The sequence below is a fragment of the Mercurialis annua genome, linkage group LG2 (genome assembly GCF_937616625.2).
Source record: "Mercurialis annua linkage group LG2, ddMerAnnu1.2, whole genome shotgun sequence".
In the NCBI taxonomy this organism is placed as follows: Eukaryota; Viridiplantae; Streptophyta; class Magnoliopsida; order Malpighiales; family Euphorbiaceae; genus Mercurialis; species Mercurialis annua.
The window spans coordinates 1,501,043-1,723,122 of NC_065571.1; the positions used below are offsets into that span (position 1 = coordinate 1,501,043).

The following is a 222,080-nucleotide window of genomic DNA, read 5'->3' on the forward strand; positions in this document are numbered from 1 at the left end:
CCTTAAAAAATAAAAAAAAAAATATTTTTTATTAAAACACTTAAAAACGAAACAAAATTAATTACCGGAGGTCTTCATTTTTTATCTGTCGTCGATTCCGACATAAATCGGCTCCGGTTATCGTCGGATTTTAGGTTGAGTTTGAGAGATTTTTGAGTTGAGAGGATTTTTGTTTTTTTGTTTTTGAATTGAAATTATGTTAGGGGCATTTCAGTCAAAAGTTGGACGATGGGTGGTAATTTGGGGCGGGGAATAATAAACCCCTTTAATTACAACCATAAATCGGGAATTCAATTTTTTCTACAAATACTTTTTTTCCCAATTATAAAAAAAAATAGATCAAAATTAAACACGTTGAGTAATGTATGTGACAATTGTATTTTACAATTATGTAAAGGCTTAGATTTATGCAGGTTTATTACGTTCTTTTTTTTCCTTGTATTGTAACTCGTAATAATTTACATGCTATTTTTTCTATCAATATTTTAAAAATTGAATAAAAAACTATGTATAGAAAACTGCCATTTTATAATTCAATTAAACTAGCAAATTTTATCGAATGAAAGAACTACTATCAAAATTTAAATTTTCAATATTTGATTGCTTTAAAGTCCGATAATATACATTAGAACTAATCAAACTCTAATTTAGTTAAACAATTATATTTTAGATTTGACAAATTATAAAGATTTTTGAATTAATCGATTACGTCAACTACTTCAGTTCAGTTTTTGAAACATGGTCATAGAACTTTAAGTAGAACAACTCGCTGAAAGCTTAAATGTCATGCAACTTAGTATCATTTAGCGAGCTAAATTTTTTATCAGTGCTAACGGTTTTTATTTTTTCGAGTTAGAAACACCAAAATTAGTAGAAAAATGAAAGAGAAATTACTAAAGATCCAATTTAAACAATAAATTTCATAATCCAAAACATTATAATCATACTCCATGATCCATGGCTAAACAAATTGGGCGTACATGAGGTAAAATGTAAGTAGAGTGAGATAACCCATCCAAACCAAACAAGGCATAACAAATTCTTTAGATTTTGGACTCACTTTACCAAATATTGAATAACATGCACAAATTATCCCAAAATTCACCACAGAAAATACAACTCCGAGCCAAGCTTCTCCAAACCTAAGCACAATCGGGTCCCACACTATACTCAACGAAACCTGAGAAATATACAAAGGCAAAGCATCCGATTCAAAACCGAACCCACCATGGACCCACACGAGCCATCCGGCTAAACTCATCAGCAGGGTCGAGCCCACCGAGGCTAAATGGATTACGGTCAGAGGAGGGAACCAAAACGGTTTGGGTAGCGATTCATACTTCTTGCTCGAACCGAATAAATATATTATAGCCATGGTTAGAGATAAGGGCACCATTGTAATTACCATCAGTGAGCATAAGGAATAGAGTGTGATTTTGCTCTGAATTTTAGGTTTTTGGGTAGCCATTGTTTTGGTGTTAAAAAAATTGTAACTCAAAAAGAGAAACTGTTTGGGATTTTATTTTGAAATGGGTGTTCAATGAGAGAGTTAATTGTGGTTAATTGCATGGATTTGGTGAGTGAAAACGTATTAATTCAGATTTTCCTTAAGGGTGTGTTTGGATAAAGGTGGATTTGGATTTGAGCCAAATCCTCTGTTTGAATAGTAAAATTTGTTGGATTTGAATTTGAATCAAATTCAAGTTAATTTCAACACATACAAAATTAAGGATTTGAAATAACTCCAACAACCTATGGATTTCAAATAATTTCATTATTTTTATTATATTAAAAATTAACCGATTGGATTAGTTCAGTCTAAAATCGACTATAACCCGATTCGAATAGAAACAAAAGTAAAAAATTTATTCGGCCATTATTTTTCCGAATTTGTTTTTTCAAAAAACATTTTTTGGAGGAAGAGTCTGTTTCTCCTTTTCCGAGATACCCGCTGTCGCTGTCCGACGGTACTTTTTTCGGACTTTTTTTTTCTGAAGGATCAGGCTCCTCCTCTTTCGAGGTACCACCCGCTGTCGCCGTCCAACAGAAAGTTTTCCGAATTATTTTAATCCGCATATTTTTTTCGAATTTTTATTTTCCAATTTTTTCCGGGTTTTTTTTCGATTTTTTCCAGAATTTTGTTCGACGGAATTTTTTTTCTAAAGGATTGGTTCCTCTTCCGAGGTAACAGCTGCCGGCATTCGACATAAATTTTTTTCTGACAATTTTTTTTCCGATTTTTTTAATCCGCATATTTTTTCCGAAATTTTTTTCCAGAGGAACAGACTCCTCTTTTGAGGTACCCGCTGCCGGCTGGAAAAAAAAATTTCGACAATTTTTTTGATGCATATTTGTTTGAAAAAAAAATTCAGAAACTTTTTATCCCGAAGGATTAGGCTCCTCTTTCGAGATACCCGCTGCAGCCGTCAGACACAAAAAAAATTTCGTCGGAGGACGACGACAAATAACCCTGTAAAGGAGCAAGCTTTTTTTCTGTGAAATATTTTTTGGAAATTTTTTTTTGTATTTAAAAAATTATTTAGGCTAATTTAAAAAAAAAAATTATAAAAATTTATAAAAGTTAAAAAAAAATATTAAAAAAATTTTAAAAATTTTTAAAAAGAATTTAAAAATTGGAAAATATTAGTTTTGAAAAATTACTTCTTTCAAAATTTCTGTTTGGTTTTATTAAAAAAATGAAAACAGAATTGCTCGGTTAAATGTGATTTTATAAAAAAAATTATTATAATAAACCAAACTAAGAAAATTAACTGGTTCAATATTTTTTGAAAAAATATTACTTTCAAAGTTGACTCTCTTTTATTTTGAAAAAAAAAATTGGTTTGGTTATATGCAAAAAAATATACATTTTTGAATTATTATTTAAACAAATATAGTTTTTTTTAAATAAAAAATGTAAAGTTAATTATTAGTTAAATATTATATATATTAAGAGTTCAAAGTTTTTTGCTCATCCAAACAATAGATTTGAAATTCATGAATTTGAAATGTAGTATTTGAAATGTAAAATTTATAATTCAAATTTCAAACCCAAATCTATATATCCAAACACACTCTAATAGTCAATGGACAAATTAGAATTTACTAATTTCTTTATCTATAAATGGAACAAGCAATCTTTTTGTATTTGTTTTTTGGCTTAATTACTTAAAAAACCTCCACCTTATAACATTTTTTCGTTTATACCATGACCTAAGAAAAAGTTCATTTGTACCCTTTTTTTGATTTTTTGTTTTCAACTCTACCCTAAAGCACTAAATTGAACCCTTTTTATCTAGAAAAAGCTTAAAATAATCCTTCATTTTTTAACTTATTTGTATTTTTTCAAATAGAAAAAAGATGATATAACCCTTCTATTTAATTATTTTTAATATTTTCATCTTATATTTAATTAAATTGTCAAAAATAAAATTTTGGGATACAATTGAAAACGAAAAATTTAAAAAAGGGTACAAATGAACTTTTTCCTAAGTCAGGATATAAACGAAAAATTGTTTTAAGGTGGGTTTTTTTTAAGTAATTAGGCCTTGTTTTTTTAAATTATATTTTTCTTTTGCATATAAATAATTCTATTTTGGTTTAGATTTCAAAAAGAACAAAATGTTTTTATGTGTCCTTTTTACAAGGCAAAAGAAGGGCTTATTTTCACCCACAATCTTTAACTTTATTATTCTCTTTTGTTTCTCCATTAAAATTTCATCCCGCGACAATATCATCAACATTTCAATAATTTAATGAAAGGAAAAAAATATTAAATAATTCAAACTTCATAAAAAATAATTTATTTTAAAAAAACTTAATACTAATTAGTAATTGTAATCTAACTATATTTATCTCATTTAAAATTTAATTATTTTTAGAGATAAAATAATATTTTTTTGTGATAAATTTATTTATTTGAATAATAATTATTATTAGAGTATGCAAAAGATTATTTTAATTATTTATCATAAATTGTTTTTATTTTTATAGATTATTCAAATAATAGGGTGTATTAAATACGTAGTTTAAAGAAATTGTAAAACATATATAGTAAAAAGAGACATTCCAAAATCGCAAATAAGTGAAATCGTGAGTTGAAACCGTACTCATGTACGTTCCATTAAATTTAAAATTACTGTTTTACCACCCATAAAAGATCTACCGATTCGAATATTAAATGTGTATTTTAAATTATTATTATTTATTAGAATATTTAAAAGATTATTTAACTAGTTATTGTAAATTGTTTTTTAAATTATTCAAATAACGGGAGAGTATTAAATACGTATTTTAAATAAATTGTGAAACATCAATAGTAGAAAGAGACATTCCCAATCCGCAAGTAAGTGAAACGCGAGCTGAAAACATACTCATGCATGCCGCCATTTAAAATTTAAAGTTAGAGTTTTGCTTCCCATGAAAGAGCTATCGTCTTGAGTGAGAATTAATCTAAATATGAAATGTTTAAAGGTGTCGTCTCAAGACGTATCCTGCTATGTATAACACCTCGTATATCATGTGCTAATTTTTTTTTAAAGAGACAGCATTTTTCAAAAATAATAAAATGGAAACTTTAAGGAGCCAATAGAAATTGTATAAAAGTTGATGTGATTAAATAAGATAATTTATCTTTGTGCGTGGTACTTGTGTCCATATGTTCAATGAGCCACTAGGGGTGGATAACAATTAATAGTTAATACAATTTGTAAATTTAGGTGTCTGAAAGTTTCTTTTTAAGTTTAGGTGGTTGAAATGTTTTATTTTAGAAGTTCAGGGGGGCAAAAGATAAATTATACTCTACAAATTTAAAAGAAAAAGTATCACAAATTGGGGATATTTCAATTTTCAACCAATTTATCTACAGAAATCAACCACAAATCTCTGGTTTGATCCAATCAAACTATTCAAAGCGAGCTACGTAACGGACAACAGCTTGAGAAATGGTAAATATGATTTACATTATTATCGAGCAATTTTTTGACGTTCATGAATTAGGGTTTGACTTACAGAAATGAAAATTACATTTAAATTTATTTTGTTAATCTGATTGCTTTAATCTGAAGGTACTCTATTACTATTTTGTAGCTTACTGATAATAGAATTGTATATTAGAAGCTAATTACATGCGGTTAATCTGTGAAATTTGGAGTTACATTGTAAATTAGGAGCTAATCTGAAGGTTTTGTATTAGTATTTTGATATTGGAGTATTAGGGTTGCAATATTGTCTGAGAGTTTTGATTGTGAAGGAAATGTGATTACGTTACATTCCGATAAACTCATACCAGTACCACAAACACCGGTGTTTTAGAAAATACGAGTATCGGTAATTATTTTTACTATGTATTAGAAGCTGTTTGTTTGTGTTGTTTTATTTCATTATTATGACGATCTCTTGCAATATGTTGGAACTTTCAATTTTTTTGTCAATTTATTATGTCGTGTTTATTATGGGTTAGTACTTTTTGTAACAGCCTATGGTGAAAAATCTAATTGATTACATTATCTGGCTTCTGGCAGGATGGGCATGATGCTGAAGATCCGAAGCAGAGTACTGCTGATATGACTGTTTTTGTGAGTTCTTGAACATTTGATGATATTTTGTTAATCCATGTAGTTAAGCTTGAATATTTAGACTATCTCCAATTAAGTGGTGTTCGATTCAACTTGATATAGTTAGATCAAAGTATGTTGTGCATATGCTTAAAATGGACTGACTGGCTATAATATGGGACATAATTGTTCATTTTTTGCGTTTGAGCTTTGTCTTATGTTTCCCTGTTTTGGATTCTATTGTTTTTCAAGAAAGCTCGTGCCAGCGCCACACCTGTTTGCTGCAAATGATCAATGCCTCGTTCGAATGATCAGATGCTAAATGTTGCTGATTTTTTGCTTTGTTTTCTGCAGGTGCAAAATTTACTCCAGCAGATGGTAAGTTACGTTTAAATACATCTATGAGAGTTAATGTCCAGCTTTCTATAGATTCACACGAGTTGGTTTTTGTTGCAATTTGCAGCAATCGAGGTTCCAGACAATGTCAGATTCCATCATTACAAAGAATATCCTTTTCTTGATATATTTTGTTAATTGCAAATTCCGATATTCGAGTAAATGGTATTTCTTCCATTACTGTCCGGAGCATGTTCTCGTTTTGTTTTCATGGTATTTTATAAAGAGTCCATTTGGATTTGGTCATTACAGCATGTAGTCTATTTGGGTCATGTGCATCCCCTGTTAAACATCAGTAAAATGATATAGTTGTCAAATTTTAAGGTTTTTATGCCAGGTATGACGTGAATACGCGAGGTTCGAAATGTGCGATTCAAATAGTTTGTTATGCCATACTAGATTTACAGTCTTGATTTATTGCCTAATTCGTAGTCTTACGGACATATCTGAATCTTGGTTTCTTTGACTCGATCACACTCGATGAAATGGGCAACAGGATAGATGAGTTGGAGCAGAGCATTAACGATCTAAGAACTGAAATAGGAGTAGAGAGCTCTCCATCTCCTTCAGCTCCTCTGAAGGCGAAAGACGACACCAAATCAGAGGAATGATTCACCAAATTTACATAACAAATTGTAGGTCTTCTACAATGAAATTTATTTGCGTGCTTTTCCTGATTTGAATGTAAAACCAGTACATAATATTTCAAAATTATGTGTTTTCAACAGACATGTATTTATGGTCTTTTTTTTTTATCAATGTATTTGTGGTCTCACATTTTGATATCTTCACTGCACAGTGCATGAATAATATGGTATGGTATACGAGGTTGTTAATTGTTGGCCACTTCCAATTTTATTTTTGGAAAAAATGATTTCTGACATCATAATGGTTCAGGTATCAGCATGCCGCCACTATCACCGCCTCAGAAATTTAAAAATATTAGAAAAAAGATAGATTCTAACAGGTCCTCATGGGTCCATCCAGACCAGGTGTGCAATTTAAATAGATTAAAAATATAGCCGTTAAACATGATGGAAGAGTTGTGAGGTGGATTATGAATATAGAGATGCTGGTTATTAGGGGATATGTAAACGTGAAATCAAATCGAATTTGGTTCCAATCGATATTATAAAAAACAATTATTATTCGGTTTGATATGATTTGAATATAAAATTATTTAGTAAAGTTTTAGTGTAAACTGAACTAAAAAAGACCAACCGTACGAATTAGTTTTATTCGATTGAATTTGAAAAAATAAAATAGTTGCTTTGAACCAAATGCTTGTGAAATTTGCTGTTAGCTGTTAGATCACATCCACTCAAAATTTGTATGTCTGTTGGGTTGCCATCATATGGTTGACGGACGAGGATGGGGACGGGGGATCCTCAAATAAACCAACAAAATTGGTTGAACTGGAGCCAGCCAAGCAAAACCTATCAATCACTAATTTAAATCTAATCTTTTCCTACAGCTCATAAAGTGCTTGTTTTTCCAAATATCTTTACATCTTTCCCATTTCTTTCCTTTTCCTTGCATTCACATTTAGAAACCGAGTAAGTCGTAAATCATCCGTAAATATAACTAATTATGTACTATACATTATAATTCGTTATGTACACGAATGACGTGGTGAATTGAGTCTGCGGATATCTTCCCCAAGTTAAGGTTTCATCTTATTATGGAAACAAATTATAGAGCAAAAATGCAAAACGGCTCAGAAAATTGGCAATACTCATCATCTATAGAATTATTGATATATGAGACCCATTTGATATTTTGCCAAATAAAATAAACCCCACAAAATCAATAAATATGCACCTCACAATTTTCACCACAAAATATATGAACTGTAAAGACATTTAACCATTTCATCAAAAAAATAGTAATAAAAAATTAACCAACATTACTAATAATTTGCTATGTAGCACCTCAAATTACATAATAATAATAATAATAATCCTATATTTTTTTGCCCCAATTTTTTTATTTGATTCAACACACTCATATAAAATATGTGTACACATACATAATTAACATAACAATCATATCATATAACAATAATAATAATAATAAACCATATAAACACCCCAAAAATAATAAAAGAAGGGTAAAAAAATTATACAACTCAAAATTTAAATTTAAATTTAAATCAATTTCTGCAGCGAGTAATCCGATTGCAACCTCGAGAGTAAGGATTAGCTTGAGCTCCCGGTCGGCAATTATAGTACGACGCGCCGCGTCTAGAGCACGGCACAGTGTTCCTCCTCAGCGCCCCGTAGCTGATATACCTGTTCGTTGCTAAAATGCGCCGGCTGATCTCACTGTCCATCGCGAACTCCGTCTCGAAATCTTCATCGCTTCCGCCGGACATTAAACACTCGGCGATTGATCCGCTGCAACCGCCCGATTTCATCGGAAGGAAATCGACGGGAGATTTTGTGGAGGATGAAATGGCCACGTGTATGGCTAAGATTGCGCAAATGAGAAGAACACTATGAGAATTTGAAGTTCTCATTCTTTGATATTTGTTTCTCTCTCTAGAGTTTGTTGTCTCTCTCTCTAAACTGAAGAAGGAAACTTAGGAGTAGTATTTGAGAATATAAAGTGACGGTTGATATGAAAATGCCAGTAGTTAGGTATGTAATTACGATGATTGCCACTAAAGCTATAGTCTAGAAAAACTTTATTCTTTTGAAATAAATAAAACATCTTTACTTGAAGTTGAAAGAGATAAATAATAAAACACAAATATAAATATAAATATTTAACTGCAAAAAATATTCCATTTTTTATTAATATTTTCCAATAAATATGGGTATTTATAATACGCGCTACTATAATGAATTAAAGCACATATAATAATTAATTATTTGTGTCTATAATTTAAAAAATAAAAAAAATATCGTCTATCAGTTTTCGATGGATGTTAATACTCTTTTCATTTTAATTGATATACAATTTAAGATAAAAAAAATATAAAGATTATTTTATATTCCTAAAATAAGTTAATTTACGAATAAATGTCACATTTATCTTTATTTAGTGTACTAATTCCTTTTTATCTTGTAATATTTTAATTTTTATTCTAGTGTATAATATTATAATTAATGATTATTTAATAATAAATAACTATTTATAATTTAAATAATAATAATAGTATTTCCAATCAATTAAATTATGACAGAGTCGAGTTAATTATGAATTTAAATTTAATTATGGAGTCGGAAAAGAAGAAAACTATTATGGAGTCGGAAAAGAAGAAAACTAAGTCATTAAAAAAATTTCCATTACTTAAAATGTAAGAAATTGTAAAAAAATATGGATATCCACAAATCATTCTCTTTGACTTTAGGTTTAAAATTGTCCATTCTTTTCGAAAATTAAAATCATTACCTTGATAATCTCTAATTTAATTTACATTTGTTATATACAAGGCTATACTTAGTGGCAGCCAAATGGAAGATTAATGGTGAGGGTTTGTTTTATATTATAAACCTTTTCTTTGTGTAGCATCAAAATCATGGAATGGGAGAATAAAGGTTGTGTGAATGCATCTAGTTTTATCTATGTGACACCTTAGATGTTCTTGCAATCATGTTCAATGAGAAACGTCAAGAATTGGTGACATTTTATAGTATTCATTTTAAGCGTATTTTGTGCCTTGATTGGATTGTTGACGATGATTAGGTAAATGAGGTCAAAGTTTGATCTATTAATATTTTTATTAACAATTAAAGAAAAAGGTCATCAACAAGGTATAACTAAACGATATACGCGTTAGACATCATTCTAGTAAGACCGTGCGGTGTACTTTTTTCTATGTAGCGCTCACAATTAAAGAAATACTGATAATAATTTTGTTGATTTTTTGGACATCGTAATTCTATTTAAGATTGTTGTTTAATGTTAAAGAAGAGTTCTAAAAGTATTTTTAGTTATTGAATGAATGTGTGTTTATATTTATTATTATACTATATAATGTTTTTTATTTTTCAAATTATTAAAAAACATAACAAAAATTATAATTAAAGTTTACATACTGAAATCTACTAAAATTATTGAAATGATATCAAAATACATTAAAGTCGGATTTAAATCTATTGTAAATATACTGAACAATATGAGAAGCACAAAACTGACCACTGACCACCCCTCCACCGACGATCGCTGGCGGAAACCGTCGGCCACATCAACTGGAGGTCCCTCATCGTCGACTAGAACTCCCTCATAATCGGCCACCATCCCTACCAACGGAAACCGCCAGTGATCTTCGGTTATCGGCAACCCGTCACTACTGGCTTAAAAACTAAACCCTATGCGCAAAATTATAAACACTTTTTTTTAAATGCCAACTTCTTCAAAAGATACTGAATGAAAAGATTTAAGAATGTTAACATTTTTTAAAAGATTAGTGTTTATGATTGTTTGCAATTTTTTTTATTTTCTCAATATTTAGATACCGAAAACTATTGAAATTAGCCCACATCATCAAAATTGGCCCATTTATACCACTTTAGAACCCTAGTTCTATCTTTTTGGACCCTGAAATTCCACTTACCCATACCACCAAAATTGGCCCAAAGAAAGCAAAATGTATTAGCACGCAACGACGCCGTTTTTCTTTCTGAAATGTCATTAATGGCGATCAAGAGTTTCACGGCAGAAGTCCTCCATTCCAGTCAATAGCCACCATTAAAGAAGAAGCAAAGCATTTCTCAGAGAAAAATAATAATAATAATGGATTCAGTTCTCACTAAAACAAAACTCCAGTACTATGATGACATGTGGAAACTTGAATCACAAGCCACCATTATTTCCTTCTCCAAGGTCTGCAATAGTGCAATCCAATTTCTTGTTCATCATTTCATTTTTTTAACCAACTTTTAATTTTCCTCTGTTTCAAATTCCACAGGAAGAAGATGGTAGGCTTGCTTTAATATTAGACTCCGCCATTTTTCACCCTCAAGGCGGAGGCCAACCGGCAGACACTGGTTTCATCACAACTCCCGCTAGTTCTAATGATTTCAAACTGAAATTCTTAGTGCAAGATGTTCGGTCCAAGGCTGGAATTGCAAGTTATCTTTTTTTTTTCTCTTGGTATTTTTTAATTTTCTTTCTCGGTTTAATGTTTTTTTTTCATCTAACTGTTGATTATGTTTTTGTTTTTTTTTTTAGGTTTATCATTATGGAGCTGTGGAGGAGGATTTCGGTGGCGATTTGATTGGACAAGAAGTGGTTTTGTATGTTGATGAGTCCAGGAGGAAGCTTAATTCCAGGTGTGTTTAATGTTGTTTGTTGTTTAAGAATAGGCTCGGAAAAACGGGACACTTGGACACTGAGAAATAATGCTATTTTAAGGTTTGCTATGTTAAAAGTGAAGTTTTGCGTCCGAAATGTTAAGTTTCTACGACATTTTCGAAACGGGAAATGTTGATTGAATGAAGTATTTGTGATGTTGTATTATTGAATAAAATGTAATTCGTGTTATTCCTAAATCCTATATGATTCTTTCAACTTTCGAGCTGTGTAATCTTTGATGCTAGTATGGTAAAATCTGATTGAATATATTTGACAACTCTAGCAAGGCGCTATCAAAGCTCTTGCAAAATCATATGATTGATTTCTAGCAAAAATTTCTATCGTTTTGTTTTAAGTTGAAAGAATGGAATTATAGAAGCTGCGCAACAATGCTAAAAATTGACTTAAATTGAAATTATTGCTTGTTTCAAACAAGGTTACATTCAGAGCTAGATCTGATTTTGAGTACTAATCGTCTAAATTGGCTTAGTGTTTTTAGTTATTTACTGACTTTTTCTCGGACAAAATCCAGGTTGCATTCTGCTGGGCATTTATTAGATGGTTGTTTGCACTTTGCAGACTGTGGGATTAGGACATCTTGAACCAGGAAAAGGCCATCATTTTCCTGATGGGTACATTTTAACTTAACCCTCCTTACTTATTGCATGCGTTTTGCTGTCTAATAATTCGTGTTCTTTCAGTTTATTTTTTCTAATTATGCAATAGAAATTCATAAACATTTTCAATAAGCATCGTGCTCTTACATAGGAATTTTTCAATTTTGTTGGTTTTGTAGATCATGAAAGTGTTTTGACATGATTTATTTTAGGTCCTTAAATGAGTATTTGAATTTCATTTACTCCGTATCTGTCGCTTTCTTTTCTTGCGGAGTAATGTAGATGTAAACGTCCTTCTACAAAACTCTTGATGAGGTTCATGGATTCATTTTTGCAGGCCGTTTGTTGAATATAAAGGCACAATTCCTCAAAATGAATTGCAAAGCAAGCAGAAAGAAATAGAGGCAGAAGCTAATGATTTGATTTCTAAAGGCGGCAAAGTATGTCTTCTTTTTTGTGAATTTTTACTGCCCTTGTTCTTTTCTTGCTAAAAGTCGTTTCTTTATATAATACAGGTTTCAGCTGCTATATTGTCATATGAAGAAGCTTCCAAAATATGCGGTGGTTCTCTTCCTGATTATATTCCTAAGGTTTGGATTTCAATGTTTATCGCGCAAAAGTTAGAACTTTCTGATTTTTTCTATGTCGAACTGCGCCTTTATATAACTATAAGAATCACCTATAGTGACTTCAAAGTTCAAACATTGGTTTTAACTGCCAACAGCTCAATCTTTTCTAAATGCGCATTTGGTTCTCGGTATGCAGACTGATTACTAACTGTATAACTGTATCTAACACCAAGGACCCGTTTGAATGAATTTACAAACTTTGTTTTGTAGATAGTCATACTTATGGTACAAATGAGTATTAATAACTACAATCAAGAACAAGTCAACAAACAAATACATCATTATGTCTTAATTCACATTTCGGTTCCTGCTTTAGGTTGGGCGTATACCTGTTCGCACTTGGCTAGGGCGGATTCCAAGGGGGGGCTTACTGTACTTGACTCTTTTAAATGCAAATCTAAGTTTGGGCAGGCTCGGTTCAGATCTAATATTTATTATTCAAACTCGGTCCATATATTAGATATATACGCGCTCAGGCTGATATTTATCGGATCTACATAAAAATTGAATCAAAAATAAAAATCCCAACCCGCACGTAAAGAAACAAATCTAGTAGGGGCTCGGGTGGGTACCCAGCCCAATGAGCAGCTCTAGGTTGGCATCATTTACATGATATTCACATTTCAGCTTCAGTGTGACTATGCTACGTATACGAGATACTTTAGCTTGTTCTTATAAACGTTTTGCAGGATAGCACCCCTCGTATTGTGAAGTTAGGGAGTCTTCCTGGTTGTCCTTGTGGCGGTACTCATGTTTCCGACATTTCAGATATTAAAAGCATGAAGGTAAATTTTGAAAACTACAGACTATATTACATAACGAGCTAATAATGCTATATATGCTTTAGGCTAATCGATTTTTTTTTTATACATTCAGGTTTCTCAAATTCGGACGAAGAAAGGAACGACAAAAGTATTTTATAGCGTTGGCTCATAAAATTGACATGTTTTTAGACAAAGCTGGCATTTTATTAAATATATATAGTTGGAGTGGTCTAAAGATATAGTAAGATGTTGTATCAGTGTCCATCTGGATTTGGCCTCTTGTTTCACTTCCAGAAGAAGGAATGTATTAAAGATGTTCTATAAATTTCTATAGCATAATTAGAAAAAATAAAACTGATAGAGCAGGAATTATCGGACAGCAAAAATTTGAAAGAAAGAAAGAAACATGTAGGATGTATGAATAACATGAATTGCATTTTTATTCAATAAACAAAGACACTTCATCCAAAAAAATTCCGTTGGCGTTTCGGACATGAAACTTCATTTTCAACCTATAAAATAGCATTATTTCTCGGTGTCTAAGTGTCCCGTTTTCTTATATAGTTGTCCGTGCTACACAGGCCCCGGCGTATAATAAACAAAATCTAAATAGAAAACAATCTAGACTAGAATAAAAATACTAGGAGTAATTCAAAGACAACTGACCGAAGACTAACTCAAAAACCTAATGGTTATATAATTTTGAATGATATTCAACACACAACAGTCACATCCTCAAACAACAAACAGATGGCTACAGTTTTAAACACTTTCATTGATCATATCCTGGTGATGAATCTTTGGAAGGGATGCAGGCCACCTCGGCGGCACAAACGGAAAGGCCATGATATACTGAAAATAAGAAAAAGTTGCGGGCAAATCTGGCCAATAATAAGAAGAACAAACCGACTTCACTCTTCCGGTCTTTACGTTGAGCGAGATAATGCCAGGATCACGAGGTTTATAATCATCCTTGGTATGGAAATACAAGACATTCGGGTCAGTGGGGTCTATAGCCATCAAGTAAGAGTTGTAATCTGATGGAGGAATGCAGTTGTCATCAACAGCCAGCTTCAGGTCTTTGAATTGAATCGTATGTTCCAAGCACCATTCTGCTTCAGCTTCAATCAGTCTCCAAATTCTCCAATAAACTGACATGTTACGCCCTACCTGAATATGCACATGATACAGGTCTTCACCTGAACAACTCACTGCAGAGGTACTCATGCCCGGATGATTAAGCATGTTTTTCTTTAGCACTTGTGTCAGAGTGCATTTCTCCAGATCATTTGGATCAAATGCCATAATTGTAGATGTGGTGTCGTCTCTGTCGTAGCTTTCGCAATACAAAACGTCTTTGTATTCAACAACATGAGTGGGATTAGAGAACAAAATTGAGCGCGAGATGGTTATTAATGGCGACACGTTCCATACGTTTGTCCGAGAATCGAATGTCTCGGCGTTGAAGGAGCTTCTTTTTATTTCGGTCTTCATGAAGGTAGCCAACACTTGTATAAGTGCAAGGAGTGACCAGCCTCACCACCTTGAAGTGATGATCATAAGAAACAAGTCCTGTTGATGCAAAATAAGTACACGTGGGCGGAGACGGAAGAGCGGGCCAATGCTTCATAACGGGGTTGCAGACATAGCATATACACTCACAGTCATAGCTCGTCGTGCACAATGCCAACCCATTGGTGGTGCTAGGGATGGCAATGGGGCGGGGTGGAGTGGGGTGGGGAAGCTATCCCCGTCCCCGCTTGTATGGGGAATCACCATCCCCGTCCCCATTTATTTGATGGGGATTAATTCATCCCCATCCCCATACCTGTGGATTCCCCATCCCTGTATAATTTCAATATAAATATTTAAATATTTTTATTATTTTCATGAAATATTTGAGAAAAAAATATAAGCTATTCAATATTAATGATATAAAAAATTATAAATTATATTATCCCCAAAATTAATTAATCATCTAAAGTATTCAGCAATTTTAAATATTAAAATAAAATAATCAAAATAAAATAAAATAAAAAGTCGATAAAAGTCATTACTCAATATCTTGATAATTGAATAAAATTATTAAAAATATGAACAATTTACTAAACATTATTACAAATTATATCAAAATTATATCAAAATAGATCGAGTTTCCATGGGGACGGGGATCTCCATGGGGTGGGGACTACGCCCCCCCATCCCTTCCCTATCCCTGTGGATGGGGAATAATCTTCCCCCATTCCCATACCCATGGGGACAATTGGTGGGGATTTCCCGCCCCATTAGGGGCGAGTCCCCATGGGGATCGGGGAATCCCTCCCCATTGCCATCCCTAGGTGGTGCATAGGAGCCGAATGACTGGTTCGAGTTGCGGAAGAAAGTCCAAGGACACAGTGGGAAAGTGTTGGAACCGTGACTTGTGGTGATCATCATAAGTAGAGGGTTTGAGAGAAAGAGTTTTAAAATATTTTGAAGCTTATACACAAAAGTATAAGGTGGGGTTTGGCGGGGGCGTGAGCTTAGTTCGAAGCAGAAATTGAGCAAAAAAAATGGTTGCGAGATGAGATACGACCAGAGCTTGAAAAAGCATTTGCATCTATGGATTAGATCTTGGGAAAGTTTGTAAAGGACTCTTACTAAATGTTGCTAGAAAAATCATACTACTACTAGTAGGTATGGGTTTCGGCCATATATTTACAATTTTACAATCCAATAAAAGTTTGAATACTCTTACTACTATGTTGCTAAGCTAATTACTATTTCTACGCATGCATGGAAATAGAAAAGCATGCAAGTCTGTTTGATTATCTCCAATCAATGTTCGTCGTACAGTACCAACAATTTCTTTATTACGTTTCCCACATTTTCTACCACGCACTCGGCCAATTTCCGTGTGGTCCAGTCGTCATCTTCGGCCACCAGAATGCCTTTTAGCTCTTCAGAATTTGAAGGCAATTGATTGTAGATATTACCGAAATGATAGAATAACAAATCAATTATGCCAGGCCAAACGGGTATTGGATCAGAGCGACTTTTAATAAATGGCAGCAATACCATAACGGTGCCTGTAAGGGATGCCCTGACGACTGCTCCATTCGCCCAACATTCAGACAGTCAGGCCGTCCTCATCGTGGATTGTATACTCTGAGCTGTTATCTTATAAAACCTTACCGTGACAGGTTACAGCTCGAAAAATCACCCTATGTTGGATGATATTTTGTCAGGTAACTTTTTCTCGAAACTTCCCACGGACTGTATTTTGGATGCGGATACTCTTGCCGTTGTCGTGAGCAATGTCCCTAAAGAACATCTCAGTCGTGGCTATGAAACTGATTGTGTGTTTTGTTCGTTTGAAGTGTTATTTCAAAATCTCAGTATCCCACATTGCCTTGTTAAACTTCAAATTTTGGATTTATAAGTGAATGAATATTATGAGCTTATAAGTGTGTTGAAGAAAAAGAAATGGGCCCGCGTCCCGCCCTCCTCTTTATAATTATTGGATTTGGGTGTGGGGTGAGCATGAATATCAAGTGGGCTTGGCAAGAGGCCACTTGTAGTGGGAGAGTGTTGGGACCATGATTTGTGGTGATCATCATAGGTAGAGTGTTTGAGAGAAAGAGTTTTAAAATATTTTGAAGATTATACAAAAAAGTATAAGGTGGGGTTCGGCGGGGACGTGAGCTTAGTTCGAAGCAAAAATTGAGGAAAAAAAAGGGTGCGAGATGAGAGACGACCAGAGCTTGAAAAAGCATTTGTATATATGGATTAGATCTTGGGAAAGTTTGTAAAGGACTCTTACTACAATGTTGCTAGAAAAATCATACTACTACTAGTAGGTATGGGATTCGGCCATATATTTACAATTTTACAATCCAATAAAAGTTTGAATACTCTTACTACTATGTTGCTAAGCTAATTACTATTTCTACGCATGCATGGAAATGGAAAAGCATGCAAGTCTGTTTGAATATCTCCCATCAATGTTCGTTGTACAATACCAACAATTCCTTTATTACGTTTCCCACATTTTCTACCACGCACTCGGCCAATTTCCGTGTGGTCCAGTCGTCATCTTCGACCACCAGAATGCCTTTTAGCTCTTCAGAATTTGAAGGCAATTGATTGTAGATATTACCGAAATGATAGAATAACAAATCAATTATGCCAGGCCAAACGGGTATTGGATCAGAGCGACTTTTAATAAATGGCAGCAATACCATAACGGTGCCTGTAAGGGATGCCCTGACGACTGCTCCATTCGCCCAACATTCAGACAGTCAGGCCGTCCTCATCGTGGATTGTATACTCTGAGCTGTTATCTTATAAAACCTTACCGTGACAGGTTACAGCTCGAAAAATCACCCTATGTTGGATGCTATTTTGTCAGGTAACTTTTTCTCAAAACTTCCCACGTATTGTATTTTGGATGCGGATACTCTTGCCGTTGTCGTGAGCAATGTCCCTAAAGAACATCCCAGTCGTGGCTAGGAAACTGATTGTGTGTTTTGTTCGTTTGAAGTGTTATTTCAAAATCTCAGTATCCCACATTGCCTTGTTAAACTTCAAATTTTGGATTTATAAGTGAATGAACATTATGAGCTTATAAGTGTGTTGAAAAAAAAAGGAATGGGCCCGCGTCCCGCCCCCCTCTTTACAATTATTGGATTTGGGCGTGGGGTGAGCATGAATATCAAGTGGGCTTGGCAAGAGGCCACTTGTAGTGGGAGAGTGTTGGGACCATGACTTGTGGTGATCATCATAGGTAGAGTGTTTGAGAGAAAGAGTTTTAAAATATTTTGAAGCTTATACACAAAAGTATAAGGTGGGGTTCTGCGGGGGCGTGAGCTTAGTTCAGAAGAAAAAGTAACAGTACTAAAACAGTGATGCTTCCCATTTATCTTGTAATTTGTTACTACATAAAATATCTTCCAAATAAAATTGTAAGAAAACTATTGTTGTCCGAATAAAAAAATAAAATATGAAAAATTGTATACTCTTGTCATTTATTTTCGGTTCGACAAGAAAATATGACTCGGTTCTGTTGGTGTTCATAGAGATATTCACCCATTGTAAACTAAAAAATATGAAAAGATTTGATTAAGTGGGCATTTGAGAAATAAATTCCGGCTTTTATAATTTTCTCTAAATCATGGACGGGTATTCAAATTACTTGATTAACCCCTAGTTATTAGTGTATTAACGAAATGTCATCCGATGGTGGTGATGATCCTTACAAACTAATAATAGTTTAGTGCTCAACTGAAGGGCATTTTAGTCTTATCACAGAACTAAACAGAAAAACACCTTCAACGACTTTTAGTTACAAAGGGTATTTTAGTCATACAGGAGCCATAATCTTTCCTGCCCATTCCAAGAACTCCATTAAACCACCTGCTTTACATAATTACACTCTACTAATCCAAACACAGAACACAAACAAAAATCCGATCACAGAAGCTCAAAAATGGGAAGCATCGCTGTTTTACTACTGTTTCTTTTTCTTCTGAACCAAGCTTATGGTTCATGGAACCCATCGCAGTCGCAGGAATATGACTTTTGTCCAATTGCTGAGAACACCACTCAATTTTGTTTCATTGCGGTAACTCTTCATAGTCGTTTCCTTGTTAATTGATTGGGTTTTATATGTTTTTGTTGTTGTTCTTGCTAATCTTGGAAGGGAATTTCTTTAATTGATCTGGGTTTTCTTAATATAGTAATTTTGTGAGTGTTGATTGTAAGTTCCTAGTGAAATCTGTTCTTGCTGATCTAGGGGTTTTCTTTAATTGATATGGTTTTTCTGGGTTTTCTTTAATGGTTATGGGTTTTCTTAATATAGTAATTTTGTGAGTGTTGATTATAAGTTCCTAGTGAAATTTATTCTCTGTTGTTGCTGTTAGTGAAACTAAAATCTTAATTTCTAATTTCCACGGTTTCTTGTTAATTTATTCTCCTCACATGACTTCTATAATTTCTTGACATGTCATGTATATCTGTGTTAATGTATGGAATGGCTTGGAACATTTTCTTTATGGTATTTAATTGATGATGACAATTGTATGATAAAAAGCGTTTATTGGTATAGTAATTTTGTTGTTTACATGAATGGTGATTGTGTTTAGGGTTTCGATGATGCTACTGTATTATACAAGAAAAGGGAGGAACACTCTACGCCAAATCATAACTTCAATGTTCAAGATATTTGCCCTGCAATAGTTTCTTGTGCTGATATTGCTGTCTTGGCAGACAAAGCAGCAGTCCTTCAGGTATAAATCTCGATATCAATCCACTTAAATCTCTCTCTTTCGCAATCAGCACCTAACTGTACTTGTAAATTTCAGGCGAGTGGTCCGTTCTATAGCACCCAATGTTTCTCTGATCAGGCACACAATAGGACTGAACAAACTGTTTGTCTCTTAGGTATGATTCGTCTCATCTTTTTCCTTTCGTACATCGCTGGATTTTGTTCAGTCCCACACTTTAGTGTTCTGTTTTAGCATATGTTGCATCTTGCATAGTCAATAGGACTAACAAACTGTTTGTCTCTTAGGTATGATTCGTCTCATCTTTTTCCTTTCGTACATCGCTGGATTTTGTTCAGTCCTACACTTTAGTGTTCTGTTTCAGCATATGTTGCATCTTGCGTAGTCAATAGGACTGAACAAACTGCTTGTCTCTTAGGTATGATTCGTCTCATCTTTTTCCTTTCGTACATCGCTGGATTTTGTTCAGTCCTACACTTTAGTGTTCTGTTTCAGCATATGTTGCATCTTGCGTAGTCAATAGGACTGAACAAACTATTTGTCTCTTACGTACGATTCGTCTCATCTTTTTCCTTTCGTACATCGCTGGATTTTGTTCAGTCCTACACTTTAGTGTGTTGTTTCAGCATATTTTGCATCTTGCATAGTCAATAGGACTGAACAAACTGTTTGTCTCTCAGGTACGATTCGTCTCATCTTTTTCCTTTCGTACATCGCTGGATTTTGTTCAATCCTACACTTTAGTGTGCTGTTTCAGCATATTTTGCATCTTACATAGTCAATAGGAAATGGTTCTGATTTTTGTTTTCTTTTGTTAAAAATGGCTCTTAGGTGTCCACTCCAGATTTCCCAAAGAACGACTCTATAATTTTGGCGGAACCAACAAGCGCCATCCCTCTGTAGATTCTTTGTTCCTCGACTTTGTGAGGTCAAAATGCAGCACAAGTGATGCAGTAGAGGCCCTTCCAGCATCACCTCCTTATGACAGCTCAAAGTCAGGAACTGTTTGTCTCTCAAGTACGATTCGTCTCATCTTTTTCCTTTCGTACATCGCTGGATTTTGTTCAGTCCTACACTTTTGAGTTCCGTTTCAGCATATTTTGCATCTTGCATAGTCAATAGGAAGTGGTTCTGATTTTTGTTTTCTTTTGTTGAAAGTGGCTCTTAGGTGTCCACTCCAGATTTCCCGAAGAACGACTCTATAATTTTGGCGGAACCAACAAGCGCGGTCCCTCTGTGGATTCTTTATTCCTCGAATTTGTGAGGTCAAAATGCAGCACAAGTGATGCAGCAGAGGCCCTTCCAGCATCACCTCCTTATGACAGCTCAGAGTCAGGAACACAGACCTCAGAACCCCTTAGCCCGGGAGCTTCAACCCCACATCCACCATCACTACTAAGAATCGGAGTAGGATTAATACTCGTAGCCGCAAGTGGGCTGTTTTTTAGGGAGATCGGTCATGGCAATGGCGAGAGCCTGCGCATCCGAAATGCGATCCGCGGGCAGTTTCGAGATAGAGTTATCCAACACAATATCATCCGAGGTAGGGTCATCTTCTGAGCCGTAACCCGTAGGGGCGAGGCTTTATATGAGAACGGTTCAGCTATCCAAGATGAGGGCCACCTCACTGCCTCTATGCTAGGCGAATGGAGCAAACGCCGTGGCGTAGGCGAGGCATACCTTACTGGCGCGGTTATGGCATTACTTCCATTTATTGGAAGTCGTTCTTACCCTATACCTTCATGGCCCGGCGGGATCGATCTATTGTTCTATTACAATGGAAACGTGTGTGATCAGTTGCCTTCCAAACTAGAAGAGCTAGAAGGTATTCTTGTGGTGGAAGATGATGCGTGGGCCACACGGAAATTGGCGGATGGCGTGGCGGAAGATGCGGGAGGCATAATAAAGCAACTGCTGGTAATGTACGATGAAGGTTGATGTGGAGCTCTCAAGAAGATTTCTGGGTTTCATTTTCATGCATAGCTTAGCAACAGTAGTAAGAGAATTGTAAAAATAGTCTTAGCAACTTTTAGCGGATCTGAATACCAAATATATCATAGTTTATGGACTGTTTGTAAGTTCAGAGAATTTGCATTGCATTCATCTATTTCGCTTTCATGATTCTTTAGGCCACAATTGGCACATGAAAAGGGTCTTGGTAGCAAAGAAGAGGGGCTTGAGAGTTAACACTTTCAACTTAGCTCTCTGTAGCTACAAAACAGACACACTAACTTTTTTTGAATTCTTTCCAAACCAGTCCTAATGATTTAGGTTACAATCTGTTCTGTATCAATGAGCTCGTTGTGACCGAGGTATTCAATTTGAATTCAAGGTATCAATGAGCTCGACTTGCTTCATGTTTTGAAAACCTAGGGTTTGTGTAGATGTTTTTTGAATTGAGTCCTAATTGTGCATTAGCTTAAGTTTCTTTCTTTGAAATGGAATTGGATTCCTGATTCTATAATTTCTTATGGTTTTGTGTTTTCATGACTCACCAGTTAGCATAGTTTTGCTTCAAGTGTCATGTGTTTGACTAGAGGATATAGCTTCTGTTAGGATTATTCCTAGAATTCTAATTAGTTTAGGACTTTAATTTATCCTAATATGTGTTGGATATTAGTTATGTTTATTATTGGTCTTTGTGTAGGAAAAGAAAGTCTAAATCCTATTATTGGTCTTTGTGTAGGAAAAGAAAGTGTAAAATTTAAGAGTGTGAGGCATATTAGTACGACCAAAGCATTATTTGGGTTTATCGTTGGGTTTGGGCATTAGAGAAATCTCTACCGTTTTTTTGTATTCTTCATCTATTGGTGAATAAAACTCGTTCCTTTGCCCGTGGAGTTGTCATTGACGAACCACGTAAATCTTGTGTTTGTTTTTAGTTCAATTCTATATTTTGCCATAAGCTTGATTTCCTAATTAATTTTTTGCTATTCCGCTGCGACTAATCTCACAACAAGTGGTATCAGAGCGACGGTTCTGATTTGGAATTTATTTTGGAAATTTTCTGATATGGCTATGACCAAATTTGAAATTGAGAAGTTTGATCGCACTAAGAGTTTTGTCATATGGCAAATCAAGATGCGTGATTGTTTGACACAAGTTGGATTGCGAAAAGCATTACTGGAGAAGGAGAAGCTGTTAGAGAAGATGACTGAAGACGAGATTGAAGATTTGGATGAGAGAGCTCTATCTACCACCCGACTATGTTTATCTGATGATATCTTGCGTGAAGTTCTACGCGAAAAATCCTCTTTGGATTTGTGGAAGAAACTTAAAGCGCAGTTCTTGAAGAAAAATCTCATCAGTAATCTTGTTGTCAAAAACCGTCTACATATGCTCCATATGGCTGAAGGTACGTCTTTAAAAACACACCTTGGGGAATTCAATTCCATTATAATGGATTTGGAGAGTCTGGATATTAAATATGATGAAGAAGATCTGTCTTTTATGTTGCTTCGTTCATTACCTTCTGATTATAAGCAATTTCGTGAAAATTTAATATTTAATCATGATACGCTTTCTGTTGAGGGAGTTAAATCTGTCCTATTTTCGAAGGAGTTAATGGATAAGGAGCTAATGGGGAATGCTAGTCAGATGTCTGATACTGCCTTTACAATCAGTACTACCATGAAGACAAATTATGATAACAAGTGTCCGAAACACAAAAAACTCCACTTGTAATTATTGCAAGAAGAAGGGGCATCTAAAGATTGATTGTTGGAAAAATCCAAAAAGCAAAAACTACCGAAAGCCTAATGTTCAAGCCAATATTGTTGAAGATGAATCAGATGAGGACCATGAAGATGTGTTAGCAGTTTGGAGTGGAGATTCAGGTTTTAGGGGGAGCCGGTTCTACAACCGGTTTAACCCAGAGAACCGGCTTGGTCCAAAAGTGCAGCAGAAATCTGTAAGTTTAAAATTTTATGCAGATTCGGATTGTTCATATCACATTTGTGCTAATTTCAATTGGTTTTCCGACTACAACATAGTTGATAGTGGAGTTGTAGTTATGGGCAATGGTCAAACTTGCAAATTTTGGGCATTGGTTTAGTCAAGATCAAGATGCATGATGGAAAAGTTAGAACATTCACCGACGTTCGACATGTTCCTGAAAAGCGTAAGAATCTCATCTCTCTATCTACTTTAGAAATTTGTGGATATGCGTTTTATGGAAGGAATGGGGTTTTGGATATTGTGAAAGATGCTGTGGTGTTATTGAAAGCTCATAGAGTTGGTCGTTTGTATGAGATTGATGGATCAGTTACGACTTCGTCTCTTTCGCCATATTCTACTGATGACATTGCCAAGATCAAGGCCAACAAATTCGCAGTTGCGTGCCAATTGGTTGATAAGTTATTTGATTTATCTATTGTGTCATTTTGCATTGACAAGTTCAAGACGTTCTTGTGCTTGTTTGGAATTTCTCAATTGTAGTAACCTGTTATGGTGAAGTGGAGAAGGTGGAGTTTGGTTGTCATTCTAATTTATTGAAGATGCAGGAGAATTCTAGTCAAGGGGGAGATTGTTAGGATTATTCCTAGAATTCTAATTTGTTTAGGACTGTAATTTATCCTAATATGTGTTGGATATTAGTTATGTCATTATTGGTCTTTGTGTAGGAAAAGAAAGTCTAAATCCTATTATGATTATGACTTCTTATTCCTTTAGACCTAATTTGAAATCTATAAATACACAAGATTCATGGCTTGTAAAATTTAAGAGTGTGAGGCAGATTAGTACGACCAAAGTATTATTTGGATTTATTGTTGGGTTTGGCATTAGAAAAATCTCTACCGTTCTTTTGTATTCTTCATCTATTAGTGAATAAAACTCGTTTCTTTGCCCGTGGAGTTGTCATTGACGAACCACGTAAATCTTGTGTTTGTTTTTAGTTCAATTATATATTTTACCATAAGTTTAATTTTCTAATTAATTGTCTGCTATTCCGCTGCGACTAATCTCACAGCAGCTTCAAAGCTATTTGGATTACATATATGTTTTTATTGTTGCTTGTAGAGTTGCGATTACACGCATTTTCTCTGCCAGGTTCTAACATCTGCTTCCAGATTTGTAAATCCATCGAAAACAGTAATTTTATGCTCAATTTGATTGGAATTTCAGCACATGGTGGATGAGGTAATCATGTCATTCGAGTTTAATACTTTGCTGTTCCTACATGCTTGTCTGCTATTAGCTCTAGATCCATAAGTACTTGAAATTTCATTTATGTTCACAACTATTTCTACTTCTCAGGTGGCAATTTCTTGATCCATATTTTAATCTTATAGTCAATTTGATGGTAAATTTAATTTCTTAATCAATTGGCCCTATTTTCACATCTAATTTTGCGCGTTTTACAGTTTTACTCACATCTAATAATAATTATTATGTTAAAATGGGACAAATCATGATTTAAAAAAACAAATTTATGACTAAAAAATAACTGTAAAATTAAAATACGTACTAATTGATCATCACATGCAAGTTGAAGACGTAAAATGTCATTAATTTTTTTATATTAACAAAATCATCCTCTTATATTTTAAAGAGAAAATGAATTTTAATATTTAAAAGATAATAATATTGTCAACTTGCTATGTCCTTGTCAATCTTCGCTATGAAAATAGTGTTACCCATATATTAATTCTTGATCCGCTATTTGTCACAAGTAAACAGAATTTAACTACTACTTTTTTCCCGGTGTCGAGAGAAAAAAAGAAAAGAAAACGGTAAAATCGGTAATTAGAGAAAATTAAAAGGACTAAATAAAAAAAACAATGACTCCTAATTATAGCACACCACTCCTCTTCTCCTCTCCGCCATCCAATTTTCGTACGCTATTCATCAGATTCTTTACTACTTCTACTTCAATTTCAATACCATTTCACTATCTTAAATTCAATTTTACATTCTTGTTTTGACAAATTTCTTCATCTGGGTGTCTTGGAAAATCATAAATTTGAGGTGGGTCTTGTTTTTTTTCGTCTGTTTGTTGTTCTTCACGTGTTAATTTTATGTAGATTTTAATGCGAATGTTATCAAGATCAATCGACTGTTTATTTGTTTATTTAGCTGTTTAATCGATTGCTTATGCTCTTATTGTAGGTGATTTTTTTTTTTACCGGATATTGTAGGTGATTTCGTTGATGTTATTCTTGGTATGCATTTTATGTTGGTTTTCATTGATTTCCATTCGAATTTATTGTTCTATTAGTTTTGAATTATGTTGCACGAAAACTTGTCAAGTCCTGAGGTTCCGAGTCAGGATTCGGAAACTCGGAAACTGGGAAACTCTATGTTTATAACCTATTTGCTGTATCAGCAATTCAGTTTTTGTGCTATATTAGATTTAGAATTTCCCTTGACGGACTTTTGATGACTGATTTTGGTGTTGCTGTCACATGTCTGTATATATTATTAACTTGAAAGCTAGGTAGCACGGACACGGAGAAACGGGACACTTGAACTCGGACACGGCGAAACTGTGTTATTTAAAGGTTTCCTATGTGAAAAATGAAAGTGTTGCGTCCGACACGTCAAATGTCTGAAACGTTTCCGGAACAGGATTATATTGATTGAATGAAGTGTCTATGCTGCCTAGCTTGAAAGTTTAAACTTAATCATAAATTATTGGAGATTTGTCTTTAATTAATGGAATTGATGTTGCGTTTGTTTCTGTTATGTTAGGTATAACAATGCGGGGAGCGAGTTCAAATAATCGCGAAGGAGAATTTAAAGTGAGTTTTGGTTATCATTGTAATGGTCAGGGTGATGGTTCTTACATACTTTCAGATGGGTATCAAACCTTGCAAAGCCCTAAAATCCCAAGGAATAGTAGCTTCTCTTGCTTGTCTGGTGCTGCCTTAAGTGCTAATGCCACATTGGCTAATACCAATATCTGCAACGGCGTGATAGGAACAGAAATACTACCCAGCTGGGACTCCCCTAACTCATTCCGAAAAGTTCCCTCCTCGCCATCTCTTAACAAGTTGGACATATTGCCGTCTTCTCTTCAAAGAAGCATGTCTTACTTAAGTTGCAGTCCGTCTACCCCAAGCCCACCGGAATATGATTCTTATCTCAAACCGATGAGTGCTCCTTCGAGAAACGAAGGCTTTCTTAACACTATGGAAGTTCAAGTTGCTGGTGGAGCTGCCGGTGAAGACAGGGTTCAAGCTGTTTGTTCTGAAGAAAATGGGTGGCTTTTTTGTTCAATCTACGATGGGTTTAATGGAAGAGATGCAGCTGATTTTTTGGCCGGGACATTGTATGAAAACATCATATATCATACCAGCTCTTTAGACTGGGAATCAAAGCAGGATGATATTGTAGCTTCCGGTGGTCTATGTTTGGATGGACCCGCTCAGTATGCTCTTGTGGCTGGCAACAATAGTTATAATCATAAGGATTCAAATCAGTATATGTCTGCCAAGAATGTCGTGTGCTCCAAAGTGAAAATTTCATCTGATTCATTTAGACTTGAAGTTTTGGATGGCCTCCAAAAAGCTCTTAGTGAGACTGAAAACGATTTCTTAAGCATGGTCGAGCAGGAAATGGAGGATCGCCCTGATCTAGTTTCCGTGGGGTCTTGCGTCTTGGTTGTTCTTCTTCACGGAACAGATTTGTATACTCTGAATTTAGGTGATAGTAGGGCTGTATTGGCAACACACAAAGCAGAAAACGGAGTTAATGGGTATGAGCAACTAAAGGCTGTCCAGCTTACTGATTGTCACACTGTTGACAATGAATTTGAAAGAACTACTCTCATTAATGAGCACCCTGATGACCCTGCAACAATTCATAGTGGAAGAGTCAAAGGGAAGTTGAAGGTTACTCGAGCTTTTGGAGTCGGTTACTTGAAAAAGGTTAGTATTATTTTATTGTATCTCATTACTTAATCAAGTTGGTAATGTACTATCTATGATTATTAGAGTCTGCAAAGATAATACTTTAGCTTTTAATAATTTAATGTTTCTCGATGCAGAGAAAACTAAATGATGCTTTGATGGGTATTTTACAAGTTCGTAACCTCATAAGTCCTCCATATATTTCAACCGAGCCATCAATGAATATGCACAAAATATCAGAATCCGATCAATTTGTCATAGTTGCTAGTGATGGATTATTTGATTTCTTTGACAATGACGAGGCAGTAAAGCTCGTCCATTCTTTCATGTCGAGCAACCCCACTGGCGATCCAGCAAAGTTTCTATTAGAGCAGCTTGTAGAAAGAGCTGCGGATTGTGCAGGTAAATATCTATGCAAGCATCACTCACTTGGCCCGTTTAAACAAGGTGGTAGTCATTTAAGTCTTAAACATTAATATTCTTGGTGCAGGTTTTAGTTTGGAAGAATTGATGAATATACCAGCTGGTAGGAGGAGGAAATATCATGATGATGTAACTGTAATTGTGGTTGTTCTTGGAACAAACCAGCGCACTTCAAAGGCATCCACATACATGTAAGTTTTTTACGTGAAGTTTTTTGTTTCCACCCTAAGTGGTATGTCTGAATATTCATAGGTTTCAAATTGTAAATATCGACGTCGGTTATTATTTTGTATGAAACTCAGCAATTTTGGTATGATATCCAAATTATCTCAAGTATTTTTTAAATTAGCGCATGGACCGGAATTTTAATTCCATTTTCATAAAAGCTATTTGGGGTGTTTCTTCCAAAATAATTATGCATTTTAGATGAAACTATTTTCTTTAGGTAATCATTTTTAATGGATGGTCCAGCTCTGTTATTGTTTTCCTTCTTTTATGCCAATATGATCCCACAAATATCTCCTCATATCATCTTCTTGGTAGCTCAGCCCTTTAAGCTTATGCAAGTGGAGCTAGAGCTACTATTAAAACAACATGGCAACATGCTAATGCTGTTTCTGTTGCAATATCTTTATTTGACTGGTTTCTGCAAGCTTTTAGGCCCACAAGGATCTTAAACTTATATATTGGCATATATATACTGCTACAGATATTAGGAATCTCAAATAATCAACATTGGTTTTTAAATTGTACTTTGTCTAATCGTAGAGAAATTATCAATGCAACCGATGTTCCACGTTATTTTAAACACATCTCTCATATTTACAAGCATGTGGGTTTTGTTTTAGACTCATTGATTTTTTAAATAGAGAAAATAAAATTTGTCAACGCAGGAGACGTGTATCGCAAATGACGTGGCACATATGTTGCATGAGATAATTACTCTTAATCATATATAGCTGTACAAGTTCTTAATGGGCACCATTGGTTTTTTTTCCCACTGGAAATGTACTTTCATAAGCTTTTTTTTTTCCTTAATGAAATGACGAAATAGCACCAAAATATATTCTATGATCTTTTAATAGGCTTCTTCACCAATCATGAGATATTCATTATTTCATTATGTACAGACAGTTTTCTCATTATTCACTGCTTTATTTTTTATGCTGTCTCTTCTTTTGCCTGGAAAGAAAAAACAGAACCATTTGAATTCTTTTTTGTTTCCTGAATATCACTTTCTTTCGACACGGTTTGGTTTGAGAAATTTGAGATGAAAATCAATTGTTTAGTAAGATAAAAATTATGAGAATTTGCAAATTTTGAGAATCTATGATTCTCTATAATTCTGCATTTAAAATCCTATTTCTTAGATATAAAAGTATAAATCCATCATTTTTAGTGAGCGTCGAGCTATGGATGTTAAAATATTTTATTATTTTAAAATTATCATTAAAAATTCAAGTAAAATCTTTAATCTATGAATTTTACATTCTATGATATAAAATTCATAAATTTTAAAATCTTCGATCTAAACGGTGCCTTGAAGATAACTATATAGAGCATTTCGGAACATTGTAAACAGTGGTCTCATGCTATGTTTGCCTAGAAATAGAAATTTGATTGCTAGGTTTTTCTTTTAATCTCAGCCCTGAAATGTCAATTAGAATCAAATTGCCTATTGTACTTTAGATGCTATTGCCATTGGCCAATTGATTGGTTATAGAAAGAAAATTGAAGATTATGACATGCTTTTTGCCCCACTTGAACAATAGGCAGCCATTGACACAAATAGAATTAGAAACTGCAGTAATACCCGAAATTCTTCTCTACCGCTAACTATAATGCACATAAATTTATCGAATCTTACATTTAAACATTTTTTTTCATTTTCAAAAACGCTTCAGAAACTCCAAAACTTTATATTTATACCTAATTGTTTAACATTTTCCGTTTCAGCGTTTCCGAGTACACATATAATACCTCCATCATATAGACTATAAGATCAATCACATTATGAAACAGCCATCAACATTTTCATCACTAAAGTAGTAAAGAGAATCAAGTGGAGTCACTTGATATCTACTTGGATTTGCATATGCTGCTGCTGCTGCTGCTGCTGGTGATGGCAGTACATAGTAGAAAGGTGCACCACTTTCCCTAGGGTTTGACATACTGTAACTTGATGCATACACTTGAGGAATATTGAACCCTTGTGAGAATGGAACAAAATGCTGCTGTGTAGGGCAAGGATTACTTGGTCCTACAGCTTGACCCATACCTACCCCTTGAGTCTGATATCCGGTACCTGCAGCTCCGCCAGACGATGCGCCTGAGCCGGAACCATTCCTCCCATTTTCACCATTTACCCCTTTGTTTTTCTTCTTTTTACCTCCACTCTCACTTGAACTACTCTTGTTTTTCACTGCTGGAGACTCCTGGACGCCGTTTGTGGTATTTTCCGGCGACTTCTCGACATTTTTTGCGCCTTCAGTCTGATCATTAGACTTTTTCCTACCTTTCTTATGATCATGATTAAGATCTTGGCTAGTATTTGGGTCGGTTTGCTTATGCATGGATTTTACTGTGGCTGATTCTTTTTCATGCCAAATCTCTGCATGCTTGCCTGTTTTAATGAGTTTCTTGATTAAAGTCTCTACTTCAACGTTGCCGGTAACTGTAACTTTTTGCTGCTGTGAATCAACGGTGGCTGTATAAACACCTACAAACTCATACATATTAGAAAGAAAAAAAAACTATTTATGTTAAATAACAAAACTAAAATTTCAAAAAAGCTAAAAAAGGAGGTAGATTAGATTGTCCATTTTCAAGTTAAAATGGTTTCTGTTATTTGCATGTCAAATCTTTTTTTACCAAGAAACTAAAGAACAAGAAATATACAAATCAAGAAACTGACAGAAAATCTCTCAAAAGTTGACAAGAAAATCAAGAAATAAAAAACAAAGTACCATCGATGGATTGTAAAACTTTCTTGACCTTTCTTTTACAACCTTGGCAGTGGATAGATACTTTCAAGTCCCATGTCTGCAAAAACAAAATCACAAAACTTTTAAAGTCAATCAAAAAGAGTAAAAATATTTAAATTTTTTTAAGCAGGGGTTAGGGCAGAGACAACAGACCTTGCATTTGAGAGGTTCCAATCCAAATGTTGGTGTAGCCATTACAAACTGCAATTGGAAGAGATGTGTTAAGAAGCTTTGGTTAGGGTTTAGACCTTACAACTTAGAAGCCAGAGGCAGTGACAGTGTGTGAGTGAGTCATAGATTTTGTAGCTTTAAGCTTTAAAAAGGGTTTAAACTTTCAATAAAGGAGTAAATGGTGTCATCTTTGCCTTCAAATCTTGTTTAACTCTGCACACGTGGGTCTTCATTACAGTTAGTCCTGCCCACGGCCTGGTTTGAGCCCGGACCGGTCAAACCCGTGAAGAATCGGTTCTGGGTCGGTTTTGAGTCGGTTTTAGTTTTTTATTTAACTATAAATTGCCGGTTTGAATTGGAACCGGCGGTTCGTAAACCGTGACCACTTCTAAAAAAATTGACTGCTTGAGTATTTATGTTTTATTGTTTTATTGTTTTATTTAACAGTAACTAGATTTAATTTAGTTTTATGCATTTGCTTTGAATTTAGAGTATCCTTATTAAATGAATATTATTATATTATCAATGAATCAAATGTCCAATAAAGTTTTTATTCGTACAAATTTAAACCAAGAAATCCATTTTAAGTGTCCATATTAGAGCAATTTAATGATTTTGCTTTTGCTAATCTTTGGTAAGGAATAATGAATGCTAAAAAGTAAAAACAAGGCAAGTAGGCAAGTAACCGTAGTTAGATAGTAAATGCAATAGACTGTAAAAGACTTAAATGCTAACCATTCTTCTTCCTGTTTATACAATGTTATTCAAATCCCATCGACTTAAGATGGAAAAAATATGGTTAGCATTTAAGAGATGTTATAGCAACAGGTTGAGTCTAATTTACACAACCCTTTTCTTTACCTTCGATTACAAGTTCAAAGGAAAAAATTGAAGAAACAATAAAATATAGAAAAAGGTTTTATAATCTTAAATTCTCATATATAAATCTAATACTCCTTCCATCCACAAAATATAAATTTATTTCTATTTTTAGAAATTAGTTAACTAGATAAATATCTAAAATATCCTTAATTGGATGGTTAAAAATCAACTAGTTGAGATTGATTGCGGCTTTAATAACAATAACGATTAATGATTTCCGATGCTTTCAATATTAAAAATAAGATTATACTCCCTCCTTCCTTCCCATAAAGGATGGAAATAAATTGTCCCTTTTATTGTAATATTATCATCATTTAAATGACATCTTATAATGTAGCTGGATTAATTCATGAATGATGTGGTGGATTGAATATGGTTAAAAAATTAACGTTCTTATAGTATTATCATATGCATTAAATGTAGTGGCTTTAATGTTTTACATCACTAATTCACAATGATTAATTTTAAAAATGTAAAGGGTATTTTAGAAACATTTTAATTAATAATTTAATTATAATTAGTTATTTTTTAATTCTTGTGAAAGTGTTACTTTGTTTATTTGTATGGGATGAAGGGAGTATGTATTTTATGAGTATTTTGAAATATTAATTATATTTAAAAGACGAATGCATTAATTGTTTAATAAAAATAGTATAATTTTTAACTAAATTGATTTAATCTTTTACATACCTATTTTTTGTGGACGGAGGAGGGAATGCTACTTTGTTTGCTCAACATTTTGCTTGCAGAGACTAGAAATAAAAAGGTTTAAAAGTTAAAACCATAAAAAATTCATAACTTTTGCTGAAGCTAGAAGTTGAAAGTTGAAAAATTGAAGAAAAAACTCATGGGTGGAAAATGGATTGCCATCATTATCATCATGAAGAGTAATTTTAAATGGCAACAACTCAGTTGGAAAGTACAGAAACTTACTTAAGATTGGAGTGGTTTTGTGTTGGAACTATGTGAACATTAATGCTTGATAGACAAGGCACATCATTATTCACAATTGCTTTTATGTTTGCAAGTTGAGAATTTATGGCCTTCTCTTCTCTCATGCCCATTCAATTGATTGCTAGTACTTTCTTGATTTTGTTCATTTATTTTTAAAAACAGCAACCAATCATAACTCCCCCAATACTTGCATCATTTTTTTTAAGACCAAAAGGTCATTCCGTTCCTTAAACTTGTAGGCCGGGTTTTTGATATGTTTCGACAATTTAGTTAAAAAAACTCTAAAAGATATGACCAGTCTACTCATATTTTCAAAGCGCATAAAAAGCCAATGTAAAAATGTTTTTATTTAATATCTTACGCAAATTGCAATATATTTTTATTTTTCATTTAATATTTTGTATCAATTCCAACATGTTTGTGTTTAATCTCCATGGTTGCTTTCTTTACACACTGAAAACACATGAATAGAGGTATAATTAACCTTATTTATGGATCCGTCTCACAAGTTCAAGGACTGAAATGACTCTTTATTGTTTAATTTTAACCTAACTTTCTGTAAAAATAATGAGGTAGATTGAAGCTGCTACTAACCTCTTTACCAGCCATGCATAAACTGTTGCAATTTCCCTAGACTTAGGTAACTCTGCTACCACCACCAGTTATCGGTCTGATAGCAGCATAGCAGGTGAGGAAGATGTCACGTTTTGAAACGACAGTTTTATGATCGGAACATCTTAACTAAGCATATCCAAATAATGTTGAAGATTCAAAATTTCATGATAATTATTCCAAATTAAATAATACACATACATTTAGCAGTATGGAATTCAGATGAGAGTTCCTATGTAGTCGTGCTAGATATCTAAACAGTTGCAGGTTTTACTCACGCCTGCAATGTGAAAGACCAAAAACTGCCTAGTTCTCGGCTACTTTTTCGTGTTCCTCCTCAGTCGAAACGTGTGCTTCATTTTTCACTTCAACCTTAGATTCTTGGACCTCTTTAGCAACTCCTGTGGTATCCTGAAGCTGCAAAAATTCACAGAAGATGTCAATTTAGGAGTTTGTGTTAATGTCCAAAAGCATAGAAGACAGCAAGCAAAAGAAAACTTAAGTTACCCCCATATTTTTTAGGCTAACAGTAACATCTTCTTGTTGCTGCTGGAGGTTCGTCCTGAGCTCTTGAAATTCCTTTGTTTCCCAAAAGATATAATTAGACCAAGAAAATAGACGGAAAGAAAATCTAAATGATTTGCAGAAATCAATACTCACTGATCGAAGTTGCTCCACCTCCGTATTCAATGATTTTTTCAATTGTGTTAGCTCCTACATATACAAGAGGAGTTAAAAAAGAATGTTTGATTCATTATGTCTCTAATGTGCTTGAAATTTTTTATGCAGCTTAAAGTCAATAGTTAGAGCACACAGGAAAGCATGTAGGAATGAAAACCGTCTTTAAAATCATCATAAAAGAAAAAAAATCATAAACTTTAGCGTGTTTGAGAGGTAAAGTCATCCGTGACAATAACAGAGGGAAGTGCAACTCAGAAAATATCAAATTATTTTGAATCTAAGCACAAAGAAAGTGATTTAGCAGGGTTAAAAAAAATTCTATTGCAATAATAGAATCAAAATATTCCTTCAAGTAAGAATGAGAGGCATTTCAACTAAATCACATCAAAGACAACACTGGAGTAATCACCCACCAAACTCACCCCAGCTTTACACAACTCTATATTTACCAATAAAGAGTTTCAGGTTCCAAGCCTTATGAACTTTTATCCTCCTTATTAATTTAACTAAAACCTCCTGATCTGGCTCAAATCGACCTACAAAAAGGTCCACGGAATCACCAGCTTTATATTAAACTGAAATGGAAAAGTTTCCATCTACTTTCTTCATATCTTTTGGCTGCATCAGCCATGATGTGCTTAATCACAGATAAATGATTACATTCATCTTGAGAATAACATTAATATACATAACACATTCGACAGTAAAGATCCCACACCATCGTTAATTGCCACTCAGTCTCACTATCTAAATGAGTAAAGAGCTCAAAGTTGCCTCACTGTAGTCCGCGAGCTACCATATATATAGTATACTGCTGGTCTTACCAGCTCATCAACAATTATCAATCAATTAACTCAAAATTTTTTAAGAAAGGTTATGCTACAAGTTGTCATTTCAACCTTCATTAAAATCGATTTGGCTTTGGTATTTCAGTCGGTCAGATTATCCGGCTCAACTGATCAACACTATAGTTAACAGAGATCATGAAATGATCATATCAGTAAGACAAGAATCCATGTAATGTAAAAGGCCATATCACATAATAGTCAGAACGCAAAATTAAAATGTACTAAAACAAACAAAAAATGCAAAAGAACATAAACAAATAAAACAAAATTACTAAACATAAAGTACTTATTTCCGTTACCTCGCGATATATGGTGACTTGAGTGTCTAGCTTTGTTCTCCAACCTTGTAAATCCTAATAAACCACAATAACACAAGTTAATAAATCACTGAATCAAACCCTAACCAAGTCAAAAATCCAGAAATCTAAAAAACACTAAAAAAAACTTAAAATAATACCTGTTTTAAACCTTGAATTCTATTGAAAAGTTCCGTTCTCGATTCATTTAATTCCTAAAAAACATTAAATAAACTATTTTACAAAACAAAATTAAAAAATTTAAAGAGCGAAAAAATGAGTAAAATACCGCGATCTTGGAGCCAATGGGAGTTACATTCTCCTTTCTCTGCAATTACACAACAATAAACATAAAAAAAAGTAATCAACTAAATTAACAAAACAAATTAATCCTGAGATTAACAGCTAAAAATAAACAGATCTGTAAAATCAAAATTAAATTAAAAAGTAAAGGAATGGAGAAATTACAGGGGCAAGAGGCGCCGGAGAAGGAAGAGGAGGAGTTAATGAGTCGGAATTTGCCATTTTTTCCGGTGAACTGAAAATAAAAATCCAAGTTAATAAAAAAAAAGGGTTTTGTTTGTTCGATGGAATTGATGAAGATGTTTTTTATTTATTTAACGTTGTCAGTTGTTGGTGGCAGTTCAGAAGTGGATGAAGATCTTCGTTTATCGATAACGTTAACTAAAACTCAAATTCAAAAGTTTGGGATTTGAATTGAGCGGGCAATACTGTAATACAGGAGTTTTAATTTAAGCTTCCACCTCCATAACTTTCTCACTTGATAAATTTCACTCACAATAATTGAACCTCCCACTTGTGCAAATGATAAAACAAAAAAATTGATCGACTTAAAAGTAGCAATTTAACCCCTCAACTTGTAAGTAATGAGCAATTAACACATAAATTAACTATGTAGGCAAATCAGGTATGAATTTAATGATTATGGGTAGTTAACTCCATTTTGGAAGTTTGTCCACTCAACTTATAAGCTAATTGTCCCCTAAATTGGCAATTTGCCCTTTCAATTTGTAAACTAATTTGCCAAATCGGATTAATTGTCCATAATCACCAAGTTCGTGATTGACTGCCCATAAAATTAATTTGCATGTTAATTGCCCGTCGCTTACAAGTTGAGAAGGCAAATTGCCACTTAAGTCAGTATGAAATTATAATTTTTTTTTACAAAAAAAAAATGTATTAGCGATATTTGAATTTTTTGAAAACTTTGGTGTTTGAACTTTTAATCTTTCAAATCAATATCTCAGTCTAGCCGGTTTCCGATCATTTGATGTGCTAAAAGTTAAAAAAAACTATTGTTTTTACATAAATTTATGTATCATATTAGTAAAAGTAATAATAATAATAATAATAATAATGTGTGTAATGGTACACTTATATATAATTAAAATGACAGTCAAAAAAATATATATAATTATAATGAAAAATCATATCAGTGGAATTAAAATTAATTTTTAATCTTGTTAGTAATTCGGTGATGGGAGGAAAATAAATAAAAATACTCATTTGATACTACTGATATAAAATAAATAAAAGTTCATACGCTAAAGTAAAAAATATGGAAAAGTCCATACACCACTTATATTATTTATTCTAAATAAGAGTTTGATTATTTTGCACCATAACTCAATATAATTCAATATTAGGGTGTAAAATAACACAGTTTTAAAAGTTGTGAATTTATCTACCAAAAACTACAAACTTAACAATTTTGATCTTTTATGCTAAGATAAAAGGTGAAATTATTTTTTATTAAAAAGATTAAAAAACTTTATCGCACATATTAAATTTAAGTTGCTCACGAGCAGCTCGGCGCTCGACTCGATAAGAGCTTGGTTCGTGTTTGTTCATATCTTAAACCAACCGAGTTCGAACTTGAGTTTATGTTCGTTTATTTAAATGAGCCAAATACGAACACAATGCCGTTTAGCTCGTTTTTGTTTGCGAACAGCTCATATATTAGCTAATTTATTTGTTCGTGAACAAGCTCGTATATAAATTCAATTAAAGTTCGTGAGCTGGCTCGTATATGAACTTAATAAAGAGTTCACGAACAGACTCGTATAGAAGTTTGATTAAGAGTTCATGAACTGACTCGTATATGAACTTGATAAAGAGTTCAAGAGTAGACTCGTATAGAAGTTTGATTAAGAGTTCGTGAAGTGACTCATATATGAATTTGATAAAGAATTCGTGAACTGAATTTTAATAAAGTTTGATTAAGAATTTGCGAGCTAATCCATAGTTAAGTTAAATTTAAAATGTTGTTTTAACTTCTTCTTTTGTGACGAGGACTCACTCTACTGAGCCGAAACTCAATATCATTGTTAAACCACGGGATGTGGACCGCCCGCAAGCCCACGTACTTGGTAATTCCGGACTATAATAGACAGCAATCCAACCTCAACCACTCCATATTAAGAAAGGGCGTAGCCGGAGTTCGAACCCGCGACCTTTGGCGTCCAGATGGCTGATACTTAGACCACTAGACCAAACCCTTACGGGCAAAATAAATGTTTTAACTTATTAACACTACGTAGTTAATATAAAACTCTTGCGCGTTTGCTTTGCGGTTTCTTTTTGTTTGGTTTGTTTAATTGTTAAACGAGTCAAGCTTGTGTAACGAACACAAGTTGAATGGGAATAAAAAATGAGCACCTTTTAAATGAATCGAACATAAACACCTCATTCAAAATTCAAATGAACATGAATCTGACGTAAACACTTTATAACTCAGCTCGACAACCTCATATGTATTAAATAGAAGTACTATTTATATAGATGAATTAGAATTAATCTCCGTTAATCTTCGCTGACAATTAACATAGAATAATTCTATCTCTTAAAAATATTAAAAAAATTATAGATGAATTAGAAAAGTAAAGCTAATGCTAAGAGTAAAACATTATGTTTAAAGACATGAAATCGCGGATTCAGGCCGTTCTCCTTTTTCTTTCCGTTCACATTCTTGGATTAATTAACTACACTAAACTATAATTATATGTTCCAAATTACTAAATACCCCCTTCATTATAAATTATTCAAATAAAACACTGGTCAAATTAGTCATTTGGTCCCTCATTTTTATTAAATAAACGCCGCCAAATCCAAAGCAAATACCCAGTCTAAGATTTACTCCGTCAAAACAAAGTCAAAGACAATTCTTAAACTATCCAATTTAATTTAATTAGTATAAATTATTTCACTTCTTAATTAATTTCTTTATATTCTTTCTTCCAATCAAAGATAGTAATAATCTAAACCCAAACACGCCTTAACAAAACACTAACGTACGAAATCCATCTCTCTCTGTCTGAACACTGCAAAATCCTTGTCTCTCTCAATTTGATCAACTCGGACCGAGTTGGCTCAGTTGAAAAAAATGAGTCAAGAATCGTTCATTTACAGCTTTGTAGCGAGAGGGACAATGATATTAGCAGAGTACACAGAGTTTACCGGTAACTTTCCGGCCATCGCAGCTCAGTGTCTTCAAAGATTGCCTTCTTCTAACGATAAATTTACTTATAATTGTGACCATCACACCTTTAATTTTCTTGTTGAAGATGGATACGGTAATTTATTTTTTTTATACATTTTTTGTTCTGTTATTTTTAAAATAAGTTTTTTAGAGAATTAAGTTAAACTAGAGAGGGGTGAGTTGAATTATATAACTGAAAGGTAATGGATCTAGTTAGATAAACTGTGTTTAATTTGCTTTATGCAAGTCTAGCTTTTTTTAATATTGTTTGCTTATGTGCCGATCGAGCATTAAAAACTGATAAAAAAAAGCATATTATGTGATGAAATTTATATGTTGCTGTGCTTATGGAACGTAATTGGAAGAAACTTGCATTGTCATGTATGTTTTTCGAGGCTATGTTGCACGGAAACTTGTCGAGTTTTACCTTGCAGGTGTCTCGGTTCTGTTTTTGGAAACACGTCTGAAACTCCGAAATGCTATGTTTATAACTTATTCTTATAAAAGTATGGTTTTTCCATTTTCGGTGTTTCTTGTTTCAGCATTTACCTATGTTTTGAGGAATTATGACTTAAAACTTACCTTAAAAAATGAAGCACAAAGAAATAGATGTTGACACAGGCTAGTTTAGTTGTGTAATTAAACTTAAATAGTTTTAATGCTGCTGTTAAGCTGTAGAACAGAATTAGAATGGAATCTGCCAATACGCACTGGAGCGAGTTTGGTATTACATTGAAATGTCCTGTGCTTTGGATTTAAGTTACTACTCCCTGGTTGACAAAAACAAAGAGTGTATTCTCGAGATTTAAAGGTTTGTTGAGTGCAGATCATAACGATTAGTCGATTATACAAATTGCTAGTAGAAGACTTTTTCAATTTTTCCGGGAATGGAAGAGGATAACTCTTTTGCATCAAACTCTTACCAAACATGTTTCTGGCTGAGAAGTTTGGGGAAAAGGTTCCCATCTGAATTAATTTCAAAATAACTGGCTGTAGTCCTTGTCCTTGACGGGATGTACGGTTCTAAATTCTAGATATAAGTCCTCTTGGAAATCCTAAAAAATAGAAACTTAGCTTGGTTAAGGACTTGAATTTGATCAAAAGGATTCCTTAGAAGCAACCTTGGTTAAGGACTTGAATTTGATGATATATTATAGGATTGCACTAGGCTACATCTTTTCCAACATCTAGTTTATTACCAGCAGAGAGTCTTAGAAGATTAAGGCAATGTTCTTTTGAAGGCTAAGTGTCAAATTCTTATATCTCTAGTTGTCGTTTAAGATTTTGAAGATTTGATGAGTTAATATGTTTGGTTTAGCTTCATGTTTTTACTTTTTCCATGCTGCTATATATTTTGAGTGTTTTTAGTTGTCATTACACAATCGTAGCTGAAATCATTATTGATATACTGAATAGTTGTAACTTATAAACTTGTAAATGCGCTATTTTCCTATATTTGTGATCTTTTCGGCATACAAATAGGTACATAACGAGACAAAATTCAATGCCTTCTGGATATTCACATTGTGCTTTCTGCTGTTTGCAGCTTATTGTGTTGTTGCAAAAGAATCTGTTAGCAAGCAGATCTCTATTGCATTTTTGGAACGCATGAAAGCGGACTTTAAGAATAGATATGGGGGCGGTAAAGCAGACACAGCAATTGCCAAAAGTCTCAACAAAGAATTCGGGTATGTTTATTTACAGAAATCTATCATGTACCTAATTGTAATTTGTATAACTTAAAGGTAGTATGATTTATTTTTTTCAGGCCGATTATGAAAGAGCACATGAAATATATTATTGATCATGCTGAAGAAATAGAAAAGCTTTTGAAAGTGAAGGCTCAAGTTTCAGAAGTTAAGAGTGTTATGTTAGGGAATATTGACAAGGTAGGCCCGTAAGTGCCAAGACATGATCTCGTTAACAACCTTAAGGATAATGTTTCACTTTTCATCACATGTTTTAGACAAGGGGGTTGAAAATTAAAAGCTAGATGTGGATTACTGTTATCAATATGTCAAATGAAGATCTTAAGCTACGTATTCTTTGTTGGCTATTCAGATAAATTGCTTAGGATGATAATTTTCATGTTGAAATTGGTGTCTTAGAAGGTGTGGGGCAGTAAGTTTTAATGTAGACCAAGAGTCAATTAAAAATTTTGTTTAGTGAATGGCGTGGTTACGGTAAATTGAAAATGTTGGAACGTTTTACAATGTCTATGAAGTTAGTGACTTAAACTGATTAATTTATTAATGCCTACCGAAGCAGCTAATCTAAGATCTCATCCTTATCTTTCAGGTTATTGATAGAGGTGAAGCCATAACGACTCTTGCCGACAAGACGGAGACTTTACATGATCAGGTAGGCTCAGTGATCATTCGCGTAGAGTATTTTTTTTTTGATAGTTTTAACTTCTGAATTACTTGGCTGGTTTGTGTGTTGCCAAACTCAGGCCCAAGCATACAAGAAACAGGGAACACAAATCCGGCGAAAAATGTGGTATCAAAACATGAAGATTAAACTGGTTGTTCTGGGGATCTTGTTGCTTCTGGTTCTTGTAATCTGGCTATCCATTTGCCAGGGATTTGATTGTACCAACTAGTATTCTGTTCAAGCACAAATACACTAAAAGGAAAATTACTCAATAGTTTGTTCTCTTCAGGGGATTTTCTCGTCTTTGGAATCGTACCGGAACCCTATACTTATTTTACTGGAACCCTATAGTCTTCAGAAGCCGGGAAGGGGAATTCGAGAGCTGTTGGTTGAAGGTGAGAGGTCTGCATCATGTGATTGTTGTACCAATCTGTATCCAATATTACACAACATTCTTTTAATCTTTTTCTTCTAAAAGTTTCTTATAGAATAAAGTTTTTGTATTGTTTATCTTCCGCCCCGTTTACTTCAGTAATAGAGATATATACGTACCATGAAAAGCAAATAATTGAAGTCTCGTAAATGAAAAGCTCATCCGCCATGATGAGCAATTTGATTAGAAGTTAATACAGAAAATGTACAGAAGCAATGGAGGCATACTAAAGGGCATAAGCATTTCCATTTGCATTAAAAAAATTGTTACATTTTTTTTACAACCTCAATCAAAACAGGGTAGGTTACATTACATGAGTCTTCTCATCTAAAAATCAGAGGAAAATAATCTCCAATCACTATCAAGAATCAAGAGATCTATAATCTAGCACTACACAAACAAATTAATCAAAATTGACATCTAAATTCATGTATAACTACTTAACAATTAACTTACACCAAGTGTTACAACAGCTATATCAAGTTATCAACTTCAACGCGGAATCTTGCTACTTCATATCCTGTACGTTTTCTGGTTGGAGAATCGGACTCTGGGTGTGAATAAAAGCGACTGCAATTGAAAAAGATTGCAACGCTGACAACTTTGACTGGAAATGAACAAAATACAATCCATCATACACATTGACCATCCTCAATGGGGGCGCGCTGTTTTCTGAACCCTGAAAATTCAAGTCGGATTGTTATGAACTCAATGCATAAACAGTCGTAACACAGAAATATGATCTCAATATTCAATGGTCATTGATGTTGGTATGTCATAAAAGTAAATATTCAAACCAGTAACTACACAATGCTAAAAACTTTATGAAAAACTTTCGACGATACGATCTTTTAGACGGAAAATATAACACTGAGTATGCACTTGAAATATAGAGTGATTTCCTGAAGCAAAATATGACGAGTTCTGAAACATATAGCATAGTTCAGAAGCTACAAAATTTGTGAGAACATATGGATTAAGGCCAAATTCTGCAAGTCATTTCTTTGAGCAATTATGTGTCCAACAGCATTGACCATTTTCAGACCTAATATGAGCATAGCATGAAATTGGCATACCTTTGCGATTAAATCAATTAACTTGCACTCTCCGTCTTCTTTGTTACTCAGTCTGCTCTTAAGCACGGTTAATGGGCACCCTAGGTCCCAGCCACCACAATCACAGGATCCGCCTGATCTCCATCTTTCGATGAGACTAGAAGGACCACCAGTTCTGGTCCTCGGACCGCCATGAAGACCGGCTGGAAGTAGTATATCCATGCTTGTAGAGCAGTCACCAGTATTTCGTTCGCAAGATTGCGAGGATTCTGTCAAATCAGTTGTCTGCTTTTCACTTGATTTCTTGAGAAAATTTAAACCCCAACCTCCGCCCTTCTCCGGACGATTCTCACGAATATGGTCCTTCACAACAATTGCAGCCATTTCGAGATTGGGAGGAAGCTGATTTTCTAGGAGATTTGCATCTTGAAGTGGCTCCCAAGAACAACTCTCTGGAATGACACTTGATTCAGTCATTCTGGAAATAGTTCTCTTCTTCATGGATTGACTAGTCCGGAATACTTCCGCTACCTTTTTCGACAGTCCCTTATTTTTCCTCATGTCATAGCTTGAATTTTGCATTTGTATAAAATTTTCATTACCAACAAACAAAACAAACTCTCTCTCCATGATTTTGGAATTATTCGCGCAGAGGGTAAAAGAAGTTGATACCTTCATCTTACCGACAAGGCGATATTCATTATCATGTACTTCATGTTCCTTTTGGCCAGTCCTTCGTATATGGAATAGATACGTATAATCAACAGTTTTATCATCATCCGCCTGTTCAACATTCCACAAGTTAGCCACATAAACCACCTTTTGATCATCTAGAGAGAAAACAAAATGTGGGCCGTCGTCCTCCCATGTGCATTGGAGCATTCCTTGAGTAACCGTAGCAGAGAGCGAGGAAGAAGACTGATCGGAACATGTAGAGTTTGTACTTGACACAGAAAACGGCCTATCGTGCATATTCTCGGATTTACAATTCTGTTTTCCTGAAATTGATTCTTCATTATATAGCTTGTTAGCCGAATAATTAGTTAATACACTTGGAGAGTTCACAAAATCATAACATCCATCGACATCGTTGAAGCTCGTTTTATCAAAATTGGCATCACCATCGCCATCACCATCATATGCACCATATTTGCGAAACAAAGGGCTGTTGAGTATATTTACCATACTATTGCTACCCATGATGGAGCCTACAATCCAGTGTCCTGCAGGCCTAATGATCACACTCCCATCTTCAGATGCCAATGGGCAATCAAAATGAAACCTAGCAAAATCACACGTACTTCCACCCGTTATTTTAGCCGGACTCGAGCCATTAGACAAAACTTGCATTTCTCCCCATCCCAAGTTCATGGAGACGTTACGAGTGGATTCTTTCGACGCACTAGTATGAATAAGCTCTAGGCAACGACGAAGATATTTCTCATCTACAGTTACCACATGCTTCGGAATCCATTTATCCAAAACACGGATGCTTCGAAGAACTGATTCCTTGATGTAAGTTTTACTTCGTTGCAATTGCTTAACTTTTAAAACAAGAGTGTTTTGTGAATTTACCTTCCTCAACAACTTTTTAGATTTTGATTCCGAACAATGTGATTCATCGTGACCTTGCAACCCCTCGTCATCGTTAAAGCCGTGAGATGGTGAGTTTTCGTGAGAATAGCCACCGTTCTGAGCATCAGCAAATGTATCTTCCATTTTGAACCTAATAAAGCATGACTAATGGCAGAAAACTTTTGTTTCCATCATCTGAAAATGCAAATGAACAATTAACATCAACAACTACAAATATGCATAGAGATAAAACTATAGAAAGTTGAGCACAAGCATCCATTTTAGACTTGAATACAGCAACAAATAGCACAAAGCACTATTAAAAAATTGATTTTACTCTAGTTTTTTTTGTCTGAAACAAGAAATTAAAGAGCAAAAAACAATGCTAAACATCCCAAATTTACCAAGTAGAAATCAAAATAATAGTTTCTTATTGATCATAATGACATAGAATAAACAAATTGCAATTAGGGATCAAATCACTCATAAAATGAAAAATAACACAGAAACTGCATTTTTTCACATTAGGATATAGAAAACTCAGACATTCAATATCATAATGCAAAAAATCATAAGAAAAAGCCATCAAATTACATAAATGCCTAAAAAAAAGGATGAAATTGCACAAACTCTTTAAAAATTCATAAAATAACTCAGCACAATAATTTCACTTTCAATCAATCAAGATGAAATTTTTCTCTCCTCTACAGCTTTATAGAAACAAACCAACAAACAACAATACATTAATCAATAAATTAACATTTACATATCTTTTAAAAGAACAAAACTTTAACAATAAAAAGTGTAAAAAAACAATCAAGAAACCAACTTTTTTTCATACCAGAAGAAATGGATCTAATCCAAGAACAGCAACTTCAGAGCTTTATCTTCAAGATGAACCAGAATCAAACAAGAGATAAAACAACAGACTAAAGAACAAAATAATATTATTGAAAAATAAAATCTTCTTTAAATCTAATAAACCAACAAAAATTTGCAACTGTTTTTTCAGACAATGCAACTGATTTTTTTTTTTTTCTTACAAGAGATGGAGAGAAGCTATAAAAAAATTCATAAAAACAGAAAAAATTTAAAAGTGAAGCAAAAGTTAGTGGGGAAGATTAATGGTGATACTATATTACATGAAAATACAGATGTAAGCCACGTTTGGTTGTTGTTGAATTTTTCTTGTAGTAACTACAAATAGCAATGCACAGTATGATTTATCAGAAATATTACACTCAAATGAGAAATACAATATTGAAAAAAAAGAAGGAGGATTATTGTTATTATACTCACACTTTTTGCGTTTTATTCGATTTAAGCACAATTTAAAAAATATCTCATTATATGTCTCAATTTTTTATTTTTCTTATTTTATAAGCCGGTTTGTGTTTTATATATTATCTTTCATAAAAAAAATGTAATTGACCTCGTGAATGATCAAAACATTACCGTATAAGACACTTAGTATATATATATACAACAAAATAAAAATTTGAAATATATGACGTCACGTTTTTATATTGCACTTATATAAAAAAAATGCAAAAGATCGGGATATATAGTAATAATAATAAAAAATTAATAAAATGTAGAATTTTAGAATTTTTCATGAAATTAGTAACAGGTAGGGGTATAAAAGGCCGAGCCGAGTCCGAGCTAGGTCAAAATCTAGCTCGAACTCGAACAGGCTTAATTCAAATTCAAGATGAAGCTCAAGCAGTATATGATGTATTCTAAATTTTTTACTAAAAAATAAAAAAAACAATGAGGATGGTATATGCTTAATTTTATAGAAATAAAAAATTAATATAATAAAAATATAAATTATTATTATATTTTATGCTGTATGGAGTTGGTTTAGGTCCATCTAGACTGCGAGTCACAAGAATCTTCTTAGTCCGTACATTCACTCGACCTCGAGTTTTTTCGAGTCAATTTCGAATAACTAACTAGCGGCCCGTCTCGTTTACACCTCTAGTCACAGGCTCCCAAAATCAGGGGTTTAAATACGCGTGGGTCCCACTTAAGCTTTCTTTTTCTTCTGTGTCAATTCATCATCTTCATCCTCTTTCTTGTGCTACAATTTGGTGATAGTGTCCAATTTAAATAATTAAAAAGGTTTGATTTTTAATACGAAAACTGAAAAATGGAAAAAATGAGCTGGTGCCCATGATTGTAACAACACACAACTCTTCTATTTCACTTGCCAAATAGGCGCGAGTGGACATTATTGGCAGGTTGAGATCATCAGAATGGGGGTCTTTTGGTCCTTTTTATTTCTGTTTATATGTTAATTATATTTACTCATAGGTCCCTGAATTTAGTGTATTCTCGATTGGTAGCTCCATGTTCTAAATCTTTTTTCTTATAATCTAATTTCGTAAAATACGATTAAAAATGGATAACAAAATTAGTACAAACCAATTATGTAACTAAAATTTGAGCATTTCTTTTCAAAATGAGCTCAAGAAATCTCAAATAACATAACAATTTTGTTGTCAAAATCTAAAAAGCGCCGTTTGAAAATTACCTTTTTGTCGGCCGCGGCCAATTAATTCAAAATGACCAAATTTGTATTGAAGTTAAGTAATTTGCTAAACGTTATAAAAAATGTTAGTTCATTAAAATTTATAGTTGTTATGGATACTCTCAATATTCAGGCATAAATTAGCCAATTCAAATTTGTTTGGTGTAAAACCCCCGCAAATTTAAAATTATTTTATATTTAAGATTTGAAATTAAAACTTCAGAATTTTTATCATTTCATCTCAACTTCTAATGCGAGTCCATTAGAGCTTTGCTTGTTTCTCTCTCATTTATAGGTTTTGTACCAATTTGTGCTATTAATTGTGGCTTGTCGATTGTTATTATAAAAGAAAGATTAAGTTTAGGTGATGTGAGTAAATAGAAGAAAGTTAAGGGACTAGAAACAAAAATGAAGTATTTTGTAGGGAACGTGAGAGAGAGGGAGAAAATGAAAGTGCGAAGGTAGGGCAAGCTGACATAGATACCTTAGTGTTTGACCGTTTGTGACGAACTTAGTTTATTAATTGGTCGAAGGATGTTCGGTCTTAATGATTTTCATATTCTTCTCACCTCTCTCCATTTATTATTGGGGCGGCGTATCTCATTTATTTCTATTTTATCATCTCAAATTGGAAGTATGTACAAACCAGTCCCCATTTCAAATTTATTTTATACTTACATGATGTATATCTATAATACTGTAGAAAATTGCTAGTGGATGAAAATAAAAATATTTATTTAACAGTAATACAGGGAGTATGTATATATTAAATGATCATGAAAAATACAATTCTTTTGCTATATTTTATATTATAAATCAATTAAATTATATTAAAATAATTAGTTATTTTATGTAAAAATAATTATTTAGGAATAATAATTTACTTAATAATTAATAAACTATCGATTATTAAAAATACTAAAATTAATTAAAAAATATTAGAATCTATTTTTTTACTGGTAGCTATTTAAAACTAAAAAAATTAAAAAATTGACCATCAAATAGATGAACAGCACTCACTAAATGTGATAATGTTAATGATTTGGAAGAAGGACTATCTCCGCTATATAATCCACTAATTTTGATAAATTTGCGTGTTGACAAAATAAAGGGATTAGTGGAATTTTTTTCTCTCTTTAGTGGGAGCGATTATTTGAAATTTCACTTGCACTGCTATTTGCTGTCATGTGTTACCATACAAAAATAAAACAAATTCTTAATTAAAAGATACCAATTTATGTGAAAATCTATTTACTGAAAAATAAATATTACGAAACAATTTTGGATATAAGGGGTATTTTGGGTAAAAACGATAAGCAGCTGTAATTTTCTTTTCTTTTTCTTTTAGAAGCTGCATGTGCAGTTCTGCAGGAAAAAAACATTGTGGTGGAGTATAAAAAAACTTGAAAGAATAAGATGGGCACATGTAAAGGTCCTTAACAATCGAATCAAATTAAAAAAATTAATTTAGTTCAATTTGAAATTAGAAAAAAAGATTATTTTATTTTTATTTATTTAATTAAAAAGATCAAATCAATAAATTAATTTAGTTATATTCAGTTTAAAAGATATTTGGCGATTATCATCGTTTTTCGACAACTGCAGTTTTCGTTACATCAAGAGGAAGGACAACCAGAGAGCACACAAGCTAACCCAAGAAGCGAAGACAAAGTTTCTCTTGTGATTAGAACGCAATAATAGTAGAACAATCTTCCTCCTTCATTTATCTTAATTCTATCTTTGGAAAAAAAATTAGAAGATATCATTTTTATAAATTTAATCTGATTTGTTTAAAAATAAAAATTTCTGTTAAATTCAGTTTGGTTAGAAGAACATACTCCTAGACCAAGGAGGCATGTTTTTCTGTACAGTCAAAAAGAATATATGAAGCTGCAGCCTGCAATTTAGTCTTACACTTTATATAGAGAGTTTGACTTTAACATTAAATTAAACTAAACCAGCTTTTTTAAGGCAAAAAAATTGCAATTTAAAACATTTAAACATACTAAAAATACCTTTAAAACCTTTTTGCACCATTAAAAGTAAAACATAAATAAACTGGAAATGATTTTAAGGACCAATCTCTAGGCATTTAAAATGGATTGGATATAAATATTAGTATCAGTTCCCCCCAATAAACCTAAAATGCAATTTGGTGATTAGGCAATTGATATGATTAATTATTTAATTTTGGAAAAATTAGGTCAATGTTTTTTTCTGCTTATACAATTTTTTTAAACTACTTTCAATCCAAAATTCCCGGCAATTGTGGACTTAATTGTATAGTTATTTTATATTATTGGATTGAAAATAGTTTTTTTTTATCTAAAGGACAATATTGAAAGAATATACAATTGTAGGAACCGTGTTTATATTTTAAAGGCTATACAATTTTTAGTGCTATGCTTAACCTAAAAAAATCTTTATTGTTCAAAGCTATACCTAACTTTCATTAGTGAAGGTGCATTTGTCAACTATTATTGTCAAATTTTTTATACCATTTTTCTACTCTTATTTGTCAATTTTAGAATTTAGCCAAAGAATTTTAATTAAATCATAATTTGGTCATTTTCTAAAAGTATATTTCTTAAATCACGGTGGTTGAAATTTGAATTAAAACTGTATAATCACATGTCAGTATAAAACATGATTTTACGTGTTCTTTTAATTTGCTATTGAATTATGCTGGTTTGATTTTGTTCAAAAGTGTCACACGTGACATTTCACAAATAAATTGAAAACTGTTGATACTATATATGGACAAGATTGTAAGGAAAATAAGTGATTGGTTAAACAAGGAAATTGTTAATATCCGTGAACCATAAACCGGCCAGATTAAATTCCGTCCAGAACTGGTCAAATTGTAAAGCAGTGTGAAACCGAAGGGTGTTCAGTTTTGAACCGGTTCAACATTTTTGAAATTGAAACTGCGGTTTTGGTTCTAAACCGATAGTTCTGATTTCGATCCGAATTTAAAAAATAAATACATTTTAAATTATCTACTATATATGTATATATCCTACCATATTTATGATATTAGTGTCTAATTATATCTAACCATATATATTATTAATTACTAGTTATTTTTTTAATAATAACCATTAATTTTTTCTTTTTTATAACAATACATAATTATTTACTATGTATATATAAATAATTATTAAATCTACGATGAATTAAATCATTTTGTTTTAGTTTTAAGTATAACTTATCTTAAGTTTAATTGTAATTTTAACTTAATTTTTGGTACTTAAATTAAATTTAAAAAATATATTTTTTGTTTTTAAAACCATTTGGAATTGGAACCATATACCTGAACTGGCCGGTTCTAAATCGATCTGGAACAGCCCAAAGAGAAATTTAAGGCATGTTTCAGTTCTCTTTGAACCGTGAAGCGGTAGTTCCATTTTATAAAGTGTAGCCACCTCTAATATTATGTAAATTCACAGTTTAATGGCACAATTTGTGGGTGTAAGTCACACCCACTACTTGTGGTGCACAAAAATTAAGCCAAACCGAATAATTAAACTGAATAATTAAATTGATCTAATAAGTTTAATTCGATTTTGTTTGATACTTTTAAAAAATAATTTTCAATTTGATTTGATTTTTGACATAAACAATTCATGTTATAATGCAAACCGAACCACAACAATTAAATCTAACTAAAATAACAACCAAATCGACTAGTTTAATTTAATTTATAAATTTTTATATTTTAGAAATATCAATTCAATTTAATGTTTTTTAAAATTAAATTGATTGGATTTAAATCAAATCAAATGTTGACACCATAGGCCACAACAGTGCTGGACATTATTATCAGCCTATCAGGTTCAGGAGTTTAGAAATAGCAGGCCTAAAATTTATTTTACATTTGATCCATTAGTGTTCTATCTGGGCCATTTTCATCATTTCACCAGACATCCATCACTTAATATTCGCAATTCTTTTGGGGCTATCTAAACAAATTAGCTAAAAATACATTTCATTTACATTTGTACTTCAATAATTTATTTTAGGGCTTTTTATATAAAATACTGATTTTGACAGCCCATTTACTTTTATACAGGACAAGTTAAATTTTTACTTTACCTACCTCATTTTCTTACTTTAATAACCTGTACTTCAAATTTCTCTCTTTTATACGATTTTTCTTATTTCTCTCAATCATTCTTCTTCTCCATGATTTCTTTTGAGCTTTGGAAGACAATTTTCACGATTTCTGCTCCTTCTCTTCCGCTGTTCCACCTCCTCCGTTTCGCCGTTCTGCCTTCGACGTTCTGCCTTCGCCGTTCCGCCTCCTTCGTTCCGCCGTTTTGCCTTCGCCGTTCTGCCTTCGTCGTACCGCCTCCGCCGTTTCTCCTCCATCGTTCCGACTTTGTCTCGCCGTGTTATCTTTCTTTTATCTTTTTAATTTTAGATCTGAAATTTTTTGTTCTTTTTTTTATTTTCAGATCTGTAATTTGTTTATCTTTTACTGTTGATTCACCATTATACATGTATAAAGAGTATTTTTAAAGAACTTAATACTTATTTCATGTTATATAGAATAATTTTGTGATTTTATATAATAAAATTCTGTTATTTCTGCATTTTTTTGTGTTTTGTTGTATTTCTGCGTTTTTTTTATTCTGCAGAATGATTTGTTGATGATGATTGATTGCTGAATTATTGTAATGTTACAGTGTTATTGATTTTATGTTGACATTATGTTGATATTATGTTGATATCTACTGATTTTTTTTATTTTAACATTGACAAATAAGATAATATTGTCTGTGAAATAAACTTTCGTTAGATGAAATGAAACTGTATCATAACCGTGTTTGTCGAAATTTAGTTAGGTATGAGAGGTGGAACGCAAAACAGTTATACAAGTGATTTTGAAGAAACTGTGCAGCTGCAAAGAGAATTGAGGAAAAATATATTTTAAAATAGATATCTTTAATTTGTGAACTGTTGTGTTGGCGTATATTTAATATATTTTTATTTTTATATGTAAGAATAATTTTATTTTTTCATTTGAATTATTGTTGTTGTTTTTTCATATTGTTTTGATTACTTACTATGTTAATATCTTTATCTAATTCATTTATTTTAAACATTTTATACCTTTGTTGTTCTTTAGTAGAATTAACACTACCATATTAACAAATTATCAACATAATGTCAACATGATATCAACAATTAATGCTAATTTAGTCAAGATGTTTGTAAAATGAGAACATCGATTGATTTAAGCAAAAAACAATCAACATATTATCAAAAACATGTCAACAAGTCATCAATACAGCAATTTAAGACTAACTTTACTTTTCTTTTAATGATTGAAAAATCAACATATTATCAACAGTATATCAACAACATGTCAACATAAAAATTGAAAATCAAAAAAAGTAGAAATACTTATCAACATAATGTCAACAATAAATCAACAATTAATGCTAATTTAGTCAAGATGTTTGTAAAATGAAAACATTGATTGATTTAAGTCAAAAACAATCAACATATTATCAAAAACATATCAATAGTACATTAATACATCAATTTAAAACTAACTTTATTTTTCTTTCAATGATTGAAAAATCAACATGTTATCAACAGTATATCAACAACATGTCAACATAAACTTGAAAATCAAAAAAAGTTGAAATACATATCAATATAATGTCAACAATAAATCAACAACGAATCAACATAAGGAATGAAATAAAACATAATTTTTTGAAAAATTGTGACAATCTATAAAATATCAACAAGAAATCAACAACATGTCAACATGATAATGCTAATATATCATTATCTAATATCATTTAAATTTTGTTTTTTTAGTTTATTTCACGCACGAAATTATCTAATTTGCTAATGTTTTTTTTTAGAATAAATTTTTTCAATGTTAAAATTAAGGAAATACTAACTGATTATCAACACAAAATCAACATAAAATCAACAACACTGTAATATTATAATATTTCGGCAATCAACCATCATCAATAAATCAAACTGCAGAATAAAACACAGAAACACAACCAAACACAAAAAATGCAGAAATAACAAAAATTTATTCCATATAACCATAGATTTATATTACATAACATGAAATTAGCATTATATTCTTAAAATATAATCTCTATACATGTTTAATGGTGAAATAACAGTAAAAAAATTGTAGATCTGAAAATAAAAAAGAAGAAGAAGAAGAACAATGAATAAATTATAGATCTGAAATCAAATAGATGACGACGATGAGCAGAGGAGATGATGGCGTTAACAAAGATGACAACGGAGGCGATGATGAGACGATGACGGAGGGGCGGAGGAACAGAGGACGGCTCAGCAGAAGACGGCGAACGGTAAAAAGAGAGAGGAAGATGAACTGAGAGGAAGAGAGAATTGAATGATGAGGAGAGAGAGAAAATAAATGAAATTATGATTTGTATGTTGTTAGGGTTTAATATATAGAATCCGTATAAAAGTAATAAAATAGGCCGCACATGGTAGTTTAGAAAAGGCAAACTTGGACCCGTATAAAAGATAAGAAATTGGCAAAGTAGGTTGTTTGTGTAAAAAGCCCTTTATTTTAACAAAATTATTTCATAAAATTTAAATTTATCTCATATTTTATTAGGAAAGATAATGATGATAACGACCAAAAACGAGAGCGAAATGAAACTATCAAAGAGAGAAAACGATCTCAGAAAGGGCGGAATGCTAATAATAAAACAACTTACAATTGCATTCCGTAAATTAACAAAAAAAATTATTTGAGCACTTTAGATATTTTGAGACACAAGTCACATAAATTAATATTAAACAAAAAACAACTACTATAAACATGTTTCAACTAATAATTAATCCTCTTGCCAAATAATCAGATACCACAAAATTGTACAGATTATATGTGTGGATCTTACTAAAATCACTGGCTAAGAGTATCTACAAAAATAACATTAATTGTTATTTCAATGTTCTAAATGTTGTACAATATTTAGAATGAACAGAGTGTATTTAAGCTCGAGGCGTGATGTCACTGCCCTAAAAGTATATCGAAGTATACTCCAGGATACAACAGCTCTTCTACGTAAAAAATAGTAGGCGCAGGAGAAGCAGTGGTTAATATATGATCCGAATTGATCAACCCTAATCCAGCAAGTTTAAATTTAAAATAACAGATAGAAAAATATTTTTTAGTTGCTAAAAATCCGAGAGTGGAGATAATGGAGGTTAAAGCTAATTAGAAGTTAATTAAACGTGTTTAATTGCTCAGTCCAATTTTGTTCCGATTTTTTAGGCATTAACCAAAACTGTTTTTTACTTAGTCAAAATATAGCCTTCTCATATAAGGCTTAAATCATAAAATTAAAAATAATTAATTTCGGGTAACAAAAAAAATTTAATCAAGCCTTGGACTAAGTCCACTTGATTTGCAACATCCACCCACACCCAAGTCCAACTCCGAAGAGGGGGGGGGGGGGGGGGGGGGGGGGGCGCGCGAGCCCATTCCCTTCCCTCCAACACACTTATAAGCCCATAAAGGGTTTTCACTTATAAACTCATGTATAGTCTTTTAAACTTCCAATGTGGGACTTTGCCTTTTGAAATAACTCTTTAAAAACAAAACTTACAACAATCCCCCACTTATTTCAAAACGCTTGCTGGACTAGATTCTTTATATAAATGCATCAGTTTCGGTGTCTTTTGGACTATGAACCAAAACCTGAAAAATAGAGTTATAACTCACGGTAAGCCTGGTGAAGTTTTAAACTTCTATGAACCAAGAATTCCATTTGCAAGTTATAGTTCTCAACAATCACATTATACTTTCACAAACTGCTACTCAACGCGGTTGTGCGCATTTAGGCCGTGCGCGTACCTGTTTATTCATGAGTGCTCTAACGACTTAGCCACGAGTCATATAGGAGCGGCCCCACTCCACACTCATATAGGTGATTTCATCAAGTTTATATAGCAACTATATATAAACTATCCGTAAGGACTATGAAATCATTAAGAATTACAAACTCAACCTCACAATAGTTGCTTCTAGTACAACACACACCATAGGAATGAACTAAATCAAAATTTAGTACTAGCAGGACTAACACATGACTTGTTATTACCCGTATGAACCAAATTCATGGGATCTCCAATCACAGAGGTCGGGTTACCATCACGGTTAATACTCAAATTGGCACAAGTCCCATTCCCCTCGATGTTTCAAGGATCATTTTCCTTCCCAAAGGTTTAGTCAGAGGATCGGCCAAATTCAGCTCTGACTTCACATAATCAATGGACATAGTTCCATCCTTTTGCAATTGCTTTACCACATCATGTCTTAGACGTAAATGTCTATTCTTTCCATTGTAAGCCTTATTCTTAGCAATGGCTATTGCCGCTTGGCAATCACAATGCATAGACACTGAAGGAGTTGGTTTTATTCCCAAAGGAATACTGACTAAGAAGTTTTTCAACCACTCAGCCTCATTGCCAGCTAATTCCAGAGCTATAAACTCGGACTCCATAGTAGATTTGGCAATTAACGTTTGCTTAGATGATCTCCAAGCAATCGCACCTCCTCCAAGTGTAAACACATAACCACTAGTGGATTTTGTCTCATCGGAATCAGAGATCCAGTTAGCATCACTGTATCCTTCTAGTACAGCGGGAAATCCACTGTATAGGATACCATAATTCATGGTTCCTCTCAAATATTTCATTAGTCTGACAATGCCATTCCAATGATCACGGTTGGGATTATGAGTATATCTACTCAATCTACACACAGCATAAGCTATGTCAGGTCGAGAGAAATTCATCAGATGCATCAGACTCCCAATAACCTGAGCATACTCAGTTTGAGCCACAGGATCTCCTCTATTCTTCATCAATTGAGTGTTAGCATCATAAGGAGTACTCACAGGTGTGACATCAAAATGTCCAAACTTCTTAAGAAGTTTCTCAACATAATGTCCTTGTGACAGCATAATACTATCACCATTCCTTATGATTTTAACACCCAAAATTACATTTGCTTCACCCATATCTTTCATATCAAATTGAGAAGCAAGAAACGACTTTGTCTCATGTATTATACCAAGGCATGTACCAAAGATAAGCATATCATCCACATATAAACAAATGATGACAGACTCACTTTCAGTCACTTTAGTATAAACACATTTATCGACATCAATAGAGGAAAACCCATCACTAATCACAACTTGGTCAAATTTCTCATGCCATTGTTTAGGAGCTTGTTTCAAACCATATAATGATTTCAAAAGTTTACAAACTTTGTTCTTTTGTTTTGAAACAACACAACCCTCAGGTTGAGTCATATAAATTTCTTCTTCTAACTCGCCATTTAAAAACGCAGTTTTAACATCCATTTGATGAATAAAAAGTTTATGAATTGAAGCTAAGGCAATTAAAACTCTAATTGAAGCAATTCTAGTTACAGGGGCAAAAGTGTCAAAATAATCAATGTTTGGTTTTTGAGAAAAGCCTTTCGCAACCAATCTAGCTTTATATTTTTCAATTGAACCATCAGGATTCATTTTTCTTTTAAAAATCCATTTACAGCCAATGGGTTTTGCGCCAGGAGGCAAATCAACTAAAACCCAAGTATTATTTTGATTAATTGAATCAATTTCAGTTTTAATAGCTTCTTTCCAGAAAACAGATTCAGAAGAGAAAACAGCTTCATTAAAAGTTTGAGGTTCATCATCAACCAAATAAGTATAAAAATCATTTCCAAAAGAATTTTCAATTCTTTGTCTTTTGCTCCGTCTCAACTCCTCAGTAGAGTTCACTGTTATATTTTCAGTTTCATTTTCATTAACAGTGGGCATATGAGAAATTGACTCAGTCTTTAGTGGATACACATTCTCAAAAAACTCAGCATTTTTAGTTTCAACTATAGTGTTGCAATCAAGTACATCACTTTTCAAAACAAGGAACCTATATGCAGCACTATGTTCAGCATACCCAATAAACATACAATCAGAGGTCTTAGAACCTATTTTTCTTTTCTTAGGGTCAGGCAACATTACTTTAGCTAAACACCCCCACACTTTTAAATATTTTAGGTTAGGTCTATAACCTTTCCACAGTTCATAAGGTGTTTTACCAGTTTTCTTATAGGGTATTCTATTTTGTAAATGACAGGCAGTTAATATTGCTTCACCCCACAAGTTGTCACTAGCAGAAGAACTAACTAATAGTGCATTCATCATTTCTTTTAGGGTTCTATTTTTTCTTTCTGCTACACCATTAGATTCAGGGGAATATGGAGGGGTTACTTCATGTATTATTCCTTCTTTTTCACAGTAGTCATTAAATGCTATGTATTCTCCTCCTCTATCTGATCTAATTCTTTTAATCTTTTTATTAAGTTGGTTTTCAACTTCAGCCTTATAAATTAAAAACATATCAAATGCTTCATCTTTATTTCTTAGCAAATAAACCCTAGCATACCTAGAACAGTCATCTATAAAGGTCACATAATATTTTTTACCACCTCTAGTCATGGTCTGTTTTAGGTCTCCTAAATCAGTGTGAATTAAACTAAGTAGTTCAGATTCTCTAACAACAGAATGACATGTTTTCTTTGTTGATTTAGCTTCAGCACATATTTGACATTTATCCAAATTCGTTTTATTAATGCCAGAAATTATTCCAATTGATTGCATTTTCTTTATATAGCTAGCATTCACATGTCCTAATCTAGCATGCCATAAATCAATAGAGTCAATAATATAAGCAGAAGGAGATGCAGTCTCTTTTATTATTTCAGCAACATTCAAAACAAATAAACCCTGATTACAATAACCCCTTCCCACAAAGACATTATTTTTTGTCATTACAATCTGGTCAGACTCAAATGACACTTTAACTCCACCCTTACCCATTAGTGCAACAGACAACAAATTAGCCCTAATATTTGGTACATGAAGTACTCCATTCAGAGCCAATGTCTTCCCTGATGTGAGCTTGAGAAGAACCTTTCCTTTTCCAAGAACAGGGGCTGTTCGGGAATCACCAAGGAACACATGTTCTTCTCCATCCCCTACTGATTTGTAGGAGGAAAAAGCATCTCTGCTTGCACAGATATGCCTGGTAGCACCAGAGTCTACCACCCAGTTTCTCGCATCAGCCACCAGATTCACTTCAGAAATGACTGCAGCAACTATGTCATCTCCTTCAACCAAATTCGCATTTGGCTTAGGAGGATTGCCATTTCTCATTCTTTTTCTGCATTGAGCTGCAAAGTGACCTGGCTTTCCACACACAAAACAGGTACTCTTTTTCTTAAAAGCAGTGGAGTTAGCAACCTTGGGCATGTAATCGGAATTCACAACTACAGGGGGTTTTTGATCATACCTCTTGAAGTTCCCCTTGCTTTGCACCATGTTTGCCCTTGCTGTTAGTGCCTTATTTCGGGCAGCTTTGATCTCCTTTCGGTTCGTCTCCTCAATGATGATGTGAGTGATCAGTTCCTGCAAAGTAAGCTGTTTATGCTTATGTTTCAGATTCTGCTTATAGTCATTCCACGATTGGGGCAGTTTCTCAATCAGAATTCCAGCAACGAATTCCTCAGGGAGTGCAATCGATTCTCCTTTAAGATCCTCCAGCAGTTTGTGGTATTCATTAATCTGCGAAATCATATCCTTATCCTCGGCCATGGTCCATTTGTAAAAATTGCCAATTACAAACTTCTGTTTGCCAGCATCCTCAGCCGTGTACTTGCTGATCATGGACTCCCATATCTGTTTTGCTTCCTTGTACGCACAATAAACGTCAAAAAGTTCATTAGATAATGTACTGATTATTGTGTGTCGACAAACCTTATTGGCATAAAGCCATGTTTCGGACTCCTTGACAGCAGTAGGGAGTGGTTTTGCCTCGGTTAATGCAGAGGCAACACCATGCATGTCGAGAACAGTGAATATCCGCTCCTGCCATCGCCGAAAGTTTTCACCGTCAAAGACTTGTATCTTTGAGATGTCTGGAAAGGGTTTGGCGTATGGAACGGCAGCCATTAAGGTCGGCGGAACGACACCAGTTGGAACGGCAACCGTAGGTGGAGCGTCGTTCTTGTCAGTAGATGTAACACCCGTATTCATCGTACCAGTAGACATAGCAATATACTTTTAGATTGTTGTACAATATTTAGAATGAACAGAGTGTATTTAAGCTCGAGGCGTGATGTCACTGCCCTAAAAGTATATCGAAGTATACTCCAGGATACAACAGCTCTTCTACGTAAAAAATAGTAGGCGCAGGAGAAGCAGTGGTTAATATATGATCCGAATTGATCAACCCTAATCCAGCAAGTTTAAATTTAAAATGCTAAAAATCCGAGAGTGGAGATAATGGAGGTTAAAGCTAATTAGAAGTTAATTAAACGTGTTTAATTGCTCAGTCCAATTTTGTTCCGATTTTTTAGGCATTAACCAAAACTGTTTTTTACTTAGTCAAAATATAGCCTTCTCATATAAGGCTTAAATCATAAAATTAAAAATAATTAATTTCGGGTAACAAAAAAAATTTAATCAAGCCTTGGACTAAGTCCACTTGATTTGCAACATCCACCCACACCCAAGTCCAACTCCGAAGAGGGGGGGGGGGGGGGGGGGGGGGGGGGGCGCGCGAGCCCATTCCCTTCCCTCCAACACACTTATAAGCCCATAAAGGGTTTTCACTTATAAACTCATGTATAGTCTTTTAAACTTCCAATGTGGGACTTTGCCTTTTGAAATAACTCTTTAAAAACAAAACTTACAACACTAAATTGTATATACCCTGACTGCATTATACAATAATATAATGATATTACATATAATTAAATGGCCCAAATTATTCTAGTTTCTTAATTAATTATCCAGGGTAGATAGAACATAAAAATCCTGGGTAAAATAGGGTCATTTTGCAAAATTGTAGAAATGTCTCTAATTAAATCCATGACTGGATTGAATAGTTGCATTTGAAGGAGTTTACACCACTTATATGAGCAAATATATCCGATGAATCAACCATTTCTTCTTCTTCTTTCACTATTATCTGCACACAATACAAATTAAAACAATTTAATTTATATTTATGTGATACATTTAATTATATTAACTAAAGTTTAAAGAATCTCACTCCGTCGTCGTCTTCTTCTTCATGGTTGCTGCACGCTGCCCTATTAGTCTCTCCGAAATCGTCATTCTTTGCGAATCGTCCTCTCACTCGAGGACGGCTATCCGCGAGTGTTTTCCGACATGCATACTACAAGATTTTCATCAACCGTTAGCACAAAATAACTCGAGAAATACTAACATAGACTTTGTCCACTACGTTATCATGACAGAGCTAATAAAATTAAAACGCATGAAAATTCTAAGCAATTATATTATTATCTGATCGAGAGATTATTTAATGCAACAGATGTGTCACGTAAATATGCAAGAAAGAGAGGAAGAACCTTGATTTTCTTGCTGAAATTCCTTTCATTTCTTTTCTTCATGTACCTATGAATCTTCTCCTTCCTTTGCTCAACAGAGAGTTTGCCAACTTTGAAAGCAGAATCTTCTAAGCTTGACATTTCTGATGTTAAAGTTGTAGAATTTCCAGTTCCACTCACAAATTGTTGAGTTTCATTGCTCAGTGACTTAACAAAAAATATAAAAAAAAAATACATTAAAACATGAGTACACCTGAAGAAAAAGATTTTAGTATTTTTACGATTATCCAACCTATACAACTTTTACATAACGATTACAAATATTTGATTTGTTATATTTTGATAATCCAACGGTCATTTTTTTTAAACGAAAGGTTATCTTATTAATTTAGATTAAATATTGTCTATATAGCTGATGAATTGCTAATGTGTCATTTGACCCAGAAATCACCACATATACAAAATTTGATCTGAATTGATCGAATAACTTGTGTTCTTTGAAAAACACAGACTGAATTACCAAAATGTAGATATGTTTGTGGGCCGACATCGACGGGCTCCGACCGGACCCAATCGCGCTTGACTTTTTTAACACAAGTGCAAGCCTAGTTCAGACCTCATATTTGTTACCGGACCACATAATATATTTATACGGACATAAGTCCAAATCCGTCCATAAAAATCCGACTTATTATGAATTCAGACCGGCCTTGTGGTAAAATTTAAGCCTTATCCAAGGCGGACGGACCTGATCGGATCGGATGGATACCCGAAACCGCAAAACCCAAGATTAGGTCTACCATAATGTAACAAATTAAATTTTGGTAACCACTGTGCAAAGATAATATAGTTGGATAACCGCAAAAATATTTAACCCGAAAAAAATAATAGTATTTGTTAAGAATTTGAGGATCATACCTGGAGGTCTCCGGTGTTAAAAACACGAGCCATCGAATCCGGACAGAAAATTCCAGCATTATCACCTTGATATTCCAACTCCGGCGGTTGCAAATCAGAGCCAAGAAGAACACCACTACCAAAAATTGCAGAGCTATCAGCAGATAATCCAGAGTTAGACATATAAGAACTAAGACCAGCAGGGCCAAGAAATGAACAAGACGGAGAAGACGGATTTAAAGCAACATAAGACGGAACTGAAGACAAGCAATCTTCTTCAAAAACCGACGGCAATGGAGGCCCGATCATGATCGGAGCACCAGAGTTATCAGAAGGGTACTGAGTCAACGTCAATCCATCTGCAGAAACTAAGTCCGTTAGCGAAACGGAGAGCTGATGATGAGGCTGAACGGAGGAGAAATCGAACTGATGATGATTGTCTTGTAGTTGATTCGTAGTGGTGATGAACTGAGGCATTGAGAAATCAATGGAAGCTGAAATTTCGTTGTCCAGTTCGTCGTGGGGGTCGAAAATCATCGATAAAGTACTCATGTTGTTGTTAGGATTTGCAGCCGCCGTGGTGGCGGAGCTGGTGGTGGTTGGAGTGGTGGTGCTTGTTGTAGTATTGCAGCTATTATTATCTCTGCTGTTCTTGATTTTGTTGTCTGTGTCAGGTGGCAGTAAGAGATTGGTTGCATACGGAGAATTTTCATCGTAGCAGTAGTTTGAGCTTGAAGTAACCTCGGAAGTTTGTAGGGTTTCCAAGAAATCAGGATCACAAAACTCCAAGATTTGAGCACTAAGTGGGCTTGAGACATCATCCTGTAATAAAACAGTGAAAAAAACTGTTGAGATCATGTAAAATCAACTGTTTTTTCAACTGATAATCAACTACCTAGTACCATATAATAAACATATGTGCAATGTTAATTAATTAATTACTATCTTATTTATATAGTAATTAGTCTAGACCTTTAAATTAGGCACACAGAGATCATGATTCTTCTTCATATTTTATCTGTTTGGATCTAATTCTTGATCTTTGATCGATACCATGTGTCTGTTCACTTAAGTTATTATTATTTTAAAAAGTTACCTAACTTAAAATGGTAATATTCTTTGTTTTTTCGGTGCAAGTATCATCCGATATCCGAAGTCACTGTTCTGATTAATTAGAACAGAAACGTATAGGACCTGTTAGGCCGACGAAACTCTATTTCGAAAGTTTTAGAAATTGCTTCATATCTAGAGCTCGAATCGAAAGTACTTCTGGTTTAGGGAAAATGAGTTTTACGCACTTGTAAAAGGGTAATATTCTTTAATGTTATGTCTAAATGAAATAATTTTTTTTACCACTAATAGCATGAATATGCTCTTTGTTAAAGTGGAGTAACTCAATTGAAAATTAACCTATGAGTCTATCATGCATAGTGTAGTTAACAAGCATCAATCTTGTTTCTATTTTTGATTAAAAACATATCAATTTTACAAACAAGGACAATATTATGGTGGATTTTATAAGTGTAAAGTAGAAAAAGATGTGTATCTGTGCTCCATGTGCCTTGTAGGAATGTAGTGTATCCAAGACTAGCAATAAAAAATTTAATAGCATTGAAATTAAAACTCAAAATATAGCAACAAAGGGGAAAAGAAAAAAAAGAAGCTAGATTACAAAAATCAAATTGCAAAAATTGAAAGGAAAAATTATAGGACACCCAATTTAGTTATCCATGTGAAAGTGCTAATTAAATGACAAAAAAGAATCAAAGATTAGAGAAATATTGAACACATATATTCCAAAATTATCAAAAAGAAAGTTGAAATTATTATAAGAAAAAAAAGCAAAGATAATTACATTGGCGATGGTGCCATTTAAGATAATGACATTATCTTTTTTGTGGCAAATATCTTAAATTGGACTCAAACTTGAATTTTTTTTGCATGAAATAAAGATTAGCAGATTGACTAACACTAAATTAATGAGCAATTCAAAGTTAAGTCAAGCATCTAATTCTTATATATAAATATAATAAGATGATTGTATATTCTAATGATAATTACAATTAATTAGCTACCTATATATTGAAAAACAAAAATTCTAAAAACGATATATACATTGCAATGATCAAAATAATCTAAACTTTCTGAAAAAGAAATTAACATGCAAATGAACAAATAAAAAAACAATCTTAAAGATGAATTTGAACTAATAAATATGCAAAAAAGTAAAATAAAGAACAATAAGAAAAGAATTATTACAATGGAGAGCTGATCGGACGATGGATGGACGACGTTCTGCAACATGGTTTTTTGCTCTGTTTTTAGAAAAAAATTAACGTTGTTGACGATGATGATTTTAATTTTTGCTCTTAATTTGTCCCCTTGAAAAGCTGAAACTGTTAGTTTATTTTTTGTTTCTTGCTGAACAAGTCTTAAAATAGAAACAGATAACATTTGACAACACCTCTTCTTAGAACATTCAAATGTGTTACAACTAAAATTAACCTAACCCTAAACTCCATTTTTTTCAGACGAGAAACTAAATAAACAGACAAAAAAGTTCTAGAGAGAGAGAGGGAAAAAAACTAGAGAGAGAAAGAGAGTAATTATTATGAAACAAAAATGTAATAGGCAGTTAAAATGAGTTAATATATATAGTAAATTAGTAAATTAGTTTTTGGGGTGTTCCGTACACAAGTACCAGCAAGGCGTACTCTTTGTCTGTTTCAACGCTACAAATGAGGGGGGCCTCTTGTTTTTGGAAGTACTTTGCTTACGTGGCAACGGTTTTGTTGGTGATGTGGCGAGAGGGGTGATGATGTGGCAATTGGGAAGAGTCTTGAGCGTAGGAGGTGGAGATGGGTGAGGCATTTTTATTGGAACTGGAATGGTGAAAAAGGCTAGAAATTGGGTTGACCGAGTTTTTCTTTTTTTAATTTTTCATTTTACAGTATTTGTAATGCTATTAATTAGAATCTTATTAAAAAGTTTTTCGTGTTTTTTTTTTCATAAGGGTATCAACAAAAATATAAACACAATCCTAACAAAAAAATTATTTCAAATTTTGTTTTAAATAATCAAATAAAGGTCAATTGTTTTTTTCCAGAAAAAATATGAATAAATATGTATTATTTTTCACTAAAATTAAAACATTTCAATTTATTGATATTATAATCTTACAATATACGAAATAAAATGAAAATTTCCTTTTTATTTTTTTGGATGATTCTTTTTGGTGTTTGTAATTTATAATTTTTTGGTCAATTATTTTTTATATATTATTATCTGTCATTGAAATTTTAAATTTGTGTTAAAATAAAACCTCGTAAAATTGGATATAAATGATTTGTAGTTTATCATAATCTACTTTGGAAAAAAAAAATTAAATTGACTCAATTCACCACGTCATCTGTTATTTTAACATATTATTAAATAATGGCATTAATACAATTAATTTGTTAATTTTTTTATATGACGTATTTTAAAATAATTGGCTCAGTTTACTAATGATGTTGAACTGCGTTTGTGTAAGATTTCTTTTGTAATTTGATATTTAAGTTTGATGTGTGTGTATTCCTAAGTTTTTTGGCTTGATTTTTTTGTATAGATTTGTTTTATGATGCACCATTTTTATATTAATTAATATTTCTAATTTTAAAGATATATGCATTTTTGTGAGAGTGTGTCATAAAAGATTCATACAAATATAATTTTTATTTTTATAAATTAGAGTTTATAGCAGTTAGGAACATATAACATTTTTTTTGAATTCATATTACATATAACAAATGCTGTTAAATAAATGAATGAAATCTTGCGCTTCACACAGTATAACAGAGATGCTGCATGTTACGTGAAGGTGTTTAATATGTGCGACAGTATTCAAAACTTTATCCATATCATGAGAATAGAATATTAGTTTTGGAAAAGAATTTTGACTCGCTACTATAATTTTTTTAATTCTAATTGAAACAATATCTATTATCTCTTAATCTTATATTTTAGCTAAATTCATAGTCTAAATATATTATTGTTGTGTTATTGCAGTACTTTTTTTTCTTTAAATATTTTTAGATTTGAAAGTTGACATATATACCGGGTTGGGCATAAGATTTTAGTATGTTATGCATATAACTTAAGATAAAGCAAAAATCTGCATGATTAATTTTTTTAATAATTAGTTTTAAATTATCTTGATTTATGTGTATAAAAATAATTTTTTCTTTTACTAAATAACATGGTTGTTAAATCCAACTTAACCATAAAAACATGAGTAAGACTATTTAGAGTTTGTAGTTCAACCGAAATTAACACGTAATTTAAAAATAAAATTTATATTATTTTTATAACACCTTCACTTTTATTATTCACATTAAATATATCACCTCCATCAATCACATACATTTGTACTATTCTAAAAATAAAGCAAACTTTATCGGTTTATTCAGGTCAAAAGGTACACGGCCAATTCAATAAATTTGAAAAAAAAATTAAAATATTTTTTGGGAGTTGCCAAATCCAACTTAATGGTTGGTTTTCAAAATTTTCGATTGAATCGATCGGACCAGATTGGGTTTGACAACCATGCTAAATACTCACCTAGAAAATGCTTCTCTTCTCAATGTGGTGCATGAATTCTAAATAGTGAACATATTTTTGGTGCAAAATCATAGATTTTATTACCAAAAATTGGAAAAGTGAGTAGCAATTACTAAAGTTTTGTTAGGTGGCTATAACTTTTAAATATAATGCCTTTTGCATCAATTTTCCCTATAAAACATAATTCGAAAGAGACCTCAACTTATTTACCAATACAAAAAAGCACTACAAGTTCATATTCCTATAGATGTAGCCCCATGTGCATACCCATTCTAGTTAGGCATGCACATCACTAGCATGACAAATCAAGTTACATATATTTTTGTGTTGCTAAAACTAGTTTAGCTTCATAGCTTTTGAAAGAAAAAAGAAATTTTTTAGCTTTTGATTCTTACTATATTCGTCTCAAATTTATACTTGTTCTCTTTTAAAAAAAATCACCTTTAATTTTAATATGTTTGCTCATTTTTTTCTTTTAGGCTTTAAAAAACTAAAAAATTTACGGATGTGTTAATTCTAATTATTAGTTTTGAAATCGCCTCATTTATCCAAATTTGATATTTGCTGTATCAATTATAATTGTTTTTTAAAATTTTACTACATATCACAATATGATTCATGATTTTTTAATTAAAATAGTAATATGTCATTTGAACCGAATCGAACCATCGCTAATTCTTCACTCAAATTAAAATCCCATCAAACCGAACCTTTCTTCATGCACTCAATATTAAAATATAAAATATGCTGAGTTATATGTCAGTATTTTGTCTATTAAATATGTTGAGCCATTTGTAACATAATTGATATGTGGAAAATTTATTTATTTTTTAAAAAAAGATGTGTACAATTGATATGATAAATATCATATTAGGTTAGATGGGACAATTTTAAAATTATGGATTAAAATTGATTTCACTCACAAAGATTTGACTTTTTAAGGCATTAACCTTTTCTTTTATGTTATTATATACTAATAAGTTGTATTAAAAGATTACAATATTAGCTAAGAGCTACTTTTAAGTAACCGTGAAATTTTTTTATTTAGTATAAAAATGACTAAAAGTACATTTTTAATATATTTCTAATAAATTAGACACTGAAAGAATTATAAGATTACAAATTGAGACACTATTAATATTATTTTCATTTAATAATTGAAGAAGAAAAAACGTTTGTGGGAGAGATAGACGCACGACTTAGAATAATTGATGTCTAAAATTTATACCATTTGAGTAAACTCATTGGTTAATGTGATTTTTTCTTAAAATAATTTAGACAAAAATAAATTCACCAAGCGCTCAAAGTTATATATTGTGGTGCATCATTTTTTATGAACTTGTGAGTAATAATATAGTGCAATTTGAATCTCATTTCTAAAATTAATTCCTAACGTTGAATTCTTTAAATTCAGTTTTACATGGCTTCTTTGGACACGTAAAACCTAAACTTTTTATTCCTATTATTTTCAAGATATAGAGTACAAGACCTCGAAATGTTTTTTTCAAAGTAAAAAAAGCATATATACAGAAAAGAAATCTGAAAACAATATAATTCCACTTATTTGTATTCTCCGAGTTAGCAAAAGCGACAGATCAACATATAAGAAGCAGACAAGCCGTCACTAAAGGTTGTATATACTAGGTTTATTTGCCAGTAAAGAGGGCACGCGGAACCTAAGCTATCTAGAATATAATCGAATCGAGTCAAATCAAGTCGAGAGCTATGCGATATTGACTTTAAAAATTTATAGTTAAATCAGCTTAATATTTATTGAATCAAGTTTGATACATTTGAGTCAAATGTTAAGTTGATTTCGACATAAAAACACTTGACTCGAGTGACTTATGAGTCTAACCAAACATTAGTGTATATATAAATATATATCTTTTTAAAAGAATTTATCTAAAATCAAGCGAAGTCAAACTCAATTTATAAGTACAATAAACCCTCTAATAATTAATACTCAATAAATTAATAATTCTAATAATTAATAAAATTTTAGAGAACTAATTTGAATATTACATCTTATAAAGTATTTAATAAGTTAATAATTATAATAATTGATAAAATTTTAATCCACCATATATATTAATTATCATAAGGTCGACTGTATTTTGCCAATTTCAAACACTTAATATAAAAATCGATCGAATTTAAGTAAAATTTTAATTTAGAGCATATGTAATTCGATTGTATTTTACTGTTTTTTGGTTTGACTATATTTAATTACATCCCAAAGCTATCCATAAAAACTGCTCCGTGTTCGTTTGCCAAAATTCATTGTCTAACATTCGTTGCTTGAATTTTTTTTAGGTAAACTTAAGGTTTTTTTTGGGAGTGACACATAACATGATTATTTACCACTATTAAATATAAATCACGTCATTTCAAAATAAAATTGATTGATTAATTATTAGTTAACGTGTTTTTTTATTAATTTACATTTGCAAATAATCACGTAGCAGTGTAAATAAATGATTCCTAATTTGACACGGTGAACTTGTTCACCTAAAAAATTTGATTTAGAACAAATCTTTTCTCCTCGTCTTGTAATGCAAAATTTGATCCCCCCACACTATTTTTCTGCAAAATAGCGGTTTGCCTTATTGTATAGAAATTATGCAAAGATCTAAAAATTAATTAAATTGATATTAAAGATTTTTGTTCTCTCTAATATTATGTTGGATGAAGATGGATAAAAATATTCTGAAAAATGTTTGGGGTTTAAGGAGAAAAGAAAATATACTCATCTCACAAACTACCAATCATCACTTTTTTTTTTGAGATTCCTAAACGGAAACATCTCTATACTACTGTGATTTTCTGATGATAATATTCTCTATTTCTTACTTTGAATATTTTTGAAGAATAAAGAAGTTTGTTACCATTTTAGTTCCTCATTTCTTGCATTAGGAATCACTACTTCTATTTTTGTAAAAATTACGTACCAATACATTTTTTTGATTTTTTTTTGTAAAAATATCCTTTTAAAACTTTTTTTTTAAATACACCACCTACTAATAATTTCCCAATAATCTATCAAAAGAGCGTATTTTTTGTATTTTTACAAAAAGAAAAATTACAACATATTTTTGCAATAGCTGAAAATAGGTATTTTATTAAGGATTAATTGCACCAAAAATCACCAAATTTTGCGTGTGTTTGGTATTTAACATAATTTTTTTTGGCATAAAAAATCATCAACTTTCATTTTTTGGCATATTCGTCCACATAATCGTTTCCTTTGAAAAATTAAGCGCAAAACGACGCCGTTTCACATCCCGTGGATAAATATGCCAATTTTTTATGCCAAGAAAAAAAATTATGTTAAATATCAAAAACACGCGAAAGTTGATGATTTTTGTATGCAATTAAAAGCCTTTACAAAAAAAACCCTTTATTTTTTTAAGATAGTATTTCAATTTTTTAAATATCGTATCTAACATGTGCTTTTAGCAATTTTCCGATTACTATACTAGTAAGAAGTCTAAAAATAAATGTTGACTTTATTGTTATAGTTTGTTTAACTTTGTTATTTAAATCCGCACAGAAAAATGAGAGATGTATCTTTTGCACATATATACTAGTTTTCTTTTTTGCTAACATGACATAAAATTTAAATAAACATTTAATCTATTTAAATATTTTTAGCTCGCTTATGACTAAAATATAGTAAAAAATATTTGTTTGATTATTTTGAAAAATCAAAAAACTAAAATTTAAAAGAATTTACAAATTTAAATGTTAAAATAACAGATTTATAAAATTTAAGAACTGTTAATGATTTTTCAAAATTGTATCTTCACAACCTACTTTATATATATATATAAGCATTCCATTAATTTTAAATGTCGAGATTTACCCATATGAAATTTATCCATCATAAATCAGATTTAAAAAAAGTTATTAATCTTTTTTCTATGGTAAACTTTTCTAATGAGAACCAATTGAAATGTTTGAAAATACATCATTTATTCTATACAAAAAGTTTCAAAATTACATCATCCTTCTAGTCCTAACTCTTTTTTAGAATCAACAAGAACTTTATTGATAATTCACAGCAGTAACATTTATGATCAAGAAAACCATATAATAATTTTTGATTAACTGAAGTAGAATGGGCATACTGTGCTGAAACATGTGATGCCTGATTTTCAGATCGTCTTATAAAAATAAAAATAACATTAATAAATTGTTTTGCTAAACACGAGTAATCTCTTACTATAATATCCGCATTGATGAGATCTGGATTCCTAATCTCCAACATCACTTTTATCGGATCTGATTCCATAAATCCTATTTATGGTGGTATAATTAAAAATAAATATATATTAATTTATCAATAATTGAATGAGTCAATAAATGAGTCAACCAATACAACCATCAATATCACGAACTATGCAGTTGTTCCGCATAATCGTATAACATCTCTCCTTTTAATCAACGAGCTGTAACTCAAATGTTATAAGCGCTGGACAGCAAACTGTCAAGGTCGTGGGTTCAATTCCTCCCACAAGCGCTCCCCCTCCTCTAATTATATAAAAAAAAAGACTCTAATTTTAAATGCGGACATCACATACCAGCTTAGTAATTTTCTTTGTTAAATTTTTAAAAATAATATTATGATAAATTTATCAAAACTAAGCGTTTTGAATCTTTGATTAAATTGATAAAGAAGATTAGTAGACTCTTTATCCTTCGCACCTTTAAAAAAATCAGTGACAAAATGTGTGTTTAATTAAGTAGTCGTAATCAATAATTAAAGAATGAAATTGGTTTGACCGATTTAATCGGTTGAACCAAAAATGATATAATATGCAGTCCAATTAACTGCGTAAGTCGAAATTGGGTCAAATGGAGTTGAACACAAAGAATTCGGAGAAATCAACGGTTGAATCAGTGATTGAGCTGGCGAGTAGATTATAAATCATACAAGTTATATCTTTTTTTTAACTTAACTTAATTAGTTCAACTGACGGTTAAGTTTAATGAACCGAAAATCAGTGGCCGCCCGTCCGTTCGATTTTTAAAACACGGGCGTAATGCTTTAGCTAAATTTGTCATCGCATATCATTCTTGAGCTTAATTAAGTGACTTAATTTCTCACGTTTGTTTTTGGTCCCATCATTAAAGTCGGCGGAAATTCGATTCGGCTAATTGATTCTCTGATATATGAAGCATGTGACCATACGTACCAGATTCACATCAAGACATATGTCAAAACAAAATTAAAATTTTACAAGTGAAGCAAATCTATTTTCACAAATAGTAACTATATTATATATACAACCTGATCTTGTTGCAGAATAGTATATTTTTAGTTTTAAGCTATTTTCAGTTGTAGACAACACTTTTTTTTAGTTTTAAGCTATTTTCAGTTGTAAACAGCACATTTTTGGTCATTTGCGTATTGACATATCAATGTTTTCAAGATGTTCATCCCGATTTAGTTAAAATCTTGATTATACTTACGGAGGGAGTGTCCATTCAATTTAAACCGATTATAAAATTTAATTTATTTTTAAAACTAAAATTTAGATTTTAATGATATCATTTTATTTTTTTAAATGAATCGAATCGAACCAATCGGTTTGATTGGGTTTTTAATCTAATTTGCATCTTAAACTTAATCAAAACTTTTTTTATTCTGTCAAATTAAAATGAACTTAATATAGCAATTTGATAATTTTTGCACACCTACTTCGTGGACGTGCCGCTCTTCCATTTTTGAAAAAATTACACCATATAACCCAAAAAATAAAATGTTTATATTAATCACTCAGGTTTTTTTTTCTTGCAACAATCACCCAATTTTAAAAATCTCTTTGCATGCGTACCTTTTTATTTTTCTTTTCCTATTTTATCCCTCATGTGTATGTTACTATTGTGTGTGTATTACACAATCAATTCCTTTTCTTCTCCTCTAAAAGCCTACTGTATATATAATCATGGTCGCCGGTGGTTGTTCTGCAATCTATGGTGGTTCTATCATTGATTTTGTAATAAGAACCGAATTTCTGTTCTTCTCAGTGTGATAATAAATGAAAATTGATTTTAATTTTATTATTGATTTGTTGATGTTAACTTCCGTCGTTACTTTTCTTCTCCGATTGTCAAGTACCGGCATATATGCACCATAGGGAATGCATTTCTTCTAATGAACGAGTCCGATTAAAGAAACGAGTTGACATTTCAATTTCTCATCAATTTGATTAAAATGGGTAACTGTACATTTATGATTTGGGAGGAGAAAATGTGAATTTGATATTAGATAGGTGATTTGGCTTCTTCTAATAAACCTTGCCATGTACATTAGAGATGGTTTTTTGGTTTTTGATAAATAAAGCTGAACTTTGTTGTTCAGATATCTGTTTTAAATTCTTCACTCATGGATTTTCTATTTTCTATGTTATGTTTATGTATATTTCCTTCAAATCAATTTCTTATTTGTTATTAATCCATATCTGAGTATACTGCCCATCAATTGGAGCTAATCATTAGCTTAGCATGGTAAGTGGTTACTAATTATCAATTTATAAGTCATATGCAGGTGGACTGAAATACTGGAATTGATATGCTTTTCATGGTGAAAGATGAAAGACATCCTTAAAAAGAGGAAATCTTTTTACTCTTAAAAATGTTATCAATTTGATGAAACAAACTGAGCATGTATTACCGGTTATCTTGAGACTTTTGAAAAACAAAACGAAATAGAAAGAAATTAAGAAATTGGAGGCATTTTACAGTTTCTTGATGAAGCAAAATCATAAAAATAATATAATGTTTCAAAATTTTCCATATAATGTTGTGTTCTAAACTCCACCAGAGAGATGAAGGCTAATTGGTGTTCATATAAACTAAATTTAAACTTAATATAATATAAATTAAAATAATTTTTTAATAAACTGATAAAGAAATGTTGAAATTAATTTATTAAACATTTACTTTATTGAAAATGAACTTGTCGAGTGACAATTAATTAATAATAACTAAAAATCAACCTGATGTGAACCTATATCAACTGAACTAACTTAATTCAATTTTAATAAAATGTGTCGTGTTGTTCTTTACAATTTTAAATGACATTCTATATTGAGAGAATTTTGAGATTTAGTGTAATGTACAGATTGAATATCTCTTTTAAATGAAATGTAATCGACAGTTTATAAAACCGAAAATCAACCTAATATAAACCTTATGTGAACCTAAATCAACCGAACTAACTTAATTCAATTTTTAATAAAATTTGTCTTGCTGCTTTTTACAATCTTAAATGGCATTTTATATAAAGAGAATTTTGAGATTTAGTGTAATCACAAATTGAATTCCCTTTTAAATGAAATATATTTGACAGTATATAAAACCGGAAATTAACCTGATGTGAACCGGATGTGAACTTATATCAAATGAACTATTTTGATTGAATTTTTAATAAAATTTGTTTGAATACTCTTTACAATTTAAATGACATATTATATAGAGAGAATTTTGGGATTTAGTGTAATATACAAATTGAATATCTCTTTTAACTGAAATATATTTGACAGTCGATAAAACCAAAAATCAACATGATGTGAACTGGATGTGAACCTATACTAACTGAACTAACTTAATTCAATTTTGAATAAAATTTGTCTTACTGCTCTTTACAATCTCTAGATCTCCTTCTTTGCAATCATTTTAATTCCAATTATTTGTTTCACAAATTGGATGATTTATCTTTATCAACATAAATAAAAATATATTATTTAATAATTGTAATTTTGAAATCAATTTGAAGTAAAATATATACTGACTAGAAGTGAAATAAACTCAATATGAACTTAATATGAACGTAATGTGAACTTAACGTAAATTAATCTAAAATAAATCTTTACTAAACTTATTATACATTTTAAATTAATTTAATCTAATCAAGTTACGTTATTAAAAATTTATACCATTGAATTTTTTTTATTAAGTGGCAAATAAACTAATAATTAACTGAAGGTAAACTATTTATTTTTTTGTTGAAAGTAAACTAAAAAACAAAAAATAAACTAACGCTAAATTTATTAAACTAATTGTTAACAAATTAATTATAGGCAAATGATGCATGATAATGTCCATATATGTTAAAGAAATTGAAATTCCTGGCATTTTATCGAGAACCACTTGCGTTTCAACATGTGGCTATACTATACCAAATTTGTTGTAGCAGAGAAAGGGCAAATACAGATTTCAACAAAAGAAGAAAGGGCAAATACAAAGAATATACTGTAAGTTACAGAAACAAAGTAAAAGAAGAGGTATAGATGATTTGATTATGAACTTTGACACTGAATACTAAATCTGAAATGAGATGCCTCTGTTACAGAAATTAAAGATGAGATGATGGAAAAGACTTTGCAGTGGCTTGTTCTGATATCGACGAACACAGCTAAACAAGAGAATTGCCGACATCATTTTCAGTTGTGATTATATTGCTGTGGGTTGGAGAGTGGCAAATTTTTGGGATAGTATTATTTTAAATATGAATTCGACTGGGGTAGAAAAAGATGACAAAATCAAAGAAAAAGATGAATGCAAATCCGAGAAAACCTCACCATCGCCGGAGTACCACCGGATCTCTGGTGGTCAGTGGCCTTTGTTAATAGCAACAACCAATCCAACAGTACTCAATTTGAAAAGAAGAGAATATAAGTATCTAGGTTATAATTGTCCTATTTGTTATACTTTTTAGTTTATTTGGGTTATGAGGGAACATTGAAAACTTTTTTGTTTTATTGAGAGATTATTGTCAAAATAAAAAAACTGAGGTAAAAACATTAGACTAGATCATTTTCAGGGGATTTGTGTAAATTACCCTTCATTTTTGCTGATATAAGGTGGAATTTCTACTAAATTTTACAAGTTTCTTGTTTCCATAATAATTCTGTCGACCTGACTTCAAAACCCAGGCCCAAGCCCACTTCTCGTCTGCTCAACTATTTATAGCCCATGGGTCTGAATCTGGGTGAGTCCATATAGTTCTTATCCCTAATTTCATAAACCCCAATTTTAATTAATTCCGTCATACACATTTCATATTCCCACACTTCACTCATTTAGTCGGTCTTTTACTGCCCGCGTCTTCATTTTTTTTTTTTCACCAAATCAAATCGCTTCTCAATTTTTTCTGCACAATTAAATTCACAATACTCTTCAAGCAGCTAAAACCCTAACTCATCGTCAACAATGCACTGCTCAAGTAACTATTCCTTGCTTTTTTTCACTGTTATTCGTGTTTATTATGGATCTTGTTTTTTATTTTTTTTACTGTTTTGTCTCTGTCCGTACAGTTTCCGGGGAGCTGCCGGAAGAGCCTGTCGTCTCGTTGAAGTCTGGACTTGTCTTCGAAAAGCGCCTAATTGAACGCCACATTTCCGTACGTTTTCTTTCTTTTTAGGGTTTTATGTTTTTCAATTTTAGGGTTTTAAATATGATGGGACAGTTTCTGTCTGCAACCTTTATTTTTCTTTTTTCTTTTTATCCTTATGTTACATTGTTATTCGATTGTTGTGTAAATAGGATTATGGGAAATGCCCAATTACTTCCGAGCCGCTGACAATGGATGATATTTTATCTGTCAAAACAGGAAAGGTATAAGTTCGACACAGTAGTTTTGTTTTCTTTTTTGACTCCCAACTTCCAAGTCTAATACTAACAGTTTATGTTTTGTTTTTTCTCTTTGTTTTAGATTGTGAAGCCGAGAACTGTACAGACTGCTAGTATCCCTGGAATGTTGGGGATGTTCCAAAATGTATGTACAAGTAATACTTTGATTGTGCAACTTTTGTGTCTTATGATTAGTTCATGTTTTAGTTATTGTGGGTTGTTTAATAAAGTTGTACCTTTTGTATGCTAAATATTTAATTGGATATAAAGATTTGGTACACTGTACACGTGCGTTGGTGTCATCCAACTACATTCAATTTTGCAAGGATGCTTTTATGCCTTGTTTCACATAGAAACATTTCCATAATTTTGATAAGCTATAAGTAACGTTTCCTTTTTCCCTCTAATTCTATAGACGTCAATGGTTTCTTTTGATTATGTTGGCATGGTGATCTATGATATAGGTATATCAATAAAGTCCATTCAGAAGACCAGCTGTCTATTTTGTTCTCCCTTTGAATGTGATAGGAAATATGTAATTGAATGGTGCAAAGCCGTTTGAATTAAAACTTCAGCTGAAATAGGACGCTGCGACTCTTGATGTAGAAGTTTAATGTGGTCTAAGCATGTAAATACGGAAGTTAATAGAACGTATCTGTAAAGTATTTTGACTTTGTTGAATTGTGCAGTATGTTGTAAAATTCAGATAACTAAGCCTCCGTCTGGATGGTCACATTTACTTTATGTCTATGCAAAATCATTTCAGGCATTCTTGTTATTGAGAAACATTCTATTTCTATAATTTGTCATTTGATTTGCCTGTAAAGTGGCCTGCTTTTCTTATTGTAGGAATGGGATGGTTTGATGTTATCCAATTTTGCATTGGAGCAACAGCTACATACAGCAAGGCAAGAGTTAAGTCATGCATTATACCAGGTATGTTAACTTTGTTTATGCTATTATTCTTTTCTGAATTGTGTCTGTTATGTGTTCTTTTCTAAATACTTTCGCAAAATCATGTATCATGCTTGTTTGTTGATCTGCACAGATACCCCTTTCTTCTTTCTTTTTTCTTTTTCTGAGTCAATTGGCATTGTCTTCATGAAGTTATAGATGTCATTTCCTTTTATTATTAATCATGGTTACTTCCTGTGTTACTTCACGTCTACTAGTTCTATTTACTTTTGCATTTACTGATCCCTTTCACATTGAGAGAGGGCCACTATGCTTTTGATTTCATGTCCCATTAGATATTGAGGCAATATTTCCAAATTATAACCCTATGATAAATCCTTTAGGTGAAGTGATAAGGTACTTCTTATTGATATTGGAAAAGAGTGGATTGGCATGCAGTACAAGCCTGACAATTTGTTTTTTAATTTGTATCATTCTGTATCATTGTGAATCCGCATAGAAAAACCATTAATGAGATTTTTGTTATCCTGAGGTTCCCTTTGTCTCTAAGCTCTTGATCCTTGACATGCAACTTACAATTTGGTGTAGAACTTGAGCTTAGGTTCTCGATTTTTGTCACTTGGTTATTTATGCACCAATATTTTTTTTTTAATTTTGAAGTACGCTTTATGTATGCCCATTCATTTAAAATAATTATTAATGGTTTGGAAAGAGAGCTTTCATGCTGTACGTTAAAGAGTGTTCTACAGGTGGTGTTCCTGGCCTGCTTTTCTTTTTAAAGTTTTTTCTTATTGTTATAACTGCACATATGACTATTCTTGGTTCTTTTGTGCTCTGCATGCTGGATAATCATACTAGCTACTCTTTTAGGAAGTTTTCTGTAGGCTAGAAGATTGGTCGGCGTTGCTAGGATTTGTAGGGTAATAAATGCATATGTAGCTGAATTTAGGAAGGATAAGAAAAGTCTTGAGCAACTTGAGCCATTGTTAGTACCAATTGCCCTAAAGCTCTTTATTTAGTGGCTTAAACCCTTCTGGCTTGTGTCTGTGCTTTTATTGCTAGAAATTCATTCTAGTTTGGATTATTAAAATTATCCCTTACTTATCTTTATGATGAAAATTTAAGAAATTTAATCTGATTCATGTTCGTTTTGCAGCATGATGCAGCTTGCCGTGTGATTGCAAGACTTAAAAAAGAAAGAGATGAGTCAAGATCATTGCTTGCCCAGGCGGATAGGCAGATACCTATGTTAGCAACAGCAACTGCTGCAGCAAATGTCTCTGTTCATAGCAATGGAAAAAGAGGTCTTTGTTGGTTGCTTCTTGGTTAGTAATGTGATTATAATGGTTACTTAAATCTCATTTAGGTTTGATTTAACTGTAGCTGCCGAGAATGATGATTTGGGTCCACCTGGGAAGAGATTGTGTCCTGGAATATCTAAAGACATCATTGATGAACTGACTAATTGTAATATGGCTCTTTCTACACAGCGTAAGAAGCGGCAGGTATTATTTTTATTCTTAGCACAGAACTATATAAGTTTGTAGATTATGAGTTTTGAGTAAATATCTTGGAATGGAAGATTTCCATGTCTCAGAATATTTTTACTTGATATATAAATGGGCCGAAGGGCTTAATTTAAGTTAATATGTTCCTTTACTAGTTAATTTTTAATCTTTCCTTTTTCATGTTGACTAGATTCCGCCAACATTAGCTCCCATTGATGCTGTGGAGAGATACACTCAGCTTTCCAGTCACCCCCTTCACAAAACCAACAAGCCAGGCATTGTTTCCATGGATATCAATTATTCAAAGGTTCAGAGATATCTAAATTTATATTCTTTAAATTCATGCCCACATGCATATGTTACAGATTGTTGTTGTGTACTGCTTTCAGTTAAATCATTTTTATTTTTTCGTCTTCAGGACATCATTGCTAGTGGAGGGCTTGATTCCACGGCTGTACTCTTCGATAGACCTTCAGGACAAATCCTATCTACACTCAGTGGACACTCCAAGAAGGTTTTTTAATTTTAATTTTTATGGCTGCAGCTCTTTCATGAGGGAAATGTTCGCTGAGATTACATTTGTTTTGTAGGTTACTAGTGTAAAATTTGTTTCTGAGGGGGATTTATTTTTAACTGGATCAGCAGATAAGGTAAGTCAAGTTCAGCTTTATTTATCTAAAATTAATGTTTGTGCACTTGTGCTAATTTTTTGCCGACACTTCTGGCTATCTATGAAGTTATTTTTGTCACTGTTTTTAAATAATACTCTTTAATATCCCATTTGTTTAAACATATACCAGTCTTCTGGCCTATTTTTCTAGTTTCTTGGTGTCGTTGATTGATTATTTAACTTTTGGCATTTCTCATTTGTGTTACCTTCTTTATTTCTTTCCAATGGCGCAGACTGTTCGCATATGGAAAGGATCCGAGGATGGAAAATATGACTGCAGGCATATCTTGAAAGATCACGAGGCTGAGGTAAATGTTTTAGTTGTTGTTCGACTTGCATTCTTTAAACTTGTTATTCAAGAGCGAGGGCTACAAGTGAATGCCTAGCTGTGTCCCTATCATATAATAGCTAATGTCAGATGGGTAGGTTAAGCGGTGAAACTGATTCCAGAAAATGTTTTGGTTTTGAGGAACTCAAACATATTATTAGAAGACATTCTAATTGTTGGCTGTTTGCTGGAATCTTATTGTTAAGTGATTAGGTTATCTAGGAAACTAGGTATTAGAAATGTACTCTTGCAAATTGGCCTCTTTGTTGTTGGGTTTCGTTAATGCACTTTGTGTGCTTTTTAGCGAGTCTCAAGCATCAGTGATACATATACCCTTGTTTTCTTTACCTGCTCTCTCTCTCTCACTCACACACACAGACTTTACTTCATTTCCACACACCTTAACGTGTGCTAAATGAAGGCTTCTAATTATATTGAAGCTCTGAGGAGTACTTTCAAATTGTAGAATGTTCCGAAATCTTAGCATTTTAAATCGAACTTGAAATAGAATTCGCTGTCACTATAATGTGGTTATTAGCTTTAACCAGAGTCTATTGAAAAGATAATTAGCTATTTTTACAGTTACCCGTTTATTCTTTGACCGCTCAGCTGTGATTTTGTCCTGATCTTTTTCAATTTTGTTGGAGTAAGCTGAGTTTTCCTTTTATTCTTATCAGGTGCAAGCTGTCACTGTCCATGCCACCAACAAATATTTTGTAACTGCTTCTCTTGATAATACATGGTGCTTTTATGATCTCTCCTCTGGCTTATGCTTGGCCCAGGTTCCTACTCTGCACATCTCATTTACTGGTCTTTGCTTCATATGTACATTCTGTTATTTTGGTCGTTTATGTTGTATTGTACATCTTGCATGTATGTACATATGAAACATGATTATAATTATCTTTCAACTACTTAACCAAATAGACGGGCTTATTTATAATTGTGGCTTATGTCCATATTTTAATGGAGTGCCTGTTAAAAGGTCCAATTATCAATTATCATTATTTTTTTATTGAGTTGGGAAAAAAGAATCCATATATCCCATCAAATTAACTTGAGATGAAGGCTTTGTCGAGCTGAATTGAGTATTTTAACATGTGCCAAAATTGCAACATTACGGTAAGAATAAAATCCTATGGCATTGCTGTGGATGGTTGATGTGATATGTTGGTTCTGCAGGTTTCTGATAGTTCGCAATCAGATGCCTCTAGAACTGGAGGTTATACTTCGGCAGCTTTTCATCCTGATGGCCTTATCCTTGGAACAGGCACCTCAGATGCTGTTGTTAAAATTTGGGATGTGAAAAGCCAGGTATTTTCGAGTCTCAGCTTCATAGTTCATTGCTTTGTTAGGGTGTATGGCACTTGTATAAGATCATGCAGACTTCTATATGCATCCTTAAAGTAAACATTTTATCAATTGACCTCTAGTTGTTTTTGTTTTGCTGTGTTTTCAGGGCAATGTTGCAAAGTTTGAGGGGCATGTTGGGGCAGTGACTGCTATATCTTTCTCAGAAAATGGTTACTTCTTAGCAGTATGTATTCTTAACTATAAATGTGTTGGATGGATGCTACTTCCTAATGGTATCGAACACTTATTTATGTTCTAACTGGACAGACTGCAGCAAATGATAGTGTTAAACTTTGGGATCTGCGCAAATTGAAGAACTTCCGAACACTCGAATTATATGATTCTGACACACCAACAAACTCTGGTATGAGCTTGTGATTACTATGATTAATGTGTTGTCTCAATCAGTTAATGTGGCCTTCCATCGATTATGTGCTACAACTGTAGTTGGATTTCTATGTCCAGTATGCTATGAAATTCATAATTAAAATTTGTCTTTTGAGCTGAAGAAAAATAATTAATGCTGTTATTTGGCAGTTTCAAATTGACTAGGTTTTGTTTTCTTTTCGGGTCAATCTTAGATTGAAAAAGTTCTGAAATTGGTGGATATTTTTCTTGGCAAAATTTAGTTGTTCGATTTCCCTGTATTTTCTTTGTTGTTTTTGAATATTAACCAATTCTCCTTCTTACAGTGGAATTCGACCAAAGTGGATCTTACCTTGGGGTTGCAGGCTCAGATATAAGGTGATACATTTATGAATTTTTGAACAATTTGCATTAATCATCTCAAGTAATATCTATACTATATATAAAAGCACGGATTGGGGGGGACAGGCAAATTTACTGAATAATCCTTTTCAGTTTACTACTAAATAAAGGTTTTATAGTCATTAAGTAATTAGTTATTTAATTAATCATTATGGTAATTAAAGTCCTAATTAGAATAGGTAGCTAAATTATCTCCAATTTAGTTTTTAGTATGTAAAAAATAACTAAATTATCTCCAAATTAATAGGAATACCTATCTTTTAGTTTGATTGAACTACAAAATTAAAATACTATATTTGGTCAATATAATATTATTTAAATTTCTATCTCATTATTTTTAAAGATATTATTAATAAAATTAAGTTAATTATTTAATTATGGTTATTTAATTATGGTTATAATAAAAATTCAGTATGGAAAAAAATTTAATAACCGAATATATTATATTCACTTTTACAAAAATTCTTAACTAATTTAATATTAATTATAAATAAAAATTGATATAATTATAATAAATTTACTAATATGTTCATTGACGAGTTACGTTACGAGCCACGTGCATAGCACGTAATGCAAAACTAGTTAATAAAAAAGATAATATCTGGTGTATCATAAATTTTATCCTAATCACCTTGTGACGTATCATAATATCTAGCTAATTGTCTGGCTCGTCCTTGCGCAGAGTATTCCAAGTGGCTAGTGTAAAAGCAGAATGGAATTGTGTCAAAACCTTTCCTGATTTGTCTGGCACAGGTTTTCTTCACTCCCTTTTTGTGTTAACAGTTGTATGATCACTCGCTGATATTCAAGCGATAAACAGATGTATGATCACTCACTTGTATATTTCCAGGAAAAGCAACATGTGTAAGATTTGGACCTGATGCCAAGTATATAGCTGTCGGATCTATGGATCGCAACCTCAGGATATTCGGTCTACCAAAGGATGAAGGTCAAGAAATGGAGTAGTGAAATGCCTGCAGTTTCGCCTCGTAAGAAATCGAGCCTTGTCGTGTTCCTTACAGTTGCTTTTACAGCATTGGTTTGCTAATGAAGTGAAATATGGTAGAGCTCGAATCCGTATCAAATAGTCGGTATTATTAGCTCTTGTATTCAAGTTTCTTATTAACAGAGCTATGAGCTTAGGTGAAGGGTGGAATGAGATTGAGGAAGTGAATTTGAATCATGAATCCCTCTTTTTGTATTAATTTTCAGCGAAGTTAGATGTTGCATTTCATTGACAGTATTAAATTTTGCTTAGTTAGCAAATGTCTCTGTTGTAAAAGTATTTTTGTCACTATTTTACTAGCATATTGACACCATTATTTTTCCGTTAGGTTTCATTAATGCCTATAAAATTCTACCAAGATATGAATGAATCATTTGAAGCAATTCCAGTAATACTAATAAACACTGGAACTGAATTCATGTTTATGCTTATAAATTATAATAAAGATTGAAAATCTCTCAAAATGTGAGATTCAGTTCAAAACTTTTGCCTCAAATCAATATACAAAAGCTATCTTCCAAAATCATACTAGAGTTGAACATTTATGTCCCTCTTTCTTTTTCCGTATTCGTATCAATTTTTAATTGCCCTGCCACCTTTTTTTACATCCGGGGTACTTTCCATACGATGCAGTCGGACGGACTGCTCAATAGTAGAATGAATAAAGAATAAATTGCAAATACTTGATAAGCACTCATCTCCTTGTCTCAGGTGAGGTATTTTGATGAATGTGTAAATCCCCATAGCTGCACAAGCAAGATTTTATTGTAAACATGATGTGTAGTAAAGGGAAAATTTAAGCATTCAGCTAAAAATAATGAAGAATTTGTTTAAAGAGTCATTATAGTAGGTTGTTTCGTACAACCATCACCCATCTATTTGCGAAAAGCATACAACATTTTCAAATTTAACTCTGCGAGACCCACCTGGAGATATATGCTGATACAAGCAATGCATAGGGTTTTTGATATTTGGGTGCCTCAAAGGCACCCAAATTTCCGGATAAGTGCCTCTTTCGGAAATAATTCCGAAAGAGTGCCTGGACCCACATGTTCCGCATTCTAGAAATGCGGAACATGTGGGGTTCCGCATTCCTAGAATGCGGAACACCACTAATTTAAAATTAGTGGTGTTCCGCATTCTAGGAATGCGGAACACCACATGTTCCGCATTTCTAGAATGCGGAACATGTGGGTCCAGGCACTCTTTTGGAATTAATTCCAAAAGAGGCACAACAATGGAAATTTGGGTGCCTATGAGGCACCCAAATATCAAAAACCCCAATGCATAAGGAGAGGAAACTTTGAAAATGCACTAAATAGCATACTAAATATTATTTACTTCTTTTCCATCTTTCAAGGACAAAAAAATGAAGTCATTTCCGAAGATTAAACTATTAAACGCCGATATGTATAAAACTACATCTATAGTAAGACAAACTTGCTGACGTCCATTAGTGCACTTCCTTAAGACCAGAATTTGAGTGGCAAATCAATTAGCACATTAGTCTGATGCATTATTAACCCAATGAGAAGAACAAGAGCGAAAAATAGAAGTGAATTGCTTAAGCAATGATGTGATGCAGGCACTGATTTCAGGTGGAATACAGTTAAGAATATTTATAATTACCTCAACATTTTTCAGTTCAAACTCCGGCTTATGGGCGAGGCATGCGTTCCCATATGTATCACAAGCTCCACTAGTTCCATGTAACCTATTTTAAGAGTGGAATGATTACAAGAAGAGTACAAGACCTAGAAGATCATTGGATATCAACTGAATAAATTAGAGAACTCACAAGTCTCCATCTACGGACAAGGCAAAATTGCCACCGCCTCCAAGTGCTAGTAAGTCATTTAAACACATGTAGTAGTAACGGTTGGCACCTGCTTACATCAGTCAGTCATAAGATCCATTTAGATACATGAAAAAACAATGGTCTTTAGGGTTTATTATATGAGTTAAGGCATCAGTAGCTGGTAAAATTGTTACATCGAAAGACCTAATGCAATCCAATCAAGATCAAATGCAATCGAAAGACCTATATATTCTTTTATTGTTAAAACAAATGAATGTGGGGGTGGGGAGCTTGGACTTCAAGACCTCTAAGTGGCCACGTACAAGAATCAAATTAACAAAAGGCTCATTATAATTTATTGTCCAGGTAGGTAATAGTAATTTTAATCCTTGACTTGACTTCTTTTAACCATTTATATCTCCCAATCACCATTAAAAACTCAAGAGTCATACTTCATTGCAATATTGAGACATTGAAAATAGTATAGTATTATCAAATTAGTTATGTGTAATCACGCAAATATGGTGCGAGATAGGGTGGTTTTATATTATTGAGACCACTCGGCTCTAAATCCTAGTGTCTCCAACAAGAAGCTCTTGCGAATTCTCTTTACAGGAGATTGGTGTGATCATATTATCAGTGGATGCACTGTAGATGCTAAGCAAATATAAATGGGCATGAAATCCGGGAAATGGAACAAGTAATTTTATGTCTTAATGAAGTTGTATGTAATTTTTGAACTCATTCATTACATTGTCCAAAGAGATAAAAATTGGATGCAAGCATTTACCAGTTGGTCTAAAAAGCCTTGGTTCACCATATATAGTTGTGAATACAAATGACTGGTGTGTCCCCTATCAAGAGAAGCACTTACAGTGAACTTTTTGAATTAAAATGAAAAGAGAATGCCAATAATTTAAATCATACACAATACAGTAAAGATAAATTTACCTGATATTTTCGCTTAGGCGTAGGTTTCAATGGACATTCGAGCAGACCACCAAATACGGCACCTTGTCTATCACCGGCAATCTAGAAATATCACAACACAATCTCATCAAAATAAGAAATAGTTACAATGATGAATTGATCATATGGAATTTATGAGGTTATGGAATTTATAATACCAGCAAGCAAGGGCCAGAAAGGTCAGCACTCTTGCGAATAAGCGTCCGAAGCGACATACCATGCTTCAACGTACTGCCCTTCAATTGAACAGGTGGACCATGAATCGAGATATCAACGTAAGTACCAAAGCTTATAAGCTACATGTTTACGAGCAAAACTTACCTGTATAGCAAAGCCCATTGACACCCCTTCACTAAATTAGGAAGGGAAGACTGCAGAAATTCATACAATCCTAACGAAATAAAAGACGACTCTTCCATGAGATCAGGTAATGAGCTCTGCGGAGTCTGCTGTTCACACGTTTCTTCATATACATCACTATCACTACTGCTCCTTCTAGATTCACCATCCTCATTGACGCCACTGGTATTATCGGTTCCTTTGCTGACAGAAACTGCACCGCTTCCTTTACCATCTTTGCAATAATTCTCAAAATAATCATCATCAGTTATCGTGTTGCATTCGTGATACTTAACCGAGTATTCCTCTTGGTGTTTAAAACCTTTACTACCCCATCTAACAGGAAGTGATTGAAGTGGCGTTAAATCATGTTCTTGCTTCTTTACTTTAGACCCACCAAAGTTCAATGAAGGAAGATTAAAAGGAAGATAAGAAGAATACGATTTGCCCTCGCCGGATACCGGCCTGGCCTACACAATCAAATATCTCATGTCACAATGAGTTCTAATAAAATCCAAATGCAAACTGCAACAATTAAACTAAGAAGAACTTCTAGTTTTTATTTAGTCTCTATTTCTCTCATGTTCTTAATCTTCATCACAAAACCTACTGCAAGATTTAAGCTTTCTAACAAATACCAAACACAAACACAATTGAACAACAATGAGCTATAGCTCGGTATAAGCGTTTGTCGGCAATCTGCTAGATCATGCGCTCAATTCCTCCCACATGCGGTACCTCTCCCCAATAATATTTAAAAAAAACACAATTGAACAAATATAAACACAAAAACTAATTTAAAAGATCAACAAACAAATTCAGCTACATTGTACAATATAAATCAGATCTACCATTCTATAATTAAAAAAAAATACAAAACCAATCAAAGAAAACAGCTAATAAAAAGATTAAAAATAAATTACCTGAGAATTATCAGGAGAAGAATTATGATGATGTGAATCAGCAAAAATACGAGACAGCTGATTCGAGACCTTCTCTTTAATTGACTGCATAATTCCAAAAATTTAAGAATGTATAAATTTGCACCCACATAAATTTTCAAAACATAATAGATTAAAGTTTTTTTCTTTTTCAGTTTTTGTAACGTTTGAATAGTGTTTGGCACGAAAGAAAAAGAGGGGAAAGTTCGTCGGTGGGAAAAGAAAAATAATTGTATTGGTTTTTCTGTTTTGTTAGGACAGATTTTTTGAGCGGTAGAAGGATTTAATGTAACTAACTATAACTATGTTTTGTAATAATAATCTATATAAAAATTAAATTAATAAAAACTTTGAGAAATCCCTACTTTTTTTTATCTCTGTGGTAAATTAGAAAGCAAATTTAAATACAAAATTTAGAGTTTTTCTAAGAATGACAATTCAGTTATAATGTTATATGTTATATTTCTGACAAGGACTCGCTTCCATGAGTCGAATTTCAAGAATGTGGACCGCCGACAAATCCACATACTTAATAATTTCGAGTTATAGTGGCACGTAACTCAGTTTCAACTACTTTGTTTGTTAGAGAAGATTTAGCCGCGATTATATTTTTTTGTGTTGAAAACAAACTAAAAAAACTATTCTAAAATAATTATGAGAGTTGTTAATACAAACATCGAATAATGTTTTTTAAACCGTCAAAAAGTTATCCAAATACATAAATGGTTCGCATTGAAATTACGATCTTGAAACGCTTGATTCTTAAAGTTTCAATTTTTTCAAGCCTCATCTTCAATATAGATCCATAAATTATTTTTCAATTCTTAGTTTTATAAGAACATGGATCTAAAGCTCGAAAGGACACTAAAGATTTTAGAAAGAGGTGCGAAGAAACTTAAAAATTTATTCAATTAAAATATAAATCCAGACAATTACTTTAAAAAAGACTTATTGAAACAAGAGCGGTGAAACCATGATTTTTAGAGATCACACCCAAAAACTAAAATAATGAGCTTTATATCTCTCTGAGTTTTAATTCAATTTAATTCCAGTACTGAATAAAATTAGTGATGTAATGAAATTCAACCGTCTTGGATTTAGAAAGAATTTGTGGTTAATGTGATTGAGCACCATAGCATATTGGCTAAACAGACAACAATCAATTATTTGTCTGAAACTCAATCTCTAACATATTGTCTAAAACACAAATAAATGAGAGCCACCGGAAATCTACAATCAATTTCAAAAGAAAGCAGTTTATAAGTATTTTATCCAGATTCAGCTTCAGATTTAGCTATGGCATTCCAATTTAAGCAGTGTTTTAAAATAAAACGCTGCTATAGCCACTAATTTACGGTTTAGCCAGTTAAATAAAAAAAATGTACATATATAAAATATATATGAATATTATCTAAAGAAGTCCATATGTTTAAAAAATACACGTATACAATTTTAACTAATAAATAGATTGAAAAACTAGTAAATAGGAGAAATTTTTATGTAGACTCGGTCTACCACGTCATCCGTAGACCAAACCTATCACATTATGACACGTTATTAAAATGATGGCAATCTTGTAATATTACTATTCAAAGGTGTAAATAAGTAAAAAACGAATTTACAAGATTGCCATCATTTTAATGACGTGTCATAATGTGATAGGTTAGTATACGGATGACGTGGTAGACCGAGTCTACATAAGAATTTCTCAGTAAATAGATCAAAATAAAGATAAAAATAAAGAATCGGGCTACTATTATGCTTTAATCAGTTCAATAATTATTTATTTTTACCGAATTTTATTCAAAATCGTATTTCTAATTTTCAAGGAAGAATCAAAATGGTAAGCTAAGCTTTCTGGTGCTTAAATTGATGATGCAGTTATTAATGTCTCTAATTTCTCGAAGAATATGATTTTTGTTTTCTTTTGTAAAGGGGTTTTAAGAAAGATCATGCATGCATTTGCCTGAATAATTATTTACTAACAAAAAAGCATTATTATTTATTTACTTATGGATGTACTAATGTCTGTGACAGCTATAAATAATTGAAAGACCTCTTCACATGGCTCTCCTCTATAGATTAAATTCTTAAACCAACAACATAGATTTATTTCGACCGTTGAATTTAAAATAAAATATTTAAATATTTAAATTTATGATTAAAAAAGAATTAAATTTGTTAATTTTCAGTCAATTGCATTATAATTTAACGTCATTCTATCGTCATTCTTGATGGCTAAATAGAGTAATCAATACAAAATTAATAAGTTGAAGATGTTCCCGGAGTTACAAAGGAAATATCGAGATCATATTGGTCATGGGTTGAGTTCGGAAATTGAACTCTACAAGATTGAACCTCACGTTATTCCTCAATAGCTTAGCAGTAGATTTTTTTTATTAAACTACAAATTTAAACTTTTTAGATTTTTTATTTTAAGTTAGAGGATCAAAATAAATCTTTATTAATTCATTTTTTATACCATTAGAGAGGAAATATTATTGGCACTTGCATAAAAAATTAATCTTACGATCGTATATATCTACAAAGCGCACGGAACAATTGAGCTATAGCGTATAGCACATCACTGCAACTATTTATGGAACTTTATGCAGACATTAAACACCATGAAAATTAAATAGAGACTCAGCTCAAAAGGATGAAAAAAAAAACTCATTAAATTCAAAATTAAAAACCCTAGCTCCTCAGCTGAACTATATAACTACTCTTTTAATATTTGTAGTCAAACTTCATACCCTTGTACACCACACATGCCCAAATTTATTTTACTACATTCATACCCTCCACACCTATACAATGTAGAGAGAATATTTCTTAACCCTTCCCAATTTTATTATTTTAAAGCCAATTTTTTTGTTCTCATTCTCTTCAAATATTAAAAAAATGGGTACCAAAATCCAAAGATAATTTATGATTCAAATTTCAATAAAAACTTAATATTTTAGTACTTCACTATTATCAATTTGCCAATTGTATTTTTTTGTAGTTTTCTTGTGGAGAAGTGCAACAAAAAGAAAAAAGATTCCCTCTTTCTCATCTCTCTCACTCTGCACATCTTCAGAGGAGCTCAAAATAAAGTAAATCCCAAACACCACAAAACCATTACCTCAAATTTAAAATTTTATTTTTTCAATTCAATGCAAAACAACCTCAAAGCTTGAAACTTTCTTCAGTTTCAACTAAAACCCAACTCTCAAATCCTTAAAAGAAACTCATTTTTTGTTCAATTCAATACAAAGCATTGAAACCAAGCTCAAAGATTAAAACTTTCTTCAGTTTCAACTAGAACCCACATCTCAAATCCTAAAAAAACTCATTGTTTCACTCATATTTTTTTTAAAAAATTCAATGCAAACCATTGAAACCAAGTTCAAAGATTGAAACTTTTTTTAGTTTCAACTAGAACCCACTTCTCAAATCCTAAAAAAAAGACTCATTTTTCACTCATTTTAATTCCCAATTCAATGCAAACCATTAAAACCAAGTTCAAAGCTTAAAACTTTCTTAACTTCCAACCAAAACCCATATCTCAAACCCTTCAAAAAACCTCCAAAAACCACCATGATTTAATCTATCAAAAACACTCTACAAACCCCATGGGTTTTCACTCAAAACCCTACCACCACCACCTCCTATACCTCTCATTTTTCCTCCTTCTCTTCACAAATCTTGCTCAATCCGGCACAGATTACACCACATTAGTCTACAAAGGCTGTTCCAAACAATCATTTCAAGATCCAACCGGTGTATACTCCCAAGCACTCTCAGCTCTCTTCGGTTCCTTAGTCTCCCAATCAACCAAAACCAAGTTCTTCAAAACCACAACCGGCACCGGCTCGACCACCATAACCGGTCTTTTCCAATGCAGAGGTGACCTGAGCATTGGTGACTGTTACAAATGTGTGAGTGGACTACCAGTTTTAACTGACAAACTTTGTGGCAAAACTATTGCAGCCAGGCTCCAGCTTTACGGGTGCTATATTTTGTATGAAGTGGCTGGTTTTGCTCAAATTTCTGGCATGGAAATGTTGTTCAAAACGTGCGGTGCTAATAGTATAGCTGGGAGTGGATTTGAAGAGAGGAGGGATACTGCGTTTAATGTGGTGCAAAATGGGGTGGTTAGTGGGCATGGTTTTTATACTACTAGCTACCAATCTATGTATGTTTTGGGCCAGTGTGAAGGTGATGTGGGGGATTCTGACTGTGGTGAGTGTGTTAAAACTGCTGTTCAGAGAGCTCAAGTTGAGTGTGGGAACTCTATTTCTGGACAGATTTATTTGCATAAGTGTTTTATTAGTTATAGTTATTATCCTAATGGAGTTCCGAGGAGGTCTTCATCTTCTTCGGGTTCGTCGTCGTCTTCTCATGGATCTTCTTCAGGTAATGTCTAAAAAGATTGTTTTTTTGTTTTTGGTTTTGGAAATCTAGATACTGTAAACTAGGTAGCATGGACACTAAAAAACGGGATACTTGCTTATTTTGACACGGCGAAACTGTGTTATTTGAAGGGCTTTTTTGTGTTAAAAATGAAGTTTCGTTTGAAACGCCAAGTGTCCAATACGTTTTTTGAACAGAAAAGGTTAATTAAATGAAGTGTTTGTGCTAGATGATAGAAAACCTCAATTTCTATGCATTTTGGTAATAAATTAGAGCTTCTGTTTTATGAGGCTTGTTGGGTGGTTGATTTTTTTATTGCTGCTTAGTAGTATTTATTAAACTCAAAGATTTGGTTTTAATCTAATAAATCTGTGGGTCTCTTTAGTTTTAAATAGAGATTAATTGGCTAGGAAATGTTTTGCATAATTAAAGATTGGTGCTATTTTGATTGTAAATTGTAATGGTTTAATTAGTAAATCATATAGGTAGATGGACCTACATAGAACTTAAGAGCTTATCATGAATGTCAGTTATAATGCTATTAGTATAGAGTTAGTATTATTTTGTTCATTTAAAAAAGAATATTTAATAAACGTTTCTTTTACTCCTTGAACTTAGCATCAAAGACCAAAGTAGAATAAATTCGTAATTTTGGATAAAAGTACCTACAATTTATCAATTTTTTGCCAATTTACACCCTAATCTAACGTCGATCTTAATAATCAAAATATTTTATTTAAAGTTGACAAATTCTAGTTTTTTTTGTCTAAATTCAAATCTTTTATGACAAGTTGGAAAAACAAAATGACCATTGATTAACTTTTTTAATTCTAAAAAATTAATTTCCGACTCCGCCGCTATTGGTTGATTGTAGGAACAGGGCAAACTACAGGAAAGACAGTGGCAATAATATTAGGAGGGGCAGCTGGAGTTGGATTCTTGGTAATTTGCTTGCTTTTTACAAGAGGCTTGATGAAGAAACATGATGGTATTCAATCTTATCATTCTTTTGTCATTTTTAAATTTTTTTTTGTTTCCTAATGCTGAAATGGCTGGCATGTGTCTTTTTGTGCAGATTTTTAAGAGGCAGATTTAAATCTTAAAAGAGGCAAACATCCTTTTAATTTATTGATTTTGAGGTGGATTCTTCTTACATTTTATCTTCTTTGCAATGAAAAAAAAATGAAGGACTGTGGTGGACACAATTTTTGGTGGAGAATTATAGGTAGATATGATGCTAAAATGTGGGGTCTTTTGTAAAATTTTGGTGGCATCCATTATTTTTAGAAAAATTATTATTACCTCTTAAAATTAGGTTAAAATTACTCATTTCCCCCAAATTGTAATGAAAATTTCAGTTAAATTTTTGATATTTGGAGAGAAAATAGTAATTTTGACATAATATTAGGGTGGATGAAAATAATTTTTCTAAATATTTTTGTTTCTTTTTACAAAGGTGAAAAAGAAAAATGGGTTGTATTGGCTACTTTAATATTTTTTTGTCAAGTGGCCATAGTCCATGTGGATGTTTGTCTCTTTTTTGAGTTATTTAGACAGTTTTTCAGACTGATGTTTTTTTTATTTCTTCAATACTTTATGCTTTTTAAAAAGTTTGAAAAGTAGTCACATTTATTTCTCTCTATAAACTCACTAACTTACAGTTGGGTTTGTAATTTTTTGCTTGGATTTACTCTTATTTTAAGCACCTTATTTACTAGGAAGGACTAAAATGTTCAACTCTAATGGACCCCAAGTCACCTTATTTACAAATTATCTACCGAGTTCAACTTGGGTGAGAAAATATTTGTTAAATTGAAATAATCGATTTATTTTAATTAATCTTATTAAGTATTTTTGTTTAACTCAATCATTTTGATTAATAAAATAATTTAATTTAATTGTAATTATGAATTCTAAAAATTTGAATAACTAAATGGCAAAAGGTACAAAAAAACTCTTGATTTTTTTTAAAAGTACAATTCAACCTTTTTATTGTTTGGACACTTTTAAAATTGAACAATTAGACTCTCATTGTTTTAAAATCAAACAAATAAACCTTTTTAACTTATTTTTTGGACACTTGCTCCCTTAAATTTTCGGTAAATATTTTAAACATTAAAATTATTTTTTAACTTTTTTCCTATATGATTATGAGAGACATATTAGCCATTAACGAGTGTTTTTAATGGTGTTGGACGAAAGAAATTATTTTATCTATTTGAAAACAAATAGGACTTAATTATACCCAGAAATGACTTCGAAAAAAAAAGTTATATCCAAAAATAAATAAAAGGGTTGATAAGTATTTTTGTGAAAACTACGAGATTTTTTTTGTACCTTTCGCCTAACTAAATTAATTGTATAGTGTTTTTTTAAAAAAAAAAATGTTTAAGTAATAATACTTGTGTCCCTATCTGAAAAAATATTAATAATAAATAAGAAATACAAGTGTTCAATCTTACGTGATGTTTATGCAATTTGTGGATAATTACTAACAATAAATAAGATATACAAGTGTTTGGTTAAATTGCAAACATTTTAAAACTTTGGTTAAAATTGCCAAAGATCAAATAGGCATTGCCACATAGGTATGGTTTTTTGATAGCATGAAGGTCATGAGAAATTGGGCAAACGCTATTAAATCTTGAACAAATTAGCTCTAATCGTAGCAAACATTTGAAATTGGGTCAACATTATAAAATTTGAAAGTATTGGTTAAAATGATAAGAAGTTAAATAAATGTGATTTTTTTGTTCCATTAAGCCTTAAGTAAACTATTACTATTAGCTTTCTTAAAACATAATAATGCTATGTTAATCTAAAAAACTGAATGATTATTGACTTTTTCATAGTCTATAAGTAACTAATTACTTGGACCCACTCAATCTTCTTCTATAAGACAATGAAATAGACAACTAGTTGGTGCTTATAATTTCTTGGCAGCATAATTGCTAAAGTGTCGCATTTTAGGCAAGATCATAGGCAAATTCCTTTGCATAGGGCTTTTAAAGATTGCTTTTTTTTGTGTGCGCCAAAGATAGAATACGACTTTTAAAATTTCAGTTTGTTAGTTGTTAGTTATAGAGGTAGGAATTGAACTCATGACCTTTTGATGTATCTAGAGACGCCTTAACCATTTAAACTAAGTTCACAATAGCTTTTAAGGATTGCTCATAGTCCCACTTCTCATCAATTAGCTATCATACTAAAAAATGTTAGTTTTCTGTTTGGTATCTATAGACTTTTTAGCCTCACAATTTTTAAGAATAAAAGACATAAAAACATGCATGCACATACTTCTCTCACATGGCTTGTCTTCAAACAATACTTGAGCTCCTTTTTCTTTATGTTTATTTTTCATACATTGGGCAGTCTTTTTTTATAGGATTGTTTAAAAGAAAAAAAAACAAATTCACAATTTACTCTTTTAACGATTTAAGCACATCTTATAATTTGATATAGAACTTCTAAAAAATTTATTATTAAATACCATTTTTTTATTAAAAACACAAACGACATAATTCGATAACAGAGAAATACTTTCAAACCAAAAATGCCAATAAATAAAAATTACACCTATTTATGCTATATTTTAAAATGGTAAAAGATATATAGATTTTTTTTTTGCAAATACTCCTTTATTTGTTAATTTTTTTTCTAGGTATAATTTAAGATAATTTAACAAAAAAACTATTATTTTTTATTTTGTTATCATATTAAAATATTTGTACTTTCCATATTTTATAAAAAACTCTAAAAAAATCCCTTAGAGATGATTCGTTCCGTTGTAACAATCTAGCACAATTGATGTCGCTAGAATCGAGACTCTTGTAATCGTTTCTTTTTCTTAATAAAAATTATATCTTTCCACAAAAAAAAAAACAAAAAATGTACTTTCGCTATTCAATTTCTTTTCTGCATATGTTCTTCTTGGAGTGTTGAGGATCACAGCCAAGCACATAAGAACCGCACAGTAAAACCAATAATTGATCAATCTTTCTTCTATTGTTTAAACACAATACTGTTGTCAGATCATTAAAATTAGCATTTTATAACTTATTTTTTTAACTTTGATTTTTTTCAGTAAAATTATGTCAATGATTTCCAAATCTTACTGTTTGATGAATCGGCCCGGCCAATCAGATCCAAGATTTTTGCATTGATGAATGGGGGCAACCAAGCTAGAAGACAGTTTCCCGTAATTAAGAGTAACGAGTTGGACTAGTTATTAGCTATCTAAATCTGACTCAAAAAAATTGATATCAACTTAAAAAATTCAAGCCGAACTTGAGTATAAATTAAAGAGGTTTGTGAGGCTCGCGAGCCTAAACAAAACTCTTATACACATAAATTAACTTTTTATTATATTAATTTTTTAAGCTTTTGCATTTAAAAATGTATCATTTTAATTGATTAAATTACACAATCTACAGTGGAAAAAACAATAGAAAAAACAACAAATATGTTAATTATTTAATAATTATTTTTATTTTATTGAACTTGAGTTGAGCTCGAGCTCAAACTTGAGAATTTAAGCTCATTCAAGCTCAGGCCAAATATAAAGCTTGACCTAATTCGGGATCGAGTTGGCCTGTTTACACCTCTTCCCATATTCACACATTATGTTTCCCTCCCATTTCTACAAACAGTTTGAATGCATAATGAACCAGCACCAATCCTCCACGCCCAAGCCATAAAATCACCACACAGGCCTTTCAGTAGTGATTATTTGATTACGGACACACTGCCCTTTTTGGATTGGATAGAAACGTGGTTATAGGTAATTGTTTGATTGATGAGTGGAAAAGCAGGAGAGCGAAAATTACTCAAAATTGACTCAATATAAGCTCGAGCTTCAAAATACTCGGCTCGATAAGCTCGCAAGCATAATCAAACTTTAGTCAATTTACTCCAGTCAAGTCGAGCTCAAGTCTCAAATATCCTGACGAGTTTGAGCTCCTAAAATAAAGCTCATTGAGCTCGAGTCGATTTTCGAGCTTTATATTGGGTTAATGACAATTGTGTGTATTTTCAAGTCAGTAGCACCCGGCAATGGTTCGACTTGATTCAACACGATTACACCTCCTCCGCAGGACGACTAGAGGAAACAAAATGGATTGCAATGACAATGCTATTCACTCCGAACAGTAGTCCGGCGAGCATTGTTGTCTCATGTGCGTATAATAGTGATGCAAACAAGGCTTTGCTGTATGCTGAAATTATTCTAAAATCATAATCACTCAAGCTATTAACAGGGGTTTAGGGTTTATTGTTTAGCTGAGATTATTCCTTTTAAGGTTTATTCAGCTCAAACTATAATATTTCCAAATGAAATGAGAACAGAATTCAATTGAATTACAATCCAAAACACTTCAAAACCCTAAAACTAGCCCAAATAATATAGAATTCCAACAAATCAGCCGAATTCTAATTATTTTTCGGATTTGTTTCATCTTACTAATTAATCAACAGCAAGAACAGTAATTAAAAATTTGAATAACCACATATACTCATATATCACCAAAATAACATCATTGTCAATTAACTACTAATCTTTAATTTCCATAGTTCAAACTAAAAATACTACCACTTAAACATTTTGTCCTGACCCGACTCGACAAGAGAAAATTAAAAAGATTAAGATCTCACTTACTTCTGAATAGTACCGGCGGGCGGGGCTCCGAGAAGGCTCTGCTGTTGCAAATCGATCTCATTAAGCTGCTGCTCCTTATCCATCTCGATGATGAGCGGAACAACCAGGATCAGGAATGTAGTTCCGACGATCCACGCCGCTTTTCCGGTGCTTTTGGCCAGCTTCTTCGCCACGTTGGCTGCGTCGCCCGCCGCTTGTTTGGCTGTCTTGACTATCGATGAATCCGACACGGTGCGCGTCCATCTAGCCACTGTTCCTTCGTCGCGGCCGCTGCCGATTCGTCTCCTGCCTCCTACTGACGCCATATTTTAGGGTTTTTGTTTGTTTTAATTTTTTTTAAGGGTTTATGGCTTTGTATAAGAGAAGTAATATTATTGAAAAGGGTTTTAATACACTGGGAAGAAATAAGACCCGACCCGACCCGCTTCGTCAACTAATAATGTATTTTTTTCATTTTATTTATTTCAAGTGTTTTAAGTGAGTATTTAATAATGATTTGCAGCAAAGAAAAATTTAATAATTTTTAATAATGTTGACAAATATTAAATTAAATATTTAATAATGCTTAGCAACACTCATTAGTTGCTTTTTGCACAAGAATAGTACAAGAAAAAATGAAAAAAACCATCTAATACAACTAATGTGTCACGTTATTATACAACATATTGTATAAATACAACGTGTTTCAACATTTTATGATTAATCAACCAGCGTAAAATCTCTCTTTATATACTCGAAGCACGGGAATGGAAGGTTCATTACATTTTCGACTTCAAGAGCTTTAGATACTACAGCATTTGCAATGGAATCGCAACTCGACTTTATGTCGGTCATGCCTAAACCCCTGGATACAACCATAGATTTATTACACACCCATGGAACTGCAACAGTGAATACAAAACCAGTTCCATTTCCGACCAAGATATCCTTATAGGCTTGGCAAACTTTATGAACATGCTTATTCATCGGGAGAAGCTGCTCGTAAAAACTTGAAATGGATGAATGTGGGTGGAAGGCTTCGTGATCTGCGTGGAGGTTCACGACAACAGTACCGTGCTCTGGATGCAGCCTCATATCAAGTGATCTTAAAAACGGGGCATCTGCATCCCATAATTTGCGTGGGAAGATATCATCACCGTCATAAGCATCGATAAAGACCAGATCATATGTGTTTTCAGTGTCCACGACAAACTTCTCGGCATCTGATTCATAGAGGTGAAGCCTCTCGTGGATGTCTCGCCACATTATTTCATCGATGGTGCTGGGTTTCAACAATGAGCGTTTATTTGATGAAGTCATAACTGAGAAAGCTGGAAAACCCATTGCTTGTACTGAAGTAGATATAACAAGGGGATCAATTTCTACTATGTCAACAACAGCACCTGAAGATAGCAGAGAATTTTGTTTAGCAATATGTTAATGAGGATCCATAGTTCCACACGACAAACGAAAATAGAGGATTCCGAGCACATTATGTGAGCATAAAAGCTGAAAAGTACGTGATTAACAGGTCTAGCACACATAACAATTCGACATCCCAATATGACAAGAAAACAGAATGCTTCGAGAATAAAAACAAGCAACATTGCATCATTCAGACACCCAGAGGAAAAATACGATAGTTTCTCACCTCGAATTTTGCTAGCCAAAAACAACGGTAAGCTTCCCCCGCCATGTCCGATACATAAAATACGCATTGTTTTCCTCCCACACACCGCACCAACAAGGTCGTAATTAGACGATGCTATAGTAGTGAACCCGGCAGAAATCATACTTTTTATATCTGCAAAACCATATCAAACAGATCAAATGCCTGCCAATTAAATAACAAAAAGCAAACACATATAATTGCAAATCAAATTAAGCGGCTGATATTGAACGACAATGAATAAAACATTACATGGAACGGCTAAACAATGAGGCTGCTGCATTAAAAAAACAGAATCGGGCTGTGATTGTTTATAAGCAGCCATCACTTTAACAGTACTCTGTCGCGTATCCTCGTTAAAACGAAGAGTCCGCCATTGATATCCAAGTATCTTGAACCTCGCATCGCGTTCTTGACCTGGATTCATCTCTGTATATCTTTTACAAAGCCATTTCTCAGTTTCCGGCCAATGGACCTGACTCTGCAAAAAAAAATCAACAGTACAGTCATTCAGTAAAAAGATCAATTCATTTTTGTTAAACTTCTTTGAAAATATAGAGAGAGGGATTAATTACAGGTTTGGAAGAAGGATACGAGAGGACAGAAACGACGCCGTTTCCTTTATCGGAAGTAGAACGGAAAACGGTGTGTGCATCGGAGATAGAGTCGGTGCCCCACCATTCAGACGAGTAGAGCCAGTCGCCTTCGTCCTCGACACGGCGTCGAGCTGCAGTGCAAAATCGGTGGATATTCCGGGTCGGGCTTAGCCTAGGTCTATACCACATGATCAAATTTATGCGCCTTAACCCTCTGTGCTGCTACTACAGAAGGAGCCAGGAGGTGATATTCAGGACTGTGGTTTCCGCACGACAAGGCGTATGGCTGCCATTCTCTTTTTAAAATATCTGCGCGCTGGAGAAGCAGTCGTTTTAGGCCGAAAGGACTAAGTTTTTTTTTTTTTCAAAGAGAAGTTTAATTTAATTATGTTAGTAGTATTTTGCAATTAGCAGTTTTTAACCACTAGCTCAATTGGAACTCGAAATTAAAATTTGAAAATGCACTTGAGAATCCTATATTTTTTAAAACAAAGATCGGGTCTTGTTACACGATATTTTACAAATTACACATAGTTATATTGTTACATGTTTTGTCAATATGATGGGTTATATTTTTCTTTTTATCAAAGGCTAAATTTCATTAATTGAAGAAATGATATATACAAATAGGAAATGACTGTTGATCACCAATGAATAAGTCATTCCAAAAGTAAATGGCGAGAACCACAAAACAGTCATCTATAAGGATTTTTTTAGCCATCAAATGGGCCACCCAAATAAAATTTAATTTCTAAAAATTTGAAAGTAGATCAAGAATATCAACAAAGACTACTCTAGCAACTTTGTCATCAGACGACGATGGTTTGAAATCAATAGCTCATCCATTGCTGTTCGTAGTCCTAGTGCCTCCACCACCATTAGTTCTATAGCCCCAAGAAGCCGTCGTGTCTATATCAAAATTGAAAAAGCCAAATAGTAGAAAAAAACAAAATAAAATAATTTGCCATTAAAATAGGTCTATAGTTACTTTGTTTTTTTTAATGAATAATACTTTATCCACTTATTACTATTAGATGAATGTTATGACATTCATCAAATAGTAAAGTAGATAAAGTAAGTTAAATACAAAGTAATTATAGAAACGGCCATAAAAGATTAAATGTTATATGTTGCCGCCATCTAAAACAAATACGAAACAATTACTAAACAGTCAAAAATCCCAATTTAAAATGCTAAAATTTAATGAAATTATTAGTTAGTTTTCAGACATAAGACCAAGAAAAATTTGAAAGAAAAATTTGAAATATATGTATATGATAAATACCAACATAATCATCCATTTTATAGTTAAATCATTATTTTATAAATTTAAAGCGGAATTTTACATTTATATTTTGAATATTTAGACAAACTAATCTCCATATGAAATATATTTATATTGCAAACAATATATCTAAAATTATCAAACAAAATCTAAAAAAAGTACAGATTTTTAGAGATTTTTAATATTATGATAAAATTCATGCCAATTAATAAACTATTGATGTAAAAAACAAAATACATTTTTATCAAAAATAATTTTAACTAGATAAAAGAAAACCATTAGAAAAACTAATAAAAATAATGAAATAAAATAAGGTGAAATAAAAAAAAAGAATGGACTAACCAGAATTAAGTGTGCATATGATTGCAGATACCTTTCATCGGAGTTGAATAGCTTTAGATGCCAGCCAAAATTTAAGATATTGCCAATACATAAGCTTTACACATTTAAAGCATCTACAATAGCTTTAGATGGGTTATATTTTACAATCGATGTTATAAATAGTTGTATTATAAATTCTGTCAATACGATTAATTATATTTATAAATTATTACAAATTGTATTATGATAGACTTCAATGTTTTTAATAGTTTCAATTCTTCAAATAATTTACACATTCTGCAAATATAAAATCTATTAATTAAGTAATTTTTTTTATTTTAAAAATCTTCAATTCAAATGGTGTCTAAATGATTTTTTGATGAATTAATTTTCGATCCTTTTTGATTTTGGACTTCGCCTATAGCCACTAGGCCGAGAGTGTATGAGCCATGTCTAAGAAGCAAGGAATTTTGATAAAATTTGCGTGTCCTGTTTTAGAAACGTTTCGAAAATCAAAATTTGTCGGAAACTCGTAAGAAAAAGTAAATGAAAAAATTAGTTACTTTCACTTGAACTTGATTACAACGCTAACGTTTTCAAAAGCAAATAATTAAACACTAAGAGCCTCTAAAAAAATGTTAACTAATTTAATGGCGACAGCTAAAAAGAATTAAAAATAAATAAAAGAAAGGAGTGAAGAAGATGTGCACGAGTTCCAAAATGGAGGCATATTTAAATTGAAGTCAAATTAGAAATCGTGTTTTAGTGGGTCCACTCCACTACTGTTCCTTGGAGTTGACTAGCAGTACAAACCTGAAACGTTTCCTTTTTCCAATTTTATTTCCCCATATTCTTCAAAACTTTCATTCTTTCTGCCAAACTTTCTTCATCAAATCACACAGCATCATATACCAGACTAATCTATATATAAACACAGTAAGTTTTTTCTTGTTTTTCATAATCTGGGATTTTATGAATCCTAAGTGATGTTTATGTTTTGATTTGTTTTGGGGACAGTGTATCCAAAGGTTAAGGTTAGAACAGACGAAAGTGGAGAAGATGATCACCATGAACATAATTGGAGTTCTTTGCTTTCTTTAAAGGATATTCAATTTCTCTTATTACAGGATCCTCGTTTTCCAGGTACTTCTTTGTTTCCTTTTTCTATGAATTCACTACAAGTTTTTATACCATCTTATATACGTTACTCGTGAGTTATTCGAGATCGAGTTAAAGCTCGAGCTATTTGAGTTTAATCTCGAGCCGCCTTTGACTATTAAATATAGAGACTTGAGACTAGAGAAGGCTCTTACACAAAAATACTCGATCTTTAGCGTATTTGAGTAATGGAAAGTCGTTAAAGTTCGAGCTTGAGAATTTAAGCCCATTTGAACTCGAGCTTAAACTTACATTCCACCCGAGTACGAGTTTGACATAACTCGTGCTGGGCTCGGCTCATTTAGATCCCTAGTTGAAGTTATTTCTTGTATAAGCTAAATGAGTTTCTTGTTGACATTTATTTCTACAGTGAAGGAGTATCGAGATGTTTCTCCATTACCCATTGCAAGAATTCCCAGCTCCTATGTACCTAATGTAGTCTTGCCAACAGAATTGCCTTCTCAAGGTTACACTTAAAACTCTCTTTAGACTTTGAACATCAGTACCTAATTACATATCTGATCTTTTTAAGTTCTTACTAATGAGCTTTTGTAATTCACAGAACCGGACAACAAAAGCAGCACTTCTACTGAGGAGGAGGATAAACCAAAGGTCAGAGCCAGTTCGGTGTCTCGTCCCCGTGCTGTCATATCTAGTCCTGGTGAGTATTCGTTGCTAATTTACGACTTTTTTCTTTCTTCTAAATGATGTACGATGCCAAAATACGTATAACATCAACGAATTTATTTAGATACTGCAAAAGAACTCTGACTAATGACATCTCCTAATTTTGGGTTTAGATAATGATGCACTGGTTGCAAACAAAAACAAAGTTAAAGCACTCAGGCCTTCTGCTTTGAAGAGGCCTAATGTGATTCAAAGCAGACATGAACAATGTAAGGTTGCCCCTAGTCAAGCCACTGATGGATGGAACGCAACAACGAAGTGCACGAACACTACTACTGATAAGAAGATTAATCTTAGACAAGAAAAAGGTTCGGCAACTGCACTATCAAACCATAGAAGAAATGGCACAGCTACTAAACCAAGTTTTGTAACAAATTGATAGCTTTCTCTACATGTGTTGTTATCTACTGAGAGCATTTTTGATTCCTCGTGAAAATACTACAGGCTGAATTACATTCTACATCTTTCTTATTTACTAACAAAAAACATTGTCACTTAATACTTCTGTAAGGTTCACAAAATTATGTCAAATGCTTATGCTATAAGAAATGAACCTAAGTAGAAATATTTTGGAAACATATGAATGACCCCTTCTACGGTAGAATAACTTGGCGCTTAAATCAGTGTAAATTTCTTGTTGAATGGATAGAATGATACAAAATGCTTTGTATGTATGTACAAAAAATGAAATAAATTTAAAAATGGAGGAGAGGGGACAAACCTTGCTAATTCTTCAACAAAGTTCCTTCTCCTCGGCTCTGCAAGTAGTGCATCGTCACCAGCATTCAACGAGCCGAAGTTATCTGCTGGTAAACCAATATAGTTTCCACATGAGGTGATCAAAACTTATGGCCATATCTTCTGGTAAATCTAATTGGCGGCGGCTAATAATTTCTAGTTTTAACTCCGAATCTGACCTTAGATTGCAATTAAATACTGAGCTAGTCCTATTTAAGTTGCTGCTCTGAAGACTCTGAACCTTGATGTTGCTCAACAAAAGTGGTATTCGATTTTGGAGTCATAACTTCCATATCTCTATGGAGCAAGTCCAACATACAACAAGTTCTATTAGATTCACGGTGTGAATTATCTCCTGAAAGAAACACATGCCCACTATTGTTTACTTCAATCCAGCTACAACCCGGTTGCTTCTTCACTCCGTTGTCTTTCATTCGATTTGAAATCCGCTTCGCGTCTTCTCTTCTTCCTATACTCGAGTACATTTCTGCCAAAATTAAATATATACCAGATCTACTGGGCTCTATCTCCAACAATTTCTCACCAGCTATCTCACCCACTGCAATGTTCTTGTGAATTCTACATGCTCCAAGCAACGCTCCCCAAACGCTTGCAGGAACTTCAATTCCATCTGCTCTCATTTGATGTAGAAACGTCATTGCTTCATCAATGAGTCCAAATCTCCCCAAAAGATCAATAAGACAGGTATAATGCCCATCTGTTGGCTGCAGTCGACAATTATTTCTCATATAATCAAAATAGTATCTGCCTTGGTCCACCAATCCTGCATGACCACAGGCAGACAAAACACCCATAAAAGTTATGTGGTTGGGCTTAACATCAGCTAGTCTCATTTGCTCAAACATCTCTATCGCTTGTTTGCCAAACCCATGATGAGCAAATCCACAGATTATAGAATTCCACGAGATGATATTAGGACTTGGCATAGTGGAGAACTCTAGTAATGCAGAAGGCATGTTTCCACACCTCGCATACATGGTAACCATTGCATTAGAAACTGCAGTAATATTATCCAAACCTATTTTAATCACCTCTGCATGGATTTGTTCACCAAGATTTGGAGCAGGCAAATCTGAACAGATTGTCAAAACACTAGTAATTGTAGCTTTATCAGGCAATGGACCTATATCTTTCATTCTAACAAAGTATCTAAGACCTTGCTCACCATGATCGTTTTCTCCTAATCCACAAATCGCTACATTCCATACAGTTGTATCCGTATCTGGAATTAGTTCAAAAAGCCTAATAGCATTGCTAACCTCACCAATTTCAAAATATCCGACAAGGACATTTGTCCATGACACAACGTCATGATACGGCAGTTTCTCAAGTAATAAATGAGCTGCTTTAACATGTCCAATTCTTAATAGTCCTAACAAAACCGTGTTCCACGTATTTTTACATTTCTGAGGCATTTCCATGAAGAACTGAACAGCATCTCCGACTCTTCCACAGCTTACCAATCCATTAATGAAATACTTCCAAGAATTCAAATCCCGGTTTGGCATTCTTTGAAACAAATCTTCTGCCATCTCAACTTGCTGGTTTTGGATATATCCAATCATCATAGCATTCCAAACACGATCATCTTTTACCGGAATCTCTTCGAAAAACTCACGAGCTTCAGTAATCCGACCCACTCTAGCAAACCCAGAAACCATTATCATCCAAGAAACAGAATCTCTAGCATTCATTCCTCTGAAATACTCCTTAGCCAAATCAGCTTGTCGGCTATTCAACAATGCCCCTATCACCAAGTTCCAAGAAATCACATTCCTCATCTCCATCGGGATCCCATTAAAAATTCTCACCGCTTCGTCAACTAACCCGTCATGAACATACCCAGCAAGAATCGAATTCCAAGAGACATTATCTCGCAACAACATCCCATCAAAAACCTCCCTAGCACCATCCAGATCACCACATTGCACCAACCCTGAAACCACTATATTATAACTATAAATATCACGTTCCGGCGTTAGATTAAACAAATTAAAAGCATTCCGAGATTGTCCATTTTGGAAATACCCACGGATCATGGCGTTCCAAGTGACCGTGTTTCGTTGAGGCATTTCGTCAAACAGGTTCTGGGCTTCCTTGACAAGGCCATTTCTCATGTAGTTTGAGATCTTGAAATTGAGGGGTTTTAGGTAAGGGAGTGTTTGGGAAGTTGGGAGTAGTGGAGATACATTTGGGTTCAAGGTAGAGAGTGATTTGGTTAGGGTTAGGAAGAGAATGTGGCTGAGTTTGAGAAGGCGGGAGTGATGACATATAGAGAGCATAATAAATCTGGAGGGAAAAGGCTTAAAAGCCGTTGCCAAACTCAACTGTTTCTGAAAAATGGTTATAATCAAGTGTGGAGAGATCCATTGCAGCCTATTGGGTACATGCTATGTTGACTAATTTACTTTGTACTGTGCTAGGGTAAAGCTTAGAGGAGTGTTTCTTTTATTGAAGATGGAAAACGCTTGTGGAAAATATTGAATTTAAAATGTTGTTAGGTCTTTTGGCGAGAAATAACAATAAACATATGAATGCGGGTGTGTCCGAGAACAGATTCTAATTATAAGCGTGTGATCTTAACTTCAATCAAGTAATTTATGAGGTCGATTATAATTATTACAAAAATACTAAATAATTGAAAATTAAAAATTGAAAGAGAATTGTATTCAAACTCGTGAAATTGTTGAATTTAAAATTTTATGGGCTATGCTTTGGTTAAAAAGAATTCTTTAGTAGAGGTGGACTTTTGATGGAGATGGTTCCATTTTCATAATTCTAATTAAAATCTAAATTACTCTCAACAACTGCTTAGTTCGGTTAGTGCTTAGTGCTTCAAACGGAGTTTTGGGTTTTTGGGATGCTTTGGAGGGCCTCGAGATAGCTTGGAATAGAGGATATAAAAAGATTATCTTGAGATGGATAGCAAGTTAGGTATTGAAGTCATTTTGTGCTAGCATTTCATCTGTCGTGAGAGATTTGATTGATAGAGATTGGCAAATTCTCATTCAACATACCCATAGAAAATAGTAGAGAATAGGTGTGCTGATTGGATAGCTAGTTATAGTTTCACCCACGCCATTGATGTTTGTGTCTACGATCAACTTCCGAATGAAGTCCGAGCGGAGGCAAAGCCACATGAAGCAACATGTGGTCAATTGACCCCATTTTTTTTAAAAAAAATTACACTAACATTGTTTGATAATTAGTCCTAATTATATAATCACACCTATTTTAATACAAATTGACCATCTTGATCTTTTATTTTATATCAAACTATAAAATTTGACCTCCTTATAAATAATTTCTAACTTCACCTATGAGTCTGAGATTATATATTCGAAGATTTACTGGAAGTTTTTTTTTCATATATGTATATGGGCCAGCCCCTTTTAGATAAAAAAGAACAATGTTTTAATTTTGACTCATAAATTTTAAACTTTTAATTTTTTTTATCTTTAAAACAAAATTATTCTTATATTTATGTAAAACCAAATCGATTATATCCATTGAAATAAAGTTAGATTTTAAATTTTTAATAAAAATGATCAGTTTTAATATTTTTACTATCCACACTGATCCAAACTGAAAAATGCCTTATCCCCACATACTTCTCTCCCAATATCATTGGACACAAACTGCCCACATCACCTCAATTCCACCTCCTACTTAACACTTCTCTCATCCCATCAACCAACTTTTATTTCCCCCTCCACCATACACACACTCCGTTCAGTAACAGAAAAACCACCACCATCGTCATGGCTGCCACCGCCGCCGCAGCAGTAAGCTCATCATTTTCACCGTCCATGCACACCCTTAAACGCACAAACTTTAAACACTTCCCATCAGATTCTTACTCACTCAAATTTCCTTCAGCTAGAATTTCTTTTGCTTCCATATATTATAACCATCGGTACTTTATAGAGCCTGTTTCAGGGCGTAGATTAGTGTCTGCTGCCGTTGCTCAAGATCAGGAAGAAGCGGTAACTGCTCCGGTTGGAGACGATGAACAGCGGGAATTAGGCGAAAAAGGCGAAGTAGAAGCTAAATCTGAGGCAGAGGTTATTAACACTAAGCTTTATTTTGGGAACTTGCCTTATAATATTGATAGTGCACAGCTTGCTGGTATTGTTCAAGATCATGGCACTCCTGAACTTGTTGAGGTATATATTTAAGTTTGTCTTAAATATCGCGTTTTTAAATTTGTGAGTCGGAATCAATTAACTTTACGGAGTCTAATTTTTATGTCAATTAATCCTCAAAGCCTGTAAACGCGTTCATTTTGTAAAATGTGCGGGTTAATTGACCTAAATTAGAGAATTTTGTCTATAATTGGTTAAAATTGCTAAGTATGAGTTAATTGATCCGACGAGCGGTATGACTTTCTATGTGAAGATTATTATGTACTGATTTAAAGTGAGTGGTTGTAGGTTCTTTATGACAGAAATACCGGTAGAAGTAGAGGTTTTGCATTTGTGACAATGAGCAATGTGGAAGATTGTAATGCAGTCATTGAGAATCTTGATGGAAGTGTAAGAACTCTACTCTCTTTCAATTTATAAAGCGTTATTGTATTAAAAATAAAACAAATAGCGTATTTTATAATTTGAAACACCGAACAATTTTCCATTTAAAAATATTGATGCGGACACCAAACACATTAGTAATTTTTAAGGAAAAATTGTCCGGTGTTTCAGATTGCAAAAATTTAAAAATTAGTGCCCTACATTGTAAACATTATAAGGTCGTGTCAAATTTGTTAAGCACACTACTATTTTTAAAGCAATTATGCCAAAGTATTGAACATATTACATATATATATATATATATATATATATATGTAATACTATGCATAACATAAAGAAATTAACAACATTTTCTTGATTATTAACATGCAGCAATACATGGGTAGGATCTTGAGGGTGAACTTTTCAGACAAACCTAAATCAAAAGAACCATTATATCCAGAAACAGAGTACAAGCTTTTTGTTGGAAATTTATCATGGTCAGTCACATCTGAAAGCTTGACGGAAGCTTTTCAAGAATATGGAAATGTGATCGGAGCTAGAGTTTTATACGACGGAGAGACCGGAAAATCGCGAGGTTACGGTTTCGTGTGCTATCCTACGAGAGAAGAGATGGAAAAGGCGCTTGAATCTCTTAATGGAGTGGTATAATTTTACTTTTCTTATCTTAATCTCATATTAAAACTTAGAATTTAGGAGTTGGAAACTTAGTTAGAGCGTAATTAATCGATAAAAAAATTATATAACGGTGTTTGAACTTTTTAAAATAACTATTTTAATATTTGAATTTTTATTTTTTTTAAATTAGTTTTTAAATTTTCTAAAAATATATCGAATCAGGCTTTTTTTTCTGATTTTGATCACTAATATGCTAAAAAAGATAAACTAAGTCTGGTGCTCATTTAAATTTTATTATCGTATTACTAAAAAGTGATGTTATTTGTGCACATTATATATTTACTTATAAAGTATAACAATAAATTATAGTAAATATAATTTTGGCCTTATTATTATTCTGGTGATTGAAGAATAATTAAAAACACTCATTTGATACATTTTTAATAAGTTAAAATACCGATTTTTTAAAAAACTAAAATAATATAATAAAAATTCAGACATTATTCATATAATTTTTTGTTAATAAACAAGTAAAATTAATCCAATTGCTACGTTGTTTTGGTGATATATATTTTAGGAGGTCGAGGGACGAGCATTGCGCGTAAGCTTGGCGGAAGGAAAGAAGTCGTAACTTAAGGGTTAAGTTATGGTAAATGAAAATGTTGATCTATGAAGGGATGGGAATGAACACAATTGAGTTCAATCAGTTGAGAATGAAGGAAAAAAAAATACTAGAAAATTAATACAACAAAGCAATCATATTGGCATCTTGAAATTCCATTTTAATTGCGGATTTTGTATAGCTGCTGAATTTCTCCTTTCATATGTTTTCATGGATATGCATTTTGATAATAGAATATGATGTAAAAACTTCCCATCATCATTTGTTGAAATTAGAGAGCTGTTTTTCTTACCAATTTCCATTGTTTGACAAATATAATACCAGAGCAAGATATCTGTTTACTCATAATTTAGTGTTATATACAATAGTCAGGGCTCTTTAAAGTGCATTTAGAAGTTGTGAGTTCAGACTCCGATCTCTACAATCAATTATTTCGGCTGATTTAAATTTTGCAAACTGACGTTCTAACATCTAACTTCGTGTTGCATTAAGAAAATGGAAAATATATTAGGTGAAATAATTCCATTGTATAAGATTATAAACTATCTATTTGTGTCACGCACCGTGGTTATTGAAAATTAACGATCAACAAAAATCATATTAATTCACGATTAATTATGTTTTATTTAAAAATAACGCGGCTTCAGGTGATTGATAATTGTAATTAATCACACAACAAATCACATTTTGGATAAATTGTTTACACCTGAAAGTTGTGGTCTAATTTTTTTCTCCTAGAATAAAATAAATTAAACTATAAACTTATTTCTGTCTAACAGTAATATTATAAATCTTGACTATTTTATTATGTTATTCAATGGTTACATTAAATCATTAATACACATTATTTAATGAAACAAGAAAGACAATTAATATATCAATCAAAATTTCATTTACCAAAGTAGTAGTTTTGCTGCTCAGTGTTTATATTATTTGAGCTATATCATTGATAATTTAGGTGTAATGCATGACCTAAATCACATAATAAAATATTCTTTATATCATAAATATCTCAGGTAGAATCTAAATTATGAATTCTTCTCACATAAATTTTATTATTCATGAATAGTTTGTTTTAGATTCCACATGAGAGAAAAAAACCCTATAGGATAAAACATCACCATATTTACTAGATCTTTGAGCTACAACTTACAAGGAAAAAATTACATTTTAAATAATATGAGCAGATTATAAGTTCATTTATCTTTAACAATTTTTTTATTATAATCACAAAAAGTTAAATGTAGAGTATAGTGCCGAATTTAAATAACCCTTGATTAAAATTTATCTCAAATAGTTTTAAGTGTTTGTCAGTAACACAAATACACAATAATAAAAAAAAGTTCCTGTTTTTTTTTTTTGAATAAAGAGCATAAAAAAATATATTAGTAATTTGTAAGTTTCCCTGAAAATCTAATCCCTCCAGGTCTCTTCTGCTTCTCTCCCTCCTTTTTCCGTTTCTCTCTGTTTTTTTTTTCCTTCAAAAAAACAATTTAATAAGATTTTAAATTTTCCTCTATTTTTCCATTGTTGTTCACAGTAAGTTTAAATGAGTACTTAACAAGTTTTTGATTAAAAACTTGTAATTAGTAGTTTTTACATTTTTTTCAAAAAAAATTAAGGTTAGGGTTTACACCAATGTCAACTCGTTACCACATTCGTCTCCCTGCTGACCAGGTTTTATCCCATTCTACCCTCGTCTTTATCATGAAATTTCGTATTTACTTGACATGTTTAATGATGTTTACTGATGTTTGGTTTGTGTAGGTTGGTGGTTATTTCGTGACACGGTACTATAAATTACTTCAACAACAACCGGAATTAATTCACCAGTTTTACAATGACGCCAGTACGATGCTTCGTGTTGACGCCTCGAACCAGCAGAATGCGACTACATTACTCGTATGCTTTCACTATTTAACTTAATCGGAATTGTAGTGTGTAGTCGTTTTCACATCGTATTCCGTTAATATTGTGATTCTTAATTTTGGTGCATAGTCTGGAAGTTGCTCTAGGTTACGAGTGTGTGCGAACTGCTATTATTATAGTCCGTGTGGCGAGATTGGACTACGTTGAAGTGTAATGTGGTATATGTGTGTTAATGTAATGCGCAAGCACTGTCGATAAGTTGTAGATATCAGATATTGTTCGGATGTGGTGCTGGTTAGGTGTGTGGATTTGTTGAATAAAAATACGGATTTTAGGCTCGAGCAGCTTAGTGTGAAGCATAGTTTGTTTTTAGTTGCTAATACTATGTCGCTTTGTCAATGAGTATGAAGTTGCCTGGTTGCATTAACATTACATTAGTTTTACTCTGTTTTGGCACTTTTGTTGTTATCAAGCATTTTAATGGCCGTCTTGAAGTGAAATTGAAGCAATGTATGATACTCTGAAGTTAAATGTGTTGAATGAATCACTTTCCTGACATGTTTCTGGGTGTGGCTTTGTGAATGTAGTCATGTACGGTAGTCTGTATTTCGAGTCTATGTGTTAAATAGATCACTTTGCTGACATGTATTCTGTTTTCTCCTCTCTTTTTCGGCCAGCAAATACATGAGCTTATTATGTCTCTCAATTATTCTGGAATTGAAATAAGGACAGCACTCTCATTTGATTCATGGAATGCTGGTGTTCTTGTGATGGTTTCTGGCTCTGTTGCTGTGAAGGGTTTAATTGGGATAAGGAAATTTGTGGAAACATTTTTTCTTGCACCCCAAGAGAAGGGCTATTTTGTTCTGAATGATGTTTTTCAGTTCACTGATGAGGAACCTGTTCACCATCATCCATCTGTCTTACTAGCCCGAAACAATCTTGACTCGAACTTTATTGCTCCGGCTGTGATTCCAGAGCCAGGTATCCTGCTATAACTTGAATTGCTATAATAGAGTGCTAGATTCTGTACTACATTACATGACTTGTTCAACAAGTGTACAGAAGAAACAGTTTGAGTTATTTTATGAGTACTATTTCATGGCAAGCCTGTGTTAAGTGTTACTATTTTTAAATGAAATTGTTGACACCAGAGGCTAGACATATCTTTCTGCTTCCATTGTTATGATATTGGCCGGCTGAGGGTCGTTACGCAATAAGCAATTGATTTATATTGGATGCAGTTTAGATCTATGGCTGGTTTTTATGTGACACATTTGGATTTGGCAAAAGTCCTTGCTCCTAAGTCCTAAACTGCATCTGAAAAAATCAGTAAGTTAAAATAAAACATAGATTTTATTTTTTTCTATTTACGAAATGTTTTTTTCCAGTTCCAAATTATATGTTGAGCGGAGAAGTTCAGGCCAGGGAGTTTGTTGCTCCTGCTGATACCAAGGAAAATGGCCTTCTAGCTGACAGTTACACTTTTCCGGAGCACTGGTTGCAGCAAGCTCCTGAGTCTGAATATGCTCAGGAGGAATATTTCATAGAGTCGAACGGTTCAATTGAAAACTCAGTTAACATTGCACAGGACCAATTGCCAGCTTCTGATGACGAACCTGTTGGAGCCCAAAAACACACTTATGCTTCTATTGTATGTTTCTATACATGGCAGATAGTTTAATTTTTCCTTATTTTTGTCTTTTTAGGTTACAGTTATGTTCATTTCATATTCACTTGTGCTTTGTACTTTCATAGGTGTAAATTTTTTGTGTAGAATATTCATCTTACTTTGCGGATTTATATAGTTTTTGACCTTTTTTTCTTTCTTTCTTTCAGTTACAAGTTGCTAAGCGACAATCTGCACCTCCTGTTGCTTCCCAGCGTTCTCTTAACAAAAATGGCCTACCTACCTCCGATCGGAATCATGCTTCACAAACTGCCACTCAGCTAGCGACTGTGGCAACAAATTCATTTGAAAGGTCTGGAGCAGGCACAGTTGAGGACATTTCTGCTGCAGAAGATGAAGGTTAGTTCTTCTCCTTTATATAACGCCACTGTCATGATGTTATTGATTTTTTCAATTAATCATGCATGACTCCTGAGTCTTGACTAAATACTCCATGATTGCCTTTGTTTTTGGCTTTTTGACTGTCGTCTTTTGCATAATAGAGAATATGTAATTGTTATTAATTTAAAAACAAATTGGCAAGGGTATATTTTGTCACTCATTTTAGTATATACTTTTGACAATTTTCTTTGTTGTCAATTGTATTTAATGCTTCAGTTGAAATAAGGTCCGTGTACGTGAGAAATTTACCCACTACTGTATCTGAAGTTGAGATTGAGGAGGAATTCAAGAATTTTGGGAGTATCGCACCTGATGGTGTTGTTATTCGAAGTCGCAAGGTTCACTGTTGCTTGTGTTTTATCTGTTCTTACTTTTTTCCTTTTTTCTGAATCTATTGTGCTAATAGTTTTTTTTTCTTCAAATTATATGCAGGATGTTGGTGTATGTTATGCATTTGTTGAATTTGAAGATATGATTGGTGTTCATACTGCAGTAGAGGTAAAAAAACTTCCAAAATTACTTTTCTATTTTGTGTTTCTTTACTTCCCAGGTTTTTTCCTTTATTGATAGAATAGTTGGCATTGATCTACTATGCTTAGTTTCTTCGCTATTGAACTTTCTTTTCTTCAGGTTTCAATTTTAGATTTATTTTTCTTGTTTCTATTTTATAGTTCAAGATTAAAGGTCTTTCTTTGATTAACCACCTTCTTTGGTTTCCTGCTTGCTTTTCGCCTCTCTTACTAATTTTTAAGAAGCTCATCCATGTGCTCACATAGTTTCCAGTCATAAGGTGTAGTCTTTAGTTTAGAACAGGCGTTTTATGAGTTGTCTACAGCTTTGTTGCGTTTGATCAGTTATGAAATTGCTAAACTAAGTCATTTCAATTTTCAATTTTTTGTTACCTTCTTTTTATGGCTTATTATTATTCTGTTTTTACAATTTATAGAAGTTTATTGACTTGACCATTACAACCTCAGGCTGGTACTGCACATGTTGCTGGGCGGCAAGTATATATTGAAGAGCGAAGACCAAACAGCAATATCCCATTTCGTGCAGCAAGTATGAAAAATTTCTTATCTTAGATCTATGTATGGTGATTAATTTGTTAACATGATTGGCTGCTTTTGTAACCCTGGTGCAATGCCTACCCCGTTGTATATTGCTAGGTTAATAAGTCTGGATCGATAATAATGCATCACACTTCTTTCTGTATAGGGATGAATTGATTATACTGAACTTACCATCTTTCACAGCAGGACTTGAAGTTAGCTAAACAGTTGAATTTTTACCAGCTGAAATAAGTCTGGATCGATAATAATGCATCACACTTCTTTCTGTATAGGGATGAATTGATTATACCGAACTTACCATCTTTCACAGCAGGACTTGAAGTTAGCTAAACAGTTGAATTTTTACCAGCTGAAGTCCTAGTTTTTGGATCAAAATGACACTATTAAGTCTAGTTGATACAGTATAGATTTTGGGCGCTATTTTTTCATTCCTCTTTGCTTTCTGTTTCATAAGTAACTGTTGAGTCTTTAGCACATCGGAGTTTTCAGTTTACAATTTTCATTATATCCGCAACACTGACAGTAATATGCAATGGTGATTGATGTTGAATTGCTCCTACTCAACCTATGTTAAGGAATATCGCCTCTAATTTTGTTGTTGAAATATTTTGAACAGGAGGAAGAGGTAGAGGGAGGGGCAGTTACTTGATAGATGCTCCAAAGGGTCAGTTCGGAGGTCGAAGTTTTGGCTACAATGGAGGTGACCAAGATTACGGCAGGTCAAGAGGAAACGGTTATTATAGGCCAAGTCCACGCCAAGATCGAGTGTTTACGTCTTACCAAGTGTCAAGAAACGGACAGTACCAAGCAGAGCAATAGATCAGTTTTTTTAACAAAGAGAAAACAAAATTTTGGATCCATCCCTTGAATTTCAACATATCATCATTAGTAGATAAGAAATGATTAAATTTATCAAAGATTGATTAGATATGTCAGCTATATTATGTGCCCTTATGCTAATGCTTATTCAAGCTTAATTGGCAATGTGCCTGCAAATTTTGTGATTCTTTGATTTAATATAGAATCTTGCATCTACCTGCTCATTATCGACTTAAATTAACTTGTTTATTCCGCCAAACAGATTTAAGATGCGGCATGTTAACGATGTTGAGCACACAAACTAAGCTGTTGCTGTTCATCTTTAACATTCTGCAGGAATATTTTTTTTATGAAGCAATATCAGAAATAGTTAAAAACATTAGAAATGCATTTTTATTGACCTGCATAAAATTGATGCTTGAACAAAAATATGCGCAACATTATGCACAGATTGCTAACAAAATTAGAAAGATCGCCACATTCTACAACTTAACAGAGTTTTCAGGGTGAATGGCCTCTGCGCTATCCTCCTCGTCTTCTTCTGTTTCCCAGAGGAAACGTGCATAAGCTCCAAGAACATGACTGTTAATAAGAAACAACAGGACACGTTTTCAGTCACGATAAGCTATAACTATATATAAGTATTGCAGTTTAATAATATTCACCTGTTCTGAGGAGAAGCTTGAACCGCTTGCTCAAAGTAACTTGAAGCTTTATCCCCATCTCGATGAACTTCCCAAACCAATTTTGCATACTGTGACTTGATTTCACCATCATCTGGATCAGCTAGCATAGCACGAGAGTAATATTCCTCGGAGCCTTGAAGATCTCGCTTGGATTGATACAGAAATTGAGCATAATTTCTGAGCACCAAAGAATTGGTAGGATGTTCCTCTACCCTTTTCTTATAGTACTCCTCAAAATTGCAGCTTTTATCATCTCCATGATCGGCTGTAGGAGGAAGCTGTGCTGATGTCTTAAAATCTTCAACCTGAGTATGCGACCTATATTCTTCCCCATCACCATCTATTTCCCAAAGAAAACTGGCATATGCTGCAAGAACATGGCTGATAAATTGAAATAACAGAAGCATCATTAGTTCCATAGGAAATTTGATCAATGATTTTCTTCCGGGTTACATTGTTTTACGATTATCAAACTATAGCATTTTCACATAACGTTATCGACTTTCAGATATTTATATTTTAGCAACTCAACTTTAATTTACCAGTAAAGGCTGGTAACCGAATGAATTCATGCGATAAATCCCTTACCTGGCTGACGGAAAAGCATACATTTTCCTAATTTTGCCGTATCAATTAAAAGTTATTATCCATTTTAAAATAAAGTATTCTATCGTTGTATTTCACGTAAGCAGAAGTTCACCGACGATCATCTAGTAACCTAGCGTTAATGGTAAAATTAACATTTGATCACTCAATATATAAGAATTTAAAAGTCAATAACCAATATAATCTAGTTTTCGTAATTTTTTTAATCCATTTTCTTGCATATAAAAGGAACAGAATGAATGTAAGTTCTGCTGACCTATCTTGAGGGGCGGCCTGAATAGCATTTTCAAAGTTAATCAAAGCTCTATCTGGATCATGATGCAGCTCCCAATCCAATTTAGCATACTTCATTAAAATCCCACCATTTTCAGGATCCGCCATTGTTGCTCGATGATAGTATTCCTCAGCTCCTTCAAGGTCCCCTTTTAACTGCAAATCAGAAAAAGGACAGAGCACAAAAATTCTGAGAAAATGATCAATAACCATCTACATTACACAAAAACTTATCGAGTCTTACATTTCAATATTTCATTAGCATTTCTGAATACGCTTCTAAAACTCGAGACTCTGTATCTATAATCTATTAACAAATACCATATTAAAGCAAAATCCTAAGGTTAATGCAAATATTGAGTATATGACCAACGCACTAGAGCTCAAATGGTACAAACGCTGAGGAGCATTCTGGCAAAGTCGTGAGTTCTATTCTTTCTACAAACGCTCTCCTCCCTGATTACATATATAAAAAAATAGAAAATAAAAATAGAATGAATCTATAATTACCTGCAAAAGATGAGCATAATTAGAAAGAACCAAAGGATGACAAGGAAATTCATCAACCATCCTCTTATAATACTCTTCATCGCCATTCTCATCAAAATTTGGCAAATTAAAGTCAAACCCAATTCTACCAAAGTCAACTCCATCAATCCCAAGGCCAGAAGCAAGATACATAGAAGGACTAACTGGTCCTTCAACTTTCAAACTTTCTAGTCCTTCAACTTTTTCAACATTCATATTTTCTTGATAATCTTCTTCTTCAATCAATCCCATACCATTTTTACCAAAACTAAACTCTTTTTCACCAATTGTAATCTTTTTCATCAATTTTTCATCGTCTGCTCCATTATTTTCTTCATTTTCATCATTGTAAATTGAAAAAGAAGGCTCAGTTTGCAACATGGTGGTGGAGTTTCTTGATTTTTTTGGTGTAATTAATCTTGATTTGGACAAAATAGTTTGATTAATGTCCTAATTAAGGTGGTAATTAGAAAAGTTGTAGGCTGTGAATTTGGATTAGTGGTGAGGTGTGGGATTAAAGGTGAGGTGATTAGCTTTGGCAGGAAGATAAGATGCATGTGATTCTTTGTTATTTAGGGTTGTGTCGGTGTACTAACTATTATTAGTTCCGGATCTCGGATCGGATCCTTACCACATCTGAGGATAACTTTTTTCTTCTGTCAGAACTCAATCTGTGATTACATTCAATCTTGAAGAATGACAATAATTGAAGCGGCGAGGAAAAAAATAAAAATTCATTTTTTTTTAGTAAAAAGAAGGATGAGATTTTTTTTATAAAAAAGATGGTTTAATTTTTAAATAAAAAATTTGCTATTTTTATTTTAATTAATAATTTTTTGATCAAAGGCATATAATATATATTACAAAATATAATTTAAACAATCAAAATAATTACACGTATTTGTCCACCTTTTTAACTTTTATTCTATATACTAAACTTTTAAAATTGTAAATAGTAAATTATTTTAGAATTTTTAGTTTTAATTGTATTTATTGTTTACATTAATTTTTTTATTCTAAAATAACTTCATAAATATCCTTTATATTTGACACGTAATTTAGCAAATGCCTTATATTTTAAAAGTAGTAGAATTGCTACTATGTGCCAAATATGAAGGACATTTGAACTTTTCTTAAATGAAAAAACTTCAAATCTAAAAAATAAATATTAAATTAAAAATTAAAAAATAGTGTAAAAATGACAATTTTAAAAATTTAAGATATAAACATAAGAGTTAGAAGATGAAAATATTAGGTGATTAATTTTTTAATATTTATATAATAGGATAATTTTTTTAATAAATGTATGTTTTTTTTTCATAAATAGATCTAATTTAAATTAATTAGTTGTTACGTATATATTATGTTAAATCAGTCTTAATTAATTTGCGCCGAGATTCGAAACCAAAATTTCATGCATTCGAAAGAACAAATCACTTCGGTTATGCCTCTAGCTAATAATTGTAGGCTTAATACATAGTTTGACCCCTGAACTTGTACTCTTTTACCCATCTAACCTCTAAATTTAACGCCTCACCTATCGAACCTCGGAAGTTGTTAAATAATTCGATTTAACCCCTAAACTTGATAAATATGTAAGTATTGAACCCTTCGTGTGTCCACCTGTCACTTGAAACGTTCTAGAAGAAATTATGTACGGAGGGGTTAAATGTTTACGTATTTATCAAATTCGGGGTCAAATCGGGTTATTTAACAAGTTCAGGGGTTCGATAGGTGAGACGTTAAGTTTGGAGGTTAGATGGGTAAAAGGGTATAAATTCAGGGGTCAAACTATATATTCAGCCAATAATTGTATGTTTGAGGTTTATCATTCATATGCATGTAATGAAGTTTAATTTACTTACACCTGTCTATAAGATACACATGTCCTTCATGTAACGTACACATCACAACCAATAGTAGGAAATTTATTTTCAAATCTTTCACATGTGAGAAATTTTTAGGTAGACTCGGTCCACCACGTCATCCGTGGACCGAGTCAATAATATAACGCCAAATCATTTAATGATGCCACATCACTAAAATATTCATAATTGATATTATTAAATATTTCAATTTTTTTAGGAAAGAAAAATCTTTCCTCTCTAATACGCAGCCCTATTTTCATCGTCATTCACTGTACAAGGTTAAACATGGCCATTAATTTTTGTCCAATTGGTTGATGCATCACTGTGTAAGGGGAATATTGTTGATTATGATGATAAAGCTATTGCTTTTATGTTTCTGTAAGGATTAAGGTCCATTTTATTTTTAAAATTAGCCATTATATACTTTTAAGGTGCTTGCAATTATTTTGCAGGAAACTAACGGAGGAGCTGCGTGAAGAAGCTTGATGTGGGTTTTTTGTGAAATTCTAATTGCACTAGTGGAAGAGAAAGAGCATGATGAATTATGTTAATGAAAAAAAAATAAGATTTGATTATTTTTTATTTTTTTAAGAGGTGTTTGTTTAATATTTTCTATAACCATATTCAAGGTGTTTGTTGAAATGTATACAAGAAAATATGATTATTTGGTATTGTTGTTCAACCATCATAATTAATTTAACTATCTACATCATTAATAGTGATAGACGAATTATAGAACATGCTAAGAAATCATATGTCAAATAATTGGTGACTAATTTCAGCAGCTCAAGAGAAGCTAGCTCTGCTAAAATTGAAAAACAATATGTTTTCTAATCCTCCATCAGTTTCAAAGTTCATTAACCCAACAGGTGGTGTTAACGCAGGAATTCTTATATGTATTAAAGAAACTTCTGTCTGTCTAAAATATGAACCTTTTGAATCAATATTGAAATAGAGAGTTTTGCAAATTAAAAAAGAGGGACCAATGATGAATATCAATTCTTGTAGTGTATTCTTGTTCAGATTTTTTATCATTTATATTTTACAATTATATATGCTAGCTGCAGGAATGATTTTTGTGCTTGTAACCAATATATCAACTGAATGACCATTTTAATTTTGACAGATAAAATAGGACAAACTGGAAGAGAAGAATCGATGATAAACTGTTTAATAAGTAATTTGTAAACATATGCTTTACCATTTTTCGCTATTAAAAATGACTTTTAATTACTGAACTAAATCAGGCATTATATTTGTTACATGAGCATAATTGAATATAGTAGCAAAAACGTTTCAGTAATTTCGGGACCCTCTGATAAAAATAAAATCAATTCCACTAACATAGTTGGACATTCCGATAAAAAAATACAATCTTAACTATTTCAGCAATATTAGAACAAATATTCAACATCAGAGAAGCTAATATTTCAACAACGGCACAAAAATGTTCTTCGTGAGCAATCCATGAATTCTATATCCTTTGAAAGTTTAAACTGCATAAATAAAAATGAAAACAACAGTCAATTCTAGTACAAGGTAATTGAAATCAACAATAGCAACATAATTTAAGAGTGATTTATAAATAAATATAGACCAAATGAGTAAATTATTTTTTTATTGTTACCTGGGTAAGAATTTTCACATTCTTAAGTTATGAGACCTCCATTTGAAACTGGATTCCTATTAATTTGAGAAGTATCTTCCATCAAAATTGTATTCAAAGTCGAAAAAATAAAATAAAATGTAAATAATATATCCATACCTCATATAAATCATTTGAAAAAACACCTTGCAAATTAGAAGTGAATGGGAGATTTGATTCATCCATATTCAAGTTGATAAATGGATTCTAAATTAATAAGAAATGAGTTAGTTTTAAAGTTTATATATAAATTTATAATAAAGTATGAAAAAAATTTGTACCTGCTGTGAAGACATATTCCACGTAAAATCGGTAACTTCATTGGATATATTAGGCACATAACCATGACAAGATTGTACCTATATAAAATATGAATTTATTAGAATTAACATTAATGAAACTAATGCACATGTTATACATGTATGCAGCAAAAAGTAACTTACAGGATGCAAATTGAGGTTCACAGATTGATTCAAAAGAGTTGGAAAGGCAGGTGGAATAGAAGCCATCTGAATTGTTGATGAAATAGTTGGAAAAACTTCTTGCCTAATATTGTCAGCTTTATCGAAATCAAGAGCTGTTTGCACTTTTTTTACCAACCAAGAATACATGAATTATAAACACAATAAGAACAAATCCATAATAAAAAATATAAAAAGTAATAGTAATAATGTGATCATTTCTTACCTCTGCTTTTATCTGTGGATTTTTTCTGTGATAATTTTTTCCTTTTTTTTTTCTCTAAAAAACCTTTAAACCTTGCATTAGAAACTCCTTTGGTTTTAGCAATAGGAGGATCTAACACATGCTTTTCATTATTATCTCCATTACAGATGCTGCTACTTTTGCAATTCTTCTTGTTAGGATGATTATTTGAACTTAAATCCTTGAAGTAGTTCTTGAGTTCTTTGTGCCCATCATGAAATATCCGCCATAAAATTTGTCTTGTTTCTTCATGTTCTTGTCCCATTGTTACAATATCATAGGCATACGACATTGCTTGATTTCGCCATACAGTTTCAACTTCACGCCCATCATTTAAAGACTCTTTATTTATGCAATATGAATGAATTCTTGTCTTTGCTTCCTTGGTCCATCTCTTCAAAATAAATTGCTTTGGGATTTCAAATATATTTTTGAAATGTAGAATAGCCAATGCATGAGAACACAATAAACCAAGAGTCTCAAATTTTTTACACGAACAATGTAGTTCCATAGAAGTCATATTAAAAAACACAACTCTTATTCTTGAATCTTTTCCTTGCATCGTGCAATCGTACCTCAAAACTCCTTCCTCGCATAAAACCTCTTTGAAATTGAGAGCTCCACATCCATCAAGATATTCCTTTTCAAATAATTTATACAACTTGTGTGTATAAATATGAGCTGCATCTCTTAGAATATTACTGCATTTAATCGCACGAGTGGGAGCTTTTTGATAACAATTGAAATCATCTTCTCCTTCCGTCTTTCGCCACTTTTTTATCATATTCTCAAATGCAATCACAAACTTCGTAAGAGAAGTGGATTTATTAGCTATGCCATTCAAAACATTGTTTGTACTCTCACTTCTCTGAGAAGATTTTATCCCGCCGTCAAAAATATCTTTATTAAGAGCAGTGCACCATTTAAACCTTCTTTTATACATCTTATTAAGCCACTTATTTTTTCCATCAGTATATTCCATGATCATCTTAGCCCATGTTTCTTCAAACTCTGTTTCGGACTCGCACCCTTGCAAGCATTTATTAAAAAGATTATGGAATATTTGATTAGAGTTCAGTGTACCTAAATGAGAAGCTGCATTTTTAGAGATGTGCCAAAGACATAAACGATGGCGGGTAGTAGGTAACACTTTTTCTATTGCTTTCTCCATTGCCTTGTCTTGATCTGTAAAAATAGTTACAGGTGCTCGATTACCCATGGACTCCAGAAAAGTATTAAACAACCACTCAAATGTTTCAGTTTTCTCGTCTAAGAGAAATGCACACCCAAACATCACGTTTTTCCAATGATGGTTAACCCCCACAAATGGCGCACATACTAAGTCATATCTATTTGTCCGGTATGTGGTATCAAAGACTACCACATCGCCAAAATTATCATAATCAACTTTAGATCTACCATCTCGCCAATAAAAATGTGTCATTCTTCCTTTTTCATCAAGTTGTACATCCCAATAAAACATCTCTCCCTCTTCATTTGCCTTTCGTCTAAAATGATTAACCAAACTTTGAGAGTCTCCAACTTCGATCAATTTATTCTTCTCTACATCAATATAATTATAACAATCTTTTTTTGTGAACCCAATATTTTCAGCGCCTCCACCTTCTTCCGCCATATATGAATAGGCATCGATTGTTCGGATACCGGCATTAACCATAGAATTCAATACAACTCCTTTAGAAAGAGAAACTGATCGTACGGATCTTAGTAAATGTCTTTTTGTTGGTGAAGCTAATATATGATTATGTTCATCTGCGAAGCGATTCACTCTCCATACACCTTGTTCATCAATATCAAAGCGTATCATAGCCTTACACCCAGTTCTTGTATCTAACTTACTGAAACTTGATTCACTATTTCTATCATCATGTCTCAAACCTTCCTTTGAGCAATAATAATCTTTTGTCTTGATATTTTTTGTTCCACTGTAATATGACTGTTTACCTTTTCTCACACTAAATCCTATACGAAATCCATAATTTCGATATAACTCATATGCTTGTTCTTCGTTGTACACCACTTTTTTTAATAATTGATCATGTGTAAGCTTTTGGTTTGAGACATTAGTATCATCAGCAACTGATTCATTATCTTGATTAAGTCCTATCTTGTCATTGGCTCCTTCAAATTCTTGATTTTCCATTCCTTCAAATAAATAAAATTAGCTGCAAATTAAAAAATGAAAGATCGAGCAAACTTGAATGAAAGACAACAAACTTAAATTTACTTCAAATTAGACTATGAAAGACAGAGCAAATTATACAACTCTTTAAAATCTACAGGTTTTTGATCTCATGCACCAAATAGAAATAGATGAAATTTAAATTTACATACTGCTGTAATTTTTAAGGAAAAACACAGTACATACATGAATTTTATTCTTACCTAGTTATCCAGTTCGACACCGTCAATGATTTTTAATTTTATTGCGATCAGATATCTAAAGTCATAAAATCAACGGGAATCAAAATTTTATATGCTTCTTCACGCAGCTCCTCCGTTAGTTTCCTGCAAAATAATTACAAGCACCTTAAAAGTATATAATGGCTAATTTTAAGAATAAAATGGACCTTAATCCTTACAGAAACATAAAAGCAATAGCTTTATCATCATAATTAACAATATTCCCCTTACACAGTGATGCATCAACCAATTGGACAAAAATTAATGGTCATGTTTAACCTTGTACAGTGAATGACGATGAAAATAGGGCTGCGTATTAGAGAGGAAAGATTTTTCTTTCCTAAAAAAAATTGAAATATTTAATGATATCAATTATGAATATTTTAGTGATGTGGCATCATTAAATGATTTGGCGTTATATTATTGGCTCGGTCCACGGATAACGTGGTGGACCGAGTCTACCTAAGAATTTCTCTTCACATGTACCATAATTTATATTCAATCACTTTTATTAGAAAATCAGATAATATATATGATCTCTTCCTTTTATTGTTATCTTATATTCAGTTCTTATGTTAATCAAAAAAAATTCTATGTTTAATCTTGATGTTAATCGATTAAATCAAAAAATTTAATTAAAAACTCAATTAAAATTATATTTTTAACACATATGATCCATAAAATTATAGCATGTGAAGGCCTAGTATGATGGCCATGTTATTTCCATTGCATCTCAAGGTCATGGGTGTCCGAACCTCTCGACAGCCAGTTGTTTCAACTTCTTTAAAAAATAACACAGGTTTAATAATAATACTAACAAATTTTTGATAATTCCAGGTATGCATGTCTCTGATAAAATAAAAAATAAAAATGATATCAACTTTAATATAGTCTTTTAATAATTATTAATGTTTTTATTTTTAGAAAGTAAACAATGTAACATAATTTAAAAGATAAATAAAAAAATATAAACGTAAGAAAAGTAAAACAAATCAAATTAGATTTATTAGACCATTGAATTTCAAAAACAAAAAAAAATTATATATATTTATGACAAAAATAAACTAAAAGATTAATGGAAATTTAATGTTTGTTAGTTAATACTATATACTTTAATTTAAACAAAAACTAAACTGAAAAACTAAAATGTTAATAAAAATAAAAATTTATCGTTTGATATTTAAATAAGAGAGATAAACGTGTGAATTATGTTATATATGTGAGTTATGACCAATTACTTTGGTATATTGGGAGGGAGTTATGAAGGCTAGAAATGGATTTTCAAGAATAAGCACATTTTGATTGACACTTTAGTTTACAGTTCTATTTGCAATGCAATGGTTTTTTGTAACTTTATCATCAGACTGTTAATTATTTGGCTAATAATGTTCATAAATTTAGATTTTTTTCTATAACTGATCAGTCTAGTTGATTTAAGTATGTACCTTATGTTTGTTTGTCATTCACATTTTTGAGGTTGTGCTAATATACATGTTATTTATACAAAAAATTATAGTATATATAAATTTTTTATTATTAAATTACTTATAAAATTTTATTACTGATTGTATATAAAAGAATATAATAAAAAAATATAAGAACTATTATAATATTTGGATTATGTTATTTTGTTATATAATATAATTTATAAATTAAAATTAATGAATTAAATAAATAATTAGTGAAGTCATTAAAATATAAATTAGTTCTTATAAAGATGTGAAACTTTACATTTATTAATTTATTGTGTATACAATGAGACCACAAATTAATTAGTTTCTTATAAAGGTATAAGACTTTATATTTATTAATTTATTATGTATACAATGAGACCACATGCATTCTAAAATAAAATCGAGTTGAAAATGCTCTTAATATACAGAAGAAAACGACAATTAGCTCATCACATATAATCAGACTGAGGATCAAGAAGTATATATATATCCAACAGTATTATCTTTTTTTAACATAGATAGATAGAAAAATACAGAGGAAATGGAAAAATAAACTAATAAGAATTAAACTTCCTATTAGCAGTTATTATGAGTATTAGTCTATCTAGTTATATCTAAAATAGTAAAAGAATGTAACAACGATATTTTTAAAGAGAAATTATCAATTTTTAGTTCAAGACGTATGTATACACACTCTATACTCTAATTGCTGGCTTAATTAATTGAGAGATTAAACACCTAATTAAATTGTATATCGATATCGGTATGTTTGTATTTTAAAGAATAGAGTAAAATCTTCACACCGATTCAGATGTCCATTATCATTTTTAAAATGAATCTAGAATAATTAGACATGCCCAATTGAGTATTGTGTATAATAAGAAAAACATAAATTAAATTTGAGTCGTTAACAATAAATTAACTGGAGATTAATTAGAAAATGACAAATAATATATTCTAATTATAGTTAGATTAATATGAAATTCACAAGTGGAGCTCTGGATTACAGAAATGTTTTACTCTGATATAGCTGGAACTTGTTAATTAACCTAAAAAAATAAAACAGAAACTAATTAATCAACACCTGATGACCTATATTTTCAACTAATTAATTTTATCAACCATATATTAATCTTTCCTTTCAACTATTTTCTATTCAACTCTTATACCTCTTATATCCAATTTTAAACATACCAATTTTTTTAACTATCTTTTTTTAAAATTGGTTTCACTATATTTTCATGCACATGCAATAAAGGAAAAATAGATCAAGAAAAGAAATAGCTAAAAAAGCTTACAATCAAACCCTAATTCACCTGATTTCACATGAATTCTTATTCCCTCGTCGTCCTCTAGGACGGCGAGTGGATTAAACTTCCACCTCCTCTTCTTCTTCTTTCTCGATCTCTCCGGTCGTTCGGAATTAAATTAAATAAAGAAGAATGGCTCGAAATGTATTTTGTCAAGCATTTCAATTGCTAGAGCTGAATGTTATCTCCGGCCAAGATCTAGCCCCAGTTTCACGTAAAATGCGAACGTATGCGATTGCATGGGTTCATCCTGACCGGAAACTTTCAACGAGAGTCGACACTCAAGGCCATAATAACCCTACATGGAACGATAAATTTGTTTTCCGGGTCGATGACGAGTTTCTTTACGGCGAAACATCCGCCATAATGATAGAGATCTACGCCTCAAATTGGTTCAAAGACATCCACGTGGGAACAATCCGCGTTCTCGTCGGAAACCTAGCTCCTCCACAGAAACAGCCTCGGCAACAGCAGCAGCACCACGTTCAGCTGGACACTATGCGGTTTGTCGCGCTTCAAGTACGCCGTCGTTCCGGCCGTCCTCAGGGGATTCTCAATATTGGCGTAGCGATTCTTGATACGTCGATGAGAAGCATGCCGTTGTATTCTCAGATCAGCGCCTCCGCCGTAGGTTATCGTGATTTAATGGGTGGAAAAGAGAAGCCTATAAATAATAATTATAATCATAATAACAAAGACGATGACCGGAGCAGCGATGATAATCAGAATCAATTCTTGCTCCCGTGGATACCTAAGCCGGACCTCCGGCGAACAAAAAGTGATAGCAGTTCGATGGTTGGATCAGAAATGGTTGAGAACACTACAATCCAAAACAAAAAACAAAAAAAAGGCGGTTCAATGATAAGCGGGTCGGAGATTATCAAGAAAGAAAATATTAACGGCTACAAAAGTTTCAAGAAACAGTCATCAATGGCTAGCTCTATGATATTAACTTCGGAAATCATCCAGAAACTGACCAAGAAACCCGTTCCTCTGAATCCTGACTCGACCGTCGGCGGGTTAACCAAATCTAAATACGGGTCAGAGAGTAACTCAGGCGACACACCACCGCCAACCCGTAAATCTCCGGTGAAAACTGCTCTAAGTTCCTTAACTAGCTTCAAATTCGGAACACCAAAACCGACAAATAGAGCAAAAACGCCGCATCACGTGACGGAATCGGAACTCGGACTCGGTCCGTCGGCGTCGGAGGTGGCGGCCATGATGATAAGGAATAACAAACATCCTATAGAAGAAACAGAGAGTGAAATAATGGGTTCTTGGAGCTTAGAAAGTACCATGGAAGGGCTGCAATCTAAATTAGAAAGGTGGCGAGCGGAGCTGCCGCCGGTATATGACCGTAGTGAATTGTCGAGTTATCCGATGAGCAGTGTCGCCGTCGACCGGAAACGCGAAATCAGCCATGCCAGAAGGCGTAGTAGCGGCGGAGATGGTGCATTTACTTGTTTTGGGACGTTTTGTGGTCTTGAATGTTCCATTGTTTGCGGCGGTAATGGACCCGGAAATAAGAAAAATATGGGTCGGGTTAAGCGGGTCCCTTCCACGGGTAATTTGAGTCTTCTTTGATAACTAACTTACCAGTTTTTGCTAAAATGCGCCTGAGATGTTTTGTGGGGACTTGATGCTTGTGTTCGGCTATTCTTTCCTATTTTTTTTCCTCTTCTTTTTGGTCTCTTTATTCATATATTACAATTTGTTAAAAATTTGAAAGAATATTTTGTATTGGTCGAATCTAATTGTATGTTATTTCTCTAAATTTAATTAATACAATTTTTCTTTTTGATCATATCATTTTAATTGATTATTTTTGTTTTATTTTTAAATTTCTTCTATTAGTATTTTCGATAACGAGATGAATTTACTCAAATAGTAAGAGAGCCCGACTTATTATAAATAACATTGAGTTTGATGAGGGTGTGAGTAAAATCTTTAATCCTCTTCAATAAAAATTATTATATTTTATTGTTAAATTTTTAATAAAATTAATATAATATAATAAAAATAAAATTATATATTGTTTTTAAAATAAATATAGAGATTTTCAATCAGATTATATTATTATTTAAAGGAGTATTCTGATTTAGGGGCCGTCCCTGCACATTTTTTTTTTCAAAATATATCTGAAAAATGCATTTCAAACTAGTATTTCATATGGCAAAATAAATACAGTTTCCATTGGCAAAACCGAAAATTTACTTTAGAGAGAGACAATTTTGTTTAGTCAAATATGTTTTTCAGCTAAGCAATATTTTTAGATTTTTTTAGGCGGATAATATTATCATTTGGGAGGAATTTTAAAAGATTTTTAAACCTTTTAAAATTAATAAATAATATTAGTTTACTTATTATTTATAAAACACACAAACTTAAATGAATTATTCTAAATTTAAAACTATCAAATAAAAAAACTATGAATTATTAACAAAATATAAAATAAAATAAAATAAAATAAAGCTTATTGAATTTTGAATGGAGAGAATGTGATTTGATTTAGATGAATAGAGAAGGCAATTGAAATTGAAATTGAAATTGGATGAAAATATGAAACTAGGGCTGTTAAAGATTTTTGTTTTTTAATCATGAAAGATCAATATATTTTCAGAAAATAAGGAATATCCAACATAATAATTTTTTTTACGGTTATGCTATTTTCTTGAGTTTTTTTTCTTCTTAAAGGCAAATAATAATTTAAAACACAAACCAAAGACTAAGCGTAAACCAACGAGCTGTACTTTAAATAGTACAAGTGCCGGACAACAAATTGTCAAAACCGTGGATTCATTTTTTCTCACAAACGCTCTTCTCTTTCCGAATATACAAAAATAGAAACTAAAGCGTGAAATTGGCTATATTTTCCAACAAAGTGAAATACTAGCTTTTTAAAGCAATTAAAAGCTAATTAGTTTCCTCAAAAAAAGAAAAGCTAGAAATTAGTACTATTAAGAACTTCTTTTAAGTATTGACTATTGACTTTTGACAATGGAGATCTTGGATGAGATGCTGTCGTGATATTGGGATTAGACACGTCATCAACTTTGTGCAACTCCTTATTCCAAAAATTAGGTGGAAAGAAAAAACAATTATTTGAATTAGACCATTTTCAATCCATTATTTACATAAAATTAGCTACAATTATAAGTTTTTATCTTCAACCACTTATATTATTTCTTACATTACTGATAAATCACCAAACTGGATCCGAGCTTTATCGACCTGCACACCACAAACATACAGAGGTTAGAAGGAACTCCGGTGGGGGTCACCGGACGTTCACTCCGACGCTCAAATAAGGTTTTTGAGGTAGAGAAAGAAGAAGAAGAGAAAAAAAGAGTTCTTAGAGTAGAAAAGAGAAATTATCTAGGGTTTGTCCTTAAACCCTCTATTTATAGTTAGGATTTAAGGACAAACCTGCCTTGCTGGCAGGCTGTGAGCCCAGTGTTCCCAGAATTCGGTTATGCTCACGTGGAAGAATATCCCTGCAGGAAGCGCGGTTTGTTAGGTGTGTCAGAGGGAACATTTCTCACGTACCTGTCAGAAGATCTTATGTGGTCCCAGGATCTGGTACACGAGCGTGTGCTTCTGGGTAAAACCTCGGAGCCCGGTCAGACTCTGAAGCTCGGATAACTTGGGGACCAAGTTATCATGGTTCTGGTATTTGAGAATGTCTCGAAACTCGGGTCGTATGGTCCGGTCTTTCGGGTTTATGAACATAGGAGCTCGGATAGAATCGTGGGTCCAACCTTATCAGCCATGAGTGTCTCGGATGATGTTCGAATACCCATCGATCCGGTGACCCCCCAAGTCGCATTATCTATGATTCTGAGAAGGTCGGACGTAGTTACCAGGTCGGTGAAATGCTTGACTTAGCGATGTTCGTTCCTGGCGAGGTTGCTTCGCCCCTATTAGATGTGCTACGTTATCAATTACAAAAAACCTCTATATACTTTTTATATCTTATTTTATATTACTATCATCAATACCGTTTTATTACTCCCTCCATTCTACTTTAATTGATGTTTAAGATTTTTCACACAAATTAAAAAATGTAATTAATAGATATGTAAAATACTATTATGTCCTTATAATAGCTCCCTTAGTCATTAATTAACCTTGTAACCCACCACTCATTTTAAAAGCTGTGTATAATAAGCAGGGGTATGTAGAGAAAATATTTGCTTAAATGCATTGATAAATGGAAAACGTTAAATAATTTGGATTATATTTTCTTACCTAAAACATCAATTATAATGGAAGAAGGGAGTATTTTATAACTCGCGTAATTTATTATGTATTTTCATCTAAAAGTAAGAACTATTAACATTTATTAATATTCAATAATAAACATTGTAAATATATTTATATATATAATAGTAATATAAAATAGTTCAATTTTACTTATTTAAAAAAATATAAAAATCAAATAAAATATTCATATAATACATAAAATGAAAAATACGTTTAAGAAAATACATATACAAAAGAAATGTTATATTAAAATGTAAAAAAATACAGTTCAAATGATAAATATAGTCAGTTGTATACAATATAATTTTATAAAAAAAATTACCATAAGACTTAAATGTACTATTATAAATTTTGTTTACGCCAAATGTTTATTTAAAATTTCATTTATGTTTAGTGTCCATATCATTCGAAACACGGGTTTTTGTTTCAAAAATATTCATTTGTTTATCTGAGAGACGAACTCCGTCACATGTGTGTTTAAGTGGATGGATATTTTTGAAGCAAAAACTCGTGTTTTGAAACTATATGAACATTTTTAAAAGGTTTGGATATAAGTGAAATTTTTGGTTTTTTATCATTTAGCCTTTGTTTAATTATTTTTATTAGTCGTTTTTTCCATTTTCTTTTTTTGGGTAGCCCCACCTTCCACTGATAATGCATCTTTTTGGGTCTCAACTTTCTTAAACAAGGTTTTGTGCTGTTTGTCCTTAAAATGGTAGACAGCACATAAAAAGAAAAGTAATAGTAAGGTTTAGTAATATCAGATTAAATAGCCTTTTAATTTTGTAAAAAGACTCAACCTTTATAATTTAACATATGCTTTTAATAACACCAATTTAAGCTGGAAAGTTAAAGTTTGGTTTGTTCTTTAATTAATTCTTATTTTAGCTCATAATCATCATCTTTAGATTTGGGAATTTTAATTTTAGTGCTTTGAGGACATAGTATGGTGAAGAAAAAAATATCCTAATACTTTTAATTAGTTGCGGTTCATATTTGCTATATCTTATTACCCTATAATTGATTTAAAAATCATCTTCATAAAGCTAAATTTATAACTTTCTTTTATTCCAAACAATAAAAAGTTAGAAATTCTTTGCTTTTTAATTTATATATATAAGGCATCATGATGTTGGTAAAATTTTATATTTAATTTTTATCCAGCTTTAAAATTATTTTTAATTTAGAGAAATGAAGTTTTTGAACTCTTATTCATCCTTTATAAAATAAAAAATTTAAGAAACAATTAAAGTTTATTGCTTTTGACTTATTCAAAGTTAAATGGATATATGAGCTAGTATAAAATAGGAGTAATTCGTTCTCGGACCATTAAGGTGATTGATTTTTAGTATGTTCATGACTCGTCTCGAGTATAAATATTTGCGTGAACCTATTTCGCCCCGGGAAATTATAAACCGTCCATTGAATGCATGACACATGGCGTAATTAAAAGTCATACCCAATCAATAAATATAATATAAATAAGTGATATTTTTATTAAAATTAAATACCATTGATTGGATATGATTTTTAATTACGCCATGTGTAACATTTAATGAATGGTTTATAATTTTACGTGACGAATTAGGTTCACAAAAAAATTATTCCGTCTCAAAACATACATAAATTTTCACAATGTGATAATACAAATAGACCACATTGGTTAACCAATTAGATTCTATAATTCACCTCCCTTTGATACCTGAAATAAATAGGCAAAATAACTTTTTCTTTTTGTATTATAATTTTTACTAGTTTATCAAATATACTTTTTAAAAATATTTTGAACATTTTGGTCCGTCATTTTGTGAATTACAATAAACATATTGAATCCTCAATTTAAATCAATTTTCAAGCACATAATCTTCATTTTAAACACACATAACTCTTTCAAAATACTGAAATAAAAGACCAGTTGAATAAAATAATCATTCATATAATCAAACGTTTATAAAAATAAATTCTAAAAATAGTAATTTGAGATTTAGATATAATTTTTTCAATTTGTAAAATTGACAGACAAAAATATCCAAATTACGTATTTAGAATATATATGAATATAAAAAAATAGTTTGCTAAATTTTTATGAGTGTACATTATAGTACTTTTTATTGATAAATGGAGAGGACGGAGCGAAAAAAATTAAACCCACTGACTTAGCATATTGATGCCTAGTGCTTATATTATTTGAGACTTAGCTCATTGGTTTTGATAATAAACTTAGCCTTTTTCTCAAAATGCTAATGATAAATTCCAAGAAACAACAAATATAAACACACCCATAATTCAAGAAAACATGTTTTATGCAACTTTGTCCAACAATAACTTGAATCCCAAGCAACTAATTCCTTTCTTACAATAATCTCTTTTGCACTCATTTTTTCTCCTAGTTGTCCAAGTTTTATAGCAACAAACAAACACAAAAGAGAAGAAGAAGGAACATAATGATGATCATGTCAAGAAAATAAATTAAAGAGTGCTCACTGCACTAACAAACATAGGGGTCCCATCATCATCATCACACTCTCCACCACCATTACAATACAATACCCTAATCTTTTTCTCTCTGTGAAAACTGAAAACTTATTCATTTCTTTGAACTTATTATTTTCTTGATTCTTGCAAAATATAGTAACCAATTTGTCTCTGGTTCTTTAGTTTCTTGCTTTCTTTGAGCTTAATATGAAAGGTGGTCTTGCTTTGCTTGGTGGTGGTAGTGGTGGTGGTGGTGGTGGTGAGGATTCGACAAATGAGTCTGTGGTGTCTTCTCCGGTGGAGGTTGAGGCTGAGCTGGAGTTGGGTCTTGGCCTGAGTATTGGTGGTGGAGGGAGATTGTTTGGTGGTGGTTCTGTTTCTGGAACTAAGAGAGCTGCTGATTCTGTTTCAAATGCTAGGTCAGTGAATGAATAGTGACTTTGTTTCTTGTTTTTTTGGCTTTATAAATTCACGAACGAACTGTACATGTTTCTATATTTTAATCACGTTTTATAAAAGTTGATAAATATGAATACCAACGGTAAATCGATCTTGACTGAAACTCCGTTAAAAGTTGATGATGTGGAAGCCGGAGTTGGCCACGTCATTCACACATCAAAACGGTGCGTTTTAAAAGTCCGGCTTCCACATCATCAATTTTCACCGGATTTTCAATCGGTATATCAGTTTCCCAAAGAAACAGTAGTAGTGTATATATTTACCAACTTTTATAAAACGTGATTAAATTGCAAAAATATGGTATAATTTGTGAATTTATATAACATCAATTTATTTTTTAATTCTTGTAATTATTTTAATCTCTGTTTGGTTGATGATTGAAATAGATTATTTTCTTGCTTTGTTGGAGCAGTCAGCAGGTTGTGGGTTGGCCACCTTTAAGGGCTTATAGGATGAACAGTTTGGTGAACCAAGCTAAGGCATCAAGATCTGAAGAAGATAAATCAGTTGTTATTGAAAAAGATTATAATTCCAAAGATGTTTTGAAAAAGAATGGTAACAATAGGAATGAGAAATTAGGGTTTGTTGGTTTTGTGAAGGTGAATATGGATGGTGTTCCAATTGGAAGGAAGATTGATTTGAATGCTCATAATTCTTATGATACACTTTCACAATCTTTGGAAGATATGTTTTTTCATTCCATCACTTCGCTTGGTAAATTCCCTTCTTTTTTTTTAATTCATCAAATCTCGTTAAATCGAATAATTAAGTCGAGTCGAGTCAGAATTGAATCTCAATTACTCTACCGAAATCGAGGTCAATTTGCTAAAATAAAAATCTATCAAGTTTGAGTAGAATTTTGAAGTTTATCGTTGAGTCAAGATCGAGTCTAATAGTATTTCGACTTGACTTAATTACAACTCTAGCCAGTCTCATTTAGTAGTATTCACTATGTCATTAAGGGATTTTTCAGCAATGAACCATTTAAAGGATTCTGGCTAAAAAATTTAAACTTGGATTCTACTTGTTTATCAGTTGGAGAGAAGCAGCAAGCTATGAAGCCTTCAAAACTTTTGGAAGGCTCTTCGGAGTTTGTGCTGACATATGAAGATAAAGACGGAGACTGGATGCTCGTCGGAGATGTTCCATGGGGGTATGGTTATGTTTTCTTTACGGTCCAATTCGTTCTATGCAGTTTAAATTAATAATCAAATCAAGTTTGCTGCTGCTAATTAAACATTCCTTTTTGTCTGTTGAGCTGTTTTGTTCTATGAGATCAAACAATTTCAATAATCATACTATTTCAATCTCATTTTGTTTTAGGATGTTCGTTACCTCTGTCAAAAGGCTTCGAATCATGAGAACCTCGGACGATAATGGACTTGGTATGTATTAAGTTGTCAAGTATAACATTCAAGATTGTATAGTTGCTTCTCTTAACCCTCTAATACTAGTTTCTACCAATTCAATTGCAGCTCCAAGATTTCAAGAAACGAATAGAACACGAAGAAGCAAGCCTATATAGTATATCAGCGCTAAAATTTCCAGAAAGATGAAACTCACAGACAGCTTGAAATCAAACACAGAAGCCGCGAATTATCATAATGCTCTTAACAATTAAATTTTGTTCTTTGGTTTTGTAGTTTTTCTTTTCTTCGTTTGGCCTTTATCTCGGCTCTTAAGGTTTTAATTACTTTGTAGGCGATATTGAAGTTAGTAGTTTTGTTGTCGTTGTCATATACAGCGCCGCACGCAGGCTTTTGCACGCTTGACTGCTGTTTTCTCATACTGTAAATATGAGAGTAATTGATATATTTAGAGTGGAGCTTGCTACAATCTAGCTAGTGAACTCAGTTTTTAATGCTATTTTTGTGTGTTCTTTTAGATGTTTGAGTTGCTTATAATGTTGGGTGTTCATGTTTTTTTTTAATGTATTTTATTGAAAGCATAGCCAGCTTAAGGTCATTTTGGTTAGATTTTCTTCTAAAAATCGAATACATGGTTCAAGTTTTTAAAACCGGAAACAACTGCAAGAATCGGTAAACTGTACAAACCGTTTGGTTCCTTATTTAGGAACTAGAGTATGATTTATTTACTAATTTTTAATTCATTAGCAAGTTAAAATTTTATGCAAGTGAAGTGACTACACTTTAAACATGTAGACTTGTTCTAAAAAAACATTTAATATATATTAAATATTATATGTAAATATATATTTTTAACCGGTGGTTGAACTGGTTAACTTGGTGGTTGAATCGGTAAAATCGTAAATGACCACACTAATTTGGTGATTCATATATTCAAAAAACACTTATTATTACACATCAATGAACAAACAAGATTTAAAGCAGATTATTTATGCCTATTTTTCTAACATAATCTGACAATAAAAGATACTGCCCTAAAAAATGAGTCTAGGTGGGCAAGATTATGCAATCATTTGGATTTTGACTCTATTTTCATACAGACTGTGTTCCATTTTGCATATTTCTTTTACCCTTTATATAATTACAATTGATTAGGGAACTGTTAATGAAAAATCCCATCAGTAAAAAGAGCTCATGTTTGGCTACTTTATGAACTTTCTATGATCTGTTACCAACATTTTTTGCTGGTTTCCATACATATCTTTCACTGTAAAATAGTGAAAATGTCTCTTTTTGCCGGTTCACTCAGGTTTAGTACAAACCGTGCCAAAAAAGACGAACTTAATCAAAGTTCAGTTTGAAAACTTAACGTTCTTATAAATTTAGCTCAATTCGATTTTGGAAAATGAGAAGGCAAAATCTCAATATGGATCAATCTGAATGCACACCACACAACTGTAATTATGAGCATATTTTGTAAATGGTGACAGCATTATTAATTTTAGCTATTTCTAATTTATTATAAGGATGAGTAATGTTTGATTGTGCTTATATTAATTAGCTCGTATACAATCAACATGTTTGGTTGAAAATGTTCCGATCACGTGTCAAAAATAGGCAAATACATCAGAAGAACATAATCTCTCAAAAAACACCAACAGCGGGAATGCTATTAAATAAGCAGTAACATAGCTTACCGCAAGAACTCTCGTGGATCAGTAACATAACCAGTCAAGGCAGATGCTGCTGCTGTATAGGGCGAAGCAAGATAGATCTCGCCTTCTTTATGTCCCATACGACCCGGGAAGTTTCTGTTTGTCGTCGACACACAGACCTGAAATGGCACTCAAAACCGTTAAATGTAAAACAGTACCCATGTGCCAATAGCGGAAAAAACGACACATTACTACTGTCAAAGGGACAGACTCCGATCACCAGCAAGAGACCTGCCAGTGTACTAATATCAGAAAAACCAAAATGTATCTTACCATTGGTTCGTTCATACGTGCATATGTGTCTTTAGGTCCTCCCAAACAAGCACCGCAACTAGGACTTGCAGGCGTGTCACAACCAGCCTCTTCAAATATTTGAGAGCAAGTTTTCCCGCCAGATCCTGGTACTGGGAGACTATACACGTCCATCCAAACCTGCAAATTTTACAATAAAACTACAGTTAATTTTGCATACTTATTTACATTACAACAAAAGTACTCTTCATCCATTTGTGAACCTCGAGTTAAGCACACGAGAAATAAACAGTACCGACCTTTTGGGTCGCAGGCACAAGAAATGTGGGAACCTTGACCTTTTGACCCTGCACATTAACCAAAGATATAGATGAAGCCCGAGAGGGAAAGATATATGCAGCAATTAAATGTGTTGTATTGCATGCTTGGCTAGTTACATGAGTCAGATTCATTGGAAAAAAAAGTGATTTTTTGCCGCTTGGAGGGGCTTTCTGTGGCTGAAATTCAATCGAATTTGAAAAATAACTATAATTAAAAGCTAAAATTGCAAAATAGGCTAAACTTGGCATTTTTGAAAGGTTTGGTTAAAATTGATCGCACCCGTTAAGGTTTGGTTTTTTTAAACCATTAAGCCAAAAGAAAATCATATTAGATAACAACTTAATGATAACAAGATTACAAAGACAAATTGCACTTACTGAAGCTAGAAATATTTTAGCTGCGGCCATAAAATCCTCTGTTTTCCCGCCAGTACAAGATCCGATATATACTCTGTCAATTTTGACATCTTTGCATTCTCTTGCTAAAGCACGATTATCAGGAGAATGAGGCTGCAAAATTACATGGGAAGTTAGAAAAGAGCATTCAGCCAAAAACAAAGAGAAAATTAGTCTAATGGGAAATGTATATTATCAGACACCTTTGCCACCACTGGTTCCAGTGTTGAGACGTCAAATCTGTACTCAGACAGAAATCTAGGAGCAAAAAAGAAAACACAACAAAAACACAATTAGCACAGAAAACAAATAGCATATATTTTACCACTAACAATTTGAAAAGAAAAAAGAAACTGATTTCTATGGTACTAGAAAAGTCAACGAAATTTACGATCTACTGGTTTAATTTGAACAAAGGGTCAACGCGCCCCTAAACTTGTGACACGGGGTCATCTAACCTAATTTATACTATTTTGAGCAACGAACCCCAAAACTCTTCAATTTTGGGTCAGATAACCCCATAATTATATTTTTTTAAACGTGTAAAATACAAATCGGATGCGAGGGATGCAAAAAAAGTAAGTAGATATTTCCCTAATTGTTGTGATATAATTATTCTAAATCTATTTTTTAAAATAAAAATATAAATTATCGGGTTATTTGACCCAAAAATGAAGAGTTTTGGGGTTAGTTGCTCAAAAAGTATAAATTGGGTTAGATGACCCCGTGTCACAAGTTCAGGGGGCGCGTTGACCCTTTCTTTGTTTAATTTTCATTTCATACCTACCATAAATTGGGATAAATTTACAAGCAATATACATATAAAATCAGTAATCTTAGTAGAGTAAAGCGAGATTCGGAGTACATCACAGGCAGAAAATAGCAAATCAGTCTTGATGTTAAGAAGTTAAAGTATAGGTTGTTTGATGTGATGACTGTGAAGATGCAAACTTTTCGAAGCCCAGCATTGTCATATTTGTTGCATGTGGAAAGTTTAGTTACGCACCAACAAAACCATACATTTTATTATAACATATAATGGCCAGGACTCAGAACAGAATCTTAAAAGAGCATTCAATTTGAGTTGCAACTTGGCAAATGAAGCCATCAGAAATAGAAGTCTACCTTGCTTTCTCATCACTATAAACAGGTTCATAAGGAACAGAAGTCTTATCCTGTTCATACCAAAAGATAGTCCGGTAAGTCTTTTTGCAAGGAACAATAATCATATAATGCGATAAACATAAAAAAAATTATCTCCCTGCGTAGATTCAAGAAAGCTAAAAAAACAATGTAGAATGTATCTATAATACCTCAAGGTACTTAAATGTAGTGCTATCAGCAGGGATGACCCCATTCTTCCCCCCAGCTTCAACAACCATATTACACAATGTCATCCTTTCTTCCATCTACACATAAAAGAAAATCAGAACCACCAACCAAGAAAATCTACTCATGCAGTGTTAATTACACAGATAAATTCTGACAAGCTACACTTTGTTAGTGCAAATAAACCAGAGCTTACTCACATTTAAACTCTCAACAGTTGTGCCAACAAATTCCATTGCTTTATATGTTGCACCAGAGACAGATATTTCACCAATAATCTGTAAAGAGAAAATCACTTTTATGTATAAAAAAATAGATAAACCCCCCCAAAAAAAGCTTATTCCACAATAGGCAGTTGTGTGCACACTAAATCAAGTAATGTCTCATATCTGAGTTACTGAGTATACTCACTTGCAAAATCAAATCCTTTGCGAGTAAATAATCAGGCATTTCACCATCCAATACAAATCTCAGAGTTGGGGGCACCTGCAATTCAAGGTAAAGGAAAACAAAAAAAATCAATACCCGCCAGTGTAATATCATCAAATAAGCAACTTTTATAGTACATCCAGAAAATTTATGCATGACGAATTCTGTATGATTTCTTTACAATCAAGTTCTTATTCATTCTTTTAAGAAATTAAGTATATAACCGACGTCTTTTCTTACAAAAAAAATGCTCAGGGATTTATTCTGGTTAAATAATAGGCATCCACTATTCTGGTTCTGTGAAATTAAGTCACGAGCTTCATGGAGTCCAAAGAATATCTAAAAGATGCATCAAAGTCTATAACTCTATAGTTAGACAAAGATTACAAACCTTGAGCAAGAGCTTCCCAGCGCCTAATACAAAACCTGCATCCGTGTTGCCAATTCCAGTAGCAAATTGGCCAAATGCTCCAGCAGTGCAGGTATGAGAGTCTGTACCTAAAAGAACCTGAGGATGGAAATGAATAAATAATTCTTTTTCTGCAGTATAAGGAGATAAATTTTGACAATTCAATGACTACAGATAAAAATTGCACCTCTCCTGGTCTACAATGACCTTCTTGAGCAAGAGCAATGTGGCATACACCTTTATAATCAGGGTTAACCTGAAATGAGAGGATGAAAAATTCCCCTCCGTTGTTAGTAGAAGGCCAGCAAAGTAGATCTCTTGAAAGAATAGGTAGGATTAAGCATGTAATCATGATATTGTACCTTGAAATTACTAAGATCCTTAATATCATAGAAATACTTTATATCTTGCTCCTGGCAGAAATCCCTCAATATATCCACATTACGGTTTGCACGTTCATCGGCAGTGAATATATAATGATCCGGTATAATAACAATTTTTTCACGGTCCCAAACCTTCAAAAGAAATAGCAAGTCAAATTGGTAGCGTCAATGTCAAGTATAGCAAAAGGGAAAGCGTAGGTTTCTCTTTCTTTTCTTTATGTGTGTTATCTTTTTCTTAAGGGTTATTGTCATATAAATTCACAATCTATACACGTTTTTGCAATTTAATCACTTTTTCTGAAAGTTGTTAGGGAAGCCAGAGTTGGCCACGTCATTCACATCAAAACACATTGTTTCGAAAATCCTGCTTCCACTTCATCATTTTTCACCAGAATTTTAATCGGCATATCGGTTTACCAGGAAATGATAGTCGGTGTATTTACCAACTTTTATAAAAACGTGATTAAAATGCAAAAACGTGTATAGCTCGTGAATTTATATGACAACAACCCTATTCTACGATGCATCATGCAAGTACACAAAAAATGGGAAGGACAAAGAGGACTATCAGACTATCATGTATTGATAACTTCAGCTTCTAATAGATGAAAAAAAAGAAGGGGTGTAGCTGTCCAATGATGTCGTCTAAACTTCATTTTAAGATTACGCAGTGCAGGATTACCAAATTAGAACTTGCACATTCAAATGCTTTTCATACAATGAAGTGACTGAGCAGTAATCTCAATAAGTACTAAACAAAAGTCTCAACTAATTTCACTCAATCAAATCAATCAAATCATAAACCAACCTTAAAAATAGAAGCAAAACAAGAGCATACCTTAGCATTTTGCCCAAACTCTCTCTTAAAGATACCAATGGAACCCGGGCCGCAAACATCATGAGTCATCAAGGTATCAACATTGACCCAAACATTCTCACCTGGGCTCAACTGAGCTTTCTCAGAGGCCCTAGCAAATATTTTCTCAGTCATTGTCATTGCAGTCTTCACCTGCAAATCCCACCCAAAAAAAGAATCCAATTAACAAACAAAGCACCAACCGACGAGCTATAACTCAAATGGTATAAGTGCTACGCGACAACTGTTTAAGTCGTCGGTTCGATTCCTCCTACAAGAGCTCTCCCCTCCCCGGTTATAAAAAAAAAAACACCAAAACTAATGAAAAAAACACCAAAACTAATGAAAAAAACACATAACCAAACATCAAATTCGACAGAAACCAAAAATAAAAAAACAACCCTCCAATCCAAACCTTGTAATTGAACTAAAAATGAATTATAAGTAAGCTTACCGAACCAGTGGTGGCAGGCGTGCGTTCTGATTGGTGAGGAGCCATAACGGATACAATTCTCTTGGAAATCGATTTCTTGCATTTGGGTATTGAAGAAAATGGCAGTGAAGGTGAAGAAAAAGCAGACAGATCCTGCACAAAATGATAGTCAAATCTTCATCAATAATAAGCAAAATCCATAACATAAATAACTAAAGAAGATAGAAAACAAAATTTAAATTACCTTGTTAGTGATAAAAGATGAAGACGGGGGAATAACGGCGGAGGAAGCCATGATTAAAGCTGTAAGATTCTGGGTAGCTTTGAGATATAGAGGCGGTTGTGTACAGCGCTCGGTCGAGGCGGGCTCGTATTGAGTTTAGCAGACTTGTGGTCTTGACGAGTCCTTTTATTTTTGTTCTTTATTCATTTTCTTTAGGCCAAACTTATTTTTAAGTCCTTGTACTTTTAACATTATGTTTATCTGATCCTTTTAGAAAAATATCTATATCTATTTCTTTTATAAATTTATTTTGAATTTCTAGGTTTTACAAAATGGAGCATGAACAAGCTAGTCTCCCCATGAAATGCGCGTGAGATCAAATTTAAATGTTAAAATGACTTGACACGTTGGTGAATATGTCACATCACCGATTTAAAAATGAAAAATTTATAAATACATGGCTTATTAATTTTTTTAGAGAAAGACTAAATAAATACAAATATGAGAGTATAGAGACTTTTGATTGTAAAAATTGTTAATCACTTAATGATAATTTAGTCACATGTTCATAATTCTAATCCATTAAAGGTTTTGTTAAAAAAAGCAAATAGTATAAGAATCTATTTAATAACAAACTTTTAAAAATTCAGATAAATAAAAAAGTACGTGGGCTTTTGACGTGTTAACCCTTTTTTTTTGGAAACAAAGGATTATCTCACACTCTGAACTTGACGGAAAAGATAAAACAAAAGTCAATTTTATAAACTTTTTTAATAAAAACAATTAGAATTTGACAATTTTGTATTATTTAAATCTGAATCTATATGAGTATATGTCTTATAACTCTTTGCTATTTAAAGAGTTGGATAATAAAAATCATACATAATCATACATTTAGAATGGAGAGTATATGAAAGTCAAACTTTACTTTATATTTCATTTAAAGTTAGTGTGATTTTCATTTTGAAATAAATTGATTACACTTTTCAATAAACATGACTTTGTTTATAACATAAAAAAGTTAAATAAATTATAATTATTTAATATTTAGGAAAATAAATAAAATAAAAAGTAGTTAATTGGCTTTTGGCACTGCAAAATTTAGCCATTTTTTTAATTATAATGTGTGATAGAGTCGAGTCAAAATATTACTATTAAATTCGATATCAATTTGATTCTAAAATTTAAAGTTCACAATTTAATTTGAATTATGGAAACATCTAGACAAACAAGTACATAATATCTTTAGTTATAACCAACCCATCATCAGCATTTATAAGCCAACTGCTACTCATACATCATTTTCAAATACATATTCAACAAACAAAACACAAAAATTCAATTATTTGCTGCTGCTACAATTTGCTTCTGCATAAAATCTTTAACATCGTTAATAAACAATGAAAATTCAGGCAACTCAGGATACACATAAAATGTATGAAAAGCATTCGGATATTCAATCAAATTTACTTCTTTTCCTAATTTCTTCAACCCTTCATAGTACCTTTTTTGCCAGTCAATTAACGGATCAAATCCCCCAACAAAAATTACACTCGGGGGAATCCGAATCGGAATTTCCTGTCCGGAATTATACTCGGAATTCGGCCCGAAAACATTCGACGCGGGATGGTCTCTGTCGGATCCTTCTGGCAAATAAACCTTCCACATCCAATCTGTACGGTCCATCGTAACGTACGGAACTTTTCCGGAAAGTCTAATTTCCGATTCGGTTCGTTCCTCTCCTCCGAAATACGGTTGGATTAGTATTCCTCCGATAAGTTTTACATTGCGAAACTTATGTTGACTTGCTTTGACCATAACATGATGAACTAAATTGCCTCCTGCACTATCTCCAGCAAGAAAACAGTTTTTCAGATTTGCATAGCTCGGAAACCCTAGGATCGACGTTGTTTCGTCGATGAATTTTACAGTATCGAAACAATCTTCAGGCTGAGCTGGATAACGATTCTCAGGAGCGAGCCGGTAGTTGACGGAGACAACAATAGCAGAGAGTAAGCGAGCGAGTCCGTAACAGAACTCGTCAAGCGGCTTGGAATCGGCTGATAAATAAGCGAAACCACCGCCGTGGAAGTAGAAAATAACCGGCATGGTATTGGTACTGGAAGTGTCTCCGTCTGAGATTGGAGTGTAGAGGCGGAACCAGAGATTACGAGCTTTATCGACGGTGATATCGGTGGCTGTGACGCCGCTGATTGGTTTATTCGATGGAGGTGATTTGACATCGAATAAACTCATGAGAAATCGGTTGACTGTGCCATCGGAACGACGAGTGATGTCAACACCGAAGGCCAGTGTTGATATATGCAGCTTGATCTTCCATGGAATACTAAGCTTTGGATTTGAAGCCATTAGTTCTTGAATTTGATCTTCTGAAAGCTAGGGGTTGGGCACTTAATTATAGAGCAGAGAAGAAGAAGATGATCAGATTTAGTTATGGAAATACCATGTGGTCAAGAAATGCTCAAAAACAGAAGAATCTGGTATTTTGATTTAGTACTATTAAATTAATACTCCATTTATCGAGCATGGCATTTCGTATGAATTTCTTGAAAAAATAATAGATTTTATTTGAAAAGATAACAAAGTAGGTGACCTGTCATGATAAGTTTTCCGTTTTTGGACAATAAAAAAATCAACAAAGGATCAATTCACCCCCTCAACTTATCACGAAATATCAAATGAGCCATTTCTAGCATTTTTGGATCAAACAGACCCACAACTATGCAAAATCGAACCCTCCTTAAGAGAGTGTAACACACTCTCTATTGAAAAGGATAACAAAGGTAGATGTTCTGTCATGATAAGATTTTTGACAATATAAAAATAAAACTTGGAAGAGAATATATATATAAAAAATCATCTTCAAAATCTTATCACATGATAAGATCCATAGAGCTTAATAAAGAAATGCAATTTGTTACAATATCAATAGAAAAATATGATGAAATCCTTCCTAAGATGCTTCAGCGCTATGAGCCTATGATCAATTCCTGACAGTCTGATTCAATACGGACATGGAAAATTCGTTTGTTTTTAATCCAACTCAAAACTTCTCGAAATTCAATTGCTTCTGCCACTCTCGGATCCAAGCTTCCTATTAAACCTGCACTATAATCTGCACCGAAAGCAACAGCTGCATCAACATTACAAAGGAACCCAACTGCATGCTTAACCCATATGTTTCCAGCCTGAACATTACACACAGAGGCTGAGCTTGACTTAAGTCTTCAAGCAAATCTACATCGATGAATAAAGTTGCTCGCTTCTCGGACCTTATCAGCAAGATTACTAGTTGCTTTGTTCCATAACACACCATTCTGGTGATTCGAAAGGCCCCATAATAATTAAACCACAAAGGTCAGCAAAACTATCAGAATTCATTTCAAGTAAAGAGTAAATCAAATCGGACTTCGAAAAGAGGTAGAGCCTACATTCTGATGATCGAAGAAAAGGCGTAGGCATTGCTGAGCAAAAAAACAGTCCCTGAAGATATGTTCCTCTCATGCCCTGCTATCACAAACAGGGCACTAATTCATAGCAGCAGCATGGCAATGGAGCAAATTGTTCACTGTTGGCAGACTTTCTGATAAAGCTCTCCACAAACAGTTTCAACCTTAGGAGTAATTATAATTTTCCAAAATTTGGTCCAATTCATACCTAAGTTAGCTTAGGTAAAAAGAAAACTCATCTTTCTACTGCAAATCAGACTAAACAATCTTAACATGAACTCATAACATTACAGTTGAATGGAAATTTACAGACAAAACAAATCTACAAGAAAACTCATCTTTCAGCTGCAACTATTTGCTTTTGCATAAAATCTTTCATGTCCTTGATGAACAGGGAAAACACAGGAAGCTCAGGATAAGCATAAAATGAATGAAAAGTATCAGAATACTCAATCAAATTCACTTCTTTTCCACATTTTTTCATTCCTTCATAATACCTCCTCTGCCAGTCTTTCAACGAATCAAACCCTCCGACAAAAACCACACTCGCCGGCAAGCTCAATCCCGAAATATCATCAGCATTCGGCCCGAACACATTCGCAGCAGGATGGTCCCTGTCGGAGCCTTTCGGCAAGAAAGCCTTCCACATCCAATCAGAACGCTCCATGTTCACAACCGGAACTTTCCGGTCAAGCATTGTCTCAGACTGAGTTCGTTCTTCTCCGCCGAAAAACGGCTGGATTAGCATTGCTCCGATCAGGTTTAGGTTGCGAAACTTGTGTTGACTGGCTTTCACCATAACATGATGAACTATATTGCCTCCTGCACTATCTCCGGCGAGAAAACAGTTTTTCAGATTGGCATGACTCGGAAACCCTTGGATCGTCGCCGTTTCATCGATGAACTTTATAGTGTCAAACCCGTCGTCATACGGGGATGGATAACGATGCTCCGGAGCAAGGCGGTAGTTGACAGAGATGACAATGGCGGACAGTTTGCTAGCAAGTTGGTAACAGAAGTTATTATAAGGTCTTGAATGGGGTTTGAAAAAGCCAAAACCACCGCCGTGGAAGTAGAAAATAAGCGGCAGTTTACTATCTCCGGTGGGAGTAGGGTTATAGAGACGAAACCAGAGATGTTTGCGAGCTTTATCAACGGTAATATCGGTCGTCGTGACACCGTTGAACGGTTTCTTGGACGGAAATGATTTGTGATCAAATAAGATCATAATAAAGCGACTGATAGTGCCATTGGAGCGACGACTGATGTCACAGCCAACGCAGATAGCAAAATTTTTGAGCTTGATCTTCCATGGAATAACAAGAATTTTATTCTGGAGATTTTCATTGGTCATTTTCAAGAGAAGAGAAAAAATATGGATAAATATAGTGCAGTGATGAGTATAGAGAGGTAATAGATGTTATTTATATAGAGAATATATACAGGTATAAATTTTTTGTATTATTACCAACAAGCTATAAAATGATATGTGCAATGAACAACTTTTATGTTAAAGTTATACGATGAATTCCTCACTTAAGTGTAAAAATACCCTTTTCCTAATAATCCCAAAAAAGAAGATTATATTAATATATGTTGATCAATAAATTTTTTTATTTTAATTTAAATGGATAACTAAAATATTTGGAACTAATATTCTATTTTGAGAACTAATTAAGCTTTAATATTTTAATTTTAGGTATTAAATTCATATCATTATGGAAGATTTTCATATCAAAAATGCATAAGCGTACATGACAATTTTTTTAATTAGAAATACATACATAAAATTCAAATTTACTAATTTTTGTCTGACTACTTGCCAGATACGAAAGAATCATAAAAAATCAGTACAAACCGGCAAAAGCAGATTAACACACACACATAAATATATGTTAGTCTGAAAATCTCTTTTTGAAATAAAATTAAATTTAATAACTAAAATGAAATAAATTAAAATTTGTTCACAAAAAAAAAGATAATAGTTTATTAATTTCGAAAATCATACTCTATTTTAGACATTGAACTCTAAAATATAAACAATCTGATTATTAGCGATTTCAGGCCATATTAGGCAAGCACATTTTCCACGTCATATTTTTCTACGTTAATTTCACTTGAAATGCTAAAAATATTTTGTTATTTGTAATTTTGAACTTAAAACTAAAATAATTTGAAGGTCCATGGGCAAAATTAAATAACACAAAAACTTATGATTTCAAAAATTTAAAACTTGCATAGATCTTCTTTGTTTGCTTTCATTAAAAGGCAAGTACATAAAAGTAGGTTAGTTAGCAGATAAATATTAATATCGTTATTGAAGTATGAATATGGGCAGTATGGGAAGGCAGATGAGAATTAGATTCCAATTATTTGTTTGGTTCATCAAACATAAAATTTTGTCCTTCTTCATGAATGCAAAAAGACACCACACACGTTATCTATTCCAAGGTGAACAAAAATTGTTTCTCGTCTGTCCTTAGAGACCATGCAGGTGAATTGTTAAATCGCTTTCATGACTTAAATGAAATTGTGTGTTTAAACCGTACTCATATATAGAACGTTTGAAACTTGAAAATTAGAAATTTATTTCTCGTAAAAGATCTGTCTGACTCAAATGTGGATTAATCTAAATATAGAAGATTTAAAATAGAACTGAATATGATTAATTGGTTCCGATCTAAATATTATTATGATTTTTAAAATTAAATATTTAAAATCTAAAATTTTAAATGGTTAACCTTTTAGAACTGTTTTTGGCAATTTTTAACCATATTATTGTAACGAAATCAAATTCAAAAAGAAAAAGGATAAATTTACATAATAAAATTTTAATTAGAAGTAGTCTAATAAAAGTGTTTATTCCTATCATTATATTAGATAAACATTTCGTTATGGAAAATAAATTGCACTTTAAATAAGATCTCATTTATATATAAAGAAAAAATGTTTTTTTATGTATGTAGAATAAAAAATATATTTGATTTATTAAAAAAGTTATAACATATATATATATATATATATATATATATATATATATATATATATATATATATATATATATATATATATTATAAAATAACTACATATTACTTATATAAACTGGTTAATTAGTTAAACATGGTTTTTAAAGGCATATTGTTTTAATCTACCCAAATTATTTTTTTTACTTTTATCAAATATCATGATCTTTAAATCTTGCTATATATACCATCATCTTTTTAATGTTTGCCAAATATACCAACAATCCATTTGGACTGATGTGGCGCGATATTATAGGCACCATGTTAAATTTTTTTGTACATATATAGACGAATAGAATCAAGCTACATCACCCATAAATGAGTTGTAGATATATTAGACAAAAATAAAAAATTAATCATACGACAAGATTGAAAATTCATGATATATATGGAAAATATGTCAAATTTGTGGACAAATAAATACATTTTGTCATTTTTAACACTTCAAATTATAAACCTAAACTTTAACCATAAACTTAAAAGTTCAAATGTTAGCCTAAATTTTTGAACCATTTGGCCCTATTTTTCAAGTTTCCGGTTTTGGTTTGGTTAATCAAATTGATAAGGTTTTTTTTTGTACTCATTCCTAATTTAAATGTATCGTTTTATAGTTAAACTCATTCAAGATATCTCATATATATTATATTAAACAAATGTTTCTCATCTCTCAAAATTCAAATATAACTCACAAGCCTCAAATTTTGTCTTGTTTTATAAAAAGGATTTTTTTAGCGCTTCTAAAAGAATTTAATCTCATTAACATATAAGTTTTAAACAATTAATGAGAAGTCTGTTTTTTCTTCTACAGGCATGCGATAGCAACGGCATTATCATCCGGTTAGTAAGATGATACGGTCCCTTATTGTAAATGCTTTCAGGAATTATGATCAGTCCTGTCCAATTTCCTTCCAGCAACCAAATTTCACAACAATTCTCATAGTAGTGGATTTGAATTAATTAGTCTCTAAAATTATAAAATGAGTTCAAATTCTAATTAAAACCTGATATTTAACCTATGATAACCCACGATATACTTTATGCCAATTAATAAATTTACTCCAAATTTTAAATTATGATATTAAATTTCAAGATAGTATTATTTTTAATGAGATATTTCTTACGTGAATGTTCATTGACATTTAAAGAGTAAATATGTCTATTACTCAATTTATTTTATACATGAGAAATTCTTAGGTAGACTCAGTCCACCACGTCATCTGTGAACTAAACCTATCACATAATGACATGTCATTAATATAATGACAATCTTGTAATATTACTATTCAGATGTGTAAATAAGTAATAAACGAATTTACAAGATTGCCATCATTTTAATGACGTGTCATTATGTGATAGGTTTAGTCCACGGATGACGTGGTGGACTAAGTTTACCTAAGAATCTCTCTTTATACATTTAACTAGCCAAATTTGGACCGCAAGAAATTCAAAATATATATTATGAAAAATTAAGAAATCTAAAGTTGGACCGTTTTTATTATAAATTATTGGTTTTCATTAAAGCAATGAGATAGATTCTATCTGTTTAAATGTGATTAATTTTAATAAATTGTCATCTCTAATAAATTAAAATACAATCACTATTTATATTTTTAAATTAAACCTACAATTATCAAATTAATTAATTTTAATTAAATGTCAATTTATCTAGCTATTATAATTTTAAGGTTTTCCGACCAGCTCACCCTTGACTAAAAAATAAAATACAATGCTAATAAGGTTGGTCATGTAATTTTCATGCAAACTCACCCCTTGCCTATAAGATATAATAGAGAAACCCTGTTGAAACGGCAATTCATTAGGATTGCACGCAAAGTAATTATCTTACTAATTAATTAATTATACCTTCAGAATTAGTCTTCAGAAAACATTATTACCAAGTCAATTTGCAGAATGAAACTTCAAAATACAATTCTCACACTGATCCTCTATAAATAAGAATATCCTGCCGGAAAAAACACAAACACGCGTACGGTCACCGGAAAAACAGAAAATGGAGGAGATATCAGAAACTGCAAAAGCTTACTACGCAAATTTATCAGAAAAACAGAAACATTTAGCATCCGATTTCTTCAAAGAAATGGACGCAGACGGAGATGGTAAAATTACGTTCCAAGAATACGAACAGCACATCAAGAAAATGAAGAGATTCCAAACAATTTCATCATCTGAATTCTTTAAAAAGCTCGATAAAAGCGGAGATGGGAGCTTGGATTTTGATGAATTCATCGCGGTTCATTATTTATGCTCGAGCGAAAGAATTTATTTTTGCGATGAGTGTAAAGAGTTTTTATATGGAGTTTACTTCACTTGTGTTCAATGTTTTGATGGAAGTTCTGGTAATAGTTACGATCTTTGTTGTTCTTGTTATCGGGACAAAAATATTAATCATCATAAAGATGCTTTGTTTCTTGACAATTATACACTTTTGCAAGCTAAGAGACAACAACAGCTCAAGGGATCTGCAGGCCAGGTGAATTTATTGTAATATTTTTTTTGCGCTAATGATAAATTAAATTCAAATCTTTATAGCTTGTTGCAACCTTATTAAAAATATAATAATTTTTATAGTAATTCCGTTGCAATCTTAGCTATTTTTTCGATCAGTTTAATTTTTTCATTTTTCACCCCAATACTTAAGATGCACGAAAACCTTATGTAGGGTAAGTTTTTTCATTTCGAAAACTCTCAAAAACTCTTCAAAAACGTTTCGAGTCCATTTCCATAAATAGTAAAAGTTGGAAACTCGTTTTCCATATAAAAACAATTTTTAAATAGTTAAAAAGAAACCCTAAAAAAAGTTACTTATAAAATAATTTTTGATTCTTTCCACATGCACTTCTTCTCCCCAATTATTAAAAAAAGTTTAGATAAAAATAATATTAGTATTATAACATGATATAAATTTTTTATTATAGTTTAAATAAGCGGATGCAATTTGTTAGAAACGCATAAAAGTTATGAAAACGTATTTGATACACATTTTTTCCCATTATAAACACAATTTTTATTTTATTTTAGCTTTAGCTTTATTTATTTTTAAATAATTACACTGAATAGTATCATTTTTTTCATTTTCTCCTCTTTTATTTTATAGTGCCAAGCTAACACTCATAGTCATAGACAATTTTAATAGAAAGCAGTACTTTTTTTAACAGAATTAACTAATCCAATTCTATATGCATTTTCATGATTTTCAGGGCTCAAGAGGAGTTTCAGAAACAGTGGAACTTGCAAACTTTGGAATTCAAACCACAGCAACTGTTGTCGGTTTATGCAGCCTGATGTAGCAAAAAAATTACTTTACATAGGAATAATTGTCATAGTGCTCCGATTTTTTTTAATCTGCCAATTTAGTATTTGAATTATTATTTTAGTTGAATCAGTCATTAAATTCTAAACAATTAGACAAATATTATATAATTCTGATAGATTTAGTCTCACATTAGTTCAGAAAGTTAAAAATTAAATATGTAAATAGGAATTGGTTTTCACGTATACAAAATTGAGTTTTAACATATCTCATTGGAATGTTAATTATATAAAGTTAAGTGTGTGCTCATATATATATTAAATTACTTTTTTTAGGGAATATATATATATTCAATTATATACGTGCAAAATGTCGATAATTATACAACTCTAACTCAGTCAAGAGTATCATATTATTGTAAAATTTCTAAATGATCTAGCTGCAAAAAGAGTTTCAAATACTAAACTGAAAAATTATCACTCCAATAATAATTTTTCCACGTACAGTGATCTATCAGAATGTCACTCATCGCTTATACTATTTAAATTACAGTTCATTGATATTTCTAGTGATATTTACTCACTACTTAAAGCATCTCCATTGCGTATGCTATATTTTGTGCTGTTGTTAGCACAAAATATAGCAAAATGCTACATATAGCACAATAGATCGTAACTCCAACGCATGATGTTATATTTAATGACATATTTGATTTTAAGGAAAAAAAAGAAAAGAGAAAGGCGAATAATCGCCCCCTAGCGGAGAAAGTTTTATTAAAAATTTTGGTTACAAATACGACAATATTTTAAATATTGAACCAGTTGGTTAAGTCGGTTCGACTAAAAAAAGTCAGTTCACTTCGGTTCTTCTCTAAAAATCAGACTGCATAATCTTAACATAATTTATAACACTACAGTTGAATGGAAATTTACAGACTAAACAAATCTACAAGAAAACTCATTTTTCTGCAGCAACTATTTGCTTTTGCGTAAAATCTTTCATGTCCTTGATGAGCAAAGAAAACACAGCAAGCTCAGGAAAAACATAAAATGAATGAAAAGTATCAGAATACTCTATCAAATTCACTTCTTTTCCGCATCTCTTCATTCCATCATAATACCTCTTTTGCCAGTCTTTCAACGGATCAAACCCTCCGACAAAAACAATGCTTGCCGGAAAGTTTAATCCCGAAATATCATCAGCATTCGGCCCGAACACATTCGCAGCAGGATGGTCCCTGTCGGAACCTTCCGGCAGGAAAGCCTTCCACACACAATCTGTACGCTCCATATTAATAAACGGAACTTTTCTGTCGAGCGTTAACTCCGACTCAGTTCGCTCTTCTCCGCCGAAAAACGGCTGGATTAGCATTGCTCCGATCAAGTTTAGGTTGCGAAACTTGTGTTGACTGGCTTTTACCATAATATGATGAACTATATTGCCTCCTGCACTATCTCCGGCAAGAAAGCAGTGTTTCAGATTTGCGTGACTCGGAAACCCTAGGATCGACGTTGTTTCATCGATGAACTTTAGCGTATCGAAACCGTCGTCGTATGGAGATGGATAACGATGCTCCGGAGCAAGGCGGTAGTTGACAGAGATGACAATGGCGGACAGTTTGCTAGCAAGTTGGTAACAGAAGTTATTATAAGGTCTTGAGTGGGGTGCGCAAAAGCCAAAGCCACCGCCGTGAAAGTAGAAAATAACCGGCAGTTTACTATCTCCGGTGGGCGTAGGATTATAGAGACGAAACCAGAGATGTTTGCGAGCTTTATCAATGGTAATATCGGTCGTCGTGACGCCGTTGAACGGTTTCTTGGACGGAAATGATTTGTGATCAAAGAATGTCACAATAAAGCGGTTGATAGTACCATTGGAGCGACGACTGATCTCACAGCCATAGCAGAAAGCAAAAAGTGCGAGCCTGATCTTCCATGTTATAACAAGAATTTTATTCTGAGGATTTTCATCAGCCATTTTCAAGTATTTTTTGTTGCACTTGCTACTGATATAAAAATAGCTAGGTTAGTGAGCAGATAAATAATTGAGGAGCGAAGATACAAGTTAATTAAAGCCACTCAATAAGTTGGTATATATTGGCCTTCTTCATGAATGCAAAAAGCCCCACCTTGTTCATTCTTTAGTGTATATGAAGATTAAATTCCAGTAAAGTATAGTTTTTGAAAAGTTAACTTTTTAAGAAGTTTAATATATATTGTTTGTTTAATTTTTATTTTTAAGAAATATGAAATTAAGATTAATATATTATATTTTTAATTAAAAAATATAATTTTTTTTATAATTTTTATATTGTTAAAAAGATAAATATTGTTTTTTAATTAAATGTCATTATCTAACTATTAAGGTCTTAATTTTTATATTGTTAAAAAGATAAATATTGTTTTTAATTAAACTTTTAATAATTAAAAAATCAATTTTAATTAAATGTCATTATCTAACTATTAAGGTCTTAAGGTTTTCCAGCCAGCTCACCCCTTCACTTGATTAAAAAATAAAATACAATTTTTTTTTATAATTAAGGCCGGGTCATGTAATTTTCAAGCAAACCCCTTGCCTGTTGGCTACAAGACAAAATAGAGAAACCCTGTTGAAACGGCAATTCATGAATGCCTAATAATGGATAAATATTTAGGTGAACCTAGTTCATCACGTAGAATTATGAACCATCCGCCTATCGTGTGATACGAGACAATAATAAATATATTAACCAATCAATAAATATCATATTAATTGCCTACATTTTAATATGAATTAATGTGATATTTATTGATTGGTTAACAAATAATAACTAACAAATAATTTAAACTTTATTTGTACTAACACCATTAAACATTGTTAACGTGACATTAAAAATAAAATAAAAAACTAAACACACACGATCGACGTTATATCACCTATCAAAAAACTATAAAAATATCCAAAATACTCAGGACGAACGACGGTGACGTGAGGATAGCCGTAGGAGTGGATGGCGATGGAAGAATGCGTTTTTTAAAATTAATTATTTAATTAAATTTTAGGATTTTTAATTAATTATCTAATTAAAATTTAATATATTTTTTTTGAAGAAAATTTTTTTTGGCGACATGTTAGGTGATATGGAGCTGATTGTGTATTTATTTATCTATTGTGTTAAATGCTAAATCAACAATGTTTGGCGGTGTTAGTAAAAAAATGGACGAGCAGAGTTGACTGACCCAAAATCAGAGAGTTGACTGACCAAAAATAAAATTTAGAAATTTGTTGTAAGAGTGTCCAAAATCGGTGGCCAAATATAACTATTAGCCTAACTCAATAAGATGCACAAAATGACAATAGTTATCTTTCAGAATTAGTCTTTAGAAAATGTAATTACCAAGTCAATTTGCAGAAGGAAACTTCAAAGTAATTCAGAATTTGTGATATACAATTCTCACACAAATCCTCTATAAATAAGAACCACCGGAGAAACACAAACATAGTCACCGGAAAACCAGAAAATGGAGGAGATATCAGAAACTGCAAAAGCTTACTACGCAAATTTATCAGAAAAACATAAACGTTTAGCATCCGATTTCTTCAAAGAAATGGACACAGACGGAGATGGAAAAATTACGTTCGAAGAATACGAACAGCACATCAAGAAAAAGAAGGGATGTAAAACAATTTCAACTCAAGAATTCTTTAAAAAGCTCGATAAAGATGGAGATGGAAGTTTGGATTTCGATGAATTTATCGCGGTTCATTATTTATGCTCGAGCGAAAGAATTTATTTCTGCGACGAGTGTAAGGAGTTTTTATACGGAGTTTACTTCACTTGTGTTCAATGTTTTAATGGAAGTTCTGGTAATAGTTATGATCTTTGCTGTTCTTGTTATCGGGAGAAAAATATTAATCATCATAAGGATGCTTTGTTTCTTGATAATTATACACTTTTGCAAGCTAAAAGACAACAGCAGCTCAAGGGATCTGCAGGCCAGGTGAATTTACGATAAGGATTTGTATTTTGGTTCGGTTATAGTTAAGAGTTTAAATATTTGATTAACTGAATGATCAAATAACCGAGTAATTTTTATTGTTTATATTTTTATCAATTTAACTAAAATAACCGATTACTTCGATCAATTTAGTTTTATGTTTTAAAGATTTTGATCGATTTGATCGGTTTAGTTAAAGAGATATATGATTTAATTAGTTCGAATTTGGTTATTTGGTTGGTTCCTAATCAAACCAGCCGTTTTTTCATCCCTACACGATAGAACTGTAATATATTATATCAATTTAGGTAATAAAATATTAATATAATTTTTTTTTAAAATAGAGATAAATTAAGCAGACACATTTGTTATAAGAGTTAATTAGACAAAATACTACAATATGTAAACTTAATTAGATAATTACAGTGCTATCTTTCTTTTTTGATAATTACAATTTGTTCTTTTTTAATTTCATTTTTAAGCTTTCTATTTTAGACAAATACCTTTATCTCTTCATCTTCTTCTTTTGTTCTCAGCCAAACCTAATTTCTTCACCATCTCATTCTAATTTTCCTTATTTTTATCTACAGCCACCCAAATCTATCTTTTCCAACTCAACCTCCTTCTTTCGCCGGTGATTCTTCTCGGCCGCAAGTCCACTTCTGCTGTTGCTACTGCGATTTTCGGTCTTTCTTTTTCGCCGCGAGTCATCTTCATACTCTCCTCGTCTTCAATCACTACCTCCGCCATCGCACACCATCGCCAAAAGCCCACTGCCGCCGTCGTCGCACACCATCGTTTCAGTCAATTTTTTTCAGATCTAAAATCGATTTCTTATTTTGGGTGTTAGTTAATCCATTTCTTATTTTGGGTGTTGGTTAAAATCGATTTCTTATTTTAGGTGTTAGTTAATCCATTTCTTATTTTTCTTTTGTGAACGATGGTCATGATGTGATTGTGGTTCGATTTTCTGGTGCTACACAGCCTGCACTCTAGGTGTTTGAAGAAATGCCTATGAGAATTGTAATGTTTTTGGGTGTTGGGTAACTAATGGTTACCATTGGGTAAACCGTTGGATAACTTTGTAATAAATTTTATTTTGAATATATTAGTAATAAAATCGTTAGTTAACTGGTTGTCGTCGCCGGAGTTGGCAGATCTGTCGTGATGAAATTTAATTTTGTTGCTATTTAACCAATCGTTAGTTAACTGGTTTTCTTTTATAAACGACAGTGGTGATGTGGTGTTGGTTCGATTTTTTTGGTGTTGCACTGCTTTCACTCTAAGTGTTTGAAGAAATGTTTGTGAGAATTGTAATATTTTTTAGGTTTTGGGGTAACCAATGGTTAACATTGGGTAAACCGTTAAGTAACCTGTAATTTTTATTTTTGATATATCATTAAAGAAGTCGTTAGTAAACAGTTGCTAAATTTAATATTTGTGGTTCGATTTTTTTGTGTTGCACAGCATGTTGCACTCTAGGTGTTTGAAGAAATGTTTGTGAGAATTGTAATATTTTTGGATGTTGGGTAACCAATGGTTAACATTGGGTAAATCGTTAAGTAACTTGTAATTTTTATTTTGAATAAATCATTAATGAAATCGTTAGCAAACAGTTGCTGAATTTTATGTTTGTTGCTAGTTAACCAATGGTGTACTAATGGTACACCAATGACCTTGTTTTTTAAGAACCATGTTGGTTAACAAATGGTGAATCAATAATTTTAGATTTTAAAAAAGACGATTTACGTTTTATTTGACGGTTGCTCTTGCAGTGATGAAGGGGAGAGGTTTGTAATAGAATTTTCAACTAGTTTAATAAAAATGGAGGTTTGAATTTGAAATAGTTTTTTTTTGTTGGTTAACCAACAGTGTTGGTATACCGCTGGGTAACCAAAATCGTATTCCTGAGATTAAAAAAAATATTTTTGAGAATACTAAAAGTTATTTTTGCAAAAAAAAAAGTACATATTGTATTTTTTAAAAAAAGAAATTGAGGTAGTATTCTTGAGAATATTTTATCTTTTTTTGGTATTTATCTAAAGAGGCCTTGTTATAAACACATAAAAAATATGAAAAAAATATGTGATACACAGTTTTTTTCATTTTAAGTATAATTTATTTTTATTTTATTTTGTAGTGCCAAGCTAATATACTCATGGATATATAATTAGCTAATCCAATTTTATATGCATTTGTTTCTTAATTTTCAGGGCACAAGAGGAGTTTCAGAAACAATTGAACTTGCAAATGCGGGTATTCAAACCACATCAAATGTTTTCAGCTTATGCAGCCAGATGTAGCTAAATGTAATTTGATTAGCAATAATTGTACTAATGGTGTTTGAGTGCTTTTCGATATGTTAATTTAGTATTTGATTTTTCTTTTTTGTAGTTAAATTTGTTGATAAAATTTTAAAAATTATAATAATATGGTGTTTTTGAAGTTTGATGGATTGAGTCTCACGTTAATTTTGACAGTATGAATATGAAAGAAATTTAGTTGGTTTTCACCCATACAAAATTGAGTTTTCATATGTCTCAGTGGAATGTTATTTATGTAAAAAGACAACTAAATTTATTTGGAACAGAATTTTATAAGGGGTAAAATGGCAAGATCTTTTTCATGTCTAAATCAGTCCAGAATATCGTATAAGCATAAATTTTTAAAATTTATGAATGATTTAACTGAAAAAAGAGTTCAAAAAACTAAATTGATAAATTTATCACTACAATAATTTCATTTACTCACTACTTAGCACTTCAATATCCATTTGTACTTGAAGCACAACTCGAATAAAGCATGAATGTCAATCCATAATAAAAGAATTGGCAAATATATATTTAAGTTCATGTATTATCATATTTTTTGAATTCGATCCTTCCTTAATATACGTTAAATTCTTATACTTTTACTTATAGAATTGAGTTTTTCTGTTATAAAAAGTGTTAACTGTATTAAATCAGAGTGAAAAAATTTGATTAGAGGACTTACTTTTAACTAAAGTAAAAATGTAAAAATTCAATTCAAAAAAGTTAATTAGAAAATAAATAAAAAATTTATTTCAGCCACTTTAACAACGCGTGAGGTACTCTATAAAATAAAGGGTTAATTCCATAAAAAGTCACGATCTTTACACGAATTTTCATTATAATCACGACTTTTAAAAATTGCTATATAAAACTATGGCCTCTTATTTTTTTTCAAATCTATCACCGACTATTTTTCCGGTGAATTTTACCTTTCATTTTTTTTTTCAAATCTGTCGGATTATAGTGGCCACGTCATCAAAAATAGACTAAAAATGGATTTGGTGATAGATTTGAAAAAAAAATGAAAGGTCGTGGTTTTACATAATAACTTTTAAAAATCGTGATTAAAATGAAAATTCGTATAAAGATTATGACTTTTTATGGAATTAACCCTAAAATAAAAAGTGTGGAAATTCAACTTGGATAAATAAAAATCGAGGGGCCAAATTCACAAAATATAAAAATGTAAAGATCTAAATATATGTTTTAAATAAAATCGATTTCAATTTTTTTTTTTTTAAAAAAATGAATAACACAAATTTTATTTTTCAAAGAATAGACAGTCCAAAACTTCTAATTTTGGACTTCAAAACAAATTTTTGTGTTATGCCAGAAGTTCGTTTATTTAAACGACAGATGATTGAATCATACGACAGGTCGTGCCTCTCAGTTATAATCTTCATACGTGTCACCGTTTAAAAATCAACCGACGGTAAAAATCTACAATTATCATAAGTTTGTGGCGGGAAATATAACTGATGTAGCACCAGCTCAATTTCCCAAAAACCCTAAAAATTGCCAAAAAAAAATCCCTAATTCACTGCAATAATCCAATTTCCCCCATCAATTTCCATCACAAAAGAGAATTTTGGCGTCCAGGAGTAAGCATGTACTGGTTAGCCAGTAGATACGCCGTCGTTTCACTTCCGAAGTGGCGCTCCTCCTTCGCGCTCTTTTTCCGTTCATCTCCTGCTTACACAGTCACTTCTTTTTCTCGGTCACAGCCGTTACTGTAATTTCTATTCTTTTTCAGTTACTTGAATATTTACTGTTTTTTTAAACTTTTTTTTTGAATTTTGACTGTTTAATTTGAGTATTGTTTGTTATGAAATTATAATGTGAATACTTGAATTGATTTTGTATCTTATTATTGTGTGTTTTAATACAATCTGATTAGAGAATTGTGTTTTATTTATTGTTTAACAGAAAAAATGGAAAAGTTGAGAAAATACATTGTTTTAAAGATCAGAAAAGTGCAAAGGCGACTACGGCAAGAGGTGGAAAGAAACTTAATAAAGTGTCCAATGATCTTACGAGTGATAAGGATCTTTCTCACATTATCTGGTGGAAGGAGGTGCGTCTTTGAAATAGTCGATTGAGTTATGTATTTTGTGAATACAACTCAATTTGTTTTTGATTGCTGTGGAATGAAATATTTTGCTGAATGTTTCCATGTTGTGAATTTTATTGCAGAGGCTGCAGCTGTGCAGAAAGCCTTCTACTGTTCAGTTGATTAAAAGGCTTACTTATTCAAATTTACTTGGTTTGGATGTTGAGTTGAGAAATGGGAGGTAAGCTTTTTTTTTTTTTGAAATTTATAATGTTGATTTTTCTGAAGAATTTCATTTATACAATGATTGTAATGGAAAAAAAAAATTTGCGCCTCATATGGGTGGAAAAACAAATTCATAAATGCTGGCAGTAAATAGTTCCCCATGCTAATGCCTCTTTACACTTTGTTTCACCCCAATCCTGAAAAAGAATCAAAATGAAATCTCAATTTTGTAAAATGCAGTTTAAAAGAAGGAAACCTCAATTGGGAGATGTTGCAGTTCAAGTCAAAATTTCCACGTGAGATATTGCTTTGCAGGGTATGTAAGTTTATCCTTTTGTACTGCTGAGTGTACTCTTTTTATTTCAGAAATTCCGTAAATGAACAAGCAATGATATATATAGCTTGTGTTTCGTATTTCAGGTTGGGGAATTTTATGAAGCAATTGGAATAGATGCTTGTATTCTTGTTGAACATGCTGGTTTAAATCCTTTTGGTGGGTCCCGAACAGATAGTGTTCCTAGAGCTGGCTGTCCTGTTGTGGTACTGTAATTAAATCCTTATATTTCATAATTGATTTTGCCGGTTTAGTTAAGTTTGTGATCTCTCATTACCAATTTCAAACAAAGGATAAAGTTTAGGCACTATGATATTATTATGGTATTTAAAATTTAAAGCTTTATGTTGTTTTCCTGCTTTTGAGAAAGACGGAGTGTGTATACGGATGTTTTAGATAATTAAAGAACTAATGCCATAAAAATTTGAAGTAGAGCTATATGATCAAGTAAGAGTATTGACTATCGAGTTAATCTAATGTCGTCGAGAGGATGAAAAAGTGGACCATCAGTTGGGAAGGTTATGATGCACCAATAAGGAAGTGGGCCTCCATGTTCATTTGAGTGCCAAACTAGTGAACACTAGTATAAGATTTAATTTGTTACTTTTGTGATATAGAGTGGTTGTTGTATAGGATTTGGTTTATTGTTATCTTAGTTGTTCTTCATGAATTTGGAGGTGCTCGAAGTTTTAAATTCTTCCGTTTTAGCTAGTTTCTTTTTGAAGTATTTGATATCTTAATTCTTAAGTTGAAAATCTTTTTTAATTTGCTAATGGAGGGTAGTTGCTTTATGCTGTGCTTTGCTTATGGATCTCAGGCATAATATGGTCTTTCTGTCCTTTCCAAGCACAATGACTATAATATTCCTCTAATGCATAAAGACATGCCTAGTTTTTGCATTTTCACAGACCTGTCCGAATGAGAACATTTATTGTTAATACACGTGCAAGTTTATATTCTTGCATATGTTGGTCAGGCATATGCCCTTAGAAGATCTTTTGTATAATTGCCGACTCTTCATTACTTCTGTTTTATGACTTGAAATTGTTGTTTTATTTGGTCAAGGCTTTAGCAATTCATTGTAAATTGCTCTTTTCGCAGAATTTGCGGCAAACATTAGATGACTTGACGCGTAATGGGTATTCTGTGGTATGTCTCATACTCTCATTTGGTTGTGTTCCTTACATAACTGAGGTTATAAAATGGATGCTTTTTGTATATTAAATGTATTTCATTCACATGGCATGGTAGATAAGTTTATGTATCATTAGTGGCTCACTCAAGTTTTTCTGTCCTTTTCTCTTTGGCCATGTAATAAAACTTCATCCGTGCATTGGTTATTGTTCTATGGTTTTTAATTGTATTATTCCGTGCATACCTTACATTGAAATTTAACATCAGCTGGTGAATTTATTGAATGATGGTTCTTTTATGGTTTTCATAGTGCATTGTAGAGGAAGTTCAGGTTCCAACACAAGCTCGATCTCGTAAAAGCCGGTTTATATCCGGGTAAGTGATGTGCCTTATTTGAATGAAGCTTTTCTACTTTTAGATTGATTTGGTGTTCCGCAGTAATTTATTGAAAAAGCTTTCCTGGTACAAAACTGTTTGTTATTTGAAGCAATTGTCACATTCATATATCCCATACTCGGAGTGTCTTTCTAAATCTTGACTTTAGCATTATTCTACTATTGGATAATGATCCACATCTTTAGCTGGGTGATTATGTCATGCATATTTCCATGTTTCTGTTTTTTGCTTCCTTATAGTTTATATTTGAAGGAAATTGTTATAGTCTTTGGCATATGTGTCTATCTCAATTCCATTAATTTTGTAAAGCAACAATGAAATTACTGAACTGGAATACCGGAGTCTGGTTCTCTTTGTTCAGGTTTGCATAGTGCATTGAGTCACTTAACTATCAATTATGTATTCTTGCAAATGGAATGCCTGCAATATGATCTTCTGCATTTACCGAACACTGTACATTCTAAAAAAAGGAGGGTTGGTTACAATAATATTATTTAAACCTCAACAAGGATGATTTCAAGTAGTTGCCAGCTACATTTACTTACCTTTTACTTACCTTTTATCGAAGAAAAACATAGAGTTTATCAGGCTTAAATCAGTACATGATCCAATAGCCGCCCTTTCCTTGTTTTTGTAGGAGTTAAAAAACAAAATGCTACTGTGGTCCCGTTACTTTATTTCATCATTGATTTAGCAATCCCAAAGTTCTATTTGAAAAATACAATTTTTTTGTACTCTTTTCTTTTTATAACATAAATATAAATAGTGTAGGACATTTCATGATTGAAACATACTGGCTACTGGTAGGACGTTTCATCATTGAAACATTATTTTATGATTCCTGGAGTAATCAGCCCTACATGTTTATCATAATCAGAATCTCCATGCAGATCAAGAATTATTCTAATGAGTGCAGTTAACTGTCGGTCATCAATATTTTTCAGTGAAGAACTGTATTTGATTATTACTTTGTTATCCAGTCTTGAGTTTATTAAATTTAGGCCATTCATTTATTTATGACAACAAAAGTTAAACATGTGTTAACCTTATGTTTTAGTTTGATTTAGGATTTTTTCTTTACATATGATTGCGTTATTTGGCTATACATAGTATCCTCTTTAGGGGCATTAGAAATTGAAAATTTCATTGCTGTAATTTTTGTCCATATGTTGTTATTATTATCACTATTTGTATTGCTATTACTACTTTATCATCGTCGTGATTATTGCTTGTTTTTGATTGGAGAAAAATCATAGTTATTGTTCTTATTCCTGTTTCATAATATCACTTGAAAGTTGACATTCATATCTTATTCTGACTTGTTTTTTTATGTATTTAGGCATGCACATCCAGGCAGTCCATATGTATTTGGACTTGCTGGGGTTGATCATGATCTTGACTTTCCTGAACCGATGCCTGTAGTTGGTACGCTAAATTACTTGAAAGTAATATCATTAGTGAATGAAAGAAATGGAAATGTCTGATTATTTCTATCTCATACGCTTCAAAATCCATGGCATTTGTAGGGATATCTCGTTCTGCAAGGGGTTATTGCATAGTTTCAGTCTTAGAGACTATGAAAACATATTCATCAGAGGATGGTCTTACTGAGGAGGCTTTGGTTACCAAGCTTCGCACTTGTCGCTACCATCATCTATTTCTTCATGCATCTTTAAGACACAATTCCTCAGGTTTGTTTTTATGTTGTCTTGCTTTTAACGTTGTTGTTTTGGTTAAACTTTAACTGTTTTTCCTCCAAAGTCTTGAATTCATTCATTATTTCAGTTGCAATGTGGTGCACATAAGAAATTCATGTCCTTTGCTGGTGAATGGCTTTAAATCACATTTGATACTATGTTTCAATCCACAGTTTATGGTTTTTGTCCCCTTTCCCCTTTGGCATCTTATGAGATTTGTCCAAGTTAGATTCAATATCTGCCCTTAGAATCAACTTTATGCCCGCTATTTGGTGTGGCCTGTTTCGATTGGCCATTTTCCTCACTTTAGTAAATGGCGATTTATTTTAATTTCCTATAAAAAGAGCTGGATATTTGCATAGGTTGTTCGGAGTGACTTTTATTAATTGAGACTAAGGTGATAGGTCGCAAAATTATATTGCAGAATTAGTAGGAGAATCCTGCTCGAACCACATCATAGTTCTCTATTCATGATTTCTTATTATAAACTTGATAAATTTGTTATTATTAATTTATCATAACTAGAAAGAAAGAAAATATTTGATTTATAGCGGAAAACCTAATTCATTTATGTTTCTAGGCATGCTTGTTCAAAATATTGTATCATTATTATTAGAGGATTAAGAATGCCATTGTCGTAGTTGCTCATTGACATCAACCTCTCACTATGAACGAAGTCAAGTATCTTCAAAATTTTGTGGCATACCAGGAATTTTAAGATTGCATATTGTTTTATTTCTGCCCATATAGGTTTATATTGTATTTATTGATATTGAATTCGGATTAAGTATTAGTTAATGTGTTCCTTTTCTTCTGTCTTGAATTCGTAATAGATTGCATCATTTTTTCTATGCAGGGACTTGCCGTTGGGGAGAATATGGCGAGGGTGGCCTATTGTGGGGAGAATGCAGGGCTAGACATTTTGAATGGTTTGAAGGCGATCCCGTCACTGAGCTGTTACTTAAGGTTAAATAACATTAGTTTATTAAACTTGGAATGTAGTGAATTTCTTGTAATTTTATATCACTTGAAAAAGCTACATCAAATCTCTTATCACACTTTTAGGTCAGGGAGCTTTATGGTTTTGACAGTGAAGTTACATTCAGAAATGTCACTGTTCCTTCGGAAAGTAGGCCACACCCACTGCATCTTGGAACAGCAACACAAATTGGTGACATTCCAAGTCCTTCAAGTTCTTTGATTTCAATTATTTACTTTATTAAGGCCATTTTACAATGGTCTTGCGTTCTTTTAGGTGCCATACCCACTGAAGGAATACCCTGTTTGTTGAGGGTATTACTCCCATTAAATTGCACGGGCTTACCTGTATTGTAAGTGTGATTGTTGCTTCTTCTTTCTTTTGGAATTGTAAATGCTTTGTCGTGATTTTTAGAAGTTATCCATTTGGTTCACTGGATCACTAAAGGGCCCCAAAACTTTATCCTCGTTCTTCTTCCACAGTTTGCTTTTTTATTTTTCTTTGTTTCCTGAAAATGTTTATTGGTGGGTGTATTTTCTAGGCATATGAGACTTAAATATTAGTTCATTTCATACCCTTCCATTTAGATGTAACTTAACTGAAAGCTTTTTATTGTTACTAGTTAGAATTATGCTTGAAAGCTTTTTTTTTTTTGAAAGCTTTTTCTTGTTACTCTTCTAATCTAAATATGTGATTGATCTGCTGCTCTCGTGTTAGTAGTATTAGTATTTTGTACAACATCATTGTATGTCCCTTTTTGGGTTGTCATAGTGGCATAATAAAAACTGTATTATCCTACTAACTTTTTTAAATTTCTTAATTGTTTAGATATATGAGAGATCTTTTGCTGAATCCTCCTGCCTATGAAATTGCCTCAATAATTCAAGGTGAGTTGTGATATATTATACAAGTTGTGCATATGGGATTTATATGTCAAAAAGAACATGGAAGCAAATGCAAACATGCATTATCATATATTGACGAGGCACAAGCTAAAATTTATAGTGTTTTATCTTTAGGTTTGATTTTGTTTAGTTAGAAGTCATCCTCTTTCTTATGATCAATCTTCAAATATGTTCTTGATGTTTTACTTTGTTATACCATACTTATAGAATTAGTAATATTCTTTTTATACTCAATGCTCAGTAGAACTGAATGTTTTTTGCAGTGACATGCAAACTTATGGGCAACATAACGAGTTCGATTCCAGAATTTACTTGTGTTTCATCTGCAAAGGTATTTTCCATTACTTGGGAATGTCTTTAACATAAATAGAACTATATCTAATCACACAAATTGAAGTTATGCATCTTCATCTGTAAATTGATATTTTTGTTGTCATTGAAAGAAATAAACCTTAATCTACTCAGGTAATTGGATTATATTATATGAATTTATTGCTATAGTAATTGCTGAAGTCCATGTACAATGTAATCGGTTACTGATGTTGTCAGTCTTACTGAAGATTTGAATTGAAACTTACTGTCAGTGCTGAGCATTGACAGGTGCCAAATGTGGAAAAATTCCTTTCCCGCTGAAAGTGTCTTAGAAATCTTTAATTTAAACAGCTTAACATTGGTAATAGGATCCTTCTTAATTTAGTATGTTAGGCAGTAGTCCTTAATCCTTGTAAGCTCCTTATCAACCGTACCTGAAAGACTTCGATACATTTTTTTAAAAACATTTTTGATGCATAATTCCATCAAGGGGGTGCTCCTTAGAGGCAAAACTTAACACTTATTATAGAGAGTTCACTAGGACATGTTGTACTTTTATGTTAATTAATTTCCAGTCGTACTTATTGGCTTGCATGCTAGTATCATAACTGCTATGTGCATTATATGGTATTATCATCGACGTCGGCATGTGCCTCCACAATTAATGACTTTCAGAAGTTATTTGTATGACTTAGATTTAAACGTTATTTAAATTCAGATTTTTTGGAGGATATCTGTTTGTTTTGCAGTTTATACATCTGCAATTATTTGGCTTTTATGAGCACTGAGCAGTCATTTCCTCTACTGTTCTTTTGACGGTGTTCCTCTATTTCTTGCTTGTTGCTTTCAAAACTTAGTTAGCGTGCACTTTTATTTTCTGTTCATCAGCTTAACTTTTTAAAGCAAATTCCATTAGTTCTAATTATGTTGTTCTTGTAATTTTTTTTTTTTTGCAGCTGGTGAAGTTACTCGAACTGAGGGAGGCCAATCATATAGAGTTTTGTAGAATTAAAAATGTGCTTGATGAAATATTGCACATGTATAAAAATTCCGAGCTGAATGAAATCTTGAAGTCATTGATGGATCCTACATGGGTGGCAACTGGTTTAAAAATTGAATTTGAAACATTAGTAAGTTAATTAGCATAATATCCAGTTTTCAAATATGCTTAGTGTTTAATCTATACTATATATAAAAGCACGGATGGGGGGGGGGGCAAGCAAATTTACTGAATAATCCTTTTCAGTTTACTACTAAATAAAGGTTTTATAATCATTAACTAATTAGTTATTTAATTAATCACTATTGTAATTAAAGTCCTAATTAGAATAGGTAGCTAAATTATCTCCAATTTAGTTTTTAGTATGTAAAAAATAACTAAATTGTCCCCAAATTAGTAGGAATACCTATATTGTATTTGGTCAATATATTATTATTTAAATTTCTATCTTATTATTTTTGAAGATATTATTAATAAAATAAAATTAATTAATTATTTAATTATGGTTATTATAAAACTAAAAGAAGAATAAATTCAGTATGAAAAAAAAAAATTTAATAACCGAATATATTATATTTATTTTTATAAAAATTCTTAACTAATTTAATATTAATTATAATTATAATAAATGTACTAATATGTTCATTGACGAGTTACGTTACGAGCCACGTGCATAGCACGTAATGCGAAACTAGTATTTATATAAACGGTAATAGTATTTATTGTTGTTCAAGAATGACACTTTTGTTACGATTAATAAGTTGTGTTTATTGGCATTCAACAGTTTGTTTTAAAGTTTGTAAATGGATTTCAAAGATTTTTTCCTGTCTGTTTTTTCTCCTGGTTACATGTTTCAATTGGGTCATTGAATTTATGCCAGTTTGTGCCAAATACTGTTGGACATGTTTTTATTGATAGTATTTTATTGACAAATGTTCAAAAGGATCAGACTGAGCAGATTTTAGTAGTATTTTAACTAGTTTCTTTAGTGAACTAGTGCTTTGTGTCATTGATCGAGTCTTAGAGACCTCTCAGGAGTCAGGTTGCTCCATGAAATTTTCAATAGCGGCTAATAGATACTTCTTTAGTAGTACTAATGAAGCATGTTCTAGTTCACTCCTTTTGCTACATCTTTTCATGGGTTTTCCTCATTCTATCTATGGTAACCGTTTCATTTTTTTGTTTCTTCAGGTTAGTGAATGTGATTGGGCTTCTGGTAGGATTTGTGAAATGATTTCTCTAGACTGTGAAAGTGACCAAAAGTTGAGCTCATATTCTGCTATTCCTAGTGAATTTTTTGAGGATATGGAATCGTTGTGGAAAGGTCGTGTGAAGAGGGTCCATATAGAGGAAGAATTTGCAGAAGTGGGAAGAGCAGCAAGCGCCTTGTCCTCAGCTGTAAGTCTCCATAAGTAAATATTTCTTTTATTTTAATTGATATCTTACTCACTGATGATAGTTATCTTCTCCAATTCCTTGTGGGGCCCTAGTAAAAGGGTTTTCATATAAGCAGTAGTGTGTTGTTAATACAATGAGATGTCATAGTAGGACATTATATTTAGCTCTGGGTATTGGTCAACACCAAGGACTGGAAAAAAATGTTTTTGGTTATATTTTGCAATTAGATGTAGATGGCAGTCAGGAACTTAACTAGCTATTGATTCAAAAGGTTCTGAAGTGGTGTTTTTGATACACTAGTGTTAGCTGTTAGCTCTATTTTTGACTCAGTTTTGCTAGTCTTAATGAAGGGCTTACCTTTTTCTCTAAGAAATCTGTTTAGAAATCAATTTTCCTACGAACAAAGGATCATTTTACCCCCCGAACTTGGCGCAAAATATCAAAAACGTCAAAATTAGCAAAACCGGATCACTTTTACCCCGAACTTGGCAAAATCGGCTCAGAAACCCCCCTATTGCTGATGTGGCACTAAATTGGAGTGAGATTCCAAAATACCAATTAATCATAATTAACTCCTAATTAATCCAGGGGCCTTTTTGAACCTTTTTTCAGAAAAAAAAATTCAATTTTTTTTTTCAAATTTCCGGCGAGGAAGAGCTCCTCGCAGGAGAAGAGGATCAAGAGCAGCAGCTCCGGCGTCTGTTCTTTGAAGAACAGACTGCCGGAGTCTGTTCTTCAAAGAACAGACCAAATCTGTTCTTCAAAGAACAGACCGCCGGAGTCTGTTCTTTGAAGAACAGAGCGCCGCGTCTGTTCTTCGAAGAACAGAGCGCCGACATCTGTTCTTGGAAGAACAGACCTGGATCTGTTCTTGAGGAAGAAGAACAGACCCCGGGTCTGTTAATTTTTTAAAAAAAATTTAAAAAAAAATTAATTTATTTTTGTTAAAAATATTAATTTCAGGGTTAATTTGTTGTATACAATGAAATTTGTGGGTTAATTTGTGATATAAAGTTTTAAATTAAAAGGGATTAATTTTGTTATTTTTAATTATTAGGTATTAATTTAAAATGTTTAAAAACAATAAGGACCATTTTAAACTTTTTTTTTATCAAAAACCACCTTAGAAAACCGAAACCACCATCAAAACCGGAGAGTGTTTCTCACTTTCTTTGGTGAGAGTGGGGAGGGGGGGGTTTTGTACCATTTTTTACAAGTTCAGGGTAAAAGTGATCCCGTTTTGCTAATTTGGACGTTTTTGATACTTTGTGCCAAGTTCGGGGGGTAAAGTGATCATTTGTTCATTTTCCTACTATGAATAGGATTAACATTAGACGATGTATAATATATCAGAAATTATATTGTATCCGTAATAGTTATTAACTTGTTCAACATAGCAAGGATTCCAAGAAATAGTTGTAGCGAGTTTATTATGGACATAAGCCAACCGAAACGAAATGATCATGTCAAAACTTTTCATGTGTAAAAAGCCATATTAGCCAAGTTGGAACCTTCTTTCTAAGCTTGCTTTTTAACAACTTGCTAGAATTTTCATCGTGATGTATCTTAGTAATCTTAACCATCATCTAATAATTTTTTTATGTCATCTCTATGTTGATTTCCTCTAGAAACTATTATCTGAACATCTATGATTTCATTAAAAATTCAGTTTGGTATTAATAGGTAAAAAATGTTTTAGGCACTTCCAGTCAAGTTAAAACTTTGTAATTCTCGAGTCCTTAACATGTTTTACTCTAATTTTAGCCATGCAATAGCTGTGTAAATTGCTGATGTGGTTTCTGTATAGGTTATATTCAATTCTTGATAAGTGCACTGTATATGTGATATACGGTACTTGTAGGTCGCTGAAGATTTCTTACCCATCATTTCAAGAATTAAAGCCACTACAGCCCCCCTCGGTGGTCCAAAGGGAGAAATTTTATATGCTCGTGAGCATGAAGCTGTTTGGTTCAAGGGTAGGCGGTTTGCGCCCTCAGTTTGGGCTGGTACTCCTGGGGAAGAACAGATTAAACAGCTTAAACCTGCTGTAGATTCCAAAGGTCGAAAAGTAGGCGAGGAATGGTTCACTACCATCAAGGTGGAGGATGCCTTAAGGAGGTCTGCTCTCTTTTTATTTAGACATGCTTGAATTAAATCTATCGAACTTCAACAAAGATTGCCTCAGTTTTTTTAATGGTTTGGTCTGATTGATTGTTGTTATTTTACATCTATTTAGGTACCATGGTGCAAGTGAAAAGGCAAAGGCAAGGGTCTTGGAGTTGTTGAGGGGACTTTCGGCTGAGTTGCAGACAAAGATCAATATTCTCGTCTTTGCATCAATGTTGCTTGTTATTGCCAAGGCATTGTTCTCTCATGTGAGGTTGGGTTTTTACTTTCTTCGGTAAATTTTTCAGTCATTTTGCAAGAAATTTTTACAGTAGATAACTACACCTTTCACATTTCAGTGTTCATTTGACATGAATATTTTCTCTGAGCCATTGCTTTAAATGCTGACAAATATTATCAGCTCTGGTCATGATGATAGTTGACTGAGAAAATCCAATAGCTTTTGTCCTACCATTGTTATGGGACTTTGTGCTATGGGGTATTAACGTTTTTATGGTTCTTTATATGTTTGAGTATTCAATGTTTTTCCCCCTTTAATCTATGTACATAATGATATTGGCTTTGATTATATTTTGACAGTGAAGGGAGACGGAGGAAATGGGTCTTCCCGACTCTTGTTTCATTTGACAAGTCAAAGGTAGTGTACAACTTGTCTGATATTAGTTGAATTAATATGCTCAAGTTTTTACAAGGCATAGCACTTGCCTATATATGAATGTACTATAGCCCATTAGGTTTTAACAATGCTAAAATTGCTCCTATTGGACTAGTCTCGAACTAGCGGGGCTCCATGGTATTCTTATATGTCATGGAATTTCAGGAAGTCATGTATTTGCAATGTTTTGCACACAGGACATCAATTTGCTGGATGGAGATAATGGGATGAAATTAGTTGGCTTAGTTCCATATTGGCTTGATGCAGCTGAAGGCAATGCTGTTCATAATACAGTAGATATGCAATCCTTAATTCTTTTGACGGGGCCAAATGGAGGTGGAAAATCGAGTTTGCTTCGATCTATTTGTGCATCTGCTTTACTCGGAATATGTGGATTTATGGTTCCTGCAGAATCAGCCATCATTCCACACTTCGATTCTGTTATGCTTCACATGAAATCTTATGATAGCCCTGCCGATGGGAAAAGTTCATTCCAGGTATTCAAGTGCTCTTCTTTGTCTTTGATAATTGCATAATCAACAAAGGTTCCTTTCACCCCTCAAACTTGGCATAAAATATCAAAAATATCTAAGTTGGTGGTTTTGGACAAATAAGCCCACAACTCGCCAAAGTCGGATAAGTTTACCCCATCCTTTCTAAGAATATATGTTGAATGTATGTTTGTTTGGTTATTTTTTAGAAAAATCAGGATAAAATTATCCAAATTTGTCAAGTTTTGGGTTTATTTGTCCAAAAACCACCAACTTAGAAACTTTTGATCCTTTATACTAAGTTGAAGGGATGAAATGAATCTTTGCATAATTTCTTGTTTAAGGTATATATTTATCTTACTAAGTTTTAATGTGTTAGGTGGAAATGTCAGAAATCCGGTCTCTTCTAGATGGAGCCTCGTCAAAGAGTCTCGTACTTATAGACGAAATATGCCGAGGGACAGAAACAGCAAAAGGGACTTGTATTGCTGGAAGCATTGTTGAAACTCTTGACAAAATTGGTTGTCTTGGTATTATATCCACACACTTGCATGGAATCTTCGATTTGCCGCTTGACACCAAAAACATTGTTTATAAATCAATGGGAACAGAACATGTTAATGGACAAACAAAACCAACTTGGAGGTTAAGAGATGGGATCTGTAGAGAAAGCCTTGCTTTTCAAACAGCAAAAAGAGAAGGAATCTCTGAAAGAATAATTCAAAGAGCTGAAGACTTGTACCATTCTGCTTATGCTGAACAAGCGTCTCCGGAAAGGCAATTTTGCACTAGTGATCCGTCAAGAGAGCCTATCTCAGAAAGTCTTCGAGATAATTCTGAATCAGCAATCAAGACGGAAAATTTAGTGAATAAGGACGTTGAGACTGCTATTAGTATGATATGTAAGAAGAAGCTTGTTGAGATCTATAAGAAGAAAAACATATTAGAACCTACAGTTCTGCAATGTGTCCCTATTGGTGCTAGGGAACAACCGCCTCCGTCAACCATAGGCGTTTCATGTGTCTACGTAATGCTGAGACCGGACAAGAGGCTATATGTTGGAGTGGTAATTACTATTTGCCTTTATTGCTTTTTCGTCATTAATTTTTATATCATACTTTAGGCGTAGGCTGCTCAAGTTACTTAATTATGGATGAATTGCATGTTGCCATATATGGGTTTAAAAATATTGTGGGTCTAGTTCAGTTATTTCAAAAAGGATATTTAATATAAATTTATTTCTTTAAGGTCATTGAATTTTTTATTTTTGTTTTAAAATGATTTTTTCGATCTAAATTAGTTGAAATGGCTCATCTGAGTTAGAAATATTCAGAGAATATTCGCCATAAAGCTAGTATCCATTTTGAAATAAAATGAGTCATTTTTTAAATAATGATATATTTGATGGAATGCACGCCATATGGCATATAATTGGATTGATGATGTGGCGAATATTCTCCAAATATTTTTTACTTAGATGGTCACATTTGCAAAATTAGATTGAAATAACCGTTTTAAAACAAAAGATTAAAGTTCGGTGACCTTAATGAATAAATTGATGTTTTCCTTTTGAAATAACTTATTACTTTAGTAACCAGAAAGTATTTGACCCCATATAATGGCAACACGGTCTATTTTATGTTTTCGTAAAAAGACCGGCGCTCTTCTTAATAAACTGAATCGTTTCTGTTTTGACAGAGTGATGATCTTGAAGGCCGAGTTCGTTCTCATCGATCAAAAGAGGGGATGCAGAATGCCTCTTTTCTATGCTTTGTAGTTCAAGGGAAGAGCTTAGCTTGTCAACTCGAAACTCTTCTCATCAACCAGCTTCCACGAAAAGGTTTCCATCTAAGCAATGTCGCTGATGGTAAACATCGGAATTTTGGCACGACAAATATTTCCATTGAAACTGCGACTGTGCATTAATGGTCCAGTCTTGAACTCCATTCATTTTGTCGAAGTTTCATATTTGATACATTTTAAGAATATGATGAATTTAGAAACAGTGGCTGCAGCAATTTTGTTTGATATGTCAGTTGCTCCACTTCCATTGAGTAGGAATTTATTTTTTTGATGAGCATGGACATGAATTTTTTATATACATAATACATTGATGTATTATGTGATGTATCTAGTAATGCTATGTAATCTGTATATATAATTTAAGAAGTCATGCAAGTAAATCTGTTCATGATACCATTGTATGGTTTAATACTATGTTTCATTTGCAAACAAAGTCATATTATAATTTATTTGTTGTAGGTGTGACTAATTGTATAATATAATAATACTAACTGAAATTTTGAATAATATTAAATATATATTTAAAAAAAAATATTGAATACATCAAGTGTACTACATAGTACATAGTATAAATACTTCATTGAATTAATGTATCCTATTTCAAAAACGTTTCGGACACTTAATGTTTTGCATACAAAATTTTATTTTTTACATATAACAGTTTCAAATAACACGGTTTAGCTGTATTTGTATCTCGTTTCATGCCCGTGCTACCTAGTTGTTAACACTTGCCTCTTGAATTAATATTCGGAACCATTGTATCTTCAATTTTTTAAAAAGATTCTAACATGGCGTTGTAGAAGATACTACGATGTACTATAGCACATGGAAAAAGATGCCATTATTTGTATTAGCATGAATTCTTTTTTTAAAAAAAAATTACTTGATATTTTAAGTTAATAATTTATATTTAAAATTTATATTTAATATTATTAATATTAAAAATATAAAACATACTAAAATTTATAATTTATTTTCCGATTAAATATCCTATAGTGTTAAGTTAACAATAGAAAACGGTGAATGAATTTAATTGTATCAATACATACTTGTTATTGAGATGGTGTAACCGCTAAACAACAATCTGCTACATTATAAGTTCAATTCTTCATATAAACATATACTACATTTTTTTTTCCAACAAATTATCACACAAATAATTTCTTCTTGGCTAATTCTCTATTTTCGGGTTGGTTCGAGCTATTCGATTTTGATTCGAGCCCCTGAAACCTGACCAGAAAATAAATAACTCAAACCAATAACAGAAAAGAAGATAGTTTGTGGAGTGTCCATGTGGATGAGCTTTTGTTAGGCTCATCTCTTTGCTCTTCAATTTATCAGAATTTCAACACTGTAAGTTCAAATTTATGAACCCATTTTAATTTTTTTAGTACTGGATATGCAATTATTTGAGCTATTATTCAGTGTAAAATTCATAGCCTTAAAACTTTTTTTTTTTTTTTTATCTTAGTAATTCATTTGGAACATCAATTATCATTTGGGTATTCAATAATTTTAGTTTTGATGTTCAATTTAAATTCAAACTCTTCACTTTGTATTATTTTGTTGTATATTTTTCATTTTTATTATTTTTTCTTGAACATTGCAGCTTGCACACTACCTGTTTGATGTTTTGCCGAGCCCAATAATTGACGAAAAATGGCTTCCACATTGTTTAGAAACATTCAAACCCACCCTTTATTGCTGTCTCCCACTTCATTTTTTAGAATGAGGAGCAGTGTTTTTATCTGCAACATGAATACCGCCAGTCATACAGCCACTCAGCAGAGTTCTCAAATCAAAGTTTCGCCGCAAAATAGGTCGAAATCACTTGATAAACTCGCGAAAGACTACGAGGCGGTCATTGGTATAGAAACTCATGTTCAGCTTTCTACTCTGACCAAGGCATTCTGTGGTTGCCCCTACAGCTATGGGGCGCAACCGAATTCCACTATCTGTCCTGTTTGTATGGGTTTGCCTGGTGCTTTGCCTGTTTTGAACTCGAAAGTTATTGAATTCGCGGTGAAATTAGGCCTTGCGCTTAATTGTAAGTTGTCTTTGAGCTCGAAGTTTGATAGAAAACAGTATTTTTACCCTGACCTTCCTAAGGGATACCAGATATCCCAGTTTGATATACCGATTGCGAGTGATGGTTTTGTTGATTTGGATCTTCCTGTGGAGTTTGGTGGTGGGCATAAGAGGTTTGGTGTTACCAGGGTTCATATGGAGGAGGATGCGGGGAAGCTGCTTCATTCAGGAAATGGAAGTTCATCACAGGAAATTACTTATTTTTTGATTTTGCATTAAACTGATCAACTTCCTGTTTGGTTGATTATGTTTTGGTTGCAATTGTCGTGTACTTTTAGTTTTGACAATCTTGATCGTCTTTTTCAGGTTGATCTAAATAGAGCTGGGGTTCCTTTGCTTGAGATTGTTTCTGAGCCGGATATGAGAAATGGTATTGAAGCAGCAGAATATGCAGCCGAGATACAGAGGGTGGTTAGGTATTTAGGGGTGAGCAATGGCAATATGCAAGAAGGTTCTCTCCGCTGTGATGTGAACGTTTCAATTCGACCTATTGGACAGTCAGAATTCGGGACAAAGGTAGCTTATAATTATTACTATATAAGAAAGAGCAAGACAATGACTTATTGGCTTTCTATTTGGCTCTTCTAGGACTCAGAGATTGAAAGCTAAATGCAATGAGTATCTTCAGTTTTCTTGTTAAAGAATTGAATGCTTTATTATAGTTTTATTAATTGCAATTTTTGGCACTAAATTTGTATATATGCCTGCGGAGTTGGCATGTAAATTTTTCCGCCTCTTTGAAAAACTAGAATCTCTTGAGTCCATTGCGGTTTAAGTTGGTAACTTTAGGTAAATAATAATAAGCTTCATATGTTCTTTACATCCATACATCCTAATGTTTATTAGACATTAAAGATGTTATATCGCTTCAAGGAAGCCCTCTTGAACTTTATTGCTTCATCAATGTAGCGCTTCCTTAATTTGAGAGAACTGTTTGATTTTCCCACTTAAGGATAGGTAGAATGTGTTTTACATTCTTTATCCAGCTGATAGAACATAACGATATATATCTGATGGCTGCATATACATTTTGATTCTTTTGTTTTTGCAGGTTGAGGTTAAAAATTTGAATTCATTTTCATCGATGAATAGGGCCATTGATTTTGAGATATCAAGACAAGTTCATCTCCATAGTCAAGGCCAAAGTGATTCAATTGTACAAGAAACTCGTCTTTGGGAAGAAGGCGCTCAGGTTATAATTTTTATTCCTATTTTCTGTCCAAGGCAACCAGTGAAAGAAGCTTCACACCAGCCTGTCGATGGATATTCACATTCTCCTATTTTGTTCAGAAAACAGTGACGATGAGGAAAAAAGAAGGGCTTTCCGATTATCGATATTTCCCCGAACCAGACCTTCCAGAAGTTGTTCTTACTAGAGAATATGTCGACAGCATCCAAAATTCTTTGCCGGAACTTCCAGAAACAAAGAGAAGGAGGTACGAGAGTATGGGGCTAAGCATGCAGGATGTTCTTTTCCTTGCAAATGACATGAGTGTAAGTCTTCATTGCAATCCAAATTTCCTGCATATTACATTGTTGGGTGCTATCCTTATCGGTGTCTATTACTTGGTTTATTTGTTTAATTAAAATATAATTGTTTAGCTTAATGAATATTTGCTTGCTTAGAACTTCTATTCAGAAATTATGAGAAAACATCACCAGGCTTTAACAATTACATTTTTTTCAGAACTTATTTGTCAAGAATTTAGTGTGATAGTGTTTTCACATTAGCTTTGTTTTCATTCACTATATTAATGTCTTAGGTTGCAGAATTTTTTGATGCAACCATTGCAAAAGGTGCTGAAGTGAAGCTGGTTGCCAACTGGATAATGGGTGATATTGCCGCCTATATGAAAAACGAAAAGGTGTCAATAAATGAAATCAAACTTACCCCTCAAGAGCTTGCTGAGCTGATCGCTTCAATCAAAGATGGAACGATTAGCGGAAAAATGGGGAAAGAGGTAAGAGTTTCTTCAATGTCAATGCCAAAGTTTAAACATTTCATGATCCTAACGCCTAATTTCTTGCTCTACTACATTTTTTTTTCTATAGGCTTTATTTTTCATTCGATCTACAGTTTGCATCATTCTTGTTACAAATATGAGGCTTTGGATGTACAATGTGATGATTTTTAGTCATGTCGATTTTCCTTTAACTACTTGCAGATATTGTTTGAGCTTATTGCCAAAGGCGGAACAGTTAAAGGAATGATAAAAGAAAAGGATCTTGTTCAGGCAAGTTTTTTTGATTTCTCATAGTAGTCTACTAGAACACTTCAGTCAATCAACGTTTGCCATTTCTGGAAACTGTCTGAAACGCCATGTTTCCGACACAAAACTTCATCTTTAATGAGCAACCTGGTTTGGTTGAACTTGACATCTCTTTTCAAGTTTCAGATGATTATAGTTTTGTTGAGTGATGTGCCAAGCCAGATCTATTTATTGTGAATAAATCAAAATGCTGAGACAATTAGATATATTGATGATAAAAGAAACATTGTGAGCCTACTTCAGGTCTCTTACATGATTCAAAATATCAGATTGTAGATCCTGCTGAGATTGAGAAAATGGTGGATAAAATACTATCCGATAATCCAAAGCAGTTGGAACAGTATCGCGGAGGCAAAACCAAGCTTCAAGGTTTTTTCGCAGGCCAGGTACGAAATGGTTCTATCATCTTCCCGTTGATTTCTTTTTGCGAAAAAGTGTGGAACTTGACTGTTAATTGCAGGTGATGAAAGCATCTAAAGGTAAAGCAAATCCAGGGCTTCTGAACAAAATTCTCCTGGAAAAATTAAACGCGAAAAGCTGAAAAATTTGTCGGTTAGTATCTTTTCAAGGTTCCTTTTCTTTTTCCAGTTTTCATGTTCAGTAAGACTTTCTTGAACATGAAGTTCAAATATTTCTTTGGTGTAGTTGGAGATGCACTAATCTTGACCTGCTTGGAAGCTGTTGCTAATTTGCGGAACGGTTTTACCTTTATTGCAAGAAACTTATCGAGTCCTACATTCGACGACATAGGCTATGAAATTTATGGTCTACCATCCCTTTTTTTTTTCTTTCAGAAGTCTATAATAAAATTTATGTACAGTCATTATTACTGATAATAATTTAGGCTTTGATCTTCTAGAAAAGATGAATGAGTTATGTATAGAAAAAATATTCTTTAGAGGGCTCATTATTCTAAAAGATAAATAGAATTAATCTGCAATATTTTAAAAAAGGTGAAATTATTTGAATCAAATTACTTAAACCTGAAAGATAAATCATTTATAGAATTAAGAGAGACAATAATTAGATAAAAAAAATTACTCTTAGGCCCTCCGCATTTGTCTTAACTTACACTTTAGTCACCCTTGTTCAAAAATCAAATGATATGATCCTCCACTTTTATTTCCATAAACGTTTTAGTCCTTCTGTTTATTTTTGATGTTAGTCGACTAAGTCAAAAAACTTAACTTAAATTTTAATTTAGTCCTTAAACTTATTTTTAACACAACTATAAATAAAAATTATATTTTTATGAAATTTAATGGCCTAATAAATCTAATTTTATTGTTTAATCATTTTTTTTTTATTTTTTTTCATAAATTTCTTTACTTCATTTAGTTTTTCAATAAAAAAATTGTTATTTTCAAAAAAATTAAACGTTAATAAATATTAAAAAATTAAATTGAAGTCATTAAATTATTAAATTTTATAATATACTTTATATTTATACATATTAAAAATATAAATTTAAAAATTAAATAGAACTTCAATTTTTTTTTAGTTAAGTCCATTAACTTAGTTAACTAACATCAAAATTGAATGGAAAGGCTAAATCATTAACATAAACAAAAGCGTAGGACCATATTCTTTGATTTTTAAATAGAAGAGACGGAAGTATAAATTATGATATATATGAGGATCTGATAGTAATTTACTCTTAAATTAATTTTAATAATATGTTAAAGGATATTAAAAATAGTTATTTATAGATAATTAATTTACTTTTATTATTCTAATCTAATCTAATCAGATTTTATAATGTAATTCACTTTTCATACATAATTCTAAATGCTACTCTAATTCCTGCTATAATTAAACTAAACACTAGGTAAGCAAAATCTTCTAAATAATACTAATCCTAATCCTAGTCTAAAAAGTAGTACAATGGACATGTATTTAATAAATACAAAACAACATTACTGCTTTCAGTAAACACAACATTAATGGAGATTAAAAGAACATTAAGTTCTACTTCTGATACTTCCATTAAAACACAAAGATTATCATCTTCAACTACTTCAAATTCAACGAACTGGTCTGATCTTGTTCCTGAACTTCTCCAACTAATTCTCTCCAAATTATTGTCTGTTCAGATCATTCGATTTAAATCAGTTTGTTCATCATGGAATCGCGTCGCTGAATCGTATATTTCATCTTCGTTTTACACTCCATTGGTGTCGGAAACACCCTGTCTGTTACTTCCTGCGCAAGATTACGATCCTGACGACTGTCACTACAGAACTACGGACAGTCGCTGTTTTTACAGTCTTGAAGACAAAAAGGAGTATAACTTGACGAACATGAGTAATCTGTTTAATTACCGTGACTGTTGCATTGGTTCGTCTCACGGTTGGCTTATACTTTTGCATAATAGTAAACCGAACTTCCCTTGTCTTCTTAATTCTTTCTCGAACGTTCCGAACTCCCCTTTTCTTGTTAATCCTTTCTCGAAAGTTCGGATTGAATTACCGTTGCTTAACTGGCATCAAGTTGAAGACGAATACGTTGTTTTTAGTAAAGCGATCTTATTGTCTGATCCATCCCATGATAAAGATTTCAGAATCGTACTAATAAAACATGAATTTCATTTTTCAAAATCTTTTTTCTTCTTTAAAAAGGGAGATCCCGGCTGGATTACGGTTGACAACGATGAAAACAAGTTCTATATTGATATAATATCTCGTGATAATCATCTATATGCATTGACAACTGATTTTTGTATAGAAGCATGGGACTTTCGTGGCGATTTATTGCCGGTCAAGATAAGGAAAATTCATCCTTCAATAACAGAAAATTTGTCGGAGTCTTTGAGAATTAATATAGATTTATATGTTACTCAGAGTTACTTAGTGGATTCATGCGGCGATCTTTTGCTCGCCGTCAGGTTTATCGGAAATTTCGTCAATCAAGAAGGCGAAGTTGTCGACGAGTCGCATCTTGTGGATGATGAATTAAATTATCCTTTGGTTTCTCCGTATCAGACAAAGATGTTTCATGTTTACAAACTGGATTCCAGTGAGCAGAATTGGATAGAAGTTGACAATTTGCATAATCAAGTACTTCTTGTCGGACTCAATCAATCGATGTCGTTTTCAGCTGTGGAAATTTCGGGATGTCAGAGGAATTCGATCTATTTTTCGGATGATAATTGGGAAGAAATGCGTGCTGCTTTCTCGCACGGAGGTCATGATTTTGGTGTTTTCAGTCTTAAAAACAAAAGTGTTGAGCTCTTTAATTGGCATAATTTAGGAAGGATTAATCCATCACCAATTTGGATAATCCCAAATCCATGGTGAAGGGAATTCTGATGTATTGTTTTTCATATTCTAATTCTTTTTAGCTAGTTTTGTGTACATTCTCTAGTTTTCTTATATTTAAATTTAAAAGAAAATTTCTGTCATCTCTGTTAATTCCCAAGTTTCTACATTATGAACTTCAGCTTTCGAAATTTTTTCTCACACTCTTTAGATTACAAGACCCTATCAAGTGTTTTTTTTATCGTAAAACTAATCGAACCTCGGCGACGGCCCCTTGACCATGTTAAAATTATTCCTAGAATTTATTTATCGATAATTAATTATATTCATTATTGGTTTTTGTGTAGTAAAAGCAAGTATAAACCTATTATAATTAGTACTCCTAATTACTTTTGATCTAATTTGAACTCTATTTAACTTTATAAAGTGTGTGGTAGGTAGATTAGTACCACCAAAAACATAAATTGATTTTATTTTTAAATTATGGGCGTTAGAAGAATCTAGTGTTCTTTTGTAATCTTGATTTATTAGTAAATAAAAATTCATTTTTTTGCCTATGGCTTGTGGTCGTTTTAGTTCAATTTTGTATTTTTACATAAGTTTGATTTTTTAATTGATTATATGTCATTCCGCTGCGACTAATCTCACAAGGCCCAACATCACCCTGCCTACTCTCAACTACCACTTAACAAAAGCCGTTCAAACACCATGCAACTTTTCTCACACCACCACGCTTCTCACTATGCGAAAGAACGCCGTTGAAGTCCCCAAGTATGCATCACTTTATATTACTAGCGTTACAATGATCTTAAATAAGCTGTCTGCTATGATCTTTAATAAGCTGTCAGGAATTCGTAAGGTGCCACTTAAACCCACCGACGGAGCTAGGATTTTTATATCGAAAAGACCAAATCGCAATATGCACTATATATATAAATTATTTTTTAAAGTTAAAGAGGGTCGAATTGCAAAAAAATAAAACTTTTTATGCTAACTTAGTTAATATTCAAAAATTAGGGAGGGCCAAGGCCATTCCGAGCCTACCCCTCCCTCGGTCATTAAACCCGTCAATAGATGAGATACCAACACCGATAAAACTAGTACAAGAGTCTAGAACACCGAAAGGATGTTTTCAGAACATAGCTAAATTTTATATTAGTGTTATATTTGTTATAGATGTTCTTATCGTCTCATACATTTATATTAACAGAAAACTATTTGAACCAATGTATTTTAGAATCTATTTTCACATATTGGATTGTTTTCTACTTTGTTTGTGAATAACTGGACATTCTTTGATGTGCATGAGTCAAAATTCAAAAGGATTTGAATCAGCTATTTTTTGTAAGGTAATCATCTACAATCTTCATGTTAAATTAACCCCTTCTGATCAAAAGAAAATGGAAAATTCAATATTAACATTTTAATTTCAAATGCAAAAATTATGATTTGATGTTACTGAATTTGAAAATAATATGATATTGATTACGTGTGAATTTCATATTAAATAATTTTATATATTGATGAAAAAAGAGATATATCTTTAACTAAAAAGTATATCAATTTTTTTTTAAAAAACTAATCAGTTGCATTTAGTATTATTTATATTTATTTGATATATCATTATATAATACTTAAATAATATAATATAATATATTATTTATTTTATTCAAATTTTTTATACCATCATATTATTTGAAATATTAAAATCAAATATAAACCGTGCATGTATCCAATTTTGATATTAAAACAACTAAATTCTTTTTTAAACTATTACTCTCTCCATTTTTTTTTAAATTGTCCATTTAGCCAATAAATTTGTCTATATTTACTTGTCCATTTAAGATTTCAAGTTAATTTTAGTTAGGATCTTCCAAATTTATTCTTTCCTAATAAATAACTCTATGATTCAATTTACAAAGTAGTATTTATTAACTAGTAGGATTATATTAGTATTTACTCTTATAATTTAAAACAAAAAATCTTCTTTCTTAATATGTGCAATTTTGGCTAAATTGACAATTTAAAAAACAGAGAGAGTAATATTTAGATAATTTAAATTATTAAATTCAAATTTACATTTTAATTTCAATTTGGTCAATTCCGAGGGTTTTACACAAGTTCCTATTATAATTAAACCAGAAAGTAAGTAATAATATCATAAAAATAATAACATTAGCTACTTTAAATAAAATAGGAAATTTTCATAAAAATATAGAATTTCCTAAATAATCATATTCCTAATCTAATAAGGACTACAATTAACCTAATTTTACTAGAACCGTGAGACATGCATTTAACCTAAAAGGATTAGGATTATTTATTCCTATAAATACAGAACAAACACCACTGCTTTCAGTATACACAACATTAATGGCGATCAAAAGATCATTAAGTTCAACTTCTGATACTTCCATCAAAAGACAAAGATTATCATCTTCAACTACTTCAAACTCTCCGAACTGGTTGGATCTTGCTCCTGAACTTCTCGAATTCACTCTCGCGAAATTATCTTCTGTTCAAATCATGAGGTTCAAATCAGTTTGTTCTTCATGGAATCGCGCCGCAGAGTCGTATGTTTCGTCTTCGTTGTACGCTCCATTAACGTCGGAAACGCCCTGTCTGTTGCTTCCAGGTCCAGATTATGATCCTGACGACATGGACGACAAAGTTTCGGACAGTCGCTGTTTTTACAGTCTTGAAGACAAGAAAGAATATAGTTTACCGAACATGAGTAAACTGTTTAATTACAGTGACTGTTGCATTGGTTCGTCTCATGGTTGGGTTATACTTTTGCATAATCATAAACCGAACTGCCCTTTTCTTGTTAATCCCTTCTCGAAAGTTCGGATTGAGTTACCGTTGCTTCGCGCGGATCAAGTTGATGAACACCAAAGCTTTAGTTTCAGGAAAGCGATTTTATTGTCTGATCCATCCCATGATAAGGATTTTGGAATTGTGCTGATAAAACGCGATTTATATTGTCCGAAATCTTTTTACTTCTATAAGAAAGGAAGTTCCGGCTGGATTACTGTTGACGGTGATGAAAACAAAGGCTATGTTGATATATTATCTCGTGATAATCATCTGTATGCATTGACATTGGATCTTTCTGTTGAAGTTTGGGACGTTCGTGGTGATTGCTTGCCGGTCAAGAAACGGAAAATTCATCCTTCGGTTACGGAAAAGTTGTTGGAGTCCATGAGAATGCATAAAGATTCACATTTTACTCAAAGTTACTTGGTGGATTCATGCGGTGATCTTTTGCTCGTCGTTAGATTTGTCGCGAATTTTGTGAATACAGAAGGCGAAGTTGTCGACGAGTCGTATCTTTTAAGTGACGAAGATACTCATCCTTTGGTTTGTCCCTATCAGACAAAGATGTTCCATGTTTATAAATTGGATGCCAGTGAGCAGAACTGGATTGAAATTGACAATTTGCATGATCGAGTGTTGTTCGTCGGAACCAATCAATCAATTTCGGTTTCAGCTGCGGAATTTCCGGGATGTCAGAGGAATTCGATCTATTTTTCTGATGATAATTGGGATGAAATGCATGATGATTATTTGTACGGAGGTCATGATTTTGGAGTTTTTAGTCTTCAAGACAAATATGTTGAGCTGTTTAATTTGCATAATTTAGGAAGGATTTATCCACCACCAATTTGGATAATCCCAAATCCATGGTGAAGGAATTTTGAGTTTCGTATTCTAAATTTCTAGCTAATGTTGTAAACATAATCTAGTTTTCTTATATGTCAATTTTAAAATGAAAATTTGTTATCTGTAATATCCAAGTTTCTATTTGTTATATACAGCTGATATTGATCTTATAGTAATTTGGGGTGTGTGTTCTGTTGAAACCGAATTTAAGAAATTCATATATTTTTTTCAAATTGAACCGAACCAGTTGGTTCGGTCAATTTCTCGATTCAATTCGGTTATTTCAGTTCAGATTATATTAAAACTAACTTAGATTACCAATGTTTAAACCCGAACCAAAAACCGACTTTTTTTATAATATCAAATCAAACCAAACTGAATCTGTCAATTTGATTTTTCGGTTGGGTTTGATTTTTGCACAGCCTGATAGTAATAAGTCTCTAAAATTTGGTGTTGACCAAGTCACAGACTTAAAATTAGCAAAATATAACAATGCACCAACTTCTGTTCTAAATTTAACCAAAAAAACACAATGTTGGATATCTTGTCAATCACAAAATCATAGCTGACAATTTGTTGGTATTTTTGTTAAACAAAAACAAATCATAATGCAAGGATTATATTATTCCCATTGCATTTTTTTCTACCTCAAAAGTTTATACCTTTTTGTTTGTGGTGGGGGAGGTGGTGGTGCGGCGGTTGCCAAATTCATGGTCATAGCACCGAGCTACCGGCCATGGAAAGTGGAAGCTCGCCGGCAAGGAAGATAATACTGGTGGCTGAACCAACCCGGGAATCGGCAGGTGCACTTGAATATGCAATTTCTCATGTAGTTCTTGAAAATGATGAGCTTATACTTCTTCATATCGAAAATCCGAATTCATGGAGAAATACATTTTCTTTCCTGAAAAAGTCTAGTTTTCCTTCTACCTCTAAATTCTTGGAGGAACACATTCACAACAATGAAGGAACCGATATAGATTTTCTTGAGGTAATGAAGCAGGTATGTGAGCTTGCTCAGCCTAAAATCCGTATCCGGGTCGAAAATATACCAATGGATACCAACAAAGACAAAGGCAATGCTATTCTGGGTGCATGCAACATATTAGGCGGTGATCTCATCATCATCGGGCAAAAACGGAGTCTTTCGACTGCATTGTTAGGGTGAGTTTGATGCATATATATCTCAATGAATTATCCGTAACTACATGATTATTCTCAATATGATCAATTAAATTATCCAAATATTGTATAATGTGTGTGTGCACGCAAGCAGATATAAGAGATCGGGGAGTTCAGGGATGAAAGGGATAGACACAGCAGAGTATTTGATAGAGAACAGCAAGTGTACCTGCGTCGGAGTGCAGAAAAAGGGCCAAAATGCAGGCTATCTTCTGAATTCAAAAACCCACAAAAATTTCTGGCTTCTAGCTTAATCATCATCTCCTTTTTTGGTTGGTGCAGTCAATGAAGATCATGATTGATCATTTCTTTGTTTAAATGGCAAATTCAGATCAATTCATTGACAGATTGCAATACACAATAGACTTTTGATTTCTTGCATTTGGTTGTAGAAGAGGTTCATTCGTCTTTTATGTAGAAATTTGCAATGTAATCTGATTACAACAAGGTAATCTGAAAAATTGCATTTAAAAAAATGTATCATGGAAAAAAAACTAGAAATGACATACTTCTCGACTCGACATACTACGGCAGTCTTTTTTTCTTTCTATTTTAAATAAATTCCTATGTTAAAGTTCATCATGCATATTCCCTTCTAAAGGTACCTCCACCTTGGGAATTGCATTGTCATAAACCTGAGCAAAACCACCCTCTTCAAGAACTCTTGGTATGATCTCATCATGTCCAGCCATACCGGCTTTTATAATAGCAGTAACTTGTCTCTGCAACCTGAGAAGCCCAATGCGCTTTGAAACCACATACAATACTGCACAAGAAAACAAGAGAAGTCCCACTGCAAGTATCACCCTGTTCAGATATTACTCGGTGTTAAATTCGTAGATAAAGATAATCAGAATCATGAAGATAGAAAATTGCTCTTAATACCTGTCGAGTACATCCTGCCGCTGCATTGTTGAGAGCAGATTTCGGGTCCGCGTCAACAATGAGCGATGACCTTTATATTCACTTTCAGCCTTCCTCAGTACCCCTGTTGATTCCTCTGTAATACCATCACAAACATAGTAGATCAGCTATCTATGAACCATCCTTTGGATAAGGCAACACAACCGAGATTCATTCAAATCTCAAATTTAGAAGTCAATTTGGAAGCAGAAGTTGTATGATGTGCACTAACCAATAACAAAAATAAATTATTTGAGCTAAAATTGTATTCGTAATCGTATCATGCATTTCCTAAAACCGCCCAAGTAAACTAATACCAGATCAATTTTTCCAAGTAGCGAACATGTGCTATATTCATTTACGTTCATGTTTTAATCAACAATTTGAAATAAAAATATAACCTCTAGCATAGAGACTGAAATTTTTAGTGGGCGTGATGCAAAAGTCAAGATAATTTCGAGATTTCTGAATCCAAGAAGACAAGGTGATCAAGGTAATTCCAACTTTCATTTACCCAGCTGAGATTGCCTCATGTTACCTTTAGTCCGCGTTGACATCACAGCAAAAGTTCATTGGAGTTTACCATCTTGCTTACTACTACATTAAACTCAACAATAAAAAAGGCCAGGTGTTTTAGTAACCGAGAACAGAAAACACCTACCAAAAGTCACGAGAGTGTTAGCACTTCGTTCCACCTCCTGTACATTAGAAGACACGGACCAAAAAAGAATCAATCAAAGAGTGTACTCTTAATTATACATAACATATGGACGTATTAAGTGAACAAAAAGGGCAAGTAAGCTACGCAACTAACCTGCACCATTAGCTGACGAGTGCGGCGAAGGCTGTCCGTGATACTCTCGGCAGCAGATGTCATCCCAGCCTTTGTCCTGAGACATAAAATTATGCAACATTAATACCAATGAAAATAAAGAGTAGGACACAATCATAAACCAGATAAATTCAGAAACTTTAACAATCAAAAATTATGTACTTTTTCACATTTTCAAACTCAGATTATCATCTGAGTTTGAACTAATCCCACCACTTATCCTACAAACACTTAATACCCCATGAACATGAATAATAGACTGGCAATACACATAAAACTGTACATTAATCCGATTGAAACGAACAGAAGCAAACTAAACATACTGCAAGTTACGCCTTCGAATTGTCGACTCTTCTCCACCACCAAGAAGAAGCTCTCTCTAAAATTTAAACAATCAAATGTAAATTAAGTCATTATTTTCAGTCTCAAAATTTAACAATAATTAAATCAGCTAACAAATAAGTAAGTACACTAATTAAGCAATTAAAAAATATAGGTAGTAGAACGACATTTTTACCTCTTCTTTAGCAACTTTTCTCATATTAGCCTTAGCTTGCAAATTAGCATTTCTCAAACTCAACCGCAGACTAATTCACAGAGCACAAAATTAAAAACAATTGAAATGAAAAAGGATGCAATTGAAAATTACTAAAATTCAAGGATTAAAACTACCTTTGGATTAGGGTTTTCCAAGATTGGAGCAAGGTTTGAGCAGATTGAACTTGATCATCAGTGGCTAACTGAGGGGCAAAAAGGTCAAGCTTAAATTGCAAAGACTGAAGCAAAGCCAATCCATCTTGAGCTAACCCGTTCAATCTCGGAAGAGAATTATTGTTCTCTCCGGTGGCCGGCGCTACTCCGTCCGATGAGATTCTTGATTTTTTCCCAAATTCTTCGATTGATTTAATATGATGTTTTGTATTTGAATAAGCTTCTTCCCATTCCTTCTTCAAATTATCCACCTCTTCTTCTAATTTCTCCATTTGTTTAGTCTTTTTTTCGATTCAGATGTTGATCTGTTTGGTTTCCGGGAAAATCGAAAGGAAAAGAAAATTTGTAAACGGTATTTTCCAGAGCCAAATGGACGTCGTGTTTTTCTTAACCGGACGTTAATACTGCCGTTAAGTGGCGTTGGCCAATATCGATAGTGTGATGACATGGAAATATATGATGATGTGGATAGTGCCACGTGAGTAAGATTATTAAAACTGGCGTATTATTGTATCTGATACTTTTACATTTAAATGATTTTATATTTATAGAATAGTGTCTGAATTTATTTTTAACCATGTTTGTTGATTGTTAATTCGATAATTGATACTAGTGATTTGTTTTAACAACAAAAGGTTAACATTATAAAAGCTAAATTCATTTAAAACTCATTGTTAACTTTTATTTATTTAATACTTACTAAATATATTTTTTTATATAATTTCTATTTTATATACATATGGATCCTTTTAACAACGAAATTAAGAACGTTATTCTACATACATACTAATCTTTAAATAAAGGCTAAAATTCACTAAAAATCACAAACTTTAACGTGTTTTTGGTATTTGACATAATATTTTAATTTTGGCAAAAAAATACACGAACTTTCAAAATTTTGCAATTAAAGACACGGGCACCGTTTTGGATATAAAACAACACTAATTTAGATTAAAAACGGCACCGTTTTGGATGTAAAAAATGACACTATTTTTCAAAGGAAAATACAGGTGGTCTTAATTGTAAAAAAATTGAAAAATTCGTGTTAAATATGTCAAAATTAAAAGATTATGTTAAATATCAAAAACACGTGAAAGTTTGTGATTTTTGGTGCATTTAAACCTTAAATAAAATATGAATAAGATTATTTTAAATTTAGAAGCGTCTGATATCGCTCCATATTCCATTAGTAAAAATGACCTACCTAAAAAAATAATGAGTTTTTTATTTTATATAAAAGATTGAATAAAAAATCAAATTAAACAACTTTAAAAAAAAGTCAATAATACAAATTTAGCTTTTTATGTTTTGATTATTTTTTTATCATGATGTTTTAATATTTAAGCGAATGTTATATATATTAGAGATGAAATGAAAGGAGAGAAAAAAAAACTTTCTCAATCGCGTTTTACTTTTTGTTATTTATTTTCATATATATTAGAAAAATATTAAATATTATAATTTTTCTTAAGAATATGATATTAAATTTTATTTCAATATTTTTTTTTTTTTGAAAATAATATATTTGTTAATTATTCACTATCAAAACTACTGCCAGTTTGAATTAGTTAAAAATTAGAGAGTAAATGGAGAAACAAAGAAGGTAAAGTGATAAAGAAGAATGATCTCGACCTGCCAACAGTAACAAAAATAAAACCAAAAGAGCTCAATCCAACTAACTCAAATTCCACATTCCTAATTTACATTCAAATTGGGTCTTTTTTTTTTTACTTCACTTGGCTACCTCTCTGCCATAGAAATCAAGAAAAAAAAATTAAAAATGGAGATAAACCAGTCATGGAGACTCAGATTATCTTTCAAGAACGCCACAATTTTGCTAACACTCTTCAATTTGATCACCGCCCTTTTTTTTCTTCAGAGCTTCCTCTTTTCTTCTCCCAACAACAGACCCTCATCATCTAACCAGTTCAATTCAGGTCATTCTCAGTATTAATTTATCAGTTATACTTTTTCTAGTTTTTTTTCTTTCAATTATTAAGATATTTAACCAATTGGTATTTTATTCTGTGTGATTGTATTGTTTATTAATTGCTCAGGTGATAATTTTTTAAAGTTTTTGAAATGTTTCTGATTCTGGGTAATCCGGTTTTGCATATAACACCGTCTCGCCGTGTCCATATCAAAGTGTTCCGTTTCCCGTGTCCGTGTCCGGGCTACTTGAGTATCACAATTTGCATATTGTAACAGCAGCTTTAGATCATTTGTAGTTCATATAACGCCTCGAAAATGAGATTTTGAATACACTTTAGTTATGAGTATTATTGTATTTTGTATCAGATATTACTATAGATTGTACTTCAGTCATCTTTGATTGAATCTACTATATTCTGTACTTGTTGGGCTTACCCTTTTTTGGATAGGTCCTGTTTAGATTAATATATCGAAATAGGATTATTGCGATGTTATATAATTTTTAGCGAGTGTATCATACCGCGTCTTGCTCAACGTATATGAACATTCTTTTCGCCAACTATAAGTATTGAAAATCGTAATAAGTTTTTGCAGAATACAGTCAGCAAATTTGTGACAATTTGTGCAGAATGGCATGATAATGTTAATATTATAAGAATATGGATCTTTACAAGGGATATTTTGAAGCATATTTGATCATATTTCTTGGTTTCTATGTGTTTTTTGTTTTTGTGATCTTCTTTCAACTTAAACTGCAATTGACATATAATCCACCATGTTCTATTGTATGACTGATTGAAATGCAGTTCAGCTGCGCTATATCAAGGAGTCTGAAGAGATACGTTTGGCCATGCAACCGTGGAAGCTGATAAAGAGGGTATGTCTCTGGCTTTTAAGTTATTGCACGGTTGTTTCATACTTTATTTCCAAGTGTCACACACGCACGCATAAGGGGATATGGAGTTATTTCTTTTTCTTATCGTGCTGTTTTGCATTTTTAAGTACGTAGTTTTGAAATACTACATAATTTCATCAAAGCTGGGATCAAGTCCCTCTCTCTCAATATTCTATTAATCCTCTTTGAATGAGCAACAAAAACGGTTACAATGCTCCCAGCTCATGATTTGAAGTTCAGTATACTGAAGTTTGATCTTTTTGCATTTGCAGGTGAAAGAAATTCAGAACGAAAATTATGCAGAAGAAGAAACAGTTCAACAGAAGGATACAAAACAAACTGCTGCTGTTGACCTTTCTAAACGGTTAAAGGATCTCCGATCCGTTAACGATGCTGCCAATCTGAAAGGTGACTCACCCGCCCCTCAACTGTTTTAACTCTCTCTGCTCTTGCGCATAGTAGCATTAATCTAATTGCAAGACTTGAGCCATAGTTGACATCATGGCCGCTGACATTATTTTACTGCGGAACTCATTCTCTTTTGTCTCTTCCCTTTGACACTGAAATAATTTGTATAAATGTTGTCAATTATATGGCTACGATGTTGGTACTAATATCTATAAAATCCCTCAGCTTATGAGGAATGGCGGAAAAGGAAGGTGGAACGGGCAAGATTAAGGGAACTTGAGAAAAACTGAACAGAGACCCCATGATGACAGCATTGCACGGAGGACTGTCCCAAGGTTTCGTAAATACTAAACTTTCACATTGTCTCAAAACGTTAGCATGTAAATACTGTAACCTAAATTTCATACTAAACAGACAACTTATGTTCACTATCTCCAACAGATATATCTATAGTTTGTGATCTTTTAATGGCAAAAGGTGATTTGGGGGTTTAAAGTTACCCTATTACTGTTAGAAGCTAACTTGCCTGCTTCGAACTAGTTTCCCAGTTCCCTATTTGACATATTACATGTTCGAGTGGCTCGAATTAGGGATGTGCATTGGTCGGTTAAGTGCAATCACCGAATCAAATTTACTGAAACCGAATTTCTCTAATGTTCCTTAATCAAACCGTGACCAAAATAATACATTACTAAATTATATCTAAGTCAACATATGTGTTTAGTTCGATCTGTTATTTGGTTAACCGAATAACTGAATTTCATTAATACTAATTTCATTATGCTAATTCTAACTAAATCTGCTCATTCATTTTTTCTGTAATCTTTCTTTTTCTATTATCTTTCCCATTTGTTATTCTATCTACATAACATCATCAAAATTCTTCTTCCACGTCATCTGCATCTCTGGCATTATCTCAATATTCATAGTGTTCTACAGGTCTTAACTACACTTCAAATCATCTCATCGTGCAGGCAAATACTTATGCTGCTTCTGTTGTTGTTAATGGTTCTTCCACTACCTGTAAATTTTTGAATCCCTCTCCTAATGCATCGGATTAACTTTTTGGAGATACAGCTGCCAAAATCATCAACTTTCAAACAATAACAAAATTGCTAAAATATCTTAAATTTTTTAAGATTACAAAAGTGAAATTAAGTATATTATTTTGAATTTCGATAATTCAGTCGGTTCGGTTAACTTTGGGAAAAAAAAATTAAAAATTGAGTCTAACCAATTTAATAAAAAAAAGGACCAAATTGCTCTGAAGTTCCCGTGTCATAATTCACATTTTAGTCTCTCTTATTTGAAAATTATATGTCTCTCATTTTGTTTTTGTCAACAGTTTAGTGTTAGTCAATTGAGTTAAAGGATTTAAGGGCAAATTAAATTTCAAATATGATGGATGAATTGTTGACAGAAATCAAAGTGGGGGACCACATCGTTTTTTTAACATTGTTTCTATCTTTAGCTCAGTTGGCTTACACCAATGATAAACAAAAATGTCTATTATGACAAATGTGAGGGGCTTCATAGTAATGTGCTCATAAAACAATTTAGATTATTAACCATAATCAAACTATATCAATCAAAAATTGAATCAAACTAAATTTCAGTCTTGTTAAGTTGGCTAATTCAGTTTTGCTTTAATATTATGGGTAATTTATACTAACCGTTCATGAACTATCTTCTTTCTTTGCTCCCGAATTTTAATTTGTATCTCAATTGCCATTAAACTTTTATTGTCTAATTTGGTTTTCCATGTCATAATTTTTTTTTCTAACATTGTTAATTTTTAATGATGTGTCGTCTGATTTGATAGTCTATTTCATGACATGTTAGCCACGCAATCCTAGTGAACTATAAAATATCTTCAAATGGAGGAATTAGCTTTTGTGGAAGTGAGAGGACTAATTGTATAAAAAAAGACTATTTTAAAAAAATGGAAATTAATCTTTTAAAAAATGGAAATTAAAGGGGGTATTGATGACTTCTCAGGCTATATGTTTAGGTCCGCTCTTACTCAGGTTCCAGTGGAATCACAAGGAGAGAATGCCCCAACATTTATGTTGATAGAATTCATAATAATATCAAGGTGCGAGTTAGTTGGTAAGTCGCTCTAATAACTTAGGTAAGGTTCAAATTATATTTATATATACAGTCATTTAAAATTAATTTGGGTTAGCATTTGACTCCCGCAGAGAACCTACACACCTCGAGAGAATTAATCTGAACGTGAAAAACTTAAAGGTGTTGTTTTATAGTTAGAATTCGTTCAGAAAAACTTATGGATCTTGTACTAATAAAAAATAAAGTCTATAAATTATGAGATGTGATAAAATTTTATGGCGGTCGTCACAAACCTACCACAATCCTCTTTCTACCACGGACTTGAGACCATGCTATCCATGAGTAACTCATGCATGATGCATAGGCGGAGTCGGGCGAAATCACAATTGCAACTCAGAAGGGTCGAAATTCTCGCGTTTGGCTATTTATAAATATAAAACGAGGACAAACACGGTTTAAGTTTATAATAGTAAAGAAAAAGATAATGTTGAGAAATTTAAATAAAGATGAAGGTGAAGTTTATGATGGGGATCGTAGTAATAAGGTCATCATCTTATTCTATTCTACTTTCTATGAAAATGAGTTAGAAAAAGCTGTCCAAAAAGATGAGAAAAAGTTATGATTCCAAAAAAACTACAACCTTATAAACAAAAATGTTTGTGACGTTTACATAATAGCAGAAGTGGAGGCCGAGGTCATGTTGAGGAATGGAGTAAGACATCTGCCAATTTTAAACATGATATGATTAAATAATATATACTACTAAAAAACTAAATGAATTTAAATTAGAGTAAGAAGTTTGTATAATAAATAGATCAGCTTGTTTATATTTACGACAATGTGCCTGAATATATCGCATACGTCTAATCCGTTTAAACACAATTAAATATTATTTATCTTAAAGTTTTAATATATTATTAAATTATTAATTATTTTTGTATTTTTTATATTATGTATAACTATATTATTTAGATTAATAGGTGGTAAGAATTTCATTTGTATTATAATAATAAATTTATACATTAATCAAATGATTAAATAAATTTAAATCATACCATATTCGTATTTAGGCTGTTCATATTTTTATTTAGACAGACACGACCCGTATATAAGGTGCAAACACAAATTATCAAGTCAGTGTAAAAAGTTAGGATCACCTTATATACTCAGAGTAATTATATAAATGTGTAAACGTTTAAAATAGAATTGTCGAAGTTCAATTACATTGAGAATTTTTTTCATCAATTATTATGGAGCTCAAATTCGACTGAATTTGAAAATTGTTATATCTTATAATTAAAATTCAACTCATTTTTTTAAAGCTAGAATCTATTCATGAAGATTAAAATTGCAAAAAATGAAAGTCATATAACAAAAGGTAATAATTGATCTTTTAAAATTTGAACTACTAAATAATAAGTAACAACCTAAGACACAAGCAACAAAATTAAGCGAAAACAAGAAAAATCTAGACATGAATCTCGTAAAATTAACACAACGATAAATAAAGTTTCGTTGGACTTCGATATCTTCTTTTACCGATTTGACAGACAATCCACTCGATCCGTTAAAATCTAGTATTTTCCGATCTTCATCTTCAAAAGTTAGATCTACAACTTCTCAATTTTTTAAATCTACAAGAATTCGAATCTAAAACCCGAACAGAACAAACACTAATATTTTTTGAAAAATCTAAAAAATCGAATCAAAACAAGTACAAAAGTATTCAAGCATGATTGAAAACCAACCCGAAAAAAAAACTTCCTAACGAATACTTATAGAATTAAAGAATAGATCTATAATAAGTAGTAATATGACGGAAAGAAGATAATTTTTCCGGCCCACCCTCAAAATAATTGGTACAGAACAAATTTTTAGTATTTTTTCAGCCTTTCCAAAAAAAAAATTTCTCTGATGAAATATCATATATGTGTTTGATTTTATATAGGCAAAACCCATGCGGAGGCCCCTATACTTTATCTCTTTTGTTCGAGAGGCCCCTGAAGCAAAGTTTGTTATGTTTGGGTCCCTGTACTTGTCATAATCCTGATTTTAAAGCCCTTTAATGGACGGAATTTGGCAAGTGTATCTCACTCTCGTCATGTGAGAGTGTGCGAAAAAATTGTTCTGAAATTTTTACTTTCTACCCTCATTAATAGCACATAAAATACATGTAAAATATGAGGACTTTTAATAACATTTTGCCATCATCTTCTACTGCCACAATCTTCCTTCCATGAACTGTATTCTGAGAAAATCAATTACAGATATTAAAGTTAACTCTCCACATCATACGGTTCAAAAATCTTAGAACCCCCAACCTGTTTTTGCTTGCAGCATCTACAACCAAGATATGTGCTTTCAGCTTGTATAAAAATGGTTATGGGTCAAATCACTAAGAAAATCCAAATAAAATGGATATTAAATTTAATTAAAAGTAGCCTCTGTTTTGTTCTTTACTAATCATGGAAGGTTGTTTTGTTATTTCATCTAATCACATACATAAGTGATAACAAAGGAAACAAAAGTAAAACCCACCAAAACAAGTTGTGGTTCTAGATCTGGATCAGTCTTTTGTCATATGAATAACAGCACCAAAACAAAAATGGAGAAATAAAGCACTGGTACGGTGGTAATGAACTTAGCTCACACGATTCCCTGGAGATAAAAGAATGGAACAAAATGGAAGCGGCACAAGGAAAAAGAAAGGAGCAGCGAGTTTCTTGAAAAGAATGAAGCAAATTCACCAAGTCGAGCGACGGACAAACCAATGTACCGAATATTCAAGCCTCGAAAATAATCGAATGTAGGTTAAGATTAATCACTTTTTATGGGTTTTCACTCCTGTAGCTTTTACTTCATTTCTCAGCAAAATGAAAAACGAGCTGCCATTAAAGAGGTAATGAAGAAGAAAGCAAGGTGGCAATTGTTAAAGAGGAAGAATATGGCAAAATTATCATTTTGTCATAAAAGTATTTTGATTTACCATATTCTATTAAATTGTGATGCCATGTAGATCTCAATTTATAAGAAATGATGCCACATCCTATTTTCCCGTTAACTAACAGGGTGTGAGACACACTTGCCGAATTCCGTCCATTAAAGGGCTTTAAAATCAGGATTATGACAAGTACAGGGATTCAGACATGACAAACTTTGCCTCAGGGGCCTTTTGAACAAAAGAGATAAAGTACAGGGGCCTCCGTATGGGTTTTGCCTATATGATTGTAACGTGTTACATATAGATGTACTTTGTGTTATAGCTTCTATAAGCATCCATTTCTTTTGCGATAGATTCCAAATAATATTCTTTGCCAAACAACTTTCCAACTCAATTTTTTATTCAATTTTAACCTTCCACCTTGCGGATATATTGATTAATTTCTTTAAATAATCAAAATGTATGCTCTCAAATTATGTGCAAGTATTCTATTTTTTTCATCATAAAATAATATTCATTCTAATTAAACTCTTACTAAGGATCAAATGTAATTAAACTCTCACTGTTTGAGACAACTTTAAAAGAACTAAATGAAGCATAATCAAGTTTATACTTTAACCAAAATAAAATTCAACGTTATTAATGCTAAAATAGATGGTTATAGATTATTTGATATTTCATTAAAAAAATTACATTTTATTACATATGAGAAACCTTAGTACGTACCAATAAAGTTCAAGTAATATATATGTATTAAGTAGCATTCTGTTAAAATTGTGGGATCAAATTTTTCTGTAGACGCTCAAAAGTTTCCCCTTTTAGTGGGATAAAAAAAACCCTCAGTACATAAATTATATGAAAGTGTACAATGAGTGGGAGAAAATGGAGGATGCAAACAATAATAAAAAAGAATAGGATAGTGAGATAAGACGCCATTATATATATAGTTAGGCTTTATAATTTATAATTTAATCTGTTTAAACGATATGATACATACAGAAGCGGAACTAAAAATTCTAACATGATGGAGCTTGATTGTAAAAAAAAATTAAAAGAGATAATGTAAAACAATCAAAATTTAGTAATCATATTCTATAAAAAATAAAAGTTAAAATGACTCAATTTACGCCAATTTCAGATTATATAAGTTCAATTCTTTTAAAACACAAAAAATTAATATAATCATTATCTAAATAATTTAGTGTATTCTATTAATTCAAATATATCCATATAAATAAGTTAATCTGTATAGAACAATAGTAAAAACAATCAATAGATTCATTTTATACTTTTCAATTAGATTTAAATAGAAAAGTATGAGTTTACGTGTTGACACGTAATATTTATATTATAAAAACACAAATTCTCAACTCTAATTATAGCAAGCTAATTTATTAAAGTCCATAATAAAATGATGAAAAAGATTTGGAAAAATATTGTAGAGAGAGCATAAGACAATTTTGAAATATGTCATTTCTTTGTTGGGAGAATAAAGTCAAGAAAGCTTATCAACAATTTAATAAAAGTATTTTACAACTAATGTATAATTGACACGTGTCCTCGATAGTATATGAAACAAAATATATCTATTCACATAATGGAACCCACTAAAATAAAAATTCTTAGCTAGCAAACATGAGTGCATCTGATTCTGCACTGCAATATTTAGATAGAATGATAAAGATTCTCTTTATTTTTTTCTCAGTGTTAGTACCTCTACTTGTCAAAAGTTTCTTCACTTTTTCACTAGGGTTCACGAAAACCTCTAAATATATTTTTAATTTTTTTTTTTAAATAACATCAATATTCTTTATTGAGATATAATTCTTTCCTTTCAAACTCATTAATATAAAAAAAAAACTCAATAAATAACGGAGTAGATAATCAATTCGGTCTTTGAATCAATGTTTCGAATCAAATAACTCATTTTCAGGATAAAATTATATTATATACAAGTATATCCTTAACTGACCTAAAAATAAAAAGTATTGTTCTTAATTGACCTAAAATAAATAAAAATAAGTAATTTTACATCGAGTCGCAAATTTAGAGACCATATTTGATATTTTACCCATAAATAATGTAGTATAATTTTAACTTTAGTATAAAGAGTTAACAATTTTTTTCATTTTACATGTATGAAGAGTGAGATATTATAAAGTGATTCATCCACTATTTATAAGGAATCTCTTTACTAGGAATCTTTTTAGATTACACAGGAAAAAATATTTACTTTAGTTGAACTGAATAAAGAAATTTGTTAAGGTTAAATCAATAAAAGTATCAAATTAAAAATAGTAAAAAAAAAAATTGATTAGTTTAAATAAAATAAAGAAAAAAATCTCAACTTATTAATAAATATATTATATTTATGTCAACATCGAATGATACGATGTTGCATGTTCTTTTTGATATATATATAAGTTCATGGAGTCTTATTCTTTTAGGAGTAGTTATTGAGGTAAACTATAAGCATGGATATAGCACAAGAACTATGGCAAGTTCAGGAAGAGTTAGCAAGAGTAGAAGATATAAAGAGCAAATGCGAATGGCGTTTGGCGTTGATTTGGGAACACCCTTCCGATCTCATCATAATTCGAGATCTTATGCTCACGCTTCAAAGAAATGTTTCTTCTTGCAAAAATAGAAAGCTTTTTCTACTCGAAGAACTCCACGCACTCATCGTTCAGGCGGTCACTCGTGGCCGGAAATGAAATGATATAGAATAATTAACTAATGCAAATGAAATTTATTTCTTGCTTCAATTTAGTTTTTTTTTTTTCATTACGTATTTTAATTAACATGTTCTGTCAAAATAAATATTCTTTCGTCTTGTGAAGAATGAGCAAGCTCTACTTGTATAAAGTGCATGAAATCTTGCAATCAATTGGCTAAATATTATATTGCTCCTCAAAGCTTATTATATGATTCAATTGCACTATTTCTTTTGAACTATAATAAATTTCAATTATAATTACGATAAATTGAGAAAGATACATCATATTAAACTGCAAACAATAGCCCATGGATTTTCTGATTTTTTTTACTGCATGACTGAGTAATATTGATCTGGTTTATTACCACCTACTTTCTGGAAATTAATGCTAATTAGTTATGAGTATATTGTACTTTATGAAATTAGTTGGATGTCGGTTCAGTATGATATTTTTTTTTATGTCGGTTCAGTATGATATTTTTTAAGCCTCATTACTCAAAAACCCTTCACTTTTAATTTTTTTTTCAATTGCACCCTGACATTGAAAAACTCTCTCAAAAAACCTCCTACTTTTAAATTTCATTCCAATTACACCCTGACGTATAGGAATTCTCTCAAAATCCCCCCACATTTAAGATTTTTTTTCAACTGTATTCTAAATTGGAGATTTTTATGGTTTTAATTTTAAAAAGTTATTGGATATAATTTTAGGAAGAATGATTTTTTACATTATTAATAATATTAGTGTTTAATTAGAATATAGATTAAAATTGAAAAAATATTTTAAATTTTTTTCATGTGAAAATAGGTCAATTTAATACTTTAGGGTACAATTGAAAAAAAAATCTAAAGGTGGGAGGTTTTGAGAGGATTTTTCTATGTCAGGGTGCAATTGAAAAAAAATGGGGGATTTTTAAGTGATTAAACCTATTTTTTATGGGTAAATTTATTTCATAATTAGTGCTTTTTAGATATATCTTGATGTATTTTACAGACCTTATGTTATCCAATACGTATCATTTAGAAAGATGAATTTGTTCTCATTTAGTTATGTTAGTTATGTTAGTTATGTTTTGCAAGTGCAATTGGTTAATTAGTGGTTTTGCCCATTGTTTTATGACCCAATATAGGCAAAATAAATCTATATATCTACAACTATAGCTATAATTAACAAGCACTCCCTCTCTCTCGGTTATAAAAAAAATAGATAAATTATTTTTTAATTATATGTATTCTCTTTATTTTCTCTGTCGTATAGGAACAATCACCCTAATATCATGTTGTAGGACTCTCCTCTTACTTCTCTTTTGGTCGTCCGCACATATTATATATCTTCAGTGGGACCGTCTGTTGGCCTCGTTTCTATCGCTTAGGGTTTGCTTCCTGATCCGCCTCTCGTGTTCTTTTACCCATTTGTAGTGGTTTGAATGCTTTCATAGGATATGCTCCGTAGTTAGTTAGTGGTGTGAGTATTTTATTGGTCCCGTTATCCATTCATGTTTCCGTTAATAGAATTTTTCTGAGAACTTTCATTCCTACAAACGGCGTCAAATGATAGATCCAGGCACGAATGTGAGGCTAATTTCGTATCTGATTGTTCGGTTCTTCCTATAAGATAAAAGAGAAGATGGATATGGGCCGGGGTTCCGACCATTCCAATACTTAAGTCAGTTAAGGGTATAATCAGTATATTAATTGCGTATTGATAGAAGGAATAACGTGTACTTTGAGAGTAGATTTTGACCCTGTATTTATAGACGAACATGTGAGCGCCTTCTTCTCTTAGCGATGTGGGATTTAATGATATTCCATCAACTATATTGCCGAAAAACATCACCATGTGATGTTGATTATTTTCACCGTCTATAATTAATAGATTATTTTGTTATTTTTAGTGTCTCAAATTTATTTTCTATTCTTAATAAACTATTTAAAAAAATTATTTACTAATGAATTAATTGTTTAATATTTCAATATATATGTGCTAATTATGACACTTAAACTCAATTTTATCGTTTGATTATTTTTAAATAGCCGACCAAAAATTCCGACCCTCCTAAATTGGTGTTCTGATTTCGCCCCTTCATCATGCTTCTGCAGCTAAACCCACAAGATAACTGAACCATTAGTATGAGAATGCATGGGAAGGATGACTTGGAATGCAACATGACTCTGGAGATATTTCATTGGCTTTGGCTCCAAGGCTCATGCTCTTTACCAACATGATGGTGCTCAAAGCACTACATTATGAGTCAACTGTTAGGAGGCACACTAGCGTATCTAGATTTTTTTTTAACTCGGACTAAATTTTTAATCATCATCAGTTTAAATTTCATCTCTAACTCTAAATTCACTATAAATTTATTATTATTATTATTATTTTTGATAAAATTTTTTAAAAAAGTTTAACCGGAATTGAAGTCTATCCTAGAATATGAATAGTTTTGTCTTAAGAGGGCGTGGTTCAAGATTATGAATAAAACGAGAATTTAAATCAAAATGTGAGATGAATCAGTTCAATATTATATAAAAATAAAATCAATTCAATAGTAAAAAAAATCAAATTCTCAGTTCTATATGAAATCAATTATGAGTTGACTACTAACTAATGCAATTTAAGACTTCAATTTAGCTGCTCATCTATCTACACCAACATCAAATTAAAAAGAGAAAACCACAAAAATATTACTATTTAAATAAGAGTTTACAAAAATACACATCAAATCAAAAATTTACATTCATGACAAAACAATGAGAAACTTTACGTTTTCTACCCAACCACTAAATAAGAGACACATGGCACATTCAAAACCAAGAAAAAAAGTCAAAACGTGTTAAAAATAGTCAAAAACGCGTCAGAAACGCGTCTGATGTGCGTCTGCCATGCGCGTCAGTCACGCGTCAGCGCGTGTCAGCATTTAAAAATAAAATAAAAAATGTATCGTCTATATATCTGATATGTATCGTATATGTATCGGAACTTATCGGTATTATATTTTATTATATTTGTTTCACATGTATCAGCTATGTATTAGCTATGTATTATCGAAAATTATCGGCAATATATTTAATTATGTTTAATAATTTAAACATGTATCTGTTATGTATATAGAATGTGTCACTGATTCATTTTCTCATAATTTTAAAAATAAAAATAAATAAATAAATATATATGTGTATATATATACACACACATATTATTTTATGTACTATTTATGTGTATATGTATATTAAGATATATGTATCACATGCTTTAAAAACGCATAAATTACACTACAAAAAGTATATATATTATATATTATATATTAAAAATATGTGTATCTATCATATATATATATATATATATATATATATATATATAAATTATTTTTAATATGTATTCGACATATGTATTTAAAAAACATGTCTTCCTATTAAATCTTTGATACTTGCTCCGTCCTTTTATTTTTTCATGTTGCACGGAGTTTTGCTTTTTAGCTCAATTTATTCTTTATAAATAATGTATCTACGATGTATCGGCTATATATTTACAGTGTATTGCAAGATATAGATGATACATCAGTAATGTATTAAAATTTTATTATTAATTTTTCTCCTCTATATCTATGATGTATTTATGATGTATCGGTAATGTATTACGATGTATCGATAATGTATCCGTCATTTTTAAAAATTTATTTCGTTAAAATAATCCAAAAAATTTAAATATGTATTATTAATGTATCTGCTACGTATCGGAAATGTATCATTTATATATCACTAATACACACATGTATCGATCATTTTGAAATTTATTTTGTTGAAAATAATCATTCTGAGTTTGAGATGGATTCTAAAAATTGCAATCAATGATTTATCTACGAAATTCATTTTATTGAAATAATAATAAAAAATTGATATATTTTATTATGTGTCGACGATTTATCTACAATGAATCGTATCATACCGAATTAAGTAAAAAATCTATTAGCAGCACATAATCATATCATTCTTAATTTCTTTTGCATGTTCAAGAATCTTATGCCAACTAGCAACACTTTTACAAATACATAAGAAAATTAATAAATGTTACAAATTGTAAGAAATTACAACAACAATCAAAGATAACCCAGTTATTGAGGGTGAGAAGTGATTCACATCAGGTCCTTTGAAAGAGAACCGTTCTTTGTGGGCAAAGGCCGGCGGCGGCGACTGTAAGAAGAACCCGACTACATGGTTGATAATATTATCAGTGACGAGTGGTCGGTCGCTGCAGCTGCCGTAGCTGAGTCGCCGGTCTTCCCCGCTGCCGGTGATGAGTCGCCGGTCTTCCCCGCTGCCGGAGATGAGTCGCTGGTCTCCGTTCCAATCGGCGAACACCCCACTATTGCTACTGTTGGTGATGAACACAAAGCATCTCTGTAAATTGAAGAAAATGATATTTTCTGTAAAGAAATGGGAAATAAGATATAAAGTGTAAATTGGGGTTGGTAATAAATGTAAACATTTCAAACGGTGGGTATTTGAGAAAAAATAGCCCGTGTTAATAATTGTTGTGTAATTTTCTCAATTAAAAAGTATTAAAAATAAGCACACAATCTTTTGCGCATGCACTGGTGGAATTTCTGTACAAACTTACCAAGTTTGTATATACAAGCCACTTAATACATATATATAATTAAAAGAAAAAAAGAACAAGTTTCATACAAGTTTCGCATACAAGTTTACAAAAGCCTATACGGTAACTATTCCCATCGTATTCCTAATTTCAAGGCTTCATCTTTATAGATTACAGTGTTTACAGGGTTAGCGACTTCACAACGGCAGCATCCGTATCATATTTGCTTAGAAACTTTTCAGTTAAAAGTTCTTCCTCCGCTGCTCCGAACAAGAAATTGGGAAAAATAATTAGATTTGAACCGTCTGTGAGCCTTGAGCACTGTGATATCAAAGGATGAATACAGAGAGAGAAACCATAGCAGCATATGTAGTAAGTGAAAACTATCTATAGTCCGATACCGCAGAGAAGGCAGCATTAACTATTCATGTAGATATACTGAAGACTAGACCGAAAATACTTCGAGACTGTGGGTCACAAAATTAGGAGCAAAATCTCTGAGCAATTGCACCTGCAAAGCATAGCTAACATGAGAAGTGAGAACAAATTATATCTAAAAAGCAAGTTAAATCTAAAAGATCAAGTTAATATTAAAAAGGCAGTAATGCTTCCGTATGTGTATTTTCTGAGAGTAAATCTACATCCGTTTTAGACTAGTAGCTTCAGACTAAAGCCACATAAAATCATACTAAACCGCCATTCAAGTAATTTCCGAAAGTGTAAAATACTCATAACTGATTGGCATTAATTTCCAGATAGCAACAGTGGTAAACCAGATCAATATTACAGTGATGCAGTAGAAATGGCTACCCCGTAAAACAGAAAAGATAAGTTACTGCATTAGCAACCTTAGGCCTACCTAGTTGTGCACTTTAAACGCAAAAAACAAACACACATAAAGTGAAAACAAAATACTCAGCTCACTTTTCTCAGAGGATCACATTATTGCTTTACATTGTCAGATGAACTAGAAAAAACAATTTCACGGACATAACCTTAAGAATTAATACAAAGGAACAAAAACAAGTAGAGGAAGATATTAGGAAAATGAACGAGTGCAAGCAAATTTCTCATTCTACTTCACTGAAACTCAATAATTTTAATCACTCTAAAATAAGGAGAATATTTATACACAAATGTAGAAAATCGTTAAAGAGACCTACTTCTGCCATTCCTTTTTGGCTTTCACGATTCATGGTAAAGTTGATCTCAGATAAACACAAAACCCACCAATTATTATCCAGAATGTTCCGTAACTTTATAATAGGAGGGAAGTAGCTTATCATCTCCCATCCAAACATAATCAAGGAAGAAAAGTTTTTAATATTAACTTTCATCTCATGTATTTTCGATCATTTATTCTCTTTCCTCCCATACTTCAAATCTAATGATATAGTTCTCCCACACTTCTCTGAAACAAAGTCAAAGCTGTCACGAAAGAGACAATGCAACTCAAAAGTGCCAGTTAACCTATAAAATATGAGGTTTCTAGGAGAGTTACATGAATTAGTGTCCCTACAGTGCTCAGATAGAACACCATTGCTCGTGTGATATGACACACAAAAGTGCAAAATGGCACGCACATAAAGCTTTCAGCATTTCCCCAACTACTAGACCACTTAAAAGAAACTGAAAAGCACCAAGTCTGTTTCTTTCAGCATTGAAACACAAACCACTCGGCCCAATGACACAATCAACTATGTATATGTCTTCCTCATAAGGAAATAATGACTAAAGAAAGAAAGCATCCGCCACATTCAGCTCATTAGCAAACAGAGGTTTAAGAAAACAGTTCATTACATATTTCTACTTCTTAGAGATAACTGAATGGGGTTTATGCCAAAAGAATGTTGCCCTAAATATTTGGCAGACAAAATTTAAGTAAGAGTCGCAAGGTAAAAGAAGACAAAATGGAATATTGACATTTTATCACTCGTATGCAGGATCTACATACAGGCTAGGTAGGCTCTAGCCCGGGGTGCCGTCAAAAAAATTCAAGAGAAAGAGGTAGGGTCATAGTGAAGAAAGGGCCAGAGGGAGGGTGAACTAAAGGTTAATTCTGGGCTGGAAAAAATCTTGGTTCTGCCACTGCTCACAAGTCGCAACAAAGAAAGACTAAACTATAACAATACAGTCAAAACTAGCTCTTTAACCTCATTACACATTAGAATAATACAGTACAATTCACCAGTCAGTCCATGTATTGACGGCAGCAAAGCACGTTGCCCAAGATGATTCAGGGGAGAATGGGAGACATCAAGTTTTATAAGTAACCTCTTTTAGCTACACAATAATTAGAGTTTAATTAATTTAGAGAGAGAGCCTAGAAGACATAAACATGACCCGGAAAAACATAACACTGCACATTTATTTTTCATAATGAGGACTTTTAAAGTAAACATAAAAAGAGGGCAATGCCACAAAAGTAACTGGTAAGGAAGATATAATTTCTTTCTAATTACAGATACATAGTAAGGCCAGAAAAAGTAAATGACAAGGAAGACGGGATGTCCTATTACAATTAAAATAAATCAAAGTATGGGAAAGAACTTGAGCAAAAGTCAAAGTCCAACAAACTCTTAAGTAAAATGAAATCAAACTAACTTGTTTGACAACCACAAGTTTCTTATCTTTATGAAGCAAGAGTTCGCATATGTTTGCTAAGAATACACAGTTTAAAGAAAATAAGAAAAAATATCTAAGAGAATGGTATCGGATATCAAATATGTGTGTCGTTATTTGTCAACTGCAGTATGAGGTTGCTTAAGGAATACCACCTCACATAGTCTAGCAAAATATGGTAAGCATAATCAACAATTGGGGCTGCAATAAAATTACGAGGCTGGAATTAATCTATTTTAAGCTCAACTTTAATGAAGATAAATAGCATACTAACTAATGCAGAACAAGAACTATTAAATTAGAAGTTCAACTCTTATTTAAAGAACTAAGGATTTTCAACTAATTAATTTAGTTGGGAATTTCATCAAACATAAAATTATGTTTTAGCACAGGAATTCTGATTTGTTAGTGCATGGGTATTGAGGTAATTTCAAATTTCTTCAGGGAGAGCATTTCTGCAGCAAAAATCCAATTGTTTCAAGACAACAGAACAAGATAAGAAAATAAGATTACAAGAAAAGTATATGCCTTTAAATTATATTAATAAGATGCAAGAAGAAGCATATGATAAGGCAACATGTCACTGGCTGTATATATACAAATAGTTCAAATTGAAGAAAAAAATCAAAAACAGCAGTCCCAAGTCCTTAGAAAATCAATCATAATCCACAATTTGCAAGTTCAAGATATTAAACATGAAATTATCAATTTGGAGACCACAAAATATTATGATGTAAACTACTATCTTCAGGGGCAACAACAAAGAATGTTTGCAAGATGTTTATTAATATATGGGAATAAAGTGGAAGATTAGAATTTACATCTAAAGCTGAGGAACAGATTTGGATCAAGTATTTAATCACGGAGACGTTCAAGTGATAGAATTACCACAAAAGCATTTGCATTCAAAAACATGTCATGAAACTTGGACAAAGAACGCTAAAGGAAAAGAACTCGAATTTGGTGTTCATAACGTTGAATTTGTGCTGCCTAATGCAAGTAGTGAAAAGATTGACTTTGTTATTCCGAATGAATTCGTGGAAGAGTCCAATGGTAGGTATGAACTATACCAATTGCTATCAATGGACAAGGAGGGAAAACAGCCTAAAGCATTCATGTCTTTGATTCTTAGGCACTTCAAAACTCGAGATCCAGTTTTCTCTAACCAGAGGAGAATAATGTAGAATAAGTTATAAGAATTATGAAATTAGAAGTTCACCTCTTATCTATGGAATTATCTTTAGCTAAGTGCGACTTTTAGAAGTTTTCTTTATTTCCCTATTAAGTCAGATCTGAATTTCAGATAAATCTGATCTGAAATTCAGTTCTGAAACTCAAATTACTCATAAAATAATCCACATCAACCTTGCGAAATTGTCCTAACTGACATAGCAAAATTTATCTCATGTAAATAGATCTGAAAAATGCAAAAATATGGTTAAGTTACCTTAAAGCATCAAGTCCTCATGATGTGTTACAACACATTCAAAAGTTTCAAAAAATTCTTCAAGCCTGTTCAGTTGCAAATTGAGAGCTTCCCCGTCCATTCATCAGCTACCCCATAGTCAAGGCTGAGCTCCCTTAATGGAGGAATATTCTCCATTGCAAAAAGCATGAGGTGAGGAAACATCAAATTGTTATGATCATACAGAACATATTGCACCAGCACATTTGGAGTTAAACTGTGGCTAATATAACAGGCAACATTCCTCATTCTGGACACATCCATTGCAACATCCAGAGGAGGAACTGATGGATATGATGGACGTACATAATCAGCATATATCTGAGATAAATCGCCCCATTCTGCCCATTTTGGCGAAAACCGATTAGGATATACCAAACTATCACCATTCATTGTAAAAACTTGGGCTTGATCTCTAGTGAGAACAACACCAGCATATTCACAAATAAATGCGCCAGCATTTATCAAATCCAACGACCGCACTCCCCATCCAGTTTCCCTCGACCTAAACACTTCTAATCTATTTTTCAACCCCTTTTGACTAATCCTGTTCCGACAAGTGGGCGGACACTTACAAAAAGCTCCACATTCAAACACCAAAGGTTTCCCTCTCAACAAAAAACCATTTTGATCATAGGCAAATTCCCCACCATTCTTCACTGAACACAAACAACCATCAACACAACCACCAATACAATCACATCCCGTTCCACTACCTCCCGCATTAAATGCAAATGGTGGAAACACAGATCTCACTAAATACTCATAGCACAAAGGATCATGATCATTATCTAAATCATTAAATAACATGACTGGCACATTCTCTTTCTTATTCGAAATATCAAGACTAAGGTACCCTCTTGGTCTAACACTCAATGGTACACTCCTCAAACTCTGAGCAAACTTCAACATCGAACTACCCATTACTGGCTGGCCGTCGATCCTAATCAACTTATACTTAAAAACACCAAAACCAGATTTACCAACATCAAACCAACAATCATGAATCTTATACAAGCCATCGTAAACATAAATCTTATTAGTAAAACTACCAGCATATTTGAACCCTCTAATAACTCTTACTTCAATACCATAATGCTTGCTTCTCTCCAAAGCCAAATTCCCTCCTTGTAACTTCTGATGCATACATTGCTTCGAAAACTTATCCTGTCCACCATGCCCCGTATAAACAACGACATCACCAGAGTCCTCATCATCCTCGTAACCACCAGAAACAATGACACTCGTTGCAATAGGTTCGTGATTCGAGCTCTGGCTGCCAGGTAGATAGTCAATTCCAGCTTGCACTTGACCATGGAGACCAACAACACATAATTCCATTCTAAAAAAGAAAATATCACCAACTTCAACACCAGGTATGGATCCCACAATCCTTTTATCACGGTTAAGCCAAAGTCCACGGTCACGCATAACTGACGACGCTAAAAGATCGCCACGTGCACGCCGTACTAGGGAGTCACCGCGGCGCCTTTCCTCCTCCAAAACGCAGAAAATCCGGAGCGAGTCGAACAACATACGCGTGCGTCTCACCACCTCGCGAAAATATCTTTGGTCCTCTATTCCCAAGTCGGTAACACGCACTAACTCAGACGATCGTTTAGTGTAACGTCGGTGGGGCTTCGTCGGAGCTGTCGCGAGGGTATTTTCGTCATTAACAGGTACAATCGCTCGTGAATCATCGGAAACGTCGCCGTATTGCTCTTGATGCTTCTGCTGTAGCTGTTGCTGTTGCTGCAACCGTTGAGCGAATGCCGTATGGAAGAGCGCGGTGATTCTGTGATATTCCGAGTACACATTGTCTTCTTCAGTGGCGGATTGCGGAGGCGGAGTAGGGGTAGTTTCGGTATTTGAGAAGAAGTTAGGGGCAAAATCGTGATATAACGGATCGTGTGCCTCTTCGTGTGTTAACGGCGTTTCTACTAGACTGTCTAATGGCTCGAGCTTAGGTTCTAGCTTTGGAATTAATAACGGCGTAGGTGTGACGGCGCCGGCGGCGGTCGCCGGAGATGGAGGTGAGAGATTGAGATTTAGGTCTTGAAATGGGACTATAGATCCCATAATTAAATGTTAGGGTTTGGAATTTGTGTTTTATAAGGTAGCAAGGCTGGATTATTTTAGATTTTTGTTAGGGTTTTTACAGGGAAAGGGAGCTTCAAGCTATTTTCATGGATTTTTTTGTTTTTTTAGAAATGGAAATGGAAATGAAAATAAAAATGAAAAAAAGTAAGTGTCAAGCTGAGGCCATCTCTTACTCATCTCTATTTGAAAATAACTTTATATAAAATATAAGTTATCGCTTTTTTCCAATTGCAAACTCTATCTCTAATACTGAAATAATATTCTCAGCATATTCCTTTTTCAACTATAATAATTGTTGCTCTTTATCTCTCTTTAAAAAAAATTAAATATTCTTGAAGTTTGATATATTATACTAAATGGTCCTTTTAGTTTAAAATATTACATATTTTACCACTATATATATTGTTAAGTCTTTCATGCAGTCACTCTAGATTCTTCATTTACTACCACTAGCACTAATTACTCTACAATTACTCTATAAATGTATGCTTTTATGGGTTATAGTCTTACGTAAAAGGGATGTTTATGTTTTGATGTCTATGTTATTCGTATGCGTCCTTCCAGAAATGTAATTTTATTTGAGCATGGAATTATTTTTAGAAATATGTATATTTTTCTCATGATGTTCTCCTTCCAAGATTTAATGACACTCCTTCAGTAATTGAGCATATTAAACCAGGTCTTGTCTACCATTAAAAATACCCCACCACGCAACCACCCCCCCCCCCCCCCCCCCCGCCCATCATAGATCCTCCCCGATCTTGATCCAGTGCTGCTCCAACAGCAACTTGGAGATTTTTATGTATCATTCGTCCTCCAGATAGGTATAACTACTCTGTTGTTTTAGCTGATAGTATAGTTCTTAATTTTGGGGTACAAATAAAACATAAAAATCAAAAATAGGGTACAAATGAACATTTTCCTAGGTCATGGTATAAATAAAAAAAGTTACAAGGTGGGTGGTTTTTAAGTAATAAGGCCTTTCTTTGTCTGGTCTTCAAGATGGTTGTTCTGTTGATACTCATATGAAAGTAAGCATTAAGGTGATTTTCTTTATGATCTCATTAATTCAATCATTCATACAAAACTTGTTAATTTTAAGTCGTCATTATAGCCTAATAGTCCACGCCATTTTGTATCTTCATATGCTAATACAGCCTGATAGTGTGGCACTAAATCTTGAATTAACTCATTATGTAGAGATCTAATAGAGTTGTTTATTTTTGGTATCTCTTATAAACTCATATACCTACAACTTCACCGAAGAGTTTTATAAAATTATGTTTATAATGAAGTGTGTATCACTTTTAAGACAGAGTATATGTTATGTCTATTACATAGAATTATGTATGTAATCTTATATCCTTTTATAATTGATAAATTAAGTTATACATGTTCAACTAATGCAAAGTTTGATTCTATAGAATATTTAAGATGTTATCTAAAACTTTTTAGCTTTTAAAAAAAAGACTAATTCTGTCATTTGGATTGTGAATAACGGGATAACATTTAGTTGTACGTTATGTTTAAAAAGTTTAACCTTGTTGTGTTGTTAATTGCATAATTTATTTTATACTAATCCAATTGATATGAATCCAATTGGTAATGAATCTATACTTATAGATCTAGATATATACCAAAGGGTTTGTTCAGTATAGTGTATATTGATTTCTGCATCAATTCTAAAATATGGTATCAATTCTACCCACTACGTAGAATTGTTGTTGTTACTTTATGTTCATATATAACTGATACAAACTTGTTCCTTTTAAAAGAATTGATATTGTATATGTGAAATAGGAATTTACAGACCAGAAATAAATACGATCAATAATCCAGGACATGTATGGGTTTAAGACTCGGTGAACTTGGTAAGTGAATAGATTGTGTTATACTTAGTATATACGTTTATTTGCAATTACAAGTGTGTGTTCATTTGAGATGTAAATGTGTTTGTGAATTATGGTTGAAATATTAATATGAGGGATGTTTTGGTTGTAAGAAGCATGCCATAATGCTTATATTTGGATATTATGTGAGAAATAAGACATTTGTTGGTTGCCTAAATAATGGTTCGGACCAACGATGTGAGAAATGAGTTATTGGTTGCCTAAAGGGCGATTGAGGCAGATAATATTATGTTGGTTGCCTGTATGGCAGTTTGGGCAGCATGTGAATTATGTGCATGATAGAATATCCACAAGTAAGCTTGATTTTGATTGAAATTGATGTGAATATGTATGTATTGAATTGACAGTGGATTATGTTGTATGGAGAATGGATTGAGTTGTATTTTGATACTTGGAAATGCTTGTGAATGTATATGTTTAATATACTTTTATCTATTTACGTATTGAATTGCAGGCTCACCCCTCTACTATTATTTTTTTCATGATTCAAAAAGTTTCATTTGATTGACATTTGTATTTGATAGACGTTACAGATGGGCTGATGGCTGGTTTATTGCACGTTCATATTTTGTAATGATTTTTTAGTGTAGATATGTATATAGTGTAGATAAAAATTTGTACCAAAATTATATAGCATGTTGTGTACAAAATGTATTTAGAGTGAGATAGTATGTGTAGACACCTATTTTTCGGACATATAAAAAGCGGTAAGAGACTGAAGCGTCTAATGATGATTTTCAGAGAAATTTTGTCCGGGTGATGAGATACCAATCTGCATGTCAAGCGGGCTAGATCAGTGCACAATGGTGAATTTGAAGAATTGAAGCGTAATTAGCCGCAAATAGCCCATAAAAATATAAATGGATTATGATAAAAGTCCAAGGAACTGGAATAATGAGAATGCCTTTGAAATTTATGGGTCAATTTGTAATTTTAGTGGACTAAATTGACCATACCCAAACTCTTATGGCCTTCAAAGCCTTTTTTAATACTTTAGGCATCAATAAGCCTTTTTGCCATATTTTTATGGCATTTATCACTTAATTCGTATTTAATTTGTTAATTATCTTAATTAGTATTCTAAACACACACTTGTAAACACCTAATCTAACTAAAACAATAGTAAACCCTAAGTTAATCTTATTCCTATTTAAACACCATTAACTCATTAATCAGTGGGGACCATGTGGCACATAATCAGAAACGGTACGAATAAACAAAACATGAACTCTAAAAACATTAAAACTTGGCCGAACATACCACCACACACACACACACCAGTCAATCAAACAAATTTTTACGCTTCAATTCAGTCAAGAACGCAGTGCTGCCAATCAACCCAAAGATGAATTCTGCATCCGGATCGCCAAGAAACAAGCCAAAAATTTAAAACGGTACTTAAAAGGACCCAATCTCTCTTTTATCACTTTTTTTATCATAACTATATTAGAACTGTTAGATCCATGAATTTAGGATGTATGTTTAGTTTTTTTTAGTGTTTTTGCCATAAATGGTCATAATCACTATTTTTGTCATGATTGCCATGATTTAAACCTAGAAATATATTTAGATTATTTTTTTTACTTTTTTCACATGCATATTTTGATTGTGTGCTTTTTTAAAATTTCGAATGCGTGTTTTTAGTTATTTTTGCACTGTTTTTGCACTTTTTCGGACCAACCTGTAATACCCCAAAATATTTAATTATCTAATTGGACCATGTGTCCAGTTTACATTCGCCGGGGTGGCGAAATCGGAAAGATTTTTATAAAGATTGAGATAAATAAGTTTTAGTAGGTCGGTTTTAGAAAAGATTGTTACGAAGAAAATTTATATTATATTTCAATTCTAAAGTTGGAATTGGAATTAAATGGAAAAATGGCGAGAAAAGTCCAAAATAGGGCACAGGGACTAAAGTGGTAATTTAGCCACTTTGTGTCGAAAATAGAAATATTGGATTTTGACGGGAAAGTGTTAATATCGGGCTTTGTATTATTTATAGGATATAAATAATACATATAAGTCGTAATAAAAGAGTTTAACGATTTAGCTATGGACTAAATCGTACGATTGAAAAGTTTAAAAGATAAATGATAAGAAACAAAAAGAACAAGGACCTAAGTGGCATTTTTGCCAAATTATATATAAAGAGAAATATGAATTAGGAGAAGGAAAGGAAGCGTCCAGAGAGATTGAGAGATTACCGATCGATATCGTCGTTTCGCCGCCGTTTCTCAGTTCGACGTCCGATTCGAGCGATTCAAGCGGCGATTTCTTCAGAACCGAAAGCTCTATCATCTCCGGCCATCAAATTAAGGTAAAAGGTCGGGTTTTGGCATGAAAACGATGGTTTGTTGGCTGTTTTGAGTTAGGAATAAGTTTAGGTTGAAATTTGACGTTTTTGAAGTTATTATGGCCTTTTTGAAGAAACCGAGATATGGGTATTGAGTGTGGGTGTGTGAAGCACGTCGGGGTTGTGGCGAAACCCCGGAAAACTTGATTTCCGGGGAAGTGCACGTGGTGCACGACCGTGCACCACGGGTGCACGAATGTGCACCTAGCAAGGTACACGATCGTGTACCTGAAGTACACGAACGTGCACTTTTCATGGTGCACGAACGTGTACTATAAGTACACGGACGTGTACTATAAGTACACGGACGTGTACCCCTGAGGTGCACGAACGTGCACTTGGATGCACGATCGTGTACCCACCGAAGGGCACGCCCGTGCACCCTGACTCGCCTCCACGCGTATGCAAGCTATAATTGACCTAGGTGTGTGACGTTTTGAGTAATTTGACTCTAAAGAACGGGTTTCGGACTTTGAGAATCATTAACCTCGAAATTAGCTCGACGTTTTAGATAAATAATAATAACGGAAAACGTCAAGGACATTAAGCGATTCTCAATTATGAGAAATAGTATTCGCTAAGTCGTTTATACGACTAAAGTTATTGAATACGTAAATAAGTATAAAATGAAACTAAATCCTAAAACTTAAAAGTATTATATGTATAGGAATACGAGATTCACGTCTAACTATTAAACGATTTATCAGACGTGTCAGCGAGTAGTGGAGTCAGTAGAGGAGGACTAGCGAGAGCGTACTATTAGATCGATCATATCATTACTTGGATTGCGGTCACTGTGAGTTGTACTTTTACTTTCATGTATTATATATATTAAAATCATTTTATGAAAATATATATATATTGTTTTCACTCATCGCATTATATACAATTGATTGAATGTTATATGTTTATTTAATTTCTTTATACGAGAACTAGTATGCGATCCGAAGAAACTAGCTATCTATTAGGTGTCAATAGGTTGTGTGATCACCAGTATCGAGTCAGTCTAGTATGTTTGCATTTGAGAAATGACTCGACACAGCTGGGAGCTGTTGATGAATATGAAATTTACGATTGGGTATATGATTTGATACGAGTGAGTACTCGGCTACGGTGTAGTCTGGAGTCCCCGTATCTAGTGGCTGGGCCACCAGCGAGTTGGACTCGCGATTGATATTTACGATTGGGTTGAATGATAATGATTATTCGAGAAATGTGTCGCATGCTAGGATATTAGTTTCATACGGATCAAATACATGTTTATATGTTTTATAATAATATTTTCTTGAGATGCGATGCTATGTTTCTATATTAATACTGTTAGTAAATGTCAACTCACTCAGCATTTCCCCAAATACTAATCCCTCACCTTTGATGTCTTTCAGATGCTTAGCTTGTGGACTTAGCTAGAGGCAAATTTTGAAGTCCAGAAGTCAGCTGTATATGTTAGTTCCTGACTTCTGTGAATGCTGCAGTAGTGGTCATGAGTCAACAGAATAGTAGCCTAGACAGCAGTTTATTTTGATTGTACATATTAACTGATGTTATTGTTTTATATGCTTTTTGATAGGCTACGTGTTTAGTATACGATCCACGGCCCCAGATGCCGGTGAGATGTTTGAGACACTGACTGATGTATACAGTACCGCGAGGCCAGTTCGTACAGGGTACGGTAACTAGAGCCCGCGAGGTTTTGAAACAGTTAGTGTCAGTGTGTGATTATATGTTATATATATATGTATATTGCTTCCGTTGTTTGATATTGTTTATTTTATATTATATATTATATTTGCGAAAAATTAATTGTGATTTTAGGCTTGCTACGGGTTCCGGAGCTACCACTCCCGTTCCCTAGCGCCGGTTGCGGCTCAATATTTTGGGTCGTGACACAACCGACGAACTACCTCTGGAGCAGCTTTTGGTGGCGCCACCGCCACCATACTTTGGCACTGCTTCCACAACAAAGTGGTGCATCCTTTACTCAAAGTGGCACCGTTGTTCGTTAGCTCCAGACCCTCGCAGATTCGATGGAGACCTTGTTTTTGCGTTTCCGGACTCGTTTGAGCTTGGGTTTTGGGCCCGTTTGAGCCCATGGTTTTGTAATAGTCGTAGGATTATTATTCTGTATTATAATAGACTTATCCAAGTCAGCATCGTCTGCCAAGTCAGATTTGTGGGCTGCCACATCTCATGAGCCCTGAAGCCAAAGTACGCTCGAGACTAAAAACTCCCGGACACGATTTCAGATTCTTTTGAACTCAGAATTAACTCCGATTTGAGCCAGTGGATCCGTATAAACTAGGTAAAGAACTTTTATGTTCTACCAAATCCAAATTCCGACCGTACAGACAGACGACAAATGAGTGTCAAACACTCAGATTCTTCAAGGTTAATATTATCTCTAACCTTGCACGTATATAAATTGCATGTTTAAATTGTTTATCGCTTTTTAAAACATGTCCAAATTTATAATATACTTAATAACTTAATCATGTTAATTAGCTTTAATTTAACAAATCATTAAAAAAAAATAAGACTGCCATAAAAATATAAATAGAGGTTGTATAGAAATTTAAAATGACTAATTGGGAGTTGAACCTCGACCTCACACCCAAATTCAAACTTTTGTTGAATATACAATAAAGTAAGGCACGTTGACCAAGAAAAAATGTAGGACTATAATAATTATTTAATTATTTTATATTATCATAAATTTATGAGAGAAGCAACACATATAACAATAAAAATGCAAATTAAAATAAAATAAAATATCCAAATCATATGGAGTACTCTATATGTTCTGTTGTTCCGTTGAAGAAGAGAATATGTCTTTTGCACACATGTCTTGTTGAAAAAGAGACATATTTTTTGAAACAAAAATTAAAATGATAGTTTAATTGTTTTTGTTTTATTTTTATTAATTATGGTATTGTAAATTGTGTTCAAAATTACTATCATTATTTTTTTCTTAAAATAACAGTAATCTTTATATATAATAAATTTAAAATAAACAATAAAAATAAGACAATAAAAATTGAAAATGTTCCTTATTTAACTAGGGCATATAAATTAGAAGATATTAGACCTCTCACTTAGCGTCGACAATAATTTTTCCAACGAATGTTTTAATCTGCCATGCCATATAAAATTCTTTTTATTCGCAGTCTCTGTAAGTTATACAAGTTACTTGGAATCAACTCGTTTTTTTATTTAGCCAAATTCATCTTGAAGCCGCTGTATTTTTTTTATTTATCTTAACTTTTTTTAAAATATTATCTTTACATAGTCCATATACTTAATTTATTTTGAATTTCTATTTTTGTTAGATGGAAAGGAGGGTGCACTACAATCACTATGAAACGCGCGTGAGATCGACTTTAAAGAAGGATCAGATAAATAAAAATTTGAAAGTACAAGCATTAGATAAATAAAAAGATCAAATAAATAAAAATTTAAAAGTATAAGGATCTATTGAATAAAAAAATATAACGCATTAATTCAAATTCACTTAAACATTTTTTTATGCGGTAACGATAACAGCAACTAAACACACATGTGGTGATTATGTTCAAGAAATGACCTATTAAATAAAATTCGTAAAATATAAAAATCTAATAAATATAAAACTTTATAAAAAGATTAAATTAAAAAAAAGGGAAATTTAGGTATTTACTCCAAAAATAAAAATATTTGCACATTTTACTTCAACACGGAAAAGTTGCAGAAAATACCTCACGTTTTTTTCAGATTTATGTTTTTACTCTAGGTTCAAAAATATTTATGATTTTACTCCGTTATCATCTAATTTTCCTAAATCCTTCTGTAATTATATTTTTGTGTACATTATCATCCAATTATCATAATCTTATCATATTTCATTATCATTTAGTTATCTTACTGCAGTGTTATGATAACAACATGATAATATACTGATATTGATATAATAATCAGATTCTGTTTTATCATAACATAATCATAGATATTATCATAACATTATCATCTTGATATCATAAATAGCATCATCTCGGTATCATATGATAATGTTATGATAACGATATATGATAATATTATGATAGTGATATGATAATCAAACATTATTTTATGCAGAATTTTTTTTCCCACAATGTTATGATAACTACATGATATTACAGTGATACTCATATGATAATCAGAGGTTTTTTTTTATAAAAAATTATTTTTTCTGCAGTGTTATGATAATATGATGATAATGCAATGATACTCATATGATAATCAGACGCTATTTTGTTTGCAGAAAATCGTTTTTCGTGCAGAACACTATTTTTTTCATCATAAAATCGTTTTTCATGCAGATTTTTAGATCTAAAATTGAAAAAAATCAAAGAGTAATTTATTTAGATCTGAAAGTTTATATAAATTGTATTAATCACCACGAATTAAGAAAAAAATCGCTAAAATCAAACATGAAAGAATGGCGGAATGACGACGAAACGATGGCGGAGTAACGGCAGAGCGATGAAGGAACGATGAAGAAGAAAGCAAAAATAGAGAAGAAATAAAGAAGAAGCAAAAAAAACGGCGAACATAGAAAAAAGGAAAAGGAAGAATAAGAAAGAGAGAGAGATTGAGAGATTGAGAGAAGGAGAGAAAAAAAATGGCAGGTTGTAATATAATTAGAGTAAAAGAAATTTAGTTAGAGTAAAATAATAATAAAAAGTAGGTATAATTATAATATAAACATGTCTAAGAGTAAAAAAATAATTGTCCTAAAAAGGCAAGGTATTTTCTCGATCTTTTCCTTGTTGAGGTAGGAAATTATATTATTTTAAAAAATAGAGTATTTTTTTTTAATTTTCTCTAAAAAAAATATGAGGCCTTAAAATGGGTGAGCCTTTTTCCAAGAAAAAAAAGTTGTCCTTTCTCTTTTACATCGAACAGTAAATTGCCCTTCTTTTTTTCTAGAAGGGAATGGCAAATGTTTCCCTTGAGACAAACCCATATCTTCACTCTATTACACCTTTTAAAATAGGTTTTAAATAAATTTTTAATGTCTGGAAAGGTTCAGTTATACCTCTAACACCTTAAAAAGTTAACAATCATATCTTAATTTTGACACGTAAATGTCATGTTGGGGATCTATTTTTCAAAATCGAGGAGGCTGATTGTTCATTTTTAAGATGTTGGGAGAATATTTAAAAAAATTCGGACATTGAGGGCTTATTTGATCATGTAGGCAAACTTTAAGAGCATATAAATGACCTTTTTTTCTTTAAAATATAATAAGTATGTCTTAAAATATGTTTTATTTTATTTTATCTCGACCATTAAATTAAAATGACGTAATATTTTATCACCTTAAAAAAAGACAATAATTACATATGCTTTTGATTTGAACCATTAAATGATATGCTGGATCATCTCAACCATTTATTAACAGGACATAATATCTTATTACTTTTTTAAAAAATAAAAAATAACAACTATTTATATTTTTAAATTTACGCGTTAGATGGTATGCGGGATTATATCGACCATTAGATTAAAAAGACATAATATCTTATCGTCTTTTTGAAAAGACAAAAGAAAGATAATAAATACGTGTGTTTTTGAATTGACTCATTACATGACATATAAAATCGTCTTAACCATTAGATTAAAAAGATATAATATCTTTTTATTTTTCTTTAAAAGGGACAATAATTATCTTTACTTTTAAATTGAACTATTAAATGATATATAAGAGTATCTCGACCATTTGATTAAAAAAAATATAATATCTTATAATTTTTTTCTAAAATCAAATAAGGACAAAAAAATTGCATTTGATTTTGATTTTATTCAAAATATTTCTCATTATTTAAGAAAAGGGCAATCATTATCTATGTTTTTCGATTAACTTAAAAATAATATGAAAGATCATTTTGACCATTAAATTAAAAAGATATAATACCCAGTGACAAATCCATGAATTTTACATGACTAGTTTCGCATTACGTGCTATGCACGTGGCTCGTAACGTAACTCTTCAATGAACATATTAGTAAATTTATTATAATTATATCAATTTTTTATTTATAATTAATATTAAATTAGTTAAGAATTTTTATAAAAATAAATATAATATATTCGGTTATTAATTTTTTTTCCATACTGAATTTATTCTTCTTTTGGTTTTATAATAACCATAATTAAATAATTAACTTAATTTTATTAATAATATCTTTAAAAATAATAAGATATAAATTTAAATAATAATATATTGAACAAATACAATATTTTAATTTTGTAGTTCAATCAAACTAAAAGATAGGTATTCCTACTAATTTGGAGACAATTTAGTTATTTTTTACATACTAAAAATTAAATTGGAAATAATTTAGTTACATATTCTAATTAGGGTTTCAATTACAATAGTGATTAATTAAATAATTAATTAGTTAATGACTATAAAATATTTATTTAGTAACAAACTTAAAAGAATTATTCAGTAAATTTGCATGTCCCCACCCCATCCGGAATTTTATATACAGTATAGATATAGATATAGATAAGAGTCCATTTATATATTACAAGTTCAAATTTAAAATTTAAATTTTTTAGTAAAACAATATTAAAATAATATTTTTTTTTAAATTTTCACAATAAGTCTTTATATTCTAAAACTATTAAATATTTAAATCGTGACTGTCACTAACCCGAATTCAATTTTAGACGCTGTTCTAACGCCCTTAAAAATTTGTGATGCCTTATATTGGTCCGACTTTACATCTAATAACCAGATTTACCTAATTAATTTGAATTCTAACATAATTTCACCAGTTTGATTGCTCACCAACCATTTAGAACATTTCAATTTGAGTGAGGTCTCAACCACCATTAAAATTTGGCCAAACTTATCTTTGGATCCTTTATTTTTAAAATGTTATTTAGCCGATCATTTTTCTAATAAATAATTTCTATATTTAATTAATTTTGAATCTATAAATTTATGGGACGAAAAAAGAGTGTTTTATAGTCATCATGAAACGCGTATGAAATCAAATTTAAATATCCGCTTAACTTTAATTCCTCAAGAAAAATAAGATAGAGTATAGGCAGAAAAAATAGAATTGAACCTAAATCTTTTCTACAAACTTTAAGAAGTCAGGGGGAGAGCAACATGACATCGCCGAGAGGAACATGGAGACACTATCGGTCTATTTGCACCAAAATTGATCTTTTTCAACAAAATCATCACGCAATAACTCAGCAAATCCCAAAGTGGCTTAAAGGCCATAAAGCACATTTTTTTTTTTAAAAGATAGAAGAATCAGAAGTTAATTTTCAGAGGTTGGCTCCATAAGTTAATTTTCAGAGGTTGACTCATTTGACTCCAGAAGTTTAATTTCAAAACTTGACTCTAGAAGTTAATTTCCAGAAGTTAATTTCAAAGGTTGACTCCACCTAATTTTCAGAAGTCGATTTCAGAGTGACTCCAGAGGTTGACGAATAATTCCTCAGGAGATTCAGAAGGCCCAAGTCCATTTTCAGAAGGATAAACTCATGTTTAAAGTGGCCATTAAATTATGTTTTAAATGGCCCATAAGCCCAAGAAAGTTATTTACAGAATAATAGAAGTTAAAAAACACGTGCAGAAGCAATAGAGACACGATTTACAGTTCTTGAAGGTGGGGAAGAACATGTGCAGTTGAAAGATGAAGCAACAGTTTTCAAATGACAAAGATTATAAATAAGAGAAGAGCAGCCAATTTGAAGCCCCCGATCAATCATCCAAAAAACCAGCTCAAAGGCTAAACACCCAAACTCTCTGCAATTTTAATTTTCTTCAATCAGTAAAGAACTTTACAATTGAATTACTGTATTCTCTACACAATCATTTGTACTTTCACTTGTATTCAACTAGTAAACACATTTACAATTGGATTTCTTTATTTTCAGTCAAGTTCTCTCAACATTACTTTTTTGGAGTACTTGTAATAAGGTTAATCAAGCCCCACTCGTTTGTTTTAATAAGTTAAGTTCACAATTTGGAATCCGCTTCCTAGCACGCCCGCACTTACACACACACACACACACTTGTTGTTACGGTTTTTACTACAAACGCAAAGCGCCAGTAACACAGTCATACATGATCCGTTAATTAGCTCTATTTATTATGTCTCAATACTCTTTTCACAAACCTGCTTTCTGAGGTTCAAGAGCTGAAGACGAAGCTAGAATCAATTGTTGGAGGAAGAAACTGTTATTTCAACCGCGGATTCTCGAGACTTTCCTTTTTTTTCTCGCTCCAAGTCAGATAATGATTAGTGTGCCATGTTGGATGTGTACTCTTGATCACAATTACTTACAGGGAAGTTATTTTTAAGATACTCTCCTTCATCTATAAAGGATGGGCAATTGAGAGAGAATAGAGCGTCTATTAAAGAAAGCTCACTTGCCTGCTCTTCTTTTCATCACACCACTAAGTGACTGTATGAGGTCATCTTGTCCTTTTCGGTTTTAAATGGCCCCTTTCATATGAAATATGAATATTACACTATATGATGGGACTGCATGTTTAATGGTACTCTTGATATGTTTATAATTAAGTGGCTTGACTTTGAAGTTTAACAATGTTACTACGGTATAACAACCTTTCCAATCACTCAGTTCAATCCTTATTTGATGACTCTATAATAGACATGTTTATGGGTGTGGGTGCCCGGTCCGCCCGCCAAGCCCGTCCTTTTAGGGCCGGGTTTGGACACCAATTTTTGGTTCCAAGCCCTGCCTGAGCCTGAGCCCGAAACCGATTTGTTATGGGCGGGCTCGGACTTCTAATATTATAAAAAAATAACGT

The 222,080-nt window shown here is 32.4% G+C and overlaps 36 protein-coding genes across 45 annotated transcripts; 19 read left to right on the forward strand and 17 right to left on the reverse strand.

The window, feature by feature from the left end:
• Positions 1-4,808: 4,808 nt before the first annotated feature.
• On the forward strand, positions 4,809-6,736 carry LOC126667254 (heat shock factor-binding protein). 2 transcript variants are annotated; one of them, XM_056104735.1, is made up of 5 exons: positions 4,809-4,946; positions 5,523-5,576; positions 5,808-5,933; positions 6,019-6,061; positions 6,429-6,736. In XM_056104735.1, exons 3-5 carry the CDS (start codon positions 5,850-5,852, stop codon positions 6,560-6,562), a joined length of 261 nt encoding a protein of 86 aa, XP_055960710.1. In that variant the 5' UTR covers positions 4,809-4,946; positions 5,523-5,576; positions 5,808-5,849; the 3' UTR covers positions 6,563-6,736. The 2 variants fall into 2 exon arrangements, with proteins under 2 accessions (XP_055960710.1, XP_050216181.1); XM_050360224.2 differs by having other exon boundaries at positions 4,817-4,946; positions 5,910-5,933.
• A 1,248-nt stretch (positions 6,737-7,984) lies between these two features.
• LOC126667253 (protein RALF-like 33) lies at positions 7,985-8,538 on the reverse strand. Its single transcript, XM_050360223.2, has one exon. The coding sequence runs from the start codon at positions 8,467-8,469 to the stop codon at positions 8,104-8,106; it is 366 nt and encodes a 121-aa protein (XP_050216180.1). The 5' UTR covers positions 8,470-8,538; the 3' UTR covers positions 7,985-8,103.
• Positions 8,539-10,577: 2,039 nt separating this feature from the next.
• Positions 10,578-13,648, forward strand: LOC126667252 (uncharacterized). Its single transcript, XM_050360221.2, is given in 9 exon segments — positions 10,578-10,781; positions 10,867-11,025; positions 11,130-11,230; positions 11,785-11,818; positions 11,820-11,884; positions 12,207-12,309; positions 12,385-12,459; positions 13,188-13,283; positions 13,375-13,648. Coding segments are annotated over 9 exon segments (783 nt in total). The 5' UTR covers positions 10,578-10,691; the 3' UTR covers positions 13,435-13,648.
• Positions 13,649-25,313: 11,665 nt separating this feature from the next.
• LOC126670283 (probable protein phosphatase 2C 40) lies at positions 25,314-28,143 on the forward strand. Of its 2 annotated transcripts, none has more exons than XM_050363979.2 (4): positions 25,314-25,492; positions 26,216-27,393; positions 27,513-27,777; positions 27,866-28,143. In XM_050363979.2, exons 2-4 carry the CDS (start codon positions 26,224-26,226, stop codon positions 27,991-27,993), a joined length of 1,563 nt encoding a protein of 520 aa, XP_050219936.1. In that variant the 5' UTR covers positions 25,314-25,492; positions 26,216-26,223; the 3' UTR covers positions 27,994-28,143. The 2 variants fall into 2 exon arrangements, with proteins under 2 accessions (XP_050219936.1, XP_055960757.1); XM_056104782.1 differs by lacking the exon at positions 25,314-25,492 and adding an exon at positions 25,634-25,686.
• A 1,476-nt stretch (positions 28,144-29,619) lies between these two features.
• LOC126669604 (heavy metal-associated isoprenylated plant protein 36-like) lies at positions 29,620-31,125 on the reverse strand. Its single transcript, XM_050363107.2, has 3 exons — positions 30,936-31,125; positions 30,765-30,840; positions 29,620-30,517 (listed from the first exon to the last, which is right to left on the reverse strand). The coding sequence occupies exons 1-3, from the start codon at positions 30,975-30,977 to the stop codon at positions 29,805-29,807; spliced, it is 831 nt and encodes a 276-aa protein (XP_050219064.1). The 5' UTR covers positions 30,978-31,125; the 3' UTR covers positions 29,620-29,804.
• Positions 31,126-33,545: 2,420 nt separating this feature from the next.
• Positions 33,546-36,005, reverse strand: LOC126666708 (uncharacterized). Its single transcript, XM_050359557.2, has 7 exons — positions 35,695-36,005; positions 35,516-35,554; positions 35,388-35,441; positions 35,230-35,283; positions 34,062-34,115; positions 33,909-33,980; positions 33,546-33,818 (listed from the first exon to the last, which is right to left on the reverse strand). The coding sequence occupies exons 1-7, from the start codon at positions 35,749-35,751 to the stop codon at positions 33,708-33,710; spliced, it is 441 nt and encodes a 146-aa protein (XP_050215514.1). The 5' UTR covers positions 35,752-36,005; the 3' UTR covers positions 33,546-33,707.
• A 2,495-nt stretch (positions 36,006-38,500) lies between these two features.
• LOC126667920 (vesicle-associated membrane protein 724) lies at positions 38,501-41,608 on the forward strand. Its single transcript, XM_050361061.2, has 5 exons — positions 38,501-38,819; positions 40,272-40,413; positions 40,494-40,614; positions 41,024-41,086; positions 41,178-41,608. The coding sequence occupies exons 1-5, from the start codon at positions 38,630-38,632 to the stop codon at positions 41,325-41,327; spliced, it is 666 nt and encodes a 221-aa protein (XP_050217018.1). The 5' UTR covers positions 38,501-38,629; the 3' UTR covers positions 41,328-41,608.
• Positions 41,609-41,755: 147 nt separating this feature from the next.
• Positions 41,756-45,412, reverse strand: LOC126667919 (uncharacterized). The gene is made up of 3 exons (XM_050361060.2): positions 45,003-45,412; positions 42,608-44,356; positions 41,756-42,210 (listed from the first exon to the last, which is right to left on the reverse strand). Exons 2-3 carry the CDS (start codon positions 44,303-44,305, stop codon positions 42,040-42,042), a joined length of 1,869 nt encoding a protein of 622 aa, XP_050217017.1. The 5' UTR covers positions 44,306-44,356; positions 45,003-45,412; the 3' UTR covers positions 41,756-42,039.
• Positions 45,413-59,485: 14,073 nt separating this feature from the next.
• LOC126670794 (two-component response regulator-like APRR7) lies at positions 59,486-63,644 on the reverse strand. 2 transcript variants are annotated; one of them, XM_050364621.2, is made up of 5 exons: positions 63,301-63,644; positions 61,063-61,863; positions 60,166-60,351; positions 59,844-59,969; positions 59,486-59,759 (listed from the first exon to the last, which is right to left on the reverse strand). In XM_050364621.2, the coding sequence occupies exons 1-5, from the start codon at positions 63,493-63,495 to the stop codon at positions 59,652-59,654; spliced, it is 1,416 nt and encodes a 471-aa protein (XP_050220578.1). In that variant the 5' UTR covers positions 63,496-63,644; the 3' UTR covers positions 59,486-59,651. The 2 variants fall into 2 exon arrangements, with proteins under 2 accessions (XP_050220578.1, XP_050220579.1); XM_050364622.2 differs by lacking the exon at positions 63,301-63,644 and adding an exon at positions 62,014-62,096.
• An 11,087-nt stretch (positions 63,645-74,731) lies between these two features.
• LOC126666965 (pre-mRNA-processing factor 19-like) lies at positions 74,732-82,149 on the forward strand. Its single transcript, XM_050359902.2, has 18 exons — positions 74,732-74,872; positions 74,964-75,049; positions 75,193-75,264; positions 75,362-75,424; positions 76,129-76,215; positions 77,351-77,498; positions 77,578-77,699; positions 77,893-78,009; positions 78,121-78,216; positions 78,293-78,352; positions 78,606-78,680; positions 79,378-79,482; positions 79,883-80,014; positions 80,160-80,237; positions 80,321-80,417; positions 80,746-80,797; positions 81,504-81,574; positions 81,672-82,149. The coding sequence occupies exons 1-18, from the start codon at positions 74,860-74,862 to the stop codon at positions 81,785-81,787; spliced, it is 1,590 nt and encodes a 529-aa protein (XP_050215859.1). The 5' UTR covers positions 74,732-74,859; the 3' UTR covers positions 81,788-82,149.
• Positions 82,150-82,232: 83 nt separating this feature from the next.
• LOC126666966 (uncharacterized) lies at positions 82,233-86,039 on the reverse strand. Its single transcript, XM_050359903.2, has 8 exons — positions 85,857-86,039; positions 84,916-85,403; positions 84,753-84,825; positions 84,577-84,657; positions 84,416-84,479; positions 83,626-83,713; positions 83,457-83,541; positions 82,233-82,573 (listed from the first exon to the last, which is right to left on the reverse strand). The coding sequence occupies exons 1-8, from the start codon at positions 85,944-85,946 to the stop codon at positions 82,535-82,537; spliced, it is 1,008 nt and encodes a 335-aa protein (XP_050215860.1). The 5' UTR covers positions 85,947-86,039; the 3' UTR covers positions 82,233-82,534.
• A 2,811-nt stretch (positions 86,040-88,850) lies between these two features.
• LOC126666967 (plasmodesmata-located protein 2) lies at positions 88,851-91,836 on the forward strand. 2 transcript variants are annotated; one of them, XM_050359906.2, is made up of 3 exons: positions 88,851-90,275; positions 91,153-91,260; positions 91,348-91,836. In XM_050359906.2, exons 1-3 carry the CDS (start codon positions 89,492-89,494, stop codon positions 91,353-91,355), a joined length of 900 nt encoding a protein of 299 aa, XP_050215863.1. In that variant the 5' UTR covers positions 88,851-89,491; the 3' UTR covers positions 91,356-91,836. The 2 variants fall into 2 exon arrangements, with proteins under 2 accessions (XP_050215863.1, XP_050215861.1); XM_050359904.2 differs by having other exon boundaries at positions 88,861-90,275; positions 91,147-91,260.
• Positions 91,837-95,756: 3,920 nt separating this feature from the next.
• LOC126667977 (mitochondrial import receptor subunit TOM9-2-like) lies at positions 95,757-96,290 on the reverse strand. Its single transcript, XM_050361134.1, has one exon. It carries the CDS (start codon positions 96,228-96,230, stop codon positions 95,922-95,924), a length of 309 nt encoding a protein of 102 aa, XP_050217091.1. The 5' UTR covers positions 96,231-96,290; the 3' UTR covers positions 95,757-95,921.
• A 250-nt stretch (positions 96,291-96,540) lies between these two features.
• LOC126667975 (uncharacterized) lies at positions 96,541-98,398 on the reverse strand. Its single transcript, XM_050361132.2, has 4 exons — positions 98,149-98,398; positions 97,826-98,054; positions 97,556-97,708; positions 96,541-97,307 (listed from the first exon to the last, which is right to left on the reverse strand). Exons 1-4 carry the CDS (start codon positions 98,356-98,358, stop codon positions 96,625-96,627), a joined length of 1,275 nt encoding a protein of 424 aa, XP_050217089.1. The 5' UTR covers positions 98,359-98,398; the 3' UTR covers positions 96,541-96,624.
• Positions 98,399-100,572: 2,174 nt separating this feature from the next.
• LOC126667976 (uncharacterized) lies at positions 100,573-102,080 on the forward strand. Its single transcript, XM_050361133.2, has 5 exons — positions 100,573-100,711; positions 100,793-100,918; positions 101,304-101,399; positions 101,496-101,594; positions 101,734-102,080. Coding segments are annotated over exons 1-5 (588 nt in total). The 5' UTR covers positions 100,573-100,710; the 3' UTR covers positions 102,000-102,080.
• Positions 102,081-102,228: 148 nt separating this feature from the next.
• LOC126667974 (pentatricopeptide repeat-containing protein At4g02750-like) lies at positions 102,229-104,983 on the reverse strand. 2 transcript variants are annotated; one of them, XM_056104761.1, is made up of 2 exons: positions 104,412-104,983; positions 102,229-104,324 (listed from the first exon to the last, which is right to left on the reverse strand). In XM_056104761.1, exons 1-2 carry the CDS (start codon positions 104,659-104,661, stop codon positions 102,568-102,570), a joined length of 2,007 nt encoding a protein of 668 aa, XP_055960736.1. In that variant the 5' UTR covers positions 104,662-104,983; the 3' UTR covers positions 102,229-102,567. The 2 variants fall into 2 exon arrangements, with proteins under 2 accessions (XP_055960736.1, XP_050217088.1); XM_050361131.2 differs by having other exon boundaries at positions 102,229-104,982.
• Positions 104,984-106,011: 1,028 nt separating this feature from the next.
• On the forward strand, positions 106,012-108,443 carry LOC126670643 (28 kDa ribonucleoprotein, chloroplastic). The gene is made up of 4 exons (XM_050364420.2): positions 106,012-106,545; positions 106,813-106,914; positions 107,281-107,553; positions 108,104-108,443. The coding sequence occupies exons 1-4, from the start codon at positions 106,141-106,143 to the stop codon at positions 108,155-108,157; spliced, it is 834 nt and encodes a 277-aa protein (XP_050220377.1). The 5' UTR covers positions 106,012-106,140; the 3' UTR covers positions 108,158-108,443.
• Positions 108,444-109,557: 1,114 nt separating this feature from the next.
• LOC126668872 (nuclear transport factor 2-like) lies at positions 109,558-114,193 on the forward strand. The gene is made up of 9 exons (XM_050362086.2): positions 109,558-109,825; positions 109,916-110,050; positions 110,695-111,001; positions 111,409-111,671; positions 111,857-112,046; positions 112,305-112,426; positions 112,521-112,586; positions 113,066-113,147; positions 113,775-114,193. The coding sequence occupies exons 1-9, from the start codon at positions 109,787-109,789 to the stop codon at positions 113,975-113,977; spliced, it is 1,407 nt and encodes a 468-aa protein (XP_050218043.1). The 5' UTR covers positions 109,558-109,786; the 3' UTR covers positions 113,978-114,193.
• Positions 114,194-114,344: 151 nt separating this feature from the next.
• Positions 114,345-116,798, reverse strand: LOC126668873 (uncharacterized). The gene is made up of 4 exons (XM_050362087.1): positions 116,053-116,798; positions 115,526-115,698; positions 114,643-115,044; positions 114,345-114,559 (listed from the first exon to the last, which is right to left on the reverse strand). The coding sequence occupies exons 1-4, from the start codon at positions 116,449-116,451 to the stop codon at positions 114,460-114,462; spliced, it is 1,074 nt and encodes a 357-aa protein (XP_050218044.1). The 5' UTR covers positions 116,452-116,798; the 3' UTR covers positions 114,345-114,459.
• Positions 116,799-119,368: 2,570 nt separating this feature from the next.
• LOC126667325 (protein FAR1-RELATED SEQUENCE 5-like) lies at positions 119,369-122,452 on the reverse strand. Its single transcript, XM_056104561.1, has 5 exons — positions 120,271-122,452; positions 120,027-120,169; positions 119,865-119,942; positions 119,704-119,790; positions 119,369-119,434 (listed from the first exon to the last, which is right to left on the reverse strand). Exons 1-5 carry the CDS (start codon positions 122,450-122,452, stop codon positions 119,369-119,371), a joined length of 2,556 nt encoding a protein of 851 aa, XP_055960536.1.
• A 2,920-nt stretch (positions 122,453-125,372) lies between these two features.
• LOC126667054 (uncharacterized) lies at positions 125,373-127,283 on the forward strand. Its single transcript, XM_050360019.2, has one exon. The coding sequence runs from the start codon at positions 125,609-125,611 to the stop codon at positions 127,061-127,063; it is 1,455 nt and encodes a 484-aa protein (XP_050215976.1). The 5' UTR covers positions 125,373-125,608; the 3' UTR covers positions 127,064-127,283.
• Positions 127,284-132,062: 4,779 nt separating this feature from the next.
• Positions 132,063-134,560, forward strand: LOC126668051 (auxin-responsive protein IAA13-like). The gene is made up of 5 exons (XM_050361265.2): positions 132,063-132,636; positions 133,089-133,390; positions 133,712-133,829; positions 134,000-134,061; positions 134,152-134,560. Exons 1-5 carry the CDS (start codon positions 132,425-132,427, stop codon positions 134,199-134,201), a joined length of 744 nt encoding a protein of 247 aa, XP_050217222.1. The 5' UTR covers positions 132,063-132,424; the 3' UTR covers positions 134,202-134,560.
• Positions 134,561-135,571: 1,011 nt separating this feature from the next.
• Positions 135,572-140,969, reverse strand: LOC126668050 (3-isopropylmalate dehydratase large subunit, chloroplastic). Its single transcript, XM_050361264.2, has 15 exons — positions 140,810-140,969; positions 140,587-140,718; positions 140,115-140,285; positions 139,256-139,408; positions 139,081-139,149; positions 138,876-138,992; positions 138,467-138,541; positions 138,256-138,333; positions 138,040-138,135; positions 137,852-137,901; positions 136,930-136,984; positions 136,709-136,840; positions 136,310-136,357; positions 136,032-136,190; positions 135,572-135,877 (listed from the first exon to the last, which is right to left on the reverse strand). Exons 1-15 carry the CDS (start codon positions 140,858-140,860, stop codon positions 135,737-135,739), a joined length of 1,527 nt encoding a protein of 508 aa, XP_050217221.1. The 5' UTR covers positions 140,861-140,969; the 3' UTR covers positions 135,572-135,736.
• Positions 140,970-141,971: 1,002 nt separating this feature from the next.
• LOC126667191 (probable carboxylesterase 18) lies at positions 141,972-143,348 on the reverse strand. The gene has a single exon (XM_050360153.2). The coding sequence runs from the start codon at positions 143,156-143,158 to the stop codon at positions 142,127-142,129; it is 1,032 nt and encodes a 343-aa protein (XP_050216110.1). The 5' UTR covers positions 143,159-143,348; the 3' UTR covers positions 141,972-142,126.
• A 1,133-nt stretch (positions 143,349-144,481) lies between these two features.
• LOC126670210 (probable carboxylesterase 18) lies at positions 144,482-145,680 on the reverse strand. The gene has a single exon (XM_050363884.2). The coding sequence runs from the start codon at positions 145,610-145,612 to the stop codon at positions 144,593-144,595; it is 1,020 nt and encodes a 339-aa protein (XP_050219841.1). The 5' UTR covers positions 145,613-145,680; the 3' UTR covers positions 144,482-144,592.
• Positions 145,681-149,120: 3,440 nt separating this feature from the next.
• On the forward strand, positions 149,121-150,730 carry LOC126670211 (uncharacterized). The gene is made up of 2 exons (XM_050363887.2): positions 149,121-149,772; positions 150,500-150,730. The coding sequence occupies exons 1-2, from the start codon at positions 149,293-149,295 to the stop codon at positions 150,587-150,589; spliced, it is 570 nt and encodes a 189-aa protein (XP_050219844.1). The 5' UTR covers positions 149,121-149,292; the 3' UTR covers positions 150,590-150,730.
• A 560-nt stretch (positions 150,731-151,290) lies between these two features.
• LOC126670209 (probable carboxylesterase 18) lies at positions 151,291-152,594 on the reverse strand. Its single transcript, XM_050363883.2, has one exon. It carries the CDS (start codon positions 152,527-152,529, stop codon positions 151,510-151,512), a length of 1,020 nt encoding a protein of 339 aa, XP_050219840.1. The 5' UTR covers positions 152,530-152,594; the 3' UTR covers positions 151,291-151,509.
• A 1,225-nt stretch (positions 152,595-153,819) lies between these two features.
• Positions 153,820-156,974, forward strand: LOC130014565 (uncharacterized). The gene is made up of 2 exons (XM_050363885.2): positions 153,820-154,532; positions 156,743-156,974. The coding sequence occupies exons 1-2, from the start codon at positions 154,053-154,055 to the stop codon at positions 156,830-156,832; spliced, it is 570 nt and encodes a 189-aa protein (XP_050219842.1). The 5' UTR covers positions 153,820-154,052; the 3' UTR covers positions 156,833-156,974.
• A 1,318-nt stretch (positions 156,975-158,292) lies between these two features.
• On the forward strand, positions 158,293-172,761 carry LOC126669385 (DNA mismatch repair protein MSH1, mitochondrial). Of its 2 annotated transcripts, XM_050362837.2 has the most exons (22): positions 158,293-158,573; positions 158,768-158,915; positions 159,035-159,132; positions 159,357-159,432; positions 159,537-159,656; positions 160,552-160,599; positions 160,895-160,959; positions 162,320-162,405; positions 162,507-162,671; positions 163,534-163,643; positions 163,743-163,848; positions 163,933-164,008; positions 164,485-164,543; positions 164,825-164,892; positions 165,830-166,003; positions 167,065-167,271; positions 169,133-169,389; positions 169,508-169,651; positions 169,978-170,035; positions 170,251-170,550; positions 170,924-171,610; positions 172,243-172,761. In XM_050362837.2, the coding sequence occupies exons 1-22, from the start codon at positions 158,449-158,451 to the stop codon at positions 172,468-172,470; spliced, it is 3,405 nt and encodes a 1,134-aa protein (XP_050218794.1). In that variant the 5' UTR covers positions 158,293-158,448; the 3' UTR covers positions 172,471-172,761. The 2 variants fall into 2 exon arrangements, with proteins under 2 accessions (XP_050218794.1, XP_050218795.1); XM_050362838.2 differs by lacking the exons at positions 158,293-158,573; positions 158,768-158,915; positions 159,035-159,132; positions 159,357-159,432; positions 160,895-160,959 and having other exon boundaries at positions 159,565-159,656.
• A 748-nt stretch (positions 172,762-173,509) lies between these two features.
• On the forward strand, positions 173,510-177,664 carry LOC126669626 (glutamyl-tRNA(Gln) amidotransferase subunit B, chloroplastic/mitochondrial). Its single transcript, XM_050363141.2, has 10 exons — positions 173,510-173,700; positions 173,957-174,621; positions 174,739-174,951; positions 175,487-175,627; positions 175,726-175,929; positions 176,199-176,396; positions 176,601-176,669; positions 176,975-177,091; positions 177,166-177,257; positions 177,351-177,664. The coding sequence occupies exons 2-9, from the start codon at positions 174,007-174,009 to the stop codon at positions 177,244-177,246; spliced, it is 1,638 nt and encodes a 545-aa protein (XP_050219098.1). The 5' UTR covers positions 173,510-173,700; positions 173,957-174,006; the 3' UTR covers positions 177,247-177,257; positions 177,351-177,664.
• An 872-nt stretch (positions 177,665-178,536) lies between these two features.
• LOC126669783 (F-box protein SKIP23-like) lies at positions 178,537-180,048 on the forward strand. The gene has a single exon (XM_050363341.2). It carries the CDS (start codon positions 178,649-178,651, stop codon positions 179,999-180,001), a length of 1,353 nt encoding a protein of 450 aa, XP_050219298.1. The 5' UTR covers positions 178,537-178,648; the 3' UTR covers positions 180,002-180,048.
• A 2,212-nt stretch (positions 180,049-182,260) lies between these two features.
• On the forward strand, positions 182,261-184,028 carry LOC126669960 (probable F-box protein At1g44080). Its single transcript, XM_050363610.2, has one exon. It carries the CDS (start codon positions 182,336-182,338, stop codon positions 183,650-183,652), a length of 1,317 nt encoding a protein of 438 aa, XP_050219567.1. The 5' UTR covers positions 182,261-182,335; the 3' UTR covers positions 183,653-184,028.
• Positions 184,029-184,118: 90 nt separating this feature from the next.
• LOC126669892 (uncharacterized) lies at positions 184,119-187,665 on the reverse strand. Its single transcript, XM_050363530.2, has 7 exons — positions 187,215-187,665; positions 187,060-187,129; positions 186,866-186,921; positions 186,525-186,600; positions 186,372-186,408; positions 185,693-185,807; positions 184,119-185,614 (listed from the first exon to the last, which is right to left on the reverse strand). Exons 1-7 carry the CDS (start codon positions 187,523-187,525, stop codon positions 185,377-185,379), a joined length of 903 nt encoding a protein of 300 aa, XP_050219487.1. The 5' UTR covers positions 187,526-187,665; the 3' UTR covers positions 184,119-185,376.
• LOC126669893 (uncharacterized) lies at positions 184,362-185,350 on the forward strand. The gene is made up of 2 exons (XM_050363531.2): positions 184,362-184,789; positions 184,902-185,350. The coding sequence occupies exons 1-2, from the start codon at positions 184,362-184,364 to the stop codon at positions 185,059-185,061; spliced, it is 588 nt and encodes a 195-aa protein (XP_050219488.1). The 3' UTR covers positions 185,062-185,350.
• A 1,236-nt stretch (positions 187,666-188,901) lies between the features above and the next one.
• Positions 188,902-191,670, forward strand: LOC126666768 (uncharacterized). 3 transcript variants are annotated; one of them, XM_050359629.2, is made up of 5 exons: positions 188,902-189,190; positions 189,992-190,062; positions 190,353-190,488; positions 190,714-190,823; positions 191,428-191,670. In XM_050359629.2, exons 1-4 carry the CDS (start codon positions 189,034-189,036, stop codon positions 190,776-190,778), a joined length of 429 nt encoding a protein of 142 aa, XP_050215586.1. In that variant the 5' UTR covers positions 188,902-189,033; the 3' UTR covers positions 190,779-190,823; positions 191,428-191,670. The 3 variants fall into 3 exon arrangements, with proteins under 3 accessions (XP_050215586.1, XP_050215585.1, XP_050215584.1); XM_050359628.2 differs by having other exon boundaries at positions 191,463-191,670; XM_050359627.2 differs by lacking the exon at positions 191,428-191,670 and having other exon boundaries at positions 188,903-189,190; positions 190,714-190,987.
• An 11,124-nt stretch (positions 191,671-202,794) lies between these two features.
• On the reverse strand, positions 202,795-209,158 carry LOC126667718 (histone-lysine N-methyltransferase family member SUVH9-like). 2 transcript variants are annotated; one of them, XM_050360771.2, is made up of 2 exons: positions 206,882-209,158; positions 202,795-203,336 (listed from the first exon to the last, which is right to left on the reverse strand). In XM_050360771.2, the coding sequence occupies exon 1, from the start codon at positions 208,976-208,978 to the stop codon at positions 206,951-206,953; it is 2,028 nt and encodes a 675-aa protein (XP_050216728.1). In that variant the 5' UTR covers positions 208,979-209,158; the 3' UTR covers positions 202,795-203,336; positions 206,882-206,950. The 2 variants fall into 2 exon arrangements, with proteins under 2 accessions (XP_050216728.1, XP_050216727.1); XM_050360770.2 differs by having other exon boundaries at positions 202,795-203,323; positions 206,882-209,157.
• Positions 209,159-222,080: the final 12,922 nt, after the last annotated feature.

Bases quoted from the DNA above. Each gene is read 5' to 3' on its own strand.
- LOC126666967 (XM_050359904.2), top strand. From the start codon at position 89,492: ATGGGTTTTCACTCAAAACCCTACCACCACCACCTCCTATACCTCTCA. The intron at 90,276-91,146 runs GTAATGTCTAAA...GGTTGATTGTAG, and splicing joins TTCTCATGGATCTTCTTCAG to GAACAGGGCAAACTACAGGA.
- LOC126670283 (XM_050363979.2), top strand. From the start codon at position 26,224: ATGCGGGGAGCGAGTTCAAATAATCGCGAAGGAGAATTTAAAGTGAGT. The intron at 27,394-27,512 runs GTTAGTATTATT...TTCTCGATGCAG, and splicing joins GAGTCGGTTACTTGAAAAAG to AGAAAACTAAATGATGCTTT. The intron at 27,778-27,865 runs GTAAATATCTAT...TTCTTGGTGCAG, and splicing joins AAGAGCTGCGGATTGTGCAG to GTTTTAGTTTGGAAGAATTG.
- LOC126667919 (XM_050361060.2), bottom strand. From the start codon at position 44,305: ATGGAAGATACATTTGCTGATGCTCAGAACGGTGGCTATTCTCACGAA. The intron at 42,211-42,607 runs GTATGCCAATTT...TTGAATTTTCAG, and splicing joins TAATTGATTTAATCGCAAAG to GGTTCAGAAAACAGCGCGCC.
- LOC126668873 (XM_050362087.1), bottom strand. From the start codon at position 116,451: ATGTTGCAAACTGAGCCTTCTTTTTCAATTTACAATGATGAAAATGAA. The intron at 115,045-115,525 runs GTCAGCAGAACT...TCAATTTATCAG, and splicing joins CAGGCCGCCCCTCAAGATAG to CCATGTTCTTGCAGCATATG. The intron at 114,560-114,642 runs GTGAATATTATT...TCTTATTAACAG, and splicing joins CAAGCTTCTCCTCAGAACAG to TCATGTTCTTGGAGCTTATG.
- LOC126667975 (XM_050361132.2), bottom strand. From the start codon at position 98,358: ATGTGGTATAGACCTAGGCTAAGCCCGACCCGGAATATCCACCGATTT. The intron at 98,055-98,148 runs GTAATTAATCCC...TTTTTTTTGCAG, and splicing joins CGTATCCTTCTTCCAAACCT to AGTCAGGTCCATTGGCCGGA. The intron at 97,308-97,555 runs GTGAGAAACTAT...TGCTATCTTCAG, and splicing joins TTTGGCTAGCAAAATTCGAG to GTGCTGTTGTTGACATAGTA.
- LOC126667920 (XM_050361061.2), top strand. From the start codon at position 38,630: ATGAGTCAAGAATCGTTCATTTACAGCTTTGTAGCGAGAGGGACAATG. The intron at 40,615-41,023 runs GTAGGCCCGTAA...CTTATCTTTCAG, and splicing joins TGTTAGGGAATATTGACAAG to GTTATTGATAGAGGTGAAGC. The intron at 41,087-41,177 runs GTAGGCTCAGTG...TGCCAAACTCAG, and splicing joins CGGAGACTTTACATGATCAG to GCCCAAGCATACAAGAAACA.
- LOC126668050 (XM_050361264.2), bottom strand. From the start codon at position 140,860: ATGGCTTCCTCCGCCGTTATTCCCCCGTCTTCATCTTTTATCACTAAC. The intron at 136,841-136,929 runs GTGTCTGATAAT...GTAATTTTGCAG, and splicing joins TGGAACCAGTGGTGGCAAAG to CCTCATTCTCCTGATAATCG. The intron at 135,878-136,031 runs GTAAGATACATT...GTGCCATTTCAG, and splicing joins CACGTATGAACGAACCAATG to GTCTGTGTGTCGACGACAAA.
- LOC126669783 (XM_050363341.2), top strand. From the start codon at position 178,649: ATGGAGATTAAAAGAACATTAAGTTCTACTTCTGATACTTCCATTAAA.
- LOC126666965 (XM_050359902.2), top strand. The intron at 76,216-77,350 runs GTATGTTAACTT...TTCGTTTTGCAG, and splicing joins TAAGTCATGCATTATACCAG to CATGATGCAGCTTGCCGTGT. The intron at 78,681-79,377 runs GTAAATGTTTTA...TATTCTTATCAG, and splicing joins TGAAAGATCACGAGGCTGAG to GTGCAAGCTGTCACTGTCCA.
- LOC126668051 (XM_050361265.2), top strand. From the start codon at position 132,425: ATGAAAGGTGGTCTTGCTTTGCTTGGTGGTGGTAGTGGTGGTGGTGGT. The intron at 133,391-133,711 runs GTAAATTCCCTT...CTTGTTTATCAG, and splicing joins TCATTCCATCACTTCGCTTG to TTGGAGAGAAGCAGCAAGCT. The intron at 133,830-133,999 runs GTATGGTTATGT...ATTTTGTTTTAG, and splicing joins GTCGGAGATGTTCCATGGGG to GATGTTCGTTACCTCTGTCA.
- LOC126666966 (XM_050359903.2), bottom strand. From the start codon at position 85,946: ATGCAGTCAATTAAAGAGAAGGTCTCGAATCAGCTGTCTCGTATTTTT. The intron at 84,826-84,915 runs GTAAGTTTTGCT...ATTGAAGGGCAG, and splicing joins CAATGGGCTTTGCTATACAG to TACGTTGAAGCATGGTATGT. The intron at 84,480-84,576 runs GTAAATTTATCT...TTCTCTTGATAG, and splicing joins CGCCTAAGCGAAAATATCAG to GGGACACACCAGTCATTTGT.
- LOC126669893 (XM_050363531.2), top strand. From the start codon at position 184,362: ATGGAAAGTGGAAGCTCGCCGGCAAGGAAGATAATACTGGTGGCTGAA. The intron at 184,790-184,901 runs GTGAGTTTGATG...GCACGCAAGCAG, and splicing joins CTTTCGACTGCATTGTTAGG to ATATAAGAGATCGGGGAGTT.
- LOC126667253 (XM_050360223.2), bottom strand. From the start codon at position 8,469: ATGAGAACTTCAAATTCTCATAGTGTTCTTCTCATTTGCGCAATCTTA.
- LOC126666708 (XM_050359557.2), bottom strand. From the start codon at position 35,751: ATGGCAAATTCCGACTCATTAACTCCTCCTCTTCCTTCTCCGGCGCCT. The intron at 33,981-34,061 runs GTGAGTATTGAT...TGGGAAACAAAG, and splicing joins AGGTGGAGCAACTTCGATCA to GAATTTCAAGAGCTCAGGAC. The intron at 33,819-33,908 runs GTAACTTAAGTT...GAATTTTTGCAG, and splicing joins TTAGCCTAAAAAATATGGGG to CTTCAGGATACCACAGGAGT.
- LOC126670210 (XM_050363884.2), bottom strand. From the start codon at position 145,612: ATGACCAATGAAAATCTCCAGAATAAAATTCTTGTTATTCCATGGAAG.
- LOC126669960 (XM_050363610.2), top strand. From the start codon at position 182,336: ATGGCGATCAAAAGATCATTAAGTTCAACTTCTGATACTTCCATCAAA.
- LOC126667191 (XM_050360153.2), bottom strand. From the start codon at position 143,158: ATGGCTTCAAATCCAAAGCTTAGTATTCCATGGAAGATCAAGCTGCAT.
- LOC126669626 (XM_050363141.2), top strand. From the start codon at position 174,007: ATGGCTTCCACATTGTTTAGAAACATTCAAACCCACCCTTTATTGCTG. The intron at 174,622-174,738 runs CAGGAAATTACT...GATCGTCTTTTT, and splicing joins CAGGAAATGGAAGTTCATCA to CAGGTTGATCTAAATAGAGC. The intron at 177,092-177,165 runs GTACGAAATGGT...TGTTAATTGCAG, and splicing joins AAGGTTTTTTCGCAGGCCAG to GTGATGAAAGCATCTAAAGG.
- LOC126670643 (XM_050364420.2), top strand. From the start codon at position 106,141: ATGGCTGCCACCGCCGCCGCAGCAGTAAGCTCATCATTTTCACCGTCC. The intron at 106,546-106,812 runs GTATATATTTAA...GAGTGGTTGTAG, and splicing joins GCACTCCTGAACTTGTTGAG to GTTCTTTATGACAGAAATAC. The intron at 107,554-108,103 runs GTATAATTTTAC...TATATATTTTAG, and splicing joins TTGAATCTCTTAATGGAGTG to GAGGTCGAGGGACGAGCATT.
- LOC126666768 (XM_050359629.2), top strand. From the start codon at position 189,034: ATGGAGATAAACCAGTCATGGAGACTCAGATTATCTTTCAAGAACGCC. The intron at 189,191-189,991 runs GTCATTCTCAGT...ATTGAAATGCAG, and splicing joins ATCTAACCAGTTCAATTCAG to TTCAGCTGCGCTATATCAAG. The intron at 190,489-190,713 runs GTGACTCACCCG...AAAATCCCTCAG, and splicing joins CGATGCTGCCAATCTGAAAG to CTTATGAGGAATGGCGGAAA.
- LOC126667718 (XM_050360771.2), bottom strand. From the start codon at position 208,978: ATGGGATCTATAGTCCCATTTCAAGACCTAAATCTCAATCTCTCACCT.
- LOC126669604 (XM_050363107.2), bottom strand. From the start codon at position 30,977: ATGGCTACACCAACATTTGGATTGGAACCTCTCAAATGCAAG. The intron at 30,841-30,935 runs GTCTGTTGTCTC...TTGTTTTTGCAG, and splicing joins TGGAACCTCTCAAATGCAAG to ACATGGGACTTGAAAGTATC. The intron at 30,518-30,764 runs GTACTTTGTTTT...ATGAGTTTGTAG, and splicing joins AGTTTTACAATCCATCGATG to GTGTTTATACAGCCACCGTT.
- LOC126669385 (XM_050362837.2), top strand. From the start codon at position 158,449: ATGTACTGGTTAGCCAGTAGATACGCCGTCGTTTCACTTCCGAAGTGG. The intron at 159,657-160,551 runs GTACTGTAATTA...CTCTTTTCGCAG, and splicing joins GAGCTGGCTGTCCTGTTGTG to AATTTGCGGCAAACATTAGA. The intron at 160,960-162,319 runs GTAAGTGATGTG...TTATGTATTTAG, and splicing joins AAAAGCCGGTTTATATCCGG to GCATGCACATCCAGGCAGTC.
- LOC126667054 (XM_050360019.2), top strand. From the start codon at position 125,609: ATGGCTCGAAATGTATTTTGTCAAGCATTTCAATTGCTAGAGCTGAAT.
- LOC126667976 (XM_050361133.2), top strand. The intron at 100,919-101,303 runs GTACTTCTTTGT...TTATTTCTACAG, and splicing joins ACAGGATCCTCGTTTTCCAG to TGAAGGAGTATCGAGATGTT. The intron at 101,595-101,733 runs GTGAGTATTCGT...TTTTGGGTTTAG, and splicing joins TGCTGTCATATCTAGTCCTG to ATAATGATGCACTGGTTGCA.
- LOC126668872 (XM_050362086.2), top strand. From the start codon at position 109,787: ATGTCAACTCGTTACCACATTCGTCTCCCTGCTGACCAG. The intron at 109,826-109,915 runs GTTTTATCCCAT...TGGTTTGTGTAG, and splicing joins TTCGTCTCCCTGCTGACCAG to GTTGGTGGTTATTTCGTGAC. The intron at 112,587-113,065 runs GTAAAAAAACTT...TTACAACCTCAG, and splicing joins GTGTTCATACTGCAGTAGAG to GCTGGTACTGCACATGTTGC.
- LOC126669892 (XM_050363530.2), bottom strand. From the start codon at position 187,525: ATGGAGAAATTAGAAGAAGAGGTGGATAATTTGAAGAAGGAATGGGAA. The intron at 185,808-186,371 runs GTAGGTGTTTTC...ATGGTATTACAG, and splicing joins TAACACTCTCGTGACTTTTG to AGGAATCAACAGGGGTACTG. The intron at 185,615-185,692 runs GTATTAAGAGCA...ATATCTGAACAG, and splicing joins CGGCAGGATGTACTCGACAG to GGTGATACTTGCAGTGGGAC.
- LOC126667974 (XM_050361131.2), bottom strand. From the start codon at position 104,661: ATGCTCTCTATATGTCATCACTCCCGCCTTCTCAAACTCAGCCACATT.
- LOC126670209 (XM_050363883.2), bottom strand. From the start codon at position 152,529: ATGGCTGATGAAAATCCTCAGAATAAAATTCTTGTTATAACATGGAAG.
- LOC126667254 (XM_056104735.1), top strand. From the start codon at position 5,850: ATGCCTCGTTCGAATGATCAGATGCTAAATGTTGCTGATTTTTTGCTT. The intron at 5,934-6,018 runs GTAAGTTACGTT...TGCAATTTGCAG, and splicing joins AAAATTTACTCCAGCAGATG to CAATCGAGGTTCCAGACAAT. The intron at 6,062-6,428 runs ATATCCTTTTCT...ACTCGATCACAC, and splicing joins AGATTCCATCATTACAAAGA to TCGATGAAATGGGCAACAGG.
- LOC126667977 (XM_050361134.1), bottom strand. From the start codon at position 96,230: ATGGCGTCAGTAGGAGGCAGGAGACGAATCGGCAGCGGCCGCGACGAA.
- LOC126670211 (XM_050363887.2), top strand. From the start codon at position 149,293: ATGGAGGAGATATCAGAAACTGCAAAAGCTTACTACGCAAATTTATCA. The intron at 149,773-150,499 runs GTGAATTTATTG...CATGATTTTCAG, and splicing joins TCAAGGGATCTGCAGGCCAG to GGCTCAAGAGGAGTTTCAGA.
- LOC126670794 (XM_050364621.2), bottom strand. From the start codon at position 63,495: ATGTTATCTGTTTCTATTTTAAGACTTGTTCAGCAAGAAACAAAAAAT. The intron at 60,352-61,062 runs GTATGATCCTCA...TTTTTTGTTAAG, and splicing joins TTAACACCGGAGACCTCCAG to TCACTGAGCAATGAAACTCA. The intron at 59,970-60,165 runs GTTCTTCCTCTC...AAAATCTTGTAG, and splicing joins ATTTCAGCAAGAAAATCAAG to TATGCATGTCGGAAAACACT.
- LOC130014565 (XM_050363885.2), top strand. From the start codon at position 154,053: ATGGAGGAGATATCAGAAACTGCAAAAGCTTACTACGCAAATTTATCA. The intron at 154,533-156,742 runs GTGAATTTACGA...CTTAATTTTCAG, and splicing joins TCAAGGGATCTGCAGGCCAG to GGCACAAGAGGAGTTTCAGA.
- LOC126667325 (XM_056104561.1), bottom strand. From the start codon at position 122,452: ATGGAAAATCAAGAATTTGAAGGAGCCAATGACAAGATAGGACTTAAT. The intron at 120,170-120,270 runs GTAAGAAATGAT...TGGTAAAAAAAG, and splicing joins ATCCACAGATAAAAGCAGAG to TGCAAACAGCTCTTGATTTC. The intron at 119,791-119,864 runs GTACAAATTTTT...TTATTAATTTAG, and splicing joins GGAATATGTCTTCACAGCAG to AATCCATTTATCAACTTGAA.